This window comes from Sciurus vulgaris (genome assembly GCF_902686455.1).
Source record: "Sciurus vulgaris genome assembly, chromosome: 14".
NCBI classification, from domain to species: Eukaryota; Metazoa; Chordata; class Mammalia; order Rodentia; family Sciuridae; genus Sciurus; species Sciurus vulgaris.
In genome coordinates, this window is record NC_136475.1 from 63,549,722 (window position 1) to 63,833,765 (window position 284,044).

Below are 284,044 nucleotides of genomic sequence, written 5' to 3' on the forward strand. Positions count from 1 at the left end.
CAATAATGACACTGGCATATTGCGCGAATCCTTTGCAGTATTTGACTGTACTTGCTTCTAGCAGAGCAGAGTCTGGGGTCAGAGATGATATACCTCAATACTTGGGTGGGCCTGTTACTAACTCGTAATGACAGAAGTGATGAATTCTCAAAGGAGTTGATCTTACTGCTGCTAAGGCCAAGGGCAGGACTTCAGAGCAGGGAAATGTAAGTTCCATTTGTTCTTTCTCTGTTGCCAGAAGACTGGGAGGTGGTGTGGACAGAGGACATTTTGAGTAAATTATCGATGTCTTGCAGAACTCATCAGTGACCATCTCAGCAAAATAAGGACACCTATCAGTAGACTAATAGACTGGAACTTCACTTGCAGGAAACACAATGTTGAATCGTTTTTATTTATTTTCATTTATTTATTTTTTGATGGTCTTTAACAAAGGAAGTCTTCATCAAATCCAAAAACAAACATGCCAACAAAACCCAGAGAACACATTCATGTGCCATCGCAGAGGACAATTGTATGAAATTCATTCAGAGGTTTTCAAATAGGCCTCCAGGTCTTGGTTCCTATTCCCGCCCCACCTTGACTGCTTTGCCAAGATGATGTTGTTGGCAGGGGAGGTATGTCCCCAAGCAGGGTTCTGTAAACTACAGCCCACAGGCCAATTCTGACTCGTGGCCTTCTTTTGTAAATAAGGTGTGTTGGACCACAGCCAAGCCTGCTGGCTTCTCTGTTGTCTGTTGCCACTTTTACACCTTTAACAGCAGAATTTGGTAGTCAGCAACAGAGACCATGTGGGCTTTGCAGCCTGAAATACCTGACTATCTACCCTTTCATAGAAAAAGTTTGCTGCCCCCTGGTCTAAGGTACCTCCAAGAGCAACTTTTTTTTTTTTTTTTTTTTTTTTTTTGGTACTGGGGATAGAACTCAGGTGCACTTGCCCACTGAGCCACATCCCCAGCCCTATTTTGTATTTTATTTAGAGACAGGGTCTCACTGAGTTACTTAGCACCTCGCCTTTGCTGAGGCTGACTTTGAACTTGCAATCCTCCTGCCTCAGCCTCCAGAGCCACTGTGATTACGGGCATGTGCCACCACACCCGGCATGAACAATTTTGGTCATGTTAAAAGTTCCCCAAAGTGGCCACTGTCATTCCAGACTATTCTTGGTTGAGTTGTGCCATTTGTGAGATAGACACAAGAATTTGGGTCACTATGAGAATCCTATATACTGGGCAGCTGTCCTGGAGGAGGGTGGACTTGGACTGAAATGACCCTGCTCAAGTTGATAAGTCAACCAAATGTTTTGCTTCTGCCCTTGTGTCTTGGGCTTCCAACTGCAGTTTTCAGCAAAATGGTGTTTGAATATTTTTGTGTCCTAAATCAACTCTCAGGGACACAAAGTCAGGATGGAGGAAAAATCAAGCTTGTTACATTTTCTCCAGGATAAAGTTCATCTTCTAGAGAGGCCTTAATTCTGTCAGTTTTGTGAATTGGTTTTGACCATGAACTTCTTGGTACTCATCCATTGACATTTCTCTGACCATTCCTCCTCCCTCAAGGACAAACATGGTTCATGATAAAACAGAAGACCAAGGTGAGGGGAGATGAATCACATCTAAACTGTGGAAAGCCCTTGCTTGACAGAGAGCTGCTGTGCTGGATAGAAAAGTCATTTTACTAACTTACTATAGTGAAGGAAAAAACTAAACTCAGATTTGTGTGCGTGTGTATGTGTGTGTGTGGTGTTAGGGATAGACCCAGAATCTGTGCATGCCAGGCAAGTGCTCTACCACTGAGCCATACACCCAACCACCACAATTTTTATATAGTATAGGAGAAATGAGTACTTTTTATTTCATTCTGTGTGTTGGGTTCAGAGGATCCTTAGATCAGGATATGAGAAGAAGGGCAAGTACTTACACTGGTTTTTTTATTTTATTTATTTTATTTTACTTATAGTCCTAGAGATTGAATACCACTGAGTTATATCCTCAGTTCTTTTTATTTTTATTTTGAGTCAGGGTCTCACTAAATCACTAAGTTGTTAAGGCTGTCCTTGAACTTGGGATCCTTCTGCCTCAGCCTTCCAAGTCGCTAGAATTACAGACATGTACCTCTGTGCTCAGCTTAGACTGGCAATTTCTTAAGGCAAGGGTAGATGTATGAGAGATAAGTTTCTAAGCATAAAAAGGAAGTCTTGCCAGGTACGGTGGAGCATCCCTATCATCCCAGCTACTTGGGAAGCTAAGACAGAAGAATTGCAGATTCAAGACCAGCCTTAGGAACTTATTGAGAACCTGTCTCAAAATAAAATTGTTAAAAGGGCTGGGGAGATAGCTCAGTCGGTAGAGTGCTTGCCTTGCAAGCATGAGACCCTGGGTTCGATCCCCAGTACTGCAAAAAATAAAATAAATTGTTAAAAAATATAGTCTGAGCATATACTCCAGAGGTAGAGTACTTTCCTAGCATCATGTGCAAGGTCCTGGGTTCAATCTCTAATACCAAAAAAAAAAAAAAAAAAAAAAAGTCATAGCAGCTATCACTTACTGGGCCTGGTGCTGCAGATGATCCATTTCTGTGTGCTTCTACACCACAGTAAGGTTTACACCTCATATCATTTAAATCTCTCAAGAATCCTGTTGAGTTGACATCACTCTTTCCATTGACAGAGGTGGAAATCGAGGTATTTGCCTCCAATGTGGCAACTAACAAGTGCTAGAACCAAAGACAGCTCTTTCACAAATGAAAAGCCATAATGAGATACCATTACACACCTACTCAACAGAAGAGTAAAAACACTGGTAATACCAAGTGTTGGTGAGAAGAGATGGAGCAACTCGGTGAGAGTGGAAATTAATACTATTCCTCTGGAAACCACTTACCCCTATCCACTCAAACTAAATAGACACCTTCCCCGTTGCCCAGGTATTCTGCTCCCAATATACACCCAACAGACCTGTGTACGCGTTCAGAATGCTTATAGCTGCACCATTCATCATAGCTAAAAACTACTTTTTCAAAATGCCCTCAAAGTAAAATGGATAAGTTGCAGTATGTTCATAAAGTAGAATACGCTGCAGCAATGACATCAAAGGAACCATAACTAACACGATGACATGGATAATTCTCACCTATAACTTTGAACAAAGAATTCACACACAAGAGTACATAGAATATGGGTCCATTTATACAAAGTACCGCCCAAATTGTTCTGTTCAGGATAATGGTTAACCCTGGCAAGGGGAATGTAAGGACTATGGAGGTCAAGAAGGGGGCCGCTGGGGTCTTGGTAATGTACTGTTTCTCTAACGGAGTTCTAGACACAGGTGTGTCCCCTGTAGCAAAGTTAATTGAGCTGTGTTCTTATCATTTGTGCCTATTCTGAAAATTAAAACCTTTAAATATTAAGGCACACATTCTGTCCTTTCCATCCCATCCCATCCCTACCTAATAAAGTCCATTTTCAAGGGGAAGGAGTTACAAATCCAGAGGGGCTGTGTCTGCAGTGCCACCATCATCAGACCCTAGGATGGAGGTCCCTAGAGTCTGAATTCTCTCATCCAGCCACCGCCCCCCCCAAACACATGCACATGTACTGTGACAGACATCTGTCTTGCATCATGAAGATGGCGGTCTTAGAGACAGACAGGCCCCAGTTCTGCTCCTTACCTACTGTGGGACGTTGGCAAGTCACTTAATCTCTCCAAGCCCCTGTCCCTTATCTTCAAACAAAATGAAGTTATAGGCTGTTTGCCGCTTACCCCAATGCCATTCCTTCCCACCCCTTCACCTGCCCGGGTGGCTCAGCATCCATCCTGGAAAGTGAAGTCCAAAGCATGGCAGCCTCCCATCCATCCCTGAGGCAAGAACATGGAGGGCACTAGTGTTCTTGGTGACATCATTGCGCCAAGCCCAGAACTGCAAACTCAGATAACTGGAAGGCAAGAGATACTTTGGTTGGTCTCTCTAAAAGGACTTGAGGGATTTGACTTCTTAACTCTGTCACTAGCCTGAGAGAGGATCTCCCCGCCTAGCCCCTAAGAATAAGGAATCAGGCGTGTTGAGTCCAACTGGAGCTGTTCAGGAGTGCTTCCTTACGACATTTGCAACAAGTTTTTGTTTGTTTGTTTTGCTTTGCTTTGTTTTGTTAGTGCCTAAGAGTCCCAGGTACCTCACTGTGTGCTGGGGACATAATGGTGGACAAGTCAGGATGCCCATCTTGGCAGTACTGACTTCCAATGGCCACAGCAGTTCAATATTGACATTGGACTTCTTAAATCATTGCAAGAATATTCCCAAATGAGTTTGTTGAAATCCATCAACCTTCCAAGGGCACTGGCTTGAGATTGCCAGAGATGGGGGGTTTGGAATGAAGAAGTGAATACTTATAGAACATCCACGTGCAAGACACCGGCATATAAACCACCGGTGTGTGTTTGAATTCTGGGGTGGTTGAGACACAACGAACGCTCAAATTAAGTAGCACAAGTGGTCATGCCTAGGGAACCACAGGGAAGGTCCAGAGCAGGAGAGCCAGCTTTGGGGATGAGGGTCCCCTAAAGTTGGTGGATTCCACCAGGTAGAGAGGATGGCAGGTGCCACGTGAGAACAAGTCAAGGGCACGGCCCAAATGGGACAGAACACAAGCTGAGGGTGGGCACAGAGGACAAATCAGGCCAAAGAGGTGGTTTGCAGCCTGTCCTGGAAGGACTTTAAATATCTGGCCATGGCATTTTGACCATGTCCTATGAATAAAGGGAGATTTCTGACAAGGGAGTAATTTGACATGTGACAGAGCAGGTGCTGTGGGGAGACGGCTTTGCATCTGGGTGGGGGGGGGGGCGGGTGTTGATTGAAAGAAGACCCCAAAGGCAGCAAATAGAGGCCCCCTGGTCTCAGAGCATTCAGAGCTAGGTGACACCCTCTGGGCTCTTTCCTGTATCAGTTGCCCTGCTGAGTTAGGCTGGCCAGGCCTACTGTGGAAGATCACCCTTTCCCTCCGGTATCCATTTCCACCCCCTCTCCTTTTTAACAAAGTCCCAAGTTTGTCTGAGGTAGCAAAATGCCCCTAAATCTAGCCAAGGATGTCCATGTAACCCATTTCTGGCCAATAAGAGACATAAAGAATTTTATGGTAAGGATTCTGGAGAGGTATTGTTTTCTTAATAAAAACACAGATTCAGATGGCACAAACTTCTTCCTCTATGTCCTCCATCTAGCCTGGAGCTCAGACGTGATGTCTGGAAGTGACACAGCCATTTGTGACCATGAGAAGAAAATTAAATCAAGAATGGCAGAACAGGGAAGAAGCAAGAACCTTGATTCTTAATGACCCCCTTCAACAGCTGCACTCAACTGGATCCCCCATCTCCAGGCTTCCTGTGAGGGGAGAAAAGCAATCACTTAGTTGTTTAGGTTTCAGTAGCCAAAGTAACTCCTAATTGATAGACATGGCAACTCTGAATGCCTGTTTCTTCTTTCCTTGAGCCTACAACCTGATGAGGCTATAAGAACAAAAGCAGGCAGACACATCACAGCCAAAACCAAAGAACAAAACAAAACAACAACAAAAACAACAACAACAAAAAGATGATGAGAAACAAAGTTAGTATAATACTTTAAACTAGTTTAAATAATATAGAAATTTATCATGTGGTGTGACAAGAGGTTCAAAGACAGGACCACTCCAGAAATGGTGTGGTCTGCCCCTTTCCCATGTCATCAGACACTCTGCAGACCTCCAGGGGTGGCTTTGTCCTCATTCTGACTTCCTTCAGGGGCACAGGACAGCCACCATTATACCAGGTGCAATGATAGACAAGGAAGAAAACCCATCTTTTGTCTTTTGTTCCTATTAAGAACAAGAAACCTCCCCACAAGACCCCATGCAAATTTCTTTGACCTCAGCTAGCCAGAAGTGCCTATTCTTAATCCAGTCACCAAAAGGAAAGGGAGATCAGCCCATGTGGGGTGATGGCAGGTGAGCGCCCAGGGATTGGGTCAGAGATAGAGGTTTCCTCTCTGAAGAAACACCCCGCTGCCCCATGCTAGGGAGCGGATGAAAGTGGAGCCCCTCGGACCAAAGGTAGAGATGTAGGGGAGGCCGGCCCACCCCTTGTTCTTCAGAGCCCTGGTAGCAGAAACTCCATAGCCACTGGCTTGAGCCCTAAGGCAGCTTCCTGCTCCAGTGCCTCCCCTTCTGAGGTTAATGGCTCCAGCAGAACGAGGTCAGTATGGAAGGGCAAACCCGCCACGTCCATTAAGGTCACCCTGGAGCCAGGGCTGGCTGAAGGTAAGGAAGCTGTATGGATTGTTCTGAGCTCTGCACCGTAACAACACCCATTTGTACGCTGTTTCCTGTTTGCAAGGCTATGGGACACATGTGATTTCACTCAGTGCGGTGAAGAAGCCCTATAAATAGTGGAGGACCCAGATGGCTCTATTTTAGAGAAGGCACAAAACAAGGAGGAATCCGCTCCAGCAAGTCGGGCCGGGTAGAGCCCAGCCTGGACCATCACTGTGGCTTTGGCCCAAGGACAAGTGACACTCCTGGGAAACCATCAGTGCCTTCCTCAAGGGGAAGGACATGGGCCCTGGTCCGGGCTTATCAAAGGACAGTTTGCTGGCTGAGACTCGGGTCTCTCGGTTCCTCTGAGCCCCACCCCTCCAGTAGGTACAGTGGGGTAGACCCAAGTGCACCCCTCTCAGGCCCTGGGAGACTGGGGGAGCTCTGTGAAGGCACCCTGGTCTTTTCAAAGGCTGTGAGGTCATCTCGGCTGAAGCTGCAGACAGCTGAGGGAGGCCAAGCTCTCTAAACTGCACCTGAAGGAAGACTGGGCCCAAAAGCTGGCTGCCACCGAAGCCTAGCCCAGGCCAGGCGCCTCCCCCACTCCCTGGAGGCAGGCGGCTGCTAATGGCTCTCTCCACAAGCTGGTTCATTAAAGGTTTGTTCTGTTGAGTTGCAATCAAAATAAACAGACTGGCCTGAAAGCCAGGGAACTAAAAACCAATTAAGAGGGAATGGAGATGGAAGGGGTGGGGGCAGGAGGAAAAAAGAGGCCGGGGCTTTCCAGAGACTCAGTTCCCATGGCAGCGAGCTTCCAAAATAGTCTGGGAATGAAAAATAATGAAAACCACCGCAGAGAGAAAAGTGGTCCTGCAGGAGAGTCCCGACCTGGGGATTGCCTAAATCCCCCTGCTCAGGGCTCCCAGAGGGCACCTGGTGACCTGCTGACCTGCCCCTGCCCCACACCCATTCTGCCCTTCCCTTCCAAGGTTGCAAATGGGGCAGGACCCGCTGCCAAGACCAAGGTGAAGGAACCCACTCAACCCCCACCCGATGGGTGGGCAGGAAAGACCAGAGAAGTATGAGGGGCTGAGGGCAGGGGAGCAAGGGGCAGAGTAGAGACACGTGTGAAGAGAAGTTCAGGGCACCACCGGGCCTATAACTGGGCCCTGAGGAGCATCACTAGTCCAGTTGCAGAGGGCTTCCTGGAGGAGGTGACATCTAAGTGGAGACCAGAATGAGCCCAGGCTGGCCCAGAGACACCGAGAAGGCCAGAGGAGTAGGGGAGAAGGAGAAAGAAAAAACAAATTCAGTAGAGTTAGCAACTATTGAACTGGGCTTGCTCTGTGCCAGGCCTAGAGTTTGTTACACTGAATCCTGAGAGGCAAGAACCCTGGCAGGCTGAGACTCAAAGATGTAAAGACAGACGTGCCAGGATCCCAGGACCAGTCCACAGTCCCTGCACCCACCATCTTTCCCTTCTGCCTGGAGCCAGACTTTCAGGAGACCCCAGTTCCCTGGCCCTTCCCTCACCCTGGTGCCAGGGGAAACCAGTGTGGCCGTTTCCAGCAGTCATTTCCTGGTGCTGTCTCTGAGGAGGCCCTGCTGCCCACCAAGAGACATCGCCCGTTAACCATCTCCAGACCCCCTTGTGGTCTGGTTTCTGTTTCATTGGTGAGGCAACAGGAAAGCTGAGATCCTATTAAGTTGACTTGCAGATGCCAAAAAGGAATAAGAGCCAAAATTAAGTTAACCCTTTCACACCCGCCTCTCCATCTGCCTTCCAGAGCCACAGAAATCAGAGTGCTATCACCTGTTACAGGATGCAGCGCCTTGGCCTGTGGGGATGATGCCCTGGTCCAGACGAGCCCGTCCTGCTCAGGTGTAAGCAATGGTGCTGGTGGGGAGGAGCACTGGGCCAGCAGCCCTGCCAATAGGCTGGGCTTCTAGGTGGGAAGCAGGACTGTGCAGACTCTTCCAGAGGCAGTGGGAGGCCCGGGGCCTTCACCTTCGCTGAGATGGTTCTCAGGACACTGGCTTCTCATCAGCCTCTCCTTCCAAACAGCCTAGCCCAGAAATGGGACTGCTGTAGGAAGGCAAAAGCCCAGCCACCTAATGTGGTGTCCTCAGAAGGCTCTGAGCAGAACAAAGGGGCTATGAACCAAGGAAGGAACGCTGGCCTGGGAGTCCCGTCCTCAGGGTGGGGCAGAATTTGAGAGGACTTCATAGTCAGGGTGTCAATCCCGTCTCTACCATCCTGGAACTGTGTATTAGGTATAAGGGTGCCTGAGCAAGCTGGGAACTCACTGGCATCCCTTTCTCCTCCAGGCCTCAGTTTCTTCAACTGTAAAATGGGCTGGCAGCCATCCTGGGTCACATGTATAAAGCACACCAAAAACCTGCAAGGAGTCTCTGACTGGGAAACACTGTAGAAGTTACTCCCTTTCCAGCTTCGGCCTCCCTCATGCTGCCTCCCCCACCCTGCACAGCCTCTTCCTGGGTGGCCACAGAGATGAAAGAACACTGTGGAGCACTGACTCACAGCAAGTATAGAAATTGGGATTATCATGCCACTCCCCTCCCCCTCCCCCGGCTGAAGGAATGGCACTTGGCACTGAAGGGCCCTCACCCCTGTAAGTGCCTGGACTTGGAATCACAGGACCATCTTACTCTGAGGCCTTTGCTCCTCCTGTCTCTGTTTCCAAGTCACCAGCAGATGACTTCCAGGGCCTCGGGACCTGTCCAGGCCCGAGGAGAGGAACCTTCCGAAACTTGAGAGCGGCCCCTCCCAGGGGTGCTGAGAGAGTACTGTCCATCACCAGAGGGACAGTCCAGACTACCAACTGCTTCCTCCAAGTACCCCTGGAGTGAGTGGACAAGATGGTGTGCAAAGGCCACCTGATCTGGCAGGAGGTGACCCAACCCTGAGTTTGAACCTGGGCATAGCTGTGTGATCGAGGAGGAGTGTCCTAACCTGGCTGGCTCTCGCTTACCTCCTCCTCAGATTCAGGCAGGAAGAGCACAGTCCTATCTCACAGGCTGTGGGGAGATGCAGACTTGTAGGCTGATACGTGTTGAAAGCAGTAAACCTTGTTATCATTAGTAATTAGCACACTCATTATTTGTTTGTGTTTCTAAGCAGTAGATTTGCTAAGCGGGTTAAACGGCCTCCTAGTCCTCACTCCCCCAACCAGCTGTTGACACGAGTCCTGCCCTACAGTCAGCCAGGGAAACCCAAGCCCAGCGTGCCCGCGACTCTCCTAAGTGAACGCACCAATGCGTCAGACCCACAGCCACCCTGACACATGTTGGAGAGCACACACTCCATGACAGGCACGGTGCATGCCCTTTACAGATAGAACTCAGGGGCCTCCACACGGCCCTGGGATGGAAGGGTGTCTCCCCACCTTCCTCCCTCCTTCCTTGCTTCTTTCCCACACCTGCTTTCCATTTTTGCCTTTGATCCCAAATGCCAGTCGCAGGGTCGAGCAGGGAAGGGAGGATTTCTAATTTCTGGGTGCCTGTCTAGGGCAGGAGGAAAGGGCCCTGGTGGTCAAGAGTGGGTCCCAGACATCTGAGAGTCCCCAAGAGACGTGGTAGAGGTACAGCAGCAAAAGGGAATGGGCACGTGTGGAGGGACTGGGCCCAGGAAGGGCATCTGCCTGGAGATTAGGGATACTGGCCTGAGCAGGGAGACCTTGCCAAGAAGGACCATTTCCCAGTGAGTCCCCAAGACTGGCATTTCTAAAAAATAATGCCAGCAGCTGCCAGGGCAGGGCTGGGGCACAATAGGAATGCAGCCAAGGAATATCACATCATACTAAAGGGGAGAGACGAAGCAGTGCCCTCCCAACACCTGGGGACAGTAGGAGTAGATTGTACCACAGTTGCCACACACACAGCTGGGTAGGGTCTTGAGGAAGGAGCAGGGACCCAGAGAGAGCCCAGAGTAGCACAGAGGACTCTGACCCCAGAGGAGCTGCATTTGGGAGCAGACCAGAAGCCTCTAGTCCTGAGGCTGCAAAGAGTCATGGCCCCTGGGCTGTGGCCGCTACCCTCCCAAACTCCTGGGTGTCCTCATGGCCACTGGGCTCAAGCAGACACTGCACATCTCACAGGCCACACAGTCAACCCTCCAGGCTACCCACGAGGCAGGAATCAGCACACTCAGTCAAATACAAGAACCTAGAGTTCCTAGCGGCTAAATAACTGACTCTGGTATCCTTGTCAAAGTCATTGAGCTGCAAAGAACCTGCATACTCATTGTTTGAAGGAATAAAAGTCGTTAAGCCATAACTGCACAGACTCTCTGCTCTCTTTCTATTAGAGGAATTCTGGCTGGCCCACGCTTTCGCTTTACCCCCACTCCCAACCTTAGCTCACCCTGCCTTCCCAGCCCCCATCCCCCACCCCCACCGTGGGCCCAGACCGGCAAGATGGCTCTTTGCAACTTTGAAATGCAGAATTGGAAGCAAAAGAGGAAGGAGAGGAAGATCAGAGAGGCCTTGGGTTAGCACTGAAGGTAGCTTTGAGGTGAGTCTGGGGGAGAGGGTTAAGGATCAAGCCCTAGGACGGCCAGAGGCTGAAGAGAGATGGGGACTGGGCTGAGAAGGCGGTGTTATCCCCTTTTATGATTAGGAAATGCAAGGAAGGAAGTGAAGCCCTGATAACACATTGTTTGGTTTCTGTCCTTGGGTAGCCAGACCCCTAGGAGACTGGGCCCGGTGAGTCACAGCTTTCTAGGCATCTGGTCTGTAAGATGCCTGCGACAACCAAGAGCCTCGGGCACTGAGGCTAAGCAGAGGCCTGCTACCTGCTCGCAGCATTTGGCCTTTCTTTCTGTTACTTTCTCCTCTTTGTAACCCTCTACTTGCTGCGCCCACTCTCGATTTCTGTCCCTTTATAACTCTGACTAGCACGTGGCCTGCTGTGACCACTTGCAACACCTCTTTGGCCCTTTTCTAGAATACGGGCAATTGCACTGTTAATGGTCTCATGGTATTTCCGTTTCCCCGCATCCAGAACTCACTTTCCCACAAGCAGGTCTCTTTGGGAAAGCTTCTTTTTATTCTTTCCAGTTCCAGCCTTAGCTGTTCTTGATTCTTCCTTGCGGTCTCGCCTTCATGGTTCTGTGACCTGCTCTGGGGCTGACAATGTCAATGCAACCGTGTTCTGGGTCTTCAAGTGTAACTGGTAGATTGAGGAGTCTCAGCTTAGTAAGGAATAAACAGGAAATGGTTCCATTCCCTCTAGGTCCCCCATCTACACTAAAGAAAGCTATACTACTTTTCTCATTATTTAAAGGCTTCTTAACCATAACTTGGTTCAACTCATAGTTTTCAATTTCCTTGAGTTTCTAGGACAGTTTGATTCTGGTCATTAAGACTTAGTTCTGGCTGGGTGTTTGATGTGCACATGCAGTCGCAGCAGCTCAGAAGGCTGAGGCAGCAGGACGGCAAGTTCAAAATCAGCCTCAGCAACTTAGTGAGGCTCTAAGCAACTTGCAAGATCCTGTCTCAAAATAAAAAATAAAAAGGCTGGGAATGTGGCTCAGTGGTAGAGCAGCCCTGGATTCAATCCCCAGTATGCCAAAAAAAAAAAAAAGAGAGAGAGAGAGAGAGAGAGACTCAGTTCAGTGTGTTAGCTTCTTCTCTTCCCTCTCTTCCCTCCCCCAGGAGAGGCTGGCCCCATGGCCCAGCGTTCTGAGATGGGAAAGGATCTGAAGTGATTTGTGCACACTTGTCCCCACCTTCTCCTAGGCCAGCTCATTGGTGTTTGGGACAAAGGATGGGGAGAAAGACACCTATCTTCTAACTCTGTCAAGACAAGTTCCCAGGCTGCTTCCTCCTGCTAATTATTTGATAAGCCCAACAACCCCTGGTGCCCTCGTTGGTGCAGGTGTCTGTCATCTGCAGTCCCGTGGCACCCATGTCCTCCAGAGGCCCTACAAGGACCAAAGGTATGTGACTATGGGATCTTTTGCAGCTGGTGCTTCTCATTTGACAGGCAGCCAGTGGAGGAGAAGGGAATAGGGGACAGGAGTAGGGAGTGATGGAAAGTCAGGACCCGAGTGTAAGTAGCCAACCCCCAAGAAGCCAGGAACTGCTGCAGCCTGGACTTTTGTGTCCCCAACCCGATTGGTAGGTTGAGCTCCTAACCCTCTGTGTGACTGTACTCGGAGGTGATTGGGTCATGAGGGTGATGTCCTCACTAATGGGATTAATGCCCTTATAAAAGGGACCCCAGAGGGCTTCCTTACCCCTTCCAGCATGTGAGGACACAGAAGATAGCCATCTGTGTACTAGGAAGCAGGCTGTCACCAGACATCAAACATGCTGGACTCCCAGCCTCCAGAACTGTAAGAAATAAATTCCTCTTGTTTATAAGCCACCAATGGATGGTATTCTGTAATAGCAGCCTGATCTAAGACAGGACCCTTGACCTTGCCAAAAGCAGGAAAGATCCTGGTGCCCTTCTCTCTGCAGACCTTCTCTGACCTCCTCTCTTCTGCTCAGGTCACACAGAGGTAGATGGGAATTCCATTCTCCCACTGTCTTCAAATCACAACAAAACATTTATTTAAAAAAGATTTAAATAAATGGAGGCAAGTGATTTTCAACCCAGGATAATGGGACCTTTAAGAGAATCTCTCTCAAGCCCAGTCGTGGTGGCCCATGCCTGTAATCCTAGTGACTCTGCAGGTTGAGGCAGGAGGATTGCAAGTTCAAGGCCAGCCTCAGGAACATAGCAAGATCTCAAGCAACTTAGAGACCCTGTATCAAAACAAAAAATAAAAAGAACTGGGGATGGGGTTCAGTGGTAGCACTCTACCTGGGTTCAATCTCTGGTGCCAAAAAAGAAAGAAAGAACAAATCTCTTGCTGTTCCCACTCCCTTGACTTTAAGGGGAGAAAGGATTCCTTTCCCCTGTCCATTGGAAGGGGAAGATTATGCTCCCTCCTGTGAGAGCTTTGCACTTTCCCAAACACACACACTCCTGGCTCTCCCCAGTCCTCTTATTCTGACCAGGGGGTAAGCTTCCATTCAGGCACCCAGCTGATAATGGACAGTTTCATATGTACCCAACAAATGTACCTGTTTTCAGATGATGGTGCAGGATGGGGCTGCCGGCCGCTCGTGCAGGGCGGATACATGCACTGAACACTTGGCATGTTAACTGGTAAGCCAGTGGGTTGTTTCTGTCTGGTTGGACTGTGTCTGCATGAAGGGCAGTGGATAACTATGATCACATGAATCTGTCTGACAAGCTGACCTGGTCAACCTAAGAACAGGTCAGAGTGAATTACTGGGCTTCACAGTGCTTTGAAGAAAGGCAGCTTTAGGGGCTGGGACTGTGGCTCAGTGGTAGAGCACTTGCCTGGCATGTGTGAGGCACTGGGTTTGATTCTCAGCACCACATATAAATAAATAAATAAAACAAAGGTCCATTGACAACTAAAAACATATTTTAAAAATTAAAAAAAAAAAGAAAGGCAGCTTTACTACTTTCAAGTAGATACAGCGATGGGCACCAGGTGTGACCAGGAGAGTTCCTTGGGCAAACTTTCTCAAGGACTGCTAAGAATGAGTCATCACCAGCAAAGTAGTTTTTCTTTCATGAAGGGGCATGCTCTAAACACCATTTTTCACTATCTTTTTGTAATTCCTCAAAGAAATGGTAAGATGAGCAAAGATTCACTTTCCCCCAGCCATGTCCAAATTACTAGAAACCTCAAACAACCACTTCTCTGAGCTGACAGTGTCCGTGGAAACCTGCATTTCACAGCAGGAAAAGGAGTTGAGCCATGATTTCCATCCAGAGACAACCTTGACCCCAGCCCTAACTCACCTCGAAGTTCTCGTCTCCAGACTCAGGTGTTCACAAATGCTTGGTGAACTTAGCTGAGTTGAAATGCTCTGGGGAGAATAGGGAAAGCTGAAGGCTCCCTGGTGCAACCCAACCTGAGACACGTATTGAAAGAGTGACTCATTCAGCTCAGTGAGTGACTACCATGAGCTGATTCTATAAGGAGTGCTTGGATGTACAAGTGATGGTGCAGGTCCTCCCAGAAAATGGAATCTCAGACTTCAAATCCTGAGAAGGGGACATGTGTACTAACAATGGCACAGGCGATGGATGTTAGGTTGCACTACAAGATAGAAATAGTATTCCACAGTGTGCAATGGAAGGGGATTAATTCCAGCCCAAGACTCACAAGAGGCTCTCTGAAGATCTCCTCTGGTTGAGGCCATGTGTCCTACACTCAGCAATTATACCATGTGTGACAGAAAACTGTCATACATGAGCTCACAGAAACAAGACAGCGCAGCTTTCGATGTAATGTCGAGAACATGGGAAGTGGCCTGAAGGTCTTCAAATGAGTGGAAAATGAATAAGTGAGGTATATTCACATAATGAAGTACCATTGCTATGTTTGGATGTGGTTTGTTCCCCAAATGTTCAGGGGTTGAAAGTTTTGGTCCCAGAATGGTGATATGAGAGGTAGTGGGAACTTTAAGGGGTGGGGCCTAATGGCATTTGATTTGGTAGATCTCCTGGGACCCTTAGTTCTCTTGAGAAGTTTATTATGAAAAGGCGAGCCTGCCCCTCCCCCTTGCTCTGGCTTCTGTGATGGCAGTGCAAGCTCTCCCTCTCACATGTGCTCTTTTCACTGCAATGCCATCTTCTAAGAGGCACTCACCAGGGTCGAGCTGATGCTGGTGCCATGCTCTTGAACTTCCAGATGTGTAAGCCAAATAAACCCCTTAACCAGCTTCAGGCATTTTGTTATAGTAACAGAAAACAGACTAATTAATAAACTCCACATAGATTAAAGCGAATATGCTAGAGCTTAATGCATCTACATGGAAAAATCTAGAGAGACATTTTGATCAAAAAATAAAAATTGCAGAAGAATATTTACAATGATACCACTTCTGTACATTTTAAAGCACAAAATAACCTGTTTTGTTTGTTCGTTTATTTATTTATTTATTTATTTTTATAGACTGCATTTTGATTCATTGTACACAAATGGAGTACAACATTTTCATTTCTATGGTTATACACAATGTAGATTCACACCATTCATGTAATCATACATGTACATAGGATAATAATGTCTGTCTCAGTCCACTGTCTTTCCTTCCCCCATCCCCTCCCACCCCATTTTCCTCTACACAATTCAAAGTTCCTCCATTCTTCTTTTGCCCCCACTTCGTTATGTATCATCATCAACTTATCAGAGAAAACATTCAGCCTTTTGTTTTTTGGGATTGGCTTATTTCACTTAGCATGATATTCTCCAACTCCACCCATTTACCAGCAAATGCCATCATTTTATTTTTCTTTATGGCTGAATAATATTTCATTGTGTATATCTACCACATCAATTTATTCATTCATCAATTGAAGGGCATCTAGGCTGGTTCCACGATCTAGCTGTTGTGAATCGAGCAGCTATTGATGTGGCTGCATTACTGTAGTATGCTGATTTTAAGTCCTTTGGGTATAAACTGAGGAATGGGATAGCTGGGTCAAATGGTGGTTCCATTCCAAGTTTTCTGAGGAATCTCCAGATACTGCTTTCCAGAGTGGCTGCACCAATTTGCAACTCCATCAGCAATGTAAAAGTGTGCTTTTTCTCCCACATCCACACCAACACTTATTATTGCTTGTGTTCTTGATAATAGCCATTCTAATTGGAGTTAGATGAAATCTTAGGGTGGTTTTGATTTGCATTTCTCTAATTACTAGAGATGATGAATATTTTTCATATATTTGTTAATCGATTGTATTTCTTCTTCTGTGAAGTGTCTGTTCAGTTCCTTAGCCCACTTATTGATTGGGTTCTTTGTATTTTTGGTGTAAAGTTTTTTAAGTTCTTTATAAACTTTGGAGATTAGTGCTCTGTCTGAAATATGTTTGCAAAACATTTTCTCCCACTCTGTGTGCTCTCTTTTCACATTATTGATTGTTTGTTTTGCTGAGAAAAAGCTTTTTAGTTTGAATTCATCCCATTTATTGATTCTTGCTTTTATATCTTGCACTCTGGGGGTCTAATAACCTGTTTTTTATGTCAAAAATATATTGGGACATGGGCAAGAATGATATCTATTGATATCAGAACATTATCTTTGGGGACAGAGAGAGAGAGGTATAAGAAGAGGAAAAGGCATAGAGGGGCCTTAATTGTACCTTTGGTATTTTACTTCCTTCTAAATTTTAAAATTAAATCTGATTAAATATAAACATTTTTAAAAACTAGGGATTGACTATATGGACTATTGTTATTTTTTATTTTTTTTATGGTACTGGGGACTGAACCCAGGGGTGCTTATAAAATTCAAAACCATGAGATTCAATTTTCCTGGAGGACGTGCACCATAATTTGTTCATCAAAGTATCCCTTGTAGAATCAGAGTCATGGTAGTCACTGAGTAAATATCTACTGAGTTGAATGAGTCACTCTTTCAATATGTGTCTCAGGTTGAGTTCCACCAGGGAGCCTTCAGCTTTCCCTTCTCCTCAGAGCATTTCAATTAGCTAAGTTCATCAGCTACATCCCCAGCCTTATTTATTTATTTTTTTTAAAGACAGGGTCTTGCTAGGTTGCTAAGACTGGCCTTAAACTTGTGATCCTCCTGCCTCAACCTCCCAAGTAGCTGGGATTACAGGTGGGATCACAATGCCCAATCATTATTCTTTATTTTTCTGTAAGTTCAAAACAAATTTATTAATAAAATGAGGTCTTTCATTCCTCTAGAGATAATGCATAAAATATTACCAGATAAATACGGGTCTTAGTCTAGTTTCAGGAAAAAAAGAAAGAAACCCTATTTCCAGGGTTTTTGTGGAAATAATAAGCAGCAATTGTTCAACATCCCTGCCCCCTAAGATGGTGATAATAGATGAGGCAAACAAGAGACTGGTGAAAACTAAAAAGAATGACCAGGGAATTAGATATCCACAGGGGACTTTGAAAAGCCTGACATGTCCAGGGGCAGTATTAGGCCACATGCATGTACACATGCCTAGGGAAAACCTGAAAGAGCCTCCATCTTTCACCTCTGACTGGTCTCAAGGTCCTGTAGTAGAAGGAAGAGAAAGCTAAGGTATAACAGTGGACCACCCACACAGCGAAAGGGTGATCCAACATATGCACACAGCCCCTTGGCTAAGAGGGAAGAGTTACTGATTCAAAATAATTAAGGATGTCTCTGATCAATCACTAGGATAACCAAACATGGCTGTGCATTACAGGAAATACAGAGTTTATAAAACTAGTTCAGCAAAGTCAATAAACAAGCAGCAGCAACAGCTAACTCTCAGGGAAAGGAGAAACTGATTTCCAGAGATGCCACACTGAGTTATCTACACCTAGAGACATCATAGTCAAACTGTTGAAAGACCATCCTGAAAGCATCAGAAGAAAAACAAGTCATCACACACACAGGATTATCAACCAAGAAGTCTATATCCAGCAAGACTATCTTTCAAAAATGAAGATGAAACCAAGACCTTTCCAGATAATCAAATTTAATTTATTACAATAATGTAAATGAGTCGATCTAGCCAGAGATTCTCAAATTCTTTTTTCCTCCTCCTCCTCCTTCTCCATCTTCAGTTAGGGATTTTTTTGTGATTTTTTTTTTTTTTTTTTTTCTCTCTTTCTCTCTCAAGTACTGGGCATTGAACTCAGGGGTGCTTTACCACTGAGCTACAGCCATTTCCACCCCCTCTCCTTTTTTTTTTTTTTTTTTTTTTTGAGATAGGGTCTTGCTAAGTGGCCAAAGCTGGCCTCCAACTTATAGTCTTCCTATATCACCTTCCAAAGTAGCTGGCATAGGCCACCATGATCAGCTAAAATTGGATGTTATAAATCTAGCTACATGCTGTTTACAAGACAGACATGAAAATACATAAATCCAATAAAGGTGAAGTAAAAGAGTAAAATTAGATATGTCAGAAGAGATGATAACTGAAGGAAAGCTGGCACAGTGATAACAATATCAAATAAAATACACTTCAAGACAAAAGGTAATATTAGGGATAAAAGCCAAAACATATGACAAAAGGAGATTCATCAGAAGATATCAGTCATTGTATTACTCATATTTTTTTCTTTCAGAATATTTATAAAAACTGACCATGTACTATGTACAAATTAGAAATTTTAAAAGAAGTAAACCCAAATAAAGCAGAAGAAGAGAAATAACAAAAATGAAGATAGAGATTAATAAAATAGAAAATGGGCCTAGTGAACATCAGCAAAGCTAAATGCTGTTCTCTAAAAGACAAAGTAGAAAGATTTCTGGCAAAGATGATGGATATGAAAGGAGTGAAGGTACAAATGACAATTTGTGGCACTAAGTTGCTGCACCTACCCTGGTCCCCCATCTTCAGAACTATTACGTGGGAAAGATTCAAGCAACTGTTGCTTTGGGGTTCTGTTTGTTGCAGTCAAACCAAATTCTAGACAACACAGAAGGCTAGGCCAGGCCAGGTCTGGGTCCAGGCATCCAGACTAGCTCAGGCAGGATGGAGGATGGTGGGAGATAGTGAACAGGAAATCAAATGCACCATGGGTAATCAGGTAAAATGCTTACACTTGAGAAGCAGAGGTGACAGGAGAAGCCTTGACCAGGCCAGGCAGAGGTGGCTCCTGGGACGGTGGCCAGGAGAGCAAGTGGTGACCACAGAGTAAATGATAGATAGCCATGACTACTTTCAACAGTATCCTGGCTTCCTGGATAGACTGCCCTGGGGCTACCTCTGGGGACCAAAACCATTACTGGGCAGACCTGACTCCTCAGGGACAGGGGCAGTACTCAGTCTCTGGTTTGTGTATTAGTCTTTCATTTGAAGCTCTCAGGAAACGATAAAGGAAATATAGTTACTCATTTAGTTCAGTCCAATCCAACTGTTCAAACCATGGTTTTAAAGACTCACAATGTTGAACCCATACTACCCTTCTCTCAAAAACTCCAAATTCTTTTCTAGGGAGAGAAAAATGGCTTCAGCCAGTTCAATTTCCTCCCACCCCATCCAAGGAGAAAGAGAGTTCCTTTCCTGCTGCCTCCCTTCAAGGTTTGCTATTCATGCTCTCTCGATAGCCAAAATTTGGTCATGTGCTGTATCTAAACCAATTGCCATACTATGGTTGATTTACCATAATCAGGACCTACCCCTAGAGCTACTGCTGGGTTGAGTGACTGGGACAAATGACTGAGCCTCACTCTCCTTATGGAAGACAGGATGTTAATAATATCTAACCTGCAATATTTTCAGACAGTATAAGTCGAATAGGCATTTAGTCACTTAGTATGGTGCCTGACACACTCTGCCTTTGCTTGGTGATAGCCACAAATAGCTATTAGCACTAGGCCTCTTACCACCCCTAGAGAAAGAAAATTGGGCTGGAGCTCCAGGTTTGAAATGAATGTCAGTCTGGAGCTAGGTCCTGAAGACAGACTGGAATCAACATAAAATCTGATCCCCAGCCTGAAGGGGTAAACAGAGGCAGAATGTCTACAATAAAGTTGAAGGCCCAGGGACCCCTGGAAGTCTGCAGTGCCCTCTAATTGTCCAGCAACCCCCAAAGATAAAGAGGTAGAGGCACTCTGCCCCAGCATGACTTTCCTGGGGCAGAGGCCCTTTCTACTTTGTGGCCTCCCCAAGGATCATGCCTGGGCCCCTGTGGTGGGACTGTCCTATTAAATGGCCACATTCAAAGTAAGAGAGGCAGAAAGGCTGCAGAGTTCCCTGTAGCTCAGCCTATGTTGGGTGACAGGGTCATATGTCCTGACAGGCCTTTACCCAGAGAGACAAATCTTTCTAATAGCGCAGAAGAATGCCCTAATCTGACAACTCATTTAGCAGATTATTGGGCCTGGCTTTGATCTCCACTAGGCATAATGAGTGTGGCTCTTGGGCCAATCAGCAGTCATTAATTAGTAGAACAGCCAGCAGCTGGGCCTGCCCAGGAATGGGGCCCTCTGCTTGTGAATTGGGAGTCAAGGGTGGAGATGTTTGTGAGCGAGTCAGGCCCAGCACAAAGCTAGGGAATATATCAGGGTCACAAGGACCAGCCCTGGAGTCACTCTGGGAAAGTGCTCTAAACTAGGCCTTCACATGACACATGTGACTCTTGATGCCACCCAGGGACTGCGTATCCAGCAGTGGCCCTACTCCTTATAACACATGACCCAAGAGCAACAATACAGCACCTAGTCGATGCATAGCAGCATGTGACGCCATGAAAAACAGCACCATGATGAGCAGGCAAGCAGCTGAAGCCACCCAGCTCTGTCTCGGGCCTTGCAGCTCTCAAATTCCATTGCTCCCTCATCGCAGCTCCCTGCATCTCTCCATGTGGCCCTTTGGATCCCTGGGAGCAGATGGGTGAGAAAGAGAGTGCACAGGAGCCCGGTGATTTCACCATCCCTAAGAGCAGCGGGGCCCAACTTGGGTCCTGCACTAAGTTGGAGTTTCCGCAGGGATGTGGCCAGGGACAGAGACGTGGGAAGCCTGGCTGGGTCCTGAGTCGGAAGGGCCAGGCGCAGTGTGGTGTGGGGACACATGCTCTGGACTCAGCATAGAAAGAGCTGCATTCACGTGCCATCCTCTGCCACTCACCAAATAGCCATGTGACCTTCTCTGAGCAGTAGCTTTGTCTTCCCGATTGCCATTGCCACACAGCCAGTACTGAACGCCAAAATTCAGAGCTAAAATTATCAATACATTTTAAAATCAGCGAAACTAAACAATTTATTTTATCTTCAAAAATTAGGCAGAAGGAGAAGAAGGAGAAGGAAGGACAAGGAGAAGGAGAAGCAGGAGAAGATGAATGAACAAATAAAGCATTGAGTAAAGCAAACATTCAGAGAAACAAACCTCAGATATTACATATAAAAACAAATCATTAGGGGACAGGAATGTTTAAAAGAAATAAATTCTAAGGATTAGAAAATACAACTAACTGTAAAAATCAAAAATTAAGTGTCTGGTCTTTTTAAGAACAATCCCTCTCCCACCAAAAAAAATTAAAGGCATTGTGAAGTTAAGCATGTCTTGGGTGCAAATGGTCCCCACTGCAATCAAAACTCTTTCTGATTCCACACCATTCAGGTAGGGCTATAAACCAACACTGGATGTCTTTTTTTTTTTTTTTTATCTTCAGATAAGATCTTGCTAAATTGCCCAGACTGGCCTTGAACCTGCAATCTTCTGCTTCAGTCTTCCATGTACAAATGTTGTCTTTTATTTTTATTTATTTGGTACCGGGGATTGAACCCAGGGTGCTTAACCACTGAGCCACATCCCCAGTACTTTTTATTTTTTGAGACAGGGCCTCACTAAGTTGCTAAAGCTGGCCTTGAACTTGGAATCTCCTGCTCCCAAATCCTCAAACTCCCAAACTGCTGGGATTACAGGCATGTGCCACCGCACCTGGCATATGAATCTTCTTTGGACACCATCATTGTGGGTGGGGGTGGAATCTCACTCTTGTCCAACAACTTTGAGAGAAGTTTCTCGAGATTTTCCCTTGCAGGAGGGTAGAGACAGACTTGTTACTGGTAATGAACACCGTTTTGTCCTGTTGCAGGCTTCTTCAACCTCCTTTGGTCTAGATGGGCACGCCCACACCACTGTCACATATACACGGAGATGCTCCTGTATTCTTTGAACCAAACTACAGTGTCAGGGAAACTTGGCTGTAATGATTAGCATTTTCTTTCTCTTCTTGAGAATTATGGAAATTTTTTTTTTTAAGAAAAGCTTTTGAAATGAGTAATGAGTGTCTCTTTGTTCTATTTGGAATTTTAATGTAGCACATAAGTCTCTTGGTGGTTTCAAGACATAAATTACTCTGAATTCATAATTTTTAAAAATATGAACTAATAGTATTGCAATAAAAAAACAATTGGTGTGTGATCATTTTAAAACACGCACACACAAGAACCCGATGTGGTGGCGCACGCCTATAATCCCAGGGACTCAGGAGGGACGCTGAGGAGGCAGGAGGATCGCAGGACTCAAGGTCAGCCTCAGCAACTTAATGAGACCCTGTCTCAAAACAAAATGGACTGGAATGTGTCTCAATGGTAGAGCACCCTGGATTCAATACACAGTACTGGAAAACACACACACACACACACACACACACACAGGTACAGTGGCATGTTTGTAGTCCCAGTTGGTTGGGAAGCTAAGGATCACTTGAGTCCAGTAGTTTGGGACCAGCCTGGGCGACATAGCAAGATCCCTGTCTCAAAAAAAAAAATTTTTTTTTTAAATTAAATTACACATAGACTGATAAAAACTGACTCTGTACTGTCTTATCTGGTTTCCATATCATCTCTTCTGAGGGGAACTGGATCCTAGAAATACAGCCAAAGCAGGGGTGCTTGGACCCAGTGTGGCAAGGAGGCCGGGGCCCTGGCCCCTCTCTCTCCTCCCCCACGAGCACACACTAGCACACCTGAAGGTGGGAGGGAAGTGGTGTCTGTATTTATTCCACTCAATCTGACAAAGCTTCGTTACATTCAGCTCTTTGCCAGGCCCTGCTAGGCCACGGGATTCTGGGTAAGTGAGACAAACAGGCTCCTCCTCAGGGAGCTCACAGTCTAGGAGGGGGGACAACATTAAAGAAATCATCACCAACAGAAACTCCTGACAGACTATGGATGCCTCTCCTCCCTTGCCACCCTCCCCGACCCCCAGACAGAGATCTGAGGGCCTCTAGGATCCTGGCTCACCTAGCCCCTACCTTCAGGAAACTCTGGCACATGAGCAGGGTGGGGGGATGCAAAGGAGCCCAATTGTCCCCACAGGAACCCTGGGACCACTCAGAGGCCCAGGGAGCACACAGACCACTGCCAAGCCCACCAGGCCCCTCCCCAGCCTGGCCTCGCTGACTCAGGGCAGCCCTGAGTGACTCTCAATCTCCTCTCCCCACCCATCCCCGCACACCAACGTCAACAGCACCCAGGTAGATCCAAGTTTTGCAGGGCCTGAAGCGAATGTGACTTGGGAACAGTATACAACATCACAAATTCCAAAAAGCAACTCTTTAAAATGTCCCTCTTTCTTTAGAAATCATATCAACGCCTACATTTGTTAAAGATGATATAGACACAAAAACCAGAAAAGTAACATTTTAATAAATGAACTGATTTATTAAATGACACACTTCCGCAGTCCTCCATCTCTATGTATTCAGCTTCATGCTCTCTTTGATTACTCAACTTATACCAGTGATTTTGTGATGTCCCCTCCTGTACGGAGAATAGCATGACCCTCTTTCCAATGTGGTTGAGCAAAAGTGTATACTTGGTTGTTGGGAATTTAGAAAAGTTTATTTCGGCTTTATGATGAATGCTGTGTAAAGTTTTAGGATGGTGGTGGTCTTAGTATTTTCCAGAGAAACTGAAACTATAATGTGTGTGTGTGTGTGTGTGTGTGTGTGTGCATGTGCACACACACATGTGTGAGAGAGAGTATGTATGTGTTTCAGTCTGAAGGTCTGAAATTGAGGATGGAAGGTCAATGTCCAAGAACAGAAAATGGATGTCCCAACTCAGAGAAGCAAGCACACTGTCCTTTGCTTTTTTGTTCTTCTTAGCCCTCAGCAGATTAGTTGATGTCTACCCACATTGGCAAGGGCGGATCTTTTCTCAGTCTGCTGATTCAAATGCTCATCTCTTCCACAAACACCCTCACAGACACATGAATATAACACAAGATGTACTGACTTGTCATTACTTGATGCCACAGTATTTAAGTTGTGGAAAATCAGAAGAGTAGACATCACCCAAGGATTTTACCACCTATTTTGGAGAAGGGACTATTGCCTTTTTGGTTGTATAGGGATAGTTGTATCATGTAATGTGGAATTGTGACCTTGTCATTGCCTTATTTGGAGATTAAGTATGGTTTAAGAAGTTGCATATCTGTGCCAAGTTGACAAGGAGAGGCCTTGTGATGGCTAATTTTGTGTAAATCCACTGGCTTAGGGATATACAGACAGCTGGTAAACGTGATTTCTGGGTGTGTTTATGGGTTCCATTCCAGTGACCATGCCCACCTTGCTTCCAGCAGTTGAATGTCAACACTTGGTCCCTGCTGCCAGGATTCAATTGATCCCATTGGGTTTCGGTTTCCAATTGAGTGACTGAGGCTCCCGCCATAACAGGGGTCACGGAGCTCCTCCAGGATGCTGGGGATTCCCTCACAAATCTACCTCTCCAAGCATTTGTGAAATATTTGCTTCTGGACCCTTCCAGTGTGGGTGAATTGGTCTTAAATGACAAATTTACTCTAACATTTCAATCTCCTTAAGCCTCTGGATCCCTTCCTCTACATTAAGCTGAAGGAAGTTGGGCATTTCCAATTCTCTTATGGTAGCCCACCTTTTGATCCATGTTTTAGTCAACTAACCAAACGGCTAGGACTCTTTTCACTCCCCAGTCTGCAATATGAAATGCAGAATCTCTGCTTAGTGAGCACATATTGATGAATTCAGTCTCATCTAATTATATGTGGCTTCCACCATTATCTCATACCCTTAATGTCCATTCGTAGCCATGTACCTCAGATTTCTCCTCATATAGATTAGAAAACTCAAATGGTTCTTTTGGAGGATGCTACAGCTCCCATGGGTCATTCTGTGTACCATGCCTTTAGCTATTGGGACTTGAGTCTAGTTATAGGTCTAGAAGCAAAGAGGGGCGGGCCCAGAGAAGAATCAGCATGATATTGTATGGCAACTGCTTCAGGAAAGGCCATTACTAGTTCCTCAGACCATAAGGGTTTATCCCCACCCCTGTAGGGCTGTGAAGGACACTTTCTGCTGGGAGTAGGGAGGACACTTCCACTAGGCATAGGGAGACCTCTTCTACTGGCAAAGAAGACATTAGAATTTAGGGGCTCAATGTCCCCAACTTCATCAGGGTCTTGCCACAGATCTGCTCCCCAACATAAGGGACAGCATTCTTTCCCAATCAATGCCCTCAATTCAAGAGTAGACACTGTGTGAAGCTGGAAACTCAACTTGAGTGGTAAATGAGCCAATCATAGGTTGAGGATTTGCTTCTGATTTCACCTCTGTGGACATAGGAGATAAGGCTCTTCGTCAAGCACAACTATAAGATGATTTATGCAGCCTTTAGACTGGGAGTTCAAATCCCTGGGTTCATTCTTTTCTTATGTCCCATTTTCCAGTGATGTTAGGAGTGAACAATCAATGTTATTATAGTCCTAATTTTCCAAGTGTTTGGAACTATCTACAGAGTTACTTAGCTTCTTTTAAGTGATTGATTAGAAGCAGCCAATGCAGATATTTTGCATTTCTCTATAAACAGCTCACACCGTGGACCAATTGCACACTCTTTACTACTGACAAGAAAGTCATTAGCATCTTTAAATCCAATCTAATCAGATTAGGCTGTTGGCTCACACAGGAATCCCCACACTGGTTCACACACGCAGACAACCTTTGCCCACCCCAAAGCCCTTCATGCCCAGGATCTCGGCTAACAGAACATGCACACATGTATGCATATACATGCCCATAACAGCAATTCCCAGAAGCAAAACCAGGATCTCTAAATCTAATCAGATCAGAGAGCCAATTTCAGAAAATCCCAGAACCAATTCAGAACACTCATCTTTAAAATCGTGTTCCTCTAGAACCACTTGCAGTACCAAAATCTGGATTAGTCAGATTTTTCCAGAGAAATAAAACCAATAGGAGATGATAGATAGATGACAGATACTTATTACAGGAATCGGTTTATAAAATTATGAAGACTCAGAAATCTCTGATCTGCCATTTGCAAACTGGAGAAGCAGGAAAGCAGTCCCAGTGCAGTGTCTTGAGAATCAGGAGCACAATGACCAAGAGCAGAGAAGAGGAATGTCTCTAATAGATACAGAGTGAGTTCACCCCTCCTCTGCCTTTCTGTTCTGTTTGGTCCTCAACTGTTGTCTACCAACGGTGAGGGCAATCTCCTCAGTCTAACAGTTCAAATGTTAACGGCTTCTATAAACACCCTCATGATACAACTCAAAATCATGGTTAACCAACTGAGCATCATTTAGCCCAGCAAGCTGACATATAAAAGTAACCATCACAGTTGCCTGTTAGGGGTAAACGTCTAAGAGTTTCACATGTGAGCTGTGAGACTAAATGAACTTTCCACAGACTAGCTTCTGGCTCTGTACATTTCGAATCTTGTTTCTCTGCCACTTCCCACATGCTTCCTGTACCAAGAGCCATAGGACACACACCGCCTCACCCCAGGTGAGTCAACACCAGAGGAGGTAGGAGTTTTCCTGGAAACCATTCCTCCCCCAGTAACTGCACCATATACAGAGGTGACCAAGAGCCACATTCATGAAATATTATATACATATCTTGCATCCCACATAAATAGATCCTATTTACCCACACTAAATTCATCCTCAACCTAACTTTCAGTAAGCTGAATCCAAAAAAAATCCCTACAGTTATTCCGGTAACACAGGAGGGAAAATGTGACACAGGAGAAGTCAGGGTGAAAAGAAACAACAGCCTTCGATGACTGTGGTTGGAAAAACGTGCTTTTGCAAATTTTACATAAACATAAGACCATCTGAAAGCATTGCCAGGGCTCCTTCTGAGGCCTTGGAAGGAGCAGGTGTGGGGCTCAGCAAAGTTCTGCAAAGGGGCACAGTCCTTGGAGATTAAAGAGACCAGGAGAAAGGTAATTACTAAGGCGGGGCCTCAGCGCTGCAGCCTCTGGCACAATTACTTTAACAAGTTAAATGAGCCCCAGATAAACGTGTACCTAATAAACCCAGGCTGCTCGGGCCTGGAGCCCTCCCTAGGAAGGAGGACTTCAAAGCCCAAGGCTGGGTCATCAGAGGTGCTGATCTCCCTTCTGGGCTTCAGGCCAAGGCAGAGCCTGAATCTCACCTCTCACAAAGTCCCAGGACCCAGCTCACACAGGAACACACCCCTGATTCACACACACAGCAACCTTCGCCCACCCCAAAGTCCTTCATATCCAGCACCCAAAAGGGTAGGAACACATGTGCACGTGCATGCACACACATAAGAGCAATTCCAAGAAGCAGAACCAGGGGCTCTAATGGGCCTGAGCAAGGGAAGATCCCCCTTTGTTGGGAGGGGAGAGACAGGTAAAGAAATGAGAAGGTCATTCCTTCCTATTCCTCATGCACACGATGCGAGCCAGGGCCGGGCAGCCAGCCACTGACTTTCTTCTTCACACTCACACCAGTGCTGGAGTCCAAGTTTCTGCAGACCTGGGAAGCTTCTCCCATACCCCTCTTCTTTCATTCCATAGAGCACTTCTTCAATGGTTAGGATATGGTTTGATGTAGGTTGTTTCACAAAGGGTTTTGTGCTAGAGACTTGGTCCCCAATGTAACAGTATCGAAAGGCAATGGGACATTTAAGAGGTAGGTCCTAGTGGGAGATTATTAGGTCATGGGAACACTACCCTCAGAAGAAATTGATGCCTACCTCAAGGAAGTATCAGGTCCCATGGGACCAGGGTAATTATATTTGGCCTCTTCCATGTGCCCCACTTACCACCCTTGCTCATGACTTCACCATGAGATGTCATCTACCATTTTGTGACTCAGCAGAAGGCCCTCACCTGAGGCCAAACAGATGAAACTGCCTGATCTTGGACTTTCAGTCTCCAACTCTGCAAGCTAAATAAATTGCTTTTCTTTATAACTTATCCCCCTCAGATATTCAATGATGGCAACACAAAATTGATTAAGACTAGTCTATCCAAGAAGTAGAAAACCCTGGACCAGCTGGGCACAGTGGTGCACACCTGTAATCCCAGCTACTCGGGAGATTGAGGAAAGAGATTCACAAGTTTGATGCCAGGCTGGGCAACTCAGGGGAGACCCTGTCCCAAAATAAAAATAAAAAAGGGTTGAGAATATAGTTCAGTGGTAGAGCACCCCTGGGTTCAATCCCCAGTCATTAAAAAAAAAAAAAAAAAAAAAAAAAAAGGAAGAAGGAAGGGAAAAAGAAAAAACCCTAAATCAGGTAGTAGGAAATTAGCATCCCAGGGCTCTGGTTCAGAGAGTTACGGACTGAGCCTGGATGCTGCTGGCCCCACATGATACTGACTGAAAGGCTGAGGTGGTGTCATCACTGACCCCAGCCTCCAACCCAGGGTGACTGGGAAACAGGATGCAGTGGGAGAGGTGTAAGGGCTCTGAAACTCTAGTACCTGCAGTGTTGGCCAAAGTCCTAGCCTGCTTCTCAGGCCCTGGGGTCCAGAGATCTGCCCCTCAGACCTGGTGTCTCTGTTCTAGGGCAGCACAAACCCCAGGTTTGACTGATTGGCAAAGGGTCTTCAAAGCTGGAGAGTTGAGTGGGAATCAAGGCCCTGAGGAATTTAAGAGAGTTGGGAGAGAAGATGACCACTGGCCTCCCTGGGTGGGTGAGGGGCTCATCCTCCTGAGTAACCACAGCCATGACCAGGCAGACCCACCAGAGCTAGCTGGGACTGGGCCAAGTCTTTGAGGCTCTTCCGCTCAGGAAAACCCTGTTCTCTGTCCTGAGCCAGGAGAAGGAAAACAGGAAACACATGTTCTTCAGGGGAGGTTAAGCACCCAGCCCCAAGAAGCCCCCAGGGAGGACCTGCTCCCTGTATGGGAGTTTCCCACCCCACCTGGGGACCTGCCCCAACCAGCCTAGAGGGAGCGACATATCTTTCAAGCTTACACAAAGACCCCGAGCATCAGTAGGCTGGATGCATTCTTGCAAACTCCTGTGCAACACTGGGCGAGGAGCTCAGTCTCCCTGTGAAATGGAGGTGATTGTCCCTGCCTGCCTCTCTGGCTTTAGGGCCTTAAAGTATCACACACACAGAAACACTATTGGGAATTCCAAAAAGAACTTCCCTCCCCCTCCTTCAAGCCTCTGCCTCCAGGAAGCCTTCTCTGATTGTCCCAAAGAGAAAGAGAACCTTGCTCATGCTCAGGAGAGCCCCTCTGCCATCCACTGTTTACTCCTCTGCAGGGGGCCTGACGCATACAGTGCATTAGACAGAAGTAACCGATGTCTGATCATCTTGTCCACAGAATCATGAGCACCTGAGGTCCAGTGATCTCGTTATTCTTTGTGTTCTCCCCAACTGCCAGCGGCTGTATGAGAAGCCCTGACTGCATGGGGTCATGAGGTGCCCTTAAACCCACCCTCTCCCACTTGGATCCAGTCCTGACTGGTACAGACTGGCCAACATAGTAACCAGGGTACATGGGGGAGCAGCCCAGAGGACCCCAGGGGAAACCTCTGGGACCCTTTTTCAGCTGCTTAGGTCTCAACAAGGGAAGTTCCAGGAAGATTGGCTGGTTGGTCTTGCCTCCATCTGCCTATATACCCCTTGAATCCAATATGCAGGTCTGGCCTTGCTCACTGAGCTCCATGTGTCTGAAGGCCAGGGCTCCGGTGTGGTTGGAGAAAGAGGAGACCCTGGGCAGCACCAGTCATCAGACATCAGGGATGCCTGAAACACTGAGACTATGGTGTGCGCATGGTCTCCTTGTGTGTGTCTCTCTGCGTCGTCCATGTTCCCCAGGAGTGTCCACATTTCCATGCTTAGTTCCCCTGGCAGAGCCCTCTCAGTGTCTGGCCTAGTATGGTGACCAGCAAGCAGCTTAAAGAAGCATTAAGGGACCTGGTGAGGAGAAAGGCGGCCGGGCTGCTGACACAACTCTCCCTCCGAGTGGGAGCTGGCAGAGGTGAGTTCTCCCGCTTCTGCCGTACAGAGCTGTGGGTTCCCAGCCACTTTGGCATCTACATTGAGCCAAGAGACTAGATGAAACATAAATGAAAGTGACAAATGTTACATTCAGGTCATGATAGTTAGAAGAGGTTATGTCTTCTCCATTCACTCTTTCCTGTCTGCCCACAGGATGAGAAGACTTAGGCCATAAATGAGAGCAGAGCCATTAGGCACAGAGAGCCTGGCTATCTGAATCACCACATGGATGACTTCCTGCTGACAGCAACACCCATATTGACAGTTAAATGAGCTTCTATTGGTCTCAGTCACTGAAATGCTGGGATTTATTGTTTTATCAACATGTACTACTCTGAGGCAGTAGCTTTATAGAGGCAAGGAGAAAATGAGTCCCACCTTCAGATCTACTGGCCTTGCTCCAGTTTAAGCCTTGGAGTACGGCTGGGCCCACTTCCTCAGCTTTGCCCGTTGGGTTGACCCCAGTCAGGGGATGCTTTGAGTTCAAACAACTAAGAGCAGAACTGTCTGTCCATTCTCACCATTATGGATTCCAATGCCATGATGGATCCCAGCCCAGCCTACACTGGTCCTTCTAATGTGACATCCTAATGGGACACCATTCTGAATTCCAACTGTTAGCATCATGTCCTGGATAGTGGAGGCCTCTCTGCTCTGCCTGGAACCCCCAGGATCACAGCTCTTACTCTGTCCTCCCCTTCCTCAGAGGCTGCTGGGCCCTGGGAAAGGTCAGAGGCCAGATGGGGCCTAGGGCTGCTCATGGTGGAGCCAGTGCCTCCACACAGGGTTTTCAATGCTTCATTCCATTCCATCCTCACAGTGAGCTACCTGATTCCACAGCTGGGTATGATGAGTCCCCCTTCACAAATGAGAAGACCAAGGCATGGAGAGGACATGTCACTTGCTTAGGGTCCCTAAACTCCTAAGTGTACGACCAGGCCTAAAATCCAGGTCATACAGACTTGAGAACCTGAGGTCTAAAGTCACTCTGCCACATAGCCCCAAAACCATGCAGCTTCAATAAATGTGTGTTGGATGAAAAAACAGGCAGACAGATTACCAGTGACCACGCAAAGGCCCCTGGGTTGGTAGTGTTAGATGGCCTTGGGATATTCTGAGGAAGCTTCCTGGAGAGGGTGGCATTGGGGGTCGAGTCACATGATCTCACTAAGCCTGGTTTCTTTTACAAGAGTCTGTCAGTTGCTCAGGAGTGTGTGTGTGTGTGTGTGTGTGTGAAATCCACATGTGTCTGGACATGAAAATACATCAAGGAGATGCTTTATATATTTAGTGCTGCTGGGGAGCAAACCCAGGCCTGGTACATGCCAGGCAAGTGCTCTCCCACTGAGCTGCATCTCCAGCCCAATGAAAAGCTTTAAAGCAGAGTTATCCAATAGAAAAAAGATGTTAGCCAAAATGCAAGCCATATATATATACATCTTTTTGTATATATATAATTTTAAATTTCCTGGTAGCTACATTTATAGTATTAAATGAGTTTATAGTATTAATTTATAGTATTAAATGAGTTTAACCCCAGGGCCTCCCTCATGCTAAGGAAATGCTCTACCATTGAGCTACGATCTCACCCATTTTATTTTATGGGTTTTTTTTGGGGGGGAGGTGGATACCAGGGATTGAACTCAGGGGTAATTGACCACTGAGTCACAAACTCAGCCCTATTTTGTATTTTATTTAGAAACAGGGTCTCACTGTGTTGCTTAGCTTTTGCTGAGGCTGGCTTTGAACCCGTAATCCTCCTGCCTCAGTCTCCCAAGCTGCTGGGATTACAGGCATGCACCACTGCCCCTGGCTATTTTATTTTAAGACAAGGTCCTGCTTAGTTGTGTAATACAAAGCTGCTCCCTTGCCCTTTCCACTGCAACCATTTCCCCGCCTCCCAACTACTGTCAGTCTGTGAACATCCTAGCTAGCTATTGGTTCATCAGTCAGCTTGCAAGTATCATTCTCTGTTATTGGTCCCCTGTTAGCCCTACAGGATTCTTAAAGATAGCTTCACCACCACCTTCTCTCTCTTGCTTTCTGTCCCCCAACTCACTTTCTTTCTCCTCCTCGCTTTCCACTCTCTCTAGCCGTGCCCTTTCTCTTTCCTTTCCCTTTTCCTCTCATTTTCTCTCTTACCCTGCAGGGAGACACTCTGTTTGCTTAATAAACTCCCTTATGTGATTTCCCATGTCTGGCGTGGTTTTCATGGGATTCCTTACAAGTTGCCCAGACTGACCTTGAACTTATGATTCTCCTGCTTCAGTCTCACCAAATGATTGGGATTAGGGCATGTGCCACTACACCCAGAATCTAGTATTACATTAAAAAAGAAAAAAAAAAAACATGAAATTAACTTTAATCGCATCTTTTATTTGATCTATTAAGAAATGTTATTTCAACATGTAATCAATACAAAAAATTAATAAGCCATCTGACATATTTTTTCATGTACGAAGTCTATAAAAGGCTGATGCATATTGTATGTGAACAACACATCTCAGCTCGGACTAGCCAATTTCAAGTGCTCAAGAGTCACAAGTGGTTGGTGTCCACCATATTGCTCCACCCAGCTCTGGTCTGGGCACATGAGGTCAAGCTGACCCAGAGACCAAGACTTCAGGACTCTTGACACTGTTTATCTCCCAGATCTGGAAAGTCCAAGTGTTTAGGCCTCACTTAGCAGAACACTATGCAAGTCTGTAAGTAGCACACGAGGAAATAAATGCCACATAAACACAAACCACTATGTGTAAGACTGAGGGAAAGCAGCGGCTGGTTTTCATCTGCACAAAACTGGCAAGTGTTTGTACTTTCCTATTTACAGTAGGCCCTAGGAGGAGGCTTGTAAACAGCTCAGGGAGCGCCAAGTAGCCCAGCACCCCACACAGCTGTGCTGTGTTCCCCTATTGCCCCAGACCCTCAGGTTACAAGCAAGCACAGATTAAACCCAGAATGTCTTCGCCACCGGGGAACACCGTCTATGAAATGTGAAGGGGAAAAATCTGAGCAAAGAGCCAGGCTGAGAAATCGTTGCCAGCTGTGGTATGTGGGAGCCAGGGGTGGGGGGTGGGACCTCAGAAGGAAGCCCTGAGTCCTGCCCCGTGTCATCCGGGCTCTGTATCTAGGACTGGAGTGTCACCTAGGAGAGATACTTCCAACATTGGAGGTTAGTCAGCAGAATAAGCTTGAGTCATTGAAGACCGGTGATTGTCCTGGGTGTACAACTTGAGTCATCACACAGGGTCCCTCGCTTAGCAGGGTGCACATTCAGGAGGATTCTATACTTGCTTAATGTTCTGTGCTGCCATCTTGAAATTCTCAGTACTTTTGGAACCACAGGTTGGCATTTTTATCTTAGATGGGGCCCCATAAATTATGGAACCGATCCTAAGTGGAGAGGTTGCAGGCAACAATAAGCCCTTCCTGCCCAGGTCCCTGCTGGGGAAGGGCTGAGCATTCTAAGGTCGGCTCTGCAGGGACCAGAACAGCCCTTTGCCCCCTTCAGCAAAGCAAGGAGAGACCATCTGGAGGAAAGGCTGCAGTGGCCTAGCAAGGCACTCAGAAAAGGCAGGCCCTGGAGAGCGACCAGGATGTTGTGTATTTTCCAAAGTCAGATCACAATGGTCTCTTTTCATTTAAAGAAAAATACCGCAACCATTTCCTACCAAAGGTTAAGACTTTACACTTAAAAAGACATATTTTTAACCTGCCAAGGAATGTGCTTTTTTAAGCTGGTTTCCAGCCCTTCCTGAGGTTGCGATTCCCTCCCTCTGCTCACAGGGAGAGGCCTGGGGTCCCACGGGAGTGTCGAGTGACCCCTAAAGCTGGGCAGGGAGGGGTAAGGACCTGGAGCTGCTGGCTGTCCCCTGACTTACCAGGACAGGAGCTCCTGATCCACCGAAACACCGCCCCCCTGCTTCCCAAAACCCGCCTGAGGCAGGGTCCTACACCTTCTGCCTGGCCATATGCTCCTCCAGCCTTGCCCAGAGGCCACAGGCCTAGCCCCCAAATTCCACCTTCCCGACCCTGCCTACCTTTCAGGAGGCAGAGAACCCACTGGGTTTCTGGCCCAGACTGGGAATGAAAGCACATGCATGAGGTGCCCCATGTTCACTGGACGAGGCCTGCGCCCCAGCGCCTGGGACAGCCCCTCACCCTGGCTGTGCCCTCTGCTCTGTCTGGACCCCAGGGCATGGGGCTGTCCACTAGGGCCTGCCCTCCATTCTCACACTGCATCCCACTGCTTCACTACCCAGGAATGTCATTCCAGCAGTCCTTGCCTCTCCCTCCTGCTTCAGTTCTCCCCTCTTTTATTGGACTATTCTCACCAGCATACAAACATATGTTAATTCTCATATACATCCCGTGAGTGTGTGTGTGCTCACGCATGCGTGTGTGTGGATATATGTATACACAGAAAAATGCTCTTGACCTCTTTCTTTCCCGTTAGAGCACATTTTCTGGAAGGAGTTGGGTATAGTCACTATTTCCTGTTCCCTCTCTCTTGTTCTCTCCTTTCAATTTTTAAAATGTAGGCTTAATGAGTGACCCACCACATGACCAAGACTCAGATGAGGAAAGACAACCCGAGCAGCATCAGAAGCCCTGAAGGCCGTTTGCCATCACCTCCCGGGCCTCCCATCTAGCTGTAGCCACACTCCTGCCTGCCACAGGGATCTGTTAGGGGACACTAGATAAATGGAATCATATGGCTTGGATTCCTTTGCATCTAGCTTCTCTACTCAGTATTGTTTAGGAGTCCCATCAGTGTTATTTGTGTGTGTGTGTGTGTGTGTGTGTGTGTGTGTGTGATAATGTAGCTAAATTTATTAATTCTCATTGCTGAGTAGCCTGCCTTTGTATATTATAAGCAGTTTTTTAGCCATTCTATTGAAGATGGAATTGGGGCCTGTTTCTGGTTTGGGTCCCTGTGAAATGCTCCTAAGACCATCCTCATACATGACCTCTGGTGTATTTCTCTGGGTGATCGACCTGGGAGTAGGATTTCAGGCTGGCAGAACGTGCGTGTGCTCACTCTTCAACCTACAGTTTTGCCCACCATGTTTGAGGGTTCACATCCTGGCCAAAACGGCATCTCCAGTCACACACTTCGGTCAGTTCTTTCCTGGTCTCCAGTCTGCCAGCCCGCCCTGCGTAGATTTTGTATTTGCCCTTCTCCATGGTTGCATGAACCTACACACATACAGACGTGTTAGTAGCATTCACACATGCAGATATACATGCCAAACATCCGTTCTATTGTTTCTGTTTCTCTGGAGAACCCTAAGAATCTTTATCAGTTTTGAGAGTCTGAGGCAGGAGGATCCCAAGTTCAAAGCTAGCTTCAGCAATTTAGTGAGACCCTAAGCTACTTAACAAGACCCCATCTCAAAATTAAAAATTAAAAAAGGGCTGGGGATGTGGTTCAGTGGATAAGAGCTCCTGGGTTCAATGCCTGGTACACAAACAAACAAGTAACTCTCTTTATCAGATTAAGAAAGATCTTTTCTGTTCTCAGTTTGTTCTTTCAATTAAAATATGCTAAATTTTATTATATAACTTTCCTGCACTGGTTAACATGATCTCATGATTTTTTTTTTCTTTGGTTTCACATAAGCAATGAAATAAATTAATTGGTTTCCAAATGCTAAAACAAGCTTGCCTTACTGTCATAAACTCAATTTGGTCATGATTTAATATCATTTTTGTATATCTGTGGATTTGATTTGCTGGTATTTAATTAGGGAATTTTGCATAACTTAGTACATTACTCATGAGAGAAATTGGCCTGTCATTTTTCTTCCTGTGACATTCTTTTCAGGTATGAGGATTTCTCAGCTTGATAAGCATGTAGAGAAATGTTTCTTCTTTTCCTATTCTCTGAAAAAGACAGTGATGGTGCAGTTATTTCTCTAAAGTTTAGTAAAGTTCAGTAGTAAAGGCATTTGAGCCTAGAGTTTCCTTTGTAGGAAGAATAGTAAGAATTCAATTTCTTTTTTTTTTTTTTTTTTTTTTTTTTTTGGGTGCTGGGGATCGAACCCAGGGCCTTGTGCTTACAAGGCAAGCACTCTACCGACTGAGCTATCTCCCCAGCCCCCTCAATTTCTTTAAGAGTTGTGAGATGGGCATGGTGGCACCCACCTGTAATCCTAGCAACTTGAGAGGCTGAGGCAGGAGGATCATAAATTGGAGGCCAGCCTCTGCAACTTAACAAAACCATGTCTCAAAATAAAAAGTACTGGAATGTAGCGTGGTGGTAGAACACCCCAGGTTCAACCTCTGATACTGAGAGAGAGAGAGAAAGAGAGAGAGAGGAGAGTTTTGTGTAGTCATATTTTTTTATTCATGTAATATTTAAGTTGGTTTTCTCTGAGGAATTTTTCCATTCATCTGTTTTCAAACATATTAGCATAAAGTTCTTCATAATATTCTATTGTTATATTTTCAATGTCTGTAGGATCTGTATCAAAGTTCACTTTTTCATTACTGATATGGATTCCTATTCATTCTCTCCCTCTCTCTTTCATTTTTTCCTAAATAAATTCATCAGGACTTGTTAATTTTTCTGGTCTTTTCATAGGATAAACTGAACCTTTTATGTTTCATTAATGTATGCTCATTTCTCATTATTTCTCCTCCTCCTCCTCTTCCTCTCCCTCCTCCTCCTGTTGTTTTGGGTTTTTTGGATTTTTGTTGTTGGAGTACTAGGGATTGAACCCAGGGGTGATCTACCATTGAACCACATCCCCAACCACCCTGCTTTTTTTTTTTTTTTTTTCCTTTTGAGGCAGAGTCTTGCTGAGTTGTGCATGCTGGCTTTGAACTTGCCACCCAAGTCACAGGGATTGCAGGCAAGCACTACTACACCCAATTCCATCCCCCTACTTTCTTGGGTTTAGTTTGCTATTATTCTTCTAGCTTCTTGAGTTGGATATTTAAATCATTGATTTTTTTAGCCTTCCCCTTTTTCTAATAAAAGCATTTAAATCAATAATGTTCTTCAAAGTCATGTTTCAACTGGATTCTAAATGTTTTGCCATGGAGTATTTTTTATCATCATTCAATTCAAAATATTTTCTAATCTCAATTGTGATTTCTTTTTTACCATAGGTTATTTAGAAAAATATTGCTTAATTTCAAAACATTTGAGGATTTTCCAATTGTCTGTTTGCAACTGATTTTATGCTTCGTTCCAACAAAGTCAATGAACACATCGTATTGGATTTCAGTCCTTTCAAGTCTATTTAGACTTGATTTATGGCCTCACCTAGGGTGAATTTTTGTAAATGTTCATTTCTACTTACAAAGAATATATCTTTGAAGTTGTTGAAAACCATGTTCTGGGGGCTGGGGAGATAGCTCAGTTGGTAGAGTGCTTGCCTTGTAAGCACAAGGCCCTGGGTTCAATCCCCAGCACACCAAAAAAAAAAAAAAAAAAAAAAAAAAAAAGTTCTGTATATAAAAGATATGTGTGTATATATATATATATATATATATATCCTCATACACACATATATGTATATATAGCATATAAATACATATATATGGTATGAAGTATATGAACAAAATAAAGTATGTGTGTGTATATATATATATATATGGTTGTTAACCATGCTATTCAAATCATCTGGATCCTGGCAGTTTTTCTCTTTTGTGCTTAAGCTATCAGTAAGTGGGAGAGTTGCAAAACCTTATACATATACATATATAGTTGTGGATTTCTCATATTCCCCTTTCAATCCCACCATTTTGGCTTTATTTCAAGGCAATATTATTTGGTTCATACAAATAATTCAAATTGGTTTACATTCCTGGTTAATTGAAGCTGGTACCCTTTGGAAGTTGTGCCAATGACTCTAGTAATGGTTTTTTTGCCTTACAATCTATTTCACTTGCTATAAATATATTCTCTGTACCATACTTTTTATCATTTTTCTTCTAGTCTTTCTGTTTATTTTTATTTAAGACACATCTCTTATAAGCAGGATGTAGCTAGGTTTGGTTTTGTTATTTGTTATTTGTGTTTTAAGTAGAGCAATAATCCTTCTGTATTTATGTAAGTACCATCTTATTGGATTCTATTCTACTCTCTTATTTCCTTTATGCTTGTTCTGTCCATTCCATGACCCTTTCTCGCCTCCCTCTGGGCTGATTTAGTATTTTTAGAATGCCATTTGACCCATTCTTTTTAGAGTAATACGCTTTGGTGTTCGATTATGTTTTTAGTGGTTGCAATGTTTATCTTTGACTTATCAAAGTCTGATACAAATAAGTCCTTCTCCCACTCCCTGGGTACTGCAAGGACTTTGGACTGTCTTAACTCTACTTACCACCAGTCTCCAACATATGCCATTCTTTTCAGATGTTTGAATTCTCTATACATTTTAGATCCCACAAGATACCATTTTTCTCATATAAGCTCTCAATATTCATTTGCGTTTACACACATTTCCCTTTTCTATAGCTCCTCATTCCTTCCTGCATCCCCAGGATCATAGTGAATTCATGCCTTCTGTGCCCGAAGAACACCCACTAGTATTTCCTTTGTTGCAGGTCACCTGGTCATGAGATTTGTCTTTGTTTTTCTCCTTTTTTTTTTTTTTTTTTTTTTTTTTAAGGATATCTTTGCTTCCACTGAATTCTAGCTGGTACTCACTCTCAGGACTTGTGAGACATCATTTCATTACCCTCTGGCTTCCATTGTCTTACTTGAGAAGTCAGTTGTCCATCTATTGCATCTTTTCTTTCTGCCTACTTTTAAGAGATTATCTTTGTGTTTCCTTTGCAACATGTAGTCAATCTCCCTGGAAGGGGTGAGAAGAATACAGGTGGTGAGGAAGCAGGTATGCTTCTGTGACATCAGACCCAAAGTTCTTCATGAAGGTCACAGGAATCCCTGAAAGATGGTCACCATATGCCTGGGAGCCCTAGAGTGGTGGCCACCAGTACTTGAGATCTTTCCCAAGGAGAATCTTGGGTCTGACTACTGGAAAGCAATAATAATAACTTCAGGGTTGAAAACAGTAAGATGGAAAGAAGGGAGTGGGGGAGATCCCACCTGTGTCATTTATAACCAGGCACAATGGTATAGTTTGGATCTTAAAACCTAAATCTCACAGCCAAATGAGTGGAGTCATAATATAGCACTAAAAAGTCTGTGCCATGAGGGTTTTTGTCTGTTGTGTTCACTCCTCATCCCTGGTTCCTAAAAGAGTGTCTGGCTTGTAGCAAATGCTCAATAAGTATTTATCAAGTGAATTAAATAGAACAAATCCTGGATTCTGGTTCAGTGGATTCCTTCCCTACCCTACCAGGCAAGGGATGTGTTTGCCTAACCAGACATTCTTCCCCATCTCCAGATAAATTCCAAAGCCCCTCAGACAAGATCCTCAACTACATGGTCAGCCTTCCTGCATCCTCCTGGTAACCCTCTATACAGCCCTTCCAACAATACTAACAGAAGTCTGGGGTCCCTAGTTTAAGCTCACACTGGCCTTCATTTGAGAATGCCGCAATGACAGATGGGCATGTATACAGGTAACAAATGGCCATATGGTAATTGCTTCAGAAAATGTTTTCATTGTAGAACAGAGGATCACTCTTGGATGAAATATTCACCCTAGAAGTTGTACCTTCCCTATCAAAAGCTGAGGCCACCAGTATAACTGCACTCACCACTGGTGGCAGGAAGAAGGCTCTTGGCACAGCAGGCTTATTTAGCAGGATGTACACTGGCTGAGAGCCCCACCCACTGTGTTTCCAGGCTCCAGCCAGGCCTGGGTGTAGCAAGCAGCAAAGAAATAGAGCTGTGAAGACATGCCTGCTGCATTTTGTATTGAAAGTCTAATCTCAGGAAATTGCCAACCGAGAAACCAAGAGTTCCTAGGCCAAGAGCCCCAAGAAGAAAAGGCATAGCTGGCATGGAACCATGTGCAACTCCAAAGGGCTGGGAACAAGAAGAGAGTCGGAAGAATGGGCAGAGCCTGGATATGGTCAGAAAGCTGGGACAGAACATGGACGAGAATATTCCTTTCTCAATTACCCGATAAGGAAGGATTGAAAATTAACCCCAGACACACATCCCATATTGACTGAGATTTCTATGGCTAGATCTGTGCCTACCTGTCTAGAGAACCACAGATAAGTCACTTTGTAGTATAGATCAAGTTCTAGTCAGTGAATCTCTTTTTTGCCATTACCAAGTTCTTAGAACAAAGACCCCCTCAGGCAGGGCTGAGGAGACACAGATAAGCTGAGACCCCAACTACCTCAAGTGAAGACCCCAGGTTCACAGTCCTGATCCAGCTGGCCAGGGGCAGAATGGGGCCTTGCTCCCATGTGAAGTGGCCTGGGCAAGCCACATGACATGTGCACTGTGGGTTGTTTCCTCTCCCAAACTGATCTCTCCCTGTTTCTAGACAAAGATAAACACAACATGAAAACTCATCACCTGATCATCAGAGGACAAAGAGACTCAAAGGATTCTGAACTCCGTTTTGCCAACAGCCAGAAAGGTGTCAACAGGAATAAATAGCTATTTCTGGCACAGGACAGGATACATCCTCTGGGCATGTCTGGGGTGGTTCCTCAGAGCTCCCAGGTAAGCTGGCCTGCCCTGATGAAGCAGGCTCCTGTCCTTCCCACCCCATCTCCCAAGGAATATCAGGGTCCCAGCCCTCAGAGGATGGCCTGCCATGGCCTCTGCTCTTTGCAGCCCACTGAACAGATGACAAAGCCCATCCAGGCCTCTCCTGGTGGCCCATGCAAGCCATGAGGATTGTGGGCAGCCCCCGTTGAACCCAGCCTCCAGTCCCATCCCCTCTTGGCCTGGCAGAGCAGAGGGCAGCTGAGGGGAAGCAGAAATGGGCTTTGGGTTTTTCTGCGACTACTTTGATTTTTTGTTTCTGCAGAAGAAAATACTCAGTCCCTATCCCAGGGGAGGCAGGGAGGAGAGAGCTGAAGGCTATTTCTGAGCCTGCTGCCTCCCCAGAGGACGGGAGTGAGCAGAGTGCAGAGCCCTGCCCTCGCTTCCTGGAACGGAGTCTGCTGGAATGCCTGCTGCAGTTCGCAACTATTTTTCAGTCACATGATCTCATTTTCGATCCTCGCAATGACCCTGTGAGGTAAGGTAGAAAGGGATTCATCTTAGTTCAGGCTGCTAAAACAAAAATACCATAGCCTGCAGATGTTTACTTCTGCAGTTCCAGAGCTTGGAGTCTGTGATCTGGGTGCCGGCTTGGTCAGGCCCTGGTGAGGTCCTCTTCCAGGTCACAGACTGCTGGCTTCTCATTGCACGTCCACATGGCTGATGCTCTCTATGCCTTTTTACAAGGGCACTAATCCCGTTCATGAGGGCTCCAACCTTATGACCTAATGGTCTCCCTAAGGTCCACCTTCTGACACCATCCCATTGAGAGTCAGGATCTCAACATATGGATTTTGTATGAACACAAAACTTCAACCCATAGGAGGTTTATTATTCTCATTTTACTAGTGAGGAAACTCAGGCTTTGAGGCATTAATTCACTTAGGAGAAAACAGTAAGGAAGGAGCCCCTATGGCAGGCCTCTGATTCCAAACTCCAGCCCTTCCCACCATCTCCCAGCTCTTCTCTGGGCTCTGTCCTTTCCACAGTCCTGTACCCCAGCTGAGCCTCTGCAGTCCATGGAAAAGACTTAGAGTGAAAAGACTCCAGACCCTGTGTCAGCTCAGCCAATAGCTGGCCGGCTGTGTGGGCTCAGATACATCCCAAGTTCTCTCTGGAAGTTTCTTCATTTGCAAGTAGTGTTAACAGTCCTTACCTGGCTCCCACTATCGACTGATGGAAGAGTCAAATGAGGTACCAATTTGCCTCAGCAAATTCTAACATGCTTTACAATATGGGGCCAACTAGTTTCGCCTTCATGGTGAGAGTGAGTAAAAAGGGTCACCACCTCCAGTCATCTCCCTTTCCTCCCAGCATTGCCAATCCCGCTTCTAGTGAGTCTTTATAAACTGGGAGATCCTCCTGGCCAGGTTAACCTCTAAACAATTTCACTTATGAACTCCTCAGGGTAAATGAGTTTATCGGCCACCCAGGGCTCAGGAAGGCATTGGAGTGGGGAGAGCAACAGCAAAGGGTGTCTGAGAGCAGGCCTTGACAAAAACCACGGATGCGTCACACAGAAGATGGTGTCTCCAGGCCCTGGGAGCTTTGCTCTGAGAAGGGAGCCAACTGAGAACAGAGAAGAGCCACGCTACTCCATAGGACCCAAGCCCAGGCACACAACCCTCACAGAGACACCAGGCCTCAGCCAGGACAGGAGGTGTTCTTGGGACCAGGGCCCTCCTCCCTGACCTCCCCACCTCAGCAAGCACACCTTATGGGCCAGGAAGTATGTGACTACTCGGACCCCACCCTTCACAGGGACCTGGATGGGAGGAAGACACCGCTTACCCACTACATGTCCCCAGGTCTGCCCTCCCACCATGGCAAACACAAACCAATTAGATTGACCTATGTGCCCACTCTAGGCCTCACCCTCTCCTGCTGTGGCTGGGGAAGGAGGGTGACCAAGACAGCTGGAAACAAAGTGGCCACTGGCAGGGTAATCCTCTCCCGGCCATGGCCCTGCCCCTTCCTTTCCCCTTCCTACATCTGAGAAGCTCTTCCCTGCTCTGTGGGTCACAGGTGACTCGCTAAACCACGGTTGTCAAGGGAGGCTGCCCAGGAGAAGCCCAGGCACAGGCTCCGATGCCAGGCCCAAAGGTACAACTTTCTAATGGTGGCATGTTAGGCTCCCTGAGAGAGGGTAGTGATGACATGTGGGCTGAATTGACAGGAAGAGAGGCCTTCCCACCCTCCCCATGTCCTGCGAGTTCACTGGCCACTTGCACCTGCTGCAGAGAGTCACAGGGCCCGAGAACTCCAGGAGCCCTGCAGCCCATAAATTAACGAGACGTGGTTGCTGGAGAACTGGCCCACGGGGGTTGGGGCGAGTCCCAGCTCCTCTGGATGGGGGAGCAGATGCCCCCACGGGGCACGTTGTCAGGTGGCCCCTCACCACTCGCTAAGCAGCTCCCTCCTGGGTCCAGCTGCAGACCGTTCCCCCACGAAGGCCCCAGCTCAGCATAACACATTTAAGCCAGGAAGAAAAAGGGAAGGGCAAGTGTGAAGAGACCATTTTACAGCCCTTTAATAAATGTTTTTGCTCAGTTATGTTTACTGTGTCTAAAGTGTGTTATAAAAGTGTTACACCAAGAAAAAAGAAACTGCAAATTCCTTTGAAAGCGGCTTTGAGTGAACAGGTGGATTCTTTAGACTCGGGGCAAACTCCTCATCAAGCGCAGGATGTCCCCAGGTTGCATTTGCCTTCACTGGGCAGAGAGCACCACACGGCAGACCGAGGCCCTGGGCAGGACGGAAGCTGCAGGACGCCCTTGGTCCTGTACCTGCCTGCTGCAGCCAGGACCACAGCGCTCAGGCCACCTCCATGGTGAAGAGGAGACCTGCTGCTTCTCTTTCACCGTCGGGTCTAAACCAGCATCTTTCTTTAGGCAGAGCCCCCACATCTTGCCTGTCTTTACCTCCCATCTTTTCCAGATGACTAGGGATGACCAGGGAGGCAGGGGTCACTGTTGTGAACCCAAGTTGGCGGAGATGTGGCCAGCCCTGAGGCAGCTGCCGCTTCATTCACAGGAGCTCCCTCTCCTTCCTGCAAGAGGTTACCCATCCCTGCTCATAGCCCTGGGACCTGCGATGGCTCCTAGTGGGGGTGTCATTTGTTGATATGGCCACTGTGGATTGTCTGTGGACAATGGCATGTGAAAGAGCCAGTGTCGTGTTGTTTTCCACCACACCGCTTACTCTTTTCTCCTGCCCTGGAAAGGCATGACCCAGACAGGGAAGCTCCTTCAGCCTGGGTCCCAGGGGGACAAAGCCCAGCTTGCACCATGACTGAGAGCTGAGCCTGTTTTAAGGCAGAGACACACTTGTTACTGCAGCCTTACCTAGCACGCACTGACTGAAGCAGGTCTTGTCCTCCTCTCCCTCCTCCAGTCTCCAGAGTTGTGTCTCTTGTCCACTTGCCTATAGTCCATGATCAGAGACTTCTGCTCTCTTCGGTGTCTTGTGTGACTGCCTCACCCCTGCACACACATCCCCACAGGGCCAGTTGTGAAACCATATCCAATGCCCAGCACAGGCTCTCTGCCCTGTGACCCCCACTGTTGCTATCTCTCTGGTAAATGTCTCAGCTAGTCTCTGCAAATTTCCAGCCTCTCCTGGGCTCACACAGACATTCTAGACACCACCCACCAGACACAGGCTGACACCCAGGGAGATGAAGAAAGCTAAGTGCAGGCACTCCCTTGGCCTAACCCAAGTCCCCTCTACCATCACCCTGAGGGCCCCCACAATTGGGGGCAGGAGCCACCCCAAGGTGACTTCCTCCAACCTTCACAAGCAATCCCCTGAACCAAAGCAGCACACCTCCTTCACCAGGGTGAGGCCTGGGGAGGGGACATCAGCCTGCACTCTGGCCAGGCTTCCCTGAAGCCCTGGGCCTGGAAGGGGAACCCTGCACTTCCTCTTTATCATTGCCTGGGTCCTCCCCGGCTGCCGAGTGGTGAGCTCTCATCCTGCAGGCCTGGTCCAGTCCCACTCTTCACAAAGTTGGGTTTCCACACCATAATCTCAACAATGAGATGGCAATGTCAGCTTGGAGCCCAAAAGCATTACCTTCCTTCTCTTTTCCTTAGTGGAAAGTTTTAAGGTTCATTCTCTGCATGGAAGCTAAAAGAAAACTTGTTTTAAAGGATGGTAGTATAAAGAAATCTGTTCAGCCAGAAATAGTGGCATACCCCTGAAATCTCAGCCACTCAGGAGTCTGAGGCAGGAGGAACCAAAGTTCAAGGCCAGCCTGGGAAACTCAGTGAGACACCTGTCTCAAAATAAAAATTTTTAGCTCAGAGGTAGAGCACTCCTGAGTTTAATCCCCAGTGTGGAGAATAAGAAAAGAAAAAAAGAAAGCTGTTCAGATAGTTAAGATGGTAAATTTTGTTATGTTTCCTAACTTTTAAATTTTTAACCAAAATTTTAAAAAAGAAATCAGTTCAAAATAAATATATTTTTGCCAATTAATTTTCCACTTATATCAGCATATGGAGGGAGTTATGAAGTAGGGTGACCTGGCGCGGGTCCATACTTAATTATTCTCTTCTCTAAGTTACTCCCTTCTCTTATCTCCTTTGAGATTCTTAAAGCAAGTACTGGCCACATCTTCCTAAGGAGGAAAGGGTGCTTCACCACCAGCCAGCCTGCTGGGAAAGGGCTCAAGTGGCCCTTCCCTTCTCATGTGGCCCCCCATCCCCAGACCCTAATAAAATCCTCTAACACTCTCCCTGCCACAGGCACATGGGACTTAGACATAGGCCTAATGGCATTTGGGAGTTGGAGTGACTGCAGGGAACAGGAAACTCAAATAACGGTGGCTTAAACAAACCAGGGATTCATTTCTCTCTTACGTAATGAGAAAATCGAAGGCTGGAAATTCAGGGTGGCCCAGCAGCTCATGATGTTCTCCAGCTCCCAGGCTTATTCTAGCTTTCTCCTCCGCCGCTGGGGGGTTGACATTTGAACTCCTGCTCGCAAGGTGGTTGCTGGAGTCATTGCCATCATGGCCACGGTTCAGGCAGGAGGGAAAGTGAAGGCTCTGGTATGACACCAGCCAAATGTCCTCCCCTTTTAAGGTGCTTTCCTGGAAGCCCAACCCCACGACTTCTGCTTACCTCTCATTAGCCAGAACTGTGTCGCCTGGTTACTCCTAACTTCAAAATAAGGCCAGAAAATGGAGTATTTAAGGTGGGCCAATTGCCAAACCCTAACATGGTCAAGATTCTACATGGCAAGAAGAGGAGAATGGAGAGCTGGTGGGGACCTGGCATCCCGCCCACACCTTCCTAGCTCCAGTACCCCCACTGGAAGTCTCTGGCTGGCAGCTTCCTTCTTCACTCTGTCCAATCATTTGCATCTGCCTTTGTTCCTCCGCTCAGATGACAAACGCCTTTGCAAACAGAAACATGTCAATCATTTTTGTTATTCCTTGTTCTTCAGCCCCAAGCTTTCAGTTCTACCATTGCAGATCAGTAAATGCTTATTGTAAAAAGAAAAAGCAGTTAACTAGTAGCCATATATGTCTTGGGATGTTTTCCATTTCTTCCTTGAATACTCTCATCACATACTGTCATTTTACATTTCATGAGCAGGTCTAATAACTCCAGAACTCAATGGTGAAATTCTGCAAGTCTAGAAGGGCTAAACCCAGGGCCTTCCCCAGCGACTGTTTGTTTGGTCTACGTTCTAGTTACTATCAGGAGCCACAACAATGGTTCCTGGAGGTCTTGGAGCTGCTTCCTAGTTTGCACTAGTTCCTTCGTACCCATTATCGCTCTTGTTCTGAGTAAGCCTTTTAAGGTGGGGGTGCTGTAATTATCCCTTTTTAGCAGATGATGAGATGAAGGCTAAGAGAAGGTACATCGCTTGCCCAAAGGCATGTGATGTGAGTTTGGACTTGAACTTCAATGCAGGGCTAGTGCTTTGCCATCAGTTAGACCATGATTCCCCTTGCTTTCAAGATGAAGAAATCAACTTCCATGATTTCAAATGCAGCACTGTTAGAAATAGAAAGTGAGACATGTTTGTCATTTGAAATTTCCAGCAGTCAGATTTAAAAAGTAAAAATAAACAGGTGGAATTAATTTTAATAATAGAATTTTACTTAAACTGTAATCCGGTTTTTTTTTTTTTTTTTTTTTTTTTTTTTGTCTCTGGGGCTCAAATCCAGGGCCTTGCACTTGCTAGGCAAATGCTATATCATTGAGCTATGCCTTTGGCATCATGATAGAAAATATTAATAAGATATTTTAGGACTGGAGATGCAGCTCAGTAGAAGAATATCTGCCTAGCATGCACAAGGTCCAGAGTCAGACCCCAACAACCCATCCCCGCAAAATAAAGAAGGGGGCAATTTTTTTCGACCCATGTGCTAAGCAAGACACATGCTTCCTTAAACCAGGTAGCATTTCATTTGTTGTATTTCCAATTTCCAGCACCAATTCGCCTACAAAGATTTTACCAAAAAACCCTAGAACCAGTAAACATGAACATTAGACCCCAAAAGACTAGAAGTGCAACATGGAGACTACACAGCTCAGGAAGTGCACCTCGGGAGTCCAGAGACCCCACACCAACCATGGTTATGCAGACACACAGCAGAAGCCACTGGCCAGGACCATGGGGATAGAAAATGGGCCAGAGAATTTATAGACTTGATTTGTCAGAAAATAAGTGAAGCAAAAAAATGGAGATAAAAATAGAAAAAGCTCAAGATGTTTTTCAACAAAAGTGTGTGAGAAAGTTCAGTGGACAAGTACAACACCACCTAACAGTAGCTAATGAGCTGGTGTCACAGGTCACCAATTCAAACAACCATTTGGTGACCCACTCAGCTTAATGATGGAAGAACATTAGGCAAAGAGTTTCTCATGCCCTAAATGTCCTAATGGCAATGAACATAATTTCAAAGGGAAAAAAAAATCAAATGGATTGGCCTGCCTATCAATTCTACTTAGAAATGTCAAAACCTGGTGACAGAGAAGCAGAGGTGGGTAGAATGAATAAAGCAGAAGCAGACACAGCTGCAGGAAGGTCTCCTACAGCAAATCGCTTTCAAAACTCCGGGTACAGAGAAATCAACAACACAAACAGCAGAACGAGGGCCCCCAGCTCTGAACTCCACTGCTGCCATTTATAATTATTCATAAAAGAAGAAAAGCAGCCAAAGATTGTGGCATCTCTGGTAACAAGTCTGAATATCTTTTTAATTTTGACAACACCCTTGAAATCAATGATGACATAGGGGTGCTGAAGTGGATGGGAAGCTCCTTTGGTCCAGAGTAAGGCAAATGCTCTCTGTGGAATCTGAAGCCTGCTAAATCACTGAGGCCAAGGGCTTTAGAAATTTATTCCACAGACCTCTCCACAGCATCTTTTTGGTTAAATCAGAGACTCCTTTTGGACTCTTCTCAGTTTCAAATTTATACCTGACCACCACTGCCATCTTACCCTAAGCCAGTGTAGAACAAGGGTTAAGCTTGGATGCTAAAGTGGCCTTAGTGGCTGGGCAGTTCCTTGTCCCAGCCACAGTCTGGCAGTGTGGCCTCTCCCTGCTCTGAGTCCAGAGGTGAGACCCACCCCTGTTCATTATGACAAACACAGGGATCCTCCACCCCAGAACAAAGACAGAAAGAAACTCACCATCATCACCTCGTCATCAGCATCATTATAATCCAATGTATTGATTGCACCTTCAGTACATTTCAATTCAGACTACCCACATTTTGGGTGTTGAAACTCCACATGGCCAGTGGTCACGACAGTGAAAAGATCAGTGCTAATGTTTGAAAGTTAGATTTAAAGTTAAGCTTTGAAATTTAAGATTTCATAACCAACCTATTTTAGACATTACCTAAGATAGTCATCTCTACACACTCTTGCAATAAAACAGAACTGTCTCTGCAGCAACTAACCCCAATAGGACTCTTTAATTAAAGCATCACAAAGCACTACTGCCATCTTGTGACTGACCTCTGAATTGCAAGCAAATTCCCCAAGAGGAAATAATCAGACTGCAGGAATGTTTTTCCAAGCATGTTATCTGACCACATCTGATCCAGGAGGTTTGATTAAAAGTGTGCTTTTCTGGACCCTACAAAATCCGAATCTCCATGTCAGATCCCAAACACACTCATTTTTAATAAACATCCTAAGTCATCTTCATACACGCTAAAACTTGAGAATCTTTGATTAAAGGACATGCCTGGATAATGCAAGCACAGAAAATTCAGTGGCAGCAAATATCTGAGGATCCATTTTTCCCTAATGCTGATCTGAGACTTGGAAGACTGCTGTCCTACTCTGCTGAATTCCATGGAATGGTGGTGTTGTTTCTAGATAGAAAAATATTTTCAAAACACCCCATCTTCACTGCATAGAAAACTGAAAAGAATCCATAATCCCTTTTAAAACACTTAAAGGAAGAAAGAAGTCTGCAGTCACCACCCCGTGCCACCCATGCCCCCCTTGGATGCAACCCTGTTAGCAGCTACACTGAGCTCCCACACTCAGCAGGCTCCGCCTCCTTTACTCCTGGGCCCAGCCAGTTTGACCTTTCCTGCCCTCCCTCTTCCCCTCACTCCCCTGCCTCTACAGCTTCACAAACTGTCCCCTCCATCTGGAACAGCACTTCCTGCCTCTCCCCTGCCCAATGATAACTTGTCTCTCAGCATGCAAACCAGGCATCTACTGCTTGGGGTGTCCTCTAGGCTGAGCTAGGTGTCCCTCTTTTCCCCCAAAGTGTCTCATATGGTAATCATAGTGCCTGACTTCCCCCACATGACTATGATCTCTTCTAGGGCCGGGCTATGTCTTGTCTCTATAATTCTAAAACCTGGCAAAACCTCTGTCCCAAAGTGGACATTAAGTATTTGCTGAATGAAGAAGTATTTTCCAAAAACTAGCCATCTGTGTCCATCCTAAGGTAAGTCACTGCAGAGCATGCATTTAACAGGCATTTCTGAAGGCTGAGCAGCTTCCCTGCTCGGATGCACAACGACAGGCTGATCAGGAGTGGGGAGTTATAGTGACTGGATACCCATGAATCCAGGAAGACCGGGACGGGTACAGGGAGAAGGCAGGAACAGAGCAACCTCAGAATGTCCTCTTCCCAGGAAGGGAGCCATTTCCCCAGAGGACAGAGGCCTGTCGCATCTTGCCTGGTTAATCTGACAGAAGCCAGCTGCAGTGCTGGGCCTGCCCCGGGGAAGGCGTGCTGAGGCTGGGAACCACATGCTGCTGTTGCCCCCTGGGGACAGGGGCACAGGGGAAGGGTAATTGACTTGTCTCCCGAATTTATTTATTAATTCCTAGCTGCACCATTTGATGTGGTTTCCAGGAGGCACAATGTTGAAGTCGGCTCTGTCCCTTCCCCACCCACCGTCCACCCCACACTGCTGTGGCCCCAAGGGAGATGGGCGAAGCTCAAGCCAGCCTGGCAGTAAGATTTGGCAATTGAGGGGTGGGTGGGTAAACAGAATAAAGAAAAGATGGGATGTTTGCAACCCAGATATCAAGCACACGTCTAAACTTGCCTCCTATAGGAGATAAGGCCCCCAACCACATCTAAAGAAGCAGGGCAGTTATGGAGTCCAGGGAGAAAGGGGGGTTCTCCCACCCCATGTGCAAACCTGGAAGGAGTCCCCTAAGGGTGGAACCTGAGAGTAAAAGGGGGGTTGGTGATTTGGGTGACAGTAGCCACGGACCCCAGTCAGAGGAAACAGGAGTCGGGCCCCAAGGTCCTCCACTGTTAACGTAAGGTGATGCTCTCCTGACCATCAAAGGTCACAACAAAATGGTATGCTTCCTGCAGGTGGCTTCAAAACTGGACCCTCTCCAAATACTTTTGGGTTAGGTTTGGTTTGGTTTGGTTTTGTGGAGGGGGGTTTGTTTGTTTGTTTGTTTTATTTCTCTTTGGCAGTACTGGAGATTGAACCCAGGGGCACTCTACCACTGAGCTACATCCCCAGCCCTTTTTATCTTTTATTTTGAACAGGGTCTCACTAAGCTGCCCATGTTGGTCTTGACCTTGCCATCCTCCTGCCTCAGCCTCCCAAGTAGCTGGGATTTAAGGCAAGTGCCACTGGTGCCCAGCTTGCTCCAAAGAGAGATCTCATCCTTTTCCAAACATGGAAGATGGAGCCAGGAGTGGCAAACCAAGAGGGAGATGAGGACGAAGCTCAGGAGTTCCTGATGCTTCTTCATGCCACAGGCTTCCCTCCGGGAGAAGAAGGAGATTCCAGAGTCTTTGGGGCCGGAATCTTGTACTGGCATGACCCTGTTTAGCAGAGAAGGGTGACCCTCCTTGTGGGCACATTGCTAGAATCCTGGCTAGCTAAGCAAGTGTGAGCTTATGACTGAAACATGCAGGCCAGGATCCCAGCTCCTGCACGCTGGGTCCCTTGACCAGGGTCCCCTGTACTGATGGCTTGCTCCATCTCTAATGCTCCCCTCCACTGTGAAGGATTTCCAGAGCCAGGTGTCCTTTGCTGACGCATCCCAATGGCCTAGGGGTGGGTGGGGGGTGGAGGTTCCATTGGCACCTGACATGAGCACTCATCAGGCCAGCCAGCCTGCCTGAGCAGGCCCGGCAGCTAAGGCAGCTGCAGGGAAGAAAGGCCACTGCTGCCCCCGCCCTGCCCCCGCCCCGCCTCCTGACTCCCTGGCCTCCCTAGTCCTTCTGTCCTCCCTCTGCATTCCGCTGCCCGTCTATGTCTCTCACCCCCAGGTGCCATGAAAGCTGGAGTATTCGACCCTTGACTGGCCACGTGACTGGAGTTCTTCCTGGTCCTAGCTGCTCTGAGGGCTGTTATTAGTTGGGCAAATGAGGGGCCCTCAGCTCTTCCCCAGGTGCCTCTGCACAGAAAGCCCGGCACACAGTATCAAGCCAACCCTGGCAGAAGTCGACATCCTGCTGGGGGCAGAGGCTTCTTTAACACTTGTGAGCTGTAAGCTTGGCGCTCCTGCACTCTCCCGTTGCTCCTCTTCTTCCCTCTGCCTCACCTCCTCCAGAAATGTCCTCTCCCTCCAAATCCTCCCAGCCAGCTAGGAAGACTTCCCTGAGGCCCATACCCCAGAATGGCTCCTCTCCACCTCCCCTCTACGCCATCTGCTTTCCCTCAGGATACACTGTCCCCTACTAGGGCATTTGCTCTCCAGGCCTGCTTCCCATTCCCTCAGGCTTGGGACTGGGTCATCTCCTCCTCCCTGGTACAGAGCAGGGGACACACTGTTAGGACCCTCTGAGGAAGGCACTATGGGCCTCTCTCACCCCAGCCTGAGTTTGTGTGGTTGTCTCTCCCTGGAATGGCGTCTCCAGCCAGCCAAGACCCCCCCACACTTCCTGTTCTGAGGCAGCGACTGCTGGCCGGGTGGCTCTGAGGCCTTCAGTCAGGCTGGGGCCTGCTCTGCTGGGCGGGAACCGCACACATTCCTTCAGAATTAAACAAGGTCCCACTGGCTCCAGGCTCCCCAGGATGAGGATCATCCGGTTTGCTTTTGGAAGCAGCTTTTCATCCTCCCCAGGCAGTGAGGCCCACTTGGTTCCAAAGGAAAGTTCTTTGGTCTCCGGGGGCAATGACCTCAACAGCCACAGGGAAGGGTGAGAGGTCACATCTGTGGTCATTGGAACCCTGGGTCAAGGGCTAAGATTGCCTTGGGCCACCTCATGTCTAGTGTTCATCTGTCCACACATCTGAATACTTGAACACACATGCATGGGCACAAACACACATCCAAGCAAATACACAAAAATGAGCACACACATGTACACAGATTCCCATGTAAACACATGTGCATGGACATAACCACACAGAAGGGTGTGTGCATGCATGCACACAAGATACATGTATAAATACACAGACACATACACAAACACATGAAAATGCACACACACACATGCAAACACACACACCAAGGACACACACACATACATACGCAAGCACACACTTGCAAACACAGGCAAATACATGCCCCACTGCTGCCCCTGAATGTCCCAGAGGTGGGCTTGTGGCCTAGCCACCCTGATAGGGCAGAGTCTCTGGCAAAAAGCCCATCCCTCCTTTTTGCAGAAGTGTTGAGAAGGGGGCAAGACTGATCGGATGCATGGTAAGATCGTTTTTCACAGTTCACTTCGAACAACCTCAGCCCAGGAGAGAGAACGCTTTTTAGCAAAGACAAAATGGAAGCATTCCGATCGCATTGTCCCCAACCCATGGCGATATGCAGTGAAGAAACAACAGCATCACAGAAGGGAGGGAGAGAGGACGTGAGATGCCCCCAGGCTTCTGGACAGGCGGCAGCTGCCCATGTCTGCCGTGTGAATGGCATTGTGGGAAAGGGTCAAGGGCACCCCCAAAGTGTGCCCAATATGTAACTTCCAGTGGCACTCCCTACGATCCTCCTTGCTTTAATGACTCTTCCCCTGGTTCTTTTTCTTTTCTCCCAACTTTCCTTGCACTAGCCTGACCCTAAATGTGGGAATCTCAGGGACCAAGATGACCCTGTCCATGGGACAAGGAGATGGGCAGTAGATGTTGCTCTTTCACAGAGGTAGAGGGGTCCCAGAAACCTCCTGGGGGAGTGATCAGGCCAACTTTGACCATGGGACTTCTAGATTATTCCTGGATGGTTGGACTGGGATAATTCAAGACCACCCCCAAATTTCCTCTGTTGACTGGACAAGTTTTGAAAAGAGATTCTGTCAGTGGTTGAAGGAATGTGCTCATTATAAGGACCAGAGTGTCTGTGGCTTCATACCAGCCCAGTCCAGCGGCTGTTGGAATCGACCTTTTCCTTTGACATGGTCCATGAAACTAACATTCACATGATCCCGCATAGATTCAGTAAGTTTGCTAATTTCAATCACAAATCCTACTCCAAGCTTGTCTAGGGCCCTGGACAGTCATATGGTCCAGCCACTGCCAGTTCAAAAACTTGGCACCTGCATAAGAAGATACTGCTTTTTCAGATACTTTTTTTCCATTGATCAGGAAATTATCATAATATATTAATAATGGTAGAGTAAGAACTTTACTGCCATCTGCAGGAAATCTGCCATAAGAAATCAACAAATTGCCCACCTTTGAAATCAATGAAATTACATAAAAATGATTCAAATTTCCACAATATGAACAGTGTCCCCTTAGCTGTGGTGCCCTTGCACAATCCCATGGGCACCTTGCATGTGGCCTCCATGACCCCCACATCCCCCCAAAACTCTTAAAGTTCTAACTCCCAGCACCTACAACTGATCCTATTTAAAGATAGGGCCATGAAAGGGGTAGGTAAATTAAAATGGGTTTGTTAGGGTCACCCCAATCCAGTCTAACATGTGTCCTTATAAGGAGGAAAGATTGGGCACACAGAGAGAACAGGGTCATGCATAGAGGGCTGATGGTGTGCAGCAGCAGCAAGAGAATGGCCACCAGCAAGCCAAGGGGAGAGGCCTCACTCAGAGGAACCCAACCATGCCAAGCCCTTGATCTTGGACTTTCAGCCTCCCAAACTGTGAGATAACATTTCTGTATTAAGCCACTCAATCTGTGGCATTAGTTAGGGCAGCCTAAGCTGACCAATACCACCTCTTCTCTAGTGACTGCAAAAGTCCCATTCTCCCCATCCCCAACTCAGACCAAAGGCCTCCTTCAAAATAAAATCCTGAGGACAGAGAACCATCGTCTGGCCCTGAAAATGCAGACTGACAGGTCCTTGCCCTGTACACAGAAGTATCACATCTTCAACTTGGACAAATACTAGGGTGGAGCTCACCACCTGCAGACTGCAGCTCTCCAACCCGGAGACAGGTCCTCCTGGGAACAATTTCCCCTACCACCCAACAGTGCCTAAGGCCCCCACGGAGGAGCTGCCCCTGGCTCTCAGAAGGGCCTGTATGGGTCACCTTGGGTCCAAGCCCAAGTTCATGTTCTCATGGCTTCCCAACCCCAGCCCACCCCACAATAGAATGGGATACCTGCACTAAGGGAAGCCATGTCGTTCCTCTTATCCATTCCAGTAGGGAAGATGTCTGAAAGCAGAGAGACCTGGAAGTTTCCAAAAAGGGAGGGTATTTGAGGTTCTGTGGGAGCAATCAGGGCTGGCTTCTCCATTTGTCCCAGGAAGCACAATATCTAGGGCCCAGGATTCTTTTAGGTGCCCATGAAAATGTTCTAATTTTTAAAACACAAGGAAAAAAAACAAATATAATAATAATGAATATCTAATAAGAAGTCTAGCCTGGATTATACTCACCATTATACCACATGATCATAAAGTGTATTTTTTTTTTTTTTTTTAATCAAGATTGGTTCTGTGAAGGTGAGTGTCACCACTGGGCCCAGGAAAGCCACAGGGAAGCCCTGGAGCCCTGACGCTGGGACTGGACTAGCATGGGGGCTCTGCCTCCCTCCTTCTCAGGAGGCTAAGATGTAAGGCCCCCCAGCAGGTCGCCAAAGCTGGCCCAACAGCCACCTCACATGCATGTGGCAAAACTCAGACTGGGGACCACTGGGCAAAGCAAGAGGGGTCAGGGCCAAAAGGAGAGTGGCCCTTCAGCCAGGGTCAGCACAGGGGCTGGGTCAGTGGCTGGCACTGAGCCAAGTGTCTCCCCTTTGTGCTAAAGAAGGGCTTGGCAGTACCTCCTTGCAGAAACCCGCATCCGTTCGGGCATACAAATCGTGCCATGCAGGCCAGGTTCTAATTAGCCTGCCTGTCTCCACTCAGCTGGTTGCAATTGCGGCCCCTCGTGCTAGGGTTTCACTTTCAACATTGATTTATGGGAAACACAAGGTTGCCTGAAATCCACTCGAATTCCTCCTCAGTGAAGCAATGGTTCTGGGAGGGAGAGGCAGAGGTGGGGGAGTGGAAGGTGGTGATGCCGGATGCTGGGATCTTTTGACCGGATAATGATGGAAATGAAATCGCATCAGGCGAGAAACCATGTAGCCAAGGCTGCACTGGGCTTCCATTTAGGAAGGGAAACACAACTCTGGCAAAAAAGACGTCAGGTCTGCTCTCTGACCAGAAAAGAGAGCTCGTTTTTATTGGTTACTTGCAGAGGTGGCGATGTCAGTGGGCACTTAGCTCAAGCGTTTTGCTCTGTCTGTGCTGAAGATGAGTTACTGCAGCTGTTCAAAAGAACACAGTAAGGCACCCTGACCTCAGCAAAGCAAAGCTGACACTGGTTGAGGGTGGCACACACCAAGCCTCCTGGCATCTGCTGTCAGGCCGCGAGCCAAGGCCCGGAAATGCATGTGTCCTTTGTCCCATGGTGGTCCCTGTCTCAGTGGGCACATCCACTCAACTGTAGCTGCTCCACAGAGAGCAATATGCTCGGTGATCAAGCTCTGGTGGGCCGCTCCCCCAGCCAGCCCCCCGGGGGCCAGGAGCAGCACTCTCTGGAGAAATGATATATTCATGCAATGGAATTCTATGCAGCATTGAAAATAAATGAGCCAGAGTCACATGTCAACGGGCACAAATTTCACCCACATTTTGAGAGAAAAACAGCTCTTCGCAGAACACACACTAAAATGACACAATTTATACAGAATTTCAAAGCAGGCAATACAACCCTGCAAGTACTTTAAGAAAACTTGCATATATTTTTTTTAAAGGAGTAATTAGTGAAAATGAAAAATCCCAAATAGAGAAGAGTGGTTATTTCTTTGGGGTGGGGTGCAGTGGAGGGGAAGTAAATCCAGGTGTGCACAAGGAGGACTCCAACCAAACTTGTCATTTTATTTCTGAAACTAGTTTGTGGCGCCAAGTGTGTTCAGGACATTGCTATTTGTTTTGGTATATCCGTACTTTTCTTTGCTTACTTTTATATTTTGTTCTCATTTACATTTTAATTTTTGTCTTTCTTTTCCTTAATTTTTCCCCCCCTTGGTACATATAGCAGTATTATTCGAGAATGAGACCTGAAGGATGGAGCATGAAAAAAGTATTCCAGCTTCACACTGTCTCCTATGTTCCCCAGATCCAAAGTCCCCAAGGAAATTCCTGGGTGACCCAGTGACTCTAGGAACAACACCCATTGAAGAGAAAGCCACCCCTGCCTGGTCTGGGACCCCACTTCACACCTGTTGCATCAAGGAATAAGTGCAGAAGGGCAGTAAGCCAATCAGGAGAGGGTCCCCACTCTCAGTAGGGATGATAGCAACTGGGAAGCCCTCCCTGGCTTGAGCTGGGTAAGGAACCAAACCCTAGGACCCTAGGACCAGGATCCAACTACATCCCTGCAAACCTATTCTCCCCAACCACCCAACGCTCACATGCCTCTGACTTCCCTCCCCTATCAACTTACAGAAAAAAACAGAGAGCCGTGCAGGGCCATGGGGCCCAGCAGCCAGGCCTGGACCATACCTATAGCCACATACCCCAGACTCGCCCAGAGTGACCAGGGGATGGTCACCCAATGTGGCCATCCTCTGCTTCCACTCCCACTCCTCCAAAAATTGGGATAAAGGCACAGCTGGAGTGCCCCAGGCCCAGGGGACCTACCCAAGTCTCCTGCCCACCTGTTCTCTGGACATGTGACTGACTCCCCAGTGCCAAGATCTGGTCCTGTCTATTCATTCAACAAAATATAGTAAGTGCCTACTACGTGCTTTGTGCTCGCTGGGCACAGGGGATACAGCAGTGAAGAAACAATCCAGTCTTTGCTCTGACATATGCATCAAATCAAGTTACTGAATTATGGTGGCAGCAGGCCACCGTTACTGGCAGAACTGGGAGGCTGAATTCAGGATAGAGATCAGCGAGCCAAACCCTTCTACACATGCGGGGACCAATGCCCAGGGGTGACATAATGCCCAAGGTCACATGCTAACAAAGTGCACAACCAGGATTCTGAGCTCTTTCCATGCCAGTAGATGACCTCAGGGATCTGGGATCATGGTGAGGGTCCTTCCTGAGCTTGTTGGTCACTGCTAGGCTAGACATGGAGAACTAGGCAGAGTCTAAGAACAACTTCCGGTGGCAAAGCTAGGGCTCTGGGTCCTGTGTCCCCCTCCACCAGGAGGCTGCACGTTGACAGGGGAGCTGAGATTGCAGTCACAATGACACATCTCAGGCCAAATGTTGCACTCTCTTTCTCCCAACCTGAGAAAATTAGGTAAAATCCAGAGAATTCAGGATCACCCCAAGACCCAGTAACTTCCTAGCCTCCCACCTGGGAGAGGCACCACACCCTCCGCTTGCAAACACTAGAACCCTGGAGACTGACTTTGACATTCCCTCTTCCTCACCCCACATTCAGTCCCCATCACGTGCCCAAGATTGGAATTCCACACTAGGACAACCACGTCTGCCCTCCCTGCCCTGGCTCCCCACAAGCCAGGCCGAGAAGGGGCTCCACAGAACCTACTTGGTGAAAGAGCAGAGGTCTGTGTTCCTCCCCAGAGAAAAGGCAGCCCGGTTTAGGCCTGCCATCTGTCTCTCAGGAAACAGGCGACCTTTCTAACCTTCTAGCATAGGGTATGAGGCTTCAGAGCACCTAGCCAGGAGTTCCTAAATTAGTGCAGGGCTGAGGCCCCAAGTCACCGTGCACGTCTCTAAACATCAAGTGGGATAACTCTGCCACATTTCACAGCAGCAGAGGGACAAACCAGCCGCAACCAGCCAGGGATGTGTTTTGCTTGGCCCACCGCATGGTTGACATTGGAATCTGTTGCCAACATGTAACACGAGGAGAGTACACAGAAAATTCCAGATTTGAAGCCAGGCAGGGTGGTGCATGCCTGTAATCCCAGCTACTCAGGAGGTGGAGGCAGGAGGATTGCAATTTCAAGGCCAGTCTGGGCAATTTAGTAAGACCTTATCTCCAAATAAAAATTTATAAAGGGGATGTAATTCAATAGTAGGGCACCCTTGGGTTCAATCCTCAGTACCATAAATGATGATGATGATAATAATAATAATAAATAATAATAATGATCCAGATTTGAAAATAGAAGAACTGGCTTCCCTGAGCCACATTCCCCACCATACCTCTCTTCCACCAAAAAGGGAGATGCCTCAGTCCCCACCACTCCCCAGTGCTCCCCAACCTAGAGACCAAGGGCTGTTTTTCATTGGTGCAGCCTCTCCTCTCAAAAAACTATCTCCCTGACCCCCGTGGGCATGGGAGCTTGTGAATCCTCACTTTAGGGTCTGCGAATGATGGTGCTAATGGAAAATGTGACTCCATGCTGTGTACTTTCTGTACAAGCCTTTCTCAGGCCTGCAGTAGCCACTCCCGGAGGGGAAAGCCCAAAATCGGGAAAGGACACTCTTCTGTACACAGTGGTCACAGGAGAGGGAATGAATGGCTGGGCCTTCCAGCCCTCACCAGGGCCTGGGCCAGCCCCAAAGACTTCTAAGACAGATGGGGCTGAGTCCTGCTCCCCTCTGCGCACCCACTCTGGCAAAGTGCAATTGTCTACTTCTCTGTGTTTACACAATTTCTGTGTGCTCATCACTTGGCAACTACCAAAGATTTAAGGAAACTCACTGGAGGAAAAAGATGGAGACAGTTCCGTGAACGTGATATTGTCCTGCCGTGGGAACGAGGCAGCCACAGTGTGGTGTGAGCTGTGAGAAGACATCTTGTCTCAGTAAATGAGCACCAAGTTCCCTCAGGCATGTGTCTTGGGATACACTGTCCTAATATCCCGTTCCTATTGCTGGGTCTCTTAGGGAAGAGAAGAAAGAATCTCCCGTGAGGGCTGGCCCTGCAGGGCCGCAGGGCTGGTGGGCCCCAGGCCCCTGGGAGTTTTTAAGAGGCAGGGGGCCTCTGCATGGAGCCTGCTGCCTCTCCTGCCCTGCCCTGCTTGGTTCCCTGACTGGCCAGGGTCAGAGTAACAGTCGACAAAATGGGGCTGAGGACCACAGAGGTCACCAGGCCCTTCCCCAGCCTGTGTGGTGCATCTCTTTCCTTCTGGCTGACCCCAAGCGCTCAGCCAGACTCCTGACCCCTGTCATTCCCACACTCCTTTCTCTCCCCCACTTCTTGGTTCCTTTCCCTTGAAATTTGGTCCTGCAGCAGGAAATGACTTCTTGTTTCTTACTGCACCAAACTAGTCCACAGAGCATACTTTTCCCTACCAAGGTCGACTGCCAATACTGAAGGAAAACAAAGTGAAGCTGATCAAATTAACCAATGCCGAAGGGAGCGATGGCGTGGAAGCCATCTGCCTCCAGAGTTTGATAGTTAAGTTCCTTGGCCTGCCAGAGCTAATGCTCCCTGGCCCTGAAGCCAAGTATCCTCCCTTTTAACTTCACTCTCACCCTCTTCCTCCCTCAGGCTTCCTCCTCTAGGCACTTTAACTGCCAACAACCCACTTTCCCAACTTTGATTTATCCCAACCAGAGGGAATGCAAAGTTAGAGCCAGTCCCGTCCCCAACACCTTTTGAAAAATCATCCAACACACCCGGCAGAACTCTTAGATTCGGAGGCAGACACTCAAACCCAAGCCATCCCAGACAGACTGACGGACTCACAAAGACACCCATCCCCAAGTCCAGAGACAACAGAGGGCCCAGCCTCAGACGCTGCCACGCACACTCCGGACGCTCAGGAGTCGCCCCAGCAGCCCACCCTGCACGGCAAGTTATTCGGAGCTTCTTTTGAGGAAAAACACTCTGCTCCCAAGAAGGATTCTGACAGGGCCATTTTTTTTTTTTTTTTTTTTTTTTTTTTTTTTCAGAGCGGCTGGATAAATTGCTTTTGTGCAAAAATAAACACAAGTGGACTGCATTAGCTGAGCGAGTGACACATTAGTTACAGATGCAGGGCCTGTCAGAACATCGAGGGAACAGCTTTTATTGGGGGAGGGCTGAGAGACTCATAAATAACCGGTTGGCAATCTCACATAAACATTTGTGCGTTCACATAAACACCGCCTACCACACGGCGGCCCTGCTGCCAGCGGGCCTTGGAAGAGCCCTCTCTGCCTGTCCCTAGAGAATAACGATGAGGCCAGGAGGCGGGGAAGGGCCACAAGCCCCTTTCCTCCCATAGCTCCCAACTCCTTGGACTCACTCTGATCTCTGCAAGGAAGAAGGAGAGAGCCAAGTTCTTTCCCCACCCCCATATTTTTTATCAGTGTATTATAATTAAACATAGCAGTAGAATTTGTGTCATATATTCATATAAGCATATGATATAACAGTACCATTTGGTCAATATTGTTCCCCAGCTTTCCCCCACCCCCTCTCTTCCCTCCTCCTGAGAGATCCAAGTCCTAAATCCTAAGTTTGGCAGAGAAAGAGGGTCAATGCCCAACCCTGGTGGAACAACTGATCCATTTTCCCCCTTTACAGAGCTCACATTTATTTGCCCAGAAAGGAGAGAATAGGGCATGTCATTGTAGTGGGGGCTGGCCTGCTAACTAAAGCCAACTGAGGAACTGGAAGAGAGCTTGGGAACGCCTCCCCAGCACAGCCCCAGCACTTCCCATCAGAGTCACTGGGAAAGTGGGATGAGGCCAGTATCCCCCTCAGCACCAAGGCTGAAGGCCAGAGAAGGTGGTACCAGCTTTGTCTCATCCGAGTCACAGAGATGCCTGTGCTTTCTCCCAGTGTGTGTGTGTGTGTGTGTGTGTGTGTGTGTGTGTGTGTGTGTGTGTGTCTTTTTTCTTTTTCCCCCAGTGCTGGGATGGAACCCAGGGCCTAACCCATGAGGATTTGAGCTTTTTTTAGGGAAGACCATATGGGAAGAAAGAATGTTCACAGCCTCCAAGACCTCCCAGCACAATGGCTGGCTCCAATACCAGTTCACCCTCCCACAGTTCAATAACTTTCAATTGGTCCTCCATTTTCTACCTTATAAAAAGTCAAAATCCTTAATTCAAGGGTCTCTTTCTTTGGTTCATTGTATTCCTTGATCTAGTCCCATCCTTCCTTCAACCTGATTTCCTCAGGTGCCCCTCACCATCTTGGGGTTCAGCCAAACGAAATTCGGTCCTCATCCATGCAGTACAATTATAAGCTATCCCTTTGTCCCTCTCTCTTCTGAGAACTTCTTCTTCCTAGAGGCCAGGTCCTCATCCAACCCAACCTTCCAGACTCCACTCAAAAGTCACTTCCTCCTGAACCTCATCTCTGCCTCTTTGAACTCTGGGAGAACTGTTCAGTTCCTTGCTCTCAACTTTCCTTCTGGTGCTATTATTTGTGTATCTGCCTATATCCGCTCCAGATTTTACGCTCTCAGATCCGCATCAAATTACTCTTTGAGGATCCCTTCCCCTTCCCTGCCACCCGCTGCCCAACACACACCTATTCAACTCCTGACACATGGAACTATGTTGAATCAGAGAAGGACAACAGGGATGGTGTCTGATTTGCAGTCACAATAGTGGTGGGACATGGGCTGGGGTTGTGGCTCAGTGGTAGAGCACTCACCTAGCCTGTGTGAGGCACCGGGTTCGATTCTCAGCACGGCATAGAAAAATAAATAAAATAAAGTTGTTATGTCCAACCACAACTAAAAATATTCTTTAAAAAATAGTTTAGTGCTGGAAATTGGCCCATGAATCCTCCCCTGGGCAACCTCCCTTCAGCTTTCATTTTGCAGCTCAACAACTCTGCTTTGGAAGAGAAATTAAGATGCCAGGCAGGTACAAACACCCAGCACCACCGCTCTACTGAATAAACCTCCACCGTCCAGGCCCGTTTTCCCCATTAACAAATGGAAAGCTTTAGGAAGAAATACGAAGCAGAGTCCTAGAGAGGAATATTGAAGGCTCTTTGGCCAGGGCATCCCTCAGGAGAGAACACTGTGCCGCCATAACTTATTGCACTCAATATTTTCACTTCCAATCTTATTTTTATAGACATTATTTCATAGGCTGCAGCTTAAACACAGATGGAAAAGATTCTGGCTTTGTAATAAGAGATGGTTTATGGTGGGCCCGCCTGCTGCTCTCTGTCTGAGTAAAGGCACATTATCATGTCCTTAGGTGGGGCTGCGAGAAGCCTTTATTGTGTGTATGGACTTTGATCCAACAATTCTGCCTTCATCTTTCCCCATGGTCAGGCCCTCCGGATACTCCCAGGGGTAAGAAGTGACAAACACCATGGTGGGCGAGGGAAGGAGGGACAAGCCAGTCTTTGAAATGCATCCCTGGTTCTGGCTGGATCTGTCATTCTTTGGGTCTTCAAAGGGTCTTGATCCAGAGACTTAGGCCTAGACCCCAGAGGGCATAGTTGAAAGGAAGGGGACACTCTGGTGCTAGCTGTATGACTCTGTTGTGTGATATGCATTGCCTTTTCGGGGGAGCGGGAACTGGAATAATTAGAAAACGAAGCTCCTACTGCCTCTCCTGTCCCCTGAGCTGCTGTCTCTCCTCCATGCTGTGTCCCGATGAGCTTCATGTCAGCAAACATCCTGAAAAGCTTGATCGGACTTATGGTGTTCAGTCTGGTGTACCAAGTTTTGTTTAACCAACCTCATTTGGGTCCAGGAGAAAGAGGTTTCTGGAGGAGAGAGACCAGGAAAGAGATGTGGAGGGACACAAAAGGAGAAAGAAAGAGGGAGAGACAGAGAAGGGTGGAGGAAGCATTGCCCAGGCCAGAGCTGGGGGTTGCGCCCCAGAAGAGAGGCCCCAGCCCATCAGATGTGCCTTGGCCCAAGGTGTGGCCCACACACGTCCACAGATTCCAACAGCGCAGGGCGGAGGCCAGCCTCAGTGCCGTGGGCAGCAGGCCTAATGGAGCCCGGGCAGGCAGCCCTGAAGACATGCCTTAGCAGCCCTCCTTTCTCTCCTCTAGGGATTAGTTTTCAGCAGACTCTAAGCTTTGGGAGTGTGTGTCAAGAGACACTGGGGACTTCAGGCTGATGGGGAGAGGGGAGGAAGGAGCAGCAGTTCCATTCTGCCAGGAGGGTCAGTGGAAAGTAAATGGAGGAAGGAGCTGACTGGGGAGAAGACCCTACTTCCAGGGATTCCACACGGAGGAGCCGCTATGTGAATGAAATGTCCATGACAGGCTGTCCTCAGGGGTCTTAATCCACAGGTCTGGCAGGAAGACCTCTGTGGGAAGGGGCGACCCTCCAGGTGCTCTGCAGAAGTGGTTCCTTTGGTTTTTATTGTACAGACATTTCTATATTGTGCAATTGCAGAGGTAAGATTCTGGGGAGCCATGCTTAGGAGATGCTTGAGTTTTCTGATTACCCCAGGAAAGGGTTATCCAGGCCCAGCAAGTCTTCCACCCCAGTTGGGCTCAGGCATGCCAACCATCTCTGCCCTGGCGGAGAGATGTCACAATGGTGGCTCAGTCACCATGTCAGAGGGATGGAAAGCTTTGAAATAGGAGTGGGTGAGGAATCTGCTTCAGGTGGCAAACAACTTCAGGATGATAATGCCCAGGACCTGAGCTGCTTGAGAAATCTGGCCCAGGTGCCTCGTTAACTAGCCTAAGGAGCTACATTTTGGGAAATGTTATAATCAGATATGGAGGGCCTGCTGTTGTCTGACTGCCTCCCTTCCTTAAGAGATCAGCATCCCCCACTCTAAGACCCTTGGTCAGTCCACAGTTAATCAGGGATCTCCCTAACCCCCAGCCCTGAATACCAATTTAAGTGCTAAATTTCTGCTTTCAAATGTGCCAGTTATGGGAACCAGTACATTCCCTTTTTGCTTAAGCCTGTTTGGTCGTCTATCACATGCAACTAAAAATGTTCCAAGTAATATACCAGGCTCACAACTAAATAAGAAGTGTGCTTTAAACCAAAGAACCAAGAGTAAGGATTAGTCTTCCAAGGATAGAGACCCACACCTCTGGCAGAGAAGCAAAAAGACCTGTACAGAATGGATGGAAAAAGGAGTGTCCTTAGATGTAAGCAAGAGAAGTCCCTGCTCAGCCCACAGTTTGGAGGGTCCACGTTTCACACACACATGCACACACGTATGTATGCACACCATGCAGACACCTATGTACATGCACACACAAAAAATTCAAACAACATGTGGATACCTCTCTCCTTCAGTATCCATCATTCAGCACAAGTACAGGATGATGTATATCCCTAAACATCCACTCCCGTGATTAACACTGCTCAGGCCCCAGGGAAACACCTCACATCTTCCATGTTATATTCCTGAATCAAAAAGACACTATGTCTAAACTCTTTGCAAACCTGTGGGTTATGTGTTTCATCAGAGATGGACACTGCTCTGAAGCACAGGGAGGATTGACTGGTGAAAACTTGCCGGTAAGAGAAAAGGCAGGTCATTAGGAATCCTTTCTCACAAATAGGGAGAATGCAATAGAAGTAGCATTTCCCAGGGGGATATTTTTGTGCTTCTCTTTGGGGTTCCAGAGGTACTCACAAATTAGCACAGAATTTGCTACAATTGCACATGGAAGCTGGGGAAATTTTCCAACATAAATTCATAATGCTCCTACATTGGCACATACATATGTCAGATGTGACATGCATGAAGCGTGATACTGATTCTTTACACTGGCAACTAAATGGATATGGAACAACACTACAACTGTGAGTGATTTTATTTTTATAAAAACATTAACTAATATTTCATTAAATGTTCAAGATTCAAATTAAAATTCATCTTCACTTAAACATCTTTTTTCCCCCCCAGTATCAGGGATTGAACCCATGGGTGCCTTATCACTGAGCTACATCCTGATCCATTTTATTTTATTTTATTTTACTTTATTTTATTTTATTTTATTTTATTTTGTTTTAATTCCTGAGACTGGCCTTGAATTTCCAACCCCCTTGCCTCAGCCTCCTGTGTCACTAGGATTATAGGAGTGTGCCACCATGCCCGGATTAAATATTTTGTTTAAAACTACCTATATATTAGATGAGATTTATCAGTTATATATGGCTTTTACTTTTAACAGATAATTTTGAAGGTTTTAAAGAAAAATTACATTTTAAAAACTTACATGAGAATAAATTCTAAGCTTTGGTTGTTTACAGTTAATTTTCATTTTTTATTAAAATGCATGCCATTTTTGTGCTGTTTTGGTTATCTATTGCTGCATAACAAACCCCAAAACTTAGTAATTCAAAATAAATTATTTTTATCTCTCACAGTTGTGGGTTGACTGGGTTTGCTTAGTGGGAGGCAGATCTCTCATGTAGTTGTAGGCAAATGGCAAATGGGTCTAGAGCCAAATGCAGGTTCAACTGTAGTGTTTGCAGTCAAATACCTGCTATCCAAGATGGTGGCATCTTCATCCATATGGCAGAACAAGTGGAATCAGGCTGATATATTGTTTTCTCTATGTGGTCTTTCTTATGGTTAGCTTGACTTCCTCACAGGATAACAGTCTCAGAGGAGTCAAACTTTTAACATGATGTCTGCCTTACCCCAGAGCATCCAAGAGACCCAGGTAAAGTCAAAATGTTTCCTATGACCTATCCTCAGAAGTCATGAATCATCACTGTCACTGCTTCAATAGGTCAAAAGCAAGTGACAGAGACAACCCAGATTTAAGGGAGAGGACGATATAAGGTGGTGAATACCAGGAAGTATGGTGCCCTGAAGGCTACCTTTGGAGACCATCTACCACAGTCTACTCCTGGCTCCCAATGAATCGCATACCTCCAAACTGTACTATATACTCACCTTCCAACCGCCAGGTCTCAGCTATTATTATGTCACCAGATTCAGGATCCAAATTCAAATTTGCCTTTTTAATCAAATCCAGGTACAGATGAGGCCCCTCAGATATGGTTCCTTGAAGACAGTTCCTCTTGATCTGAAGATCTGTGACCCAGGAGACAAGTTATTTCCCCCTGTATCCAACACACAACTAGGCTGGCACAGGATAACTGTAATCAGTGTCCCCATTCTAAATTAAGGAGAAACTTTCACAGAGCAGTTCCAAAATCAAGCCAAGCGCATGTCACCACGTCCTTCATCGGGGCCTGGTCCTTTCTAGAAAAGGGTTGTCCCTGACTTCATGTCTTATCTCTCCTTTTCCATAAAAAAATCACTAGTGTTTGCAGTCAAATACCTGCCTTCTCTCTATGACTTCCTACTCATAGAAAAGATATTTTTATTTTGATCATCTGTCTCTCTCAATCCAACTTAGTATGATTATTTCAAAACTTTTGTGGGTTTCTTATATATCAAATTGTAACTTACTCCATCAAACAAAGTCACAGCTCCATTTTGGCCCTTCTCTACTTTAAGCTGGCCCTGTTGACTAGCAGAGAGGATCTAAGAGGTACAATCCTAAGATTCTCAGAAGCTCTATTATTTACCCAAAGGATCTACAAAACATGATCTTAATTTTTTTCTGAGATATTAACAAATGGTTTTATAGACACACCCTTTGCTTCATCTTTGCCTGAGACCAAAATTTACTGGCAACACCTGGATTTTACATTTGCCCTGAAGCCATTTCTTACACTGAGAGTCTTTTGCTGGAAAAACAGTACTGGGTTCCTTATATTTCCTAAATTTCACTCAAACACCAAACAATTCCTTCTTTAGTTCATCTATATTTTCCTATCTTATGAGAGTCAGCTGGAAGAAGCTAATGGACAGTTTCAATATTCTGCTTGGAAATTACCTTAGCCAGAACCATTAGTTTATCTGGGGCTCTTTCTGTGGCCCACATCATGGAGGACAAAGGTCTCACTTAATTCCATTGTCAGTGATTGTCTCAGGTGTTCTTTTCTCCAGAATCCAGTAGTTTCTTCATTGTCTTCCAGGATATCAGTAGCATTCTCCTCAAATCTCCTCAGCATCTTTCCTCCAACTGTCCTAAAGCAAACACAGACTTTAGGGGTTTTTTTGTTTGTTTGTTTGTTTGTTTAACCATACCACACCCTTCTAACACAATGGAACTGGCCTTCCAAAAAAGACCCCAGCAAACAAGACTTCCTGGTATTTAAGCCTGTGTGTTCCTTCCACAGGGAATCTGGCCTATGGCCTGTGAGTCCTGCTAACAAGTGCAGTGCAGTGGAAATTTTGAATGTGCCCTTCAAGACAACGGGCAGTTTCCTCTTAATTCCTCTGAAAGACTCACTTCTGGGAGACCTGAGCACCTTGTAAGAAGCCCCACTGAAAAGACCAGCTGCTCTACTACAGAGAAAGGCTCAGAGACTACACAAGAAGGAAAGGGCCAGCACTACCCTCACCCCAGTGGAGCCTCCTGATGATTCCAGACCCAGCCACAGCTGCAAGAGGATTCCCAAGCAGGTGCACAGATGAGCCCAGTCAACCCACAGAACCATGGGAGATAATAAAATGGTGGTTGTTTTAAACCACTTAGTTTTGGGGTATCTGATGCTATGCAGCAATAGATGACTGAAACAACCCTGAATAGAATGGCATTTTATTTTTAATCCTTTAGATCATCACTAGAACACAAATTATGAGTTCTCTATTATAAAATCGTGATTGTTAATTTTGCCGAAATTGAGGCAAGAAAATTAAGTTTAAAGAATATGTACATATAATTTACATGTATGAATTACAAATGCCTTTGTTTTATTACTCATCCAAACCTCACTAGCCCATCAACAGAACCCTGGTATGCTTAATAATAATGAAATTCAGTTGTCTTCAGTAATTTACATGCTGTGCACCGAAAAAATCATAACATTGCATGTTTTCAATTTTATCATTCCGATGGTAAACTTTGCGAGGATGAAGAATAGAGAATATTTTATTCAAGTTGATTAGCTTGATTTACAACTTTTAAGTATTGGAATACACAATCTGGGGGTCTCCCTCTATACTCTTCTCCAGGGATGGATATCACTAGAAGTAATGAAATGAGTGTCTGAAGGACTACAGTTGCCAGAAGAGAAGGTAGGCACTCTTCAGGGCCATCAGGGAACCCAGGCAACCAGAAAAGACCAGAGAGGGGCACGGAGCTGGAGCAGGACACTGACAGGACACCTGCTCCTTTATGGGACCAGCCTCTGGTCCACTGGCCAGTTCTGAGTGGCCTGGGCGTGCAGAGGACCAGACATGGGAACACGACAGAATGAGACCCACCCCCAGCGCCATCCTAAAGCCTGACTTGTGCTAGAGAACACCAGACCTTTCCAAGGCCCAGGAGCCAGGACCCAGGGCTAGGTTGGGACCATGCACAACCAACCCAGGTGAGATTTGCTGTTTATAAGCACCCACGATCTATGCTCCCCATACGCATCTTTTTTTACAGACTGGAATGCACTTCCTTTCTCCTGAGAATTATTTCTTGCCAGGCTTGGTGGGTACCCCACATGTAATCACAACGACTGGGAAGGCTGAGACAGGAGGATCACAAGTTAGAGGCCAGCCTGGGCAATTTAGTGAGACTTTGTCTCAAAGTAAGATGAAAAGAACTGGGGATGCTAGAGTATGCCTGGATTCAATCCCCAGTGCCACCCAAACAAAACAAAAACAAACAAAAAAACCCACTATCTTTTCTTTGGACTATGGAAGTGAAAAGAATCCACCTGTGCTTTAATCCAAAGGGAAGATGGAAAGGGGGGTGGGAGGTTGAGCTGAGGAGGTGACAGCAGCCACAACTTCTTGAAGGCCAGGAAAGCCAGGATGTGTGCGTGGCCAGGGGGACATACGTGTCCCCGCCCTGCAGTTCTGTGCTGGTAAATGATCTGGACTCTAAGACAGGTTCTCAGCTTCCAGTCTCTAGGGCCACTGTGGTGAGACTCTCAGAACCCTAGGCCAGCAGCTGGGGCAAGGGCTGAGCCTCTGCCAAGGACCAGGCTAACAGCTAGGACAAGTCTGCATTCAGCCCACATCTAACCCAGGGCCTCAGGTGAGCTCCTTAATCCCTTAAGCCTCAATTCCTAATGGCTAAAATGAGGAGGAGGAGGGGGAAGGGGAAGGGGAAGGTGATGATAGTGCCGCCCAGGCTGGCTGTCGTGAGGGACAGAAGCTGGCCCCTGGGAAGGGCTGATGTTAATGCTTGTCTGCAGAGAGGACTCCCAGGAGGCAGGTGGGGTCACAGGCAGCCATGCAGAAGGCAGTTGGTCACTGAAATGCAAATGCATTGAGGAATCCTGGGACCTCCTGGGCCAGAGGCTGCTGGGGCTCTGGTCAGGAGGTGAGTCCTTCATCCACCAAGCCACACTCACGGTTCTTTTAAAAAGGTCTCTGATCTGCATTGAAACTTTCATTAGCACACAAAGGACGCTCTGTGACTTTGGGTGTCTCTGACTCTGGTTTGTCCTGAATATCTTAGGAAGCCTTTGTCTCTCCCCCTCCCACCCCGTGGCCCACCACAGATCCTCCTCCATGACACACTGAAATCTGGGTTCAGAGTTGAGCCCTAAGGCTGAGGACTGCAGGGTGATCTGGGCACATCCTTTCCCACCTCAGAGACTCAGTTTCTCACTTATAAATGGGGAGGCTGGATGAGATGATCTCAAAGTCTCCAGCTCATTTGAACTTTCCTGGACCATGACTTCCTCCCCCAACCCTGCCAAGCCTGACCCCAGAAAGAGCCCACATCCAGCCCCATATGCACTCAGCCAGGGCCATGGTAAGATGTCATGTGGCCCCTGGAGCTACAAAGCTTGCTAGGCCTCCTTGCCCTCCCCTTCATGCAGATACCTTTCCCCAGCCTCCAGGAAGCCCTGGGGACTTCCCAGTTGGCCCACCTCAAAGCCTCCAGTGGAGGACTCCTAGCCCTGAGATGAAAGTGAGGAACAAGAGCTAGAATTGAGAAAGTACCAAGATAACAACACTATCACCCACAGGCAGTATAGCGCACTCACAGAGGACAAGGTCAGGCAGAGGGCTGGGTCTTGAGGCCCTCAGACAAGGTCAAAACTCGATTTACCTGAAGATACATGAAGAAGTGCCTGGTCTCTCCCAAACCACCAAAGAGTAGACATCTGTGTAAAAGTCTGTGATGGAGCCTGTGTGCAGGATGGTAGGTGTCTGTGAGCAAGATGGCGGAAGAGCCACTGGTTACATGTATTGGCTTTGAGGCCAGGTGACCTGGACTTGAATCCCAAGTTTACCAATTACTAGCTTTGTGACTTTGGGTTAACCTCTGTGTGACTCCATTCACCCATCTATTAAGTGGGGGTAAATAATAATACCTACCTCATGAAATTATTGTCAGAATTAAATGACTTGATCCTTTTTAGTGTTATATAAAGCCTACAGTATAATAATAAATTTTCAGTGTTAGTTATAATTATTATCTGACTGGGTATATCCACATCCACAAGTATAGATTCAAGTGTATTGATAAATGGATACATAGGTACCTTTATGTCTTTAATTATGAGGATGAACACACCGGGTATCTATGTTCCTGTGTGTGTACTTCCAGGATAATAAGAACCACCAGGATTTATGACGTCCTTATTGCAATACTCTTAGAGTTGTACAGGCATTTGCAAGGACACACGCACACAGAGTCCTGAATGACTGAGCCCTCATCCTAACACAAGTGACAGTGATTCTCCACGAGTGTGACCATCTGCCTCACCTCTGCCCCTCGTGACTCCATCCTGGGTAAACTGTGTGAGAGATGAGGACTCACACCAGGGACTGCCTGTCCCATGGCACCGAGAAAGGGCAGTGAATCATACCCACCACCCAGCCTTCTAGGCCTCTGCTGCCTTGAATGGCCTGCATCATCTTTCCTCCAATAGGAAGGGACACGTGAGGAGTCTGGACCAGAGCACCAGCCACCTTTCTCATATCCCATCGAAGGTTTGGTGTTGTGCTGGCCCTGAGCCCCTTCTGCAGAGTCCGTGAGCTCAGAAAGCATTCCCACTGGGCCAGGCCGTCCTTTCACAGTACGTCTTTGTTGTTTTGATGTTGTTGTCTGTTTATTTTGTTTTCTCTTCTTCTGAGTGGCATCTGATTCACTGCACCCTCCCTGGGAAGGACAGAGTCTAACAAAGCCTTCACCAGGTCCTGTTAGGTTTCCTGTGGGTCCATTATTCAGTGCGTTGGAAAAATCTTGAGCATAGAAGGATGATAGATGAAAGTTTATGGATGCGCTTTACTCTTTTGCCTTGATGAGGACCCCATATCTTCATTTTCATTGGCCTGAGGCATCCATCTCTGCTTAGAGCGAGACACGGCTTTGACAGAGGTAGGAAAAACGCAATCATGTCTGGCATCTGACTTGCAAAATGAGATTATGCTGTGAGGCAAAAGTCTACTAAACCAGGCTCTTCTCTTCAGAGAATGGATTCCTCTCTCTGCATTCCTGCATCTCTCTCCTCAGGTGTGACCTGTGTGATCATGAAGTTTTGTGACAGATGCCCGGACCAGAAAAGCAAGCGTTTCGGTCCTCTTCTTCCTGCCTGGGGATGGTGGGAACAGGTCTAAGAGGAAAGTCAACAAGGGGAACCACGTGATTGCATCTGGCCCACTCCTCCCTCCCAGGAGAGAGGGGCCCTTATCCCAGCCTCCCCTTCTACCTCTGGGAAGAAGTGGCATCCCAGACTACTCCAAACTGACCCAGACTCTGTCTGTGATGACAGGGCTCCGTGAGGCAGAGGAGCCTCAGAAATCCAGTTGTCCCAAGTCAGCTTCAGATCCCCTGGGGCCTGGCTGCTGAGCTGTGAGCTAGCGGGCCTGCAGGCGACACAGTGGCACAGCAAGGGGACTCACAGGAGGGGAAGGAGCTAGGATCAGTGGGGCTTGGGCCATCTCAGGAGGGAGTAGACCATGAGTTACATAAACTCAGCTTCAAGTGCAATCAGTGGCCGGGGGGAGATGGTGGCCCTTGCAGGCCTTGCCGGGAAATCGGCAGCACACCACACCCCAGGATCCCAACTCCTTCCTCCTGCCAGATGTCATACAGCTGCCCTTGTCTGTCCACACACCCTAATACCATTTTAGTGGGAGAAGCTGGGGAAGGTAATCTGAGACATAAGCACTTTTATGCAAGAGAAATTATGATTGCTTAACAAGACAGGCTTAACTCTGGTCCCATGACGTTTAAATCAAGTTGAACATTTCATTGTTTTTCTCACTAATCATTGGGGGTGGGGAAGGTTGGGAAAAAGGCCAGATTAGTTATAGACCAACAAAGAAATAAGACAATTACTTTTTTTCCTGCGCAAATGAACTGAAGCATGAATTAAATTTCCAAACTTCTTGTACACATCAAAATAAAAGACCCACCACTGTCCCACTGAAATGTCAGTTGGCCTTTCAACTGAAGACAAATGACCCCAAGAGAGGACATGTCCTAGCTCTCCAGATCCCAAATTGCCTCCTCCAGAAGGGTGCAACACTATGGTTTCTGCAAAGGACAGGTGACCCTTCAGCTCAATAGTTCACATCAGCTGGGCATGGTAGCTCATGCCTGTAATCCCAGCAGCTTGGGAGGCCGAGGTAGCAAGATCATGAGTTCAAAGCCAGCCTCAGCAACTTAACAAGGCCCTAAACAACTTAGTGAGATCCTGTCTCTAAATAAAATATAAAAAAGGCTGGGAATGTGGCTCTGTGGTTAAGTGCCCCTGGGTTCAATAACAGAATACCAATAACAGAAGAAAAAAGAGCTCACATCAGTTCCTCTTCTCTCTCTCCTCTCTCCCCTCTCTCTCTCTCTCTCTCTCTCTCTCTCTCTCTCTCTCTCTCTCTCTCTCTCTCTCTCTCTGTCTCCTGGTTGATCTGTGCTTTTTTGAGGGGAGAAACAAAGTTTTTGTTCTGGTTCCAAGCCTTCCTCGTCCTGGGGATTTTGGAGCCCTCCTTCTCCTGGCCCCTTCCTGTCCAAGGAGGCAGGAAGGTGGGCTGTGAATTCAGCGAAGAACTGATTTAGGTCCTACACTAGTATCTGGGAGGAGCGCGGGGTAGAGACGAGCACATGCAGAGGGTGATGCTGCCACCTGCTGGCGCTGCTAGGAAAAACAACCCAGGTCAGCAACCAAATTCCACAGGTCTTGGGAGGAACAGTGCCAAGGGTAGGTTGCACCTGAATGATTCACATTTTCTTTTCTTAAATAGCTTCTTCACTATTTCCTTATTTGGTTATCTGTATGCAGATTGGAGCAAGACCACTATCCCACACTTTTTGGTGGTTTTATAATGGACAGTCAGCGGTTGGTTCTCATTCATATTGACTGTCTAGAATTAGGAAAGTAGTAACGAGGACAAGGATTACATAAGTGTAGAGCTTGTTTAATGAAACTTCATCCTCATTGTGTCTCCTGGACAACCACACAGGGAGACCCTATGGAACATTCCTTATTCCTTTGGCCCAGACACCTTTGTTAAGCCTGGTATTCAGCACATACATCTGGAGTCCCCTTCTCCTGCACTTGTAGATTTCCAGATCTCTTTCAGGGCCATTCTTCTTAAAGCCCACTCCAAGGATGCACTTGTGAATGCTGGTGGTGCATTCTCAGGTCACTGCCTTGTTGATGGCAGAACTGCCCTGTCACTTCTTCCTATCCTTTGTGGAAGCCATCATGCCTGGTTGGAAAGACACCATCCCATTTTATGGCGAGGAAACAGATACCCAAAAAAGAGCAGTATGCAGCCTGAGGTCACATAACTGGGGGTGGCGTGAAGGCAACGCTTCATCTCCCGCCTCCCAGCCAAAAGCTGCGACCCCCTCCCCATGATGCTCAGAATAGGTGCCCCCTGTGAATAAGGCTCACATGGCTACCCTCAATATCCAAGGAGGCAGAGCAAGGGGCCAAGGAGCATGCCCGTCCTCCTGCTGGGACCAAGGCTGGAAGCAGTAGTAATGACCCTGGAGTTGCCTCAGGGTCTGACATGCACGTAATGACTTCATTTCCTAAGCATTTACATGTGATACAAACAGGACTTTTCAGCTGCCTTAGCGCCACTTTCTAGAATGCAGCACAGGCAGCGGGCTGCCAGGCATACCCTGATCAATGGAGTCTTCCACCGTTTGGAGGGGTGGCCAGTGCTGGAGGATTCTTCTTGGTGGTCTGGTGGACTGGGCCCACCTTGGTCCCCATTTCATTTTCAGTCTTACAGTCTCCCTAGATTCCCAATCTTCAGGCCTGGATTTTTGCCACCCCAACCCTAGAATCACTCAGCCCTGGGACTCCTGTATGTTGGACCAAAAGGGCAACCAGACTGTGGGCAGAATCTGCCCCACCCCTGAGTCCCAATAGCTAAGTCAGTCCTCCAGACCCCGTTCCCAGCAGAAGGGATCCACTCACTTCCAAAGGCTGGCTCCTCTCAGTCGGCTTGTCTTGCCTTGGATACCTGCAGACTGGTGGAGCCAGGCTGGGATCCGAGGCCACTGTCATCCAAAGGCACCGTTCTCAGTAGCCACACCATCTCTACTCCACCTCTTAATCACATCACTAATAAAAACATCTCTGAGGTCAATGAGAGAGCGAACCATGAAGCCATGAAAAAACAATTGCAGAAAAAGACTATTTCACAGACCTTAGGATGAGCAATGACTCTCCAGGCTGCAATGAGATCATACCGGGAAATGCATGGCTTAACAAAAAGTTGAAATTTCTGTACCTCAAAAATATCCCAACATTAAAGACAAGCGGGATTCAAGGGAAAAGATTTTGCAATACAAAGTCTGACACCCTTACCACTTTTTTTCCCATGAATTGTCTTTTAAAGTCTTGCTGGTTTTTTGTTAGAAATATTAGGGTGTTGGTCGGTTGGTTTGTGTATTAAAAGGCTACTTATTTTGAACCCTTTGAATTGTGTTGCCTATTGAATAAAAGAATTAAAATAACATTTTAAAAGTAAATCAAAATATTTTAACTGAGTCTGTGTGGCCAGTTAAATGAATGAAATTTTAATGCCAGAAAAAAATAAAAATAAAAAAGTTCTGCCCCAACCCTCAGCTCACAGGGAAAAAGCAGTGTTCTCAGCCGCCCCCATCCTCTGTTTTCTGCTTCACTACCCACTGACAAGCACCCCACTTCCCAAGGCCCCCTGGGGTCTCCTTCACCCACCTCTTCCCCATCACCAACTGCTCTCTGAGGGGCTTCGATGAACTCCTCCCCATGATAAGGGGCTGAGAATGGCTTGACTGTAGGACGCATTAAAGGGCAGAACCAAGCCATGATCCCAGAGTTCGGCAACAGTTTTAGATTCTGACATCACGACTGCAGGCCAAGCCATGGTCAAGCAGCTGATGCCTAGCTCGTCACAGCCCGGAGCTGGGGAAAAGACTTAAAGGTCTGTGGATGGCAAGGTTGCTTTCTGATAAGAATCTCCAAAGGCCTGGTCCTGGATGAGTCCTTACAGACAAAGCAGGTGGAAAGAGTCAGCCCCAAAGGAGCCATTTTTCCAAACAGCAAATGCAGTCTAGTGCCCATGGGGACCGTTTTTTTTCTGTGGCCCCAGCGAAGACGTCCTGTGGTCAACCTCTTTGCTCATGCTGGGGCACCCAGGACTCCAGACCCTGCCTCCTGGCTTTTCTAGCCCAGGCCTTCGCTTAGCCAGTCTGTAGGACAGAAAGGGCCTCGGCTCTGCCCGGCCCCCTCCCACAGGCACCCACCTGAGGGGAGCAACTCTCGGTTTTCCAGGAGAGGGAACTTGGGCCACTGTTAAAGCCACAGAGGGACTGCCCTGCAGGCTGGGGATGAACCCCAGGGAGTTGCGATCCTGGGACTGCACTGCCCACGCTCCAGCCCCGGGAGGCGCCCTCCGGGACAGGGCCGCAGCGCCACCGTGCGGTAGAAGGCTGTCCCTGCAGCACCACAGCAAAACACCTAGAGGGCCCGTGCTTTGGGATCAGAGGGACTTTGTCACTCTCATCTCTCCTCTGTTTCGCAGTTTTGGAGCTTGGGAAACACCTTTGAGCCTCAGTGTGCTGTCTACAAAATGGGAGAGATAAAAAGTGTTGAGGAATGCATTAGATAATAGAGAAAGCGGAGCAGGACGAGCTGAATGCAGGTGTTCAAGGAGCAACCGTTCCTTAACGTTTGTAGAATCAGAGACCACTTTGTAGAATGAAAAAGACTAGAGAAGAGATGAGAAAGGAAGAAAGCAACAGCTCAGGCTGCTTATGAATCCTGTAGGTGGAGATGGCAAGTGTGTCGCTGGAGGGTTCTGGCTTTGTACAAAGTAACAGAGAAGGACACATTGGTTTATCCCCAGCCCAGTTTAACAGATGGAAAGATTACAGTAATTTTTAGCTTGGCCAGAAAGAATCCTGCCTTTGCCTGCTGAAAGAAATTATCATTAAGAAACTTGAAAGATTGAACATCAAAGTAAAATGCTGCATTGCACAACAACTGCCTTGGTCAAGACTTCTTTTGCCTACAAGTGACAAATGCCCAAGTCTAACTGGCTAATACCAAAGGGAAATATTTTTGGCTCACACTCAAACCCCAGAAAGTGCATGGGTGAGACCAGACTTAGGAATCAGAGAGGGAGCCGGGCGCAGTGGTGCAGGCCTATAATTCCAGCGGTTCTGGAGGCTGAGGCAGGAGGATCTCGAGTTCAAAGCCAGCCTCAGTAATAAGCGGGGCACTAAGCAACTCAGTGAGACCCTGTCTCTAAATAAAATACAAAATAGGGCTAGGAATGTGGCTCAGTGGTCGAGTGCCCCTGAGTTCAGTCCCCAGTACAAAAAAAAAAATCAGAGACATGGTCAGATATCTCTTTCCCTGCCTCTCTGTAATGTCACTTTCCTCCCAGTCCTCTCTCCTCCCAGATCCACATCCCTTGGAGATGGCCTGGGGAAAGACCAATGTGTCTTTCCCTGTCCCCTTATACAAGTGCCTGGCTATGCTTCTTGGGGGCCATTCAACCAGCAGAGAGAATAAAAACAATTAAAGATAGTTCAGTTTTATACTTTAAGTTAAAAAGGAGAAAATACATAAGATAAAATAGATATAGAAGGAAAAGTTAAGAGGAGATATAAGGAAATAAATGAACAGACTAAGATCAGAGGGAAAGGTGCAACAAAATTTTGAAGGGAAAGACTGTTTTCATTACCAAAAGATTTTAAAAGAATGAAATAGTGAAGGCAGAAAAAAATTAAGAAGAAACATTCAGACAAGAAAATAATAATCAGTTAAATAAAATGACTTTCAAAATCACTTAAAATGTTATAAGATCAAAATAAAACAGAAATAAGTGGAGCTAAAAGCAGAAGAACAGAGTCCAGGAGCCAGAAGCGGCAAGTGGACAAAGAGTTTTCTGGGCCTCTCCTAGTTCAGGACATCCCTGCAGGCTGAGCAACTCCACCGGTCACGTCTAGTGTCGGAGCCTCCAGTATGTCCTGCCTCCTTTGATGTCAATCAGGAAACACATTCGGTGATGCCTCCCTCGAATGAGAGCACATTATTTGCATGAACCATCTAACATCCATCAACCCAGACCCTCGAACTACTGCTCTTAGGATGTGGATTCTGGATGCTTCATACTCATCAATCCTTGGAAGTGATGTTGCACATCTGGAAACACATAATAGGTGGATGGATGGATAGATATTAAGATATAGATAAAGATAAATAAGAGATAGGTAGAAGAATAGACAGATCAATTGCTAGAACCAGCCCTCCAACTTCAAGAATCCATCCCAGAGAAACACTAGCAAAGTATCCAAAACAATGGGTGGCTAGGGTCCCTCCCTGCGGCACTGTCTACGACCCCACTCCAGAACACTGAAACCAAACCAATGGTCCCCAGCAGAGGACTGCTTGACACTGGGTGGTACATCCACATCAACATAGTGCAAAGCTGCGATAGGGAGTGAGGAAGGTTGAAAGGATCTTCAGAACACGTTGCTAATGAGATCAGTAAGGACTGGAATGGCTTTTTAATGAAAAGAGGAGGATGGATAAAGAAATGTGTATTTCTTTATACTTTTAAAAAATAAGCAATGAAAGAATAAGATAAAAAGTCATTTTAAAATAATTAAAAATAAGGCGTGGTGGTGCATACCTGTAATCCCAGCCTCTCAGGAGGTTGAGGCAGGAGGATTGAAGTTCAAAGCCAGCCTCAGCAACTTAGCAGGGCCCTGAGAAACTTCGCAAGACCCTGTCACAAAGTAAAAATTTTTTAAAAGGGCTGAGGTTGTCCCTCGGTGGTTAAGTGTCCCTAGGTTCAATCCCTGGTACGGAGGAAAAAAAAAAAATAAGTTTTGAATTGGAAATATCACTATAAACTCAGGATTATTTTTCTCATTAAAAAAAAAATCTTAATTTCCTAGCTCTGCCCACTGAAAAAGCCTAGATAATATGGCTACCTTGGAGTATCAGTAAGAAACTCTAGCACACAGATTACAGTCTCTAAGTAACATTTTCCAACAAAAGGAGTCAGGTTTCTGGGAGAAATGACTTATTCCACGTTTGAAAGAGGAAATGTACAAATTGTTTTGGGATATCTTGCAATGCTATAAACAAGGAGACTGTGAAAAACTTGAAAATGTGTCAAAAATATCCAGGAGCCAAACTGATATGACTTTTCACTGACCAAATGGAACAAATGGAGTATAAGTTATGATAATGGGATCAGTTAATCAATCCTAAAATTTTCACACCCAGCAACAGAGCTTCAAACTATATAAAGCAGAAAGAAGTAGAACTAAAAGAAGAAATAGAAAAATTTATTATAGTTGATCTTCTCTCAATGATTGATAGAACAAATAGGAAGAAAATCAAGGATATAGAAAACTTAACAACCCTATAAAGCAATTTGATAAAATTAACATTGATAGAATACTCTGCCTGACAACAACACATTATTTTTTCCTGAGATCCATATTCTGGGTCATAAAAATAGCCCAAGAAATTTTGAAGAATTCAAAGAAGTTCTAATCACAATGGAATTAAACTGGAAATCGATAACAGAATGATATCTGGAAGATCCTCAGATGTTTGAAATATTTCTAAATAACCCATGGATTAGAAAGGAAATCAAAAGAACATATTTTAAGCCAAACAAAAATTAAAACAAGGTACATTTGTGGGAGGCAGCTAAAGCAGTACTTAAAGGAAAAGTTTATAACACTAAAAATGCCTGTATTAGAAGAGAGGTGTCAAACCAATTGCTTCTGCTTCCATCTTAAAAAACTATAAAGAACAGGGCACACACCTGTAATCTCAGCATCTAGGGAGGCTGAGTCAAGAGGATCACTAGTTCAAGACCAACCTCAGTAACTGAGCAAGGTCCTAAGCATCTTAGTAAAATCCTGTTTCAAAATAAAAAATAAAAAGGACTAGGGATGTGGCTCAGTGGTTAAGCACCCTGGGTTTAATCCCATGTATATAAGGGTGATCCCATAAGACTCACGGAAAGTCAGGCATGTTGGATATGTTTGTAATCCCAGCTACTCTGGAGGATGAGGCAGGAGAAGGCCAGCCTGAGTAATTTAATGAGACCCTGTCTCAAAATAGAAATGGCTAGGAATGTAGCTCAGTGTTTGCCTAGCACAAAGTCCTGGGTTCGACCCCCAGTAACACACACACACACACACACACACACACACACACACACACACTGATTATAATGGAGTTAAAAATGGCCTATCATGTAATTATGTTATAGCAGTTATAATGTCAAGTGCAGCACATTCCTTACATTTGTGGTAACCTGGTGTAAACAAGCCTAATGCATTGCTAATGGTCTGTTGGTTCTGTTTCTCTAGAGAACCCTGACTAATAAGGTAGGAGGAATTATTTAGAATATATATGTCCAACAAAGGAACTATATCTAAAACATTCCAAAAAACTCACAACTCAATAATAAAAAAGCTAAACAGTCCCATTAAAAAATGGGCAAAATGTTCGAACAGACACTTCACCAAAAAGACATATAAATGTCTAACAAGCACATGAAAAACTACAAATGCAGTTCATTGTACAACAATCATAATTTTTAAAAAAAGATATAAAATGTAAAACTAACTGGTTTCCTTTGGAGATAACTAGGGCATTAATTCATTATTATAAAGATTGCTAGAAAAAGAGTCAAGTAGTTATTCAGTCTTTTCTATGTGAATTGTATTTTAGAAGAACTAAATAGTTGAAACTAAATAGAGAAAAGGTTTTTTTGAAACATAGTCATAAATGTAGAAGGAATAACAAAACTGGAAAATTATCATTGTATAATCCTCAATAAAAAAAATAATAGATCTACACAGTGGTTGCTGGTTAGAGGCTAATGAGAAATTCTATAATGTAAACTAGGCTGATCCCAATCCAATATTACCAATCAAAATTAACATCACAAAATGAAATACAATTACACTTTATGTACTTTTTGTTGTGGTACAATAGTGCACAGTACAACCTGGAATACACACTTAGCAAATAAATAAATCTGAATATTATATATAGATCTAACTGCCACAGGAGATTGAAGAATATGTTAAAGGGCACCTTAAGAATGCAATTAGGCAGATTTGTGGAAAATCCTATAGGTCAACACATAAATGTTTTAAAAGACTGTGGGATGAAAGAGAACTAGTATAGATTAAAAGAGATTTAAAAGATTCATTAGGGAGCTGGGGCTGGAGCTCAGTGGCAGAGCACTTGCCTAGCATGTGAGAGGTGCTGGGTTTGATCCTTAGCACCACATAAAAATAAACGAATGAAATGAAGGCATTCTATTCATCTACAACAGCAAGAACTTTTTTTAAAAAAAGATATATGTTGGTCAAATGCAAAGTGTAGACCTTGTTTGGATCTTGATTTAAACATCTTTCAGAGATAGTTATGGAAATTTGAATGAAGACTAGGTAAGCAATTACTGTTGTTCTTATTGGGTGCAGTAATCATACTGTGGTTATACTTTTTTAAAAACTGGTTACCTGTTGGGCATACCTTCTGCAGTATTAGTAAGATAAATTAAATCCTATCTGGGATTTTCAGGGGTAGAGGCGAATGTCATGAGGGCCTAGATGAAACAATTGTTTATGCAGAGATGGATACGAGGGGTTAACTGCTATTTCTCTACTTTTGTGTATGTTTGAAATTTTCCATAATAGAGAATTGAGCTTTGATTTTGTTTTATTTTTTGTATTCTTTTATTTTGTTGAATTTGAAATGGGCCTGCCCATACAGGTTGCAGCCCTCTGGCTGTGTTTTGACCGACTGAAAATTCCACAGGAATATTTCCTCCCTTTATCAGTGCAGAAGCCCCACACTCAATGACTGGAGGGTGCAAATGAGTGAGATGAGTCAGGGGTGAATCAGTAGCAGCTGTCCCCCACCTCTGTGCTAGAGACTAATGGAGGGTGGCAGGGACAGTGGCAAACCAAAGAAGGCAGAGCCCTCCAAGAGGGGGCAGCCAATGTTGCTAGGGAGGAATAAAGGCCCAGATGGACAGTCATCTTCTGATTTTTTCATCAGAAACTAGAAATATGGGCAGTCCTTTGAAATCATTCATTTTTGTGAATTCTGCCAAATATGCAAATGATTAAAATGCAAACATTTTGCAATTCAGTGCTAGCAAACCCAGCAAAACCTGTCTGTAGGCTAGATTTGTTCCACAGACTGCTGTTTTGTGATCCCTGACCCCACGCCCTGTAACACATTATACAATAATGCATTAATAATTGGTTGACTTCCCCAGCAGTTGGATCACACTGCTGGCACAACTGAGGTTGCCCACATCTGAAATCCCCAGATTTTTTATATGCAAACAGCTGTCAAGCCAGGCATCGGCACACACTGAAACTTTGAATGGAACATAGACTTAGAGTGATCTCTATTAAATTGCATCTTGTCATTTGTCAGAAACATTTGTCACTGGATTGGCTCCACTCTTCTTCCAAATTCTACTGAATCTGCACTCCTTTCAGGCTCTGTCTCACCCACAGCTTTGATGAGTCCGTCTTTCCATCTACAAAGCTGATAGCAGCCTGGGGGGTGCAGCAGGCTTCTCTCCCACTGGGGGTCTGAGGCTGTCCAAATATCATGCTACCTTCCTTTCCAGTTTGTGTACTTCATGTTTAGCCATCTTCCTCCTTGAAGCCATAATCCATTATACCCTGGCTGAATCCATCAGTCGTTGGTAATAGTAATGACGTAGTATTTTGTAGTTTAGAAAACATTATCCCATAATTTTCTGATTTGATTTTTATTACCCACTACAACCCTCTAAAAGTTCTATCAATATCATTCTAAGATGTTGAACTACAGCCAGGGACAGTAGTACATGCCTATAATCACAGCAACTCAGGAGGCTGAGGCAGAAGGATCACAAGTTCCAGGCCAGCCTCAGCAACTTAACCAGACCCTGTCTCGAAAGAAAAGAAAAGAAAAGAAAAGAAGGAAAGAAAGAAGGAAGGAAGGAAGGAAAGAAAGAAAAAAAAAAAAGAAAGAAAGAAAGAAAGAAAGAGAGAAAGAAAGAAAGAAAGAAAGAAAGAAAGAAAGAAAGAAAGAAAGAAAGAAAGAAAGAAAGAAAGAAAGAAAGAAAGGTTGAGTAGGTTGGTAGAATACCCTGAATTCAGTACTTCTGTATCTAAAAGAAAATTAAAATTGACTTTGAACTACAAATCCGCCAATAGTCCGTTTGTTGCCCACCCATAATTTCCTAGTGTGGATTTCTGGATTAAACATCTAGTTTCCTTCTTTTCCACCCCACCAGAAAAACAATCCCTAAAGCCACCATTTGGGCAGTAATCGGTAGGGACAGAAACAACATGTAAGAAGAATGTTCTAATCAGAAGAGTTGTCAGAAAATCGAAGGGATTGCTTTGAAAGCAAATTCTGAGGCTAGAAATTTTCAAATAAGAGTTGGGGTTTTGAACAAGGAGTTCCTATGTAGACAGGAAGCTGTATAGAATGATCTTTCACTCATTTATGGTTGCCCTTGTAGGAAATCTGCTCTGTGTTCAGCTCTCTCTGTGCTCACCAGTTCATCGTGGTCAGTGAGAAACTTCTGAAAGTCAGAAAGGTGAACTTGGCAAATCTGGTCACTCTCATTCTTTGTACTTTTAAAAATTAATTCCCTCTGGAAAAGAAGTCTTCAGCAAGTTTTCTTTGAAAATGCCAGCCTTTTCTCCTCTGTTCAAATGTGAAAATAATCCCTACATGGAAGATTATTCTGTCATGAAAAGAAATGAGCCCCTTGGGGTGATGCCAATAGCATTCAGTATTCCCTGTTGTTTGGAAGTCTGAAGCTGGAGAAGTCTTCATCCTAGGAGTTCCAGACTAGCTTGGGCAACAGGAGACTCATCTCAAAAAATATAAAACAAAATAAAGTAAGTAGTGCTATATAATACAACATGAATGAATGAATCTTGAAAACATTATGGCAATGGGGGGGGAGGGAAACAGTCACAAAAGGCCACATGCTGTATGACTCCATTCCTAAAGAAGTTCAGAACAAGGAACTCCATAGACAGAAAGTGGATTAGTGATGTGAGGTGAGGAGATTATGTGACTCTCAGGGGTAGAGCTAAAGGGATAAAGGGTTTCTTCTTAAAGTGATGGCAATTCGAAAATTGAGGTGATGGTTGCAAAAATCTATAAATACACTAAAAGTCATTGAGTTGTACGCTTTAGATGGGTAAATTATACGATATGTGATTATATTATAATAAAGTTTTCTAAGAAGAAAATAAGTACTTTTTTTAATGGATAGAGATTATATTTATTTCCAAGCTTAAACTGGATTTCTGCAAGGGGGCTCGCCGCTTTCCTGCAGGGAACGAGTCCTCGAGCCGAAGGCGGAGGCACTGCGCACCAGGATTAGGTGAGGTGGGCGGATTTGCTCACAGCACCGCGGCTCGGGCTTCCTCCGGAATCCGGGGCTGGGTGGGCGAGAGCCACCGACGGCTGGGATGGGCGCCGAGGAAGGAGACGAGAGCTCCACACTCCATCCACCTCTGAGCGCTTTCTGGGCCCTGCTTTTCACCACTCTGGGTAATATATCCATCCCCGAATTTAACGACCCTCGCTTCGTAAAAGCGACTGAAAACCGCCCTTTCGAGAAATCACGTCCACGAGGCCTCCTGTGCCGCTCGTTGGCAGCTGAACTTGCTCCGCTTTGCCCACGCCTCCTGTGCAGGGCGCGCTCCCCAGCCCTGCGACCAGGTGGCCGGCGCCTCACAGCAGCCGCAGAGGAGCTCCAGCTGGCCCCAACCCCACTGACCACGGGCGTGGGGAGGCTGATGTCCTGCCTCCGGAGAAAACTTCTGACCCCGGATTTGTGGCTTGTCATTCGAATAGCCCTAGAAAACGTCTCCTCTCTAGTCCGCTAGCTACCGCCATTTCAGAGTGACAGCGCGGGGGAGAAGCAGCGCCCCAGGCACTTTTCCTAAACTGCACAGCTACCCCGAGGGCGAAGTGCCTGCGACGGGGAGGAGGGCCCGCAGGCGGGGGGGGGTCCGTGCGGACCCAGGAAGGATACTGAGGAGGGGGTTACCGCTAGCTAGAAGGCAAGGGAGCAGATCCTCCCCGGCTCTTCTTCTGCGCCTCGGGCCGCAACACCCAGAGTGGTGGCCTGGCTGCACCCGCCCGGGGGCGAGCACCGCTGCCGAGACCCCAGGTCTCATTCCCGGCGCCGTGAAGTCGGGCTCACTCTGCGAGAGGAGCACCCGGGGCATTCGATCCCGATGCCCCGCAAGGTGCCCAGGCACCTCCGGGCCGCATCCCTGGGGCAGAATGCCATTAAAGACCCACCGAAGAACGACTGGGGGGGGGGGCAATAAATGGACGGCTGGGTTCGAGCGCTGGATGGTGCACGGTGACAAATAGAATGGGAAAACGGTATAACGTTCCACGCGAAGTGCTTCCTGCCCCCGGCCGAGCGCGACCTGAGACGGAGTAGTTACAAGACAGGAACCGAGAAGACTAAAGAGAAACTAGCTCCTTCCGGTAAGGAGATAAAATGGAGCGTGCGGATGTCCAAAAGGGTCGTGCTCCAGGTGAGGCTCGAACTCACAACCTCGGCATTGCTCTGCATGTACTGCTGTATAAGTACCGCGCGCTAACCGATTGCGCCACTGGAGCTCCGCTTAGCCGCCCTCGCGATAGCTCTATCAGGGTTCACTCGGCCGGGTGCGGGCCTCTGCGGAGCATGCGCGTTTGCCGCTCGCGGCTCGGACCCGGTCCTCTGCAACCCCCGACTGGGCACAGAGCTGCTGCCCGGCTACTCCGAGCCCAGCGAGCTGGACAGTCCTGCGAGTGTCCCCCTCGGGGTTGAAATGCAGGTTAGCATGTCCGAACCAGTGAGCCACTGGGGCCCGGCAGCGCCGTGGGAGAGGCGGCCTGGTCCCGGTGGCCACGAGCCAACACCGCGTACTCAGTGGGGCTTCGCCTCCCTGGAGCGGGCTGCGAAGGGCAAGACCCAGCCCCGAGGGGCCGGCAGGCTGGCCTCGCGGCTGTGGTGACGCGAGCCGAGGGGCGGGGCCGGGCCGCGTGGCCCAGACTCGGAGACGCAGATACCCAGAGGCAGCCGCTCGCTGCCCGAAGACCCCAGCCGAGAAGTGCGCTGGAAGGCGCGACCGAGTTTCCGCGCGGTGCGGGCGGCCGGGCCGTCTGCAGAAGCCCGGAAATATTTGGACGAACGTGTCGGTGCCTCTGGACCCAGTGGGTCGAGGGCGGCCTCTGCCGGCGGCGCGCGCGGGCAGGAAGGTTGGGCTGCGCGGGGCGGCGACCGACCTTCCAGGCCAGCGCCGTAGGGCCGCCTGGAGCCCCGCCACACCCGCCGGGCGATCTCCGGCCCCTCTCGCATCCAGAGCTAGAGCTCGGGCACTCCCGGCAGCAGGGGTGTCCCCGAAGTCGAGTCAAGCCACTTGCATTCCGAGGACACGAAGATCACCGTGATCTTGGAGAGGTTTCAGCATCTCCCTGAACCCTGCGTGTTTTATTGGGCCACAAAATGTTATTTTTTGTTCTCTTTAATTTTAAAACCAACTTTCAGTACTTGAAATCAAGAGATCTGATATGAATATCCGAAGATCCATTTCTTTTTTTAAAAACACTGTACCCAGGTCTGAATTATGACTACTCTGGTCCATGCTTTTGTCTTTGCGGACCCCTTTCCTTCGTTTTAAACAATAATGTTTCAGCGGGGCCCGGTGGCCCAAAATTGGAATCCCAATTATTGGGGAGGCTGAGACAGGAGGATCACAAATTCCAAGCCAGCCTCTGCAATTTAACTACTCTAAAAAAAAAAAAAAAAAAAAAAAAAAAATTTTTTTTTAAAGGGCTGGGGATGTAATTCAATGGTAAAGCACCCCTGCATTCAATCCCCAATACCAAAAAAGAGAGAGAAGAATTTTTTTAAAAAGTTACTTTACAACTGCAATGGTATAAAGATTAGCTTTATAAATCCGGGCTGGATTTATATTATTCACATATGTTCATTTTTTCTATTCATTTTCAAAAACTAAAATTTGAGTGTTTTTGTCACCCCTAGGCACTCTGCATACTTTGATAACTCCACTGGGAACCCGCATCCTCCCAGGGGCATAGCAGCAGCACCCCCATAATTTGCCCACCACTCCCTCAGTTTCTTCCTTCAGGATTGTCCCACTCATCTTGTTGGTGCCCACATGTTGGTCACCTTGTTTGGTGACCTCTGCTCTCCCAGAAGAGCAAACAACAGAATAATCTTGGCACTTGATGAAAAGAATCAGCATGCACAAGCCATGGGGGAAGAATTAAGGTCATGGGTGTCGACACCTTGATGATGACAGGTTATATTAGGGTGAAAAATGTCACGCAGTAGTTTGGTATCAGAGTGTAAAAGGCCTTGAAATTCAAGCAGAAGACATAACAAGCAGTCAGGTTGACAAGGAGGCAGCAACAGATTCTGTGTAGAGCAGGGGCCTCCTGAAGTTTTTTGTAGAAAGCTCAGTGTCATGTGCAAACTGGATTACCCACCTAGAGAAAGAAGCCTGCTGAGCTGGGTGTGGTGCCACACACCTGTAATCCCAGTGACTGAAGCCAAATGGGAGGGTTGTAAGTTCCAGGCCAGCCTCACCAATTTTGCTAAGGCCCTAAGCAACTTAGTGAGACCCTGTCTCAAAAAATAAAAACGACTAGGAATGTAGCTCAGTGATTAAGCACCCCTGAGTTCAATTCCTGGTACCCCCCCCAAAAAAGCCAGGTGAGACTGTGTCCAAGAGACACACATCAAGAGCAGTTCGGAAAGGGAATAGTTGGTACCCTGCAAGATCCCATCAGCTACCAGGCAGGTGGTGGGCTGCAGGGTTGTTTACAACATGCCAGGGTTAGGGCTCCTTGGAGCCTGTGTGGGCAAGTCCAGGTAAATCAAGGACGGCAGAGCACTCTTATTCCTTTGAAATAAGTTCCTCCCGAAAGTTGAAACAGGCTGAAAAGGGAAATGCATGACTTGCTGCAGGGTAGGGATAATTTTTTTCCTAAATTGAAGGGGTTTCTTTTCCTGGTAAACAAGAAAATAATGCATGAACTCATTCACTGCATCTTCTCAAATCCCAGAGCATTTGCAGAATCTGACCTTCCTCCCTCCCGAGTCTCTTAGGCAAAGCCCACCTGGTAAACCAAGAGCAGCAGAGTTGCCATTGACAACCCAGCTTCCCTCTCTCCCACCCCACCTTTCATGGATCTTCTCCGTTACTAGTTCAGAAGGTAGTGATGGATCCTAACTGTGTGCAAGAGGAAGGCAGCACCTCACAAAAGGAACTTCAATAGCTTAGCCCCAAGGAAATCAAGTTTCCTAAGGGAGGAACCTAGAGCGGGTAATGTTGAACAGGGACAGGGTCTGAAACAAAAGGATAAGCCTCCTGACACCTACAAATCACTTACCTGCACCCAGATTGCCTCTAAAGAGCAATGAACGGGGAGTCTTAGTTGTGATCCTCTTCAGTCATAAGAGATCTTAAATAAGTCTCATTCCCTCCGGAACTCATTTCCCCCTCTCTAAAATGAGGAATGTATAAGGAGAGCCTGATTTGTGTTAAGGTTGACAATGTGGAATGTGAAAACATTTTGCCACTTTGTCCACAAAAAGGAAGTTAAGTGGTCTCTTAGCCGTTCCGTTTGATTTATGTTTCAGAGGTGATGGTGCGTTATGTTCACTGATATTCAGGTAGACTCAGGAAACTACAGGAGAACTTTGTAGAATGATTCTTTTAAAAAGAGACAAAAATGAACTTCAAAAATAAAACACTTAAAATTTGTCAAGAGTCCAGTCCCACCTAAGCTAAGGCTCTGCTCTCATCCTTCTTCATGTTAAGATGGCTCCAAAGTAGGCTAGAATTAAGCTTATGTAAAGTGGTGTTCAAAAGACAGATTTTTTGTTGTAAAGATTACTGTGATATCAAACGGGATTTAATACAAAACTTACATACAGGTTTGAGTAAATTGTAAAGGGTACTTAGGTTTATAAAAGCATTTTAAAAGAAAGTAAAGCTTGTAAAGAATATCATATGTATTGATATGAATTGGTAAATGTATGGGTCTTTGTAGAGACAAAATAGATACCAAATAAATACATGAAAGAATTAAACTAGATAAGAGCTTTCCAGTCCATCTTGACTGGAAAACTTCTTGTATCATGTAACTCTTAACATCACCATTAAATTATTTTAATCATTTAATAGATTGTGCAAGATACATAATAAAGGAGTGATTTTTAAATAAAGTCAAATTTAGTTTAGATCCATGTGTAATTTTAAAACAGTAGTGCCTGTAAAATAAAAAGACTAGCCTCAGCACTTTTCATTTTCCAAGTAATATAAAATGTTTAATTATGTAAGAGGAAGGCATGTTTATTAACAGAAAAACTTTTAAAATAACATGTCATATTTGGTATTGGGACAAATGTACTGTATATTAAAATGTATGAAACTTAATGACTCATTATAACATCAGAAATAGACAAAAACTGCTTTCCTAAGTGAATGTTTGAAATTTATGCCTTTTGCACTTAAAAAAAAAAACTGGTATATTTTTACTACTTTCATGTTTTCATGTCTAAATGATGAAATAAAACAGAAGGATTGCTGTATGCAAGTACCATTCTGCAAGTAACAAAGTGGGTATATCTGGTCTTTCTTCCTAATAATGAAAGGTCGAACTGGATATAACAGTCATTGTATTTTTTATTTATGGCTTTAATTTCTGATATGCAAGAGACATCATGATGAGCCATATAAACAGTCTGATTAGTAGAATTAAATTTGTGGGTCTAGTAAATGAAGATCATCTTGATTCACTTTTACAAAATTATTTTGTGGTCCTCATTTGCTTTGTTTCAGTAATTGTATTTTTTTTTTTAATTTTTTTTTAGTTGTAGATGGACCTTTCTTTTTATTTATCTATATGTGGTGCTGAGACTCGAACCCAGTGCCTCACACATGCTAGGCAAGCGCTCTGCCACTGGGCCACAGCCTCAGCCCAGTAATTGTATTTTTTATATTTATTTTAACTATGACTCAAAAATATTGCTATAGAGAAGTTGAAACCCACCTGAGGAGCCACCAGGGCAGCTGTCACATGGACAGATGTCTGGCGTTCAGGAAGTGCTGTGTGTATTGATCAACATGTATCCAGAGGCTCGCAAAGTGATTCAATTTTAAGTGTGTGTGTGGGGGGCTTAATAATTAATTATTATTATTCTAAATAGAACAACAAAAAATACCACTGCCATCTTTCATGGAATGAACTCTCTCGAATGCTCTTCAGAACCCCCTGCTTTTGACTAAGCCCAAAGTCCTTCCTGTCCAGACAGTCCCTGAGCCTAACCAGCCCTGTGTGGGGAAATGACCCTTTATTTCCCATAGGAGGAGACAGATGAGTGGGTCCCAAGGCCCAAGTTCTCCAAAGTCTGAGCAGATTTCACAGAGTGTAGCAGGGTGGTAAACTGAGGAAGCGCCCATCCCTTCACTCTGGATCCAATCAAAAGGAAGAAATGGTGAAAGCAGGTCAGATGGGAAAAAATTTAAAAGACTGGTAACATGCAGTGTTGATGAGAGTGTGGGGAAATGGAGACTGTTCAGTTTGGTTTGGTTTTTAAGACACTTTAGCAGAATCCAAGGGTTTTAACTAAATTTTTTTAAATTTTTACAGACTGTATTTTGATTCATTGTACACAAACGGGGTACAACTTTTCATTTCTATGATTATATACAATGTAGATTCACACCATGCATGTAATCATACATATACATAGGGTAACACTGTCTGTTTCATTCTATCTTTCCATCTCACACCCCCTCCCACCCCATTTTCCTCTACACCATCCAAAGTTCCTTCATTCTTCTCCCCCGCCAACCCCCCTCATTATGTATCACCATCCACTTAGAGAAAACATTCAGCCTTTGGTTTTTATGGGCTTGGCCTATTTCACTTAGCATGATATTTTCCAGCTTCATCCATTTACCAGTAAATTCCATAATTTTATTCTTCTTTATGGCTGAATAATATTCCATTGTGTATATACCACAGTTTCTTTATCCATTCATCTACTGAAGGGCATCTAGGTTGGTTCCACATTCTAGCTATTGTGAATTGAGCTGCTATGAACATTGATGTGGCTGTATCACTGTAGTATTCTGATTTTAAGTCTTTTGGGTATAAACCGAGGAGTGGGATAGCTGGGTCAAATGGTGGGTCCATTCCAAGCTTTCTGAGGGATCTCCATACTGCTTTCCAGAGTGGTTGCACCAATTTGCAATCCCACCAGTAATGTATGAGTGTGCCTTTTTCCCTACATCCACACCAACACTTATTATTGCTTGTGTTCTTGATAGTAGCCATTCTAATTGGAGTTAGATGAAATCTTAGGGTAGTTTTAATTTGCATTTTTCTAATTACTAGGGATGATAAGCATTTTTTCATATATTTGTTTATCACCTGTATATCTTCTTCTGTGAAGTGCCTGCCCAGTTCCTTAGCCCATTTATTGTTTGGGTTCTTTGTATTTTTGGTATAAAGTTTTCTAAGTTCTTTATAAACCTATCTAAGTTTTAAAAGCATTTGTCCTTTGACCCAGCAGATTCTATAGGTTTCTCCCCTATAGAAACATCCACACTTGTGAACAAATGTTTCATCTGATCTAAAATGCCCTACATTGTAAAATGAACCATCATTGTATGTATCATTAAGGGAGGGAATGCTACCATTTTAGATGTAACAGTACTTTTATGTCACATAGAATTTTTATTTTTATACTTAAAAAAATAGCTCTTTTAGATGGACTCACGTGTACATTTTTTATCATATATTCCTCTTGTTGGCTACTGCTTTCTGCTCAGCTTTGCAGTGTCTTGGTTCCTTCCACTTACAACCCATCAAATGCTTCAAGGAGGAAAGTGACTCGGTACCAAGCTCGCCACAGGAAATCCCAGCCCCTTAACTCCTGGATGAACTTGGAAGCTCACTATTGCCTCTAAACAATTTGTTTTTTGTTTTTTGTTTTGGGGGGATTTTGTTACTGCTGCTACTGCTGCTTCTGGTAGTTATAGATTTTCTTGCTACTTTCAGTGGGAGGATTCGATAGAAGCTGATACATCCCTAACTAGTGTGACCACATTACCTCCTCCAAAAGGGGACATTCTGAGAATGAAAGGGGGCAGTATTAATAATATTCGACCAAAAGCATGAGTTGTGACTGTCCCACACAATCTGGAGCATATGGTCACCCTACCATAGCTCCCTTTTGCAGTACTATAAATACATAAGACATGATTTGGGAAAATTCTCTGTTCGATGTTTTAAATTATGAGAACACAGATGGGAGGGGAACCAGTCAACTTAGTGCTTCTTTGCTTCAAATGTGCCCTTCTTTGACAAGCTCTGTGATCCTGGAGTGGGGCCCAACATCCCAGGTCCTGTGTCAGCTGGTGCCATCATTAGGCCTTGCCAGTAAAGGTACAGGAGGAACACTGAAGGGGCCTCTTCCTGGGTCCAGTACTTTTCTTCTGGCTCTTATAGCACAGCTGCCAGTGGGCGTCTTCCCAGAACCCAGCAGACAGTTTCCTGCTTGCCAGCCCGGCCTACAGCACCTCAGCCAACTTCTCTGCCACCCACTGAGCCGCTACCACACCCTCACCCCAGAAGTCTGGATCTCAGCCTAGGTGGGGAGGGGTGGGAGGAGAGGGTTTACTTCTCTGTGTCAGCCCTAGAGCTAGTGGCTGCTCCTTTTATCTGTTATTCTTGGGGGTTTTTTGTTTTTGGTTTTGTTCCTGGTTTGGGATTGAACCCAAGGGCACTCTATCACTGAGCAACATCTCCAACTCTTTTCTTTCTCTGTTTTGTTTTTGTTTTAGATGGTCTCACTAAATTGCCCAGGCTGGTTTCAAATTTGCAGTCCTCCTGCCTCAGCCTCCCAAATCGCTGGGATTACAGGTGTGCTTCACCATACCCTGTTCTAATCTTATATTCTTAATCCCCATTTACAAGTTACTAATTCTTTTCTTTAAATATTTTTAGTTGTAGATGAACACAACACCTTTATTTTATTTATTTATTTTTATGCGGTGCTGAGAATCAAACCCAGTGCCTCATGCATGCTAGGCAAGTGCTCTACCACTGAGCCATAGTCCCAGCCCCACAAGTTACTAATTCTTAACACTGGATTTTCCCTATTCAGATAACTGGTGCAGTGTCCTGCCTCAGGCCTGGATCCTGGCTGATATAACATGCACAAACTCTTTTCACTTGTCATTTGAGAACAAAATCCTTCAAAGAATATGGAGAACACAGGGGTACACAGGTACCAAAAACACTCTTGCACTGTGCTTCCCATGTGCCAGGCACATTTCCAGGAACTTTACACCTTACTAAATCATTTGATCCTCACAACAGCTCTCACCACAACAACTATGAAGTAAGCGCGTGATCAGTCCTTTCACAGATGAGGAAACTGAGGTGCAGTGACATTATGTGATTTACAAGAGTACATTGTAAAGCTGAGATTCAAAACCAGACCGTGTAACTGAGGAGTCCTGCCTTAACACTACACAGAATAGATTGCTCATTTTGCCACCTGAGGAGACCCAGGAGTATCTGCCATTGGGAACGGTGCTCCTCAGGGGTCACCTTCAAGAGAGATACTAGCCAGGGCCAAAGGATCCTACCTTGAAATATAGGAGAGATCAACCAGCACAGTGACCACTGGAGAGACAAAAACTAGGACCCAGGCATACTGGGGCTTCCGGGTAACTAGATTTTCTCATGCTGAGGGTAGGGATGGTTCCTCAGTCCTGACAATGTTCAGACCCAAACCTAATGGGCCAGATATAAGAAGGCAAGTCTTGGAGGCTATAGCACTGATAATGATGGGGACTTCCCTTTGGGAGAAGGGGAAAGAGTCTTAACAGAAGCAGCCATAAAACTCATTCGCACTCAGAATGATCCCTTGGTCAAAATTTGTGGGGCCAAAGAAAGACAAGCAACCACACTGAAAAACCTATGTTCATATCTGTTCAGCCAACAACTGGTTGGATGACTTCTATAATTTTCTACTGGACATTTGTAGCCCCGTTGGCTTAGCTATTCTCCTGTGGATGCACATCTTAGGCTCCTTCCTGTTGGGAGTTATTAGGAATAAAGCTGCTAAGAGTTTTTGTTTTTTTGCTTTTTAGTACCAGGGATTGAGCCACATCTTTCTCAGTCATTTTTTTGTACTTTATTTAGAGACGGGGTCTCACTGAGTTGCTTAGGGTCTCACTAAATTGCTGAGTCTGGCTTTGAACTTGAAATTCTCCTGCCTCAGCCTCCCAAGTCACTGGATTACAGGCATGCACCACCACACCCAGCCATTTTAACTATTTTTAAATCGTACAATTCAGGGACATTTAGTACATTCACAATATTGTGTGATCATCACCACTATCATTTCTTTTATTGTAATATAATATATGCAACATAAAATTTACCATTTTAACCATTTTAAGTATATAATTTAGTGACATTAAATACATTTACAATGTTGTACAATCTCCATCTTCACAACTTTTTCATCATCCCCACTGAAACTTTGTACCTATTAAACAATAGCTCCTCATTTCCTCCAGCCTGAGCCCCTGGTAACCACCTTTCTACATTCTATCCCTACAAATTTGACTATTTTAGGTAGTCATGTGTTTCAGTCAGCTTTTTCATTGCTGTGACCAAAAGACCCGACAAGAACAATTTTAGAGAAGTTTATGTGACACTCTTGGTTTCAGAGGTCTCAGCCCATAGAGAGCCAACTCCATTGCTCTGGGCAAGAGGTGAGGAGAACATCATGGTAGAAGGCCGTGGCAGAGGAAAGCAGCTCAGGGCATCATACCAGGGAGCCAGATAGATAGCTCCACTCTTCAGAGACAAAATACCCACCCCAAGTCATGTCCCCAAGACCTACCTCCTTCCTTTTAAGGTGAAATAATATTCGATTACATGTAGACACCACATTTTGACTATATTATTGATCTTTCAGTGGACACGTGAGTTGCTTGCATGTATTGGCTATTGTGAATAATGCTGCTATGGATATTGGTATACAAACATCTGTAGAGCAGCCAACTATATTCCCAAAGCACTTATATTCTATTCAGTGACAATTAAATACTTAACTTGATTTCATAGTATGATTCCTTAGATCTTTCTTCTTGGATATTCCATAATTTCGTGTAGAGTCCCCAAAATATTGACCAATTCTGAGCAAACATTTAAGCAGTGAAACTCCATACAATATAAAATTTAAGTTCCATTTTACTGATTTGATTTTTAAAATACCATTATTCTGGTTCTTTAAAGTATGTGACCTACTGAGAATAGTGATAGGTGAAATAGTGTTAAATGGGATTTGCATTAAAATTCTCCAGGAAAAAAGTGTTGGGACTAAAAGAAGATGGGAAAACTTGTTAATAATTGTTGAAACTAAGGAGATATTTGTGAATTTATTGTATTATTTTCTTTACTTTTATGTATTTTTGAAAATTTTTTATAGGTGAAAACTACTTTTGTACATCAACTTAATTTCCAGTAAAACTTTAAAAATACACTGGGAAATTAAAGGTTTTATGTGACATATAAAAAAAAAATCTGTTGAGGCTTTGCTTTTAGTTCTTTGGGGTATCTCTCAAAGTGAAATTGCTGGAAGATATGGTTAACTCTATGTTTAACCTTTTAACTAACTGCCATGTTGTTTTCCACAGCAACTGTACCATTTTAAATTCCCACTAACCATGCACAAGAGTTCCATTTGCTCCACGTCTTCACTAATGGATATGGAGAATAAAAATTCCCAAAATAGTGAAAACTGAGGACAAGAAAAGGGAGTGAAAATGACAGCCTTCATCTCCCAAGACAATGTTTCCCAGATGCTGGCTGCAGGCAGAGAGGAGGTTTATCATCCTCAAAAGAAACCAGTCTCTAGGAGGCGTTATCTCCTCCAAAGCAAAATCCTTCTTAGGCACTGTCCACAGACCTTGACCGAAAGGGCCACATTCCCAACTGACCAAAACTGACGTATGTTCATTAGACCACCCCTCAAAATAACCTGTGTAAACCCCCTCCCTTTCTTTGTTCAGGGGCTCACTTTCCACCAGGAACCTGGTTCCACAGCACCATTTCATCCCTGCACCCCTGTTCCTGTGTGAGACTTCCTTCCTGAATAAAAGAGCGGATCCATGGAGTTTGTACTCTTCCCGGTCTCTCTCTCTCTTTTTTTTTGTGCTAACATTCACCAACACCAATTATTTTCTGTTTTACTTTTGTTCTTGCTGCTGATGCAGGGGGCGAGGGTAGAGGTGTTGTGTGTTTTGCTTTTTGTCTGGTTTTATTTCATTTGTGGTACTGGGGACTGATCCCAGGGACACTCTACCACTGAGCCACATCCCCAGTCCTTTTATTTTATTTTGAGACAGGGTCCCACTAAATTGCATAGGCTGGCCTCAAACTTGGGATCCTCCTGCCTCGGCCTCCCAAGTTGCTGGGATTACAGGCGTGTACTGCTATGCTCAACTATTCAAATCTTTTACACATTTAAAGAATTGGATTTTTGGTAGTTTTTTGTTTTGTTTTGTTTTCGGTTTTGAGTTTTAGAAGTTCTTTCATATTCTGAATATGAATTCCTTATCAGATATATAATTTGCAAATTTTTTTTCTTATTATGAATTACCTTTATCCTCTCATGGAGAGTTCTGGTAGCTCTACATCTTTGTCAACACTTGGTGTCTGTTTTTTTCATTTTAGCCATTCTGTGGGTATGTAATAGTATCTTGTTGTCGACTAATGATGTTGAGCATTTTTTGATGTGCTTATTGGCCATTGCATAGCTTTATGAAATGGTTATTTACTTGGAGTTTGTTCGTTTGTTTGGGGTTTGGCTTGTTTGATTTTGGCTTTTGAGCTTTGGTCTTTTTTATTAAGTTGCGGAAGTGATAGAATGAAGTCACTGATTTTCTCCATTTTTTAATTTGTAGGGAGCAGATATGCATTTCTCCATAACACCTGGGCTACCAAATATGTGACACTGGATCACTCCCTGGACTGGTGAGAACCAACACATGTGCATTCTCATCTGCAGCATGCAAATCTATGCCAGGAAGCATGAGGGAAAGGCCACAGGACACTCAGGAAGACAGTGGCTAACGCAGACTAATTTGATAGCAGTCCATGGCCTCTGGCAAAGACCGGAAGAAGACCAGCCAGCTGTAGAGTGTCTCCATGGGAAGAAGGAGGGAGGGACAGCCCACTGGCCCTGAAGCGGGAGAAAATGGAAATGTAGCAGATACATAAACTAAGCTGAAGCTCAGGGCAAAGCTGGTCTGTGAATGTCTCCCAAAGGAACTTCTGCCTGTGAAGCAAGAGAGATATAAACCTGCTGTTCTATTTGCAGAGAGTCTTCAAAAGCTGACAAGCCGGGCCTCTCCTCAGCTGTCCTGCCCTGCCCTGCCCAGCAGAGTCTTAGCTGGGAAGCAGGCTGCAGCTGAGCGAACAGCCAACTTCGATCACACTAATGAGGCGGTTTTGGAGGTCCAAGCAGTTTTATTATCTGATGCCTCCATCTTAGAGCCTAACCCTCTCTGAACCACAAATTCCAGTCATAAGCAAATCTTTTTATGGCGCCTGCAGAGGTGGCAGACAGGAAGCAACTGGGGAAGGACCACTCCCTTCTTCTACCTCAATCTTCAGTGATTTCTCTCTCAAATTTCTTTTTTGTTGTTTGGTTGGGGGGAAGGGTTGTGGTTGTTTTGCATTTTTTGACTTTTGTTTTGCAGTCCTGGGGGTTGAACCCAGGGCCTTGCACAAGCTAAGCAAACACTCTACCACCGAGCTACATCCCCAGCCCTTTTAATTTATTTTGAACAGGCCTCGAATTTGTGGTTCTCCTGCCTCAGCCTCCTCAGTAGCAGCATCCCTCTCTTCCCCTCCTTTGGGCAGAGCCTAACACAGAGGCAGCTGGCAAAGCCCAAACAGTGTCTGCAGATTCCCAGCCGGGACTCATGATGCAGAGTGTAGCAAGTGAGCTTGGAGCTGAAAGACTGCAATTGACACAAAGGCTTAATGTCACATAGAACACAATGGCCCTGCAGGCCAACAAGAACCTTCCTGGGATATACCACCCATCCTCCACTCACCCAGGAATGAGAGCAATATCTTAAAAGCCAATGGGCCAAATGGCCAAGCGTTCATCACATGCACTTTTCTATTGATATTTCCTTTGCTGAGTCTGGCACAGTGGCTCCCAAGCTTAGTGTCAGGAATGACTGCATATTCTGCTTTATAGTCGATTTAGATTTTTCTAAATCGATTTTTCTTTGTTTGTTTTGTTTTTGGTGATACTGGGGATTGAACCCAGGGGCATTCTATCACTGAGCTACCCCAACCCTTTTTTAATTTTATTTCGAGCCAGGGTCTCACTCGGTTGCTGAAGTTAGTCTCCAACTTGAAATCTGCCTGCCTCAATCTCCTGAGCCGTTGGGGTTTCAGGCATGCCCCACCATGCCCCACTCTAATTTGATTTTAACTGTATGCCATTTTGACTTAGTAACTTTAGAAGCTCTATACCACAATATTCACTGAAGTCACACAGTGGAAAAAGCACATGTGCAGGTGGGCATGGATTCATTTATATCCTGGGGCCTTACCAGCCATGTAACCTTGGGGATACCAGTTAGTATTTGGAGCTACAGTTCAGTTCATGGGGATTGAACAAGAGAGCTATGGTGCTTTGCACAGGGTCTTGTTAACTAGTACCACTCAGTGGTAGCCAGAGATGATGTTACTGCTGTTGTACTAGTGAACCCTCAGACTTCACATCACACGCTGATCCCAGAAGAAATTGTTCCTGGCTGGTTCCTTGAAGAGAGGACTGGCTGAGGACTGTAGGGTGAGCAGCAGGTCCAAATATCAACCGTGTCCATGGAGTTCTGAGAAATGAGTATGGAATTGAGAATGTGAGATGGTGGGGTCTAAAAGACAGACCGCAGCAAATGCCACAAGGATGTGTGGCAATCGGAAGCCTCCCTCATGGCTGGAGGGAATGGAAAACAGTGCCACTACTTTGGGAAACAGGTTGGCAGTTTTTAAAAATATCGAATACTAAACCTGACAAATTAAATATGTAAATATGAACTAAATAAACACATAAATATACTAGAACACAAGAAGAGGGAATTTCACTGGACCTGGAACTGGAAGGCGTCTGAGGAATGGAACCTGGAAGGGATGACTAAAAGAAAGCAAGATTAGACAGAAGAAGGAGGTTGCAGACTGGGACGCACAGGGGAGTCGAGAGCAGCGTCCTTCCACGGCACTGGGAGCAGCCAAAGGGTGCTTCCTACCCAGTGGGGGGTGAAGATGTAGGAGGGACCCCGGGTGACTGCTAGGGAAATTACTCGGGGCACTGAAGCAGCAACAGGCAGTACAGGGTCCCCCATTGACTCCCCATCATGGCCCTGGACAACAATTCTTTCCTCTTCCCCCAAGCATGCTCTGCAAAGAGGGAAGGCCAATCACAAAAACAACTTTGCACAAGGATCACTAAGCCCTGGGGGAAAACCAAGGTCATCAAAGTGAAACCCAGAGATGAATGATAATACTTGGGAGAAATCCTAGGCCACCCAGGACTTTGTGGCAAAAGCTAGCAAGCAATTTATGAAGCCTGCTTTGCTTTCTCACCAGAAACAGCTAGGACGTTAACCATATGCCCCTGAGTTAGGTAAGACCACGTGAGTGGGTTCCAGACAGTAGAATGTGCACAACATGGTCCACACCCCTCAAGCCAGGACTGGTCTGTAAGGGCCACCACCCTTTCTTTTCCCCTTTCCACCCACTGGATGCTAATGGTCAGGCAATACTAGAAGTGACATGGTTAAAGAGGCAAGATCCTCTGTCACTTTCTGTCAATCAGGTCCCCACATGGCTGTGCAAAGCACACTGCCTTTCCATTGGTCTTTTTTTGTTTTTTTTAGTTGTCTTTTTAGGAATGAGAAATATTTTCATCATGTTGGTCCACTGCCTTTGGAGCACTTCGTTGGTTTTTAGTCACTAGCATTAATTTCTTGCATATAAAGTTCACATCTTTAAATAAACAATTTCTTTCAAGATATAGGGAATACATCACATCCACAAGATAAAAAGTTAGTTATGGAATGCAATCAACTAGACAGTTCTGAAATGTAAATATGAATCCAAGGAAATTCAAAACTCATGAATGAGTGGATGAGAAGAATAGAGAATATATCAAGTAAATGGAAAAATAGTAAACTAGAAGATTAGGCAGAAGAACATTCCCAGAATGCAGGGCAAGGGAGAAGGGAGGAAAGAAAAGTTAACTGATATGAAAGATGAGACCTAAGAATTCCCAACATTCATTAAAAGAATTCCAGAAGTTGCTACTACAGAATAGATAAGAAACAATGTTTCTTTGAAAAATAGCCAAGAATTTCACAGATCCAAAGATGCCGTGCATACACACGACACACTTGCACAAACACGATGAATCCAGGAAAGATAATGGGATATGAGAAGTAATAATAAGTTAGCAGTAAGAAGTGATAGTAAAGCATGCTAAACATCTAATTATTGCTCATGTTAAAAATGTCAACATTAATCTAAACAGTAGGGTGTGGAAGTTGACAGTAGGGAATTCTAGAAGGAAGTTAAAGCTATCTCAGACTCCCTTGTTCTTGCCTTTTTCAAGAGATGGATTCTGATTAACAGTATATATTATTAGAAATTCACAAACTTGAATATATGCATTTATTTAAAGAATAACCAACAGACACATAAAAGAGAAGGATCAAAGAAAACCTATGCCAAAACCAGGTGTGGTGGACCCTGTAGCTGAACCCCAAGCCCAGTCACTGCCAGGCATTTTGGGGGAAGCTGATTTCACCTTCAAGCCTAAACCCAAATTTGATTAAGTCAAACACAGTATCACATGCCCTTATCCCCAGAATTGGTTCAAGATGTGGGCCTGTGAGCCTATTAAGGTCAGTAAACATATCTGATTTTCATCTGGTGGCAATTTTGACCCCCAGGGACATTTGGCAATGCCTAGAGGCATTTTTGGTTGTCTCAATCTTGAGGCAGCTGCTGGCATCTAGTAGGAGGAAGCCAGGGAGGCTGCCAAACACTGGACAGTGCATAATTCAGCCCCCACAATAAAGAATTACCCAGCCCCAAATGTGGGTAATCGGCTCGCTCTCCTGCAGTGGGTGTGAATAGGACGTTTCCAGCATCAGTGACTCCAAGAAACCATCCCTTGGTCACTTGCAGTATCAGCCTGGGATGAAGCTGATACTGCAGACAGCAGACTGCAGGGAGAGAAAGTACCAGGGTGGGCAGTGACACAGCCTGTTCTTCCTCTGGGTACCCACTGACATGAGACCTCCAATGTGCTGTCAGTTAAGTCACTTTTACTGGGGTCTCTGTTCTTGCAGCTAGGAGCATCCTCATAGATTAAGAGGCGGGGAACAAACAACATTACCCTATGTAAATTTATGATTACACAAATGGTATGCCTTTACGCCATGTACAAACAGAGAAACAACATGTATCCCATTTGTTTAAAAAAAAAAAAAAAAAAGAGGCGGGGGAAAAGAAGAAACAAGAAGGGGTGTGTGGTAAATGGAATAAAGGCCCCCATTCTCCCCCACCCAAAACATCATGTCCTAATCCCTAGAATCTGTAATAGTAAGACAATAAGTTGGTGTTGTTTTAAACCATTAAATTTGTGGTAATTTATTATAGCAACAATAAAAAATTAACACAGCATGGTAACTAGAAAACCCAAAATAAAATATAAGCACTGTTAACTAAAATTTGTGGGAGGCCATGGATTTGGATGGAGCACCTGCCCCGAACCCAAGAGATCAAGTCAATATGGAGTTTAAGGGTCATGCCTGAGCTTTGGTTGGTTAAATGCTAACCAGCAACTTGCTGATTGACTAAGCTATAGCCAATGAAGTTGTTTTCTATGCATCACTTCTGTTCTGTAATGACCCTCAGATGCCATTGTTGGAATTCTGTGAATCTGCTCTGGTTCATGAGTCATTTAGTTTTGTTTTACTTTGTTTTTTTCTTTGCTCAGATAAATTCTATTTGACATAAGTGGCCTAAGGAATCTTCCCACCCCCTTTTTGGGGGATTGAACCCAGGGGTACTTTATTATTGAGCTACATCTCCAGCCTTTTATTTTATTTCGGGACAGTCTTGCTAAATTGCCCAAGCTGGCAACAAACTTCCAATCTTCCTGTCTTAGCTTCCCAACTAGCTGGGATTACAGGTATGCACTACTGTTACCAGCTCAGGAATTTTCTCTTTTAATGGAATAAGCATTGCAATAATTAAATATGAAGACTGGGCTGGGGTTGTAGCTCAGTGGTGGAGCACTTGCCTACCATCTGTGAGGCACTGGGTTTGATTCTCAGCACCACATATAAATAAATAAAATAAATGTCCATCAACAACTAAAAAAATTTTTAATAAATAAATATGAAAAGATTGCATCTAGCTATTAAATAACACATCCTATCAGATTGGATTTTTTAAAACTCCAGCAATATGCCATTCATGAAATGTATGTCTAAAACAAAAAGGTTAGGGGAAATGTATACCTGTTGTTTCAGGATTTGTTGCTGCACCACCACCCCCAATTTAAAGACTTACAATAACGACCATTTTGTGTGCTCCTGATTTGGCAGGTCAACAATTTACCCGCATTCAACTGAGTTGAATGCGGGTAAATTGGCCCGCCAGGCTCAACTGAGTTTGCTCATGGCTGTAGATGGCACGCCACGCCATCTCAGCCACCTTTTCTCCACATCCTCCACGAGGCTAGCCTTTGCTTCTACACATGGGGGCAGCAGCATGCCAGGTGATGAGCTCTGAGGTTGTAAGTCCTTTAAGGACCATTCTCAGCTGTGACACAGTATCAGCTCTGCCACCTCTATATATATACAGCATGTTACAATGGCAGCCATGATTCTGCAGAAGGGAAAATGGAAAATAGCAATGTAAAACACGGATGTAGCAATATTAATATCAAAGTTGAGGTCAAGGTGAAAAGAAAAAAAGAGGAAATATTTCTTAGTAATAAAAGAAACATACAAACTAGGAAAGGTGGTGCACAGCTTTAATCCCAGCTACTCCAGAGGCTGAGGCAGGCGCATTGAAAGTTCGAGGCCAGCCTGGGCAACTCAGTGAGACACGGTCTCAAAATAAAATAAAAAGGGTTCAGTGCTTGCCTAACATGTGTGAAACCCTGCAATCCTCAGTATTAGGGTGCCTGAAGTAGAGGTGGTGCTTGCAGGCTTCAGAGATTTGCAGGCAGAGAGCAATTAACTGTAAAATCTTTTATTCACTCTCCAAGAGAGGAGAGAAACCAGACTTCAAGAGAAGTCTTGGGGGAAAGGATTTTTATGGCCAGCGCCCAAGCTTGGAGGTTTGCCTATTCAGTACACTAAACATGGTGTTTTATCTACACACCACAAACCAGAGGCATAGTTGACAGTGATTATACAGCAGGAGTTTAGCCTATGTATAAGATTATTCTAGATAATTCATATCCCAAAACTTTTACTTAGGGCCTCAATTATTCACATTGTTTGACTGCATCAACTAAAATACAGGGTAACTATCATTCTTCATTCTTTCCTTTGTACTACATAACAGAACATCGGACTGAACGCAGGTTTTCTTTTTTTTTTTCTAATGTAAATTCATTCAGGCCTTTATCCACCCACCCACTCATCCTTGCATTTAACAAACACACACCCAAAGTAAACCCAACACATCACAGATCCTTGGCGTTTCCTGTGTCATTGTTTACATCGTCTCTGATTATCTGTAGATGAGAAAAATAAAGAAGCGGGTTTGAGTTATTTGGGTACCAAACTATAGAAGAAATGTTCAGCTAAACTGTGCTAAATAAATACAAAGGAGCGGGGAAGGGGAAGGGGTGGTGGAGCGGGAACAGGAGAGTCCCAGCCAGAAGGGAATCCTGCTTCTCATGGGTCTGGGATTTGACTTTACTGAGAAAAACTGCCCACGACGCTGGCGCTTGGGGCAGTGTCCCCCCTCGGGTGTGCCACCACCAGGGATACAGAGGGGGAGGACCGCGTCCTCCAGCCGCGGCCTCGTCCCTTGCCCTCCACTCGGTCTCCTGCAGTTTTGCGCCTGCGCGCGTTTGCCTCGCAGAGCCCAAGGCACGGTGGAGCCAGCCTTTCGCTATGTAATAGAACATCTGGGGACCTCGGTCAAGTCGTGAGGACGCAGGGTGCTGGCGTTAATCGGGGCACCTTTTCGTTCCATGCGCACCTCAGCTCTCAGTGCCTGTGCAGTCATCCCCATTTTCCAGATAAGAAAACTGAGTCTTAAATCCAACCTCAAGACCACGTGCTGACACTCAAGAGTTTCAAACTCTCCCTTTTACAATATCTTTGGAGCCTTCCTAGAAACCAGACGGAATGTCTAGGGACAAGGGCCAGGAAGAGTCTGGATCCTGGCAGCAGGCTCCCACTTCTGGCGCAGGTGTGCCGGGCGCCCCAGGACATTGGGCTGGTCGGGAGCCTTGGGTCAGGGGAGCCGATCCCGGTCCCGCCTCGAAAAAGGGCCTCCCTTTTCCCTCCCCCAGCGCACTGAGACCTAAGGGCAAGGACTAGGGGCGGCGCAGAGAGCAGGCGGACTCAGACCCAGGTCCGCCCGCCCGCCGCAGGGTGCTGTAGTGGGTCGCTCCGCCCTTTGACCTCGGGGATGCTGACTAGGCGACCAACCCGCGAGCCCGACAGAGCCGCGTCCCTCCGACTGTCCCACCTGCCAGAGGACACTGCAGGGAGGAAGCGACTCGACCTGGTGGCCATGAAGCGCTGCGTGAGAGTGAAGACTTGGGTGGAGGAGAACAGGGCCTCCTTCCAGCCCCCAGTCTGCAACAAGCTCATGTGAGTCTCCTGTCCTCACCAGCTCTCCATCCACCCAACGCCCCCGCACACACCGTCCTTCCAGCTCCAGGTCTTGACCCACAAGCCTGCAGAAGGGGTCTGTCACCTCTCCTGGCGCTTCCCGGAGGGTGAGGACCTGCTGTTCCGGGTTCCACCTCCTTTCTCTGTTCCTCTTTCTGTGACTGAGTAGTGAGGACTGTGACCTTGACTTCCTGGGATGTCCAGGGTGCCTCTCCTTCCAGGGCTGGAAAATAGCTCTCCAGCCCTCAAGGATTCTCTGAAGTCCCCTAAGGACGCCAGTGGAATTTGGGAAACTGAAAGTTTGGGGAGTATGGTTTTCGGTGCCCCAGAATGAGAATAGAACTTAGGTCTCAGGACTGTGAATCTCACAGGCAAAGGGGGAAGTCAGAAGATCAGCCCCTTTGGGGAGATTTTGATTTACTGTTCTTTCCAGAGTCTGACTTTGCAGGAACACACACACACACACACACACACACACACACACACACACACACACACACAGCCCTCCCTAGGCTACCTCTGCCTGCAGTACCCAACAGGGCTGAACTGGTCACTGTCATCTTTCTCTCACAGATGTCTCAGGCCCTCCCCTGTGGTCACCTCCCTCTCCTTCCTTCAGCTCCATGGCTGGCCTCCTGTGCCCCCCAGACCAGTCTCACATTCCCTGCATTTACTGTACCTGCAAGACAGCTCCACTGGAGTGGTACTTCAACCCACAGGGCAACAATCACTGACATTGTGACAAGCCAGAGACCATGCCAAGCGTTCTGGCATCATCTCATTTAGTTCTCAGTCCATGAGGTGGAATTTAACAAAACCTTCCCAATGTCATAGAGCTAGTGCTGGACAGAGTCCAGACTCAAGCCCAGACTCCAAAGTCTACATCTTCTCTTGGTCACTGTGCAATACCACCATGGCTAGCGGTCAACATTTCCCTAAAGACTCGTCTTTTCTGCCACTATTGTCCTCTGAACCCACGCTTTATCGTCTTTGTCTCTTTCTTCCCCTTCTCCTGTCCACAGTCTCTCATTCCAGTCTCTCTCCCTAAAAGCATCTCACACCCATCTCCTCCACTTCAGCCCTGGCCACCTTCAGCCTGGGAAGTCCTGGCTGCCCTGCCTCCTACGCCTCCACCAATCCTCCAGGGCTGCCCTGGTGTCCCCCATCACAAATGCATCCCTCCCTTTATTCATCAGCCGATGTTCCCTGAGCACCTGCCAGGCTGGCCTGGATCCTGGGGATACAGCAGGAAACACACTGACAAAAGTGCCTTCCTTGTAGAGCTGACGTTCAGGTGGAGTAGGAGATATTGTTATATAATCAAACCAAGGATGGAGGCAAAGGCAGGCAGACTGGCAGGGGTCAGAGCGAGGGCTGTGCCTTCCCCTTGTTTCAGTTTGCTCGGGCTGGCATTGAGTCTGTGCCACGCTTCTCCCCGGGCTTCTGCTGCTTTTCTGGCATTGCCAGTTTTCCTTGGCTTCTGCTGTATCACCTGATCTCTGCCTTCATCTTCCCTGGGCACTCTCCCCATGTGTCCACGTCCATGTTTCCTGTTTGTAAAACAACTCTGACCCACCGGACTCCAGTATAACCTTAATTTATGAAATCTGTAATGACCCTATTTCCAAATAAAGTGATACTCTTAGGTCCTGGGGGGTGGGACTTCAACACATGAATTTAGGGGGGATAAATTCAGCCTGTAACACCCTCAGTGAGGCAAGAAGCTGCTGGAGGGACATAATCTGCATTCTGATCAATGGCTTGAAACAATTCTGGAATGAATTTGTTCAAGAACTTTCAATATGTATCTAAATTATATCCCAATAAAATTAATTTAAAAGAAAAGATTTTCTGAGGACCAAACTCCTTAGCTAGACCCCCTCCTGATCCAGCCTTCTCAAATCATTCCCCAAGACCATCCATGCCCACCAAGACCCCAGTGCTTCCTGTCTTGGGCCTTTGTACTTAGCTGACCCCTCTACTCCCTTTTCCAGGCACCTCACAACTTCTCTGCACTCCTCCAACCTGCTTTAGGTTCTTTAAGCTCAGAACTGCCGCATGCCAGCCTCCTCCTGCCCAATAACCTTATCCATTTGTTCATTTGGGCCATGATGGAGCTATGTTCTTGGTTGTTAATACCTGTCTCCCATAAAGGAGGTCCCGTGCCCCCAACTGTGGGCTGGAAAACAGTCCAGAGGAGCAGATACTAGTCGAGGATTTCCAGTCTAGGTTTGGGGGTTCAGATCCCCTCAACCCCTCCAATGCCGTCAAATCTCATCATGAATACAGTCAGCCTTTCCATTGCAGAGATCAGAAATAGCACAAATGGTCCCTGCACTTGGCTTCTGTGCCCCCTCATTCCCCGGGAAATCCCTCACCCCTGCTCTCTGTTGCTTTGCTACCTAAGCCCCTGGACCCCCACCTGGGCACAGATCGCTGCTTAATTTAATTCCTGGAGAGTAGACCCTAGGTGGAAGGTGGGTGTGTTGCTGTCAGGAGGTACAGAGTCCTGTGAAAGGTGACACCATGCCAATAGTAGACAGGCTGAGGAGTTTGGGCATCCTATCAAGTTCCAAACAGCTGACAGCGTACACCAGTGGTACCAGGGGCAGGGTACCAGCCTGGGAGTCAGGGAATCCAGGCCTGGGCCCAGGTTCTGTCATTCCCTGGCTGCATGACCCTCTTTGAGCTTTAGCAAGCTTGAACAGTCAGCTGTCAAGTGAGAGGGTCACATTCAGTTTATTTTACCAAACACTTAAGAAGTGCTTATTATGTGTCAGGCACTGTGTTCTGAGAGCTTCTAAAAATGAATTCATGTAATCCATTTAAACGTGATGCAAAAGCTATCTCTCCATTTTACAGATAACAGATCTGAGGCCCAGAGAGGTTAGGCAACCTTGCCCGAGGTTGGATGTAGGACCACACTTGATCCCCGGAGGCTGGCTCCAGCTCCTGTTTCTAACCTCATGCCACACTGACTCAGGGCTGTCTGAGGCCCCTGCTAGATGTCGCAATCTCCTGAGTCAGGCCTCTAGCCAGTGGGGAACAGAGGGTCCCACAATCAGACATGGGCTCTAGTTTGCTGTCCTGTGATTGGAGATCCTGAGCAGGGAGGCTGGGTGATGACGTCATGGTTCCACTGCCTTGCTCTTCCTCCGCTAGGTCACAGAGGGACACACAGTCACGTACACTCAGACACTTAGGTGCACATAGCACAAATGAGGATGAGAGTGGGGGCAGGTATCTGTTCCTTTTCCCAGGTGTTCCAGGACCCCTTTCCCCTACCACAGTCTCCTCTCCCAGGACCTGGTCCAAGACCTCCCCTACCACTCCTTTGCAGGCACCAGGAGCAGCTCAAAATCATGTTCGTCGGGGGCCCCAACACCAGGAAGGACTATCACATTGAGGAAGGAGAGGAGGTAGGCCGTGGACTCGCCTCCCATGTCTGGGCCAGGAACACTGCCCCTGGGGGAACAGGTACTTCCTGCATCAGGGCCAGAGCTTGTGGACTGAAGACGGGAGACAAGACTGCTAAGGGACATACTGAAATCACAGGGGGAAACTGCCACCTCACTCACAGGTGCCACCTTGGACAGCCCCATCCTTGAGATGGAGCCAGGAAACGCTGCAGGAGGAGCTCTAGGGACTAGCCCAGCCCTGCGGGCGAGACAGGCTCTGTCTGTGGAGCATCCAGTCCCAGACACACTGGCTGTCCATGCTCCAGGTGGGATGCCTGGTCCCCTGCCCCAAACCTGAATGTATACAAGCTGGCCTCTAAAATGAGGCCCAAGCACAGAGGAAACCTAGTTCTCCCATCTGATCCCAGGAGCCAGGTTCTCCCTCTCCTACAGCTAGGGAGCAAAATCCAGGGGGTGAATGGTGGTGGGGAGGTGGGGAGGGGACTGAAGGAGGAAGGGCAAGTGACTGAGGGGTGGGCGAGGTTGGGGAGCTGGTGCTGAGGAATAAGTGGGGCTGGGTGGCCCTTTCTTACTTAGAGGGTGCAAGACACATCAGCGGTTAGGAGCTATGTGACTCGGGGCAGGGGTTGCACTGAATACCCTTTTGTACCTTGGATTTTGAACTGTTTCTCTGCTACCTATCCCAAAGTAGGTAAACGACAGTAATATTAACAGAGAAAGAAGGCCCTCGTGGGAAAAGTCCCCGACAGGATCCCAGTTACCAGTCTCCAGTGGGAAAGGATCCGTACAGAGCCCTCCAGCATCTGGAGGGAAGCCTGATTCTAGGGTCTGAGCTGCAAAGTCTAGCTTGGTGACCGCCCCCACCCCACTGCTGGCCTCTTCCGAGAATCCAGGACTGCAGTGAGTGAGCCCTGGAGAGCTGCTCAGTCAGCAGACATCCAGTGAGCACCTAGTGTGTATGCTGGGCCCCCAGGACAATGGGCCAGGGGGCAGTGGGCAGGGAGCAGCCTTGGCTGAGCAGAATCAGCCCGACCCCACATTTCCATGGGCTTGCCCTTTCCGGGCCTCTTCCTCACAGACACACCTCCCTGGACGTTTTCCTCTATGGAAAAACTCAACAGGAAAATTCAGACCTTCGGAGAGGAGGCAGGGTCAGATCAGGAGTGGCTGTGGTGGGGAGGCAAGGCTGGCCAGTCCTGCCTGCCTGGGACAGCCTCACAGTCCAGCAGCTTCCGCTCACCTGTTAGCTCTGATCTCTGCGCCCACCCCTCCTGTCTCCTTGTCTGGCTCCCTCCCTTCTCCCTTTTTAATCCCCTGCCACCTCTGCCCCAGACCCATTTTGTGGTTTCTCCAAGCAGCTCAGGCAGACAGGTGTCCACTGAGGGCCTGAGTCAGCCATCCCTTAACCCAGCTGGTGCTGAGAGATGAGCTTTGTGATGGCATGCCCCCCACCTTTCGTAGGCAGGAAGGGTACAGCATTTGCCATAGGCCGCTGGTGGCCTCAGGGCAGAGCGTCAGTATGCTCTCTGTCCATGGTTGTTCTTACCCAGCTAGAGCTTGAAGAATCACTCAGACCTGAGTCCGAATCACTCAGACCTGAGTCCAAATCACACCTCTTACTGACTGAGCCAGATTTTCCTCCCTGATGGAGCGCCCCTGCAACAGCATTCTGGGTGGCCGGGACAGACTTCCTCAGTGCCAACTCCCCAATATCTCCCACACTCCTACTCCACTTACCCACCCCTTTCCTTGGTGCAGGCAGGTGAGAGGAGGAAGAACCTCTTATAGCCACGTGATCTTGGACAAATGCATCATGTGACCTCTGAGGCTTCCCTGGCAGCATGTGGGACAATGGTGGAAGGATTCAGGGTGTGTGGAGCAGGTGCTTATCAGGCTGGGTCCTCACCTCGCCTGCTCGCTGTCTGGCCACCTCGTATAGATATTCCAGGCCGTGAAGCCAGGCCCTATGTAATATCTCCTGAGCCAGCAGAGTTTACTCCTCCAGCTAACACCACACCCCAAACATCACTTCCTTCCAAACCAGCATAATTCCTTCGGGATTGCCTACAGCCATTTGAGATTTTCTGCTGTCAGTGATTGATTTGCTGCTCCAGGCCAGACCTGCCCCTCGTCACAGGACAGGCCTCTGGGTAGGGGACAAGACTGAGGAAAACTCCACTACCTTCTTGTTTTTGCTCAGTGAGATGGTTTGGATCTGAGCCAGACATCCCTCCAGACTCCCCCTCCCACCTTCCCCTGATGTTTTCAGGACCTGAGGACTAGGCCCCGGTCTTGGTCAGCGTTTTTGCTTCTGTGATTAAATGATCTGACCAGAACAATTTTAAAGGAAGGAAAGTTTATTTGAGGGCTCCCGGTTTCAGAGGTCTTAGTCCATAGAAAGCTGGCTCCATTCCTTTGTGCAAGGTGAGGCTGAACATCATGGCAGAAGAGTGTGGCAGAGGAAGCAGCTGACATTATCAGAAAGCAGAGAGAGAGAGAGAGAGAGAGAGAGTCTCTATTCTCCAGATACAAAATGTATGCCCCATAGCCATGCCCCCAGTTAATTGCTCCTTCCAGCCACACCCCACCTGCCTCCAGTTACCACTCAGTTAATCCCATCAGGGGATTAATTCGATGATTAGGTTAAGACTCTCCCAACCCAATCATTTGTCCTCTGAGCCTTCTTGCATTGTCTCACATGTGAGCTTTTGGAGGACACCTCACATCCAAACCATAACAGTCCCCTCCCCAGAATTCCAGGTTCCCTCTTCCCTTCCTGAGAAAGATGCATACAAGGATTTTCTCTCAACTTGGTGAGGGGGATGGGACATGCCGAATTGCTCCCTAGAAGTGGTTTTTGTGTCATTTGTATTCAATAATGTTTATGGGTGATTTTATTTATTTATTCTTATTTTTTTGTTGAACTTGGGATTGAATCCAGGGGAGCTCTACCATTGAGCTACATCTCCAGCATCCTTTTTAAGATTTTTTTATTATTTATTTATTTATTTATTTTGGTAGCAGGAATTGAACCCAAAGGTACCTAACCACTGAGCTACAATCCCAGCCCTTTATTTTTAATTTAAAGACAGGGTCTTGCTAAATTGCTGAGGGCCTCTCTGAATTGCCCAAATTGGCCTTGAACTTGTGATTCTCCTGCCTCAGCCTCCTGAGTTGCTGGGATTACAGGTGTATGACTTGTTTTAAATAATGAAAATAAATATTGTTTATCGTAGAAGATGTAAGAAATATGTTTTCTGGGGATTCAATCCCCAACACTGTAAAAAAAACTATAAATTTAGCATTTTCCCTTTTTTATTGTACTATGGATTGAACCCAAGGGTTCTTTACCACTGAGCTACACCCCCAGTTTTTTCTTTTTTTTTTTTTTTTTTTTTTTTTTTAGTTTTGAGATAGGTTCTCCCTAAATTGCTGAAGCTGGCCTTGCACTTGTATTACTCCTGCCTCAGCCTCCAGAGTTGCTGGGATTACAGGCATGGGCCATCACGGCCAGCACATTTTACCATTTTTATTGTTATTCAAAAGCATATATATTCAAAAAATATGTATTTTTTTTTTGGCAGGGGGGATACCAGGGATTGAACTCAGGGGCACTCAACCACTGAACCACATCCCCCAGCCCTATTTTGTATTTTACTTATAGACAGGGTCTGTCTCACTGAGTTGCTTAGCACCTCGCTTTGGCTGAGGCTGACTTTGAACTCTCAATCCTCCTGCCTCAGCCTCCCGAGCAGCTGGGGTTACAAGCATGCGCCACCAGGCCCTACAAAAGCATATTTTTAATGGTTGCATTGTATTCCATATTTTGAATCTATCAAGAAATGTTTACATTTATCCTATTATTATTGGCATTGTTTTTGCAATTCCTACAATTGTGATGTTAACCGCTAGAGATTCATCCAGTGCTTGCCCTGTGCTGAGTGTACCGCTCCCCAAGCAGGCTGCACAGCAGCCTTCTAGGCAGATACTACCCTTGCTGTAGAAGAGGAAACTGAGGCACAGAAAGGCTAACTGAACTGACTGAGGGCATACAGCAGGGGGGACAGTTGTTGATTACTGAGGCCACATTTCTAAGGTGCGATTACGAGGGCAAAGGTGTAGGTGGCCTGTGTGACCCAGGACATGCCCAGTTTTAGCACAGAAGGTCCTACATCCCAAGACGCCCCACAGGTACGTCTTTTTTTGGTACTGGGCATTGAACCCAGGGGCACTTAACCACTGAGCCACGTCCCCATCCCTTTTTTGTGTTTTATTGAGAGACAGGGTCTCACTGAGGTGCTCAGTGCCTCGCCAAGTTGCTCAGACTGGCTTTGAATTCTCAATCCTCCTGCCTCAGCCTCCCAAGCTGCTGGGATTACAGGTGTGCACCACCACACCCGGCTTCTGTGAAGACTGTTCACGCCCCATGATGTGGTGCCCTTCAGAGGCCTTGTGTCCCCGTGTAGCAGGTGTAGGGGCCGCATTTCTCTAACTTCTTTATTTCTCAATTTGTTCAGCTGGGTTTCTCTGAGTAGATATTGTGACTACAAACTTTATCTCCATTAATTCTTTACATGATAATTATGACTATTATTATTAATTATTATTATTATTGAAAGTCCTTCAACTATTCGGCTGGGGCTTTTAATATCTGTGCAATGTGTAAACTGTAGAGAGAAATTGCATCTGCCTCTCCTTCTCCACTGTGAGATCTGAGTAAGCATGTTAATTGGGGGCTTAGGATGGAATAAGAAAAATGTGTAGGAGCCCCCCAGTCCCTGCCCTAGGCTGCTGACCTCCATAGCCCCTAATGCCAGGGCATCACGATGGCCACAGGAACCAGCCCAGGCTCAGAGCCGTGCACAGGCCTCAGTCCCAAAGGCAGCTGCGGGACTAACTAGCTGTGTGCCCTGGAGCAAGTTGCTTTGTGCTCTGAGCCTGCGTTTGTTCATTTGTTTCTTTCTCTCTGCAGAACAGGCTAATAACACCCTTGGAAGTTGTAAAGATTTCTGATAATGTATATGAAAGTGCTTGGCACAACCCCTGGCCCAGTGAAAGGTGGTTCTCCTTACCTGGCTGTCTCCAAGGACGCTCTCATCCAGCCTCCTGCCCCCAGCCAGGCACCTGCTGTTGCATCCTGGGTTATTTTGATCACCACTTGCATGTTTGAGATGCAAGGTGTGTGTCCCCCACTGCTATCTGTGACCTGAGTCAGGGAAGATGGGGGCCACAGGACAGAAGTGATGGAGTTGCTCATAAACCTTGGGGCTTTGGGAAGTTTCCCGGGTTCCTAGTCAGAACTCGGGGCCTGGGCAGTGGCCAAGGACCTGGAGGGGGAGCAGGGGGAATCCTAGTCTCTGCTGTTCCACAGGTGTTTTATCAGCTGGAAGGAGACATGGTTCTCCGTGTACTGGAGCGAGGGAAACACCGGGATGTGGTCATTCGGCAGGGAGAGGTGAGGCTGGACACCAGCAGATGGGGTGGCAAAGGGCGCCAGATCAGGTGCCCACCCTGGCCACTTGCCCTAGCCTTGGCTAAGGCACTGTCGTCCTCACCCTTTCCTGCCCTGCCTGGTCCCTGGGCACTCCCTCCTTTGGGCTACCCAGTGCTCAGCACAGCCAGACATACCCCGCTTCAGTTCCCTGGATAGGCCTGCAGACAGCAGGGCCCAGCGTGGATGGCAATGCCCCCTGTGCCCTGTGGGTCAGCTGGGATGCCTGGGATGCTGCCGGTACTGACGTTCTGTGAGGGACGGCAGCCTTGCTGGGCACCTGGTCTCCCCCACTACAGATATTCCTCCTGCCTGCTGGGGTGCCCCACTCCCCGCAGAGGTTTGCCAACACCATGGGACTGGTGATTGAGCGGAGACGGCTGGAAACCGAGCTAGATGGGCTCAGGTAAATGCCCCTGTCGGGGGCTGGGCAAACAGTAGGCTAGTAGCAGAGTGTGCAGCTCCAGGGATCCCAGGTTGACGCAAGAAAGCATTTCCTGACCACCAAGAGGATGGAGGGCTGCAGGAGGCAATGGAGTTCCTGGCTGACAGGGAGGGTGTTCAGTGATGGATGTAGTGATGTTGTCTGTGGCCCAGGAGCCCATTCAGCCTGATGACCCTCTGACTGGAGTCAGAGCCTGTTTCCTACGTGAGGTCAGCAGAGGGAAGGGGGAAATGAAGAAAGGGAGGTGGGGGAGAGCCAAGGGGACCCTCTACCCAGGACAGCCTCGGCTTCCAGGATCTAGTCTGGGCCAGTACCTCTGGCCAGTCTCTGCCCCAGCTCAATCCACAATAAACACAGAGAGCTGGCTAGCACTTGGCTGTGTGCCAGACACCCAGTGGGGCTTTGTATGCATTTATTCATTGATTGCTCCCAGATGACCCTAGGAAGTAGGCACTGTTATCATTCATACTGGGCACAGGGAAGGGAAGTTTGCTAGAGATTAACCTGCCAGACCCCAGGAAAGCAGGGCCAAGATTAACACCCAGGGAAAGAGCGCAGGCCCAGCTCTGGACTCTGATTATACAGTTGTGGTTCTCAATTGGTCTAATCAGTTGCCCAATTTTTATCCTCTGGAAGGAGGAAGCCTCTGAAGCTTCCTGAGAGGACCAAAGATTTTCCTGAAAGTTAAACTTTTTTAAATTAATGCTTTTCCCCAGTGCTAGGATGGAAACTCAGGTCTCACACATGCTAAGCACATGCTTTACCACTGAGCTACACCCCCAGCATTTCACTAAGAAAATCTAAACTTCCCATCAAGTTACTAGGGTCAGGATACCTGAGCCTGCATCTTCTGCTGTAATGGGCTTTTACTGTTTGTTTGTTTTTGGTACTGGGGATTGGACCCAAGAGCACTCTACCACTGAGCTACACTCCCAGTTTTTTATTTTGAGACAGGGCTTCACCAAGTTGTCCTGGCTGACCTCAAACTGAGTAGCTGAGATTGCAGGTGCCACCAAGCCTGGCTTTTTTAATGGGCATCTTTTTAAAAATACTCCCTTATTTTCCCCCTTCAAATTACCTAAGTCATGCACATTCACTCAAAATCTGGAAAAGTACAGGAATGAAACTTTAAAAAAAAATTACTTGTTACTAAAAGGATGAACATTATGGTATATGAATTATATCTCAAGAAACAAAACAGACAAAAGCAGAAGGGACGTAGTGTTTATCATCCCCAATTAAACTTAGAGAAGCATTTAGATTTCCATCTTTTTTTCTGTGCATATCTCTACCTGACAACATTGCAGTCTTATTGCCTGCATGGGTTTGAATTTTGGTTTTTGTACTTAAAAAACTCATAAATATTTCTCGTACTATTAAATCTCTTCAAAAAATACAATATTAATAGCTTCATAATAATCTACTGAAATAGTCTATTGGACAGACAGATCCCTGGCCTTAAATTCTAGAAGGAATTTCTCCAAGGGACTTTTTAGAAGGAGTCTTCAATGATGGAGAGGACAGTGTCCTCAATAACATTTTACAGCAAATTTAATATCGGATTTCATCTGGCTACTTTTGACCTTTAATAAAAGCCAGGGACTTGACATTAAAATGTCACTCTGAAGGCGATTCCTGGAGGGCACTGCAGTCCCATTATGAAACTTTCTGGTGGCCAGCTCCATCGCAGGAGAGGTTTCAGGGTTCCAGGTGAGTGGATGCCTTGTGTCTGTCAACCATCTCCATCAGCAGGACAGATTCTCTTTTTCAGTGGGAGTTAAAGGAGCTGGCCTGGCCCAGGAACTGGGCCTGGGGATTAGGGCCCCAGGGATTAGTGCATTCAATTAACAAATGTCCCTAGCACAGATGAGCTGTGCAGGGTAGTGGGGGGAGGTGCTGGAGGGACCTACTGAAGGCTGCGTATGCATACATGTGGGTCTCACCCACGTCCTGTGCAGGTGAGGAACTGGGATCCCATTGGAGGAATGGGCCAGCTGCAAAGTAAAGGCTAAGAAAATGATAGTGTGAAATCAACACACAGACTAGAAATTTATCTAAAGAGCTGGTATATGGGCTGGGGTTGTGGCTCAGTGGTAGAGCGCTCACCTGGCATGCATGAGACCCTGGGTTCGATCCTCAGCACTACATAAAAATAAAATAAAGTTATTGGGTCCACCTACAACTAAAAAATATTTATAAAAAAGCAAATAAAGAGCAGGGACAGTGATGGGTTAGGCCGACGAGGGAGGTATGGCTTCTAACAAAGGAAGGGGCCCGCACTTGCTTTATTTATAATGGTACAGATCAAAGGGGATCAGTAGGAGCTTCTTCGAGAAAAGCAGGATAGGGGTGGGAGTCTTGAACTTTGAGCAGTGAGCTGGAACAGGGTACCACGTGAATCAGGCATTCTCAAACCGGTGGATATACAACCGGGATGTCCGAAGACCAGGTTCCCTGTCTAAAGGCTCGAACATCACTCTGTTCCCACACAAGATTCATGGATGACTTCCTGCATGTGGCCTTCCCTGGGGAAGAGGTTCAGAGCTTTGCTCTGGTTCTCAAAGACAGCCATGACCCTTGAAGGACAAGAAGTCCTCATCTGGGGACATCTCTGCATGCTGGACGCTGCAGTTTCTATGTACTCTGACCTTAAGCACTGCAGGCAGCCATCCCTGGATTCAGGCTCAACCTCAGCTTCCTTTTTGGGAAAAACACACCTGGATTAGATGCTTTCTAAGCTTTTAAGACTGCCTGATTTAAGTGTTCCTGCTGAGGGAGCTGGTTCACAGATACACACAGCATCTACCCACCAGGCACCCTAAATTCTCTCCTGGGATGGAACTGGCCACCAAAAAGCTTCATAGTGGGACTTCAGTGCCTTTTCAGGCCTTCGGAGTAGCTTTTTTTTTGAGTGGCATTTTAGTGTCAAGTCCCCAGCTTTTATTAAAGGTCAAAAGTCTGCCTGTAAGTTGCTCAGCTTCCCTGTGTCTCAGGGCTCTATTTGCTTTCTTGGTGGGGCACACTGGTGCTTCTGAGGAGCCAGGTGTAGGTATGTAAGCACTGCCCACAAGGCTGCGCTGACAGAGGTGAAACAGGCAGCCCAGCTCTGCAGGGCCAGGGCCCTGAAGCCCACAAGCAGAAGCAGGCCTGAGCATGGCTGCCCTGGGGCTGCCCAAATGGGGAGCCAGGGTGCCTGTCCTCTGCTTCGGCAGGTACTACGTGGGGGACACCGTGGATGTCCTGTTTGAGAAGTGGTTCTACTGCAAGGATCTCGGCACCCAGTTGGCCCCCATCATCCAAGAGTGAGCCCCCAGCCCTCGCTGTCCTGGGACTCCACATGAGCACTGCTGACCTGGAGCCATCATACCTGGGAATTAGGGAGAAAGTCTCCCCTCCTGGGGGTGGTTGGGGCTGGAGGGAGCCACTGGAGGGACTGCCCCACAGAGCTGGGAGGGAAAGGAGGGTGGGTATACAAGTTTGTGAGAGGCTGCACCCAACAGTGTATGGTGTATGTGTTCCCAGGCTATGCAAGCAGGAATGCCCGCCATTCCTCTCTCCTCCCTGTTTGTCCCTGCAGGTTCTTCCGCTCTGAGCAGTACAGAACAGGAAAACCCAACCCTGGTGAGGCCACTGGCAACCATCTCTCTCCCTCACACCCCTTCCACAATAGGATGGGTCTTGGCCCAGGGTCCCAGGAGTCTCTCTTTGAGTACTCTGCCCAGTACTCACGGTACTGTGGAAGATGGCACTGAATGGTACCCTCAGGTGGTTACTGGAAATTGAGTTGGATCCAGGACCTGATCTAGCCATTGAGAGCTGGGGCCTCTGGGATCTGGGCCTTTGGGGTTGGGGAGGCTGAGCTCAGAGGACACTGACCACAGTCACACCTTGGGTGCAGACCAGCTGCTGAAGGAGCCGCCATTCCCTCTGAGTACACGATCCATCATGGAGCCCATGTCCCTGAAGGCTTGGCTGGATGGCCACCACAGGGAGCTGCAGGCAGGCACATCTATCAACCTGTTTGGGGACACCTATGAGACACAGGTAATGCTGCCTTCTCCATCACTCAGAGAGCAATGGCTTTGCTGTGACTGGAGACTTCATGCTTCCAATCAAGCTCTCTTTGCTTTCAACTTCCTGAGCATCTGCAGTTTTCCTGCTGCTAGGAATTCCTGAGCTTTTGGTCAGTCACAGCCTGGAAGCTGGAGATGTGTTTGGGGTGAGGGTTGGGTAGAGATGCGCAGAGAAAGACCCACACGGCTGACCTTTCATTCAACAGTTACTGAGTGCCTATTCTGTCTCAGGTTTTGGCAGAAGGGCAGGATGGAGTCACTGCCTCAAAGAGTGTGTGGTCTAGCCAAGGACTCGGACGAGTTAATCCACAGCTCCCACATTGTGACATTCGGTATTTGATAGAGAAGCTACAGGAAACTGTGGGAGGATAACAGAAGAATCCCGACCAGGGGGAAAATCAACAAAGGCTTCCTGGAGGAGGTTATGGGCGATTTGAGTTTAAAGCTGGTGCAGGAGTTTGTGAGGGTTAGAAAGGGAGGTGGAGAGGGCACGCTCGATGAGGGAGAAGCAGGAGCAAGGGCGTGAAGGCTCGAACCAGCCTGGACCACAAGTGGCTGAGGTTGGTGAGAGCTGAGCCAGGGCAGGGGAGGCAGTGGGCAGGTGGTAGGCTGCGAAGCAGCCCTCAGGGCCCAGGTCTGTAGCGCTGGCAAGATGGAAGAACTTGTCCTAAAGGCAACAGGGCTTCAAGTGTTGGATCAGGGGAACAAGGAGACCAGAGTAGTGTTTGTACTTTGAGGGGACTGATCTGGAGGGCAGCAGGGCAAGCTGCGTGTAGGCTGGTGGTCCCTTGCTTGGTACAGTTTGCCCTGGCACATCCCATGTGGGCAGGATTAGTACCCCAGGAAGGGATGCTCACTGGGCAAAGGCCTGCCCTTAGACGTCTGGCCTGCTTCTCTTTGGTACCATGGCCACCCAGAGCTCAGGCAGAGCTATGAGAGGAGGGCATGCACCACAAATCCCCCCTCCCCATCATGCAGTAGTGGTGTCCAGCCCTGCACCCACCTCCTGGCCCTGCGTCTGCCACTTTCCCACCCTGATCCCACTTGTTGACACCAGCAAATATTCACTGAGTCCCACAGGAGTCAGCAGCACAGCCTCTGCACAGGCCAACGTAGGTGGAGAGCCCTCATCCTGGATCTCCTCCCCCGCTTTGAACTTAGGCCAGACTCAACACCTCACAGAGGAAGGGAGGTGGGCACCCTGTGGGAAGCTGAGGTGTGTGTCCCTCGTGTGCCCTGGGGCAGGCCTTCAGGTGAGCACCCGTGAGAGGAACCTCAGATGTGGGATGTGGAGGGCAGGCCTGCGTGATGCCCAGGAACAGAGGCTGCAGGGAGGCCTTCTCCATGTCCTGATTTCTGCCCGGCACACAGGATGAGGCTATCATGGCCCCACCGCTGCCCCACTTAGGTCTGGTGACTGGGGATCAGGTTCAAGGCCATTCGTCAAGTGGGGTGGGAAGCACCAGGAAAATCCGTTTCACCTCCTACCAGGTAATCGTGCATGGGCAAGGCAGGAGCAGAGGCCTGGAGCAGGACGTGGACATGTGGCTGTGGCAGCTGGCAAGTGGGGCCCAGGGAGAGAGTGGCACAACCTCCTGTCCATGGGGATCAGGCTGCTCCGGGGCCTGGTGCTCCCATAGAGGGACCCGCCCTCAGGCCTTCTTGGGGGGCAGACTTGGGGACATTCAGATAGACATTGAGGTCTGACATCCTCTATTGGATTCTCTGTCTCTTCTTTCACAGGAGGGCTCCTCAGTGGTGACAATGGGGGAACAGCACTTGGCCCTGGCCCCAGATGACAGCCTCATGGTGCCAGCTGGGACCTCGTGAGTACATGAGGTGGAGGCGGGAGTCCCAAACTGTGGGTCCACCTTCCTTTCCCTAGAATTCTCAGGGTCTGGCTTTGCCTGACCCCTGCCCATCTGTGTCTCCACAGGTACATGTGGGAACGAGCACAAGGCTCTGTGGCCTTGTCTGTGACCCAGGATCCTTCCCGCAAGAAGCACCTGGGGTGACCGTCTTGCTGTGGCCCAAAGCAGTCAGCATGTGCCAGAGTGCTATTCCGAGAGCCACCCCTCCACAGCTCTCCCCGCCCCCACCACTTCTCAGGGCACATCTGCTGAGCACCTCAGCATGCCCGCCGCCAGGCCGTGGGCATTGCTGTCATCTACCCTCCTGCCATTCTTAGTCAGGGATGCCAGGCTCCTAGGGTCCCCACAGCTCCTCTTCCCCCTCGGAAGCCATCAGCCCCTCATGGTTGGACACGCGGTGTGCATCCCTCTGTCCCCACAGGCCCACCGCTCACCTTTGAGAAGGCCCTCAATAAAGGCTTCCTGGAGAACCAGCACCTGGGGGTCTCTGTGAACACAGGCGTCATGAGTGGCCCAACCCACATGCTCCCCTTGTTACATCTGGAGTGTTGGCACACCAGGTGACCAGGGACATGGTAGAGTCTGTCACTGGTGTACCAGCTTGTGGATGGGCATTCCTCACTGGGTGTGTCCCCTATCACAGTTGAGGTCATCTCTCTGCTTCTTCCTCTATTCCCATTTATTTTACATAACTTTAAAAACGCAACTTGTGTGGAATTTCTTTCCCAGTAACAGAAGCGATTTGTACTAACCATAGAAAACATAAAATCCAGCCAGGTGCAATGATGCACACCTGTCATCCCAGCTACTCAGGAAGCTGAGGCAGGAGGATCACAAGGACCAGGTAAGCCTGGGCAACTAGGCAAGACCCTTTCTCCAAATAAAAAATAAAAAGGGCTGAGGATGTAGCTCAGTGGTAGAGTACCCCTGGGTTCAATCCTGGTACCACAAAATATACACAAAGTCCCTCTGCCCCTTGCTAGCCACTGTTGACACCTGGCTCTGGGGTGGGTGCAGGGATCCCCAGTGGGTGAGGGTCACCCACAGTGGACAGCCTATCTAGGTATGTCCTGGGACTTTGGTGAAAGAGCAGGAAACTGTACCAGAAAATCCCCTGGCAGTTTCTACATAAATTGTCCCATTTTCTCCTCAACAAGGTGGCAGTACTGGCCCAAATGGTACAGATGAGGCTCAGGGAAGTCTAGGTATTAGACAGCCGCTTCCCACACAGGCCTGTCTGCACTTGGAGCTCAGGTTGGGTCTCACTGCCATGCTCCTCCTGTGGTTGCAGCCTGTCTACCCTCAGCCTTGCCCAGACAGGAGCCTAGGGCAGTGGTGAGACCTGTGGATCTGTGGGAGAGTGGCTGCCACCACACCTGGACACCAGGGGCCTAGTCCAAGGTGGCAGCACATGGCACAGGGCGGGAGGTGTCAGGCCCCGGAGTCTGGAACCACAGCCTCCTGTGTTCCAGGTTTCCAGGAGCCTGGGGTCTCATCTGCACACACAAGACTGGACATGGGCTCATGAGAGGGACATTGCTCTGGGACAGCAGGAACCGCTCTATGTTCAAAGTCACTCTGCCATGAATGTGGGGTAAGGGAGCGTTGATGAGCAGATTCAAGGACTGAGGTGGTTTCGTTTGCGGGGAGAAGCCCCCAGACCCCCATGCCAAAACACAACAATAACAACAAAAGCAGGGTTAGGTGGCACACTCCTGTAATCCCAGCTACTCTGAAGGTTGAGGCAAGAAAATTGCAAGTTCAAGGCCAGCCTGGGCAAATCAGCAAGACCCTGTAGCGCACCCTATTGTTAACCATAACCCTATCCATAACCTATATGTTGGTTATGGATTCGTACATATGCACTGAAAACATTGGGGTGATGAAAACGTGAAGGGGGACAATGACCGGGATACACAGGTGACTACTAGTATGTCTAGAAGTGTTTTTCAGAAAAAAGTCTGTGTCATCTCAGAATGTTGGGGTAACTGAGTGGAGAACAACGGTGTTAGAACAGGAAGACTGGGAAGCAATCCGGGAGTACAGCTGGGAGCGCTCGAGAAGCTCAGAGAGGGTGGCTAAGAGGTCGTTCTCTCAGAAGGCCACCGGATTGTGCGATCAGAAGGTCATTAGTGACTTTAGGGAGTGGCTGTGGGAGGGGCAGGAGGGGAGCCACAGAGCACTATAATGGGTCGAAGAATTTGTGAGATTGGAAGTAATGGAGACAGCCCCTCTCGCTTTCAGCAGATTTGCCAATGGGAGTGGAAGTGAAGCTAAGTAGAGGACAGAGGTTTTGACGGTTTGACATTTCTGTTGTTTCCTGGACTGAATGGAGAGATTTAATAGAGTGGCAGGAGGAGAAGGGAAAGATGAGAATGAGATGATAAAGCAATTCACACCGCGCGTGCAAGGCCCTCTCCCGAGCACCTTACCTCTCCCGAGTTCTTTAGTCCTATGCGGTGGATGCTATTATCATCCTTTTTACAGATGAAAACACTGAGGCCCAGAGGGGTCGAGGGACTTGCCCAGCATCACACCGCTAGTAAGCAGCAGTCAGCTCTGAGTCAGGATACTCTGCTGCAAGGCCCTTGGGGGCGGGTGGATGGATCCAACCCATAGGTGGCAGGAGGGTCTGATCATGAGAGCTAGCAGGACACCTCCTCAGGTGAGGGGAATGGTACTCTCTCGGGGTCTCGGGGAAGAAAGCTGACAGGGTTATCAGGAGGCTCAGCTCTGTGGGGAGAGGGCTTAGGCTGACACAGGACTAAAGTGGCTCATTCTGGGAATAAGAAAACAATCTCTCAAAGAACCTATAAAAGTGCCACTAAGGGAGCCAGCAGGGCACAGTGGCCCATGCCTGTAATCCCAGCAGCTGGGGAGGCTGAAACAGGAAGATCACAAGTTCAACGCCAACCTCAGCAAAAGCAACTCAGTGAGACCCTGTCTCTAAATAAAATACAAAATAGGGCTGGGGATGTGGCTCAGTGGTCGAGGGCCCCCGCGTTCAATCCCTGGTACCAAAAACAAAAAACAAAACAAAAACCCTCAGCCCTGGCCTGGTGTGAGGGCTGGCCCTCCTTGAAAGGCAGGACATGCAACACTAGTGACAGAGGGAGACAGTACAAGCTGGGGTAGAAGTGCCAGAGGGATTCCACCAGGGAGGGACCTCTGCTTCCATGAAAACCCCCGCGACCACCATCCAGCCTACTGATCCCTCCACCCCAGAACTCCTGCACTACCAACACGGTCTTAATCTCAACTTTTCCTCTTCTCCAGGACCCTCTGTGTATGTCCTGCTTCTCCATGGAAGACACTCAGTGTCTTTTTGTCTTTTGTTTTTTAATCTCTCATAAAGTCCAGCAAATAAGGCTGACACAGAGGGGCCACACTTCATCTTCCCCTGAAGTGATCTTGACAGAGCATCTACAAGAAGGCAGTCCAACAAGGAAGCCCTGTGCTGGGCCACAGAAGCCCCCTCAATGCACCATCCCATGCTCCCTGGCATGTGTCCCCAGGACTAGCACAACCATGACTCGGTGGGGTGGTTACTAGGGAAAGGTCTGCCTGCTGCTCCTCCTACCCCCAGGCCTAGGCAGTGCAGGGTCAAAGGCCACCTACCTGGGTGACCTCGCCTCCTGAAACCTGTGCACACTCAGGATGTGACATGAGAAGATACAGTCCCTCGGTAGTGCAAGGCTGCTGGAGTCTGGGGTGGCTGGGGACACAGTCCCACAGGCCTAACCTATTACCTGAGACAAGGATCTGCTGCTGTGGAGGTCTGGGGTGTGCGCACCCAGTGCCTCACAGCTGAGCCACATTCCCAGTAAAGGAGAGCACAAAACCAGGAGCAATTTCCAGAAATTTATTGGAAACACGATACAAACTGATTAGTGGATGGCATCTCCCTAGACAGACGGTCCACAGTGGCATCACGCTGGAATGAACTATCCTGGGGAAGCACTTACGAGCACTGAAGCATGCCCTGGGTAGGTGGAGGACCAGAGGCACAGGGGGGAGGAACAGGAGGGTGCAGAGAACTGGGACATGGCTTTCCTGAGGGGAGTAGGGAGGTGGGCAGCTAAGTGAGTAAATCCCCCCAAAGGAAACCAGGAATGAAGAATGAAGCCCCCCCACCTCCCCAAAGCACTGTCCCTCTAGGCTGAGGAAAAAGAATCCACAAAGACCCACGGGGGTCCCTCACCAGGGTCCAGGACAGCAGCATAAACACTGAGGCGGGACATAACACGAGCAGACAGGGTCTGGCCCAGGCTGCTGGCCCTCAGGCCTGCTCCTCACCCCCTCCAGCTGTGCTGCCCTGCTGCCTGTGGGGGGCTGACCCTGCAGGTTGCCACCCCAGCTCCCAGGGAAGCTGGCTTCTAGCAGGGGTTAGCTAACATGAGGCACCTGCAGAAATCTGGAGGTCAAGAAGCGGGAGGTCAAGCTTTTCCTCCTTCTCTGCACAGGGAGCAGTCGTGACAGGCACTGTGCCTCCTCATGACTCTGGCTCCTACCAGATGGGCCCCTGTGGTCCCAGGTCCCTCCCAGTGGGTCCCTAGCCCCAGGGCTCTGGTAACATGACCTTATCACTGTGTCCTGGCCGCCTCAGGGTGAGGGCAGCTCCTGTTGTTTTTCCAGGTGGTCCCTTGTTCCCGAGTCACCTCTCTGTTCTTGTTTCTGTGTAAAACAAATCTAGAATAAGCCCCTATTTGAAATACTGGGAGTGGTTTCTGCTTTCCAGGATGGACCCTGAATGACAGACACTGGGCTGTGGACTAGGCAGGACAGCGAGAGGCTCCGGCCACAACCCCAGTCCTCGCTTTCCCAGTTAGGACATCAGAGGTGCCACCGTGACTGAGGAAGGGACGCTGGCTGAATTGGTGCCTCTCCCAGGGGGCAGCGCCATGCAGGTCTGGGCAGGGCAGACAGTCTCGGCACGTCCACTCACATGCTCACTGAACAGTGGTGACACGCATCACCACACAGGGTGGCAACACCATGGTGCTGAACAGGGTGTTATGGTTTGGATATGAAGTGCAGAAGCTCGTGTGTGAGGCAACGCAGGGCTGTTCAGAGGTGAGAGGGTTAGATCTTGAGATCTATAATCTCATCAGTGCATCGATCCACTGGGTGGACTGATTATTTGAAAGGACTACTGTACTGGGTGGTGACTACAGGCAGGCAGAGAGTGGCTGGAGGAAGTAGGTCTCTGGGGTTGTGCCTTTGGGGTTTATATTTTGTCTCTGGCGAGCAGAACTCTCTCTCAGCTTCCTGGCTACCATGAACCAAGCAGTTTCCCTTTGTTCTTTGACCATGATGTTCTGCCTTACCTGCGACCCACAGCCATGCATTTAGCCAATCAGACTGAACCTCTGAAATCATGAGCCAAAATACACTTTTCCTTCTCTAAGTAGTTCTTGTTGAGACTTTAGGTCACAGCAACACAAAGCTAACTAGCAGGGGCACCTGTCCTCCGTTTCCTGGAGAATTCCATCAGAATGCTGGGGGCGCTTTACCAAGAGGAAGTGGGAGCATCGAATCTTCATCCATATCATCTTCACTGGTGATGGAACTGCAAACCAGGAGCTCTTATTAACAGTTTAAAACCAGATGCACTTTCCCCAAAGGTAAGGGAACTGGGATGGGGCGGGCCTCCCTGCTCCTCCCTATTCTGGCTGTCTCTAAATTTCTTGGGTCTGGGTGACAGGCTTCTCCCCACAGGCAGCAGGAATGCAGCTGGCAGTAGTCACAGGAGCCAACTGTTTCTGCAACCAGAAGTCCACTTGATGGGGGTCAGGTGAGGGAAGTGAGGGGTGAGCATCCATTCCCCTGTGTCCGTGTGTTACATTAAACCCAGGCCAGGGGCACAGTTCTGTCTTTTTTTTTTAAGACAAGAAACCCCAGAGGCCCACTTCCTCCTCTTCCAGAGTCTCTGCTGAAGGGACCTCTCTGTGGGAACCCCGGGGAAATGCCTGCCATCTGCACCACCTAGCTCACAAAGCCGGGTCACACAGGCCCCTCCCTCAGGGGCCCCAAGCCCAGGACTGCCCCAAGGGTCGGCAGTGGTGGAAACCCTGCTGGTCACCAGCTCAGAAGCCTAAACTGAGAAGCAACTCCTCAGAAAAGCCAAGATGGATGCCCAGCTGGGAAGGGACTGGCAGATGGAGCCATCGCACACCTCATTCCCCGTGGAGCCGAGTCAGCCTCAGGGGACAGACTTCCAGATGTCATCATTTCTGTGATACCTCACTCTTCCTGGAGGTCAAGTCAATTGCTGCCACTCTGTCTTGCAACAACCGGTTTGGGGCACCTCACAGCCATTCACCTGCCTCCCAACTGCAGCCCCCAAGAGACTGGGAGGTCCAACTCCAGGTGTCTTCCAGTCAATGGAGGGTAGGGGAGTGCTAGGCTCAGGCTGCTCAAGGAGCTAATGGCACTGAGTGGTTGCAATGTCCACAGCTGTATGCACAGGTGGCAGAGTGGCCAGCTGGAATGCCACCAGGGCAGACAGGTAGAGCCCAAGCCAGTAAATCAGGCAGGTCTCCTGGGACCCCAGCATATACACCCACAAAAACACTGGCCAGAGTGGTGGGGCCATGGAGCAATCTCTAGACTTACACCTACGCACAGTTTTCCACTCTCCCTTAGGCCCAGCAGTCTGCCTGCCTAAAATAAAACTGGGTGATTGGTGACCTGCTGGAGGACCTACCTGGCTATAGCTCATCAGCTGATTTGGCTGTAAGGGAACAGGGCAATAAGCAAATGGCTTGTCACAGTGATGTACACACTTGGCATATTTAATGCCTGCTCTCGCTGGAGATTCCAGGAGAACACAGAACCAGAGAGAACACCAGCCGAACACCAACCACCCTCCAGCAACAAAACGGATGCTCAGCAGGGCCCACAGGCTTGCCTAAGACCATTGCCTGATCTGTCAGAGCCCTGTAGCAGGAGCCAGGAGTGGGACAGACTACGGGATGCAGGGAGTCAAGACTAATACTTCCCCAGTTGAAAAAAAAAAAAAAAGCCTATTGAGAAAATGCCAAGTGACAGTAACAGCAAGGGTAGGAAAATACCATGAACTGCGTAAACACCGGCACATTTCTTAAGAAAAATGCACTCAGAAAGATGCCATGTCCCTCCTGTACATAATTATACAGCATAAAACAGAGCAGGACCGACACATGCAGGACAGCAGGGCTCCAAGCTCTCAGCAGCCTTCATCACCTGAGGCCACCATTCCTGGGGAGTGTGGTGCCAAGAAGCGAGGAGGTGGAGTGGCTCCCTCCCGCCTCGGTTCTCAGGCAGGTCTGCTGGGGACAGAGGGGTCTCTGAGAGGGAAGCAAGGCGCTGCTGGTCCACAGGTGGAGGTACAGATTTGGAACCTGCACTCCTACAGTTTCTTCCCTGCCCATTGGGTCTCCATGGGTACACGCAGAAGTCTCCAGCTGCCTCCTTCCCAGGCACGGCTGTGAACATCAGCAGGACAGTAGCGAGTCTTGAATTGTAAGATGGAACAGGGTTGCTCAGTCTGACACACAGCAGGTGAGTTCTGGAGAAGGGAAGAAATAGGGCCATGGTTAAGCAAGTGCCCATGGTAGAAGCAAGACAAGAGGCAGCACAGAATCAGCCCTCCCACTGCAACATCCTTCAGGGAGGGGAGCCCAGCGCCAATCAAATAAATGCTCGTGATGTAGTTTAAGACTGGACCAGAGGAGAAGTTCACTAGGTCAAGAAAACATCCCATGATGCTCAAGCATCTCAAAAGTGGGTTTTGGGCTGGCTGGTGGAATGAATGCCGCTAAGTACCAGACCTTGGGGAACTTTCCTGACTGACATGGAGGAACAGGGAGCGCAGCTGGCAGGGAGGAGGCACAATCTCAACTTCAGTCATCACCATGATGTGGGCACACGTTGGTGATGAACACCTTGTTGTTGTTGTGGAGAGGTAGCCCAGGGCCCTGCACACACGAGGGAAGCACTCCACCACTGAGCTACATCCCCAGCCCTGTGGACACGTTCTCTGTAGGAGGGGAGTGAACTTCAGTCCTCCCACAGTATCACAGGGTCAGAAACGATTCCCATGCCCCTCCACCTCCCCCGAACATTCAACTCTCCTTTCTCTAAGCTCAGCTTCTGGAGCCTTGCGAAGATGTGTACAAGTGAAAAGGAGACCTGGCCCGTGAGGCGGGTCCTCACCAGATCGTGTTACTCAGCGGCCCTGAGAACTTTTCCCTGGTCACTAGGAAAGTGGCTGGGAGGGAGGGGGTGTTTTGCTTAGTCTCTCCCATCATGCACTCTGCAGCCAGGAAAGGACCCAGGGACGCTCACCTTCACAGCCTTGTACCACGCTGAGAAAGGGTTGCAGGATGGAGTAGAGCTGTGCCTTCACTTCATGAGCCTTTCTAGAATAGGGAAGGCACATGTACACAGCCTGGTATTTGATATGGGCTCAATAAAAATGTGCTAAATACTCAGATAAGTTCAGTTTAGGGAACAATAAACATTTGCTTTACTGAACCTCCTGTAGGTTGTATAACTGCTTTATTTAACCTTCACCAGAACCTTGGGAGGACTAGAAAGGTTAGGAACTTGCTCAAGGTCACACAGGGGTGAGTAAGCCCAGAGGTGCGTAAGCCCAGGGGTCAGGATCCGAACACAGATCTTAATTCAGTCAAGTTTTTCCTACTATACCAAACAGCCCATTCTCCATCCCACCCAGTATTCTGTTAACAGCCCAGTAAGAACACATTACACTCTTCAATGTCTAAGTTAAAGGCTATGCACATGTCAGGGTCTCTCAGAGGCTTGCCCCGCTGCAATCTCCTCAGCAGAGGACATGGGGGAGGCTGCCACTCATCTGTATAAAGCCCTAAAGAATCTAATCTACATGCCAGAAGAGCCAATTCCCAAGTTTCTGATCTGCCATGGTAAATTTGTGCTAAACTTACCCGCTTCAATTTCAAAAGCAACCCTCTCCTCCTGAGCAGCTCAGGCTCTGGTGTGCAGGCTCACACCCGCCTTCTCTACGCTGGCCAGTTTTAACTGACATATGCCACCCCTCTGCACCCCAGCTGAAAAATCTAGTGCTGCCCGCCTGCCCTTGTGTGGCAATCACTTCACTATGCCCTGCTCAGAGTTTCCCCAGCCCACTTCATTTCCTCAAAGCAAGACACAAAAGCCACCTGCAGTGTCCCAGATACAGAGGTCCCAGCATGGCAGCACTGGCAGCGGGTCCCAGGAAAAGGTTGCATGAGTCTCAGGTTTCTTTCCTAGACTCAGATGTAGCCTGAAGCATTTCCCCTTTCGCTTATTCCCATTGCATTAGTTTACATTTGTCACTTTTGAATGTACTAATCCTGGCTCATAATAAGAACTTACTTTTGATTTTTGGAAAAATGTTCCCTATTGCTTTGGCTACTTAGAAATACTTCAAATCCCTGAGCTTGGAACTTCTGCATTCTAATCAATCCATGAACAGAAAGAAACCTCTTAGAAGGTTTCTAGCCACTAGTGTCTGAGTTGGCTTCCTTCCCTTCAAAAAATGGAGGAAACCACCATTAGAACTGTGAAGCGGGAAGCAGAGGAGGACAGACTATGCACCCCAGAGAGCCAGACTTGAGGCTGGAAGGGTGGAAAGGCAAGAGCCCAGCTTATCCCAAGAATTGTCAAAGGGCTCAGGAAGTGACCTCAGGTCACCTCTCAGGTGCCTCGAGAAGTAGGGGAGGGAGACTGAAGCAGAGAAGATGAGTCCAGGGCTGTTTGAGAAAGAGCCCCAGAGCTCTCCTGATTTCAAAACCCTAGGCCGCTGCCTACCTCCTTCCAGTCTGATGTTTATGCTCTGAAGAGGAAAAAACTCAGGATCTCAGGACAACAGGCACAAAGCACATTTGAGGACAGAGGGATCAAGTGAACACAGACCCACTACATGATGAGCATGCAGCCTCCTTCCTTCAGAGCTCCCAGAATACAGACAGACAAAACCACCCTCTGACAGAGAGCCAGGACGAGTACACGCTGGACTGTGCATGGAAAGGAAGACAAAAAGAACAAAACACCACCACCAATGTCCTCAGAGAAGGATCCATGAAACATAAACAGTAATTTTAAAAATTTTTTTTATTTTTAATGAGACAACCAAAAAGCTCACAGAAGACCTGAGGAGTTCTGCTTTCTATAATGGTGGGCTGATTTATACTGGAATAACCCTGAAGCCAACCAACTGGACAAAATATGAAAAACAACTGGAAGTACTGGAGGGCAACCAAAATCAGACAAAAATCGGAGAGGCTGTGACCCCAGAACCAAGTGAGACCAGGTGAGAGCCGCTCTGAACTGGCTTCCCCTGGAGCACTTCCAGAGCTCAGGTTGAGGAGTCAGGGAAGAGTTCAAGGCCACCAGTGCTGGTGGCTGCAAATGGAGGGAAGGGGTCTTGGAAAGGAAGGAAACAGAGAAGGGGAAACTCACACCATTTCCTCTTAAGTCACCGGCTGATTTCTGAAGGATATAAGCACAGAGTGAGACTGCGAGGAGCCCAGTGGGAATCATCCACCCAAAGGCTCCAAGAGCCCAGCAGTGACTTTAGCATGTGTCTAGCTCCAGGAGAGCAGAGTTTGGAGTTGAAGTTCTGCCAAGTTAGAGTGGACAAGGACACACACACACCACACACACACACACACCACACACACACCACACAGAATTTAAAACACACCAAGCAAAAGCCAGCAGACTCATGGCAGAAAAAAAATTCTGGTTGGAAAATGAAGTTGAAAAAGTCTCCAAGAAAGGAGAGTAAAAAGACACTGACATGTCTGCAAAGAAAAAAGAAGGTAATCAGAAGGCCAGTCCAGGATGTCCAATATCCCAGTAGCCTGCCCAGTTTTTCTGTGGAGGTTCTGCCCAGATGCCCTCAGTGTGGTGGGCCCTATTTTTCCCTTCTCTCTCTTGCTCACCCACTGCCCAGGAGGGGCTCCCAGGGAAGCTGCATTACAGCACAGGAAGGGTCTTCTCAAGTTATCTCCTTTGCAACCTCCATCTAACCAAGTTGATCTTTTGGTGTGCACCTCAGTTTTACATTCATCACTTTTCGCACTCATTTATATGTAAATAGTTGCTGATAAAAATGCATAAATTATAACTCAGATGTTTTCTGAGCTTAAAGAATGCTCAGTCATCTGGAAGGGAAAACAGGAAACAGGGAAAGAAAATAACAGTGAAGAGGGTTGAGAAGCTTAAAATGAGCCCAATGGGGGTTTTCAAATCAACTAGATTGTGACAAACAAACACCCCATCTCCACTGCACTGGGGGCTCTGCAGATTCAGGAGGCTTCCCCTCATTTCTTTGCTGGAACCTGGGAGACTGCCTGGCTTCTGGGGTCTGTCTTTACTTCACTGGGCACGGAGATTCAATACTAGCACATGAGAGGCCCTGGCTTCAATCTCCAGCACTGCAAAAGAAAAAAAGAAAAGGAAAGAAAGAAAAGAGAGAGAGGATCCAATGCTGATATCAGACCTTCATGCCTGCCTCTGATAGCTAAGTTGAACATTTCTCTCAGGGACCCGATCTCCTCCCTCTCCTGTCTCTTTCCTGAACACCTAGGCTTTCCCCCCAAAACTGTGACCCTGCTCTCCACGCAGAAGTTCACTCTCCTTCAGGGTGAACACACGGGCAGGTCAGTTAAAAAGCTTTCTGTAATGACCCCTCTAGGTAAATGGCAACACTTAGTGAGAAGGCCAGGGCTAGCCTTCACAGCTGCACTTGAGGAACTACCATGGAATTTTATTAATTTCCTAGGACCTCCATATTGCTAAGAGGGTCTCAAGTTCAGATCCCTTGGGGGTTCACACACTAATATTTCCCTCAGAGATAAGACAGAAGTGTTCTCTGGGTGAAACTGTGATATCAAAAACCCAGATATGGTCCCATGAGTAGTCATTTAGGCATCCTTCCAGAATATTCCAGAACACCAAGTTGCTGACTAATCATGCCTAATGCACTTGGGTCTGCCTTCCTTTTCAATCGTACCCGTGGCTCACAGGCTGAGAGAACATCCACTCGCTCAGACCCTGCTTCAGCAGTCATGAAACCCTCTGGATGCATTAGGTTCTCTGCTACAGTGCTTTAACTCAATAAATCCTGGAGCCATAATGGTCCTTTACAAAATGATTTTTTAAAAACCTCTAAGAGTTTAAAAATATATTTAACCAGGCTATGAGACTACTTGAGACAAGGAGACCAGAGGCGAACCTAGGGACACTTCATATTCTTCATAAACAATGTTTTAGAACATTTGAAAATACTGCAGTCTTTTGAAATGGCATGAAATTGTTGACAGAAGGCAGCCCAGGCCCAGGCATGCCTGGGAGGGCCATCAGCTGTCCCTGGCAGTCTATTTTTATTGGGATCGTGAAGACAGCAGATGCATTCCCACAGCTCACTCACTGTACAATGGCCCTAGCGCCACCACCATTTCCCAGGGCTGGGATGCCAACAGTTGGATTGTTGAATCACTGATTTCAGAAACAAGTCATCAAAAGGACAATCTTCACACCCCAGATCATAATATTATCCTTACAAAGGCATCCGCAGTAGACACCCTCTTCATGGGAGAATAAGAGAAATGATCTTACTCAGTGCAGAAGATAAATAAAAAAAAAATCTCTAGTGTACTTGTAGTCCCAGGGGAAATAAGCAGAGGAGCGTAGATTACGAAGGGCTTTATTATACAATTCATCACCTTTTCCTGACTCTGTCCCACTGAAAACTAACTTCTTTGGAGCCTGTTGCTTTGGTTTCCCTGACACACTGAATATTGATTCACTACCCCTGGGACAAGAGCCAAGCATCCTGGACAGCTCCAGCTGATGCTCTCTGGGTCTCTATCACTCCATAAGCAGAAGTTTTCCTCCACGTTCTCATTTCTAAAGACTGACCAGACAATCACCTGGTCCCTGTGCAGGGGGATGGAAGTGTCACAGACTTACCAAAACCCCAAGCAGCTGACACTGGGTAGAGCCAAGGGCAGCTTCTTAGGGGTCAGGAGAAGTCAAGAGGCTTGGTCATCCCATCTCCCTGTCTCTTCTCTGGAATTTTTTCTAATTCAGCTTTCACTCTTTTTTTTTTTTTTTTTTTTTTTTTTTTTTGCAGTACTGGGGATTGAACCCAGGGCCTTGTGCTTGCAAGGCAAACACTCTACCAACTGAGCCACATCCCCAGCCCCAGCTTTCACTCTTGAAAAATATTGTGCTGCCTCAAGATCACGATGTTCCATCCCTCTGCTATAGGGTTTCTAATTACAGGAGCCTACAGGAAGCTCAGAAAGTCCTCTTTTATAAACCTAATTTCCTACCTTTAATGCTCCTCAGAATTATTTAATCAAGAGCAATTTCTCTTTATAGGTACTGGGCCCTTCTAATATGCAAATACACATTGGAACGCCCCCACCCCCGCCCACCACCATTTACCTTCCAGTAAATCCAAGAGGTTTTTTTTAATTTTGTTTTTGAGATCATGTCTCGCTATGTTGCCAAGCTGGCCTCAAACTCCTGGGCCCAATTCATCCTCCTGCCTCGGTCTCCCAAGTAGCTGAGATTAGAGGTGCATTCCCCTGAGTCCAGCCCATCAGCCATTTTTTGAGAATCACACTTTTGGGCAGGAACGAGCATTATGGGTTATGAGGAAGGTATGACATTTTATTTATATGCAATCCTGTGACTACAAAACTTTGATACTTCAGAAATTTCCAAATAAAACTTTAGTTGCAGGTCATCTTTAAAGTAGAGATAAGATCTGAACGCTCAATGAACATCTATGAGTCAGAGACTATGCTGAGAAGAGCGTAGGATTTGATTTGAATACATTTCATCTTTACGTGATTCTGTGAATTCTCCTTTATTTCTCTTTTTCCCCTACTTTCCAACATTAATATAGCTCTTAGACCTCAACTTCTAGAAAAAAAGAACAATGCAAGGGATATGATACAGGCAGAGGAGTTTTACAAGGCAGGAAGGGGAGAAAGGGCTTTTGTTAGACAATGGTGGCTTATACTTCATAGTCTGAGCAAAGAAAAATACTATATTTCTCAATACATTTGCAAATATACACCCATCTCTTACACAGAGAAAACATAAACATCTTCCATGGACATGCCCACACTCAACACACAGATCTGGGTCCTTATTCACCTGGAAGGAAAACACTAGATTTGGAGTTTAAATTCCACTGCTGCTACTTGCTAGCAGTATGACATTAGGCAAATCCCTCAACCTCTCTAAGCTTTGATGTTTTCATTAGGAAAGCAGATTTTTAAAAATGTTATTGTATTTTTATACCTTTATTTTATTTATTCACTTCTACGTGGTACCGAGGATTAAAAACCCAGTGTCTCACACATGCTAGGCAAGTGCTCTACCACTGAGCCACAAACCCAGCCCTAGAAAAGCAGATTTTAATACCTGTTTCATAAAGCATTTGGATACTTAAGTGATATAAAGTTCACACAATTTTTTTTTTTTTTTAATCATTAGAACAATTCTTTAAGGCAAATAGGATCTGCACTTTACAGAGAAAACAGGTACAAGGAAACCAAGTGGCTCACCCATGGTCACACAGGAAGTAACCAGAGAAGTGGGCAATGACTCTCATCTGACTCCAAATATCCAGATGCCTGCCCCCACTCCTGTGGCACAGGCAAATCCCTTTTCCCCTGCTGCCCTCTCTTTTGGGCTCTCAGACAAGAAAAATTTCCACCTCACTGGCTCTCCTATCCTGATGACTAGAGGACCTTCCCTACCTAGTCACTTGTGTCACAAGACGAGGATCCTGAGCAGTTCCTGGAGAAGAGGGGAACCTGACTCGGGACAAGGTGGGCCCTTGACATACCCCATGGAAAAGAATTTCAGCACATATCAGTCGAGGCACAGAAATTTATTTAGGAAAGCAAATATATATTCAAGGGAAAATATAGGTCATCTCAAGAATGACAGATGTTTTGGGGGGTTTTGGACTCCTTTTTTAAAGGAAACTTGGTGAGGGCTGGGTATGAGGAATTATGTGAGAATGGCATCAGTCTGGTCATACTCAGGCCACACCAGGGTCTTTGAAGGGCCTTTACCAGGTTCAGGTAAAAATGACTTCCAGGAAGGTAGTAAGAAGTTGTCTTTCAGCTGGGTACAATGGCCCATGCCTAAAATCCCAGCAACTTGGGAGGCTGAGGGAGGAGGATCACAAGTTTGAGGCCAGCCTCAGTAAATTAGTGAGGCCCTAAGCAACTTAGTGAGACCCTGTCCAAAAAAAAAAAAAGCTCAGTATGTAGCTAGTTCAGTGGTAAATCACCCCTGGGTTCAATTCCCAGTACCAAAAAAAAAAAAAACAAAAAAAAGTTGTCCTTCATTTTGAAAAGTACCAATCCCCCATCACCCCTCACCCCCGCCCAAAAAAAAAAAAAAAAAAAATAATCCTTTCTGTTAGCAGAAATCAAGAGGCTCTTTTTCTATTATCAAAAATCTGAGTCCAGTGCAGTGGTGTACACCTGTAATCTAGCGACTCAGGGGCTGAGGCAGGAAGAGGAGAAAGGGTGAGCCTCTGAAAAGGAAAAAGGAAGTCGCAAAACTGAGCGACTGAAACAATTCAGTAGAAGCATATTTTGTTTCCAGCTAAATTAGTTCTGCCTATCAGCACCGTGCTTGGAATGCTCATCTGTCTGACATGCTGATAATTGAGTAGCGATGCTAACTGATTTCATTATTTCAACACACAGGGCAAGGTTTTTGCATGAGTTTGCATCTATTTCAGTAGATTCTGGTATTAACTATCCTGTGAAAACCCACTACTAGCCAAACATTTTTTTCCAGTACTTTTGAGTTCACACTGGAAACTCAGGTTAGATAGAATCCTATATCCTGAGGAAATAAGAGGCAGACCCATTTCCCAAGGAAAAGGTTCATGAGGAATACGTAAATGTAGGCATGTTCTAAAATGTATGTTTCCTCAGCTCTACACCCTGTCCTCTAACCAGCTTCCTGAGATTGGGACCAGAATTCTGAAAAATCTTTTCTCTGTTCACCTGGTTCCCTGTTATGCCAGAGGTGGGCGCTAGAGAGAGCCTGCAAGGCTAGAGGAGGGAGGAGGGGCCTGCTTCTTCCTGTTCCTGTCAACCACACCTCAGGCAGCAATGGCAGTGTGCTGGAACCAGCCTCATCACCCTTCCGATGGCACAGTGCCTTCTTCTCAGGGCCTGAGTTCCAGGTCCTCAGGTCCTCCATGAGCTTGTAGGCTGTGTCATGTTCTTTGTTTTGTCCTCCAATAACTTTCATATTGATTTTTTGTATTAAATTAACTATTAAAATAACTTTTGTGCAGTTTCTACTTCTGAAAGTCTGAAATCAGTCACGCCTAAGTGGGAATCCCAGTCCATCAATGAGTTGTACCCATTAACTCCAGAAATTTTAATTAACCTCTCTGGGTCTCATTTTCCTTAATCACTTTCCTTTGCACAATCAATATATATTGAGCCAGGTACTGGACTAGCACAGTGCAGGGCACGTTGTCATCAGTCTTCTCCATACTGTGACAGCAGAGCAAAGACAAATGGGACTTGAAGAAAGAAGTGTTTCAAAAGCTGGTCTCTTCAACGAATGCAACAGGTATCTTGCCCTCATTAGGCTGACAGTCTCAGTCAATATAACACCAGGGATTCATGGGTACTCTGTCCATCCTCCCTGTTCAGAGCAAAGAAGCAATGACCTTGCAGCAGCATTCATTCAGAGGGAAATAGACTGATAGCCCTAGAGAAGGAACACCACAAGATGGCATTTTTTAAAAAATGCAAGGAGACAGACACCTGTGATCCTGAGCACCAGATACTGAGCTTCAAATGCTGAAAGGGAAACCGAAACTGTAATGCAAGCTTGGGACGGAGGTTCAGAATGGTCATGGGTGAGTAGAGGAAGATATCAGAAAGGTGTTACTCCAACAGCAGACACAACAAGTCTTTATACTATAGACTTGTTTTTCACCATACTTTATGCTTTCTGTGGCAGGACAATATACCCAGAAGGACCAGGAGGGTAAAAAGATGGAAAAGGAAGATTCCAGATTGTATTTAAGCCTGAATTCAAAGGTCGTAAGCTATCAGCAAGGAAAAGCTGGAAAGAAATCCAATCTCCACATTTTGACATAATCTTTCGTTGGTCTTCTGTCTAGACATCAGGAATATTGGGCAAAGATGGCCGGTGTTCTCATTAGTATGAAATGCTCCTGCAAGCACTGTCGCGTAGCCCAGTGCTACATCTCTACGACACACTGATATCTTTATAAGTGCAAATTAAACTCTTCACCCTCAATTGTTTACTCATTTTGACATGATTATGACCATCAAAAGTCATACTAAAGAAAAGTAACCATGGAAAATTATTATTAGTTCTATTCCACATTCTTGCTCTAGGGCTTTGTTAAAAGTAATTTACTGTCATAGAAGGAATTTAGAGTTCCATAAGACTTGAAAAGCCAGCAGAGTGTTTTATTCATAAATAAATGTCAACACTTAAACAAGACAGCTTCAAACTCCAGGACTATTGAGATGAACAATATATATTGCCTGGATGATTTATTATAGTTATGTTTATAGTCCAAATGCTAAGATAATTCAATTCTGCCTGATGAGTCATTACATGGTCAAGCCTAAGAGAAGTACTTTGAATAAGAGGTGGTGTTTCTCAGTTTTTCCATTTCAACAAATTATTATTTCTGTATTTAGGACATTATCGAGGCAGTTTCTTTCATGACTTGTAGCACTCTTGAGCAATTAAAAAAAATTGTAAGGTGAAAGAAGTAGGGAACAAATGCCAAATTCAAAATGATCCACAGAATATGGAAGAACCCCCAGAGAGCACTGCTGTCTCAAACATAAGGCAAAATAATCCCTTCTGCTCACGAAAACTTAAAATGAACAGTGAGTGTGCATCGCAGCAAGAACATTATTACCCAGCAGAAGTAACCTGCTAAATACAGACTTCATCTCCAAACAAGGCTCCTAACAGATGTGAGCAAAAGGTACCTGCTGAGGAAATGGAGAAATTTCACCTGGCATGCTATCTGCACCACAGCACATGGCAGTCTTCGCCCCTAATCTCCTTACCACACACACCTGGATCGATCATGGAACAGTATTTATTTGTGATACATTCTGGGACTTGGCAGAAGACATACCCAGGTAGGCCAGAGCAGAGGGGCCCCAGTCAATCAGAACAGCCCCTGGGGTTCCTGGGCTAACGTACCATCCAGGCCGTTGTGATGACTGTAGTTTCTTTTCCCCAGAATGCTTAGAGACGTGTGATTTGGGGTAGTTAGCATCCTCTTGGTACTTGGGGTTTGCAGGCTTGGTGTAGAACGAATAACATTAGGTTTCTTCGCAGGATGGATCTCTGACAGGAGAGAAAAGGTTTCTCAACTCAGAACATGGTATTAAAAATCTTTGTGTACACTTAGGTTGGCTAATGGGCACACATGTCATTTCTTAATGAGCTGAGAGTCAGCTCCTCATGAACCAGCCTCAGACCTGCATAAGGAATCAGCTTCAAGTGTTGTTGCCATGGCTCTGCTCATCAAGTAAGCCGCTTCTTCCCTGCTGGCTGGAGCTCTGGGCCTCAGGTTGTGAATACAAACAAACAAAAAGGCCACTTCAGAAGGTCACTTGCAACGTGAGATTTACTGAGGGAATAAAGCACTCGACTCTTCAAAATTAAAAATTATCTGCAGAAGTAGCCTCAGAAAAAAACACCTGTGCTCTGTCAAACCAGGAATATGCAACCCATCTGTGTGTGAGTGTTCTGAAAAATGGGATTCTTCCTCTGTGCAACCAGAGTACAGGATCAGGGTCACTCACTCCCAGCCCAGAACATTTTGATAATGGATGAAATCTAAAACCAAAGTCCAAATACGATAGTCAAAAATAAGAGGAAACACTTTGACCAAGGACACATCACAAACCTCTAATGTGCATGCAGTACATGTATATTTGAATGAAATCCACTGTGAGTCACACAGCCCAAAACCACTTTTACTTTGTGTAAATGGACAGAAAACTGCAATACTGTAGGAATTAGATTTAAGGACCTCAGTCTATTACTAATACCAGTACCTTTCCTCCAAAACCTAACCTGCTCACTGATCCTCAGGGTTATCATTCAGCATGCTGACAATGCAAGAGCCACCCTGTCTTCTCAACTCCCACCTGAGGTGAGGGCTGAGACAGGCTGATTTACTGAAATTTATCAAGACCATTTGGATTGTTAGATCTTGGTCTAGTAAAAAACCCAAACTTGTCAAATTTAGAACTGATTTAAGTACTGTGAAAAAAACAATGATTTTTTTTTTTCCAACATGGCATTGAAGGTTTACTACCCTCACTGTTCACTACAACCTCTCTACCCCATGCCCCAACTAGACCAGACAATCTACTTCCTTGAATTTTCTAGGTCCCTGGACCCACTGATAGCCTTTGTCTATCTGGTCTACCTCACGAGGAAAGGTAATATCCTTTTCCTATTTTCCTTTCCATCTGTTCAAATACTACCTCTTTCAAGGCTGAGACTGACTATATCCTCAAGTAGACTGCCCTAACACTCATCAGAAATAACTACTCCTAGCCAGGCACAGTGGCATACTCCTGTAATCCCAGCTACCCAAGAGGCTGGGCAGGAGGGTTGCAAGTTCAAGACCAGCCTGGGCAACTTAGCAAAACCCTATCTCCAAATAAACATAAGAAGGGCTGGTGATATAGCACTTGCCTGTGGAAAGGCACTTGCCTGGCTCAACTTTGGGCTGGAGTCCCAGGACTCAGCCCCCAAAAACAGATAGACAAAGAAAGAAAAAAAAAAAGACCCTTCCTTCAAGTACATATGAAAACTTGTAATTTTCTAATAGTATCTAATCCTTTGTCTTATTGTTTTTATTGTGTGCTTTTTCCTAGACTAAGATTTTTGAGGCAAAGGTCTTATTCTTGCTGTTCCCCAAACTACATAGTACAGAGTCCGGAACATAGAAAATATGCAGTGAGATGTCATGTAGGGCTGTGGCTCGGTTAGTAAGGACAGAAGCATTTTGGGTTCATCTGATAGGAACAGAAGTCAATATGCCCACAGGAAAAATACACAATTTCCCATGGAAAAACTAACTACTGTGCAATGTTACACTCTGGTGGTGGCTATTTTAAAAATCAGATACTTTCTCCTTACAAGGTGGGAAGGGCATCCAGGAGTCAGTCCTGCAAAGGGACACAGACAGCAGCCTTCAAGGCATTACACAGGCCAAGGTGACAGAATAACATCAAAAGCGGAACTGTGAACTTCTGAGTCCAGGGACACTCTGATGAGGACCAGGTAATATACCAAGTTCAGGGTTACACTTTGATTTTTAAAAGATAGGATGTCTGTAGTCTGAACATTTCATAATTATGAAACTGGAGAGAGCTGTGCAACTCTGAGTATATATATTTCACTTTTACTGAGAAAAATGAAAAAAATATTAGAAGCACAAAAACATGCCATTCTTGATGTATATGAAGTTATTATTTAAGAAATTGTTTCTCTTAAAACTTTTCCCCAAAAAAAGACTTTTGCATAGTTATTTTTAAAAAGTATCCTTGTTCTTTATAGATTCTGGAGATTAGTGCTCTATCTTAAGTGCGTGTGGCAAAGATTTTCTCCCACTCTGTAGGTTCTCTCTTCACATTGTTGATTGTTTCCTTTGCTGAGAAAAAGCTTTTTAGTTTGAATCTATCACAATTATTGATTCCTGTGCGGGGGCGCCTAGCACATAAAACTCATGCCAGGGAAGTGTGCCTGGCGCATAAAGACCCATGCCAGAGGTTGGTAATCTTCCTCTGGAGGATGATAGCAAGGACTCGTCATAAGTTGGGTGCTGCCAAGGCCTTCCCTGGAAGACGATAGCAAGGACTCGTCGTAAGTTGAGTAAAGCTGGAGCCCCTTCCTCAGAGTGTTAATCTCTCTTCCTTTTTTGTTTTTCACCAGAACTCACAATATTACGCGGATTAATCATGTTTAATAAAGTTCTTCGGTTGAAGGATGATGGGAACACAAACAGTTCATATGAGTTAACTCAATTCCAGTAAAATAAAGTTCATTTGTTTACACAAAGCACTAATATTCCTATAGGGAATGGTGGACATTCTGAAGCAATATGTCTTGTGATGTTTTTGTTAACTTTTACAAGACTCCCAGACATCTAGTTGCATATAAGTGATTCTCTTAGCTTCAGTGATCAACATATTTATTACATCTGGTTTCTTCTGCAAAGTAATGAGCCTCCCACAGAAATACATTATATTTAGTTCAAAAGAAAAGTTTTAGTTCTTTTAGATGAAGATTTTTACTCTAAAGACAATAACTTGGTTCTTAATAGTATAATATGATTTAACATAGCATAGACATGTAATTATAGTCATGAAAAATTAATAACAAATTACTAGAAGTTATAATTAATCTTAGCAGTAAGAAATCAAATAAAAGTTAAACTTCAAGGAAAAACAAGTAGTATACAACAACTTGCTTTTGTAAGTTTCGAGTCAAGGATACTTCATTGTGGGAAAATGTCAAGTAAGATAAGATATTACCAGATGGCGCCTGTTGGCTAAATGCCCAAATCCTTCTTCTGTTATCTATGCCCTTGAAACTCCCTCCTTTATTCTTAGTAAGTTTGTAAAGGGTATAAAAATTGCTGGTGAATTCAATAAACTTGTCAGCAACCTAACACTGACCTGAGTCTGTGTGGTTGCTGTCCATCGCCGACGCTGCGCCGCCTAATCTTTTGGGGGCTTTTACATTTCAGGCCATCAAGGACCCTTGGACTCTGCTGCTAGGGCTGGTCCCCGGCAGTTTGGCGCCCGAACAGGGACCTGATTGGTAAGTGTCTTATTCTTTTCTTTTCTTTTTTTCAGGCGGTTGGCAGCTAGGATACTGCCCGGGGAGCCGCGGTCCCCTCAGTAACAGAGACTGAGAAAGAAAGGGCAGGGATTGGATAAAATGGGTAATACTGCATCTAAGGAAAGAACTTTATTTCTTGATATAGCAAAGCATTTATTAAAGAAAAGAGGTGTTACAGTAAGTTCTTCACAGTTACAAGGCCTTTGATTTTATGTTATTTGTTTTTGTGTCTGATGTCATGTTTTGTCTGTATCAAACTGAGCGCTCCTAAAATTAAAATTTAAAAATGGATCCAAATACTTTTATTCACGTGATTTAAAAGGGTTCAATTTAAGTTGGGTAAACTAATAAAAGTGAAATGTCTTCAGAAATAATTCGCAAGTCTCTAAGTAGTCAAACTAATGCAATGTTGATGTTAAACAATGTCTAATATCAATTGTTTCTAGGACTTTTCTTCAACAGGAAAGAGACAGCAAATACTGTTCAGGACACTTGTCTGATATCTTGGTTTTTACAGAATAAGTGAATTAGAGTTAACATGTATGGGATTACTCTAATGTGTTTGTAAAGACATCTGATTAATTTGCAAAGTTAAAATGCTAATTGTTAAATAACATTAAGTACTTTTAACTCCTTAAATTCCATGGGGTATCATACCTAAACATTATTGGTGTTTTCATAGGTTGGTAAACTAAAAAGTGTTTAGAATTGCTTTATGTCATTACTAAAAACAAGGTTATTAAGAGTTATGTCCTAACAGGTAAAACCCCAACCCGGAGGATAAGCGTTCCATCTGCTTCCTTATCACTGCCCCTGCTCCCCCTCCAGTTCTGCAAAGCTCCAAGGAGCTCTTAGGTTTGGATTTAGAGTTACCATCTCCCCTCTCACTGTGTTTCAGTTAGAGTACTATAAACAACAAGGTATTTTATCTTGCTAAAATGGAGTAATTTATCTAAATTCAGAAATTTCATGAGAGTTGTTTCAGAATGTGAACAAAAAGGTGTCGGCAGGAAGGAAAGAGAAAATAAAGGGTTCTGGGTATGGATATATATTTAGTAGAAGGAAAAAGGAAATGTTTTTGGGTAAGAAAGTGATTGTGTGATGACATGAGGGTCTAAGTAAGTGCTAAGAAAGTCTGTGTAAGTGAAGAGAAAGTTTGAGCAAGTTTGTGTGTAACTAAGTTGGTTACAAGTATGTGAGACAATCAGTTAAAGCTATTTAAGGTTTTTCCTAAGGAAAAATATTAATGTTCTGATATAAACTGAAGTCTAATCTATATGGTAAAATAACATGGTAAAATAACAAGGATTTGAAACACTAATTTACTCTTAACTTTGTGTCTATTAAGTTTTATTCTTTAAAACAATTAGTCTTAAAGATTGGGGTGTATACAATTGTGGTTAAACAACTGTTGTAGAGTGTTGTGCTGTGTTGCAGAGTCTACATTTTTCTTTAGAGGCTAAATTTGGTAAGATAAAAGTGTCAAGATAATTGTGAAATGGTCACTAGTTGCATATTAAATGTGTTCATATTTTCCAGGTATACAAGTTTTTAAAGCAGGGAATTTATCAAGCGCTGCTATTCTCCAGAATAAACTTGTCTGTAATGGTAATTTTAAACTTAAGGAGTACATTTTATTGGGGATTTATTTTTATCATTCAATGTTCTATTATGGGACCTATTATCAATAAGATATATGTAAAATTGGTTACTTATTTCACTGAGATAAAAATTTAAATGTAAATTTATGTCTAAGAGTTAGTGACAGCCTGATTTGTTTAAAGGTTTATATCATAGAAGGTGAAAGCATTTTGCCACACAAAAAGGAAAGTTAAAAACTCTCTCAGCCTTTCTTTGATTCATGTTTTAGATACAATGATAAATTGTGTTAATTATAAAGTTTATATAGACTCAGGAAACAGTATATGTAAACTATTTAATGATATTTAAGGAAGAAGCAAAGATCAACATCAGAATTAGAACACTTAAGATCTGTAAAGAGCCACGCCTTACCTGAGATAAGGCTGTGCCTTCCACCTTACTGCATGTTAGAGTGACTCCAAAATAAGTCAGACTTCAGCTTATTTAAAGTTATAGTCAAAAGATTGGTTTTTGTTGTAAAAGTACTATGATCTCAAATTGGGGATATAATGTAGTTCTCAATCAAAATTCAAGATAGCTATTATACAAGCTAAATATGTTTTTACTCTTGCTAATTTCATTTTGTAAAACTGTTGCTTGTTACTGTTTTGCAGAAGTAGCTGCTTCCAGAACATACAACCTAGGTAACTTGTGATAATAAGCCATCACCTATAGAACAGATAGTGGTAACTTCCAGTACTAATACAGACTCCAGTTAGATAAAAGGGTAAATAACTGTAAAGTTATGGACATTAAAGTTAAAGCCCAGTACTCTTACTTTATGACTGGTGAGACTGGCTTGCTGGATGATTAAGATCAAACTTAGAGATTGGAGTTAAATACAGAGGTCAAGAAAATTCCATGTTTGGGTCTTGCCCTCAATGTCAGCCTGAACCCAGGGAATAAGAGAACTTCTCTAAGGAGTGTTGCAACTCTGGGTCACACAACCTCCTGATCAAGGAGATTGTTGAGACTAGAGGATGAAAAATCACTCAGTGCATCTGCTGCAGAGGAAAGTCATGGAAAAAGGGAGACATCCCTGACGCTTTCAAGGAAAGCCACGTCATCAAGGAGACCCTGCCTAACCAATGGCACTGGTGGAGCTAAGGAGCCGCTCTTAAGTTCTGTACGAGTGACCCCTGTGGGAACTCAGCTGACTCTTTAACAAGACAGGAACCAGGTCAATTTGACCAGCTTGGTCTTGGACACCCAGCAAAACAGTTAAAACCAAAATATAGCCATTCTTGGGCATTTAAAGGAAATAATAGTTAAATGTAACTTAAGATGTACACTTGTATTAGCCCACTGAATAAAGACTGAAAGCTACAAATGAAAGAAAGATTCTTCAGCAAATGTGCTTGATAACTATTAAGAGAAACTGCCAGAGTCAAAAGTTTTTAGTCAGTTTAAGACCTTCTTAAGCTACACAGGTAGACTTAATCTATGTTTGCTAATATGATTACCTAGCCCTAAGTAACAGAAGTATAGAGATCTCTACTAAACACAGGTTATATCAATAAAAGGATATTTTACAAAAATCAGATGACATTAAGTAGCTTAACTATATTTTCTGGGAACATCTATGACATTAAGAGTTAAATGTTGTGTTTACATTCCTGATAACTTAGACAATGTTAAAGTCCCCAAATGAAGGCCTTGTCCTCTCCAGCCTTTGTTAGGCCTAGTTATGGGAACAATTTCTCAGTTCTTCCACCTCCTGGTGAGAGATTGACTTCTGTCATTTTCATGATACTCAGTGGCATGTTTCAGATGCTGCAACATTTACTTTGTACTAATCTCCTTTCAGTACTCATGTCTTTTTGTTCTTCTCTCATAGAAGCACCCACCCCCAGATGACCTTGCAACATGCTCTTCCCCAACCAGACTTCTACCTGGGACCCCTTGATTGACCCGATTTTTAAAAAAAGGAACTCCAAGCTGCTTGCCCCACGCCACCCACTTCCAGCTTGAAGAAGTCAGAGCGGTCATCGACCTTCTTCCCCAGCAGCATGGAGTTCCTAAGATTAGAGGGGGAAATAAAGCCAGAATTAAGAACAAGTAGTTAGTGTAGAAATAGGGGATCGGGTCAAATCGAGGAAATGAAGGCCATGAAATCTCCTAGTTACCTTCATCAGGGAAAGAGTAAGTGCTGTACAGGTATTAATGCTCAGGCAACAATATCAGCCCCTCCGCCAAGAAAATAACTTGGGAGAAAAGTATATAGAAACAGAAGTTCCATGAGATACTGATTTTTTGTCTTCCAGTTATCCTTCGACTCTTAACAAAGGTTTTTAAGGGCCTTCAAATTCAAAAAGGTCTTTTTGATCTTCAAAACAAAAAAGGGGGAACTGCGGGGGCGCCTAGCACATAAAACTCATGCCAGGGAAGTGTGCCTGGCGCATAAAGACCCATGCCAGAGGTTGGTAATCTTCCTCTGGAGGATGATAGCAAGGACTCGTCATAAGTTGGGTGCTGCCAAGGCCTTCCCTGGAAGACGATAGCAAGGACTCGTCGTAAGTTGAGTAAAGCTGGAGCCCCTTCCTCAGAGTGTTAATCTCTCTTCCTTTTTTGTTTTTCACCAGAACTCACAATATTACGCGGATTAATCATGTTTAATAAAGTTCTTCGGTTGAAGGATGATGGGAACACAAACAGTTCATATGAGTTAACTCAATTCCAGTAAAATAAAGTTCATTTGTTTACACAAAGCACTAATATTCCTATAGGGAATGGTGGACATTCTGAAGCAATATGTCTTGTGATGTTTTTGTTAACTTTTACAAGACTCCCAGACATCTAGTTGCATATAAGTGATTCTCTTAGCTTCAGTGATCAACATATTTATTACATCTGGTTTCTTCTGCAAAGTAATGAGCCTCCCACAGAAATACATTATATTTAGTTCAAAAGAAAAGTTTTAGTTCTTTTAGATGAAGATTTTTACTCTAAAGACAATAACTTGGTTCTTAATAGTATAATATGATTTAACATAGCATAGACATGTAATTATAGTCATGAAAAATTAATAACAAATTACTAGAAGTTATAATTAATCTTAGCAGTAAGAAATCAAATAAAAGTTAAACTTCAAGGAAAAACAAGTAGTATACAACAACTTGCTTTTGTAAGTTTCGAGTCAAGGATACTTCATTGTGGGAAAATGTCAAGTAAGATAAGATATTACCAGATGGCGCCTGTTGGCTAAATGCCCAAATCCTTCTTCTGTTATCTATGCCCTTGAAACTCCCTCCTTTATTCTTAGTAAGTTTGTAAAGGGTATAAAAATTGCTGGTGAATTCAATAAACTTGTCAGCAACCTAACACTGACCTGAGTCTGTGTGGTTGCTGTCCATCGCCGACGCTGCGCCGCCTAATCTTTTGGGGGCTTTTACATTTCAGGCCATCAAGGACCCTTGGACTCTGCTGCTAGGGCTGGTCCCCGGCATTCCTGCTTTTAGTTCTTGTGCTTTGGGAGTCATGTTAAGGAAGTCTGGTCCTAAGTCAACATGATGAAGATTTGGACCCACTTATTCTTCTATTAGGTGCAGAATCTCTGGCCTAATTCCAAGGTCCTTGATCCATTTTGAGGTGAGTTTTGTGCAGGGTGAGAGATAGGGGTTTAGTTTCATTTTGCTGCCTATGGATTTTCAGTTTTTCCAGCACCATTTGTTGAAAAGGCTATCTTTTCTATAAGAACTCAAAAAAATTTACACCAAGAATACAAATAACCCAATCAATAAATGGGCTAAGGAAATGAGCAGACAGAAGAGCCACAAGCAATCAACATATATATGAAAAAATGTTCAATACCTCTAGTAATAAGAGAGATACAAATCAAAACTACCATAAGATTTCATCTCACCCCAATTAGAATGTCTATTTTCAAGAATACAAGCAACAATAGTTGTTGGCAAGGATGTGGGAGAAAAGGTCCACTCATACATTGCTGGTGGGATTGCAAATTGGTGCAGACACTCTGGAAAGCAGTATGGAGATTCCTTAGAAAACTTGGAATGGACCCACCTTTTGACCCAGTTATCCCACTCCTCAGTTTATACCCAAAGGACTTAAAATCAGCATACTACAGTGATGGAGCTACACCAATGTTTACAGCAGCTAAGTTCACAATAGCTAGATTGTGGAACCAACCTAGATGCCCTTCAATAGATGAATGGATGAAAAAGCTGTGGTACATATACACAATGGAATACTATTCAGCCATAAAGAAGAATAAAATTATGACATTTGCAGGTAAATGGATGGAGTTGGAGAATATCATGCTAAGTGAAATAAGTCAATCCCCAAAAACCAAAGGTTGAATGATTTCTCTGATAAGTGGATAATGATACATAAAGGGGGGAGGAGGTAAGGGAAGAATGGAGGGAGGATGGATTATGTAGAAGGAAATGAGGGGTGGGGATGGGGGGGGAGAAAGATATTAGAATGAGACAAACATCATTACCCTATGTACATATATGATTACACAAACGGTGTGACTCTACTTCACGTACAACCAGAGAAATGAAAGTTATATGCCATTTGTGTATCATCATGAATCAAAATTAAAAATAAAGAAATAAAAAATAAATCAAAAAAAGTATTCTAGTGATATTTCAACATGTAAATGGACCATACTCTTTGGAGGTTTCTGAGTTTGACGGCATGATAAAAATCAGAAAGCAGTACAAATGTTTCCCTTTCAAATTAACATTAATTGACAATTAAAACTTATTCATTCATTTACACATGCTAGGGATCAAACCCAGGCCCTCTCACCTGTTAGTCAAGTGTTCTACCACTGAGCTATATCCCCAGTCCCCATAAATAAACTGAATAACTAATTTCTTGGGGGGTGGTGCTAGAGATTAAACCTAGGGCTTCACAAATGCTAGGCAAAACCTCTACCATTCAGCTATACATTCAACCCATTTTAAAATATTTTTTTCCAAAGGTAGGTTAAAAATCAATTTGATTTTTTTTAATAAAAAGAAAGTTATCAATCTTCCTCTATTTATAGGATTAGGGATAGTCTAAGAATTAGAGATAGTCTATAAACTAAATGAGAAAATTCATCCTTAAATAACTGAATGATTTTTTATTTTCCTCTTTTTGCTTAACATGTGTTATCTCCATGAACTTAAATTTTTAATGATTCTTTTTGAAAAAATAAACATATATCTAGAAGTCTATGTGTTGGTAATACAAATAGAAGTTTCTAAACCAAATTTAACTATACATACAAAGGTATCCCATTTCACTGAATTGAAAGGCTTGGATTGAGTTTAGGTACATGTTTAGAATGGCCGAATATCTGTAACATACAGAAACTGTGTTTTGAGTTTTTCCTGCCAGAAAATACCCACCTAAATACCCGATGATACATGCCAAGGGTTTTCTAGTGCTTTTGCTTTTCAGTGGACTTCCAGATAGTTCGGCGTGTCTGTCTGCGTCTGAGGAGAGAAAGAAACATTCAGACAACCAATGAGGCAGATTTCTCTACCTATGCCACACACTGCAGAGAGAAAAGGTGCCAGTGTAAAACAGGGCAAAATACCCACCAGATTCCTGTATAATTTCATTCTGGGTTTGAGAAAACCATTCCTAGTTCTGAATCCCAATACTAAGTCAGGGGTTCACGTGGAGAACACTCACTTTAAAGCCCCATGTAAGTGTAGTTAACACACACTTTACCACAACTTACACATGCGCTCTCACATGTGCGCCCACCTAAAAAGCAAGGGCAGTGTGCTTTCTTTGGCATTTCTGAATGACGGGATGGAACCAGGCCTGTGTAGGACTAACCTGGCTTGGGTGAAGGACAACTGACAAAGGCACTTCTCACCCATGGACACAGATGGAGTGGGTCCCCACGGAGGAGTCTTCACCTAACGTGGCAAAACTCAATTCCCTCAGATGATAGCCTGGCGAGGGTAACACAAGCCATTTGGCTTTATCACTGGTTCTCTATCCCTTTTGTCCTAGCATGTCATTTGTGCTGAGATTTAAAAGGTTACCTGTATGCAGCCTTTCATCCAACAGTCAGAATATTAAGATACTGTGAGGATGGACATGAGCTCATAAAGGATTCCACTATGCTCTTCGTACCATGTTATAAGATATTTTAGACCCAGAAAAATAAAGCATACAACACAAACGCTCCATTTTTAATTAGCTGTCATTAGATGGAAGAGTAGATGTGGAACGTAGCTGCTCCCTGTCAAAGGGATGGTACAGTTTTGAGGAGCAAATGAAATGTGCACCAACACATTTTTTAAACTCACAGATGTTGTCATAAAGTCTAAGTAGCTTTGGTCAGTGTTGTTCTATGTTCATGCCTTTTTCCCTACCTTCATATATTTTACAAAACTGTCCTACAGTTTTTCTGATTCTACTAGATAATTTTTCCTTTTGCAAAATGACACCACTTTTCTGGGCATACATACAGAAGTTTCCTTTGACATCCATAAGGTACAAAAATGTACAATTCAATCTGAGATCACAAATAATTTAAAATGAAAAAAAATTAAAATAGACAAAGCACATACTGCAGAGAGTCTTAAGCACCAGGAACCTAATTTGTACCTCAAGCACTGGCTAATTATTAGGCACCCACAGACAACTATAAATGATCCAATTTCCCTTCCTCCTATTCAGTTGATTCCCTTTGGGAAAAACATAAATCAATACGCTAAGAAGTTTTTCACCTGTTGTTGAATAAGTGGAGACACTGGCAGAAATAAGCACATTTTGGAGGTGTAATCTACTAAACATCAGGAAATGACTCAAACCCTGTAAGGATCAAGCACTGTCAAATCACTGTGCCCTAATACTACACAATTCCTAATAGCATCACTTCACATAAAATTCAAGTTATATTTGGGAAAAGGAAAAGTTAAAATATTCTTTTCTTCTCTAGTAATAAAATAGAGCTTGAATGAAAAATCTTAGTTATCTGTTCAATATCTTGGACAAAGGCAATCACTGTATTACTAGTGTTAACATCACTCTTTATTTCAGTCTGTCAGACCCAAAGGATAACTTCCATTATGGCTGCAGTTGATGGTCACTGATAGATATTATCATCACTTTGGCAAGAATCAACAAAGCCATTGAAGGGGTCATCAACACAATACCAAAGATATTTCATTTTGTACTATACTAATTTGCTTCTAACTTTTCATTACATTAGTAGGATTGATTATGTAATGTTCCAAGTGAAATTTTATATTAAGGCTATCCCTGATAGAGACCAAATTTCTTTAGAAGGATCCATATTTCATTATCCTCCATTATATTTTTAAGAAAGTAATTGGTGGAGTCAGTCGCAGTTACCCAGAAACTTGAAGGTGCTAAAAGGACCTAGTCTATTTCACATATGAAAAATAGCAGCCATTCAGTGAGAAAAAGGGGGTGAACATAAAGGTATCTGATCCTAGTCTGCAAAGTGAAGCCAAATTTGGTACCACTTGGTAGTCAGTCCTGGCTCCCAAATTACTCACTTATCTCTATTTAATCAGGGAGAAGCATTAAAAGTGCACAAAGAAAGCCAGAGAAATGCCCAAATAACTCCGAGGGGTGAGACACAGTGATGCGTGCCTACAATCCCAGCAACTCCAAAGGCTGAGGCAGGAAGATTCCAAGTTTAAGGCCAATCTCAGCAATTTAGTGAGGCCCTAAGCAACTTAGCAGAGATCTTGTAAATAAAACAATAGATCAAAATAAAACATAAAATAGGACTGGGGATATAGTTCAGTGGTACAGTGTTCCAGGTTCAATATCTGGTATCAAAAGAAACAAACAAAAAAATCCTCAGGGGATCAAAATCTGCCCAGAAAGAGGGAGAACATTTGTATCTCACTCAAATCACTTGACTGGGCATATTTCTTTAACCTCCTACAAGATGATCTGTATTTTCTTGAGGTAGATGTGGAAGAACGATCACTTTAATTGTAAATTACAGTTGTATTTATGCAATGATTTGGAAATATGGGGGGGGGATTGAGATAGAAAACCTGCAAAATTTACACACTAGATTAAAATGCACAAAAACAGCTACATGAGCTTTCCAGACCTCTGTGAAAACCATCAGTGGGATTTGCTTATAGAAATATAAAGGCATTTCTAAAAAGACATAATTCAAGTACTATCTTTTTTTTTAATAAACTACATTTCAGAAATATCTGACAAATACATTTTGAGTATGTGTGTGGTACTGGGGATTTAAATCAGGGCGCTCTGCCACTGAGCTATTATCTCCAGCCCTTTTTTATTTTTTAAGACAGGGTCTCCCTGAGTTGCTGAGGCTGGCCTTGAACTTTACAACCTCCTGTTTCAGCCTTTCTGAGTCACTGGGATTACAGGTGGGCACCATCATTCCTGGCTGGCAAATACAACAAAAACAAAGTCAAAGAAAAATGAGGGAAATATTTACATCACATATCACAGACCAAGAGCTAATTGTTAACATACAAAATTTCCAAAGGTCTGGAAGACTTCTAATAGAAAACAGACCAGAACGAAAACAGTTGACAGAAAATGCAAATAGATATCAAATATATACAATGATTTCTATCTCATTTAAAACGAAAAATGCAAGTTAATATAAGTTATGCTTTACCCAACTAACTAGGAAAGGGCTTCGAAGGTGGGCAACGTTGCTGGCAAGATTGTAGAGAGACAGACATTGTCCAGACATTGTTTGTGGGATGTAAACTGAAGGTTTTCTGAGGGCATTTGGGTCATGACTATCAAAATTAAAAATGCTTGTTCCATGATCCTGGCTTTCACATTTAGGAATCTACCTCATAAAACATTCTGAACATTTTTTGGGGGGTGGGCACGAATTGAACCCAGGGCTTCAAGAGCATGCTAAACATGTGCTCGACCACTAAGCTACAATCCCAGTCCCAACACATTTCCATTTTAATCATTGGTATGAAATCATATCTGTATAAGGAGACTGATTCCAACATTATACCAGAAAATGCTGGGAATAAGATTTTTAAAAGGGAACTGATTAAATTAAGGTATGACAAAATAATTATGCAGCAGGCAAAAAAAAAAAAGGAAGTAGCTCTCAATGAATTGATAGGATGTATTAACAGCAACGTGCAGAACGATAAAACTGTTAACATCTGTACAGAAACAAAGAATAGACCTATGTGGACTCTTACAGATGCATAGAAGATCTCTGAATACACAAGATGATGATAAACATTACCTCTGAAGAGGGTAAATCAGGAATGACAAAGGTGATGAGATTTATAACCACTTTTGTACCTTTAAAAAACATTCAAAGTACCCATCCCAAAACAAATATACTACCAAAAATACTAAAATCAGCAAACCAACTCTTCTCTGATATTTCAGAGTTTGGCAGTTCAGAAAAGCTTATATAACTGCAAACAGTAGCTTTTGCTGAGAGATTTCTAGGAAAACTTGTATCTAATAAATTTTTCATGAAAGGGGGTCTTGGGATACTTTCCAAAGTTGTATTCCTGTCTTCAAATAGAAAAACGGCTCCCAGTGACTCCAAAATTATTTGACACTGGGGAGTACTGCTGCCATGCAAGGCTGGTGTTAATTCAGAAGCACTTAATTATCTATGCAAACTGCCAAGGTGACAGGCAAATCATGGGGACCTGTTAGTTTCACTTTCAGAATTCTAACACAACTACTACTTAACTTCAGTGTGAGGATCCTGAATCTCAAATAGTGACAATCCTGTGCTCCTCTGGTGTTTGTCTGATTCTGTACATCATGGACAGTCACCTGGTAACTCTGAAGGAAGGTCTAGTGGCAATAACAAAGGAGAAATACCATTATCGCTGCATTTTTCTTTTTTTAAACTGGGGGAAAGAGCATCATAAGGGGGAAGAGACAGTATGTCTAAATTTGATGTTGTGTTACTACCTGCACTGGTGGGGTGCAAACCCTGAAGGACACAGTACTTTATTTTAGTTTTTGGCCTACTAACCCATTTTTTTGTTTGTTTGTTTTTGGTACCAGAATTGGATTCAGGGGCACTTAACCACTGAACCACATCCCCAGTCCTTTTTTTTGTTTTTGTTTTTGTGTTTTTTATTTAAAGACAGGGTTTCACTGAGTTGCATAGGGCCTCACTAAGTTGCTGAGGCTGGCTTTGAGCTCACGGTCCTCCTGTCTTAGCTTCCCAAGCTGCTAGGATTATAGGCGTGCGCCACCATGCCTGGCCTGATCCATCTTTAATAAGCACTATCTGCAAGGTAGAACTGACTTGGGCATTTTACTACTGCTAGAATTTTTGGTATTGATTTACATATTCCTACACAAAGGTGTATTATATTATTAAAACAAATATATTTGTATATTTGGTAAAATTGGTTTTAAAAATGATTTTTTCACATGTATTTACTTATTTTTCATTTTGAGACAGGGTCATTAAATTGCTGAGGCTGGCCTTGAACTTGCAATCCTCTTGCCTTGGCCTCCTAAGTCACTGGAATCACAGGCATGCCCACCATGCCCAGCCCACATGTATATTCTTAAACATTTGTTTGTCAGACCATATACTTCAGTTCTTATCTCTTTGGTAGGAAACATTTCCATAGTTCGAATTGGAAACATTTAAAAGGAAGAACACTGTAAATCTGTTTCCCACCCCTTTCTCTTAGTGTCCCAGTTTCCCTGCCCACAGACATCACTACCTTAGTGTACTGGGGATTGAACACAGGGGTGCCTTACTACTGAGCTACAACCTAGCCCTTTTTGAGACAGGGTCTTACTAAGTTGATAGGAACTCACTGAGTTGCTGAGGCTGGCCTGAAACTTATGGTCTTCCTGCCTCAGCATCCTGAATCACTGAGATTACCACCATGCCCAGTTTAGACATCGATACTTCTTGCAGATTCCCTTTTTACCATACTATATGCCTCAGTACAAGCTTCTTAATAAAAATAAAGCCAAAGATCGTTCGTGTAATCAACTGAAAAATTTTTCTCTAAAGCCAGGCATGTTGGTGCATGCCCGTGATCCCTACAACTTGGGAAGCTGAGGCAGGAGGCTCACAAGTTAGAAGCCAGCCTCGGCAATTTGGAGGAGACCCTGTCTCAAAAATAAAAATTAAATTAAAAGAAGGGCTGGAATGAAGCTCAAAGGTAGAGCACCCCTAGTTTGGATTCCTAGTACCAAGAAAAAAGAAAAAAATTTTTTTCCTTTAAATAGGGATGATCTTAACATAATTGGGACCATGTTCTCCCTGATCTACTTCAGAGTTTTTCTCCTTAGATTGCTCCTTCACTCTTACAGACTGTCACTCCACAGACTTTGGCTATGACACTGTTGCTACCAAGGAAAGAAATGATCAAAGGGATCAATTTCTACTGTGCTTATAAATGAGGAGTCTTGAGCTCACAAACCATTTTTTCAACATGATGATCAATTATTCTAAAATGCACTAATTAGAACTCCTGATCCATCAATATTTTCAGAATTACCAACTCCCACTCGATCTCAAAGTATATTTATACTGTATGTCAGTGATCCTTAACCTTTTTTGGGGAGAGGGGTCAACAAGAAACCAAGGAATCTTTACTGGGAAAAGGAAAAAAAGTCTATTCATTTGGGGAACCACAGACTTGGTTGCTGGTGGACATCAGGTTATTAACACCTAATCTTCTCACTAACAAACCAAGATCAAGGGAACTGATGAAGCACTTATAATAAAGTACTATAAAAAGGGAAAAGATAATTTAAGAATCAATTAGATGTGAGGAAAATCATTGGTTGCTTGTCTGAAAAGAAAATAACCGATGGCTGCTGAAACACTAGTTTTAAATCTTAAGGTAAAATTATGCTAAGAGTGATGTTGCACCTCAATGACAAATTAGGCCAAATACAAAATAGTGTATGTTCTTTAAATCTCACCAAAACAAATGACTGCTAGCTATTATTATTTTCTATATGCTTGTAGAGATGAAATACAGGTAATTAATTGTGTTCCTTTTTTTTTTACCAGCATGGTTCTTTAATCCAAGGAAAAAAACCAGAAGGGGGTGACAGAAAAGCATACTTGACTCCAGAATAATCAGAATGAAGACAACGTACAAACTAACTGAAAATTAACAAACAGCCAGGGGAAAGCAGCTTCCTGAGCAGACAATTCAGTTGGTAATGGTTTCTTTTCCATTCATAGGAACAAAGATGATATAGGATCCCAGCCAATTTTAATGGAAGAATTTCATTCATTTTTTTCTCAAAGGTTTGAATTATTCTTTTTATTTAAGATATTATATATAAATATATCTGCTTTAAATTAGCTGAACAGTTTGGATGAATATATTTATTTTCTAGTTCCTTAAAATGGGGAAGAAAGTGATAACATGAATCCATGAACTCTGACATGGCAGGATGACGCTACCACTGCAGCCACCTTCCTCTCTTTACAAAGCACTTCCCTCTATCTTACAGAGCCTTTAAGTTTAAAGCCTTTCAACTTCTGATTTTTCTACTGCATATTACTGTTAGAAACAAAAATGTTTTTTCAGTCATCATTCCTTTCAATGGACATCCTCCTTGAATCAAAGTGGAGCATCTTATATTAAGATTTCTTATTTCACAGAAAAAGCACTTGAACATCTTAAGATTTTCTGTTAAGCCAGACAAGGGTTTTCTCATCCCTTAGGGAAAAAAAATTACATGACTCTGCTAGCCAGGGGGAGTGTGACTATAGAGCTAACACACAAATTATGTACATGTTTTCAGATACACAGTAATAGCAGAACAATCCACAGTTCACTGATATGTAGGACTTCTGTGTAACAAAAAAATGAAACATAAGCAACACTGAATATGTTGAAAATGAGAAATGAATCATGTAAATGTTATGTGGTAACATGATATATGATTATGAAATGGAAACCAAGTCAGACAAGTAAGACTGCTCAACCACAAATTTAGATGCTACATTGTAAAAACTAAATGTGTACTTTCAGAAAATTCACCCAAAATGATTTTAAAATTTATTTATAATTTGCTAAACCTTCTAATAAATACAGCATTCATTATGAAGCACTGTGAATTTTCATAACATTGTATGATTTGCAAAAGCTTCTTGGAAAAATGAGAGGTTTACAAAGACATACAATTTCTAATGAGTATAAATTAATTTTATTTAAACCTAATGAATCCACATAAGACAGGACTGTGCTGTCTCATTTAGGGAGCTTCATTATAACACCATCCTCAGGGGTTATGTTGTGTTACTACCTAAGAGGTAAAAGTGCTTCAATAAGGGCTCGTTCAGCAATTCCATCACAAAACCCCACTGGACAGGGTCATCTCACAATCTTCTGCTGAGCGCTACTCTGAGAAAGACTTACAAAGATTTCCGCCCCCCAGGTTGGCATGATACAAATGGCAGCAGACAAAAACAATGTTAAAAAGAAAAAACAAAAAAACAAAAAAACAAAAAAACAAATAAAAGGCTGTACACAGAACTTATGTTTATTGCAAACAAACAAAAGACAGAGAGAGAGAGAGAGAGAGAGAGAGAGAGAGAGAGAGAGAGAGAGAGAGAGAGAGAGAGAGAGAAATGGTCAGAAAAGCATAACATATAAGGTTAAGAATTTAAAAACGTCTTACATTCTGCCCTAATGGCAGCATAATTAATAGCAACAAACGGCCGTCTTGCTGCCTGCCGCAACCGTAGGGTATTTTTGCAGACCTGACGAGCAAACTTTGTGAAATATGTAGTATGAAGGAAGAAAGCTTGGCGGGTCTTCACTGCAGACTTTGGACTCCCAGTGTTTCGGACAGGCATCCCCTGCATAGCTTGCCGGGACAGGTGACTTCTAACTCGGGGGTCCTGCAAAATCAGAAATCAATAAACATTTAAAGGACAGAACTTGTCAAAACACGTTACCACTTGCATCATGCTCAAAGAAAAGCCTGAAACTCAAATCATCCACTGAAGCATCTATAACTGAGGACCCTGCCCCTAAAAGAGAGCATTTAAAAACCAAGCATTTTGGGGAAGTACAGATTAGAAATACTCAGATGCTGCAAGAAATCAAACAAGTGCTTAGAAGTGGGTTGGCAGGGTGAGAACTGTACTTGTGCAGAAGGGTGTGCCCCAGAGGAAATCTGGCCAGCAAGCACACCTGGGTGGGCAGTCGGCCAGTTTTCATACCTAACGAAGCACTGTCTCTCACTCTGATAGGAAGAGTTCAAGGGTACAATCTATATGATTAGCTAATTTAAAATTGGGAAGGGCACAGAAAAAGACTGACTGGATACCTGTTCCAGGGAATTTAAAAATGGTTCCATCTTGATCACAGGGTTTCCTAACTTAAGATGGCTCCACTATATATGTGACATTTAAGTTACAGTAAACATGTCTGTGTTGTGTTACAACACGACTTTTATAAAACTATAACTTTGTGTTACAACTGTAACTGTGAAAAAAAAAAACAACTGTGTGATAGAAAACATAACTCTTATAGTACAGAAGGGAACTGGGTGGGGAGTATAATACAAACAATAAAAAATTGCACACATACTAGTAAGAGATTGCCAATGAAATAAGATTTTTAAATATGGAATCTTGAGATCCCATTAGCAATAAAAAAGAACAGTTTCCCTCTGGTACACACAGGTTTTTGACATCCTTAAGCTCTGAGGATTTTACCAAAATCATATTTCAATTACTATTCCCCTCAAGATTGCATCTAAGACCTTCTTGTCCCTCCACAATAGCTAGGAGCAGAAAAAATGTTTAATTTGTGTTTATTATTTGGTCTAATAAGACATGTTTAAAAGTAGTCAAAGGTTACAAATTGTTTTAAAAAGCAATTAAACAAACAATTTGTAAGCTCTCTATTTATGTCAACGCTTCCCACACACATAATTCTTTTTTCTGAGTAATTTTACAAGACTAATATTTTGAATACCTGAAAACATTTGATTTCTCCCTGCTCCTCTCTCTACATCCACCCTGAACACCTTGTTGCTGTTTAACTATGAAAACAGCTTTTTTTTCATCTTTAAATTATCCTATACTGTGTTTTCCAGTGTACTGATAGTACAATATAGTGTACTATGCAGTACAGTGTAGGGTAATTTAAATCCTGAGGAATAAGTCTACTACTGGAAAACATGAATGACATACTTCATCACTAAAAAGTCTACACTCACATACCTCTGTTGTTGGACTGGGAGATAACTTCTCCTCTTCTGAATGAGTGGGCATTTTCAGGCCTCCATATTTTTTCCAATACAGCCAACAAGTTGCACATAATCTACACTGCATATTAGGTGGGCCCCAAGAATACCATTGGTGAGACTGTGTAGCTGCAGATGGAGGAAAAAGAAAAAGAATATAAGGAAATTTGTGACATCAATACAAATATAAAATCTTAAAAATTCCAAAGTCACTTTTAATTTAGAATGTCATTTTTCTTCCCCTTGCTTCAAAGCCAAACATGAAAGCATGCATAATATATGCATATATTTTTCAATACTTAGAATTCAATAAACCAAATATTGGCCATTTCGAGACAACAGCCAGGACTTTTAGGACCCCTGGTCAGACTGACTGAGCCCTGTCTTCAGGATCCCTCAGCCCAATGAATCACTCCCTGCCTCCGGGGCCCTCACATCGACTGACTACTCCCTGCCACCAGGACCCCCAGATTGACTGCCTGAGCCCTACCACCAGGACCCCCAGACTGACTGACTGCACCCAGCCTCCAGGATCTCCAACCATACTGAAAACACCCCACCTCCAGGACCCCTACCCAACCAACCACACCCCGCCTCCACAACCTCTAGCTGACCATGCCCACATCCCCGAGTTGCAGCTCCCCATTTGCCAACACATTTGGGCGCCAGAGCAGCCATCTTGGATAATCCTGGAAGCCATATCTTCCATCTTTAGGTGGGGCAAATCCCATCCTAAGATGCCTGCTGGGAACTGGAAGCTCATTGTAAGGTACCTCTCATACATCAGACTACTGAAGACTGAGAGGTTTGAATACTATATGACTGTTATAGTGTAGATTTTCTTTCTTCTCATTATTGAAAAATTTTAAGTTTTTATTTCTTTACTTTTCTCTCTTTTCCTTTTGTTTACCTGTTCCCTCAGAGTCTTTTTCTCCCTTTTCCCATGTTATCAACCGACTTCTTTTGATTACACTCTCACTCTTTTTATGGTCTACAACTTCTATATATTCTTTACTTATCCCATTAACAGCTATATCCTACACCCCTCTGCATCCTCTTTGTCCTCCATTAGAAACTGCAGACCTTATTGCAAATCTGTTTGTTATACTGAAGATAATAACTGAACTCTTTCTGTTTATTATAACAATATTATTAATGTCCTCATAGGGAATATTTGGTTTTGGGTTGCCTACTGTCTGAACTGGGCACTGCTGATATTGATCTCCCCCTTAAAGAAAAGGTTTGGGAAGTCTATAGAGTCACTATAAGCCTATAGGAGGGAAACTGCAATACCCCAGATCTGCACTGCTAGAGGGGAAGATACATGAACAACATGAAAAAACAAGGGAAGAAAATAATCCATACAAATCTAGATTCTATATTAATAGAACCCAGTGACAGTATGCTAGAAGAAATGTCAGAAAGGACTTCAGATTATACATGATTAAAATGATTCGTGAAGCAAAGGATGAGATAAGAGAGCAAATGCAGGCAATGAATAATCACTCCAATAAGCAGTTGAAAGAGTATCTGCAGGAAACAAAAGATTATTTCAACAAAGAGATAGAGATTCTCCAAAAAAAAACCAAAAAAACCAAACAAATCCTTGAAGTGAAGGAAACAATAAATCAAATAAAAAACTCAATGGAAAGCATCACCAACAGACTAGACATCAGAAGACAGAACCTCAGACAATGAAGACAAAATATTGAATCTTGAAAATAAAGTTTCTTACCAAAGTAGATGGTAAGAAATCATGAGCAGAATCTCCAAGAACTATGGAATATCATGAAAAAAACAAATTTAAGAATTATTGGGATTGAGGAAGGCACAGAGATACAAACCAAAGGAATGAGCAACCTATTCAATGAAATAATATCAGAAAATAAACCAAATATTTATTTCATATATCTCTCTCTCTCCATATATATATATTCCAGTGCTTGTAACCTATTAAGAGGCTATTAAGTGGATCTCCTATAGTAGGCATTATGCTGCTAGGGAGCTTTTGTTAATTAAAAATACTTTTATAATGCATATTTCTGGAAAAAAGTTTTCAGAAAGATGATAAGGACAAGAAGGAAGAGGATTATTGCTAGTCTTTAAAATCTAAATCGAGTTTCAAGGCCTATCATTCAGAAACCACTCCAGGGGTTTAAGACACTCAGAGAGGCCCATTGATAAAGCCAAGAATCTAGTAGAAAAAGGAATCTTTTTGCCATTCCTTTATTTTAGTCAACAAATACTTGAAGATTTCTCCTTTAAAACCAGAATTGCTTTCAAGACTATCAATCCCTACCAAGTAAGCACATGCCACTGATATCACAACATACCAAAGGCCTAAACTGCAGCTGATTTATGTCTTGACTGAACTTGGTGAGCCTATGTATAGTGTGCTTTGCAGTTTAAACTCCTGCAATGTAACGTTAAAAGCATACCCATGACGGATCCAGATCCACAGTTTAGGATAGAAAACACTGATGTTGAAACATTAAGTTAACTAAGTACCTAAAAATTCTAACTTTGGAACAGTCTTCCTCTGATCTGTAAATTGCCTTCATCAGATCAAAATGTTCCAATAGTACATTAAAGGTGTCAACACTTCACAAACCAATGTCAAACAAGATAAAATGTGGCCTAAGGGTGAGGTTCAGTGGCAAAGCTCAGGCTTAGCATGTGCCTGGGTTCAATCCACAGCACTACTTGCCCCCAAACAAAAAAAAAAAAAAAAAAAAAAAAGAGAGAGAGAATGAGAAAATATAGTGACCATTACATTTATTGCCTTTTAGATTATTGGTATCATATATATTTGTTATTTCTAAAGGATTCCTTGCAAATATAAGCCTCAAAACCTTTCCTCTTATAATTTAAAACAAGTAAGTCAAGTTTTTATATTTATTTTTATTTTACTTTTATTATTATTTTAGTAGTGGGAACTGAACTAAGAAGCACTCTACCACTGAACCATACCCCCAAGCCCCCACCTTTTTTTGGTACCAGGGATTGAATCCAGAGGCATTTAACTGCCAAGTCACATCCCCAGTCCTTTTTTAAAAATTTTTAAGTTGCTGAGGCTGGCCTCGAACTTAAGATCCTCCTGCTTCAGCCTCCCAAGGCACTGGGATTATAGATGGGCATCACTGTGCCCTTTCCCCAACCCTTTTAAGTTAGGGTCTTGTTAAATTGTCCAGGCTGGTTTTGAACCTGTGATCCTTCTGCCTCAGCTTCCCAAGCAAGTTACATGCATGTGCCATTGTACCTAGCCAAGTTTATTTTTTAAACACAAATTTTAAGAATCCTCAGCATCAAGTCATGGGGTCTGTGTTGGATTCTGAACACAAAATTTCATTTATAATTAACTTAAATTCAATTAAAAAGTAATTAGCAGCTGAGCACAGTGGCACACTGTGTATTTCAGTCACTCAGGAGGTTGAGGCAGGAAGAGCCCAAGTTTGAGGCCAACCTGGACAATTTAGCCAAGCCCCTATTTCAAAATAAAAAATTAAAAGAACTGGGGATACAGTTCAGTGGTAAAGCACCCCTGGATTCAATTGCTGGTACCAAAAGAAGAAGTAAATACTACTTGACTGGGATTATAGATGTGTGCCACAGGGCCTGGCTCTAGTATAAATCTTTTATGTATATTAAGATATATTTTATGATGGATATTAACAATATAGTGGTCAAAAATATAAAATATAAAATTAAAATCACTTGTATGTCATACACACATAAAAAAGACAATATGTATTTCACACCTGAAAGTGAAAGGGGTTTGAAAGATGGGCACAGTGGCACATGCCTGTAATCCCAGGAATTCAAGAGGCTGAGTGAGGCAAAAGGATCATAAGTTTGAAGTCAGTCTCAGCAACTTAGACCCTCAGCAACTTCATGAGATCCTGTCTCAAAATAAAAACCAAAAAGGACTAGGGATATAGCTCAGTAGTAAAGCAACCCTGGGTTCAATCCCCAGTGCCAAAAAAAAAAAAAAAAAAGGGTTGGAAAGTAAAAAAAAAACCAGACACGTTGTCAGGTGAGTTAGGGAGCACCTGCAGCACCAGTTACTCATGAGGCTGAGGCAGGGGATCATTTGATCCTAGGAACCTGAGGACAGACTGGGACCACAGTGAGACCATCTCAAAAACAACTAAGCCACTACCACTTGTATACAGGATTCTTTCTACTTTCACATAAATATAATGAACTTCAAAATTCAATAATTTCCAGTTCAGAGGAATTTAAGATGCTGTCCATGTGAAATTTTGTCCAAAAGAATCTACTTTTTTGTAAACTGATTTCCTTTGTGCTCCTATGGTGTAGAAAATGGTTAGACATGTGTCCATGTCCCATTTCTATAAAGTCAGCAATTTGTGTGGCTCACACCTTCCTTAGGATCACAAGAAATAGTAATATAAGATTTAGTTTTAAAAGCTTTTTCTAATGCTGACACTTGGTGTGGAATACAGAGCAGAGTCGTAAAGTCCCTCTCTCATGTCCCTAAGGCAGTAAGTAGGTACGTCTACCCCCAAAGAGCTGCCTAGAGCCAAGCAATCGGCACAGACAGACTTTCAGTAAAATGCGCTTCCTTTCTTCTCCCACCCCAGGCCACCCTGACTGGAAGGAAATAGATGATGTCACCAATGCCCCAGTAAGAGATTATACAGGTGCTCAGACTATAGGCAGGAGGAGTTTGAAGGCAACTCAGGGAGATCCTGTCTCAAAAAAAATTAAAAAAAAAAAAAAGATGAGCTGGGGATATGGCTCAGTTGGCAGAGTGCTTGCCTCGCAAGCACAAGGCCCTGGGTTCAATCCCCAGCACTGAAAAAAAAAAAAAAAAAAAAAAAAAAAAAAAGATGAAATCTTAGGGTGGTTTTAATTTGCATTTCTCTAATTACTAGGGATGATGAGTACTTTTTCATACATGTTGATCACCTGTATATCTTCTTCTGTGAAGTGTCTGCCCAGTTCCTTAGCCCATTTATTGATTGGGTTCTTTGTATTTTGGGTGTAAAGTTTTTTAAGTTCTTTATAAACTTTGGAGATGAGTGCTTAGTCTAAAGTGTGTGAGGAAAAGATTTTCTCCCACTCTGTAGGCTGTCTTTTCACATTATTGATTGTTTCCTGTGCTGAGAAAAAACTTTTTAGTTTGAATCTATCCCATTTATTGATTCTTGCTTTTATTTCCTGCACTCTGGGGGTCTTGTTAAGGAAGTCTGGTCCTAAGCCAACGTGAGGGAGATTCGGGCCTACTTTTTCTTCTGTTTGGTGAAGGGTCTCGGGCCTAATTCCTAGATCCTTGATCCATTTTGAGTTGAGTTTTGTACAGGGTGAGAGATAGGGCTTGATTTCATTTTACTGCATATGAATTTCCAGTTTTGCCAGCACCATTTGTTGAAGAGGCTATCTTTCCTCCATTGTAAGTTTTTGGCACCTCTGTCTAGTATTAGAATGGCTATTATCAAGAACACATGGATGTGGGGGAAAAGGCACACATACATTTCTGGTGGGATTGCAAATTGGTGCAGACACTCTGGAAAGCAGTATGGAGATTCCTTAGAAAACTTGGAATGGACCCACCATTTGACCCAGCTATCCCACTCCTCCTCAGTTTATACCCAAAAGACTTAAAAATCAGAATACTACAGTGATGCAGCCACATCGATGTTCTTAGCAGCTCAATTCACAATAGCTAGATTGTGGAACCAACCTAGATGCCCTTCAATAGATGAATGGATAAAGAAACCATGATATATATATACAATGGAATATTATTCAGCCATAAAGAAGAATAAAATTATGGAATTTACTGGTAAATGGATGAAGTTGGAAAATATCATGCTAAGTGAAATAGGCCAAGCCCAAAAAACCAAAGGCTGAATGTTTCTCTGATAAGTGCATGACAATATATACCGAGGGGGTGGGTGGTGGGGGGAGAGAAGAATGAAGGAACTTTGGACGGTGTAGAGGAAAAATGGGAAGGGAGTGGGTGGGGAACAGAAAGATAGTAGAATGAAACAGACAGTATTGCCCTATGTACATGTATGATTACATGAATGGTGTGAATCTACATTGTGTACAACCATAGAGATGAACAGCTGTGCCCCATTTGTGTACAATGAATCAAAATGCAGTCTATAAAAATAAAAAAGATTTTAATAAAATCCAAGGGAAAAAAAAAAAAAAAGAGCTGGGGATGCAGTTCAATGGTAGAGAGCCACTGGGTTCAATTCCCAGTACCACAAGAGGTGTGGGGGGCCCAATCTATTTTTGCTTGAAACTTAAATAAACATATAACATGCATTAAAAACCTATCCGTTCATCTCACCAACCCCATTTAACACCCAGGGCACATAAAATACTGCCAGCATAGTTAAATAGCAGAAGAACCCTAAGGCCAAAAGCAATTATCACAGAATAACATCTCCCAAACTGGTGCCCTGAGGGAGCCTGGTCTGAGGACTGTAATAGCAGTTTATCCCCAGATAGGCCTTTCCTGCAGAATTACCAGGCACCTTTAATTTGTCAAATAATACTAAAAATCTCCAAAAGGGGATTTGGTATCATAAGACCATGGGTTGGCCAAAGCTAATCCAAGTCTGCACAGTTGGGCAAACACTGCCATCAAACACACAACAGAGCTCTTCCAAAGCAAAGGAAACCCAATATCTACCTTTGATGTACGGCACAGAATAAGCACCCAGTGAACAGTCCCTTCATTCCCTGCAGAAGGCAAGGACAGGCACTCTTCTCTATGAGGAGACAATGACCTGCCTCTGCAATGCATTGACCCCACACCTCCTGAAGCTGCTCGCCACTCCCACCCCACAGTGCAGGGCTATTCTCTGCACGAACAGAGGACAGGTCTCCAGTGAGAAAATCAAGCCCAGCTAGAGCAAACTTACCATAGCAGCTCTCACAGGCTCGCCCTAAGAGGGGGTTCTGGGACTGGAACGTGGTCCCCACAGCTCCATTCACAGCGCCAGGCTTGCCATTGCTGGTAGATATTTGGTTGGGATTTGGTTTGCTGCTTTCAGTGAGATGTAAAGTGAGGTGATAAAAATGATTTGTATAACAAGGCAAGAAGCATCACGTCTCCTTATTAATATACTTCAGCTAAATATAAATAACCTTAAAAAATTCAGTGAAAAAGAAAGTGGTAAAAGCACTTTTTATATACTCATGTATATAAAACAAAGCTATGGTAATCTCTGTGCCTTACACTCACAAAGTAAATACAGCAGCTCTGTCTGTCCAAATGCAATTTTATTGGAATATCTTCAGATGCTTTTGTAAGATACAAGCTATTAGGCTTTTATCCTTATCATAAATTCTCCTGAGCAAATAAAATAATTTTTGGGTCAAATAAATGCTTTTTAGGGCAGCAATGGGCGATAGAGAAAGTCACTGTCCCCTGCCTGCTGCTGTGTGAGTGGCTGACTCCACCCCAGTTCTATAGGGGGTGCCACAAGCGCTGATAGTATTTTTTTTTTTTTTTTTTTTTTTTTTTTTTTTGGTGGTGCTGGGGATAGAACCCAGGGCCTCTACCAACTGAGCTATCTCCCCAGCCCCCACAAGCGCTGATAGTGAGCAAGGACTTCAGGATCCCCTGAGCACCTGCCCTATTCTCATAACAATTCCTATTATGTTGTACTTTTTATGAGGAAAAGTAAATAGCATTTAAAATTAGAAAAACCAATAGTTTTGAGTTTCAAAATCTTGTAAAAAAATAATTTTTAGGAGGAAAAAGGAGACATGCAAATATCCCAGAGACCAAGTCAACAAAGCCACTAATTTGTTAGAAATATGCAGCCCAGACATCTCTTACTACTTTCTGTGCAAACATGGCTAACTTGTCCCCATCTACAACAGACTAACTCCCCTGTTTATAAGCCATGGCCAAGGGTCTTACACAGGTACATGCAGCATGCATGACTCATTTTGCATATATATTCAGAGCTGAGAAAACAAAAATCTCCGCATTAAGGAGCTTTCATTCTAGAGGAACTTTGCTGTCTATTTGCTGCTCTCCCTCAGAAAGCTCATCTATGGTTAAAAACAGAATCACTGTGTGCTGATTTAGTTCCTGTTTGTATCTCCAGCTCAGACCTCTCCCCTGAGTTAAGAACAATATAACATGTTGATAGCATACCCGACACCTTTTTTTCAATAGAGTCAACTCAAAATGACCTCACCTCATTTTGTGCCATGGTTTCTGAGCTTGGTGAATAGCAGGGCAATCCACCTAACTCTGCTGGCCAGAAACTTGCAACTCAATCTTGACAAGCAAAAGTCAATCACCTCCAAATAGTATACCATTTCCGGGACTCTAGGTCAAGCCAGTTTCGCCTCTCCTCTCCAAGAGCTTCCTAACTGGTCTCCCTTCATCTCACTCTCCTCTTTCCCTAGACTGCTTTTTAAAACATAGTCAGTGATCTTCAAGTGCAAATCTGACCGTGACACTTCCCTATTTAAAATTCATTTCCACTGTCCATCACACCAGTCTTCCATGGTTCACCACCTTTTTTTTTTTTTTTTGAATAATTTATTTTTTTATGTGGTGCTGAGGGTCGAACCCAGTGCTTCACACATGCTAGGCAAGCGCTCTGCCACTGAGTTAAAGCCCCAGCCCCGCACCACACCTTTTTCACACCAGCCACACTACCTTTCTGCTCTTCAACTGTACTCTGTCCCTTCCCATCTCAGGATCCCACTGGCCTGGAGTTCTTCCTGGAGTTACTGCTCAGTCCCTCCTCAAAGTACATGCAAACTTACCTCCTCAAAGGCTTTCGTGGGGGCATGAACGGAATTGGGGCCCCCAGCATAAACTCGCCTTCTCTGCCATATAACACTCCTCATGCTGAGTCTTTACTGTCTTGTTCCCCCCACCATCCCCCTCTGGAGGACAGTTTGTCTTCCCAACCTTGCTACCTCTAATACTAAGCAGAGTGCTTTGAATATGAGAGCATGCCAGGCTCAAAACATGACAGAAGAAAACAAACTTAATCTATTACTACTTAAAAACATTTCATTTCAGAGCTACTTTAGAAATTTATCAAAGGACTCACATTCTTATCCAACTCAGTAACTCAATTGCATATTTTTGAACAATGGACATTTCAAATATTTTTTTAAAGTATGATTAGAAACTTGTCTTGATTTCTAAAAATCATTCACTTAGATCAGGGTTTGGGAATTGGGAATTCATTTTGACATGACAATGACTTTAAACCAAAAGGATAATAACAGAATTCTAGACAACTACAACAATTGAAATCTACCTGTTACTTATCAAACATTTACAAAGTAGGGTTCTAATTACCATTACAACAAAGAAAATAATATAAAATTCTTTTTTGTAAAGGGCCAGACAATCATGCATTTTAAGCATTGTGGATGACGTAATTTCAGTTGCAACCACTGAATTCTGCTACTGTAGTCTGAAAGCAGACTTAGACAATACATAAATGAGTAAGTGTGTGCTCCAATTAAATTATTTACAAAAACAATAGATAGATCAGATTTGGCTCATATACTATATTGCTGATCCCTGGCTTAGATCAAGACACCAAGGTCAATGTAAAGCAGGAAACAGCAGTAATTATCTGGCTGTGTGCAGTGGCACACACCTTTAATCCCAGCTACTCAGAAGGTAGAGGCAGGAGGAGCCCAAGTGCAAGACCAGCCTGGGCATCTTGGTGAGACCCTGTCTCAAAAAAAAAAAAAAAAAAAAAGGCTGGGGGTATGACTCATTGGTAGAGCACCCCTGGGTTCAATCCATAGTAGTGCCCCCCTACCCCCCACCAAAAAAAAAAAAAACCCAACTATCTGTTAGTTGGTCAGGACTGGTTAAATGTACCAGGGCTGTGATGTTGGCAACACTGAAGTACAAGGAAGTTGATATGCTTACTTTATGAAAATCAAATACATGTGAGTTGCAACAGTACCTTCTTTGGGGAATGGTACTTTTATAAATCAGTCAAATAAAATATGTAAGTGAAAGGAACTAAAAACTACTCTGCAGAAGAAATATAATCATTAGGGACTCTGTAAATTACATGTTTTTAAAATTAAAAGTTATGTGTCTTGAGATAAAAGATGAATAAAAAGATCATAATTCATTGCCCTTGAGGCTTCCTATATATAAAAAAATCTATTGTGCAAGATATTAAAATTCCATAAACAAAGAATAAATATAAAACAATGGTATTTAAGCTCTAAGAATGAGAAAAACCTTGGAGCACACAGAATTTGTAATAAGTTTCATTTCAATTCCCAAGGAATCTAGGATAGTACATATATACATAGTGCTCAATAAACAACTTTTTCTTTAGCACATGGATGATCAAACTTTGAAGAGCTCAAAAAAAAGTATAAAATTTATCTAAAATACAGCAAATGAAAAGAAAACAGGCATTCATTTTGACATGACAATGACTTGTAAACGCAAAGGATAATAAAAGAATGCCAGACGCCTAAAACAAGTGAAATCTGTCATTACTTATTGAACAAATAAGTTCTAATTACCAAACTGAACAAAGTACAGTTCTAATTACCATTAGAACAAAAAAAAATGCAAAATCGTCAACCAAATAATGTGAATGACACACCTCAAAGAGGCAATGCACATCACCCAAACAACATCTGTTTTGTAATGCACAAGTTCAAGTTTCCAGCTCTATGAAACACACTTGCTTGCAATAATACAGAGTTAGTTCCATGGGTTGGTTTGGACACTGCCTACAGTTTTTTTGTTTGTGGTGCTGGGGATCGAACCCAGGACCTATGCTTATAAGGTAAGCACTTTACCAACTGAGCTATCTCCCCAGCCCTGTCTACAGTTTTGTTAGAAGCAAAGCACATGCCCTCTTTTCCCTAGTCCTTAGGTTAGTCTACATGTGGTTTCTCTCACCTCCTTTTTCTTTCTAAAAGTATCAACAGAAAGCAAGTCTCATGCTTTGTAGAAGAAAGTAAGATACACAAAGAAATTCAAACTTGTCTGAAAGTGAAAAAAAAAACAAAACAAAAACATGGTTTGTAATGATACAATTAAGAGCAGGACAGATATTTCAAAAGATTTCATTACTTACTAAGTTGGGATATATACTTGCTTCAGTTTACTCTCAGCTTCTGCTGCTTTTAGACGTTTCTAATTCAAAAGATGGATAAAATATTTTACACACAATGCCTATTAGTTATTACCAATTCATTGTCTTAAAAAACTCTCAAGAAAATATCAGAACGTAACTTAAAATTTGCTCATTTTTAAGACAAGCTTTTCTTTCATATGCATATTCTTCAACTGTATTAGCTTATAAGAAAAGTCACTAGATTCTGAATTACAGAATTATAAGGTTTTGTTTTTTTGTTTTTTTTTTTCAGTGCTATGGATAGAACCCAAGGCCTCACATATAACAGGCAAGCATTCTACCTTTAAGCCACATCCCCAGCCCCAGATATAGATTTTTAAAGTAAAAACAATTAACGATTCCATTTCCCATTTCTCTGTAAGTAAAAAGAATTTCCTTTTATTTTTTAGGTGCTAGGGATTGAACCCAAGGTCTTGTGCATGCTAGGCACTCACTCTACCAGTCCCAAAAGGTCTTTTAAAATGAGTCAAATTAGTATGGTGAGATGGTACATGCCTACCATTCCAGTGACTAGGGAGGCTGGGGTAGAAGGATTGCAACTTTGAGGCCAGCCTGGATAACATAGCAAGTAAAAAGAATGGGGGATGTGGCTCAATGGTATAGCACCTCTGGGTTCAATCCCCAGTACCAAATAAGAAAAATAAATGAAACATTTTTACTTTTACAAATTGTTTCTACTTTCTTATTTGTTTATCTGGGAGCAAACACATACACACAAGTTCCTTGCTTTTAGAAAAATATTCAAAGATGATTAGTTTTCAAAATCCATCAAAGAGAGACTGTCACTAATCTAAGTAGAATTAAATAAGCCTTTACCCTCAAATGTTGGGAGACATGCAGCAACTTTTTTTTTTTGTACCAAGGATTGAACCCAGTGGCACTTGACCACTGAGCCACATCCCCAGCCCTTTTTATTTTATTTTTTTTATTTTGAGACAGGGTTTTGCTGCATTATTAGGACCTCATGGTTGCTGAGACTAGCTTTGAACTTGGATCCTCCTGCCTCAGTCTATGAGTCACTGGGATTACAGGTGTGTGCCACTGTACCCAGCAATATGCGGTAACTTTAAAGTCTTGCTCAACTCACTGTAAGACTATACTGAAATCAATTAGTAGCCAAATGCAGGGAAAGAAATGGAAAGTAAATTAGGTAATAATATCCAGACAGTGATCAACATAATGATGAATGCAAACAGGAAAGGAAAATAATATATGGTCAATGTCCAAAAATAAGACCAGCTCCACTTTCCCAGTGAGGAGAAAAAAATGTTGAGAGGGCAACTTGAAACTTTTAGAAGAGAGTTCAAATTTTGGGGAGTAAATTTATCCAAACATTTTCAACTGTCCTTGATGCCACTATCTCTATCATCTTTAGGGACTCTTTCTGATGGAATGCACAGCCTTCGTGATCACACTGCCTTCATTTCTACCCAAGTTGTTTCAAATAAGTACCTTTGAATTATATATGATGTTGACACTGGAAATTGTTCAACAGGCCACAGACCTGTTCATGACCTCAACAACCCATTGTGGCACTTTTAAAGTGATTCTTAAATGTATTTGTACAGCATCCCAACCTTGCCACTGTGTAACCTCCATTTTAGGGGAAAAAAAATCAACGATAAATCTTTGTGTCTTTATTTACAAGTTCTGACAAGTGACTGCAAGAATATAAAACAAACATTTGACTTAGCTTGTTTCAGGAAAATATACTTTCCCCAAAGGTAATATTATTCAAAATAAATAACTGAAAATGTTATATGAATTTAGGACATTTGAGAATGCCTCAAAAATTAAAAATTTCCTACCTTTAAATAATTTTGGATCACTTCTCAGCCTTTTGGCTAAGATCAAGTATAAATAATCTTGGAGAAAGCTCTCATGTACAGTACTAAAACATCAAACTAGTAAGACTACAATTAAGGTACAAAACTCAGTCAAGATATCCACATAAATGTCACATAAGGAGTTTCAGGAGATCTTTAAAAATATCTCTAATTATAAGGTTGATGGCATGGGTCTCGATCTTCAAGTCTTCATAAAAATAACTTGTTCAAGGGGGTTGTGGTGGTGCCACATCTCTGAAAATTCCCATCACTATACTCACAAAGACGAAGCACCAGTCACATGCAAGGAAAATAATGCCTTTATAGTGATATCCTGCCCTGTCATCTTTCTTAAAATATTTATCACTATGAATGATGAAGTCAAGGAAATACTAAGATGAAAATGTTAAGTATAATAACCTAAAGACATAAAATCATGGAGTTTAAATTAGCTTGGGAAAGATAAAGCAAACAATTGTAAAATTTAAGAGATATTAAAATATAAACAGTCCATTTTCATGCACTCATGGCGGTAGCAATATGAATAAGTTACCTGCTGCACGTATCTGTCAGTAGTTTTCCACATGTAATAATATTCAATGATGCTAGTCAATGACTTCCAAGGGAGCTGAAAAAACATCCAACATGATAATGAAAACAACCTATGGTATAAAATGCTTTTCTTTAAAACCACTTCTTTAAAGTAATAGAGCAAATATTCAGTTGGAAGATTCATTCTAGGAAAAATATCTGAAATTAATTTTAGCAAAAGGTGCCCCACATGTTAATATTCAGCAAAGAAATTCCCAATACAATACATTCAATTTATTGCCTATTTCATTAAAAATTATAAACATTATGACTGACAATATTTCATGACTTCTCAGGACAGATCTCAGGCTACATGTGAAACTATAGAACAACTTTAGAAATAACATTTAAATAGTGTTAGCCTGAGTTACTTTAACTTTAAAAGATGCCAGTTACAACTAAGTATCTTTTGGTGTCTGGTATATTTTCATTCTTTTTAAAACCACTCTATTAAATCAAATAAAGCTAATTCTCTGAAAAAGAACACAGTTGAGTGTGCCTTCTTATTGGAATAGTAAGCTTGCGGGAGGGATCCAAGATGGCGGACTAGAGGGAGGCTGCGTTCCTTGTCGCTCAGTAACTCCGGTTCTAAGCAGAGGATATCTGTTTCTTGGTAAGGCAGTTTTTGCTGCTTATCGATCTCCTACTGTTTACCCCATTTGTCTGCTGTGATCACCTGCAGTCTGCCAGCATATCAACGCATTTTTTGAGTGCAGATTGCTTACTGTCAGGCACCTATCATCCGCCATTTGCCTGCCTCTCGCCTTTCCATCGCCTGCCTTACTCCTATCCATCACCCAACACATGAGGTTCACCTCCCGATTGTCCGACAACAGTCAGCAAACTGATTGCCGACCCCCAGTGGAGCACCAGCTGTCTGCTGTTGCCTGGAAGTTCACTGTTACAGTACTTGCAGGTTTGATTACACATGGCTGCGGCCATTTTGAGATGACAGCCAGGCCCCGTAGGACCCCTGGCCAGACTGACTGAGCCCCATCTCCAGGATCCCTCAGCCCGACCAATCACTCCCTGCCTCTGGGGCCATCCCATCGACTGACTGCTCCCTGCCACCAGGACCCCCAGACCAACTGACTGCACTCTATCACCAGGACCCCAGACTGACTGATAGCAACCGGACTCCAGGATCCCACAACCACACCAAACACACCCAACCTCCAAAGACCGCTGCCTGACCAACCGCATCCCAGGACCTCCTGCTGAATACGGCCACACCCTGAGCTGCAGCTCCCCATTTGCCAACATGTTTCGAAGCCAGAGCGGCTATCATGGATAATCCTGGAAGCCTTAGCTCCGATCTTTAGGTGGGGTAAAACTCATCCTGAGACGCCTGCTGGAGGCTTCAAGCTCACTGTCAGGTAACTCTCATGCATGAGGCTACTGAACTCTGGGAGGTTTCATTACTATGTGATTGTTATATTGTAGATTTTCTTTTTTCTCCTTATTGAAAAAAATTTAAGTTTTTATTTCTTTACTTTTCTTGCTCTCTTTTCCTTTTGTTTACCTGTTCCCTCAGAGTCTTTTTCTCCCTTTTTTGCATGCTAACATTGATTACACTCTCACCCTTTCTATTATCTAGAACTTTTGTATATTCTTTTCTTATCCCATTAACAGCCGCATTCTACATCCCTCTGCATCCTCTTTGTCCTCCATTTGAAACTGCAGACCTTATTGCAAATCTGTTTGTTTTACTGAAGATAATATTTGAACTCATTCTGTTTATTATGACAATGTTGTTACTGTCCTCATAGGGGATATTTGGTCTAGGATTGCATAGTGTCTGAATTGGGCACTGCTAATATTGATTTCCCCTTAAAGAAAGGATTTTGGAAACCTATTGGGCCACTATAAGCCTATAGGAAGAAATCTGCAATACCCCATATCTGCACTGCTAGAGGGGAAGATACATGAACAACATGAAAAGACAAGGGAAGAAAATGATCCAAACAAATCTGGATTCTATATTAATAGAATCCAATGACAGTATGTTAGAAGAAATGTCAGAAAAGGACTTCACATAATACATGATTAAGATAATTCGCGGAACAAAGGATGAGATAAGAGAGCAAATGCAGGCAACGAATGATAATACCAATAAGCTGAAAGAGCAACTGCAGGAAGCAAAAGATCATTTCAACAAAGAGATAGAGATTCTCAAAAAAAAAAAAAAAAAAAAATCAAATGGAAATCCTTGAAATGAAGGCAACAATAAACCAAATAAAAAACTCAATGGAAAGCATCACCAAAAGACTAGACCACTTGGAAGACAGAACCTCAGACAATGAAGACAAATATTTAATCTTGAAAATAAAGTTGCCCAAACAGAGAAGATAGTAAGAAATCATGAACAGAATCTCCAAGAACTATGGGACATCATGAAAAGACCAAATTTAAGAATTATTGGGATTGAGGAAGGCACAGAGATACAAACCAAAGGAATAAACAACCTATTCAATGAAATAATATCAGAAAATTTCCCAAACCTGAAGAATGAAATGGAAAATCAAATACAAGAGGCTTACAGAACACCAAATGCGCAGAATCACAACAGATCCACACCAAGGCACATTATAATGAAAATGTCTAACATTCAAAATAAAAATAGGACTTTGAAGACCGTGAGAGAAAAGCATCAGATTACATATAGGGGGAGACCAATATGGATAGCAGCAGACTTCTCAACCCAGACTCTAAAAGCTAGAAGGGTCTGGACCAACATATTTCAAGCTCTGAAAGGACATGGTTGCCAACCAAGAATCCTATACCCAGCAAAACTAACCTTCAGATTTGAAGATGAAATAAAATCCTTCCATGATAAACAAAAGTTAAAAGAATTTACAATTAGAAAGTCTGCACTACAGAATGTTCTCAAGAAATTATTCCATGAGGAGGAAGTGAAAAACAACAATGGAGGTCAGCAAAGGGAGGAACTACCTTAGAGAAAAACCACTCAAAGGAGAAACCAAGCCAACTTAAAAACCAAAAATAAGCCAAATGACTGGGAATACAAATCATTTCTCAATAATAACCCTGAACGTTAATGGACTAAACTCATCAATCAAATGACATAGACTGGCAGAATGGATTAAAAAGAAAGACGCAATAATATGCTGCCTGCAACAGACTCATCTCATAGAAAAAGACATCCACAGACTAAAGGTGAAAGGATGGGAAAAAACCTATCACACACATGGACTCAGTAAAAAAGCGGGGGTTTCCATCCTTATATCAGATAAAGTGGACTTCAAACCAAAGTTAGTCAGAAGGGATAAAGAAGGACATTTCATACTGCTTAAGGGAACCATAAATCAGGAAGACATAACGACAGTAAATATTTATGCCCCAAACAATGGTGCGTCCCTGTACATCAAACAAATCCTTCTCAATTTCAGGAATCACATGGACCACAACACAATAATTCTGGGTGACTTTAATGCACCGCTGTCACCACTAGATAGATTTTCCAAACAAAATCCAACCAAAGAAACCATAGAACTCAATAACATAATCAATAACCTAGACTTAATAGACATATATAGAATATTCCATCCATCAATGAGCGGATTCACTTTCTTCTCGGCAGCACGTGGAACCTTCTCGAAAATAGACCATATGTTATGCCACAAAGCAGCACTTAGGAAATGCAAAAAAACAGAGATACTGCCTTGTGTTCTATCAGATCATAATGGACTGAGAGTAGAAATCAATGACAAAATAAAAAACAGAAATTACTCCAACACCTGGAGACTAAATAATATGCTACTGAATGAAACATGGATAACAAAAAACATCAGGGAGGAGATAAAAAAATTCTTAGAGGTCAATGAGAACGATGATACAACATATCAAAATCTCTGGGACACCATGAAAGCGGTACTAAGAGGAAAATTCATTGCATGAAGCACATTCCAGAAAAGAATGAAAAGTCAACAACTAAATGACCTAACATTACAGCTCAAAGCCCTAGAAAAAGAAGAACAGAATAACAGCAAAAGTAGTAGAAGACAGGAAGTAATTAAAATCAGAGCTGAAATCAATGAAATTGAAACAAAAGAATTCAAAAAATTGACAAAACAAAAAGTTGGTTCTTTGAGAAAGTAAAGGAAATAGACAAACCCTTAGCCACACTAACAAAGAGAAGGAGAGAGAAAACTCAAATTACTAAAATTCGTGATGAAAAAGGAAATATCATGACAGACACCACTGAGATACAGAACATAATGAGAAGCTACTCTGAAAATCTGTATTCCAACAAAATAGAAGCTACCGAAGACATCGACAAATGTCTAGAGACCTATGCTCCTCCCAAACTGAACCAGGAGGACATACACAATTTAAACAGAGCAATATCAAGCAATGAAACAGAAGAAGCCATTAAAAATCTACCATCCAAGAAAAGCCCAGGACCAGACAGATTCTCAGTCGAATTTTACAAGACCTTCAAAGAAGAACTCATTCCAGTACTTCTCAAAGTATTCCAGGAAATAGAAATGGAGGGTACCCTACTGAACTCATTCTATGAAGCTAATATCACCCTCATACCCAAACCAGGCAAAAACACATCAAGGAAAGAAAATTTTAGACCAATATCTTTGATGAATACAGATGCAAAGATCCTTAACAAAATATTGGCAAACTGTATCCAAAAACATATTAAGAAAATTGTGTACCACGATCAAGTGGAGTTCATCCCTGGAATGCAAGCATGGTTTAACATCCGTAAATCAATAAACATAATCATCATGTCAATAGACTTAAAGATAAGAATCATATGGTTATTTATATTGACGCAGAAAAAGCATTCAACAAAATACAACACCACTTCATGCTCAAAACACTAGAAAAAATAGGGATAGTAGGAACATACCTGAAGATTGTAAAGGCTATTTATGCTAAGCCCAAGGCCAACATCATTCTTAATGGAGAAAAACTGGAAGCATTCCCTTTAAAAATGGGAACAAGGCAGGGATGTCCTCTTTCACCTCTTCTATTCAACATTGTCCTCAAAACTCTAGCCAGAGCAATTAGGCAGACCAAAGAAATTAAAGGGATACAAATAGGAAAAGAGGAACTTAAGCTGTCACTATTTGCGGATGACATGATTCTATATTTAGAGGATACAAAAGCCTCCTCCAGAAAACTTCTAGACCTCATCAATGAATTCAGCAAAATAGCAGGCTATAAAATCAACACACATATATCCAAAGCATTTTTATACGCAAGCAACAAAACAGTTGAAAGGGAAATGAGGAAAACAACTCCATTTGCAATAGCCTCAAATAAAATACTTGGGAATCAATCTAACCAAAGAGGTAAAAGATCTCTACAATGAAAACTACAAAACATTGAAGAAAGAAATTGAGGAAGACCTTAGAAGATGGAAAGATTTCCCATGTTCTTGGATAGGCAGAATTAATATTGTCAAAATGGCCATACTACCAAAAGTGCTATACAGATTCAATGCAATTCCAATTAAAATCCCAATGATGTACCTTACAGAAATAGAGCAAGCAATCATGAAATTCATCTGGAAGAATAAGAAACCCACAATAGCTAAAGCAATCCTTAGCAGGAAGAGTGAAGCAGGGGGTATTGCAATACCAGAACTTCAACTACACTACAAAGCAATAGTAACGAAAATGGCATGGTATTGGTACCAAAATAGACAAGTAGATCAGGGGTACAGAATAGAGCACACGGGCACAAACCCAAATAAATACAATTTTCTCATACTAGACAAAGGTGCCAAAAATATGCAATGGAGAAAAGATAGTCTCTTCAACAAATGGTGCTGGGAAAACTGGAAATCCATATGCAACAGAATGAAACTAAACCCCTATCTCTCACCCTGCACAAAACTCAACTCGCAATGGATCAAGGACCTTGAAATCAGACCAGAGACTCTGCATCTTACAGAAGAAAAAGTAGGTCCAAACCTTCAACTTGTTGGCTTAGGATCAGACTTCCTTAACAGGACTCCCATAGCACAAGAAATAAAAGCAAGAATCAATAACTGGGATAGATTCAAACTAAATAGCTTTCTCTCAGCAAAGGAAACTATCAGCAATGCGAAGAAAGAGCCTACAGAGTGGGAGAATATCTTTGCCACTCATACTTCAGATAGAGCACTAATCTCCAGAATCTATAAAGAACTCAAAAAACTCTACACGAAGAATACAAATAACCCAATCAACAAATGGGCTAAGGATATGAACGGACACTTCACAGAAGCAGATATACAAGCAATCAACAAACATATGAAAAAATGTTCACCACCTTTAGTAATAAGAGAAATGCAAATCAAAACTACACTAAGATTCCATCTCACCCCAATTAGAATGGTGATTATCAAGAATACAAGCAACAATAGGTATTGGCAAGGATGTAGGGAAAAAGGTACACTCATACATTGCTGGTGGGGCTGCAAATTAGTGTAGCCACTCTGGAAAGCAGTGTGGAGATTCCTTAGAAAACTTGGAATGGACCTACCATTTGACCCAGCTATCCCACTCCTTGGCCTATACCCAAAGGACTTAAAATCAGCATACTACAGAGATACAGCCGCATCAATGTTCATAGCTGCTCAATTCACAATAGCCAGACACTGTGGAACCAACCTAGATGTCCTTCAATTGATGAATGGATAAAGAAACTGTGGTGTATATATATATATATATATATATATATATATATATATACACACACACACAATGGAATATTACTCAGCTATAAAGAATAATAGTTATGGCATTTGCAGGCAAATGGATGAAATTGGAGAATATCATGCTACGTGAGATAAGTCAATCTCAAAAATCCAAAAGATGAATGATCTCGCTGATAAGCGGATGATGACACATAATAGGGGGTGGGAGGGGGGCAAGAATGGAGGAAGGAGGGACTGTATAGAGGGAAAAGAGGGGTGGGGGGGAGGAAAAAATAACAGAACGAATCAAACCTCATTACCCTATGTGAATGTATGATTACACAAATGGTATGCTGTTACTCCATCTACAAACAGAAACAACATGTATCCCATTTGTTTACAATAAAAATTAAAAAAAAATAATAGTAAGCTTGCCTCAGCTGCTTTTGGTAAATATTCAAAAATAGCCAAATGAAATCTTACTCATGAAACCTACAACCCAAGAATATATTTAATATGTCCCTCTGTAGAAGGGGATCTGTTTGTTATCCAAGATACAAATGAGGGCAGATCAGACTTTCATGATGAATGAATGGCTGATAAAACAATCTTGAATTATGGCAGCAGATTTTACAAGGGTGACTCAGACCTCTGACCTCCACCAAGCTTCCCTATCATCCTGTAAGAATTGGAGAGTTCCAACTACTTCCTGGACTCCACAGCTAGGAGTCTGCTTATGACACACCTGGACAATATCCATGCCATTCCTATAACCTCCCCATTTAACTCACCTGTTGTATCTTAAAAGAAAAAACAGATGGATTTTAGAGAAAGGAAATTATTTTAAACTTAATTGGGTGGCAACACCAACAGCAGGTACAAATGTGATCTCTTCACAGGATCTATCAGCCCAGCCACTAGTTGTGAACCACAGTTAAAGCAAATAGTTTTATTCTAATTCAATGTGTTCATCTAATGGAGTTGAAAGTGTCTGAAAGATGGTGAAGGAGTCTTAAGCACGACCTCATAGGATAATAATGGTTCAGTCCCCTAAACTTTTTAAGCAGGCGCAGAGTTCTTATTGTCTATTCTTCTTAGAAACAGGCCTGAATATTAATTTACCTAGGAACCAAGTGACCAAGAAAGGAAGCCAAGTAACCATGTAAACAGCTGCATCAACTCTATTTTATCCAGTCCTCTACGACCTGACTGCTGTACCTGGCACCACCACTCTTCTATCAAGGGGAAGTGGTAAGTACAAAGGCTACCACACTGGAGGACCCCTGCATGTCTACTCCTGATGGAATCCCTCCTTCAACCCTCACCTATGGCTTCACTGAAGTTCTCTGTGACACATCCATTGAAAGGGGGAAAATCTGAATGTGGGAGATGGCTTTGCGTGATAAACTGGCACTAGCGGAATTACAGTACAGCATTTCAGCCCCTGCAGTAGTGGCCTTGAAGGAGAACCTTTTGGAGGGCAGAGTGTTAAGGTGAACACCTGGTTTACTACTTTGAGAGGAAGGAGAGACAGCTTCTTTCAATTATAATATTAAAAAACTGAAAAGAAGCAGCATAGCATTCTTAGGGTAGATATGTGACATTGACTGACAAGAGTCAGGTGAAATAAGAACCAAGCAAGACTGGTGGTAAGGGCAGCAGATGCTGAAGGGAGGTTTCTCCAATAATGGTGCCACTGCAATGTTAGGCTGCACTCTTTGTTCTGCTGCTTCTAGCTGGGAAGCATCTGAACCTGGATTACTGGCCCTCTGGGAGGTTCTGTGCCTTTGAACACAAAGTAATACATTCCATTCTGCTAAACTAGCTCAGTCAAATGGATTCTTTTGTCTCCACAATTATGGCTTGCTCAGTACCTTTTCAACTTCCATTTAGTTCACTTTCCTATACTGCAAAGGCTAGAAAGCCAAACATGTAGTTTGTAAGAGCCCCTTGTGGTTTATTTCTGTTAACTGGATGTATAAGACCCAAATTCAGAATGGAACTAAGCAGGGGTCGCAAGGGTGGTACAATAAGCACCAATTTTGATGGAGCAGAGCCGGGAGGCACAATGGTTCTTGGAGCCAACAGCTCTGAGGCAGGTTCCCTGTGGCATAGGAACACTGTGTGTGTGTGGTGGCGGGGTACCTGGGGGGTTAGGGGGATATCCTTCAGCATTCCAGGGCCCATATTAAGCATAGGTGAGACTGTGGTTGTTCAGATCACCACCTATTCTCCACTGCCCAAAACAGTACAAATGGCCGAATACACAACGTATAACATGGCAACCAAGACCAAATGGATGAGACTGACAGCAATTTATCAGTGACATGTATTTACAGCCCTGGGAGGAAAGAACAGAGCACACCATGCGGACTTACACAGGAACTGCACATGAGAGTACAGAGAAGCAGGAGGAGCTGTGGAAGGCTCAGAACTAGCAAAAGGATAAGGTGTCCCTGGTTACTGAAGAAGGTTTCTGTGTTGAACTTGTCTAAACAATTCTGCAAGCTGGCAGGATAATGAAACCCATCAGGTTGAGGGCTGGGGTTGTGGGGGTGCTAGGGGAACTAGCCAGTAGGGAGACTTTCCTGCTGCATGGGGGTTGGGGGAACATTTGGCAAAGGCAGGAGAATTCAAGTTAGGCTTCGGAGGCTCAAAGTTGTTAAGGTGGCACATGGAATTTTAGGCCTTCTATGTACTGGTGTGCGCACTGAAGATGACTAGAACAATGAAACCCAAACTGGAACCGCCCAGTGACTAGACAGGCTCAACCCTCCACACTGATGACCTGAACAGAAAAAAGACATGCTCATTTCAGAGAATAAACACTATCGAACTTAGTTCCTGTTATTATTAATACAAGGTAGTCTACATCTAATAAAAAATACTGGACATAAGAAACACTAGAGAATACATGTCTCATTATAAAGAATAAAATACTCAGCAGACAAACCTGGACCCAAAGATGGCCCCAAATGTTGAAAACTGTCAAATAGAAACTTTAACTATAATTAACATACTGTTTGTTTTTTTGTGGAAGTGTGAGGGCGCATTAGGGATCAACCAGGCCTTGTGCATGCTAAGCACAGGCTTACCACTAAGCTACACCCACGGCCCCTATAATTAATATATTGAAGGAGCTAGTTGAAAGGATGGATAACATGTATCAACAGATTGGGAATTTCAACAGAAATCAAAAGCATAAGAGAGAAACTATGAAAGTCAGGAAGAAAAACATGCTATCATACTAGAAGAATTCCATTAATAAGTTTATCAGTATACTGGACACAGAATGAGTGTATCAAAAGATTATATAAACTAAAATAGAAGCAGAAAAATCGATAAAAATAAAGAATGCCATGAACTGGTGGACACTATTAAACAATCTAGTAATGTGTAACTGGAGTTCCACAAGGAAAGTAAATGAAAAATATTCAAAAAGAAAATGACTAAGAATAATCTAAAATAAGGAAAAAAACAAATGACAATTATAGGAAGCTCAAAGAACTACAACTATTACCAAAACCAAACCAAAACAAAAACCTCTTTGGAGGCATATTAGAAAAGTAAACTATTGAAAATCAAAAGTAACAAGAAAATACTGATGAAGAAAAAGAAACACTGTACAATACGAACTTTTCATCAGAAACTGTACCACCAGACAAAGGGACAACTTCAGAGTATTAAAAGAGAAAAAGAAATAATTCTAAAAGAATGAAATATCTTTCTAAAGGGGACAAGAAAAAGTTCATCAAACAAAGGTGCATTGTTGACTAAACCTATACTACCAATAACTGTTTATACTGGAAGAAAACTTTCAAATAAATTATATAAACTTCAACTTTAAGAAGATACTTGAAGGAAATGCAGTAAAGCCCAAAGCAATGTGAAAGCAGGAAGACAGAAGCAAAACTCAATAAAACAGAAATAAAGAAAAAAAAAATCAAACAAACTAAAAGCCGGTTCTTTGCAAAGTTCAATAAAATTGATAAAAACTCCTAGCCGGACTGATCACAAAAGAAGGGTGGGAGGAGGGGGGAAGGAGAGAGACACAAGTTATGAATATCAGAAATGAACTGTGATGGGCTGACAGATCTGACTCCATGAGAACGTTATAGGCCAGACTCTAAGGGAAATGACTCTACAGACTCCATTTTGCTCTGAGACTCCATGTTATATAGGAAATAAGCTTCTCCCATGGGAACACCCTGCCTCTGTGCCCATCATCAGTTACTTAGTGTGACATGTTTAACAATACAGAATGACAATTCCTATGTAAAGAAAAACCTCTCTTTTGATTCCTATTGCTCCTAAACATTGTACCATGTGAACTGTGATTGTGTGGATGTTAGTAACATTCTTTAGTTTGTACCTAGGTAAGGGTCATTTTGACCCACTTCTCCCTCTGTTGATGATCTCATGATGTTAGTTTGTAATTTCGAATCATAGCAAAAGACACTTATGATTGATGTGATTTTTGGTATAAGAACCCCTGCAACTCTATGGTCGGGGCTGTTCTCCCAATAGCCACTTTTTGGGAGACAGTCAGCCGGCCAGCTTAATAAAGACTCAAATTTGGACTTCTCAGTGGTGATGGGTCTGTTCTTAAGTTGGCCCCATAACAGAACAAGTAGATATAACTATAGATCTAGCCTACAGACCTTTAAAGGATAATTTGAGAGGGGCTGAGGATGTTGCTCAGTGACAGAATACTTATTAGTATGCATGAAGCCCTGAATTCAACACCCAGTACACCAAGAAGGAAAGAAAAAGTAATCCACCATATCGAGAAACAAAAAAGAAGAAAACCCTACCTGTAATCACAGCTTATTCATAAATCACATCTTACAAAATTCAATATCCTTTCATGATAACAACTCAGAAAAGCAGGGTGTGATGGTGCACACCTGGAATTCCAGCTCCTTAGGAGGTAACACAGGAGAATCGAATGTTTGAAGCCAGCCTAAGCAATTCAGTGAAATTTTGTCCCATTAAAAAAGAAAAAGAAACCTCAGAAAACTAGTATAGAAGGGAGCTTCCTCAACTCATTACAAAGCATATATAGGCAAAAAACACACCTACTGCTGATTTCACAGCTAAGAGAAAGCATGAATGATTTCTCCCACAATTAGGAATGGGGAAAGAAAGGTGCTCTTACTATATTTCTTTTCAACATTGTACCAGAGATTCTAGCAAGTACCAAAGCGCAGGATAAAGAAGTAATAGTCATACAGATTGGAAATAAAAACCAAGACTGTCTTTATTTGCAGAAATCTGTAGAAAGTCTTAAAGGATTCATCAAAAATCTACTTAATTACGGCATGAGATTAATAAGGCTAAAGAAAATGTGACAAAAAACACAAATTCAATATATAAAGAATTCTCAAAATCAACAATAAGATAACCAAAGTGGGAAAAATTAAACATGAACAAAACATTTCACATCAAACACTTGTGATGCCAATGAACGCATGTAAAGATGCTCATTAGTGTTTGTGAAAATGCAAATTAAAACACAATGACCTCAGCACCATAAAAAGCAAAACAAAATAGGGTCTAGGGATGCAGCATGTGTGAGGCCCTGGGTTCAATCCCCAGCACCATAACAAAACAAAACAAAACACACACCACAATGAGAAGCTACTAGAGAGTTATTAGAATGGCTTTAAAAATGGTGCTAACAAGTGCTAGTGAGGATGCAAAGCAACTAAAACTGTTACATTTTGCTAACTGGAATGCAAAATGGTACAGTCCTACTGAAAATATCTGTTTGTCAATCAGGGTTTAATCAAAGAAGCAGGACCAAAAAGATGGATTTACCTTATTTACTTATTTTTTAATCTTTATTTTTAATAAAGATTTGTTATAATGATTTAGCCTCATGCAATTACAGAAGCTCATTTAACTGCCTCTTCAAGGTTGTTGTCTTTGCATCTGAAGCTCTGCCTTGGAGTATACAGGGTAAGCAGTTGGGAGAAGATGGTGCAAAGCCGGGGAGAGGAAGAAAAAGTTGAAACCCAGAAGCATGAGCTGGAGCCCAGACAATCAGAAAGAACCTTGTCAGTAACCACTGCCCTTGAACCTGCAAAAGCCAAAGGTCTTTCTTCATGGAGCTAGAAAGCAAGAAAGGCTTGGAGGACCCTAGGGAAGACAAAGTGACTGCAGTTCTAGCATTGCCTCATGCCAACAATGTGAGCCAGATCTACAACAGCATGTATGAGCTATAAACACTGCTGCGGCCTCAGATCTGCTCTCCAACCCCACAAGAGAATCTCCCCATGACCATCTTAACAAGAAACATAATGGGAAAGGAATTCTGCTAAATATAGTTCAGCTTAGCTACACTGATATATTTCTTTTCTTTCTTTCTTTTTTCTTTTTTTTGGTAATGGTGACCCCAGGGGTGCTTAACCACAGAGCTACATCCCAGCTCATTTTTATTTTTTATTTTGAGACAGGGTCTTGCTAAGTTGCTTAGGGACTCACTAAATTGCTGAGGCTGGCTTTGAACTCGCACCTCTTGCCTCAGCCTCCTGAGTTGCTTGGATTATAGGAGTACACCACTGTGCCCACAAGACCACATTAAATTTCTGTTGCATGTTTAGTGCCTACCCACATGCCTGGTATTCATTACACAGGTGTTCAGTAAACATCTGAACTGAACTGAGTTCAGAGCAAACACTAGACCATAAAATTACAGTGCACACCCAGCACTGGGAAAAGTAATTTCCCTTTATAGCAGTTCTCATCTCCTTTATCAGACCTATAGGTTTTGTCTTTAGGAGATTTGGTTCTTGAAATTTCTATGTAGTGTTGTGGCTCTATTATATCAATGACTGGTATATTACTAACACTGCACTGTTGTTATTCTGACCATCTGAAGCTAAATACCACCAATGAATTTTAAGTTCTCAGCTGCACATGCTACAAATTTAAATCATGGTATTCTAACAATTTGGGTACGAGTGAGGCTTTTCCAGTGACACAAACAGATCCATTAATTGTGTTTGGAATTTAAAATATCAACCCATATTGATAAGTAATAATTTTGCTTCAGTATAATTCAGGAGAGATGCAACAACAAAAGGCAAAATATTGGCTCACGTCAAATATGTGATAGTCTATAAAGATTCTATTTTCATTATTTAAAATACAAGAGGCTTTCACAGAAAGCTATTTATGAACCTCTGAAATAAGAATCTCCCTCATTTCAAAGAGATTTAATTACAGACAATAAGTCCATAAATACAAAGACAAAAGGAAATACATAATAGAACAGACAAGATTATGAAGTATGTAAAATGTAAAGCAAAGAGAACAGATTTTACATGTCCTCAGCACACACACAAATGGTAATTCAGTATGAAAGTAGATGAGCTAGTTTTGGGGGTCCCAAGGTGGGTGGGTGCTGTACTGGGAATCAAACCCAGGGTCTTGCATATGCTAGGCAGATACTCTTATCACTGAGCTACATCCCCAGCCCTGTGTTAATTTAAATGATTAAATTAACAATTAATTAAATTAAATGGCTATGTTAATTTAAATGAAGTCATCACTGTACAATGAATGTATATCAAATAATCATATTATACACCTGGAATGTACACAATTTTTTAATTTCTCAACTGCACCTTAATAAAGCTGAAAAAAGGTTGGCCATGGTGGTGCATGCCTATAATCTCAGCAACTCAGGAGACTGAGCCAAAGAGGATGGCAAGCTCAAGGCAGGCCTTGGAAACTCAGTAAGACTGTCTCAAAATTAGAAATAAAAACAGTGGGGGATGTACAGCAGTAGTAGAGTACCCCAGGGTTCAATTGCCAGGACCAAAAAAAAAAAAGGCTCTAAAAAAAGAACCAGTTTTTTAAAAAACAATAGGTCCTGTATATCATTAAGAAGAGTAAAAGACTAAAAACCATACAGTGAATTCTGCTACTTTGCTTGGTGGAGGTCATTTCTACATTAAAAGTCTATATAAAACTCAGGATCAACTATTATCAAGACAATCAGAAAAATACAGAAGAATTAAAGAAGAGCAGGAAGCCTAAACACAAGGATCAGAGATGTTTACCACAAATAGCCAGAACTGTCCATATTTTAACCTGGAACTCAAAGTTATAGGAGGTAAACTTGTGCTACCAAGGTTTACACCAAGAACTCAGTAACTCCTGCCACTGGATCTTACTCATAATTATTGCCCAGAACAAACGTCACTTACTCCCTTTATAAGACTAGCCTTCGCTCTATTTTGAGCAAATAAAAATTACTATGTGGGGGTTGGGTGCAATACCTCAGTGGTACAGTGCATGCTTAGCATGCTTCAGGCCCTGGGTTCAATCCCCAACACCAAAAACAAAAAATTGCTTATATTGAAGGCTTGCTAAATGAATACCAAATTTCTTGAACCAGACAAAATATTCCCATTCTGATATTTTATTTTATTCACAATTTTCTACTTACAAAGTCTTGACGTATATCATTGAAGTCCTTGCCATATTTTTCTAGTGCCTCTTCAAATAAGCTAGCTTCAGAGGCCGACCATTCTTCCATTTCATCTCTGCATAAAACAGGTCCTCCAAGTGGTACTAAGACACTAATTGCACTGCTCAAATCATAGCTGTGTCTATACAACGTATCCATAGCATGAAACTAGAGGAAAGAAACAAAACAGACAGGAAATGTCAACTAGATATGCACATCTCCTAAATTATGTAGGAATAAAAACACTAAAATGCATGATAATGCTTAATACAATATACTAAGGCAATATCTATTTTTAACAACAGAATTAAACAGTTAAAACACCAGATTACTGAATAATTTTTCAATATATAATTTGCTGCTTGGAAAGAATATTGACTCACCTTTTTAAGATGTGTATTTTTTTTTTTAAAGTGCATTCATTTGTTATGGCAACCTAACTAACCATGAAGATCCAGGATACTCAAGGTATTAAATTGGGAACCCAGAGAATTTCCTCACCCTTTTGGTTCAAAATGCTAAAATTGCTTTAATTATACTGTGTAAGACTGGTATGGCCTTTCTTTTTTTCTTTTAAAATATTTGTTTAGTTGTTGATGGACCTTTATTTTTATTTACTTATATGTGGTGCTGAGAATCAAACCCAGTGCCTCACAGATGCTATGCAAGTGTTCTACCACTGAGACACAACCCCAGCCCCTAGCCTTTCTTGACCAGGGTAAAACAGACTATTCATCAAAGAGTGGGAAAAAACATGCTCAGGTTGGATTTAGAGAGCAATGTACTAAAAGCAAGAGGTGGAAAGCAGTAGAATAAAGCATAATGGTTAAGACAAAACAAAATTACATGTTCATTTTAAATGGACAGAACAAAACTACAAATCCATGATAATATGGTGTTATGGTTTGGATCTGAAATGTTCTCTCAAAAGCCATGTGCTAAGAAGTCTGTATGCCAATTTGTGGTGCTGCTGGGAGGTGATGCAGCCTTTAGGAGGTGGGATCTAGTTGGAAGAAGTCAGTCACTGGGGGCACACAGTTGAATTTTATATTCTGTCCCTGGCCCTGTGTTCCCTCCCTCTTTCTTCTTCCACCTGCCACGAAGTGAGCAGCTTTGCTCCTCTACTTCCTTCTGCCATGATGCTCTGCCTCACCACAGGCCTAAAAACACTGGAGACAGCTGCCCGTGGATGCAAACCTCTTAAAACCAGAAGCCAAAATAAATCTTTCCTCCTTTAAGTTACTTCCCCAGGTAGTCTGGGGGCAGTGATGAAAAGCTGATTTGTATTCAAATGGTAAACTGGTTAAGATTTTGAAGACCACAAACAGATGACCAGGCTTGCTTAAAACAGCTATGCTGGTGTATATATTTCAAGGAAAAGTGATTTGAAAGGAGAAATGTTAGATCAGGACATACAATCAGATTTTTGTAAAAGTACCTTGTTTAGTTTACTTAAAAAAGCATTTCTTTCCAATTAGTGCAATGAACATACTCAGTTACAGAACTTCAAATTTTGAAAAACCTTTGATGGTTTTTCTACTGCAGAAAAAGAGATTCTTTCATATAACATATACAAAATGCTCTGCTGTGTATCAAAATCTGCACAAATGGAGATAGTTTCACTTCTACATAACAATAAGTCTCTGAAAATTTGCTTTTTAAGTGATTCCTAACTATATTGTAAGGGATTTTGTTAAGTTCCCTACTGGTACAAGACCATGACGTAAACTCAAATATCAACTGATAACTTTTGAGAGAGAAATTTATTTTAGCAAATGTGCATTAAAACATTAATCAAGACACTGAATGAGAATATAAACATGAATTTGTTGACAGAACTAAAGGTAGACATGTGCAGAACAGTAATTAACTGCTGTAACAAGTATTGACATCTCACTAAAAATATATCATTGGATCCCACAAAATAATAGCCAAGAAGAGATTTCATTATCAATGTCCTAGTTGTAATTACAGCTAAGGACACTAATCATGTGTAGTTTTTTTGTTGTTACTGTTGTTGTCATAACCATAAATAAAAAGTTCCAAGTGAACTTTTCTCACCTTTCAGCAGAAAGGGATGCAAAAATGTTAGAAATGACCTAGATTCCTTCATTTGTGTTCTGCAAATTTCAGAATCAACTAAACTCTGTTTTTCTAGCTAATTTTACTAAATTGACTGCTTATATATAGTATGTCATCTCTGAAACTTATTGTTTCTGAATAGCTAACTGTGATGCTATAATTCTTCAAGAGATAAAAAGTAATTTTTACAGTTAACAGGTGCTCTGACACCAAAAGTCACAGAATAAAATGTTTGTCTCAGCTGCTATTATATCAACCACTGAAACCTACAAAGCCCACATTTAAACCACAGCCCAGACAAAAGTGCAGTACCCATCAGTATGGGTAAAAAGTAAGTCTTATGCACAGTGGAATTCCTAGGGGACTGTTCTGTTGAAACCAATGATCATGTTTATCTCTAGAAGTCCCTATTACCTAGTCTTTCTGATATACACAGAATTTCCTTTGAATGGACTTTTATACAGCCTAATTCTACTCTTAAAAGCTTTAAGTAAAACATGAATATAGTATCTACAACAAAAGACATGATATTCAGTAAAGCAAATAAAGCTCAATCAAGGAAAGAGATGATAAAAAAAGACTTCGTAGTCTGACATACAGCCAATGACTTTTGGTTCATCACAAAGATAGTAAGTTTGAACTCGATAAGTTTGAGATAAGAACAATTAATAGATGGTGAGCAAAGTCAGGATACTGATGGGGAGGCACATGAAGGAAAACTTTAGGGATACTGGTATATCCACTTGGGTGGTAGATACATAAATGTATCACATATGTAAAAATTTATAAGCTGTGCAACAAAGTGTAGGACACTCTAAACACACTACTGTATATAGGTCTCCTATGGAACTGCCTCAGTGTAAAATATGAAAAAGAATTTTGAACTAAGCATTAAAAAAATCCTAAAATCTTCCCTCCAGAAAAATTTGCAAAGATACCATTTTTTTTTCAATCAAGAGACATAATACACATTGCAAGATCCATTCAAATCTAAATTTTAAAAATCATAACCCAGCACAAGCTGTTCTCTCTGCCAAAAAGCAGTGAAGGTGTTGTCACATTTCATCTCATTCATAACAGATGGAGATGACAAATAGAAGTATTTTAGGAGAGAGACTGACAAGGAAATCTTGGCAGAATTCTCATCTTTTGTTCATTAAGCAGAATCATGCTATGATAAATTGGATTGCTGTTCAGCAAATATTCATCCCCTCCCTGGACCTCCATAACAGACTATTCTTCCACTCCATCCATGCGGGGCTTGGCCATGTGACTTGTTCAGCCAGTAGAACGTTAAGATACATGATGTAACAGAGCCTTAACATGGATTTGTGCATTTGGCCTTGCCTTCTTGTGCTACTGGCTTTTGTCCCCATGGGAGGAGAGATACATGGAACAGATCTGAACCCAATATGCAGTTTGGCACCTACATCAGCCCATTCTGTTCACCAAAATCCTAGACAATCTGCTGGTGAGTTTGTGAGAAATTAACGCTTGCTCTCCTATGGAACTGCCTCAGTTTAAGAATGATTCATCATTGCCCAAGGTCACTTCATGGAACAGCCTGGACTTAATGTTTGCTGGGGTTGAAGGCTCAGATGAGAGACAACTCCCAGCACAGTCCATGGAGTCCAGCGCGTCTGTCATTCAGACTGCATCACAGCATTTTCCCCCACTATCCAATCTCCTCCATCCCTTCTCTTCCACAGGTGTTGATCCAAAAGCTTGCTAATACGTTTTTTTTAAATATTTCTTTAGATGTTGATAGGCCTTATTTTATTCATTTATTTATATGTGGTGCTGAGAAATCAACCAGTGCCTCATATTTATGCCGGGCAAGTGCTCTACCACTGAGCCACAATCCCAGCCCAAATTTTTTTGAATGAAGATCAGGGAAGTCAACCTGTTACATGCAGCTGATTAGTTTATTGATTTGTTCAGGAACAATTTTAGTTAAACTTTAAATTGATAACTCCAGCACAGGATGGGTATGGTGGTACCACCTACAGTACCAGCTACTCAGGAGGCTGAGGCAGGAGATTAAGCCCTGAAGTTTGAGGCTAGCCTAGGCAAAACCTGAGATCCTGTCTCAAAACAAACCCCAGTACTATTTTGTATTTTGTTTAGAGACAGGGTCTCACTGAGTCACTTAGCTTTTGCTGAGGCTGGCTTTGAACTCGTGACTGTCCTGCCTTAGCCTCCTGAGCCACTGGGATTACAGGCATGCACCTCCGTGCTGGGCTCAAAGATAAATTTTTTTTTTTAATTATAAACAAATGGGATACATGTTGTTTCTCTGTTTGTACATGGCATAAAGGCATACCATTTGTGTAATCATAAATTTACATAGAGTAATGTTGTTTGATTCATTCTGTTATATTTTCCCTTCCCCCCACCCCTCTACCCCTCTTTTCCCTTTATACAGTCCTTCCTTCCTCCATTCTTGCCCCCCTCCCTAACCCTAACTCTAACCCTGACACTAAAACCCCTCCCACCCCCCATTATGTGTCACCATCACTTATTAGCGATATCATTCGTCCTTTGGTTTTTTGAGATTGCTTATCTCACTTAGCATGATATTCTCCAATTTCATCCATTTGCCTGCAAATGCCATAATTTTATCATTCTTTATAGCTGAGTAATATTCCATTGTATCAAAGATAATTTAAGAAATTAAAATCACAAGCTGCCATTAACTGACATTTGTAAATCCAAATTTCTTTACCAATAACCTTAGATACGGTTGTTGGTACAATTTTCATTATATTTTCCCCAAGTTCAAATCTACAGTGACTTTCTGAGGTTTCCTCTATAAGCATTGAATTTATGGGAGAAAAAGTAAAGTAAAGCCAATGTTTACCCCCCACAAAGATATTTGTTTACACTTAAATTTAGGAAAAACATGAACAAACGACCATAAAAAAGAAACAATTTGGTTGGGGTTGTGGCTCAGTTGTAGAGTGCTTGCCTAGTACTTGTGAGGCACTGGGTCTAAATCTCAGGCACGACATAAAAAATAAAATAAAGATTAAAAAAAAAAGAAATAATTTTCCTAGGGTAGTCTGCAGGGCCTCAATGCTCATCTGTAATAGATAACCAGAGAAAAGAAGTGTGCCTAATACTGAATATTCTTGCCCTCGTGACATGTTTAACAGGAAAAAAATTTTCCGTATTTCACATTTCTGACTGAAGTGGACATCCATTAATACTAATTCTAATTTATAGTTTGGAAACATGAATAGTATTCATCATAAGTTATAGACTTGAGTTTTAAAAGTTATAGAAATTCTCATTTTATCAGTTTTATATTCATTTTGAAGGCTAGATTTCTAAGTTGATATTTAAAATGTTAATCAAAAGATAATTATTTTGCTGTGGCTTCTCTACTATCCTCAAATTCCCAGTACCCCGCAAGGCCCTAAAGGAAAATGTGTGCTTGAACAGGATTACAAATAAAGGGAATGAAGTGCATGATTAATAGCATTTCTACAAAGCGTTGGTATATAAAGAATAAAATTCTTGTTAAGTCAATGCTTCCTTAGGAAAATACTTGGTTTTTATAAGTTATTCTGGATGAAAAAAATGTAATGTAAAAAGTATGACTTGCTTTAAGAGAAAGATTATCTTTGTAAAGGAAACATCCTTTATTCAATTACTTTAAATCTTATTGTGACTTCCTTGTAACAGTTACGTTAAAAGGCATGGGTAATCATAACCTAATGACCATACTTAAACTTGATAATCCACTGTAATTAATGTAAGTATGACATGATAAAACTGCTCTCAGACCATCAATAAAGCTGTAAAATCAGAAGTGAGTGAGACTCAACACAGATGAGGTGGAAAAAGGACAAGTGCATCTCTATCATCAGTGTCTTCTCAGCAACAGCAACAAATACTTATTGACGCTGCAGCAGACATTGCTCTAAATGCTTCATGGGTATTAAGTGATTTGATCCCCAAGCTGATTCCACATGGGAGCTCAGAGGCAGACTTGTGAGGAGGCTGGAAAAGTGGTGACAGAGGTCTTGTTGGGGACTCTGGGGCACTGTGTCTTCCTCTCCTAAAGTGGGCCTCAAGAGCCAGGAGAGGCCAATGCTGTGAACGTTACCTTAAATGAAGATGGATAAACTGCTGAATAAATCGACTGTCTTCCAATAAACCAGGGCAGTCAGTGTTAGAGAGCTCTCTGCCTGTCAGAGAATACAGCAGCCCAGGAAAAACAGCCCCAAGTCATGCACCCACTGCCCCTACTCTGGGAAATCACTGCAGTTCCATCAAGTCCTTTCTTTGATTACAGGTATCAGCAATGAACAGAGCATATCTGTATACCCTTTGTTGCCCATTCATAACCCACCTAAAGCAAAGCAAGTGGGCTTTATTATTATCACCATTATAGGTCAGGAAACTCAGACACAGGTAGGTTGAGTAACTTGCCTATGGCTACATGAATCATAAGCTATAGATCCAAGGGGAGAAAACTATGGAATAAAAATCATACTCATGGGGCGGGGGCTATAGTTCAGTGGTAGAGCACTTGCCTCACATGCATGAGGCACTGGATGCCATCCTCAGCACCACATAAAAATAAACACATAAAAAGATAATTGTGTCCATTTACAACTAATTTTTTTTTTTTAAATTGTACCCACTTGTACACCTTTGTCCATAGTAGCAATATAAACAATAGCCACAAGAAGCAACACAAGTGCCCCATGGATGAATAGAATGTAGCAAGTACATACAATGGATCGTTACTCAGCATTAAAAAGGCAGGAAGGAAATTCTCATACATGGTACAACACAGATGAAACCTAAAGACGCACTAAGGGAAAGAAGCCACTGACTAAAGGACAAATATTACATGGTTCCACTTACATGAGGTCCGAGAGTAGTTGAATTCATTGAGACAGAAAGTAGAATGGCAACTGCCAGGGCTGGGTGCCATGGTGGGACTGGGATAGGGGAATGCAGAGTTAAAGTTTAATGGGTACAAGTTCCAGCTTGGGAAGATGAAGCTCAGAGATGCATGGTGGCGGTGACGACACACAACATGAACTTACTTAATGCCAGGGAACTATATTAAAGATGGTTAAAAAGATAAAATTGTTGCTATGTATACTTTACCACATTTTTTTAAAGTGTATCCTTTGCTTAAATCTTTATATACAATTCATAGTCTTCAGTCTGCATATATAAAGCTCTGGTGATTCAGACCAAGTATCTAAAATGATTTGGACTTCCAAAGTGCTCTGAATTTCATAATTTGTTCAGAGCTACTATTACTTCTCTACATTAGCACATCACAAAGTGACCTGTCCTAGACTGATGGACAGCCACAATTTACAAAGTTGATTAGGTGGGGCTGTGAGAAATCAGGCACAAGCACTGACTATGCAAAGATCCTGTGGCAGGATACAGATCATGAAATCAAAGGAGTAAGACTGCTCAGCTAAGCTCAGAGGACATAGTGTTCCAGCAGAGAGGCTGGAGAGAGAGGCCAGGCAAAACACTATAAACAGACAGTGTTTTATTAAACAGTCCTACTGACTAATCTGAATTTTTATCATAAATGCAATAAAAAGTCATTAAAAGGATATAAGATAGGTAACAGCAAAATCAATTATATTTTTAAAAGATCAGACATAATATAGGAATCAGAGATGTTCCAGGATGTGATCTGTACCCAACTAAATCAACACAGCCTCACTTTTCTCAGCACTGGACCTGTCAACAGGAAAGCTAGGTTTATAGCCCTATTTTGTCACTAATTAAAAATGAGTTCTTGGGGGAAGGAAAGATGGTGGAATGAGACAAATATTGTTACCCTATAGACATGTATGATCACATGAATGGTGAGAACCTACATTGTATACAACCAGAGAAATGAAAAGTTGTACTCCATTTATGTACAATGAAAAAATTAAATAAATACATAAATAAAAATGAGTTCTTAAAAGTCTGTCCTGTGCCTTGGGCTCCTCACCTGTAAAATATTCTATCCTAGGTTTCTAAGGTTCCAAACAACTCAAAAATCTCTTTTTCTTTGATTCTACCCCCAAAATGATTTTACCCTCCGCCTCCAGGCAAAAGAGAAATGCCAGGACTGAAGCTATTCTCCAGAAGCAGGTGACTGACGACATTCAGGACATCTGCTCCTCAAGCCAAGAGGTTACAGACCTTTTCTGATCAACATCACCCAACAGGGAGCACAGGCTGTACCTATATTAATGCCAGTCAGTTCTGGTCAACAAAGACCACATACACAACAGTGGTCCCATAGATTATATTGCCTAAGGACACCTTAGTTTGGTTAAGCACACTATGATATTCACACGATGAAAATGGCATAACATACTTCTCAGGATGTCTTCTTGTCATTGAGCAAGACATGACTCTAGTACTTAACTTATTAACCAATTCAGGATTCCTTTTGTTCTAAGTAACTTGGCAGGGAGGAATACTGGGGCTTGAAACCAGGACACTATCACTCAGCTACACCCAGGCCCTTTTCATTTTTGAGACAGGGTCTTGCTAAGTTGCCCAGGCTGTTCTCAAACATATGATCCTCCTGACTCAGCCTCTCAAGTGCTGGAATTATAGGTATATGCCATGCCTGGCTATTCCAAAGAATTCTGATTCCATAGATTGGGGGTAGGGGATTTTTGTAGGTATTGTAAATAGATTTTTTCCCCTTTGCATACTGCACAAAATAGACTTTATATTTTAATGAAACAAGGGTAAACTCTATGAAGCCTTCATGGACTTTGATGTTTTTAACAATTATAAACGTTACATAACTTAGATTAATATTTGAAATTCACATATTAGATGTATTCTTAGCAGATCTCAAAATAAGGAAGTTAGAATTAGGGATGGGCAACTTACCTACTTCCAAAATACTAATGATCTGACAAGCGGCATATGGTATCCTGGATAAACCAAAGTCAGACTAGGAATGCTGAGAGCCCACTACAATTCTTTCAGTGAAAGTCACAAAGAAAATAACCCATAAAAGGTTACTAGGGTTCCACAGTGCCATAGCCATGCCCTCTGCCTTTTGCAGCAGGAGGCCTTCAAGGTCAGGGTTTGGTCCCCTACTGGAGAAATCAGCTATTCAAGGTGACTGAACACAACTTCCCAGGTTAGGATACACCTCAGTGGTAAAGGCCTGCCTTGCATATGCAAAGCAAAGCAATTCCTAGTTGCCCTCCCCCAAAGACAATACAAAACAACTTTCTGAACCTCTCAGCTTATTTCTGCTTAGAATAATAATAGTGATTATTATTATTATTTAAGATAATGTATGTTATGCAAAAGTTACCTCCAAACTACTAAACACCAAAGAAAACAACAGAAGGGATGAAAATACTGGAGAGTTAGGAAGGTGCCTTCCTGAAAGGGAAATATTAGATAGCTATTAGAGAAAACACATAAAATGACACTTAAACTATAACTAAGGCATAAATGTCCTCAAAACGCTTAAGAATAGCCTTCAGCCAGATGCAGTGCCACACGCTGCAGTCCCAGCTACTTGGAAGGTTGAAGCAAGATGACTGCTTGATTCTAGGAGTTCAAGACCAATCTGAACAACATAGCATGACCACAGCTCAAAGAAAGTGTGTGTGTGTGTGTGTGTGTGTGTGTGTGTGTGTGTGTGTGTGTGTGTGTAAACAGCCTTCACTGATAGAAACAAATACTGCATCTTGAAAATTCCGGTCCTCTTCCTAAAGAAATCCACTTGCCATCCTGCACATTCACCAGCAGTGGGAAGCAAAGAGTCACTGGAGCTGCAAACCAAGAGCCCTCACACCCCTTAGGACAAATCAGCCCCAACAGCCAGCTGCCACTAGAGACAAGGAGCACCTCAAGAACTGGTTTGTTCACTCCTGCTCCTCAAGCAGGGTAGAAGAAATGTGCCATAGTGTGACAGGGGCAGCATCCCAGTTAGAACCTGAGAAGCATTGTATCATAACAATAGTGTTAAACACAAGAGACTGGTTACATACGTAACAGCAAATCTATACAAAGCAAGAACATGCAACTTTAGAAAAACCTCCCTAGCTGTTACAATAACGAAGCGTTTGATAGCTGGGGCCATAGCTCAATGGCAGAATGCATGCTTAGAATACTGAACACCCTCAATTCAATCCCCAACCTCATTCCATCCCCCTCACTTAAAAAAAAAAAAAAAAGGAATAACAGTTTATGTTATGTGGTTGGGGAAACATGGGGACAGAGACAAGGGGAACACAAAATTCCATGTTTTAGATGACCTCAACTATGTGTAAAAACAAATTCCACGCTTTTCTTGTTTTATCAATTATCAAAACTTACTTTGTCATGAACAAATACATCAACAAAACAGAAGACAACTGATTAAGAGTCCAAAAGCTGACCTTGCCAGATGTGGTGGAGCATACCTGTAATTCCAGTAACTCTTGAGGCTGAGGCAGGAGGAGCCCAAGTCTGAAGTAGTCTCAGTTACTTGGTGAGGTCCTAAGTAAGGTAGTGAGACCTTTCTCAAAAAAAAAAAATATACAGGGCTGGGCATGTAGCCAGTGATCAAGCACTACTTGGATTAATCTCTGGAACTGCCCCCATCACCAAAAAAAGTATATTTAGAACTTTGAAATTTGATTTAGGGGACATTACAAATCATAAAGAAAACAATACATTCAATAAAAGGTATTGAGATGATTAATTAAATATTCAGGGGAAAATTAAGTTTCTACCTCACTCCACATTAAAAAAAAAAAAAAAAGAAGCTCTAAATGGATGTACAGTCCTAAATATGAACAATGTGCTAAAAAAAAAAACTATTAGAAAAATGGGACACAGGCATAACACGATGTGACCAGTGAGGCAAGGATAGGATTATGCCGGTATAGGCCAAGGGAAACGAAGGCTGCCAGTGAACCATCAGGAGCTGGGTGAGGCAAGAAACGCCATTCCCCTACAGGCTTCAGGGCGAGCATGGCCCTACAGATGTCCTGAATTTAGACTTTTGGCCTCCAGAATCCTGAGACAATAGATTTCTGCTGTTTAAAGCTAAAAAGCACCACCAACAACAAAAAAAGTAAGTTTAAAAAGAATAAGTGAAGAATGGACAAAGGCTCTGAAGCTAAAACAAAAAGAAGAAAAACCTAAAAGAGTCAATAAATACATGAAATATGCTTAATTCCATTAAGTAACCAGGAGAACAGAAGTAAAACGAGAGAGCATCAGGTTAGTAAACACTAAAAATCTGAGAACGCCAAGTGCTGAAAATAATATAAGGAAATGGATAAAGAATGCAGAGAACAGGTCTGGGGTTCGCCTCACTAACGGGGCTCATGTTAAGCATGTGCAAGGCAATGGGTTTGACCCCCAGCATAGAAAAAGAAAAGGAAAAAAAAAAGAGAGAGAGAATGCAGATCACTCAATAACTCCCATATGTAAGTCAAGATGATTTGTTGAATTTTAAATTTCGACCATGCTATAATGTGGCTACATGTAGTCAAATTTTAAATGAACGCTATCCTATGGTGGTGTTCTCTTCTGTCCAACTCTGTCTATTGCTGTTAATTAAGTAACACTTGTCAGATTGGGAATTTCAGGAGTTATCTCTCTTTGAGAGTTACAGAATTAATTAGTGCATCTTTTACTACCAAAAATGCCTGTTTTTAAAACTAGAATTAGCTCATCTGTAGTCAGTAAATAGGAAAATGGCAATACACAAAGAAATTTTGCTAGTACATGGGAGACTTTCTCCAGCAATCAGAGAAAAATATTCTCAAAGTTGAGAATTTTGGAAAAAAAAAAGGGGTGGGACATTTGCATATGGTGGTTCACGCCTTTAATCCCAGCTTCATGGGAGACTGAGGAAGGAGATTTACAAATTTAAGGCTAGCCTCAGCAACTTCATGAAAGCCTGTCTCAAAATAGTTTAAAAAGGTGCTGGGGATGTAGTTCAGTGATACAATCAGCATTCTATTTAGTTATAGCCTAGAATAGTTTAACACATGCTCACACAGGAATGTGTGGGAATTTTCAATGCAGCATTACGAATAACAGCAAAACAAAAATGTTTATAAAGCAGTCCTAATGTTCAGCAGTAAGGCAATATATAAATAATATGGTCTAGGCATGGTGGCTCATAACTATACTCCTAGCTACTCAGGAGGCTGAGGTAGGAAGATCACTTGAACCAAGAAGTTCAGGGCCAGCATAAGCCTGGGCAAAGAAGGATCCTGTCTCTTAAAAATAAAAATATGTCAGGCATGGTAGTGCATGCCTATAATCCCAGCAACTCAGGAGGCTAAGGCAAGAGTTTGAGTCAGGAGGCAAGTTTGAGGCCAGCCTCAGTAACTTAGATCCTATCCCAAACTGAAAATAAGATGGCTGGGGGGACAGCTCAGTGGTACAATACCTCAGGTTCAATCCATGTACTGCAAAATTAGTTAATTAAATAAAAATAATAATGTGGTACAGTATTATAAGAAAAATACAAATATTACAAAGCAGTTAAAATGAATGAACTAGATATATGTGTATTAACATGGACAGATCTCAGAAATAGGCAAAGGGCAGAATGCTAACTAGTAAATTTAAACATGTACAAAACAATGTTTTTGGATCTAGAAATACACAGAACTATAAAAAACACAGACTGTATACATAGCAGATTAGTTACAGCAGCTACCTAATGCCAGGAGGAAGGGGTGATAGAGGTAGGAAGCACAGATGGAGGAAAAGAATTAGGATTCAAAAAGAGTATGAGGGACTTCGACATTAACTACAATGGTTGAAAAAAAAATTAATCAGAAGAACTAAAATATTAACATTTGCTTGAGGTGGCATTATGTGGAGTTTTATTACAGTATCCTCTGTACTATAATTTGCTATTATTATTATTATTATTATTTATAATGCACAAAAAGAGGCTGAGAAGAAGCATAATAAAATGGTAAGAGTGTTCTACTCTGGTAATGAGAACGAAGTTTTTTTTAGCTGCAACTGTACTACTTTTCAATTTTTCATAATAAGCATACATTAACTTTAGAACTGGGGAAAATAATTCTGAATAGGGAAAACTATATAGGTGTTGAGTAGATTCCATGTAGTACAGTCCTGGTTCATTCCAATACCTATTCCCTGAAGGTCCATACAAACATGATATCTGTCCTCTTGAGTCTACAGCAAAATAATCTCTAAGGTCTAGATAACCAAAACACAAACCTATTTTGGAACTCCTTAACTTGTATATAAAATATTAATATATCAATCAAGAGAACAAGATTTTCATATATAAACAACATTCTAGTCTTTGAGGAAGGATTTTAAAGAAAAAGTTTCCATAACAGTTATCAACTACTAATGCTTACATCATAATCTCCAATTGTATAAAAATACACAGAAAGCCTAAGGAAAAAATCTGATACGTACTCCAGATTGAGTTTTTCATACCACAAAAATACTGTATGGAAAGTATCTCAAACTGGTACATAATCAGAAAGTAATAAAACCATCAGGTACAGTGGTGTATGCCTGTAATCCCAGCAACTTGGAAGGCTGAGGCAGGAGGATCACAGATTCAAGGCCAGCCTTAGCAATTTAGCCAGGCCCTATTTCCAAAAAAAGAAAAAAAACAAAAACAAAACAAAACAAACTTAAAAGGGCTGGGGATGTAGGTCATGGTAAAGTGCTCTGGGTTTCAATCCCCAGTACCAAAATGATAATGATGATGATGATGATGATACCATCTATCATTCTATTCTGTTCCATCACAAAATTGAAACTTGTTATATACAGTGAACACTATTCAACTAGCTTAATCTCACCAAACCCTGATCTTCTCAACTATACAAGGAGAAACCTACTATGACTCTCATAAAGTGTTGTAGTAAATAACTCCAACTGACAGAAAACCTACAGGGCTTGAAGGGTGAAGAAAAAGAAACCAGTGCCAGGCCCAATGCTCAGCCATCACTGGCATCAGTTGTACAATTCAACTGAATAAGGGAAGCTTCAAATGATCCCCAAGGGGAAAAAGTAAACAGATTTAGAAGACAACCCCATAGTGGAATAAAATAAAATAGACATAAAAATGTTAAATATTGATACTTTAGACACTGATGCATGACAAGAGAATAATTTCTATAGCAACAGACTCAAGAGGTGATCACTTGCACATAAAAAATTGTTAAAACATTATGTGTGATCTAGTTATATAAGTATATAGGTGGAACACAGAAAATAAGCACAACCATAAAAACAGGTATGTCAGAATGGTGAATTATGACCCCCCCAAAATATCTTTTATATAATTTCATACCTACTCTGTAGATGTCATTCTTATTTATTTCAGTTCACACACACACACACAAAAAAACAGGTAACCCAAGTAACCTAACAGCCAGCCCAAGTTAACCAAGTAGTAGGAACGTCTAAAAACCAGAAAACACTCAAGCCTGCAATGTTTTCATAATTAAACACGTAACAAAAGGATAACCCCAAAATTTCAAAGGGCATCTTACCAATGTGATGTCTCGGGAAGCTGCAGCTGCGCTCATGTGCAAGCTAGGCTGCCTCACAGAACTGCTACAGTCCAGGGCTCTAGCAAATGTCCCAACAGCCCTAAATAAACCAAACACAAACAGGAAAAAGTAAAGCCCTTATTACTGTTTTAGGTCCTATAAAACACTTGTGCTATGCGTTTACTGTAAATAAAGAATTTTTGTACTTATATCTATATGATACCTATTAGCATCCCCCTCTTAAATGGAGAAATGGAGCCTCCGCAAGGTGAAGTAAATTGCCAAAAAAACAAAAACAAAAACAAAAGTACGCTGCATAATGAATGAAAAATTGTAAAAGAAAGGCAAAACGCATTGTTGGGTGTTTGAAAATCAATTATCACAGGAAATGGTTTTGTTTGAGTCTCTAGGTTTTGTGTGTGTGTGTGTGTGTGTGTGTGTGTTGTTGTTGTTGTTGTTGTGATGGTGGTGGTGGTGGTGGTGGTGGTGTTTCTCTGGGCTCAGTCTCCTGGGCTCACATAATCCTCCTACCTCAGTTTCCCCAAGTAACCGGGACTACTGGAGCATGCCACTAAGTATTTTCTTTCTGTAAGATTTAATACATGTTGAACAATCCTAACCTGAAAATCTAAAGTGTTCCAAACTCTAAAACCTTGAGAGCTAACACAACCAAAGTGGAAAATTCTGTCATGACACTTGGTTCCATGCACAAAATTATTAAAAAATACTGCATAAAATTACCTTCAGCCACATGTATAAGGTATATTTGAAACATAAATGAATTTTGTGTTTAGACTTGGAACCCACTCCCAAGATACTGCATTATATATTTGCAAATATTCCAAAATTTGAAAAAAATCTAAAATAAAAAAAAAAATTGCTGGGAGTAGTGGCGCATGCCTACAATCCCAGCAACTTAGGAGGCTGAGGCAGGATTCCAAGTACATGGCCAGCCTTGGCAACTTAGAAAGACCTTGTGTCAAAATAAAAAATAAAAGGGACTGGGCATGTAGATCAGTGGTAAAATGTCCCTGGGTGCAATCCCAGGCCAAAAAACTAAGGGAGGGACAGGGTTAGGGAAAGGGAGAGGGAGAGGGGAAGAGAAGATTGGAGCCGAGCTTGTGTGGGCATGAAGAAGGAAAGGGAAGAACTATTAGAAAATACCATGGAGTAATTATTTGGTGTTCATATTTGTTCAAGAAATATAAAGTAATTACCTGGAGAGTTCTGACCACTTTTTTTGCCCAAATTGTGAAATTCCAGTAACATTTTTTCCTTCAGCTATAATTAACTAACACAACTGTTTCTTGTATATATAATAGATTTCTACTGAATCCCATTAGAAACAACAAATTTTCACCATACTGGTATTCATTTGTGATTAAGAAGGCCTTCTTACAGGTGAGGAACCTTAATCTCAAGAGGTGCAGCATGAAAAGAAAAAGACATTCACTCCTTTTTGTTTGTATTTTAAACATGGTAGCTGAGGACGTTTTAAAAAACATTTTAATTAAAATGTAACATGAGGAAAACTACCACAATGTATATCTATTTAGTTATCACAGGTGAATGTACCCGTTCACCAGTATCCAGGTCAAGAAACAGAAGGAGATGGGAGGCTAAAGCCGGAGGATCACAAGTTCAAGGTCAGCCTTAGTAAATTAGTGGGACCCTAAGCAACTTAGTGAGACCTTGTCTCAAAATAAAAAGGGGCTGGGTATGTAACTCACCACAGATTCATTTTGCTCACACAGAATCACACAGTATGGACACTTGTTTCTTTATGTCAATGTCTGGCTTCTTTTGTTTAAAATGCTCTTTGGAGAGTTGTCCACATTGACAGATGGAGCTACATGAATTCATTTTCCTTCCTATGGAACATTCTTTTGATTCCCAACTCCACCTCTACTTTATCACTGATGAACATTGGGTGTTGTAAAACAAATATTAAGGAAATTCTGTAAACTCCTTAGCAACTCTCATTCTGATTCAAGCAAACACAAACAGCCCTTGGCAATCAGAAAAGGGGGGTGGGGGGAGACAATGCAAATCCAATTTGTCACCTGCAATTCAGACAACTTTCCAGAGCCTCTAGGCCAGAGTTTCCATTAATGATATCATTTCTACTCCTTAAACTTCAGTTTTCTCTACTCCACACACTGGGTTCCTTCCAGCAATATATAAGTGTCTTAATCTAATCACTTAATGGTCAGGCTTATGGGGCTCTGGACTCTGAATGCATAGGCACTAGTACAGTTTGTGACCTTCTGTAACCACTGCCACTATGAATGGTGCTGGCTAAGGATGTGCTCAGCCTGTTTTTTTCCTTTGTATTATAGAAACACACACACACACACACACACACACACAGAAAAATCAGATAATATTATAATGAAGACCTTTGCACCCACTGTCCAGATCTGACTAATTCTAATATATTGCAATACCTAATTCACTTTTTAGGGAAAGAAATATTATAACTTGGTTAGAATCCTCTCTATATATTCCCAAACCAAATATGTACATTTATATTCATTTATATATATATTGAGCTAAAGCATTGTTTTGCACATTGTACAACTTTTAATAAATGATCACATTGTATCGACATTACTTTTGAGATTTATCTCTTAACTGCATAGACCTCTAATTCATTCATTTTAATTGCTGTAAAGTAGTATTCCATTCTATGAGTATACCTCAATTCATTCATCTATTGCTTGCTGATGTACTTTTAGTTTTTTTTTTTTTTTTTTTTTTTTCCCAATTTAGCTACCATTGTGATGCTTTGAAAATCTCATTTACTTTTTGCTTTGTGGCAATTTTCCCCATGAGCATCATTTACTTCTATAATTGAAAAAATAAAAATAAAATTCTGTTCCATTCACTTTTTCAAGAAAAGAGGAAGGGTATGAAGCAAGTCAGCAAGACTGAAAGCTCTCAAAGCAAAGCCCTGAGCTTAGCAACAGACCTTACTCAAGCGTGGATACGGTGAGAGGAGTCCACATTGCACATTTTAATAGAACCTGACCAATCCATTCTAGAGTAAAGCCATGTCCAGAGCAAAGGAAATCATTGCTTTCATTAAAGATACAGGACTTCAGGTAATGAATTTCTTCTTTATATGTTTCTGTTCTCTTACATAATGAAAATTAATAAATCTATTTTCAAATTGAAATAAATGATAGTAAATCACATTATTTAGGAGGCGGTGTGACACATATTAAGCTTCCTCACATAACTAGAAAAAGATTGATACAATTAATGGGAAAAGGTAAATACAGAGAAAAGAAAATACACATACCTATAGATTCTTCAATAAAAAGAAATTTCTTTACTCAAAGATGCCATACTTACCGAGCTACAACTAAAAACTGGTCAATCTGTCGATCTGTAAGTGGGCTATTTGGATCCCAAACTTTAATTTCCAATTTTGACTGTTCTCTCTCATCTGATTCTCCTGCCCAAGAACAAAGGAAAGAGTCTTGGTTACTCACAAAGCACAATGACACACATGGCTGGTGACTACACTTACCACAGCATTAGAAATGTTCCAATATAAGGTGAATGTTCACAGTTTTAGTACATACTTTCAGACAGCAGATGAACAAAACCTGGTAAAGTGAACACTGAGGATAATAAAAAACACACCGACCACATGGCATCAGCATTAGCATGCGTTTCCTGAGCACCTGTAGGCGTGAGGCACTGAGTCCCATGCTAAGGAATACAAAGATGAAACAGAAATCATCCCTGCCATAAGACACTTCAACTATGATAAAACGCGTGCATACATGCCTCTGATACAAGCAAAAGAAATAGATGTCATAAGAGACATATAAATATGGCTGTAAGAATCCAAAGACCAGAGAAATCATGTCAGGCTAGCTAGGAAACAATGTCATGAAGGGAGCAGCATTTCTGCTAAAAACTGAAGGGTATGAATGTCCTGGCAGAGGAAGACTTTTAAAAACTATGACAATAGGAACAAAGTCATGGGTATTAAAAGTGATAGAAAAATAGCTCATTTTGTCTAGAGAACATCAAGGGGAACAAGAAGAGATAGTCAATAGAAGGGGGTTATAAACACATTACTGGAGATTCTGCACAGATTTTCTGAACAGATTTTATTTAGAGGTAATGGGAAGCTATTGCCTGTGTGTGTGCATGGCGGGGGTGGGAAGTACTGGTGACTGAACCCAGGGACTCACACATGTTTGGCAAGTGCTCTACCATTGAGCTATATCTCTAATGCATTTTACTTTATTTCCAGACAGGGTCTCACAAAGTTTCCCAGGCTGGCCTCAAACATAAGAAACTCTGTCTCTGCCTTCCTAGCCACTAGAATTACATGGATGCACCACTGAACCTGGCAAAGCCTTTGATTTGAGTAAGGAAGTGACAAATCCAGACCTAAACTTTAACTGACCTAGATAGCAATGGTACCTGATTTACTCTGCACAGGTACCTGATGAGGTCAAAAGACATTATCAAATTCCTTGAAGAGTTCTATTTGGGGTTAATGAGGGGCTAAAACATGATGCTGGAACAGCAACTAAGAGTAAAGAGAAGATTCAGGATGCCAGTGACACATGGACGTAGAGGGTAGAGTTCAAGTGTTATGGACTATATGGATAGGGCTGGCATATAAGAAAGAAGGAACACAAAAAAGGAGATGAAGGCCAAGGGAAAGACTCACTATGGAACAGGATACTTTGTTTTCTTTCTTTTCTTTCTTTTTTCTATATGACAGTAGAATGCATTTTGACACACAGTACACAGATGGAGTGTAACCTCTCATTCCTCTGGCTGTCCACGGTGCTGACTCACACCAGTAGTGTGATCATACATGTACACGGGGTAATAATGTGTGTCTCATTCCACTGTCCTTCCCATCCCACCACCCCACCCCTCCCCTTCACTCCCCTCTGCACAATCCGAAGTTCCCTGTTTTAACATCTCACAGGAGATACAACCATTGGGCAGGACTCAATGCTGAACAAAGCATGGCAGCAGGAAACAGGTCAAGTGTGATGGTGCCTGCCTGCGATCCCAGCGACTTGGGAGGCTGAGGCAGGAAGGGGGCAAGTTCAAGGCCAGCCTGGCAACGTGGTCAGACCCGATCTCAAAATAAAAAGTACTGCAGATGTGGTTCAGTGGTAAAGTGTCCCTGAGTTCAATACTCAGTCCCCCCCAAAAAAAAAGGAAGTGAAGTCATGAGAGTCAACCGGAATTTTTCTTTATGACCACGGAAATTTTTCTTTATGATCCCTACTGGGCTAGGAGCTCTTTGCTGATAAAGACTGAGTTTGGCTTTGTTTTGGTTCTGATCACTGCCATGTGTAATCAGGCGGCATGTCTTATACTCAGTAACATCATACCATGAAACGGAAGAGTCCCTGATGACCAACTCCTAGCACAGGACCCAGTAGGTATCAATGAAACAGGAGAGGACAGAACGAGGTGCCATTCAACCTGAGTCAGCCCACTACTGTCAGGCTGGAGACAGTAAAAGACAGGTAACTAAGAGGCCAACTGCCATTCCCAGCACAAAGCAGGAACAGAGCAGAGTAACAGAGACCTAAATAATTTTGAAAAGTTTTCATTTTTCATAGCTTTTGCTTACAAAAACCAATATTTTCCCTTTTTTCTTTTATCTATTTTTCCCTTTTTAATCTACAATATGAGGTATACTTTTAAACACTAGTTAAAAATCAAAAAAGTTGCAAACTGTGAAACTTGAGAATGGAGAACAACACATTTCCCTCTATCTTTAAAAAAAAATTATGTAAGAATTATTATGACAAAAAAGAAATACAGGAATGATAAAAATAAATGTACAGGGGATGAAGGTGTACGTCACCTTGTAGAGCTGAAGTGGTACGTCAGTATTAAGCCCCTTCTGTTATATTTTGTATAATGTACAGGTAAGACTGATATTTACTACTGAAATTTGAGTTAGTAAAATTGATAAATTTTAAGTACATCCATGAATCTACAGTATATAACAGAATTTATTATAAGAATTCTAAAATGAATTCACTGCAAACAATAAAAATACACTACTGAATGCACTCAGACTAACACCAAACATATAGACAATGCCAGAGAATGAAAAAGAGCAAACAACAACAAAAGAATGAAGAAATGCTCTACATCAAACAATCAATGTGGATAAAATGAAGGCTCATTTTATATTCACCAAATAACTATATTTCTATAACCGTTTGATCATCTTTTCACAGGGGAAAACACTATTAAGCTCTTGAATGAACTTAGAATTTGGGTTAACTAAATTTCCGCTAAGCTAGCAGCAATCTCTGAATGGCCTGGAGCAGTGGTGAATTCCAGGCTCTGGTCATGTGCACTCTAGCCACTGCAATAATCTCACTTCCCTCCTGCACTTATGATAATCCACGCCAAACACTGAGCTCCTACAAATGTATTTGCCAATTAACTACATCATTGTATATAATTTCCTATTTTTGCTTCATATAATTTGGAAAAAACGTAGATCCAGAGATGATTTTAAAAGTTAGTGTTAACCCTCCAACTATTTTAAAATTTCTAGAAAAGACAGAGTATATTCCTTAAGAATACCTAATGCCTTATCCCTTAAGTATATCAGTATATCCCTTAAGAGCACCTAATGGTGTCACATACTCAGAAGAACTAAGGCTGTTATTGCATTTTCATTTCAAGAGGTCCTTTCCTCAACAACAGGAAATGTTCTTTGTCCTAACTACACCTCTTTTCTTTGTACCAGTTAACAGCACTGTGCTTCTTATGCTGTATTAACTCAGAAATACGTAAGACAAGGATGCCATTTATCACCATTTTTGTGCAATATTGTTCTGAAAGTTCTAGGCAATGTTATTAAGATATGAATTACATAAATAGTGAGTTACTAGAAATGACATCATAAAAAATAAATATACAAAACTTGGTGTCATTTTGAACTTTCAAAATCTAGGGAACTTGGAAAACTAAAGTATTCAAAAAACAAGAGGGAATAATCATAATAAAAAGAGCACAGTTAAATCTTCACTCACATTTGCACCTAACACAAAAGTCATTTAATCCTTTATTTTCTTAAACCCTGAACTCATGCTTTCTCCATTGAGTATCCATCCATAGGCCCATATGTACAGGAACACTGAAATTGAAAACTGAATCTAAGACGCAGGGCCATGCCCTCCTTTTCAAACACTGGAGGAAATGTCTTCATAGCTTCTTCATCTGTAATTCAAAGCCTCTTCCATATGATTTCAACATAGTAGAAAGTGCCACAGATTTTGAGGCCACTAAATTGGCTAGTGCTTGCACTAGAGGAAGGCACTTCTGTAGAATCTCTGCCCTTTTTTCTTTTGTGGTACTGGGGAAAGAATCCAGAGCCTTACACATGATTGACAGGGACTCCATGACTGAGGTACATCCCCAGCACTTTTTTTTTTTTTTTTTTAACTTTATTTTTGTGGCAGGCTCTCACGAAGTTGCTGAGGCTCACCTTAAACTTGTGTTTCTCCTGCCTCATCTCCTGAGTATCTGGGATTAAAGGCGTGAGCCACCACACCCAAATACCTTTTTTTTTTCTCCATACATTCTCAACTGAGAATATTTTTCCTTGACTGGAGAACATTTCCCATATACTAATATAATTTCTACCTTTATCTACTGCCATTTTCCTATTTACTGACTACAGATGAGCTAATTCTAGTTTTAAAAATGCACTTATTGTAGTAAAAGATCTAATTAATTCTGTAACCCACAAGGAGAGATACCTCCTGAAATTCCCAATCACTAACAAGTATTGCTTAATTAACTGCAATAGACAGAGTTGGACAGGAGAGAAGTGACAGTACAGCTGAAGAGTGTTGAGCCCTGTGCTGAACACTCCACGAGAATTACCTCCTAACTCGTCAGCCAGTGCTGTTACACTCCATATATTACCACTCCCTTCGTAACAAGGAAGAAATATGAAGTTTCAGGGGCTGAATCATTTCCCAAGTTTATCCAACTAAAACACATCAGCCAGGTTTTAGCCAAATCTGTGAATCCAGAATCAATTTAGTTTAATAATTTAATGCTATTAGGTTTTAACAAAATTTTTAATTAACATGTAAAGTGTTTTTTCTTAAATTCTATATTCCAACACATTTAAATAATTCCAAACTTCCCACAAGACATCTTTTTCTATGGAAAATTCTCTACATGGCTTATTCAAACTTAATATAAGATTTAAAATCTGAAAAAAACTTTTACCTTCATTTGCAAACTACATTCTCATCATTCCAGATCTCCAGAGTTTGTTAGGTGGTGGGTAACTATAAGTGAATTTTAAAATTCCAAAGCCACAAAACACTTTTATTCACTAGCAAGAAAATGACACAACAATCTTTTAGAATCCATCAAGACATGTTCGCTAAGAAAGCAAGCCTGAAACATATTCTGGCATGGTACTGCTGCTGCCACCTACCCAGGATATTAATTCTAGTTCTACATCTCATGCCAATGCAAATGGGAATCTGGCCACTGGTCAAAATGTACCCACTTGAGAGGTTGGGGGTGTAGCTCAGTAGAAGAGCGCTTGCCTAGTGTGGGTGAGGTCCAAGGTTCAATCCCCACCACAGTTTAAAAAAAAAACCTCAAATCAACAAAATATATGCACCCAAGAGTATCAAAAGGTTAGTAAGCATGTCTGCAGTCAAATCCTAACTATCTGTTTCTGAATATTATATTTTTCTACTACTTAATTTCCCTGCAACCAGATCCTGGCTACATACAGCTGTTTCAGGGATCGTAATGTCTGTGCTTTTCAAGTGTGGTTTAACCTTTCATACACCCGTTAGTGTCCCTCCTCCCTCTCCCTCCAATATATGCATGAAAAATGGCAGGGGGGTGGGTCTTTAAGCTTGTATCAGTTGGTCACCTGATTACAAGTGAAGAGGAAAAATTCTGGATAAGCTAAATGCTTGAGGTTGCAATAAGAATCCAAAATAACTTCATTTCTGATTTTTTTAAAATTTGGATCAGGTGCAGTGGTGCATGCCTCTAAGTCCAGCAATTCGGGAGGCTGAGGCAAGAGGATCACAAATTCAGAGGCTAGCCTAAGCAACTTAGCAAGACCCTGTCTCAAAATAAAAAATGAAATAGCCTGAGGATGTAGCTCAGTGGTAGAGTGCTCCTGGGTTCAAGCCCCAGCATTGCAAAAAAGGTGGGGGGAGGGGGACATTTTTCTATAAACTCTACAAATGTAGTGTTCTTTGTTAAAGATGAATGTATAAATACAACTAACAAGTTATAACTTAAAAATGTACTATAACCTGTATGACTAAAACGATGTTTGGAAAAAAAAAAAGAAAAACAAACAAAAAAGCCTCATTCCCACAATATTTAAAAGTAGCCTTGAAGAAAGGAAAAGTTGTCTCTGGTTAGGACATTTCAACATCATCAAAACGTCTGCGCTCCCTAGATTAACTTAAAAGTTGTAGCCACATAAAAATAGAAGAGGTCTTTTCTGGTGTTAGCCAAATTGATGATTAAAAGTTCATTTGGAAAAATAAGGAATGCAGCAAAAGGTAAGAAAACATTAAAGGTAAGAGCTAAGACTGGAACTATTCTTCTCAGGCATTACCACATATTACCAAATCTCTGTAATTAAACAGGAGGGACAAGAGCACAGACAGACAGACAAATGTATCAGAACAGAAATTCAGAAACAGACCATACACTGCTTGATATTATAAAAATGATCAACAACTCCCAACCAAATTAGAATGCTAATAAAATCCAAAGAGAAGAAATCAACGAATTGATGACAAACTTCAATAGTAAGAAAAAAAATCTATAAAGACCCACATTCCACTCCGAGGGAAATGAGGGAACAGGGCTGGGAGTACAATTCTGTGGTGGAATGCTTGCCTAGCACATCTTGAGTTCAAACCCCAGCATCACATTAAAAAGAGAGAGAGAGAGAGAAAATTTCCTTATCACAAAACATGTAAGCCCCAAAATTACCATAGAATGGAACACAGTATAGAATTTCATATGTATGTAACAAGGAACCTGGAGGAACATGTTAAATAAAACGAGGGTGACAGCAATTAAGAAGGGATGATCTGAGGGATACTTTACTTTCAGTATAACTGTATTTCCTACATTTTGTGTTGTGTGCAATAAAATGAATTTTAAGATAGAAAAATGGAAAAAAGGCAAAGAGAATACAGTGGAGTCCTTCTGTTTTGCTAGGTTACAAGCAGAAGGGGACTCAACATAAGTACTTTAACTGAAGAGTTTACCTGGGGATTTTGTACCAGGTGTGCAATACTCACCAGCAGCTCTCAAATGGTAATCCCGAGTCCCATGGTTCACAAGGTTGCCTCAAGAAGTTCAATGAGTGTTATGCTTCCCACTCTACCCATAACAATCGGACTTTCTTATATTATTTAAGATTGTATTGTGTAATATTCTGAAAAAACCACTCACCCAGAGGACAACCAGGAGAAACATTGTGTTAAAAGTCAACTAACACCAGACACACGAGTCAATTAACACTTGTTCATGAACTATAGATATGTTACATTAAGAATATTCAGTCCCATTTTTCTAATCTGAAGGATGCCTTTGTTAGATAGCTGGCATAACTTATAAGCTGTTAAGAATCATTGCTTTCACCTGGAAAATAAAAACCTAAGAACCACAAGTTCTTTCTGAGGACCAAAAGAATAAATATTGCACCTTATGTGTTATTTTTGTTTCCTAAAATAATTTTTAAAAATTTCCAGTTATACCCCAGCCTTTATGCTTTTCAGGGGCAAACACCATATTCAAATGGTTTTTCAAATAAATGAGAACTTATGGGACTGCATGATCTGGTTTTGTTTTGTTTTGCCCCACTGTTACCTGAAGCATCCCAACTAGTATTGGTTCGGCACTTGTACATATCACTAATAAGCAAAAATATGTAACCTTACTATGTGCCTAGGCTTACATGCAGTGCTCAACAGAGGACCACAGAATCAACATCTCTGATAGACCACAATTATAAAAGTCAATAAAAACAGCATAAAAGATTACATGAATGACCTGATCTATACAGCTGAGAAGTAAGAGATTACATTTAGGGAAGAATAATGGAAGGTTGCTTGGGAATGCAAAACCAAGGCTGGGGGCCTGTGTAATGAGTACACAGATGGACTTGCAGAATTGTTTTACTAGGAGAACATACATTTGTCAAAAACTCACAGAATTGTACACTAAAAGGGTGAGGTTTACTGCATATAAATTCTAAGTTAATTAAAATAAGAAAATACCCTCATATAAATGACAACTTGGAAGCAGTTTGGCAATCTTCTACAAAATTTAAAACACACGTGCCTAGTGATTTAGCAATTTCACATCTTGGAACACATTTTCCAGTTATATCTACAGAGTATGCAGTATACATTATAAACAAGGATACTCACTGTAGCACTATTTATAAAATCCAAAACCCAAACTTTGTTACTGAAATAATGTTTATTAATCACTTAGGTACAGTGTTGTAAGTCTAATACCAAACACTAAGGACTCTAAACAACCAAAAATGATTTTTTTTTGTGTGAGACAAGGTGATTTGCACAGAAGAGAAGATCAACAAACAACTGAATGTGGTGGCTCACACCTTTAATTCCAGCTGCTCAGGAGGCTAAGGTAGGAAGGTTACCCAGTTTAAGGCCAGCCTGAGCAACTTAGAGGGACCCTATCTCATTATAAAACTTAAAAAGGGATGGGATGTATGTTCAGTAGTAAAGCACTTGCCTAACATGTACTGGGCCAGAGGTCTCCCCCCTGTAATAAAGTGACCTCACTACAAACAATCCACTCAAAAAAAAGTGCCAAAACAATTAAATAGACTTGGCAGTTCCGCTTTATCATTACTGACTGATCCTCCCATTACTTGAATTTATAAGAATTTTGAAGCCCAAGGTCTGATATGATTCATAACCACCCCTTACCCACCAAGGGCACCAATGTATTCTATGGTCTAACTCTTGTGAATTACCTGTGGACTCAAGTTTTGAGCTTGTGTTTTCTAGCAGTAAATCCTGGTAAAGACAGAGAAGAGCATATACATTTTAATAACCAGATGGAAGCAAAAACAAAAGTTAGAGGCCTTTTTGTGCCTAGCACAAATCACAAAGGCCTTCAAGAAAGACTTATTCTACACTTCTATCACAAAAAAAATTTTAAAGTTGCTATTATAATTCTTTTAAATCGAACAACAAAAGGGGTAAGACTTAATAGACAAAGGGACAAATACCTTTAATATTCAAGAAGTTCTTGTCAGGTGGAGGAGAGGAGATGGCCTGCCCCCAGCCACCTGCCTGTGCAGGTGCCATGCAGTGGTCCCTGTGGCTCCCCAGGCAGCCTCCGTCTTGAGATACTACAGGTGCTGCCATAGCCCTCCCGCCACGTGGTAACCCCCACTTAGGACAACAGACAGGGCCTGGAGGCAACTGCCTGTGGCAACAATGCCCATCACAGTGCTGCATAGCACTGCATAGGGCTCAGGGCCTGCCCTCCCAGCCCCATCTCTGAAAGTGGTCACCTTCGTCACCATTTTGGGTTACTGCTGCTGCCACTACCACCATCTTTAGTTGGGCAGCTTCCATGGTGGGACACCAGCCAGAGACTAGAAGCCCAATATCAAGTACCTACAGATTGACCAACGCCACCACCACCAACTAGGGACATGGCTGCTTCCATCTAGAGACAACAGGACCTGGAAGACCACTTCCAAGGTCCCATAAGGCTTGGTTACATCTCAGAGTCCCTTTATCTCTTCTCTGCTGCTAATGGTCAACTTCTGTTGATTCTTCTTTCATTCTTCATATGATCTTATACCTCTATATTCTCACCTCCTAACCTCATAAACATCACACGCTACATCCCAATCTCTTTTTGTCCAGCATTAGAAACTGTAGACACCATTGCACACCTACTGTTTGTACTGTAGACAATAATCAACGCATTAATTATGTTTATTGTAACAAAACTGTAAACATCTTATTAGGAGCTAACTGATTTAAAGCTGCATATTGGTTTGCATCAGGTGCTGGTAATACTGATTTGCCCCTTAGAGGCAAGGTACTGAAAACCTACAGGGACATTACAAATCTATAGGGTAGAAACTTAATACCTCAGATCCATACTGCTAGGGGGGAAGAAACAGACAACATGAAAAAACAAGGGAACAAAGTGCCCCAAACAAACCAAGACATCACAATAAAAGAATTCATTGACAGCACAGTAGAAGAAATGTCAGAAAAGGAATTCAGAATATACATAATTAAAATATCTGCAAAATAAAGGATGATATAAGAGCAAATACAGGAAACAAAAGATCACTTTGATAAAAAGCTACAAGAGTAAATGCAGGAAACAAAAGATTACTTCAATAGAGATAGAGATACTGAAAAAAAAAATATCTTTGAAATGAAGGACACAATAAATCAAATTAAAAACTCAATAGAAAGCATCACCAACAGACCAGACCACTTGGAAGACAGAACCTCAGACAATGAAGACAAAATATATAATTTTGAAAATAAGGTTGACTACACAGTGAAGATGTAGGAAAACCATGAACAGAACTTCTTATAGGTTTTTGGAAACCTACAGGGTCACTATAAGCCTAGAGGGGGGAAACTGCAATACCCCAGATCTGTACTCCTTGAGGGGAAGATACATGAACAACATGAAAAAACAAGGGAAGAAAATGATCCAAACAAATCTAGATTCTATATTCATAGAACACAGTGATGGTATGGTAGAAGAAATGTCAGAAAAGGAGTTCAGAATATACATAATTAAAATGATTCATGAAGCAAAGGATGAGATAAGAGAGCAAACGCAGGCAATGAATAATCACTCCATAAGCAGTTGAAAGAGCAAAGCAAAAGATCATTTCGATGAAGAGACAGAGATTCTCAAAAAAAAAAAAAAACAAACAGAATCCTTGAAAGAAGGGAACAATAAACCCAAATAAAAAACTCAATGAAAAGCATCACCAACAGACTAGACCACTTGGAAGACAGAACCTCCAGACAATGAAGACAAAATATTTATATCTTGAAAATAAAGTTGCCCAAACAGAGAAGATGGTAAGAAATCATGAACAGAAACCTCCAAGAACTATGGGACATCATGAAAGACCAAATTTAAGAATTTTGCGGACAGAAGAAGGCATGGAGACACAAACCAAAGGAATGCACAATCTTTTCAATGAAGTAATATCAGAAAAATTTCCCAAACCCAAAGAATGAAATGGAAAATCAAATATAAGAGGTTTATAGGACACCAAGTACCAAAATTACGAAACAGACCCACACAAGGCACAATATAATGAAAATGCCTAGAATACAAAATAATTATAGAAGACGCAAAAGAAAAAGTATCAGATTACAGGTAGGGGGAAACCAACAGGGATATCAGCAGATTTCTCAACCAGACCCTAAAAGCTAAAAGGTCTTGGAACAACATATATCAAGCTCTAAAAGACAATGTATGCCAACTAAGAATCTTGTATCTAGCAAAATTAAGCTTCAGATTGATGATGAAATAAAAAACCTTATAATAAACAAAAGTTACAAGAATTTATAATAGAAAGCCTGCACTTACAGAACATTTTCCCCAGCAAAATACTCCATGAGGAGGAAATGAAAAACAACAAGGAAAGACAGCAAAGGTAAGAATTATACAAAGGAAAAAGCCAATCAAAGGAGGTACCAAGTCAGTTACAAATCAAAGTAAGCCAAAATGACTGGAATACAAATCATATCTCAAAAATACCCTGAATGTTAATGTCTATACTCATTAATCAAAAGACCATAGACAATATGCTGCCTTCAAGAGACTCATCTCATAGGAAAAGACATGAAGGTGAAAGGGTGGGAAAAAAACATATCATACACATGGACTCTGTAGAAAGTAGGGGTTTTCATCCTCATATCAGATAAAGTAGACTTCCAGCCAGAGTTAGTCAAAAGAGATAAAGAAGGACATTTCATACTGCTAAAAGGCATCATATATTAACAAGACATAACAATCATAAATATTTATGCCCCAAACAATGGAGCACCTATGTACATCAAACACGTCCTTCTCAATTTCAGGAATAAAATAGACCACAGTATAATAATACGGGTGACTTTAACCCACTTCTCTCACCATTGGATAGGTCTTCCAAACAAAAACTAAACAAAAGAAACTATAGAACTCAATAATACAATCAATAACTTAGACTTAACAGCATACAGAGAATATTCCATCCTTCAATGAGCAAATACTTTTTTCTCAGCAGCCACATGGATCCTTCTCTAAAACACACCATATGTTACACCACAAAGCAACTCTAATCACAAAAAATAGAGATACTATCCTATGTTCTATCAGATCATAATGGAATGAAAGTAGAAATTCATGATTAAAAATAGAAGCTATTCCAACATCTGAAGACTAAATAATAAGCTATTGAATGACATATGGATAACAGAAGCATCAGGGAGGACATTAAAAAAATTTTTAGAGGTAAATGAGAATACTAATACAACACATCAAATCTCTGGGACACTATCAAGGCAGTGCTAAGAGGAAAGTTCATTCCATTGAGTTCATTCATTAAAAGAATAAAAGGTCAACAAATAACTGAACACACCATTATATATCAAGCCTAGAAAAGAACAATCAACACAAAAAGTAGAAGAACATAGGAAATAATTAAAATCAGAGCTGAAATTAATAAACCTGAAGCAAAAGAAACAACTGAGAAAACTGATAAAAGTGGTTCTTGAAAAAGTACATAAAATCAATAAACCTCTAGTCACACTAATGAAGAGAAAGAAAGAGAAAAGTCAAATTACTAAAATTCATGATAAAAAAGGAAATACTGGGCTGGGGAGATAGCTCAGTTGTGAGGCAAGCACAAGGCCCTGGGTTCAATCCCCAGCACCGCAAAAAAAAAAAAAAAAAAAAAGGAAATATTATGAAAGACACTATTGTAATACAGAAGATAGAAACTATTCTGAAAATCTGTACTCCAACAAAATAGAAAATCTCTAAAACATCAACAAATTTCTACATACATATGAACAACCCGAACTAAACCACGAGGACATATACAATTTAAACAGGTCAATTTCAAGCAATGAAAGAGAAGATGCCATCAAAAGCCTACCAACCAAGAAAAGTCCAAGACCAGAAAGATTCTCAGCTGAGTTCTACAAGACCTTCAAAGAAGAACTAATATCAAAACCCTCAAAGTATTCCATAAAATAGAAAGGAGGGAACCCTCCCAAACTCATTCTATGTAGCTAGTATCACCCTGATTCCAAAACCAGAAATCAAGGAAAGAAAACTTCAGACCAATATCCCTGATGAACATTGATGCAAAAATCCTTAATAAAATTCTGGCAAATCATGTACAAAAACATATTAAAAAGATAGTACACCATGATCGAGTGGGGTTCATTCCAGGGATGAAAGGTTGGTTCAACATATGAAAATCAATAAATGTAATGCATCATATCAATAGACTTAAAATAAGAATCATACGATCATCTCAATAGATGTAGAAAAGGCATTTGACAAAACACAGCACCCCTTCATACTTAATTCATTAGAAAGAACAGGGATAGTAGGAACATACCCCAACATTGTAAAAGCTATCTATGCTAAGCCCAAGCCCAACATTATTCTAAATGGAGAAAAATTGAAAGCATTCCTTCCCAAAACTGGAACTAGACAGGGATGCCCTCTTTCACCACTTCTATTCAACATTGTCCTTGAAACTCTAGCCAGAGCAATTAGACGGATGAATTTAAAGGGATATGAATAGGAAAAGAAGAACTCAAATTATCACTATTTACCAATGACATGATTCTATATTAAGAAGATCCAAAAAATTCCAAAAGAAAACTTCTAGAACTCATAAATGAATTCAGCAAAGTAGCAGAATATAAAATCAACACCTTTAAATCTAATGCATTTCTATATATCAGTGATGAATCCTCAGAAAGAGAACTTAGGAAAACTACCCCATTCACAATAGTCTCAAAAAAATAAAATAAAATACTTGGGAATCAATCTAACAAAAGAGGTGAAAGACCTCTACAATGAAACTACAGAACACTAAAGAAAGAAATTAAAGAAGACCTTAGAAGCTAGAAATATCTCCTATGTTCTTGGATAGGCAGAATTAATATTGTCAAACTGGCCACACAACCCAAAGTATTATACAGATTCAATGCAATTCCATTAAAATTCCAACATCTTTCCTCATAGACAAAGCAATTATGAAATTCAATAGGAAAATAAGAGACCCAGAATAGCCAAAGCAATCCTTAGCAAGAAGAGTGAAGCAGGAGGCATCACAATACCAGACCTTCAACTACACTACAGAGCAACAGTAACAAAAACGACATGGTATTACCAAAATAGACAGGTAGACCAATGGTACAGAATAGAAGACAAGAGACAAACCCACATAAATACTGTTATCTCATACTAAACAAAGGTGCCAAAAATATACATTGGAGAAAAGATTAGCCTCTTCAACAAATGGTGCTGGGAAAACTGGAAATCCACATGCAGCAAAATGAAATTAAACCTGTATCTCTCACCCTGCACAAAACTCAACTGAAAGTGGATCAAGGACCTAGGAATTAGAAGAGAGACCCTGCACCTAATAGAAGAAAATGCAGACCCAAATCTTCATCATGTTGGCTTAGGGCCTGACTTCCTTAACAAGATTCCTAAAGCTCAAGAAATAAAATCAAGAATCAACAAATGGGATGGATGCAAACTAAAAAGCTTCTTCTCGGCAAAGGAAACAATCAATATGCTAAGAAAGAGCCTATAGAAAGGAGAAAATCTTTACCACACACATTCTTAGAAACAGGCCTGAATATTAATTTACCTAGGAACCAAGTGACCAAGAAAGGAAGCCAAGTAACCATGTAAACAGCTGCATCAACTCTATTTTATCCAGTCCTCTACGACCTGACTGCTGTACCTGGCACCACCACTCTTCTATCAAGGGGAAGTGGTAAGTACAAAGGCTACCACACTGGAGGACCCCTGCATGTCTACTCCTGATGGAATCCCTCCTTCAACCCTCACCTATGGCTTCACTGAAGTTCTCTGTGACACATCCATTGAAAGGGGGAAAATCTGAATGTGGGAGATGGCTTTGCGTGATAAACTGGCACTAGCGGAATTACAGTACAGCATTTCAGCCCCTGCAGTAGTGGCCTTGAAGGAGAACCTTTTGGAGGGCAGAGTGTTAAGGTGAACACCTGGTTTACTACTTTGAGAGGAAGGAGAGACAGCTTCTTTCAATTTAATATTAAAAAACTGAAAAGAAGCAGCATAGCATTCTTAGGGTAGATATGTGACATTGACTGACAAGAGTCAGGTGAAATAAGAACCAAGCAAGACTGGTGGTAAGGGCAGCAGATGCTGAAGGGAGGTTTCTCCAATAATGGTGCCACTGCAATGTTAGGCTGCACTCTTTGTTCTGCTGCTTCTAGCTGGGAAGCATCTGAACCTGGATTACTGGCCCTCTGGGAGGTTCTGTGCCTTTGAACACAAAGTAATACATTCCATTCTGCTAAACTAGCTCAGTCAAATGGATTCTTTTGTCTCCACAATTATGGCTTGCTCAGTACCTTTTCAACTTCCATTTAGTTCACTTTCCTATACTGCAAAGGCTAGAAAGCCAAACATGTAGTTTGTAAGAGCCCCTTGTGGTTTTTCTGTTAACTGGATGTATAAGACCCAAATTCAGAATGGAACTAAGCAGGGGTCGCAAGGGTGGTACAATAAGCACCAATTTTGATGGAGCAGAGCCGGGAGGCACAATGGTTCTTGGAGCCAACAGCTCTGAGGCAGGTTCCCTGTGGCATAGGAACACTGTGTGTGTGTGGTGGCGGGGTACCTGGGGGGTTAGGGGGATATCCTTCAGCATTCCAGGGCCCATATTAAGCATAGGTGAGACTGTGGTTGTTCAGATCACCACCTATTCTCCACTGCCCAAAACAGTACAAATGGCCGAATACACAACGTATAACATGGCAACCAAGACCAAATGGATGAGACTGACAGCAATTTATCAGTGACATGTATTTACAGCCCTGGGAGGAAAGAACAGAGCACACCATGCGGACTTACACAGGAACTGCACATGAGAGTACAGAGAAGCAGGAGGAGCTGTGGAAGGCTCAGAACTAGCAAAAGGATAAGGTGTCCCTGGTTACTGAAGAAGGTTTCTGTGTTGAACTTGTCTAAACAATTCTGCAAGCTGGCAGGATAATGAAACCCATCAGGTTGAGGGCTGGGGTTGTGGGGGTGCTAGGGGAACTAGCCAGTAGGGAGACTTTCCTGCTGCATGGGGGTTGGGGGAACATTTGGCAAAGGCAGGAGAATTCAAGTTAGGCTTCGGAGGCTCAAAGTTGTTAAGGTGGCACATGGAATTTTAGGCCTTCTATGTACTGGTGTGCGCACTGAAGATGACTAGAACAATGAAACCCAAACTGGAACCGCCCAGTGACTAGACAGGCTCAACCCTCCACACTGATGACCTGAACAGAAAAAAGACATGCTCATTTCAGAGAATAAACACTATCGAACTTAGTTCCTGTTATTATTAATACAAGGTAGTCTACATCTAATAAAAATACTGGACATAAGAAACACTAGAGAATACATGTCTCATTATAAAGAATAAAATACTCAGCAGACAAACCTGGACCCAAAGATGGCCCCAAATGTTGAAAACTGTCAAATAGAAACTTTAACTATAATTAACATACTGTTTGTTTTTTTGTGGAAGTGTGAGGGCGCATTAGGGATCAACCAGGCCTTGTGCATGCTAAGCACAGGCTTACCACTAAGCTACACCCACGGCCCCTATAATTAATATATTGAAGGAGCTAGTTGAAAGGATGGATAACATGTATCAACAGATTGGGAATTTCAACAGAAATCAAAAGCATAAGAGAGAAACTATGAAAGTCAGGAAGAAAAACATGCTATCATACTAGAAGAATTCCATTAATAAGTTTATCAGTATACTGGACACAGAATGAGTGTATCAAAAGATTATATAAACTAAAATAGAAGCAGAAAAATCGATAAAAATAAAAGAATGCCATGAACTGGTGGACACTATTAAACAATCTAGTAATGTGTAACTGGAGTTCCACAAGGAAAGTAAATGAAAAATATTCAAAAAGAAAATGACTAAGAATAATCTAAAATAAGGAAAAAAACAAATGACAATTATAGGAAGCTCAAAGAACTACAACTATTACCAAAACCAAAACCAAAACAAAAACCTCTTTGGAGGCATATTAGAAAAGTAAACTATTGAAAATCAAAAGTAACAAGAAAATACTGATGAAGAAAAAGAAACACTGTACAATACGAACTTTTCATCAGAAACTGTACCACCAGACAAAGGGACAACTTCAGAGTATTAAAAGAGAAAAAGAAATAATTCTAAAAGAATGAAATATCTTTCTAAAGGGGACAAGAAAAAGTTCATCAAACAAAGGTGCATTGTTGACTAAACCTATACTACCAATAACTGTTTATACTGGAAGAAAACTTTCAAATAAATTATATAAACTTCAACTTTAAGAAGATACTTGAAGGAAATGCAGTAAAGCCCAAAGCAATGTGAAAGCAGGAAGACAGAAGCAAAACTCAATAAAACAGAAATAAAGAAAAAAAAATCAAACAAACTAAAAGCCGGTTCTTTGCAAAGTTCAATAAAATTGATAAAAACTCCTAGCCGGACTGATCACAAAAGAAGGGTGGGAGGAGGGGGGAAGGAGAGAGACACAAGTTATGAATATCAGAAATGAACTGTGATGGGCTGACAGATCTGACTCCATGAGAACGTTATAGGCCAGACTCTAAGGGAAATGACTCTACAGACTCCATTTTGCTCTGAGACTCCATGTTATATAGGAAATAAGCTTCTCCCATGGGAACACCCTGCCTCTGTGCCCATCATCAGTTACTTAGTGTGACATGTTTAACAATACAGAATGACAATTCCTATGTAAAGAAAAACCTCTCTTTTGATTCCTATTGCTCCTAAACATTGTACCATGTGAACTGTGATTGTGTGGATGTTAGTAACATTCTTTAGTTTGTACCTAGGTAAGGGTCATTTTGACCCACTTCTCCCTCTGTTGATGATCTCATGATGTTAGTTTGTAATTTCGAATCATAGCAAAAGACACTTATGATTGATGTTTTTGGTATAAGAACCCCTGCAACTCTATGGTCGGGGCTGTTCTCCCAATAGCCACTTTTTGGGAGACAGTCAGCCGGCCAGCTTAATAAAGACTCAAATTTGGACTTCTCAGTGGTGATGGGTCTGTTCTTAAGTTGGCCCCATAACAGAACAAGTAGATATAACTATAGATCTAGCCTACAGACCTTTAAAGGATAATTTGAGAGGGGCTGAGGATGTTGCTCAGTGACAGAATACTTATTAGTATGCATGAAGCCCTGAATTCAACACCCAGTACACCAAGAAGGAAAGAAAAAGTAATCCACCATATCGAGAAACAAAAAAGAAGAAAACCCTACCTGTAATCACAGCTTATTCATAAATCACATCTTACAAAATTCAATATCCTTTCATGATAACAACTCAGAAAAGCAGGGTGTGATGGTGCACACCTGGAATTCCAGCTCCTTAGGAGGTAACACAGGAGAATCGAATGTTTGAAGCCAGCCTAAGCAATTCAGTGAAATTTTGTCCCATTAAAAAAAAAAAGAAACCTCAGAAAACTAGTATAGAAGGGAGCTTCCTCAACTCATTACAAAGCATATATAGGCAAAAAACACACCTACTGCTGATTTCACAGCTAAGAGAAAGCATGAATGATTTCTCCCACAATTAGGAATGGGGAAAGAAAGGTGCTCTTACTATATTTCTTTTCAACATTGTACCAGAGATTCTAGCAAGTACCAAAGCGCAGGATAAAGAAGTAATAGTCATACAGATTGGAAATAAAAACCAAGACTGTCTTTATTTGCAGAAATCTGTTTATGTAGAAAGTCTTAAAGGATTCATCAAAAATCTACTTAATTACGGCATGAGATTAATAAGGCTAAAGAAAATGTGACAAAAAACACAAATTCAATATAAAGAATTCTCAAAATCAACAATAAGATAACCAAAGTGGGAAAAATTAAACATGAACAAAACATTTCACATCAAACACTTGTGATGCCAATGAACGCATGTAAAGATGCTCATTAGTGTTTGTGAAAATGCAAATTAAAACACAATGACCTCAGCACCATAAAAAGCAAAACAAAATAGGGTCTAGGGATGCAGCATGTGTGAGGCCCTGGGTTCAATCCCCAGCACCATAACAAAACAAAACAAAACACACACCACAATGAGAAGCTACTAGAGAGTTATTAGAATGGCTTTAAAAATGGTGCTAACAAGTGCTAGTGAGGATGCAAAGCAACTAAAACTGTTACATTTTGCTAACTGGAATGCAAAATGGTACAGTCCTACTGAAAATATCTGTTTGTCAATCAGGGTTTAATCAAAGAAGCAGGACCAAAAAGATGGATTTACCTTATTTACTTATTTTTTAATCTTTATTTTTAATAAAGATTTGTTATAATGATTTAGCCTCATGCAATTACAGAAGCTCATTTAACTGCCTCTTCAAGGTTGTTGTCTTTGCATCTGAAGCTCTGCCTTGGAGTATACAGGGTAAGCAGTTGGGAGAAGATGGTGCAAAGCCGGGGAGAGGAAGAAAAAGTTGAAACCCAGAAGCATGAGCTGGAGCCCAGACAATCAGAAAGAACCTTGTCAGTAACCACTGCCTTGAACCTGCAAAAGCCAAAGGTCTTTCTTCATGGAGCTAGAAAGCAAGAAAGGCTTGGAGGACCCTAGGGAAGACAAAGTGACTGCAGTTCTAGCATTGCCTCATGCCAACAATGTGAGCCAGATCTACAACAGCATGTATGAGCTATAAACACTGCTGCGGCCTCAGATCTGCTCTCCAACCCCACAAGAGAATCTCCCCATGACCATCTTAACAAGAAACATAATGGGAAAGGAATTCTGCTAAATATAGTTCAGCTTAGCTACACTGATATATTTCTTTTCTTTCTTTTTTTTCTTTTTTTTGGTAATGGTGACCCCAGGGGTGCTTAACCACAGAGCTACATCCCAGCTCATTTTTATTTTTTATTTTGAGACAGGGTCTTGCTAAGTTGCTTAGGGCCTCACTAAATTGCTGAGGCTGGCTTTGAACTCGCACCTCTTGCCTCAGCCTCCTGAGTTGCTTGGATTATAGGAGTACACCACTGTGCCCACAAGACCACATTAAATTTCTGTTGCATGTTTAGTGCCTACCCACATGCCTGGTATTCATTACACAGGTGTTCAGTAAACATCTGAACTGAACTGAGTTCAGAGCAAACACTAGACCATAAATTACAGTGCACACCCAGCACTGGGAAAAGTAATTTCCCTTTATAGCAGTTCTCATCTCCTTTATCAGACCTATAGGTTTTGTCTTTAGGAGATTTGGTTCTTGAAATTTCTATGTAGTGTTGTGGCTCTATTATATCAATGACTGGTATATTACTAACACTGCACTGTTGTTATTCTGACCATCTGAAGCTAAATACCACCAATGAATTTTAAGTTCTCAGCTGCACATGCTACAAATTTAAATCATGGTATTCTAACAATTTGGGTACGAGTGAGGCTTTTCCAGTGACACAAACAGATCCATTAATTGTGTTTGGAATTTAAAATATCAACCCATATTGATAAGTAATAATTTTGCTTCAGTATAATTCAGGAGAGATGCAACAACAAAAGGCAAAATATTGGCTCACGTCAAATATGTGATAGTCTATAAAGATTCTATTTTCATTATTTAAAATACAAGAGGCTTTCACAGAAAGCTATTTATGAACCTCTGAAATAAGAATCTCCCTCATTTCAAAGAGATTTAATTACAGACAATAAGTCCATAAATACAAAGACAAAAGGAAATACATAATAGAACAGACAAGATTATGAAGTATGTAAAATGTAAAGCAAAGAGAACAGATTTTACATGTCCTCAGCACACACACAAATGGTAATTCAGTATGAAAGTAGATGAGCTAGTTTTGGGGGTCCCAAGGGGGTGGGTGCTGTACTGGGAATCAAACCCAGGGTCTTGCATATGCTAGGCAGATACTCTTATCACTGAGCTACATCCCCAGCCCTGTGTTAATTTAAATGATTAAATTAACAATTAATTAAATTAAATGGCTATGTTAATTTAAATGAAGTCATCACTGTACAATGAATGTATATCAAATAATCATATTATACACCTGGAATGTACACAATTTTTTAATTTCTCAACTGCACCTTAATAAAGCTGAAAAAAGGTTGGCCATGGTGGTGCATGCCTATAATCTCAGCAACTCAGGAGACTGAGCCAAAGAGGATGGCAAGCTCAAGGCAGGCCTTGGAAACTCAGTAAGACTGTCTCAAAATTAGAAATAAAAACAGTGGGGGATGTACAGCAGTAGTAGAGTACCCCAGGGTTCAATTGCCAGGACCAAAAAAAAAAAGGCTTATAAAAAGAACCAGTTTTTTAAAAAACAATAGGTCCTGTATATCATTAAGAAGAGTAAAAGACTAAAAACCATACAGTGAATTCTGCTACTTTGCTTGGTGGAGGTCATTTCTACATTAAAAGTCTATATAAAACTCAGGATCAACTATTATCAAGACAATCAGAAAAATACAGAAGAATTAAAGAAGAGCAGGAAGCCTAAACACAAGGATCAGAGATGTTTACCACAAATAGCCAGAACTGTCCATATTTTAACCTGGAACTCAAAGTTATAGGAGGTAAACTTGTGCTACCAAGGTTTACACCAAGAACTCAGTAACTCCTGCCACTGGATCTTACTCATAATTATTGCCCAGAACAAACGTCACTTACTCCCTTTGTAAGACTAGCCTTCGCTCTATTTTGAGCAAATAAAAATTACTATGTGGGGGTTGGGTGCAATACCTCAGTGGTACAGTGCATGCTTAGCATGCTTCAGGCCCTGGGTTCAATCCCCAACACCAAAAACAAAAAATTGCTTATATTGAAGGCTTGCTAAATGAATACCAAATTTCTTGAACCAGACAAAATATTCCCATTCTGATATTTTATTTTTATTCACAATTTTCTACTTACAAAGTCTTGACGTATATCATTGAAGTCCTTGCCATATTTTTCTAGTGGCCTCTTCAAATAAGCTAGCTTCAGAGGCCGACCATTCTTCCATTTCATCTCTGATAAAACAGGTCCTCCAAGTGGTACTAAGACACTAATTGCACTGCTCAAATCATAGCTGTGTCTATACAACGTATCCATAGCATGAAAACTAGAGGAAAGAAACAAAACAGACAGGAAATGTCAACTAGATATGCACATCTCCTAAATTATGTAGGAAATAAAAACACTAAAATGGCATGATAATGCTTAATACAATATACTAAGGCAATATCTATTTTTAACAAACAGAATTAAACAGTTAAAACACCAGATTACTGAATAATTTTCAATATATAATTTGCTGCTTGGAAAGAATATTGACTCACCTTTTTAAGATGTGTATTTTTTTTTTAAAGTGCATTCATTTGTTATGGCAACCTAACTAACCATGAAGATCCAGGATACTCAAGGTATTAAATTGGGAACCCAGAGAATTTCCTCACCCTTTTGGTTCAAAATGCTAAAATTGCTTTAATTATACTGTTGTAAGACTGGTATGGCCTTTCTTTTTTTCTTTTTAAAATATTTGTTTAGTTGTTGATGGACCTTTATTTTATTTACTTATATGTGGTGCTGAGAATCAAACCCAGTGCCTCACAGATGCTATGCAAGTGTTCTACCACTGAGACACAACCCCCAGCCCCTAGCCTTTCTTGACCAGGGTAAAACAGACTATTCATCAAAGAGTGGGAAAAAAACATGCTCAGGTTGGATTTAGAGAGCAATGTACTAAAAGCAAAGAGGTGGAAAGCAGTAGAATAAAGCATAATGGTTAAGGACAAAACAAAAATTACATGTTCATTTTAAATGACAGAACAAAACTACAAATCCATGATAATATGGTGTTATGGTTTGGATCTGAAATGTTCTCTCAAAAGCCATGTGCTAAGAAGTCTGTATGCCAATTTGTGGTGCTGCTGGGAGGTGATGCAGCCTTAGGAGGTGGGATCTAGTTGGAAGAAGTCAGTCACTGGGGGCACACAGTTGAATTTTATATTCTGTCCCCTGGCCCTGTGTTCCCTCCCTCTTTCTTCTTCCACCTGCCACGAAGTGAGCAGCTTTGCTCCTCTACTTCCTTCTGCCATGATGCTCTGCCTCACCACAGGCCTAAAAACACTGGAGACAGCTGCCCGTGGATGCAAACCTCTTAAACCAGAAGCCAAAATAAATCTTTCCTCCTTTAAGTTACTTCCCCAGGTAGTCTGGGGGCAGTGATGAAAAGCTGATTTGTATTCAAATGGTAAACTGGTTAAGATTTTGAAGACCACAAACAGATGACCAGGCTTGCTTAAAACAGCTATGCTGGTGTATAATATTTCAAGGAAAAGTGATTTGAAAGGAGAAATGTTAGATCAGGACATACAATCAGATTTTTGTAAAAGTACCTTGTTTAGTTTACTTAAAAAAGCATTTCTTTCCAATTAGTGCAATGAACATACTCAGTTACAGAACTTCAAATTTTGAAAACCTTTGATGGTTTTTCTACTGCAGAAAAAGAGATTCTTTCATATAACATATACAAAATGCTCTGCTGTGTATCAAAATCTGCACAAATGGAGATAGTTTCACTCTACATAACAATAAGTCTCTGAAAATTTGCTTTTTAAGTGATTCCTAACTATATTGTAAGGGATTTTGTTAAGTTCCCTACTGGTACAAGACCATGACGTAAACTCAAATATCAACTGCTAACTTTGAGAGAGAAATTTATTTTAGCAAATGTGCATTAAAACATTAATCAAGACACTGAATGAGAATATAAACATGAATTGTTGACAGAACTAAAGGTAGACATGTGCAGAACAGTAATTAACTGCTGTAACAAGTATTGACATCTCACTAAAAATATATCATTGGATCCCACAAAATAATAGCCAAGAAGAGATTTCATTATCAATGTCCTAGTTGTAATTACAGCTAAGGACACTAATCATGTGTAGTTTTTTTTGTTGTTACTGTTGTTGTCATAACCATAAATAAAAAGTTCCAGTGAACTTTTCTCACCTTTCAGCAGAAAGGGATGCAAAAATGTTAGAAATGACCTAGATTCCTTCATTTGTGTTCTGCAAATTTCAGAATCAACTAAACTCTGTTTTTTCTAGCTAATTTTACTAAATTGGACTGCTTATATATAGTATGTCATCTCTGAAACTTATTGTTTCTGAATAGCTAACTGTGATGCTATAATTCTTCAAGAGATAAAAAGTAATTTTTACAGTTAACAGGTGCTCTGACACCAAAAGTCACAGAATAAAATGTTTGTCTCAGCTGCTATTATATCAACCACTGAAACCTACAAAGCCCACATTTAAACCACAGCCCAGACAAAAGTGCAGTACCCATCAGTATGGGTAAAAAGTAAGTCTTATGCACAGTGGAATTCCTAGGGGACTGTTCTGTTGAAACCAATGATCATGTTTATCTCTAGAAGTCCCTATTAACCTAGTCTTTCTGATATACACAGAATTTCCTTTTGAATGGACTTTTATACAGCCTAATTCTACTCTTAAAAGCTTTAAGTAAAACATGAATATAGTATCTACAACAAAAGACATGATATTCAGTAAAGCAAATAAAGCTCAATCAAGGAAAGAGATGATAAAAAAGACTTCGTAGTCTGACATACAGCCAATGACTTTTGGTTCATCACAAAGATAGTAAGTTTGAACTCGATAAGTTTGAGATAAGAACAATTAATAGATGGTGAGCAAAGTCAGGATACTGATGGGGAGGCACATGAAGGAAAACTTTAGGGATACTGGTATATCCACTTGGGTGGTAGATACATAAATGTATCACATATGTAAAAATTTATAAGCTGTGCAACAAAGTGTAGGACACTCTAAACACACTACTGTATATAGGTCTCCTATGGAACTGCCTCAGTGTAAAATATGAAAAAGAATTTTGAAACTAAGCATTAAAAAAATCCTAAAAATCTTCCCTCCAGAAAATTTGCAAAGATACCATTTTTTTTTCAATCAAGAGACATAATACACATTGCAAGATCCATTCAAATCTAAATTTTAAAAATCATAACCCAGCACAAGCTGTTCTCTCTGCCAAAAAGCAGTGAAGGTGTTGTCACATTTCATCTCATTCATAACAGATGGAGATGACAAATAGAAGTATTTTAGGAGAGAGACTGACAAGGAAATCTTGGCAGAATTCTCATCTTTGTTCATTAAGCAGAATCATGCTATGATAAATTGGATTGCTGTTCAGCAAATATTCATCCCCTCCCTGGACCTCCATAACAGACTATTCTTCCACTCCATCCATGCGGGGCTTGGCCATGTGACTTGTTCAGCCAGTAGAACGTTAAGATACATGATGTAACAGAGCCTTAACATGGATTTGTGCATTTGGCCTTGCCTTCTTGTGCTACTGGCTTTTGTCCCCATGGGAGGAGAGATACATGGAACAGATCTGAACCCAATATGCAGTTTGGCACCTACATCAGCCCATTCTGTTCACCAAAATCCTAGACAATCTGCTGGTGAGTTTGTGAGAAATTAACGCTTGCTCTCCTATGGAACTGCCTCAGTTTAAGAATGATTCATCATTGCCCAAGGTCACTTCATGGAACAGCCTGGACTTAATGTTGCTGGGGTTGAAGGCTCAGATGAGAGACAACTCCCAGCACAGTCCATGGAGTCCAGCAGCGTCTGTCATTCAGACTGCATCACAGCATTTTCCCCCACTATCCAATCTCCTCCATCCCTTCTCTTCCACAGGTGTTGATCCAAAAGCTTGCTAATACGTTTTTTTAAATATTTCTTTAGATGTTGATAGGCCTTATTTTATTCATTTATTTATATGTGGTGCTGAGAATCAAACCCAGTGCCTCATATTTATGCCGGGCAAGTGCTCTACCACTGAGCCACAATCCCAGCCCAATTTTTTTGAATGAAGATCAGGGAAGTCAACCTGTTACATGCAGCTGATTAGTTTATTTGATTTGTTCAGGAACAATTTTAGTTAAACTTTAAATTGATAACTCCAGCACAGGATGGGTATGGTGGTACCACCTACAGTACCAGCTACTCAGGAGGCTGAGGCAGGAGATTAAGCCCTGAAGTTTGAGGCTAGCCTAGGCAAAACCTGAGATCCTGTCTCAAAACAAACCCCAGTACTATTTTGTATTTTGTTTAGAGACAGGGTCTCACTGAGTCACTTAGCTTTTGCTGAGGCTGGCTTTGAACTCGTGACTGTCCTGCCTTAGCCTCCTGAGCCACTGGGATTACAGGCATGCACCTCCGTGCTGGGCTCAAAGATAAATTTTTTTTTTTAATTATAAACAAATGGGATACATGTTGTTTCTCTGTTTGTACATGGCATAAAGGCATACCATTTGTGTAATCATAAATTTACATAGAGTAATGTTGTTTGATTCATTCTGTTATATTTTCCCTTCCCCCCACCCCTCCTACCCCTCTTTTCCCTTTATACAGTCCTTCCTTCCTCCATTCTTGCCCCCCTCCCTAACCCTAACTCTAACCCTGACACTAAACCCCTCCCACCCCCCATTATGTGTCACCATCCACTTATTAGCGATATCATTCGTCCTTTGGTTTTTTGAGATTGGCTTATCTCACTTAGCATGATATTCTCCAATTTCATCCATTTGCCTGCAAATGCCATAATTTTATCATTCTTTATAGCTGAGTAATATTCCATTGTATCAAAGATAAATTTTAAGAAATTAAAATCACAAGCTGCCATTAACTGACATTTGTAAATCCAAATTTCTTTACCAATAACCTTAGATACGGTTGTTGGTACAATTTTCATTATATTTTCCCCAAGTTCAAATCTACAGTGACTTTCTGAGGTTTCCTCTATAAGCATTGAATTTATGGGAGAAAAAGTAAAGTAAAAGCCAATGTTTACCCCCACAAAGATATTTGTTTACACTTAAATTTAGGAAAAACATGAACAAACGACCATAAAAAAGAAACAATTTGGTTGGGGTTGTGGCTCAGTTGTAGAGTGCTTGCCTAGTACTTGTGAGGCACTGGGTTCTAATCTCAGGCACGACATAAAAATAAAATAAAGATTAAAAAAAAAGAAATAATTTTCCTAGGGTAGTCTGCAGGGCCTCAATGCTCATCTGTAATAGATAACCAGAGAAAAAGAAGTGTGCCTAATACTGAATATTCTTGCCCTCGTGACATGTTTAACAGGAAAAAAATTTTCGTATTTCACATTTCTGACTGAAGTGGACATCCATTAATACTAATTCTAATTTATAGTTTGGAAACATGAATAGTATTCATCATAAGTTAATAGACTTGAGTTTTTAAAAGTTATAGAAATTCTCATTTTATCAGTTTTATATTCATTTTGAAGGCTAGATTTCTAAGTTGATATTTAAAATGTTAATCAAAAGATTAATATATTTTGCTGTGGCTTCTCTACTATCCTCAAATTCCCAGTACCCGCAAGGCCCTAAAGGAAATGTGTGCTTTGAACAGGATTACAAATAAAGGGAATGAAGTGCATGATTAATAGCATTTCTACAAAGCGTTGGTATATAAAGAATAAAATTCTTGTTAAGTCAATGCTTCCTTAGGAAAATACTTGGTTTTTTATAAGTTATTCTGGATGAAAAAAATGTAATGTAAAAAGTATGACTTGCTTTAAGAGAAAGATTATCTTTGTAAAGGAAACATCCTTTATTCAATTACTTTAAATCTTATTGTGACTTCCTTGTAACAGTTACGTTAAAAGGCATGGGTAATCATAACCTAATGACCATACTTAAACTTGATAATCCACTGTAATTAATGTAAGTATGACATGATAAAACTGCTCTCAGACCATCAATAAAGCTGTAAAATCAGAAGTGAGTGAGACTCAACACAGATGAGGTGGAAAAAGGACAAGTGCATCTCTATCATCAGTGTCTTCTCAGCAACAGCAACAAATACTTATTGACGCTGCAGCAGACATTGCTCTAAATGCTTCATGGGTATTAAGTGATTTGATCCCCAAGCTGATTCCACATGGGAGCTCAGAGGCAGACTTGTGAGGAGGCTGGAAAAGTGGTGACAGAGGTCTTGTTGGGGACTCTGGGGCACTGTGTCTTCCTCTCCTAAAGTGGGCCTCAAGAGCCAGGAGAGGCCAATGCTGTGAACGTTACCTTAAATGAAGATGGATAAACTGCTGAATAAATCGACTGTCTTCCAATAAACCAGGGCAGTCAGTGTTAGAGAGCTCTCTGCCTGTCAGAGAATACAGCAGCCCAGGAAAAACAGCCCCAAGTCATGCACCCACTGCCCCTACTCTGGGAAATCACTGCAGTTCCATCAAGTCCTTTCTTTGATTACAGGTATCAGCAATGAACAGAGCATATCTGTATACCCTTTGTTGCCCATTCATAACCCACCTAAAGCAAAGCAAGTGGGCTTTATTATTATCACCATTATAGGTCAGGAAACTCAGACACAGGTAGGTTGAGTAACTTGCCTATGGCTACATGAATCATAAGCTATAGATCCAAGGGGAGAAAACTATGGAATAAAAATCATACTCATGGGGCGGGGGCTATAGTTCAGTGGTAGAGCACTTGCCTCACATGCATGAGGCACTGGATGCCATCCTCAGCACCACATAAAAATAAACACATAAAAAGATAATTGTGTCCATTTACAACTAATTTTTTTTTTTTAAATTGTACCCACTTGTACACCTTTGTCCATAGTAGCAATATAAACAATAGCCACAAGAAGCAACACAAGTGCCCCATGGATGAATAGAATGTAGCAAGTACATACAATGGATCGTTACTCAGCATTAAAAAGGCAGGAAGGAAATTCTCATACATGGTACAACACAGATGAAACCTAAAGACGCACTAAGGGAAAGAAGCCACTGACTAAAGGACAAATATTACATGGTTCCACTTACATGAGGTCCGAGAGTAGTTGAATTCATTGAGACAGAAAGTAGAATGGCAACTGCCAGGGCTGGGTGCCATGGTGGGACTGGGATAGGGGAATGCAGAGTTAAAGTTTAATGGGTACAAGTTCCAGCTTGGGAAGATGAAGCTCAGAGATGCATGGTGGCGGTGACGACACACAACATGAACTTACTTAATGCCAGGGAACTATATTAAAGATGGTTAAAAAGATAAAATTGTTGCTATGTATACTTTACCACATTTTTTTTAAAGTGTATCCTTTGCTTAAATCTTTATATACAATTCATAGTCTTCAGTCTGCATATATAAAGCTCTGGTGATTCAGACCAAGTATCTAAAATGATTTGGACTTCCAAAGTGCTCTGAATTTCATAATTTGTTCAGAGCTACTATTACTTCTCTACATTAGCACATCACAAAGTGACCTGTCCTAGACTGATGGACAGCCACAATTTACAAAGTTGATTAGGTGGGGCTGTGAGAAATCAGGCACAAGCACTGACTATGCAAAGATCCTGTGGCAGGATACAGATCATGAAATCAAAGGAGTAAGACTGCTCAGCTAAGCTCAGAGGACATAGTGTTCCAGCAGAGAGGCTGGAGAGAGAGGCCAGGCAAAACACTATAAACAGACAGTGTTTTATTAAACAGTCCTACTGACTAATCTGAATTTTTATCATAAATGCAATAAAAAGTCATTAAAAGGATATAAGATAGGTAACAGCAAAATCAATTATATTTTTAAAAGATCAGACATAATATAGGAATCAGAGATGTTCCAGGATGTGATCTGTACCCAACTAAATCAACACAGCCTCACTTTTCTCAGCACTGGACCTGTCAACAGGAAAGCTAGGTTTATAGCCCTATTTTGTCACTAATTAAAAATGAGTTCTTGGGGGAAGGAAAGATGGTGGAATGAGACAAATATTGTTACCCTATAGACATGTATGATCACATGAATGGTGAGAACCTACATTGTATACAACCAGAGAAATGAAAAGTTGTACTCCATTTATGTACAATGAAAAAAATTAAATAAATACATAAATAAAAATGAGTTCTTAAAAAGTCTGTCCTGTGCCTTGGGCTCCTCACCTGTAAAATATTCTATCCTAGGTTTCTAAGGTTCCAAACAACTCAAAAATCTCTTTTTCTTTGATTCTACCCCCAAAATGATTTTACCCTCCGCCTCCAGGCAAAAGAGAAATGCCAGGACTGAAGCTATTCTCCAGAAGCAGGTGACTGACGACATTCAGGACATCTGCTCCTCAAGCCAAGAGGTTACAGACCTTTTCTGATCAACATCACCCAACAGGGAGCACAGGCTGTACCTATATTAATGCCAGTCAGTTCTGGTCAACAAAGACCACATACACAACAGTGGTCCCATAGATTATATTGCCTAAGGACACCTTAGTTTGGTTAAGCACACTATGATATTCACACGATGAAAATGGCATAACATACTTCTCAGGATGTCTTCTTGTCATTGAGCAAGACATGACTCTAGTACTTAACTTATTAACCAATTCAGGATTCCTTTTGTTCTAAGTAACTTGGCAGGGAGGAATACTGGGGCTTGAAACCAGGACACTATCACTCAGCTACACCCAGGCCCTTTTCATTTTTGAGACAGGGTCTTGCTAAGTTGCCCAGGCTGTTCTCAAACATATGATCCTCCTGACTCAGCCTCTCAAGTGCTGGAATTATAGGTATATGCCATGCCTGGCTATTCCAAAGAATTCTGATTCCATAGATTGGGGGTAGGGGATTTTTGTAGGTATTGTAAATAGATTTTTTCCCCTTTGCATACTGCACAAAATAGACTTTATATTTTAATGAAACAAGGGTAAACTCTATGAAGCCTTCATGGACTTTGATGTTTTTAACAATTATAAACGTTACATAACTTAGATTAATATTTGAAATTCACATATTAGATGTATTCTTAGCAGATCTCAAAATAAGGAAGTTAGAATTAGGGATGGGCAACTTACCTACTTCCAAAATACTAATGATCTGACAAGCGGCATATGGTATCCTGGATAAACCAAAGTCAGACTAGGAATGCTGAGAGCCCACTACAATTCTTTCAGTGAAAGTCACAAAGAAAATAACCCATAAAGGTTACTAGGGTTCCACAGTGCCATAGCCATGCCCTCTGCCTTTTGCAGCAGGAGGCCTTCAAGGTCAGGGTTTGGTCCCCTACTGGAGAAATCAGCTATTCAAGGTGACTGAACACAACTTCCCAGGTTAGGATACACCTCAGTGGTAAAGGCCTGCCTTGCATATGCAAAGCAAAGCAATTCCTAGTTGCCCTCCCCCAAAGACAATACAAAACAACTTTCTGAACCTCTCAGCTTATTTCTGCTTAGAATAATAATAGTGATTATTATTATTATTTAAGATAATGTATGTTATGCAAAAGTTACCTCCAAACTACTAAACACCAAAGAAAACAACAGAAGGGATGAAAATACTGGAGAGTTAGGAAGGTGCCTTCCTGAAAGGGAAATATTAGATAGCTATTAGAGAAAACACATAAAATGACACTTAAACTATAACTAAGGCATAAATGTCCTCAAAACGCTTAAGAATAGCCTTCAGCCAGATGCAGTGCCACACGCTGCAGTCCCAGCTACTTGGAAGGTTGAAGCAAGATGACTGCTTGATTCTAGGAGTTCAAGACCAATCTGAACAACATAGCATGACCACAGCTCAAAGAAAGTGTGTGTGTGTGTGTGTGTGTGTGTGTGTGTGTGTGTGTGTGTGTGTGTAAACAGCCTTCACTGATAGAAACAAATACTGCATCTTGAAAATTCCGGTCCTCTTCCTAAAGAAATCCACTTGCCATCCTGCACATTCACCAGCAGTGGGAAGCAAAGAGTCACTGGAGCTGCAAACCAAGAGCCCTCACACCCCTTAGGACAAATCAAGCCCCAACAGCCAGCTGCCACTAGAGACAAGGAGCACCTCAAGAACTGGTTTGTTCACTCCTGCTCCTCAAGCAGGGTAGAAGAAATGTGCCATAGTGTGACAGGGGCAGCATCCCAGTTAGAACCTGAGAAGCATTGTATCATAACAATAGTGTTAAACACAAGAGACTGGTTACATACGTAACAGCAAATCTATACAAAGCAAGAACATGCAACTTTAGAAAAACCTCCCTAGCTGTTACAATAACGAAGCGTTTGATAGCTGGGGCCATAGCTCAATGGCAGAATGCATGCTTAGAATACTGAACACCCTCAATTCAATCCCCAACCTCATTCCATCCCCCTCACTTAAAAAAAAAAAAAAAAAGGAATAACAGTTTATGTTATGTGGTTGGGGAAACATGGGGACAGAGACAAGGGGAACACAAAATTCCATGTTTTAGATGACCTCAACTATGTGTAAAAACAAATTCCACGCTTTTCTTGTTTTATCAATTATCAAAACTTACTTTGTCATGAACAATACATCAACAAAACAGAAGACCAACTGATTAAGAGTCCAAAAGCTGACCTTGCCAGATGTGGTGGAGCATACCTGTAATTCCAGTAACTCTTGAGGCTGAGGCAGGAGGAGCCCAAGTCTGAAGTAGTCTCAGTTACTTGGTGAGGTCCTAAGTAAGGTAGTGAGACCTTTCTCAAAAAAAAAAAATATACAGGGCTGGGCATGTAGCCAGTGATCAAGCACTACTTGGATTAATCTCTGGAACTGCCCCCATCACCAAAAAAAGTATATTTAGAACTTTGAAATTTGATTTAGGGGACATTACAAATCATAAAGAAAACAATACATTCAATAAAAGGTATTGAGATGATTAATTAAATATTCAGGGGAAAATTAAGTTTCTACCTCACTCCACATTAAAAAAAAAAAAAAAAGAAGCTCTAAATGGATGTACAGTCCTAAATATGAACAATGTGCTAAAAAAAAAAACTATTAGAAAATGGGACACAGGCATAACACGATGTGACCAGTGAGGCAAGGATAGGATTATGCCGGTATAGGCCAAGGGAAACGAAGGCTGCCAGTGAACCATCAGGAGCTGGGTGAGGCAAGAACGCCATTCCCCTACAGGCTTCAGGGCGAGCATGGCCCTACAGATGTCCTGAATTTAGACTTTTGGCCTCCAGAATCCTGAGACAATAGATTTCTGCTGTTTAAAGCTAAAAAGCACCACCAACAACAAAAAAAGTAAGTTTAAAAAGAATAAGTGAAGAATGGACAAAGGCTCTGAAGCTAAAACAAAAAGAAGAAAAACCTAAAAGAGTCAATAAATACATGAAAATATGCTTAATTCCATTAAGTAACCAGGAGAACAGAAGTAAAACGAGAGAGCATCAGGTTAGTAAACACTAAAAATCTGAGAACGCCAAGTGCTGAAAATAATATAAGGAAATGGATAAAGAATGCAGAGAACAGGTCTGGGGTTCGCCTCACTAACGGGGCTCATGTTAAGCATGTGCAAGGCAATGGGTTTGACCCCCAGCATAGAAAAAGAAAAGGAAAAAAAAAAGAGAGAGAGAATGCAGATCACTCAATAACTCCCATATGTAAGTCAAGATGATTTGTTGAATTTTAAATTTCGACCATGCTATAATGTGGCTACATGTAGTCAAATTTTAAATGAACGCTATCCTATGGTGGTGTTCTCTTCTGTCCAACTCTGTCTATTGCTGTTAATTAAGTAACACTTGTCAGATTGGGAATTTCAGGAGTTATCTCTCTTTGAGAGTTACAGAATTAATTAGTGCATCTTTTACTACCAAAAAATGCCTGTTTTAAAACTAGAATTAGCTCATCTGTAGTCAGTAAATAGGAAAATGGCAATACACAAAGAAATTTTGCTAGTACATGGGAGACTTTCTCCAGCAATCAGAGAAAAATATTCTCAAAGTTGAGAATTTTGGAAAAAAAAAAGGGGTGGGACATTTGCATATGGTGGTTCACGCCTTTAATCCCAGCTTCATGGGAGACTGAGGAAGGAGATTTACAAATTTAAGGCTAGCCTCAGCAACTTCATGAAAGCCTGTCTCAAATAGTTTAAAAGGTGCTGGGGATGTAGTTCAGTGATACAATCAGCATTCTATTTAGTTATAGCCTAGAATAGTTTAACACATGCTCACACAGGAATGTGTGGGAATTTTCAATTGCAGCATTACGAATAACAGCAAACAAAAAATGTTTATAAAGCAGTCCTAATGTTCAGCAGTAAGGCACTATATAAATAATATGGTCTAGGCATGGTGGCTCATAACTATACTCCTAGCTACTCAGGAGGCTGAGGTAGGAAGATCACTTGAACCAAGAAGTTCAGGGCCAGCATAAGCCTGGGCAAAGAAGGATTCATGTCTCTTAAAATAAAAATATGTCAGGCATGGTAGTGCATGCCTATAATCCCAGCAACTCAGGAGGCTAAGGCAAGAGTTTGAGTCAGGAGGCAAGTTTGAGGCCAGCCTCAGTAACTTAGATCCTATCCCAAACTGAAAATAAGATGGCTGGGGGGACAGCTCAGTGGTACAATTACCTCAGGTTCAATCCATGTACTGCAAAATTAGTTAATTAAATAAAAATAATAATGTGGTACAGTATTATAAGAAAAATACAAATATTACAAAGCAGTTAAAATGAATGAACTAGATATATGTGTATTAACATGGACAGATCTCAGAAATAGGCAAAGGGCAGAATGCTAACTAGTAAATTTAAACATGTACAAAACAATGTTTTTGGATCTAGAATACACAGAACTATAAAAAACACAGACTGTATACATAGCAGATTAGTTACAGCAGCTACCCTAATGCCAGGAGGAAGGGGGGTGATAGAGGTAAGGAAGCACAGATGGAGGAAAGAATTAGGATTCAAAAAGAGTATGAGGGACTTCGACATTAACTACAATGGTTGTAAAAAAAATTAATCAGAAGAACTAAAATATTAACATTTGCTTGAGGTGGCATTATGTGGAGTTTTATTACAGTATCCTCTGTACTATAATTGCTATTATTATTATTATTATATTTATAATGCACAAAAAGAGGTGAGAAGAAGCATAATAAAATGGTAAGAGTGTTCTACTCTGGTAATGAGAACGAAGTTTTTTTTTAGCTGCAACTGTACTACTTTTCAATTTTTCATAATAAGCATACATTAACTTTAGAACTGGGGAAAATAATTCTGAATAGGGAAAACTATATAGGTGTTGAGTAGATTCCATGTAGTACAGTCCTGGTTCATTCCAATACCTATTCCCTGAAGGTCCATACAAACATGATATCTGTCCTCTTGAGTCTACAGCAAAATAATCTCTAAGGTCTAGATAACCAAAACACAAACCTATTTTGGAACTCCTTAACTTGTATATAAATATTAATATATCAATCAAGAGAACAAGATTTTCATATATAAACAACATTCTAGTCTTTGAGAAGGATTTTAAAGAAAAAAGTTTCCATAACAGTTATCAACTACTAATGCTTACATCATAATCTCCAATTGTAAAAATACACAGAAAGCCTAAGGAAAAAATCTGATACGTACTCCAGATTGAGTTTTTCATACCACAAAAATACTGTATGGAAAGTATCTCAAACTGGTACATAATCAGAAAGTAATAAAACCATCAGGTACAGTGGTGTATGCCTGTAATCCCAGCAACTTGGAAGGCTGAGGCAGGAGGATCACAGATTCAAGGCCAGCCTTAGCAATTTAGCCAGGCCCTATTTCCACAAAAAGAAAAAAAACAAAAACAAAACAAAACAAACTTAAAGGGCTGGGGATGTAGGTCATGGTAAAGTGCTCTGGGTTTCAATCCCCAGTACCAAAATGATAATGATGATGATGATGATGATACCATCTATCATTCTATTCTGTTCCATCACAAATTGAAACTTGTTATATACAGTGAACACTATTCAACTAGCTTAATCTCACCAAACCCTGATCTTCTCAACTATACAAGGAGAAACCTACTATGACTCTCATAAGTGTTGTAGTAAATAACTCCAACTGACAGAAAACCTACAGGGCTTGAAGGGTGAAGAAAAGAAACCAGTGCCAGGCCCAATGCTCAGCCATCACTGGCATCAGTTGTACAATTCAACTGAATAAGGGAAGCTTCAAATGATCCCCAAGGGGAAAAAGTAAACAGATTTAGAAGACAACCCCATAGTGGAATAAATAAAATAGACATAAAAATGTTAAATATTGATACTTTAGACACTGATGCATGACAAGAGAATAATTTCTATAGCAACAGACTCAAGAGGTGATCACTTGCACATAAAAATTGTTAAAACATTATGTGTGATCTAGTTATATAAGTATATAGGTGGAACACAGAAATAAGCACAACCATAAAAACAGGTATGTCAGAATGGTGAATTATGACCCCCCCAAAATATCTTTTATATAATTTCATACCTACTCTGTAGATGTCATTCTTATTTATTTCAGTTCACACACACACACACAAAAAAACAGGTAACCCAAGTAACCTAACAGCCAGCCCAAGTTAACCAAGTAGTAGGAACGTCTAAAAACCAGGAAAACACTCAAGCCTGCAATGTTTTCATAATTAAACACGTAACAAAAGGATAACCCCAAAATTTCAAAGGGCATCTTACCAATGTGATGTCTCGGGAAGCTGCAGCTGCGCTCATGTGCAAGCTAGGCTGCCTCACAGAACTGCTACAGTCCAGGCTCTAGCAAATGTCCCAACAGCCCTAAATAACCAAACACAAACAGGAAAAAGTAAAGCCCTTATTACTGTTTTAGGTCCTATAAAAACACTTGTGCTATGCGTTTACTGTAAATAAAGAATTTTTGTACTTATATCTATATGATACCTATTAGCATCCCCCTCTTAAATGGAGAAATGGAGCCTCCGCAAGGTGAAGTAAATTGCCAAAAAAACAAAAACAAAAACAAAAGTACGCTGCATAATGAATGAAAAATTGTAAAAGAAGGCAAAACGCATTGTTGGGTGTTTGAAATCAATTATCACAGGAAATGGTTTTGTTTGAGTCTCTAGGTTTTGTGTGTGTGTGTGTGTGTGGTGTGTGTTGTTGTTGTTGTTGTTGTGATGGTGGTGGTGGTGGTGGTGGTGGTGTTTCTCTGGGCTCAGTCTCCTGGGCTCACATAATCCTCCTACCTCAGTTTCCCCAAGTAACCGGACTACTGGAGCATGCCACTAAGTATTTTCTTTCTGTAAGATTTAATACATGTTGAACAATCCTAACCTGAAAATCTAAAGTGTTCCAAACTCTAAAACCTTGAGAGCTAACACACCAAAGTGGAAAATTCTGTCATGACACTTGGTTCCATGCACAAAATTATTAAAAAATACTGCATAAAATTACCTTCAGCCACATGTATAAGGTATATTTGAAACATAAATGAATTTTGTGTTTAGACTTGGAACCCACTCCCAAGATACTGCATTATATATTTGCAATATTCCAAAATTTGAAAAAAATCTAAAATAAAAAAAAAATTGCTGGGAGTAGTGGCGCATGCCTACAATCCCAGCAACTTAGGAGGCTGAGGCAGGATTCCAAGTACATGGCCAGCCTTGGCAACTTAGAAAGACCTTGTGTCAAATAAAAAATAAAGGGACTGGGCATGTAGATCAGTGGTAAATGTCCCTGGGTGCAATCCCAGGCCAAAAAACTAAGGGAGGGACAGGGTTAGGGAAAGGGAGAGGGAGAGGGGAAGAGAAGATTGGAGCCGAGCTTGTGTGGGCATGAAGAAGGAAAGGGAAGAACTATTAGAAAATACCATGGAGTAATTATTTGGTGTTCATATTTGTTCAAGAAATATAAGTAATACCTGGAGAGTTCTGACCACTTTTTTTGCCCAAATTGTGAAATTCCAGTAACATTTTTTCCTTCAGCTATAATTAACTAACACAACTGTTTCTTGTATATATAATAGATTTCTACTGAATCCATTAGAAACAACAAATTTTCACCATACTGGTATTCATTTGTGATTAAGAAGGCCTTCTTACAGGTGAGGAACCTTAATCTCAAGAGGTGCAGCATGAAAAGAAAAGACATTCACTCCTTTTTGTTTGTATTTTAAACATGGTAGCTGAGGACGTTTTAAAAACATTTAATTAAAATGTAACATGAGGAAAACTACCACAATGTATATCTATTTAGTTATCACAGGTGAATGTACCCGTTCACCAGTATCCAGGTCAAGAAACAGAAGGAGATGGGAGGCTAAAGCCGGAGGATCACAAGTTCAAGGTCAGCCTTAGTAAATTAGTGGGACCCTAAGCAACTTAGTGAGACCTTGTCTCAAAATAAAAGGGGCTGGGTATGTAACTCACCACAGATTCATTTTGCTCACACAGAATCACACAGTATGGACACTTGTTTCTTTATGTCAATGTCTGGCTTCTTTTGTTTAAAATGCTCTTTGGAGAGTTGTCCACATTGACAGATGGAGCTACATGAATTCATTTTCCTTCCTATGGAACATTCTTTTGATTTCCCAACTCCACCTCTACTTTATCACTGATGAACATTGGGTGTTGTAAAACAAATATTAAGGAAATTCTGTAAACTCCTTAGCAACTCTCATTCTGATTCAAGCAAACACAAACAGCCCTTGGCAATCAGAAAAGGGGGGTGGGGGGAGACAATGCAAATCCAATTTGTCACCTGCAATTCAGACAACTTTCCAGAGCCTCTAGGCCAGAGTTTCCATTAATGATATCATTTCTACTCCTTAAACTTCAGTTTTCTCTACTCCACACACTGGGTTCCTTCCAGCAATATATAAGTGTCTTAATCTAATCACTTAATGGTCAGGCTTATGGGGCTCTGGACTCTGAATGCATAGGCACTAGTACAGTTTGTGACCTTCTGTAACCACTGCCACTATGAATGGTGCTGGCTAAGGATGTGCTCAGCCTGTTTTTTTCCTTTGTATTATAGAAACACACACACACACACACACACACACAGAAAAATCAGATAATATTATAATGAAGACCTTTGCACCCACTGTCCAGATCTGACTAATTCTAATATATTGCAATACCTAATTCACTTTTTAGGGAAAGAAATATTATAACTTGGTTAGAATCCTCTCTATATATTCCCAAACCAAATATGTACATTTATATTCATTTATATATATATTGAGCTAAAGCATTGTTTTGCACATTGTACAACTTTTAATAAATGATCACATTGTATCGACATTACTTTTGAGATTTATCTCTTAACTGCATAGACCTCTAATTCATTCATTTTAATTGCTGTAAAGTAGTATTCCATTCTATGAGTATACCTCAATTCATTCATCTATTGCTTGCTGATGTACTTTTATTTTTTTTTTTTTTTTTTTTTTTTTTTCCCAATTTAGCTACCATTGTGATGCTTTGAAAATCTCATTTACTTTTTGCTTTGTGGCAATTTTCCCCATGAGCATCATTTACTTCTATAATTGAAAAAATAAAATAAAATTCTGTTCCATTCACTTTTTCAAGAAAAGAGGAAGGGTATGAAGCAAGTCAGCAAGACTGAAAGCTCTCAAAGCAAAGCCCTGAGCTTAGCAACAGACCTTACTCAAGCGTGGATACGGTGAGAGGAGTCCACATTGCACATTTTAATAGAACCTGACCAATCCATTCTAGAGTAAAGCCATGTCCAGAGCAAAGGAAATCATTGCTTTCATTAAAGATACAGGACTTCAGGTAATGAATTTCTTCTTTATATGTTTCTGTTCTCTTACATAATGAAAATTAATAAATCTATTTTCAAATTGAAATAAATGATAGTAAATCACATTATTTAGGAGGCGGTGTGACACATATTAAGCTTCCTCACATAACTAGAAAAGATTGATACAATTAATGGGAAAAGGTAAATACAGAGAAAAGAAAATACACATACCTATAGATTCTTCAATAAAAAGAAATTTCTTTACTCAAAGATGCCATACTTACCGAGCTACAACTAAAAACTGGTCAATCTGTCGATCTGTAAGTGGGCTATTTGGATCCCAAACTTTAATTTCCAATTTTGACTGTTCTCTCTCATCTGATTCTCCTGCCCAAGAACAAAGGAAAGAGTCTTGGTTACTCACAAAGCACAATGACACACATGGCTGGTGACTACACTTACCACAGCATTAGAAATGTTCCAATATAAGGTGAATGTTCACAGTTTTAGTACATACTTTCAGACAGCAGATGAACAAAACCTGGTAAAGTGAACACTGAGGATAATAAAAACACACCGACCACATGGCATCAGCATTAGCATGCGTTTCCTGAGCACCTGTAGGCGTGAGGCACTGAGTCCCATGCTAAGGAATACAAAGATGAAACAGAAATCATCCCTGCCATAAGACACTTCAACTATGATAAAACGCGTGCATACATGCCTCTGATACAAGCAAAAGAAATAGATGTCATAAGAGACATATAAATATGGCTGTAAGAATCCAAAGACCAGAGAAATCATGTCAGGCTAGCTAGGAAACAATGTCATGAAGGGAGCAGCATTTCTGCTAAAAACTGAAGGGTATGAATGTCCTGGCAGAGGAAGACTTTTAAAAACTATGACAATAGGAACAAAGTCATGGGGTATTAAAAGTGATAGAAAAATAGCTCATTTTGTCTAGAGAACATCAAGGGGAACAAGAAGAGATAGTCAATAGAAGGGGGTTATAAACACATTACTGGAGATTCTGCACAGATTTTCTGAACAGATTTTATTTAGAGGTAATGGGAAGCTATTGCCTGTGTGTGTGCATGGCGGGGGTGGGAAGTACTGGTGACTGAACCCAGGGACTCACACATGTTTGGCAAGTGCTCTACCATTGAGCTATATCTCTAATGCATTTTACTTTATTTCCAGACAGGGTCTCACAAAGTTTCCCAGGCTGGCCTCAAACATAAGAAACTCTGTCTCTGCCTTCCTAGCCACTAGAATTACATGGATGCACCACTGAACCTGGCAAAGCCTTTGATTTTGAGTAAGGAAGTGACAAATCCAGACCTAAACTTTAACTGACCTAGATAGCAATGGTACCTGATTTACTCTGCACAGGTACCTGATGAGGTCAAAAAGACATTATCAAATTCCTTGAAGAGTTCTATTTGGGGTTAATGAGGGGCTAAAACATGATGCTGGAACAGCAACTAAGAGTAAAGAGAAGATTCAGGATGCCAGTGACACATGGACGTAGAGGGTAGAGTTCAAGTGTTATGGACTATATGGATAGGGCTGGCATATAAGAAAGAAGGAACACAAAAAAGGAGATGAAGGCCAAGGGAAAGACTCACTATGGAACAGGATACTTTGTTTTCTTTCTTTTCTTTCTTTTTTCTATATGACAGTAGAATGCATTTTGACACACAGTACACAGATGGAGTGTAACCTCTCATTCCTCTGGCTGTCCACGGTGCTGACTCACACCAGTAGTGTGATCATACATGTACACGGGGTAATAATGTGTGTCTCATTCCACTGTCCTTCCCATCCCACCACCCCACCCCTCCCCTTCACTCCCCTCTGCACAATCCGAAGTTCCCTGTTTTAACATCTCACAGGAGATACAACCATTGGGCAGGACTCAATGCTGAACAAAGCATGGCAGCAGGAAACAGGTCAAGTGTGATGGTGCCTGCCTGCGATCCCAGCGACTTGGGAGGCTGAGGCAGGAAGGGGGCAAGTTCAAGGCCAGCCTGGCAACGTGGTCAGACCCGATCTCAAAATAAAAAGTACTGCAGATGTGGTTCAGTGGTAAAGTGTCCCTGAGTTCAATACTCAGTCCCCCCCAAAAAAAAAGGAAGTGAAGTCATGAGAGTCAACCGGAATTTTTCTTTATGACCACGGAAATTTTTCTTTATGATCCCTACTGGGCTAGGAGCTCTTTGCTGATAAAGACTGAGTTTGGCTTTGTTTTGGTTCTGATCACTGCCATGTGTAATCAGGCGGCATGTCTTATACTCAGTAACATCATACCATGAAACGGAAGAGTCCCTGATGACCAACTCCTAGCACAGGACCCAGTAGGTATCAATGAAACAGGAGAGGACAGAACGAGGTGCCATTCAACCTGAGTCAGCCCACTACTGTCAGGCTGGAGACAGTAAAAGACAGGTAACTAAGAGGCAACTGCCATTCCCAGCACAAAGCAGGAACAGAGCAGAGTAACAGAGACCTAAATAATTTTGAAAAGTTTTCATTTTTCATAGCTTTTGCTTACAAAAACCAATATTTTCCCTTTTTTTCTTTTATCTATTTTTCCCTTTTTAATCTACAATATGAGGTATACTTTTAAACACTAGTTAAAAATCAAAAAAGTTGCAAACTGTGAAACTTGAGAATGGAGAACAACACATTTCCCTCTATCTTTAAAAAAAAATTATGTAAGAATTATTATGACAAAAAAAGAAATACAGGAATGATAAAAATAAATGTACAGGGGATGAAGGTGTACGTCACCTTGTAGAGCTGAAGTGGTACGTCAGTATTAAGCCCCTTCTGTTATATTTTGTATAATGTACAGGTAAGACTGATATTTACTACTGAAATTTGAGTTAGTAAAATTGATAAATTTTAAGTACATCCATGAATCTACAGTATATAACAGAATTTATTATAAGAATTCTAAAATGAATTCACTGCAAACAATAAAAATACACTACTGAATGCACTCAGACTAACACCAAACATATAGACAATGCCAGAGAATGAAAAAGAGCAAACAACAACAAAAGAATGAAGAAATGCTCTACATCAAACAATCAATGTGGATAAAATGAAGGCTCATTTTATATTCACCAAATAACTATATTTCTATAACCGTTTGATCATCTTTTCACAGGGAAAACACTATTAAGCTCTTGAATGAACTTAGAATTTGGGTTAACTAAATTTCCGCTAAGCTAGCAGCAATCTCTGAATGGCCTGGAGCAGTGGTGAATTCCAGGCTCTGGTCATGTGCACTCTAGCCACTGCAATAATCTCACTTCCCTCCTGCACTTATGATAATCCACGCCAAACACTGAGCTCCTACAAATGTATTTGCCAATTAACTACATCATTGTATATAATTTCCTATTTTTGCTTCATATAATTTGGAAAAAACGTAGATCCAGAGATGATTTTAAAAGTTAGTGTTAACCCTCCAACTATTTTAAAATTTCTAGAAAAGACAGAGTATATTCCTTAAGAATACCTAATGCCTTATCCCTTAAGTATATCAGTATATCCCTTAAGAGCACCTAATGGTGTTCACATACTCAGAAGAACTAAGGCTGTTATTGCATTTTCATTCAAGAGGTCCTTTCCTCAACAACAGGAAATGTTCTTTGTCCTAACTACACCTCTTTTCTTTGTACCAGTTAACAGCACTGTGCTTCTTATGCTGTATTAACTCAGAAATACGTAAGACAAGGATGCCATTTATCACCATTTTTGTGCAATATTGTTCTGAAAGTTCTAGGCAATGTTATTAAGATATGAATTACATAAATAGTGAGTTACTAGAAATGACATCATAAAAATAAATATACAAAACTTGGTGTCATTTTGAACTTTCAAAATCTAGGGAACTTGGAAAACTAAAGTATTCAAAAAACAAGAGGGAATAATCATAATAAAAAGAGCACAGTTAAATCTTCACTCACATTTGCACCTAACACAAAAGTCATTTAATCCTTTATTTTCTTAAACCCTGAACTCATGCTTTCTCCATTGAGTATCCATCCATAGGCCCATATGTACAGGAACACTGAAATTGAAAACTGAATCTAAGACGCAGGGCCATGCCCTCCTTTTCAAACACTGGAGGAAATGTCTTCATAGCTTCTTCATCTGTAATTCAAAGCCTCTTCCATATGATTTCAACATAGTAGAAAGTGCCACAGATTTTGAGGCCACTAAATTGGCTAGTGCTTGCACTAGAGGAAGGCACTTCTGTAGAATCTCTGCCCTTTTTTCTTTTGTGGTACTGGGGAAAGAATCCAGAGCCTTACACATGATTGACAGGGACTCCATGACTGAGGTACATCCCCAGCACTTTTTTTTTTTTTTTTTTAACTTTATTTTTGTGGCAGGCTCTCACGAAGTTGCTGAGGCTCACCTTAAACTTGTGTTTCTCCTGCCTCATCTCCTGAGTATCTGGGATTAAAGGCGTGAGCCACCACACCCAAATACCTTTTTTTTTCTCCATACATTCTCAACTGAGAATATTTTTCCTTGACTGGAGAACATTTCCCATATACTAATATAATTTCTACCTTTATCTACTGCCATTTTCCTATTTACTGACTACAGATGAGCTAATTCTAGTTTTAAAAAATGCACTTATTGTAGTAAAAGATCTAATTAATTCTGTAACCCACAAGGAGAGATACCTCCTGAAATTCCCAATCACTAACAAGTATTGCTTAATTAACTGCAATAGACAGAGTTGGACAGGAGAGAAGTGACAGTAACAGCTGAAGAGTGTTGAGCCCTGTGCTGAACACTCCACGAGAATTACCTCCTAACTCGTCAGCCAGTGCTGTTACACTCCATATATTACCACTCCCTTCGTAACAAGGAAGAAATATGAAGTTTCAGGGGCTGAATCATTTCCCAAGTTTATCCAACTAAAACACATCAGCCAGGTTTTAGCCAAATCTGTGAATCCAGAATCAATTTAGTTTAATAATTTAATGCTATTAGGTTTTAACAAAATTTTTAATTAACATGTAAAGTGTTTTTTCTTAAAATTCTAATATTCCAACACATTTAAATAATTCCAAACTTCCCACAAGACATCTTTTTCTATGGAAAATTCTCTACATGGCTTATTCAAACTTAATATAAGATTTAAAATCTGAAAAAAACTTTTACCTTCATTTGCAAACTACATTCTCATCATTCCAGATCTCCAGAGTTTGTTAGGTGGTGGGTAACTATAAGTGAATTTTAAAATTCCAAAGCCACAAAAACACTTTTATTCACTAGCAAGAAAATGACACAACAATCTTTTAGAATCCATCAAGACATGTTCGCTAAGAAAGCAAGCCTGAAACATATTCTGGCATGGTACTGCTGCTGCCACCTACCCAGGATATTAATTCTAGTTCTACATCTCATGCCAATGCAAATGGGAATCTGGCCACTGGTCAAAATGTACCCACTTGAGAGGTTGGGGGTGTAGCTCAGTAGAAGAGCGCTTGCCTAGTGTGGGTGAGGTCCAAGGTTCAATCCCCACCACAGTTTAAAAAAAAACCTCAAATCAACAAAAATATATGCACCCAAGAGTATCAAAAGGTTAGTAAGCATGTCTGCAGTCAAATCCTAACTATCTGTTTCTGAATATTATATTTTCTACTACTTAATTTCCCTGCAACCAGATCCTGGCTACATACAGCTGTTTCAGGGATCGTAATGTCTGTGCTTTTCAAGTGTGGTTTAACCTTTCATACACCCGTTAGTGTCCCTCCTCCCTCTCCCTCCAAATATATGCATGAAAAATGGCAGGGGGGTGGGTCTTTAAGCTTGTATCCAGTTGGTCACCTGATTACAAGTGAAGAGAAAAATTCTGGATAAGCTAAATGCTTGAGGTTGCAATAAGAATCCAAAATAACTTCATTTCTGATTTTTTTAAAATTTGGATCAGGTGCAGTGGTGCATGCCTCTAAGTCCAGCAATTCGGGAGGCTGAGGCAAGAGGATCACAAATTCAAGAGGCTAGCCTAAGCAACTTAGCAAGACCCTGTCTCAAAATAAAAAATGAAATAGCCTGAGGATGTAGCTCAGTGGTAGAGTGCTCCTGGGTTCAAGCCCCAGCATTGCAAAAAAAGGTGGGGGGAGGGGGACATTTTTCTATAAACTCTACAAATGTAGTGTTCTTTGTTAAAGATGAATGTATAAATACAACTAACAAGTTATAACTTAAAAATGTAATATAACCTGTATGACTAAAACGATGTTTGGAAAAAAAAAAGAAAAACAAACAAAAAAGCCTCATTCCCACAATATTTAAAAGTAGCCTTGAAGAAAGGAAAAGTTGTCTCTGGTTAGGACATTTCAACATCATCAAAACGTCTGCGCTCCCTAGATTAACTTAAAAGTTGTAGCCACAATAAAAATAGAAGAGGTCTTTTCTGGTGTTAGCCAAATTGATGATAAAAGTTCATTTGGAAAAATAAGAATGCAGCAAAAGGTAAGAAAACATTAAAAGGTAAGAGCTAAGACTGGAACTATTCTTCTCAGGCATTACCACATATTACCAAATCTCTGTAATTAAACAGGAGGGACAAGAGCACAGACAGACAGACAAATGTATCAGAACAGAAATTCAGAAACAGACCCATACACTGCTTGATATTATAAAAATGATCAACAACTCCCAACCAAATTAGAATGCTAATAAAATCCAAAGAGAAGAAATCAACGAATTGATGACAAACTTCAATAGTAAGAAAAAAAATCTATAAAGACCCACATTCCACTCCGAGGAAATGAGGGAACAGGGCTGGGAGTACAATTCTGTGGTGGAATGCTTGCCTAGCACATCTTGAGTTCAAACCCCAGCATCACATTAAAAAGAGAGAGAGAGAGAGAAAATTTTCCTTATCACAAAACATGTAAGCCCCAAAATTACCATAGAATGGAACACAGTATAGAATTTCATATGTATGTAACAAGGAACCTGGAGGAACATGTTAAATAAAACGAGGTGACAGCAATTAAGAAGGGATGATCTGAGGGATACTTTTACTTTCAGTATAACTGTATTTCCTACATTTTGTGTTGTGTGCAATAAAATGAATTTTAAGATAGAAAAATGGAAAAAGGCAAAGAGAATACAGTGGAGTCCTTCTGTTTTGCTAGGTTACAAGCAGAAGGGGACTCAACATAAGTACTTTTAACTGAAGAGTTTACCTGGGGATTTTGTACCAGGTGTGCAATACTCACCAGCAGCTCTCAAATGGTAATCCCGAGTCCCATGGTTCACAAGGTTGCCTCAAGAAGTTCAATGAGTGTATGCTTCCCACTCTACCCATAACAATCGGACTTTTCTTATATTATTTAAGATTGTATTGTGTAATATTTCTGAAAAAACCACTCACCCAGAGGACAACCAGGAGAAACATTGTGTTAAAAGTCAACTAACACACAGACACACGAGTCAATTAACACTTGTTCATGAACTATAGATATGTTACATTAAGAAATATTCAGTCCCATTTTTCTAATCTGAAGGATGCCTTTGTTAGATAGCTGGCATAACTTATAAGCTGTTAAGAATCATTGCTTTCACCTGGAAAATAAAAACCTAAGAACCACAAGTTCTTTCTGAGGACCAAAAGAATAAATATTGCACCTTATGTGTTATTTTTGTTTCCTAAAATAATTTTTAAAAATTTCCAGTTATACCCCAGCCTTTATGCTTTTCAGGGGCAAACACCATATTCAAATGGTTTTTCAAATAAATGAGAACTTATGGGACTGCATGATCTGGTTTTTGTTTTGTTTTGCCCCACTGTTACCTGAAGCATCCCAACTAGTATTTGGTTCGGCACTTGTACATATCACTAATAAGCAAAAATATGTAACCTTACTATGTGCCTAGGCTTACATGCAGTGCTCAACAGAGGACCACAGAATCAACATCTCTGATAGACCACAATTATAAAAGTCAAATAAAAACAGCATAAAAGATTACATGAATGACCTGATCTATACAGCTGAGAAGTAAGAGATTACATTTAGGGAAGAATAATGGAAGGTTGCTTGGGAATGCAAAACCAAGGCTGGGGGCCTGTGTAATGAGTACACAGATGGACTTGCAGAATTGTTTTACTAGGAGAACATACATTTGTCAAAAACTCACAGAATTGTACACTAAAAAGGGTGAGGTTTACTGCATATAAATTCTAAGTTAATTAAAATAAGAAAATACCCTCATATAAATGACAACTTGGAAGACAGTTTGGCATCTTCTACAAAATTTAAAACACACGTGCCTAGTGATTTAGCAATTTCACATCTTGGAACACATTTTCCAGTTATATCTACAGAGTATGCAGTATACATTATAAACAAGGATACTCACTGTAGCACTATTTATAAAATCCAAAACCCAAACTTTGTTACTGAAATAATGTTTATTAATCACTTAGGTACAGTGTTGTAAGTCTAATACCAAACACTAAGGACTCTAAACAACCAAAAATGATTTTTTTTTGTGTGAGACAAGGTGATTTGCACAGAAGAGAAGATCAACAAACAACTGAATGTGGTGGCTCACACCTTTAATTCCAGCTGCTCAGGAGGCTAAGGTAGGAAGGTTACCCAGTTTAAGGCCAGCCTGAGCAACTTAGAGGGACCCTATCTCATTATAAAACTTAAAAAGGGATGGGATGTATGTTCAGTAGTAAAGCACTTGCCTAACATGTACTGGGCCAGAGGTCTCCCCCCTGTAATAAAGTGACTCACTACAAACAATCCACTCAAAAAAAAGTGCCAAAACAATTAAATAGACTTGGCAGTTCCGCTTTATCATTACTGACTGATCCTCCCATTACTTGAATTTATAAGAATTTTGAAGCCCAAGGTCTGATATGATTCATAACCACCCCTTACCCACCAAGGGCACCAATGTATTCTATGGTCTAACTCTTGTGAATTACCTGTGGACTCAAGTTTTGAGCTTGTGTTTTCTAGCAGTAAAATCCTGGTAAAGACAGAGAAGAGCATATACATTTTAATAACCAGATGGAAGCAAAACAAAAGTAGAGGCCTTTTTGTGCCTAGCACAAATCACAAAGGCCTTCAAGAAAGACTTATTCTACACTTCTATCACAAAAAAAATTTTAAAGTTGCTATTATAATTCTTTTAAATCGAACAACAAAAGGGGTAAGACTTAATAGACAAAGGACAAATACCTTTAATATTCAAGAAGTTCTTGTCAGGTGGAGGAGAGGAGATGGCCTGCCCCCAGCCACCTGCCTGTGCAGGTGCCATGCAGTGGTCCCTGTGGCTCCCCAGGCAGCCTCCGTCTTGAGATACTACAGGTGCTGCCATAGCCCTCCCGCCACGTGGTAACCCCCACTTAGGACAACAGACAGGGCCTGGAGGCAACTGCCTGTGGCAACAATGCCCATCACAGTGCTGCATAGCACTGCATAGGGCTCAGGGCCTGCCCTCCCAGCCCCATCTCTGAAAGTGGTCACCTTCGTCACCATTTTGGGTTACTGCTGCTGCCACTACCACCATCTTTAGTTGGGGCAGCTTCCATGGTGGGACACCAGCCAGAGACTAGAAGCCCAATATCAAGTACCTACAGATTGACCAACGCCACCACCACCAACTAGGGACATGGCTGCTTCCATCTAGAGACAACAGGACCTGGAAGACCACTTCCAAGGTCCCTATAAGGCTTGGTTACATCTCAGAGTCCCTTTATCTCTTCTCTGCTGCTAATGGTCAACTTCTGTTGATTCTTCTTTCATTCTTCATATGATCTTATACCTCTATATTCTCACCTCCTACCTCATAAACATCACACGCTACATCCCCAATCTCTTTTTGTCCAGCATTAGAAACTGTAGACACCATTGCACACCTACTGTTTGTACTGTAGACAATAATCAAACGCATTAATTATGTTTATTGTAACAAAACTGTAAACATCTTATTAGGAGCTAACTGATTTAAAGCTGCATATTGTTTGCATCAGGTGCTGGTAATACTGATTTGCCCCTTAGAGGCAAGGTACTGAAAACCTACAGGGACATTACAAATCTATAGGGTAGAAACCTTAATACCTCAGATCCATACTGCTAGGGGGGAAGAAACAGACAACATGAAAAAACAAGGGAACAAAGTGCCCCAAACAAACCAAGACATCACAATAAAAGAATTCATTGACAGCACAGTAGAAGAAATGTCAGAAAAGGAATTCAGAATATACATAATTAAAATATCTGCAAAATAAAGGATGATATAAGAGCAAATACAGGAAACAAAAGATCACTTTGATAAAAAGCTACAAGAGTAAATGCAGGAAACAAAAGATTACTTCAATAGAGATAGAGATACTGAAAAAAAAAATATCTTTGAAATGAAGGACACAATAAATCAAATTAAAAACTCAATAGAAAGCATCACCAACAGACCAAACCACTTGGAAGACCGAACCTCAGACAATGAAGACAAAATATATAATTTTGAAAATAAGGTTGACTACACAGTGAAGATGTAGGAAAACCATGAACAGAACTTCTTATAGGTTTTGGAAACCTACAGGGTCACTATAAGCCTAGAGGGGGGAAACTGCAATACCCCAGATCTGTACTCCTTGAGGGGAAGATACATGAACAACATGAAAAAACAAGGGAAGAAAATGATCCAAACAAATCTAGATTCTATATTCATAGAACACAGTGATGGTATGGTAGAAGAAATGTCAGAAAAGGAGTTCAGAATATACATAATTAAAATGATTCATGAAGCAAAGGATGAGATAAGAGAGCAAACGCAGGCAATGAATAATCACTCCAATAAGCAGTTGAAAGAGCAAAGCAAAAGATCATTTCGATGAAGAGACAGAGATTCTCAAAAAAAAAAAAAAAACAAACAGAAATCCTTGAAATGAAGGGAACAATAAACCCAATAAAAAACTCAATGAAAAGCATCACCAACAGACTAGACCACTTGGAAGACAGAACCTCAGACAATGAAGACAAAATATTTAATCTTGAAAATAAAGTTGCCCAAACAGAGAAGATGGTAAGAAATCATGAACAGAACCTCCAAGAACTATGGGACATCATGAAAAGACCAAATTTAAGAATTTTGCGGACAGAAGAAGGCATGGAGACACAAACCAAAGGAATGCACAATCTTTTCAATGAAGTAATATCAGAAAATTTCCCAAACCCAAAGAATGAAATGGAAAATCAAATATAAGAGGTTTATAGGACACCAAATGTACAAAATTACGACAGACCCACACCAAGGCACAATATAATGAAAATGCCTAGAATACAAAATAATTATAGAAGACTGCAAAAGAAAAGTATCAGATTACAGGTAGGGGGAAACCAACAGGGATATCAGCAGATTTCTCAACCCAGACCCTAAAAGCTAAAAGGTCTTGGAACAACATATATCAAGCTCTAAAAGACAATGTATGCCAACTAAGAATCTTGTATCTAGCAAAATTAAGCTTCAGATTTGATGATGAAATAAAAACCTTATATAATAAACAAAAGTTACAAGAATTTATAACTAGAAAGCCTGCACTTACAGAACATTTTCAGCAAAATACTCCATGAGGAGGAAATGAAAAACAACAAGGAAAGACAGCAAAGGTAAGAATTATACTAAAGGAAAAAGCCAATCAAAGGAGGTACCAAGTCAAGTTAAAAATCAAAAGTAAGCCAAAATGACTGGGAATACAAATCATATCTCAAAAATAACCCTGAATGTTAATGTCTATACTCATTAATCAAAAGACATAGACAATATGCTGCCTTCAAGAGACTCATCTCATAGGAAAAGACATGAAGGTGAAAGGGTGGGAAAAAAACATATCATACACATGGACTCTGTAGAAAAGTAGGGGTTTTCATCCTCATATCAGATAAAGTAGACTTCCAGCCAGAGTTAGTCAAAAGAGATAAAGAAGGACATTTCATACTGCTAAAAGGCATTCATATATTAACAAGACATAACAATCATAAATATTTATGCCCCAAACAATGGAGCACCTATGTACATCAAACAAGTCCTTCTCAATTTCAGGAATAAAATAGACCACAGTATAATAATACTGGGTGACTTTAACCCACTTCTCTCACCATTGGATAGGTCTTCCAAACAAAAACTAAACAAAGAAACTATAGAACTCAATAATACAATCAATAACTTAGACTTAACAGACATACAGAGAATATTCCATCCTTCAATGAGCAAATACTTTTTTCTCAGCAGCCACATGGATCCTTCTCTAAAACACACCATATGTTACACCACAAAGCAACTCTAATCACAAAAAAATAGAGATACTATCCTATGTTCTATCAGATCATAATGGAATGAAAGTAGAAATTCATGATAAAAATAGAAGCTATTCCAACATCTGAAGACTAAATAATAAGCTATTGAATGACATATGGATAACAGAAGACATCAGGGAGGACATTAAAAAAATTTTTAGAGGTAAATGAGAATACTAATACAACACATCAAAATCTCTGGGACACTATCAAGGCAGTGCTAAGAGGAAAGTTCATTCCATTGAGTTCATTCATTAAAAGAATAAAAGTCAACAAATAAATGAACACACATTATATATCAAAGCCCTAGAAAAAGAACAAATCAACACAAAAAGTAGAAGAACATAGGAAATAATTAAAATCAGAGCTGAAATTAATAAACCTGAAGCAAAAGAAACAACTGAGAAAACTGATAAAAAGTTGGTTCTTTGAAAAAGTACATAAAATCAATAAACCTCTAGTCACACTAATGAAGAGAAAGAAAGAGAAAAGTCAAATTACTAAAATTCATGATAAAAAAGGAAATACTGGGCTGGGGAGATAGCTCAGTTGTGAGGCAAGCACAAGGCCCTGGGTTCAATCCCCAGCACCGCAAAAAAAAAAAAAAAAAAAAAAGGAAATATTATGAAAGACACTATTGTAATACAGAAGATAGAAACTATTCTGAAAATCTGTACTCCAACAAAATAGAAAATCTCTAAAACATCAACAAATTTCTACATACATATGAACAACCCGAACTAAACCACGAGGACATATACAATTTAAACAGGTCAATTTCAAGCAATGAAAGAGAAGATGCCATCAAAAGCCTACCAACCAAGAAAAGTCCAAGACCAGAAAGATTCTCAGCTGAGTTCTACAAGACCTTCAAAGAAGAACTAATATCAAAACCCTCAAAGTATTCCATAAAATAGAAAGGAGGGAACCCTCCCAAACTCATTCTATGTAGCTAGTATCACCCTGATTCCAAAACCAGAAATCAAGGAAAGAAAACTTCAGACCAATATCCCTGATGAACATTGATGCAAAAATCCTTAATAAAATTCTGGCAAATCATGTACAAAAACATATTAAAAAGATAGTACACCATGATCGAGTGGGGTTCATTCCAGGGATGAAAGGTTGGTTCAACATATGAAAATCAATAAATGTAATGCATCATATCAATAGACTTAAAATAAGAATCATACGATCATCTCAATAGATGTAGAAAAGGCATTTGACAAAACACAGCACCCCTTCATACTTAATTCATTAGAAAGAACAGGGATAGTAGGAACATACCCCAACATTGTAAAAGCTATCTATGCTAAGCCCAAGCCCAACATTATTCTAAATGGAGAAAAATTGAAAGCATTCCTTCCCAAAACTGGAACTAGACAGGGATGCCCTCTTTCACCACTTCTATTCAACATTGTCCTTGAAACTCTAGCCAGAGCAATTAGACGGATGAATTTAAAGGGATATGAATAGGAAAAGAAGAACTCAAATTATCACTATTTACCAATGACATGATTCTATATTAAGAAGATCCAAAAAATTCCAAAAGAAAACTTCTAGAACTCATAAATGAATTCAGCAAAGTAGCAGAATATAAAATCAACACCTTTAAATCTAATGCATTTCTATATATCAGTGATGAATCCTCAGAAAGAGAACTTAGGAAAACTACCCCATTCACAATAGTCTCAAAAAAATAAAATAAAATACTTGGGAATCAATCTAACAAAAGAGGTGAAAGACCTCTACAATGAAAACTACAGAACACTAAAGAAAGAAATTAAAGAAGACCTTAGAAGCTAGAAATATCTCCTATGTTCTTGGATAGGCAGAATTAATATTGTCAAACTGGCCACACAACCCAAAGTATTATACAGATTCAATGCAATTCCATTAAAATTCCAACATCTTTCCTCATAGACAAAGCAATTATGAAATTCAATAGGAAAATAAGAGACCCAGAATAGCCAAAGCAATCCTTAGCAAGAAGAGTGAAGCAGGAGGCATCACAATACCAGACCTTCAACTACACTACAGAGCAACAGTAACAAAAACGACATGGTATTACCAAAATAGACAGGTAGACCAATGGTACAGAATAGAAGACAAAGAGACAAACCCACATAAATACTGTTATCTCATACTAAACAAAGGTGCCAAAAATATACATTGGAGAAAAGATTAGCCTCTTCAACAAATGGTGCTGGGAAAACTGGAAATCCACATGCAGCAAAATGAAATTAAACCTGTATCTCTCACCCTGCACAAAACTCAACTGAAAGTGGATCAAGGACCTAGGAATTAGAAGAGAGACCCTGCACCTAATAGAAGAAAATGCAGACCCAAATCTTCATCATGTTGGCTTAGGGCCTGACTTCCTTAACAAGATTCCTAAAGCTCAAGAAATAAAATCAAGAATCAACAAATGGGATGGATGCAAACTAAAAAGCTTCTTCTCGGCAAAGGAAACAATCAATATGCTAAGAAAGAGCCTATAGAAAGGGAGAAAATCTTTACCACACACACATCAGATAGAGCACCAATCTCAGGATATATGAAGAACTCAAAAACTTAACACCAAATGAACAAATAACCCAGTCAATAAATGGGATAACAAACTGAGCAGACACTTCACAGAAGAAATACAATCAATCAACAAATATATGAAAAATGTTCAACATCTCTAGTAATTAGAGAAATGCAAATCAAAACCACCCTAAGGTTCCATCTCACCCCAATTAGAATGGCGATTATCAAGAATACGAGCAACAACAGGTGTTGGCGAGGATGTGGGGAGAAAGGTACACTCATACACTGCTGGTGGGGCTGCAAATTAGTGCAGCCGCTATGGAAAGCAGTGTGGAGATTCCTTAGAAAACTTGGAATGGAACCACCATTTGACCCAGCTATCCCACTCCTTGGCCTATACCCAAAGGACTTAAAATCTGCATACTACAGAAATACAGCCACATCAATGTTCATAGCTGCTCAATTCACAATAGCCAGACTGTGGAACCAACCTAGATGCCCTTCAATTGATGAGTGGATAAAGAAACTGTGGTATATATATACTATGGAATATTACTCAGCCATAAAGAATGATAAAATTATGACATTTGCAGGCAAATGGATGAAATTGGAGAATATCATGCTAAGTGAGATAAGCCAATCTCAAAAAGCCAAAGGACGAATGATATCGCTAATAAGTGGAGGTTGACACATAATGGGGGGGAGGGAAGGGTTAGAGTTAGGGTTAGGGAGGGGGGCAAGTATGGAGGAAGGAACTACTGTATAGAGGGTAAAGAGGGGTGGGAGGGGTGGGGGGAAGGGAAAAAAATAACAGAATGAATCAAACAACATTGCTCTATGTAAATTTATGATTACACAAATGGTATGCCTTTACGCCATGTACAAACAGAGAAACAACATGTATCCCATTTGTTTACAATAAAAAAAAAAAAAAAAAAAAAAAAGAAACAAAAAAAAAAAAAAAGAACACAAGTAACAATAAGTGTTGGAAAGGATGTGGGGGAAAAGGTACACTCATACATTGCTGGTGGGACTGCATATCAGGGCAACCACTCTGCAAAACAGTATGAAGATTCCTTAGAAAACTTGGAATGGAACCACCATTTGACCCAGTTATCCCACTCCTCCGTCTATACCCAAAAGACTTCAAATCTGCATACTACAGTGATGCACTCACATCAATGTTCATAACAGCTCAATTCACAACAGGTAAGCTATGGAACCAACCTAGATGCCCTTCAATAGATGAATGGATCAAGAAACTATGGTGTACATATACACAATGGAATAGTACTCAGCCTTAAAGGAGAATAAAATTATGCATTTGCAGGTAAATGGATGGATTTGGAAGATATGCTATGTGAAATAAGTCAATCCCCAAAAAACTAAAGGCCAAATGTTTTCTCCAATATATGGATGATGATCCATAATGGGGGAAGGATGAAGAATGAATAAAGGAACTTTGGATTGAACAGAGGGGAATGAAGGGAGTGAAGGGAGCAGGGGAGTGGTAAAGATGGTAGAATGAGACTGATATCATTACCCTAGGTACTTGTATGATCACTCTACATCACTTACAACCAGATAAGTGAATAATTGTGCTCTATTCATGCAAAAGAATCAAAATGCATTCTACTGTCATTATAACTAATTAGAACAAATAAAAATTAAAATTAAATTCCAGTGAGTTACAAGAAAAAAAAGAAGTTCTTATCAATAAATAAAAAATAAGAAACTAAATAAAAAATACATAAGAAATTGACAAAAGAGCTAAAGGTAACTATGCAAGCATAATCATAATTTTTTAAAATAAAAAAACAATAAACAATGACATAGTAATATGTATCTAGAAGAAAAAAAATAAAAATAAAGGCAGGCAAGAGCCCTAATGACCACTGTTGGTGGGAGAATCTGTCCCTCATACATATATTATGCAGCCTTTTTAGAGGGCAAAGCATTTTCAGAATCTAAAAAGTATATACAGGAGTGAGGGGAATAGCTGAACAGGAGGACACTTGCCAGGCATTCGCAAGGCCCTGGGTTCAAACCCCAGCACCGCAAAAGAACAACAAAAATTTTACATACCATTCAAGAGAGTTGTAATTAAAAAACAAAAGAAAAAAATTCTACAATATAAATATATCTTTAGATTTTCTGTCAGCATCTTTTGTAATACCAAAAAATGGCAACACCTAAGACTCTATCATTATGAGACTGGAAGAGGAAATCATACATCCATGGAAGGAAAAGCACAATAACATCACTAAACAGAATGAATTCACTCTACTTATATAAAAATGCTAGTCATATACTGTGGAGAAAGAAGCAGTTACAGAAAAACGTGTGACTTGCCACTGTATGCGGACTGTTCCTGCAGGGATTATAAGCCCAGGTGTGAACAAGAGAAATGCCCTGAACAAGAAATATAATTAAATATGTGGGTAAAAAAAAAAAAAAAAAAATATGTGGGTAGAATGAGGAAGAAGAGATGGCATTCATCGTCTACCTTATACATGGTATTTGAGGGGTGGTACCGGGTTTCTCTACCATGGAGACACATCCTGAGCCCATTTCAGTTTTCATTTTGAGAGAGGGTCTCCCTAAATTGCTTAAGGCCTCGCTAAGATGTTGAGGCTTTGAACTTAGAGCCTTGTGAGTTACTTGGATTACAGATGTGTGCACTCCCAGCTTTAGTTTTTATTTTAGGAAGGGTCTAGCTAAATTGCCCAAGCTGGCCTCAAACTTAAAATCCTCCTGCTTCAGCCTCCCAAGTAGCTGGGATTGCAGGCATGTGCCAGTATGCCTGTGGCATTTTATTTTTTAATGGTAAAAATATTTTACTTTATATTAGAAAATAGATTTTAGTGTACAGTTATGACAGGAGAAAGAAACTAAGTCTTGCTAGGAAGGATCTATTTTTAAAATGCAAAGCTTTCAGTTCGTCTGGATACATAAAGTACCCAGATCAGCTAAAAACCCACCAAAATGTAGCTATTCACAAGACTCCACGGCCACCTAGGCTAGATGACTTCAAAGGAATTTAACAATCTCAAGGAATAAGTATACCACATTAAAACACAAGCTCAAAACCACTAACAATCTTAAAGCTATACTTAAGAGACATAAAACTCAAAACCTATTAAGTCACAAATGAATAACTGATGAGAAAAATCATTTCCCACTATTTGTTATCCTTCTAGGGCTGGAAGGGCTCATAACTTTTAAACTGTCCTCTTAAAGCTTATTCCATATGAGGATGAGAATATTTGAATTTCAAAATACAGGTTTTCATAGGACTTGAACCCAAAAGAAAACGTACCTTCCAAGAGCATTTCTGGAATGTCTGCTTGGTATCTAGGACCCACTCTGATTTCACCTTTGTCAGCTAATAGTGTTTTCACTGAGGGGTCATAGACCAAGGAGTAGAAAAAGGTATCCTGAAAAAAATGACAGAAAATAAACTTAATTCCTTTTTATAAAGCAATAAAATCAATGTCACAATAATGAAAGCATAAAACTTTAGAGACTATATAAAATTTCCTTTATGTGAATAAATTATAACTCTTAAAAGAGAGCATGGTATTATTGTCATCATGTACAACAGTGCAGAATTTAAAAAGCAAAATAAATAGCTTTAAATAAAGTAGATTAGGTTTTATTATTTGTTTTAATTTGAAAGAGAAAAACATTAACTGTGCTAAACAGTGTTTTGGAAAGCTAGCAAAGTTAAACCAAAACTCAAAGATAAGACACCTAAAATCAAGTATCTTCTAAGCACCAAGCAGCAGGGCTGTCTTTATGAACACGGGCACCCTAACTTTTGAACTGTCCATACTACATTTTATTCAAAATATTAAAAAGCACACACATCTCACATTGACTACAGTATGTATGAGTTGAATTTACATGTGGTTTATTAATATTACAGTAGAAATGTAATTGAATATGTACTAATTATAATTCTGCAGTTCTCTTCTAAATTCTGAAGTACAGATATGTGTACAGACAGGCATACAAACATAACTAAACACTCCACCACCAGCAGAACACACAAACACTCCAATGGTCCCTTAAGAAGCTCAAATGCCCTAAAGTTACTGAGCCTAATGGACTGGCCACCAGTCCTTTACTGAATTCTGCAAAGTCACTGGAGTATAAACCAGCAGAGTCCTATCTTCTGCTTCCCATTAGGATCAAGAGATTATGTACTGCACAAGGCTATGCATTCCATGCCAGAAGGGCTTATCCCTACCATCAGCATGTCACCAATACCAGTCAAGCAAGCTGCAATAAGAGGTAACTGTCAGACCGTGAAGTGATTCCTTTTAGGGCTCTTACATACTGTAATAAGGACAGAGGGGGGAAAAAATGAAATTATTCCATCCACTGAGAAATTCCACACAGTATTTTAACCATGGATCACTGTCAGGAGAAAAGATTAAACAAGTAAGTGCTAAAAAGTGACACTAATATGTGATATTTGTGCATATTTTAAAATGCTATCTAAGAAGAAGTAAAAATCTGCAGGAATATATAAATCATCCTCCTTAGCAGAATTAGAGGGGATGATCCCTACGTACTCAGGATTGTTTGTTTTGCTTTGTAAACAAGAGAAATAAAGCATATTACTGAGTAACTGGAGACACTGCCAATGGCTCACCCCAAGATTTAAGACCAGAGATACCTAAGGTCCCTTTTAATCTGTAAAACTCATTAATATGGTACTCAAATAAAAAGGAATTTTAGGGGTTAAGGGTTTAGTCCAGAGGTAGAGTACTTGTCTAGCATGTGTTCAATACACACACACACACACACACACACACACACACATACACACACACAAGGATTTTGCCATAATAAAAAAAGAAAGAAAGAAATGAGTATATGTAGTCAAATAGTTGTTTAAAATCCTTAAATCTGTATTTACTGATATAGGAAAATACTCAAAATATGTTTAGTTTATAACAGAAGTTACAAAACACACACACACAAATGTTTTCAGAGTGTTTAAATCAGTCAACTCACGAACAGCTAAAAGTAAAGGACAATGATTACAAAGCTGTTCTTTAACAACTCTGAATATGTCAACCTCATTATTCTATGCACTTTTAATTTATTTATTTTGTGGCACTAGTGATTGAACCCAAGGCACTCTACCACTGAGTTACAACCCCAATCCCTTTTTTGCTTCTTTGGAGACAGGGTGTCCTAAGTTGTTCAAGTTGGCCTTGAATTTGCAATCCTCCTGTCTCAGCCTCCTGAGTAACCAGGATTACAGATAATATGTATAATTCTGCCCTATCTCAGTATTTGAAAATGACTAAAAAACCAAGCAGAGCTTTCAAGGATGATCTTATAAAAGACGGGAGCAAATTTAAAACACACACACAAAAATGTTTCTCAAATCAAAACGTGTATGATACAAGCAGTATTATTTTCCTAATCTTTCCCTCCTACAAAAAGAGAAAGAGATTCTTTAAATACAATGCCAGAAGCCACTTCTTAGCCCAAAGATTGAAAAGGAGTAAGTGGTCAAAAATAAAATGGCTACAGGTAAAATTATAAAGATCTTTGCTAATTTTCATCAACTAAAGTCCTTAACAAATGACAAATGAGAAAGAAAAAAAATTAATTGAAAAAATTCCTCTTATCCAAATACACTGAAACAAAATGAATGTCTTGCCATTTTGTGTCTTCTGTGAATAAGAAGAAATTGTTAATTTCTGAGCATTATTATCCATCATTTTGTACAGACTAATGAAAAAAACTATCTTTTTTAAATTTCACAAGTGTAAGTTATAAAGACTGTTACATTTTATCCACTTTGAAAGTTTTAGTTTTTTAAAATAGGTTTTCTAATGAAAAATAGCTCTCCTTGTTTGTATTTACATTTTTATGTTACACTTTCTTTTGAGATAGGGACAACACTTTTGAGTATAGAAGAAAGACTTTCAGAAGGAAATATGTCTCTTAATTCTTTTTTAAAAATATAATTATATAATAAAAATGGGGGGGGGCAGGCACAGTGTCTTATTTGGGAGACTGAGGCAGGAAGATCATAAATTTAAAGCCAGTCTGGGGATTTAATAAGACTGTCTCAAAATAAAAATAAAATAAAATAAAAATAAAAAGGGTTGGCATATGGCTTAGTGGTACAGCACCCTGGGTTCAATCCCCAGTGCAAAAAAAGGTAAAGAAAAAAGACAAAAAAATACGAAAGAAAAAAGACAATGGGAAAGGGAGTATAAAACAAAAAGATTTAACTTCAAAACATTAACAAAAGTAAAATATATTCCCATAATACCAATGATTTTTAAATGTTGTCTAATATTATGATACAATAGAACATACAAATACATGTTGTCTAATATACAACATTCTGTTTATAAGAATTGCCTCACTCCAATGAAGTACATACTCTAATTCAACCTGTAAATGTTTCTTGCTGAGATTCAATGAAAGAAATATTAATCGACAAACTTTATTAGGATTCCAGAAAAGAAGACAAACCAGCAATGGCAAAATCTCATCCGGAGAGAGTCTAAAAGAAAAGCCATCTATTTAACAGAGTATAATGAAGTATTTATTTGTTAAAGTCAAAGTATAGGAAATAAGTATACCAAACAAGTACACTAAAGTACCTATTTATTAAAGCCAAAGTATTATCTAACTCATGCTGTACTTAATAAAGGATTTCACTGGTGACTGAAAAACAAGGTAGAGTTTTTGCTCTTACTTCAATTAACCAGGAAAATGAAATTACCCAAACACCGTCTAGTCATTACACCTTTACTGTAACACAGCTGAAATGGTGCCACAATAATTTGGTACAAAACGAAATAAAATCAAAGGTATGGGCTTCATATGAAATAAAGAGGGAAAGAAACACAAAGCAGGAATGACTGTGAATTACCTCTTTCTCAAGATATGACAATACTGATTCTGTCTCATTCAGAAGGGCAACACTGCATTTTCCCCTGTTGGAAGATAAAAACATGAAAAAGTGTCAGTCTGTCATCACTTACCTTCACAGTGATGGCACATGCAAAGCCAGGCATACTAAAAGGCAGGAGTAAGATTCAAACTAAATGGCAGTTAGGAGTACATTTAAATGCATATATTTACACTACTTATACCTGCTTTACAATGCTGGTGTTGGGTAACCCACAAAAAAGGTCTGTCTTTGCAGGCATTTAGAGAGGTCAGCCAAGGCAGGAATTGTGTAAGGTGGTAAATCCTATCAACATGTAATATTTTATAGATCTTTCCTAATTTAATTATGGGGGAGTGGGGTGGGTGGATATAGAGACCTCAGACTGAGTTTCTTAATCTATAAATAGGTATTATAAGTTAAGTTTATACAAGGGATCTTCAAACAAAAACAGCACTATACAAACCAGTTACTAAAATAACATTCAGATTTTTTAAATAGTCACTCCATACAAGAGCCAAAAAATAATACACCTTCATAAGGATATAACTAGTTTACCTTTATTGAAATTGTTCTACAGACTAGTTAAAATTTAAACATCAGGAACTTCAATAGAACAAGGGACAACACGAAGATCCACAAATTCTCAGACCCTGAGATCTGGAAGTATTTCGTTTTCTTTCTTTCTTTCTGGTACATGTGTGCGCGCGCATACGCACACACGCTGCCAACTGAACCCAGGGGCTTGTACATGATACACCCCAACTGGCATTTACCTTTGATCAGAGGCCTGGATTTGACTTCAGATATGAAAATCTATTTTAAAAAGGCTTGCCTAACACTTCAAGAAAAACTAAGGTTATAGGTAGAAGTACTTATTAAAACCACTTAAAAATTTATTCTCATCAGCTTCAAAATATCACTCTATCTCCAGATCTGGCTAGGAACTCCTAATGGATTATTCAAGTTAGAGGCACTAGGGTTTACAATCTTTGGGTGGGGGCTGGCACAAAGTATCTTTATATGTCATAATATCAGACTTTGGATATAGTTCACAGCAGAGAGCTTGACTCACATGCAAGGACCTGAGTTTGATCCCCAGTACTGCAAAAATAAAACAAAACGAACAAAAAACACTAAAATGTCATAATGTCATTTGATTTTTCTAAACAAAAAAAGTTACAACAGCCTCAAAAAACAGTATGCAAAAACAAATACACCACATAAACATTAAGTAGGAAAGAAGAGCTTGCTCTTGGATTACTAAAGTACAATTCAAAGTAAAACAATTACTGAAAGCAAAACAAAAGACCAAAATCAAACTAATATATTGATGAAAGATACGTTTTCCAAGAATTTTGCAATTCTGTCCTCATTTTTTTTTTTTTAAATTCTCATAAAACATCTTTCTCTGGTAATCATCTTAAGTTAACGTAACTTAGAAATATTACTCTGAGGGCATATGGTACTTACACGGTATACTATCTACTCTCTTATTTGGTTCCTGGAAGAGTTATAAGGATTTCTGTTTATCTAATATATTTTATTCATGCATTATTAGTGAATGTAGAAAAATCAGCATTATTCCTTCAACACTCATAAGACTCCAAGTCAACAAACACCTGACATTCCCTTACAAAGGACAGAACCACATGCAGAGACATTAATCTGGTGCATCAGTGCATCAACACGTACTCACACGTGCAGCATGCTGAGGCAATAGTGGGGTTTCTGAAGAGTCTGAAATACTTTTTTTGCAATGCTGACAAAGCAATATACATTGACTTCATTAAGTAACATTGAATATTAAATCATGTTCAGGTACGGTGATGCACTCCACCACACAGGCTGAGGTAGGAGGAATGCCAAGTTCAAGACCAACCTCAGCAACTTAGCAAGCCCCTCAGCAATTTAGTTGGATCCTGTCTCAAAATTAAAAAAAATAAAAAGGGCTGGGGATATAACTCAGTGTAAAATACCCCTGTGTTCTATCCCCAGCACTTGAAAACAATTTTTTAAAGATTTTTTCTTTGTGCCATACCAGACTTTATTGACTCCCAGTATCTTGGAGATGGGTCCAGGAACCTGCACGATTCACAAGTATGACCAAAGTGGTCCCAACATACCCAAACTTGAAAACTAACACCTAGCTGGAAGTGAAATTTACATGCCCATCAAACGCAAGGCCCTGTAATCAATGTCCAGTATCACAAAAATAAACAACAACAAAATAACTCCTGTAGTTGCAAAGATTGACTTTAAATTCTCTATGTTCAACAACAGCAGCATTAAAGAAAAGCAATTTTTACATTGGCTTTCTGACTCTTAAATTTTCCAGAAACTCTGGACTCTGAAAGTTTATCATATTTTTAAAAAACCTCAAAATGCTACATTCTGTGATTAGAGATTCAGTGAACAGAGAGTTTTATTCAGCATTTAGTCCCCTGAATACAATGACCAACCAAACAAAAAAAAAATGATGTTCAAAGATCCAAAGTGCTTTCAGAAGATTAAACAGAAACACTTTAAAATGGACTGAAAAGGAAAAGTCAAACATCAGAGGAAAATAATTTCCAAACCAGAACTCTATGCCTTAACCAATCCTTAGCCAAGGGTGAAATACACATTAAGATATGCAAGCAGTAAAAAAGTTTCACGTTAGAACGTTAAAAGGAAAAGGCAAAACAATGATAACTCCAAGGAAAACAAAAGGTTATACAAGAAAGAATATGTAAGAATATTCACATGTTCATAACACAAAGATGGGTTGTTTAAAAAAAAAAAAGTCATGGAAACTCTGGAAACACGAGAGAAATGGAATAGAAAAAAATAAGTGAAGAGAAATTTCTAAAGTGAAAAATTAATAATAGCAATTAGATTGACATATGCATAAGAATGGGAAATAACTATAGAGTGGGAAATAATTATACAGTGGGAACCATCTTGGATATTACTGGACAATTATATATGATTTTTTTAAAATAACAAAATCTAAATACAAAATGGAGGAGGGATCTTAATTAGATAAAGTGCATAGACCTGTACACATGCTAAACCCAGGGTGCAAGGACAGCTGGCAATGATGACTCTACTACGTCAGGCCTTCTTGAACATGGCACTACTGACAGATATTAGTCTGATGTCAGAGCTGTCCTAGCACTACACCCTAGGTTGGGCATCCCTGGCCTTCATCCACTGGATGACAGTCATTCCTCCTCACCCAGTTTCCATATTTGTTAATGAATAGAAATGAGAATGAGGCAACTGACTCTTATCAGTAGGTAAAGTAGAGAAATGAAAAGCCAAAAAAGAGAAGTCTGAATTAATGCAACAGGTCTATGGTTTTGTGACGAAAAAGAAATAACAAGCAGTGTTTTGGGAAGCCCATAATATCTGTGGCACGGAGAACACAGACTTGGTAACAAATATGAAAGAAACTGTCAAAGAGGAATCAAGAGGAGAATGCCCTTCTCTTGATGCTACCCTTCCCTTTTATAAGAAGAACCATCTTAGAAGACGTGGGATGTTCCAAAGACACCAGTAGATGTAGGAAGATCCTCATCTCCACGGCAGAATAACAAGTACATTGTTTTGACAGCAGAAAAATCTTAGTACCGCAACACGTGGAACACCAGTACTGGTGACAATATACTGGATATGCTTTGCATCTAATCCAGTATTCCTCTGCACTGTGATTCAAATAAGAGACACTTCAATCCATACGCTAGTAAAATGTCGTTTCAAAAGAAAGATTATGTAGAATAAACACTATCTTCAAAAAAAGCAAGCTAGAGCTGGGGATGTAGCTCAGCCAGTAGAACTCCTGCCTAGCATGCACAAGGCCCTGGGTTCCATCTTTGGTACTGCTTTAAAAAAAAAAAAAAAAAGTGTCCTTGACACTTTGACTTTAAATTTTTTTACCTGTGATATGTTTTCTTTACTTACTATATTTTTCCTCCAGTCTTCCTTCTACTAACAATCCTAAGACCCTAATAAATGCACTACATAACTTTCTCATATTAAATTCATTCCTTAAAGTCACACTATGCATATTCACCAATGGTACCAGAGTGGCTAATTCAAATTTTGTTTACAGACTACAAATAAAAATTGAAAATTTTTAACTTTTTGGCAAGGGGGACCTGGGGGGGCGATATTGGGGATTTAACTCAGTGGCACTCCACACCACTGAGCTATATCCCCACCCTTTCTATTTTAAGACAGGGTCTTGCTAAGTTGCTGAGACTGTCCTTAAACACTACAAACTTCCTGCCTTAGCCTCCTCAGTTACTGGGATTAAAGCCATGTGCCACCATGTGTGGCAAAATCTAACTTCTTAAAATAAAAACATTGGCATAATAAAGTGTGAAAGAAGAAAACTACCTTCATTAGAACCTTTTTTAAAAAAGATTCCAAATAAGCTTCTATAACAATAATGGCCAAACTGAAGCGAGACAGCTAATTCACAGGGGAGTACTCTTTTATTACTTATATGAAGACATATATACGAAGTACAGAACACTTAAGTACGACACTGTCAGCAATTTTACTTGGTCTCATTTTGCAGGTATACTCCAAACCAAAAATGTCAAATCAGGCCGGGGAGATAGCGCAGGCAAGTAGAGTGCTTGCCTTGCAAGCACAAGGCCCTGGGTTCAATCCCTGGCACCACAAAAAAATCACCTATACAAAAAATTTATCCTTTGCAATATCATTTTTAAAAGCAAAAGACTAAACTGAACCAAATATCCATCAGTTGGGATTAAATAAATGAGCAATATACAAAAGTCATAAATAAAAATGTGGCAAGGCTGAGGACACAGCTCAGTGGTAGAACACCTGTTTAGCATGTCTGAGGTGTAAAACCCTGGGTTTGATCCCCAACGCAGAGTCAAAATAATAATAATAAGAAGAAGAAGAAGAAGAAGAAGAAGTCTAGATCTTCATGATCCAAGATCCAATATGGAGCTATCCCCTAACTTTATTTAAAAACCCCAACATAGGGCTGGGGTTGTGGCTCAGTGGTAGAGCACCTGCCTCACAAGTGTGAGGCTCTGGGTTCAATTCTCAGTACCACATATAAATAAATGAATAAAATAAAGTCTATCAACAACTAAAAAAAATTTTTTTAAAAACACAACATAGCAGCATCATAATTTACTCCATAATATACCTAAAGACACAGCCTCATTGCTTTTATAAGCACAGAATGCTAAAAAAGAGAGTTTCAATTTCTAAAAGGAGGGGGTTCTGATCAGTTTTCTGTGATCCTAAAAATGAAAGCACTGCTCCATCATCTGCTGCTTTTGGATGGGGAGGATTGCCAGGGCTCAAACCCAGGGCCTTGTACATAATAGACAAGAGCTCATCCACTGAGCAATGTCCCCAGTGGCCATCCATTGCTTCTGGTTCCAGGGTATACTAAGCATTCATCCAAACCAGGTACAAATCAACCTAACCATGGTAAATTCACTCTGGCAGCTGGGCACAATGGTGCAAGCCTGTAATCCTAATGACTCAACAGGCTAAGGCAGGAGGATGACAAAGTTGAGACCAGTCTCCCTCAGCAACGTAGCAAGGCCCTCAGCAACTTAGAACAACCCTGTCTCAAACAACCAAACAAACAAACAAAAAAAAGGAGTTGGGGGTAGGACTGGAATGTAGCTCAGTTGTAGAGCACCTTTGGGGCCCAATCCCCAGTACAAATAAATACTCACTCTGGCAATCTATCCCCATCTACTAAGAATAGCTTTGCAGAGTGTTTGAAACATTCTTTGTTTACACAGGAAAAAATTCTGTTCACAGATAAACATTTTGATCATCTATTAGTTTCTGATATATATATGACCACCTATTGAAAAAGTCTATCTTCAAAAATTAGTTGCTCTAGCCGGTTGTGGTGGCACACACCTGCAATCCCACCAGCTCAGGAAGCTGAGGCAGGAGATTTTATGTTCAAAGCCAACCTCAGTAACTTAGTGAGGCCCTAAGCAACTTAATGATACCCTGTCTCTAAAAAACTATATTTAAAAAGGACTTGGGAAGCTGGGATTGTAACTCAGCAGTAGAGTGTTTGCATAGCATGTGTGAGGCACTGGGTTCAATTCTCAGTACCACATTTTAAAAAAATGAAATAAAGGTCTATTAACAACTAAAACGAATTAAAAAAAAAAAAAAAAAAGCGGGGGGTACTGGGAATGTTGTTTAGTGGTTAGCACCACTGGGTTCAATCCCCAGAACCAAAATAAAATTAACTGTTCTAGGTAAAATATGAACAAAAAGTTTAATTGCAGACTTTGAAGATGTGTGGGAATGTTTTCCCAATGTTGAATAACTTATCAGAATCATAATTCCATAATTTCCAAAACAGTATAACTCAGTTTCATAAAGAGACTAAATCCCTAGTGCTATAGTTTTTTGTTTTGTGGGTTTTTATTGTTGTTGTTCTGTCATGTTTTTGGTGTTTCGCATTGAACCCAGACCTTACTCTAACATTGAGCTACACCTCAGCCCACTATAAAATATTTTTATTCAGTGACATTTCATAGCATCTCAATAGGGGAGTGTAGAATATAATACATTAAATGACAGGCAAAATCCCATGTGTTTGTCTCTTCTGAAATGCCTTTAAAATGACAAGAGAATTAAAAACAAACAAAAAACTCCAAACCACTATAAAGAGAATCCAAGAGGGCTATCAGCAAATAAATGATTTCAAGAAAATTCTGGAAGACAGATGGAAAAGACTAAGCAGAGCAAGCCAAAGTCCATGATGAGCATTTTAATTCAACAGGAAAACACTAGAGACATTTCCACCAAGATCAGGAGCAACACATATAAAAAATTAGGATACAAAGCCTAAAATTCATGCAAAGGAAGCTGTTGCTAGGGAAGCAGGAACTGACCTACCTAGTAGAGCACTGCAGAATTTCCAGCTTACAAGAGTAGAACCTTGAAAAGCTCCACAAGTGCCATCAAAGTCTGCCCACCTAAATGGAGCCCCTGGTTAGACTTCCTGCTTATCTGATTTAGAGTAAGAGAGACTATGAATCATTTAATACTTGAGGACAGGCTACTGAACAAAATATTAAAAATAAATTTTAAACTGAACAGAGATGATTTGGAGGACAAAACAGAATTGTGAAGATAGTAGAAATATTAAAAATATTGGTAAGGATTCTGCAATCATAAAACAAAAACAGGATGCAATGAAAAAGAACATTCAGTCAGGCACACAGTGTGGCACATGCCCATAATTCCAGCTATATGGGAAGTTGATACACAATGTCAAGTTTGAGACTTAGGGAGAACCGTCCCAAAATAAAAAATAAAAAGGGCCAGGCATGTAGCTCGGTGATAAAGCACACCTGGGTTCAATCCACAGTACCCTCCCCCAAAAAAAGGGTAAAAGTTATAGCGTTCAGGCTGGGGTTGTGCCTCAGTGGTAGAGCACTTGTCAAACAAGTGTGAGGCACTGGGCTCGATTCTCAGCACCACCTATAAATAAATTAATAAAATAAAGGTCTATCAACATCTAAAAAATATTTTTTGAAAACGTTATGTTTAGTGACAATGAAACTTTGACAACAGTGGGGTAATTCCTTCAAAATTTTGAGGGAAAATAATTTTCCATCCAAAATTCAATACCAAGCCAAATACTATATTAGTATACAGTATTAAATTAGCTATGAATTTCACTCCAAAGTAATTTAAGAAGTATTATGAAATATGTGAAAGAACAATTGAGTCTGATGCAGTTTGACATCTCTGCTATAAGTTATTATATATTGAAAAATAAAGGTGAAAAGCAGCAGGAATCAAAACCAAAACAACCCAGAACTCATTTTCACAAATTTTCTCATTATAAAAGTTTTGTTGAATTCTGTTGAAATACAAATAAAATCAAATACTTAACATAGGAAAGTTTCTCTCTATAGAAGTATTTCAACTACTTCATAAAGAAGGAACAGTGTAATTATAGAACATCACCACTTGGTAACAACTATGAATCAGCGGATCTCTAGGCAACAAACAAACTGCCAGTAACATTCTGAAAACGGACAACCAAGCATTATATATCTCCTGATAATACAATACCACCTACAAAGTTGTTTTATTTCTGGTGTGTCCCCTTCCCCCTTCAACTATACCAGCGTGGAGAGAGGAACATGGTAAAAGACACCATGACAATACAATCAGTGAATTCCACAGGGAAACCAGTTTCTTCCACAAAAAATGCTAGGAGAAAACAGAGCAGGAAAGGGGAAGCCTTCACTTTCCCCTATGGCCACTCAATTGACTGACACCATGTCCACACTACATATTACCATAATGCCTTTACCATAATCAAGAGGTATTATATACGTGAATCTGTTCTGGGATAGACCGTTTCACTGGTCTATTTCGCAATCCACTTATTAAGGCTTACTAAGGCTTGGAGAGACCCTGTCTCAAAAAATAAGAAGGGCTATGGGAGTAGCTTGGTGGTAAAGGTTAGAGTAGGGTTAGGGTTTTATAATAATTAATGTAAGGTGGTGTAGTTATAACTCTTAATTATTATAACTCTACACTATCCTACCTTAATTATTATAACTCTGCAAGTGTTTTAATAGCTAATGAAAGCAATCTAGGTTCTCTTTTTTGTTTCAAGAATGCCAAAAATAGGGCTTGGCATGTGGCTCAGTGGCTCAGTGGTCTAGTGCCCTTGAGTTAAATCCCTGATATCAAAAAAAAAAAAAAAAAAAGATTTCTTTATATTCCTAATACTCATTGAAGACTTCAAAGAACTTTTACTTATGTGGGTTATGTCTAACAACAGTTACCATGTTAGAAACTAAAACTGAGAAAAAAAAGTTAAAATTTAGTAATTAATTTAAAATAAAAATAAAGTAGCTAGGTACAGTAGTGCATGCCTATAATCCCAATTGTTAAGATATGGAAAATAATGAACCCCAAAATATTGTGGCCTGGGAAGAAGAATTGAGAAAGAAGGCAACACACTGATAACATTGATCCTTTCCCAAGGGGGATCCAAGATGGCGGTCTAGAGGGAGGCTGCATTCCTTGTCGCTCCGCAATGCCGGATTCAAACAGAGGATATCTGTTTCTCCGTGAGGCAGTTTTTGCTGCTTATGGATCCCCTGCTCTTTACCCCATTTGTCTGCTGTGGTCACCTGCAAGCTGCCAGCATATCGATGCCTTTTTTGAGAGCAGATTGCTCACTGTCAGGCGTCTATCATCCGCCATTTGCCTGCCTCTCGCCTGTCCATCGCCTGCCTTACCCCTATCCATCACCCAACGCTCGAGGTTCACCTCCCGATCTTCCGACAGCTGCCAGCAGATTGACCGCAGACCGCCAGTGGAGAACCAGCTGCCTGCTGCTGCCTGGAAGTTCACTGTTACAGTACCTGCAGGTTTGATTACGCGTGGCTGCCGCCATTTTGAGACAACAGCCAGGCCCTGTAGGACCCCTGGCCGGACTGACTGAGTCCCATCTCCAGGATCCCTCAGCCCAACCGATCACTCCCTGTCTCTGGGGCCCTCACATCAACTGACCGCACCCTGCCGCCAGGACCCCCAGACCAATTGACTGTGCCCTATCACCGGGAACCCAGACCAACTGCTTGCACCCGGCCTCCTGGATCCCACAACCACACCAAACACACCCGATCTCCAGGACCACTGCCGGACCAACTGCATCCTGTCTCCAGGACCTCCAGCTGACCACGTCCACCCCTGAGCTGCAGCTCCCCATTTGCCAACACATTTGGAAGCCAGAGCAGCCATCTTGGATAATCCTGATCCTTTCCCAATACATTCTTTCCCAGTGACAAGACAAGCCCTGGGAAGAAAATATCCATTGAGCCTAGAATGACAGACTCTGGGAGGCGGCCGAAGCATTGATCCTTCCCAAAATAAATCTTTTCCAGATAACTATCCGCGGACCCCAGACCCTTCATCTTCTCCAAGTCAAAATACTGCCCAGTGAAAAAAAAATCTCAAATTCCTAAGTGCCCAAACTGACATGCTCAGTCATAAAGTCACCTATGAATGTAACCTATATAAGCACAGACTCCCCTTTTGTCCAGTGGCTCGTTTTCCACCAAGAAAGTGGGTCCATCAGATGTGTGATTTCATTGCTGAATAAAGGCTATGTTGATTCGTGAAGTCTGCACCTGGCTCAGTCACTTTGTGCTAACACCAGTTACCCAGGAGGCTGAGGTAGGAAGACCACAAAATCGATGCCAGCCTCAGCAACACGAGACTCTGTATCAAAAAACAAAAGGGGCTGGGGATATTGGTAAAGTTCATTGGTAAAGTGCTCCTAGGTTCAACTCCCAGAACCCTAAAATAAACAAATGAATAAATAAATAGTCTATATCAAATTAGAAAACATTTATGAATAATTAATATATTTTTGAAACAAAAATTTTAATGAAGAGTGAGTGATAGTATTTCATATTTTTTGCAAATCTGTTCAATCAAATTCTATCTTGTTTTTTTTGGTACCAGGGATTGAACCAGGGGTGCTTCACCACTGAGCCATATCCCCAGTCCTTTTTATATTTCATTTAGAGACAGGGTCTCACTGAGTTGCTAAGGCTGGCTTTGAACTTTTGATTCTCCTGCCTCAGCTTCCCAAGTTGATGGGATTACATGCATATGCTATCATGCCCAGCTTCCAATTTCTATCTTGATGGGCAACCAGATTTCCCTCACTTTTATTGAAGTATATAAGACAAAAATTGTATATTAATGTTATACAATGTAGCCTTTTGATATACACTGTGAAAAGACTAACAATTAGATTTTCATGTAAAAAGTTCTTCAGGTTCAAAAAGTCTACCAAATACCCACATCTAAACAACCATGGTTTATCTTTCAGCAGTTATTTCAAAAATGGTGTTCCAAAAGAAGGCAGGTACTTTAGCTCATAATTCAAACAAGCCTATGACTTTGTTTCAAGACAACCATCACACTTCCAGAAGCAGTAGAAGTGAATTTAGGGTGATTTCCCATTTCATTACACAGAATGTTAAAAAGATAAATGATCTCGCAAAATAAGGTGGTGGTGATGGTCAAACGACACTGTCGATGCACTGAATGCTGCTGCACTGAACGCCATACAGTAACTAAGGGGTAATCAAAATTAACAAATTGTATTGCCTTGCTAAGACCAGTTAATTCTTAACTTGAAATTGCTTTAAAAAAAGAAAAGAAAAGAAAGAAAACAACTGTGAATGTGTGGAACTGCAGAATACATGGCCACTAGCAGATTCTGGTGCCACAGCCTGATCTGTGCTGGGGCACCAGCAGTTTTACCCACCATTGTTTTGCACCATAAGGGCAAAATGCACACAAGGGAAGAGCCAAGGAACATCTTCCTGTTGTTATGAAAAGAGTCTTGAGTTCTCAAACTTCCTTATAGGTCTTTGGGTATAGCGAGGGCTACAAAAAAACCATACTCTGAAAACGCCTCATCTTCATTGTTCTTGGTCTTTCCATTTCCATAAAATTTTAACATGATGTAAAAATTCTTTTAAAAGCCTCAATTTTTACACACACACACACTCAAAACCCTGCTGAGGTTTTATTTGGAATTACATTCATATCAAGCTGGGGAAAACACATACTGCCATGATATATCCTGCCTTTAATGAAGTTGTACTTTAATTCCTTCAGCAACGCTATGGAGCTTCTATGTAGAGGTTTGATACATTCTCTTTAAACTCATCCCCAGGCATTTGATGCTTTTTGATAATACTGTAATTTAATTTTAATTCAGTTTCCTGATCGATCCCTCTTCACATTTATACATAAAATGGATATAGAAATTGAGACAATAAGAATTATAGAAGAAAACACTTGAGAATATGTTTACCATCTTAAGAAATCTGTCTACTCTAAGACAGTGCCATTTGGATTAGTTTTTGACTAAGTGCTCCTTCTGAGTAACAAACTATTCTTATTCAAGTTTCATTCTGGTCCTTCAACTACATCAAAGTTATCAGGCATGTTTGTTAAGTTCTAAGGAATGGAATTTCTCAGATTTCATTTAACTTTTCTCTACTTCTGCTGTCACATCATTCATTCTGCAAGTATCTGTCTCCCCCACTAACCAGGGCTGAGGCTATAGCTCAGTGGTAGAATGCCTGCCTAGTGCACATGAGGCCCTGGTTTAATCCCTAGCACCAAACAATACAAGAAAAGAGAGACGGGGGGAGGTTAACAAATCTAGAACAAGCAAAGATTAAAAACAGCACAGTGAAGATAAGCACTATTTAACAAGAGATGGGTATACACACAGTGGTGTGGCCTCTCAGTCACTTCAATTAAATTGCAGCAACATGATAGCACCCAGCAGTAAGCATACTTAGGATTCAAAAAGAAAAATGCATTAATGACATACAAAAATTTTAGTCGTTATGTTTATTTTTTGATACTTGGGATTGAATCTAGGAGCCCATTACAACTGAACTTTATCCCCAGCCCTTTCTATTTTTCATTTTGAGATAAGGACTTGCTAAGTTGCTGAAGATCTCACTAAATTGGTAAGGCTAGCCTTGAACTTCTGGTCCCCTCCTGCCTTAGCCTCCAGAGTAGTTGGCTTTACAGGCATTCACCACAGCACCCAGCTTGTAGTACTTCTTGATAGAGGACTATGGCTATGTATGGGGATCTTTTTTTGCATTTTCCACAGTTCAACAATTACATTGCTTCTATAAGAAAATATATTGAGTTTATTTTTTAAATTTAGTATGCTAAGGGAATAGTAAAATGTACATATTCATAACATACTATAGTGGGAATATAAAGTAACAAAATAATTCTTGAAGGAAATTTAGCATTTCATAACAAAAATGTTTGAAATTTATACTCCTGAATTAGAAAAGTGCTATCAAATGGTAATGGTAGTTAATGTCACTGCTAATACTGAAGAAGGCAGCATTAAGAGGACTTTTTAGATGGATGAATGAGGTGGCACAGACCTTGCCACTGTAATACTAGCCACTCAGGAGGCTGAGGCAGGACAATCAAGTTTGAGGTCAGCCTGGGCAACTTAACCCTGTCTCAAAACAGAACAAAAAAGGTTGGGGATATAGCTCAGTGATAGACCAATCCTGGGCTGAATTTCCTCTGAGAGGTGTGAGGGGACAGGGGAGACTTACCAGTAAATTTCTTTTCAGTAAATTCTCTTCCTCAGAATCAGCCATGTTGTCAGGCAAAGAAGGGGACAGAAATGAATGTAAAATGACATTTTCCAACTGCACAGATTTTAAAATAATACCTTTCTAATTATATATCTGTGCTTTTGTTTCAGAAAAACTGGAACTCTAGAAAAGTATAAAGATGAAAGTTGCTTGTACTTTCCGATATTAAAACAATCCCACAGTGAACATCCTCAGATACTGCTGCAGTGCGGATCTGAATGCCCCCTCCCTCCAAAGGCTTCTGTGTTAAATGCTTAGTTCCCAGCTTGGCGCCAATGAAAGGTGATGGAACTGCTGAGGTGAGACCTAGAGGGAGGTTTTAGGTCATTGGGGGCATGCCCACAAGGGGGACCAAGGGACCCTGACTCACACTCTCTTCGTGTCCCAGCCATGAGGTGAACAGGCTTTGCCCTACCCCATGCTCCCTGCCAAGATACAAGCCCCAAAGCAATAGGACCAAACGATCAGACACTGATACTTCTGAAACCCTGAGCCAAAATAAACCTTGTCTCTTTAGAAGTTGATAATCTCAGGTATTTATCTCACTAATGGAAAGCTAACAAAGAAAACTAGATCAAGAAATAGGGCTACTGCTATGAGCATTCTTGACGGTGTGTGTTATGGCTAAGACATTAGGTGTCCCCCAAAAATTCATGTGTAAGACAATTCAAGAAGGTTTAGAGGTGAAATGAGAACCTTAATCCAATCAGTGAATTAGTCCCCTGATGGGATTGAGTGGTAACTAAAGGTAGGTAGGTTACAGCTGGAGGAGGGATGCCTCTGGGGTTTATATTTTGTCCCTTAGTCTCTTTTCTCCTGATTTTCATGTCCTGAGCTGCTTTTTTCTGCTACATTCTTCCACTTTGATATTCTGCCTCATCTTGGGCAAGAGTAATGGAGTCAGCTGGCTGTGGACAGAGACTTATGAAACTGTGAGCACCAAATAAACTTTTCTCTTCTAAAATTGTTCTTGTCATTTCTTTTGAGCACTGTGGTAAAAAGCTGACCATACATTAAGTTCAGAAGCCTTTGGGATTGGTTCACAGGTGGACTTTGGAATAGAGAAATCCTAGAACATGAAGCTTAATGGGTGACCAGAAGATTGATAAGAATCCAGATAGTAAAGGCCAGACTGTGAAGCTTCAGAACGAAAGGAGAACTCTACTAGGAACTGGACTAGAAGCTGCTAGTATTACACTATGGTAAACAATATGGCTACGATTTTCCCATGCCATGAGATGTTGTGGGAGACTGAGTTTAAAAGTATTGAACTAGTTTAGCTGAGAAAATTTTAAGGCAGCAAAGTGCTCAGCTCACAGCATGTTTGTTATTGGCTGCTTTTAGCCAAATTTACTGTGAGATCCGAAGCAAAGAGGAGTGGTACTGAAAGATTTAGAAAACTGGCCAGAAAAGGAGCGTACCCAAAGGAGCAGGCAAGGAAGGTGTAGTTGCCAAAGAGTTCAGAAATGTTAAAAAGAAGCCAAAGGGGATGGGGCTGTACCTCAACTGTACACTAGTTTGGTCAGCATGCATGAGGTCCTGAGTACAGTCCCCAGTATATGTCCCCCTTCTCCTGAAAAAAGGAAACCAAGGATTTTGCACCAGGATAAGAAGTAAGCCTCAAAGGCAATTAGAAAGTAGCAAGACCTCACTGATCACAGATTCAGGGTGGGAGAAATGCAAATTTGTTTCAAAAATGTGACAGGGCAGTCTTATGAACAGAAAGCCCCCAGACCCCCAGATTGCCCAAGACCACCTTAGGCTAGAAAGGCACTCAGAAGTCACTGTGGAAGTGATTCAAATGGATCAAATGTAGCCCAAACCTGCAGCACACCCTGGTGTCTTCCACGTGATGCTGGTTTTGCAGATATGCAAATATAAGATTTAATGGGGTTATATAGGTGACCACTAAGATTTCAAAGGAAAGCCTTGAGAGACCAGGCAGTGAGGGGCAGTATCAAAGTCCCTGTAAGGAACCCCTGACAAGGTTATGTGAGAGTAAAGTCAAAAATGCAATGGAGCCCAGCACACACCTGTAATCCCAGTGACTCGGAGAGCTGAGGCAGGAAGATAACAAGTTCAAAGCTGATCTCAGCAGTTTAGCAAGGACCTAAGCGACATAGTGAGACTCTGTCTCAACATTTAAAGAGAAAGAAAAAGGTTGGTGATGTGGCTTAGTGCTAAAGCAGCCCTGAGTTAAACCCCAGAACCAAAACAAACAAACCAAAAACAACTGCGATGAAGATCTGAAGAAGGAAAAGAAAACAGGAATGTGGAGCATCTATCAGGAGAAGCTGAAAGCAGCATGCTAAGCCAGTCCAAGAAAGTGGCCCCGTGGACTGCAATCAGCAAAACCATAGGAGTGGGGCTGCCCAAACCTTTGGGAGCCCACATCCTGCCACAGTGAAAGCGTTAGGATCTAACGTTTACCCTACCAGGTTCCAGTCTTGCTTTGGTCTGATCCTCCTTGCTATTTTCCTGTCTCTCTCTTTTGAAATAGATATTTTACCCTAGGCCATTTCATACTGGCTATATATAATTTCTTACTGACTTTCATGGGGGTTCACATCTAGTTTGCCTTGAAACCCAGAGGAAGAAAACTTTGGACTTGGACTTTTAAGCAATGTCGCAATAGTTAAGACCAAACTCTTAGATACACACACACACACACACACACACACACACACACACACACACTTCTACAAACTTGTATGAGAACTTCTGAACAATGAAGTTCTAAATTAAGGACTGCAGAATCAAGGACATACAATTTACAATTTGACTGCTTTTCTGATTACATTAACACTCTAAAAATAAAAGCAACTATGTCCCTCCTCTCACCAATAATATTTCTTCCCCTATACAAATCCTGTTGGCTGAAAGCATTTCCATTTCTCCTTTTCTCATAGATGCTGTAAAATGTTCATCAACTGATTTTTGTTTGGTGACAAATAGTATGTACACAAACCAGATTTCCTACAGAGAAGCTTGTATTCCAAATAGGTAAACTCTCATTCTAATTCTAATGAGAATTAAATGAACTTTAATTCCAATTTTAAATTATAATCTAACATTTCATTTAAGAAGAAACTGCTCTTGTAAAAACTTTAACTTCCTTAAAGAACAAAAGTTAAACAAAATGAAAACTGCAATTTTCAAATTCTGAATGACTATTGTGTACAGTGTTCCACAGTGGATAGGGACAAGATAAACTAAGACAATTACTTTCAAGAATCTTACAATCTAAGATGAAATCTTCTATGAATTTTACATTCTCACCAGCTGCTTAAGAAATTTTCAAAACTGAATTAAGGCTGGGTTTGCAGGTACACATCTTAATTCTAGCTACTCAAGAGACTGAGGCAGGAGTATCACAAATCTGAGGCCAGCCTGGGCAACTTTGAAAGATTCTGTCTCAAAATAAAATATAAAGAGCTGAGACTGTAACTCAGTGTTTACCTAGCATGTGTGGGTTCCTGTGTTCAATCCCCAATACCATATTTAAAAAAAAAAAAAAAAAAAAAAAACCTGAATTAAGGCAGTTTCATGTTTTAGAGGAGAGAACACCATATACGAGCAACACGGCATCCTTAACTCAAGAAAAAATTCACTACAAGTTGACACTATAGCTGTTTTTTTACACAGCAATGGTGATAGTGAAGGTGATGCTGGTTCGATCTGTATTCTAGAATCCTAATCTGAACTATCTATAAGGAAAGGAATACTAAA

The 284,044-nt window shown here is 42.1% G+C and overlaps 3 protein-coding genes, 2 long non-coding RNA genes and 1 pseudogene across 8 annotated transcripts; 3 read left to right on the forward strand and 3 right to left on the reverse strand.

Moving 5' to 3' along the window:
• Positions 1–43,246: 43,246 nt before the first annotated feature.
• Positions 43,247–48,535, reverse strand: LOC306643631. Its single transcript, XR_013759016.1, has 2 exons — positions 48,383–48,535; positions 43,247–46,737 (listed from the first exon to the last, which is right to left on the reverse strand). It is a non-coding gene; the product is annotated as an uncharacterized lncRNA (long non-coding RNA).
• Positions 47,033–48,212, forward strand: LOC306644544 (transcription factor Dp-2-like; annotated as a pseudogene). Its single transcript has one exon. The product of its transcript is annotated as a transcription factor Dp-2-like (transcript).
• Positions 48,536–84,249: 35,714 nt separating the features above from the next.
• Positions 84,250–102,763, forward strand: LOC306643569. Its single transcript, XR_013758984.1, has 3 exons — positions 84,250–85,478; positions 96,957–101,449; positions 101,573–102,763. It is a non-coding gene; the product is annotated as an uncharacterized lncRNA (long non-coding RNA).
• A 1,919-nt stretch (positions 102,764–104,682) lies between these two features.
• On the forward strand, positions 104,683–127,329 carry HAAO (3-hydroxyanthranilate 3,4-dioxygenase). 3 transcript variants are annotated; one of them, XM_079109781.1, is made up of 12 exons: positions 104,688–104,921; positions 108,283–108,361; positions 113,733–113,816; positions 114,152–114,258; positions 117,510–117,599; positions 117,875–117,918; positions 118,196–118,341; positions 119,862–119,930; positions 120,114–120,196; positions 120,307–121,835; positions 122,217–122,366; positions 123,518–127,329. In XM_079109781.1, the coding sequence occupies exons 1-10, from the start codon at positions 104,737–104,739 to the stop codon at positions 120,383–120,385; spliced, it is 966 nt and encodes a 321-aa protein (XP_078965907.1). In that variant the 5' UTR covers positions 104,688–104,736; the 3' UTR covers positions 120,386–121,835; positions 122,217–122,366; positions 123,518–127,329. The 3 variants fall into 3 exon arrangements, with proteins under 3 accessions (XP_078965909.1, XP_078965908.1, XP_078965907.1); XM_079109783.1 differs by lacking the exon at positions 117,510–117,599 and having other exon boundaries at positions 104,683–104,921; XM_079109782.1 differs by lacking the exon at positions 113,733–113,816 and having other exon boundaries at positions 104,683–104,921.
• Positions 127,330–136,543: 9,214 nt separating this feature from the next.
• On the reverse strand, positions 136,544–205,851 carry LOC306643562 (metastasis-associated protein MTA3). Its single transcript, XM_079109798.1, has 11 exons — positions 205,681–205,851; positions 202,324–202,423; positions 187,703–187,891; positions 172,546–172,620; positions 170,107–170,165; positions 165,922–166,046; positions 158,997–159,148; positions 157,442–157,664; positions 149,185–149,271; positions 138,515–138,661; positions 136,544–137,023 (listed from the first exon to the last, which is right to left on the reverse strand). The coding sequence occupies exons 2-11, from the start codon at positions 202,357–202,359 to the stop codon at positions 136,962–136,964; spliced, it is 1,155 nt and encodes a 384-aa protein (XP_078965924.1). The 5' UTR covers positions 202,360–202,423; positions 205,681–205,851; the 3' UTR covers positions 136,544–136,961.
• Positions 205,852–242,231: 36,380 nt separating this feature from the next.
• LOC306643566 (metastasis-associated protein MTA3-like) lies at positions 242,232–267,313 on the reverse strand. The gene is made up of 4 exons (XM_079109800.1): positions 267,087–267,313; positions 263,493–263,610; positions 245,570–245,672; positions 242,232–242,330 (listed from the first exon to the last, which is right to left on the reverse strand). Exons 1-4 carry the CDS (start codon positions 267,168–267,170, stop codon positions 242,285–242,287), a joined length of 351 nt encoding a protein of 116 aa, XP_078965926.1. The 5' UTR covers positions 267,171–267,313; the 3' UTR covers positions 242,232–242,284.
• Between the last annotated feature and the right edge of the window lie 16,731 nt (positions 267,314–284,044).

Coding starts and splice junctions, on each gene's coding strand:
- HAAO (XM_079109781.1), top strand. CDS start 104,737: ATGCTGACTAGGCGACCAACCCGCGAGCCCGACAGAGCCGCGTCCCTC. Junction 117,919..118,195: donor AACAGGAAAACCCAACCCTG/GTGAGGCCACTG, acceptor CCTTGGGTGCAG/ACCAGCTGCTGAAGGAGCCG. Junction 119,931..120,113: donor ACATGTGGCTGTGGCAGCTG/GCAAGTGGGGCC, acceptor CTTCTTTCACAG/GAGGGCTCCTCAGTGGTGAC.
- LOC306643562 (XM_079109798.1), bottom strand. CDS start 202,359: ATGAGCGCAGCTGCAGCTTCCCGAGACATCACATTG. Junction 187,892..202,323: donor CTTCCCGAGACATCACATTG/GTAAGATGCCCT, acceptor TCTTTCCTCTAG/TTTCATGCTATGGATACGTT. Junction 166,047..170,106: donor CAAGTATATATCCCAACTTA/GTAAGTAATGAA, acceptor TCTCACTGAAAG/CAGCAAACCAAATCCCAACC.
- LOC306643566 (XM_079109800.1), bottom strand. CDS start 267,170: ATGTTTTTATCTTCCAACAGGGGAAAATGCAGTGTTGCCCTTCTGAAT. Junction 263,611..267,086: donor TGTCATATCTTGAGAAAGAG/GTAATTCACAGT, acceptor CATTTTTTTCAG/GATACCTTTTTCTACTCCTT. Junction 242,331..245,569: donor CAGTTTTTAGTTGTAGCTCG/GTAAGTATGGCA, acceptor TTGGTTATTTAG/GGCTGTTGGGACATTTGCTA.